The sequence below is a fragment of the Talpa occidentalis genome, unplaced genomic scaffold, assembly GCF_014898055.3.
Source record: "Talpa occidentalis isolate TD23 unplaced genomic scaffold, MPIMG_talOcc4v2.1 talOcc4.3, whole genome shotgun sequence".
Taxonomy (NCBI): Eukaryota; Metazoa; Chordata; class Mammalia; order Eulipotyphla; family Talpidae; genus Talpa; species Talpa occidentalis.
The window spans coordinates 141,352,787-141,590,467 of NW_023603184.1; the positions used below are offsets into that span (position 1 = coordinate 141,352,787).

The 237,681-nt window shown below is 46.8% G+C and overlaps 4 protein-coding genes across 6 annotated transcripts; 1 reads left to right on the forward strand and 3 right to left on the reverse strand.

Moving 5' to 3' along the window:
• Positions 1–16,934: 16,934 nt before the first annotated feature.
• Positions 16,935–81,015, reverse strand: AP1S3 (adaptor related protein complex 1 subunit sigma 3). 3 transcript variants are annotated; one of them, XM_054700106.1, is made up of 5 exons: positions 80,972–81,015; positions 33,285–33,463; positions 31,443–31,551; positions 22,613–22,750; positions 16,935–18,908 (listed from the first exon to the last, which is right to left on the reverse strand). In XM_054700106.1, exons 1-5 carry the CDS (start codon positions 80,972–80,974, stop codon positions 18,873–18,875), a joined length of 465 nt encoding a protein of 154 aa, XP_054556081.1. In that variant the 5' UTR covers positions 80,975–81,015; the 3' UTR covers positions 16,935–18,872. The 3 variants fall into 3 exon arrangements, with proteins under 3 accessions (XP_054556081.1, XP_037380035.1, XP_054556082.1); XM_037524138.2 differs by lacking the exon at positions 80,972–81,015 and adding an exon at positions 40,667–40,767; XM_054700107.1 differs by lacking the exons at positions 22,613–22,750; positions 80,972–81,015 and adding an exon at positions 40,667–40,775.
• A 29,965-nt stretch (positions 81,016–110,980) lies between these two features.
• On the reverse strand, positions 110,981–159,318 carry WDFY1 (WD repeat and FYVE domain containing 1). Its single transcript, XM_037524140.2, has 12 exons — positions 159,106–159,318; positions 143,292–143,359; positions 138,027–138,100; positions 133,236–133,290; positions 129,465–129,615; positions 127,810–127,922; positions 125,749–125,875; positions 124,310–124,415; positions 120,580–120,681; positions 119,005–119,135; positions 118,052–118,160; positions 110,981–117,371 (listed from the first exon to the last, which is right to left on the reverse strand). Exons 1-12 carry the CDS (start codon positions 159,282–159,284, stop codon positions 117,312–117,314), a joined length of 1,275 nt encoding a protein of 424 aa, XP_037380037.1. The 5' UTR covers positions 159,285–159,318; the 3' UTR covers positions 110,981–117,311.
• A 3,696-nt stretch (positions 159,319–163,014) lies between these two features.
• MRPL44 (mitochondrial ribosomal protein L44) lies at positions 163,015–170,256 on the forward strand. Its single transcript, XM_037524141.2, has 4 exons — positions 163,015–163,197; positions 164,737–165,205; positions 168,709–168,887; positions 169,736–170,256. Exons 1-4 carry the CDS (start codon positions 163,019–163,021, stop codon positions 169,917–169,919), a joined length of 1,011 nt encoding a protein of 336 aa, XP_037380038.1. The 5' UTR covers positions 163,015–163,018; the 3' UTR covers positions 169,920–170,256.
• A 2,913-nt stretch (positions 170,257–173,169) lies between these two features.
• On the reverse strand, positions 173,170–229,533 carry SERPINE2 (serpin family E member 2). Its single transcript, XM_037524142.2, has 9 exons — positions 229,478–229,533; positions 196,853–197,133; positions 194,086–194,313; positions 189,127–189,324; positions 182,517–182,715; positions 179,532–179,632; positions 177,918–178,004; positions 175,175–175,258; positions 173,170–173,938 (listed from the first exon to the last, which is right to left on the reverse strand). The coding sequence occupies exons 2-9, from the start codon at positions 197,109–197,111 to the stop codon at positions 173,901–173,903; spliced, it is 1,194 nt and encodes a 397-aa protein (XP_037380039.1). The 5' UTR covers positions 197,112–197,133; positions 229,478–229,533; the 3' UTR covers positions 173,170–173,900.
• Between the last annotated feature and the right edge of the window lie 8,148 nt (positions 229,534–237,681).

A 237,681-nucleotide genomic window follows, 5' to 3' on the forward strand; every position in this document is an offset into this window, starting at 1 on the left:
TGAGGAGGGTCCCACATGGCGCGCAGACCTCTCCTGCCGCCCGCTGCTCCCCTCAGCAGTGTACTTCGGTCCTTCTGCCTGCTCTGCTCCCCACTCTGGCTCTGGTGAATTCTCTCACCCTCCCGTGCTTCTGACTGTACCCAGTGCATGTATAAACAAAAACAAACAAATAAATAAATAAATAAATAAGCATGCCTCTATTAAAAAAAATAATAATAAAAAAAGTAATCTTAAAAATAAATGATAAAGTGGTAATAATAATAATATCAACTTCATAGGGTTGTTGCAGGAAAGAACTGCACCTAGAAGGATGAGGTGCCATGGTGCCAAGGCAGGTGCCATGGTGCCCACACTCCTCATTGGCACATCAGCTTCAGGTGAAGATGAGGCTCCACTCTCTAGGAACATTAGTTCTCTGGAAACACATCTCTATTGCTCAAATACAATCATGAGGACCAAGTTAAAAGGTCTCTAACAAAGTAGGAACTTCCGGATTATTCATGACTCTTCATTTAGGAGGCGCAAGCGTGCAAAGTTTCTGAATGTTTCTAAACATGTGTCTTTTAGTTGGGACTTTTCTCAAATATGTCCTGTGATGATCTGGATAAGTCATATGCTGGGGTGAAAGCAGTGTACCCCAAGGACCCATCGCAAACACTCAGCAGAAACAACCATTATTTCTCTGGAGGAAAGTGTGGCCCAATCTTAGTCTTCTGAGCTGCTGGAGGGCTGGCTCAGAAGAGTGGACACTGAGGCCAAGTCCAGGAGGGGAAACACCAGGGAAGGTGCTGGAACAACATGGGAGTGGGAGGAAAATGCCTGCAGGGAATGACAGGTGCAAAGCCAGAGCCCCAAGACTAGGAATAATAAAAGAGGAGCAGGAAATGGAGGGAGGGTTGAACAAGGGCTGACATTGAGGGAGGGAAGTTCAGTCTTGGCTCACGGCCAATCTTGGGACAGTGGCATTGTGAGCCCGCATCCCTACCCCTGACCTTGGCCTGGCATGTTGTCTGAGGCGCCAGAGGTCGGACCATCAGAGGCACTGGCAGATTAGATGACTGGGATGTTTGCATGGATTTGCCAACAGGACAGAAAGGGGTTATACTGCACCAAGGCAGGGGCACCTATTCAAGAGCAGCCCCTTGGGGAGGGCTTCCAAGTGGGAATGTGCAGAAGGGCCAGTGATGGGCCCCATGGGAGTGTCTTGTTTCTCAGCATTGCCGGGACCCAGCTCAGCCTGCCACAATTTCAGTTTGAGTCACAAGCCCACAGAGGCGCTCTGGACAGGAACCTGGGTATCTCCCAGTGCACCCAGACATTGAAGCAGCTTCAAGACAGAGCCAGGGTCCTCTCTCACCCTCCTCCTTGTGTTCACACTTCCTTCTTCCTTTTTCAGCATCTTCTAGGGCAATGTGGGAAAATGCAAAAGCCCATTTTTCCCCCAAAACTATGTTTATTGAAGTAAAATAGGTTGACCCCTTTGTATCTGTAACAGGATGGTCCCCAGGAAAAGGGGGAGGTTCCAGGTTCCCTGCCCCACCCAAGGGAGGGTGGAGCTGAGCAGGAAGAGGAGAAGCTGCAGAAGAGACTGAGGAAGGAAGCAGGATGGAGCCAGGAGATCTGGAGGAGGCGCGTGGAGCCTAGAGACACGTGAAGAAACTGCGCTTGTCTTTTGGTCGTGGACTGGGTGACACAGATGTGGGTGAGACCCGTGGGGAGGGGACCATGGCAGCTTTTATCTTGATGTTGATTTTGCTCTTTTCCTTCCGGGCTTGTCTGGTTGTTTCTGACCCTTTTCTGTGGGTCCCCACTGGAAGGTGCTTTAGACTTGTGGCAGGCTTTGGGACCTTGCTCTGGGCCATTCCCATTTGGATGGACTTTTACCCACGAGGGGACGGGTAACTTTGGGTACTTCATTTAGAAACTAGACTCTTTGCCTTACCTGTATTGTTTCCTAGTTTTATTAAAGTTCCTTCCCATTAAAGTCTCCTATGTTTTGTGTTGATGCGGCGGATGGCAGAACCCATTTAGAATAGGCAGGTTTGCGGGGTTTGGGCTGCCCCTCTCCCTGCCCTGTAACATATCTACTCTGGGGGTCATAGATGCAAACCTCTATAAATGTCTACATTCACAGCCTGCCCACCACAGCACCCCAACAATCCTCCACCATGTTACACTGGGTTCCCTCCCTCCCCTACTCCCACTCCAGCTCCCTCCCCCTTTGTTACAGTCAGATGTTAAGAATTTATTATTATTGGTTTAGCTTTCACTGCCCCTCAGAGGAGAACGCGAAGCAAAAAATGTCAGAAGGAGAAAGACAAATACCGGATGGTCTCGCTCACATGTGGGATATACAGAAACCCAGTTTTTAAGAACATCCCTAGCCAGGAATGTGGCCTTTTACTCAGCTGTTTCTTGGGCAAGCTTTCTTCACACATTTATCATCTACCCACTCACCAGTATCCCAAATCAATTTATTTTCTGACTGGGGTATGGATGTCTCAGAAGAATGTCTGTCACGCCAGCAGCTCAGTTCCACGCCTGCAAGTCCCCGAGCGGGGTGTAGCTGGCATTTATTGCCAGGCATTGAACCACGTTTTCACCAGCTTTACTTCATTGACTTCCCACAATGACCTGGAGAAAAAGGGAGGGGGACCCTCACCACAACCACCTGGTCTCACTGATGAAAAAATTGAGAAGTTGGGCAACATCCAGGGTCCCACAGAGAAAAAGTAAGATTGACACCCAGGTCCAAACCCACAGCTGGGACGATGACATTGAATAATTTGAGTCTCTTCCAGCAATGAACTGGGAATGCGGAGCTGCGCGTTCCAGGTCCAACTCCACAACTCGCCTTCCAGCGGGAGAGTGACTCCATGGGGTTTAATCTCATTTAAAATAAAGGCCTGGCATGGTGAGGTGCCCTCACCTAAAGCCCTTTCAGATGAGGCATCTATAGTCCTTCCGCTTATTTGCTGTAAACTGAACACACACACACAAAAGTACCCACATTGCATTGTTTCCTTCTGAAAAGAGTTGCAATGAAAGTTTTGGCATTTTTCTTCTTTTCAGTCCTCTGATCAGTCTGGGACATTTCTTTGGAATCTTTTTGTCCTTTGTTTGGCATGCCCAACCCCACCCCTCCTCCAAAACCCAGTTTCCTTGCAGGCAGTCGGTCCTCTGCCCCAGAGGGCATCTTCAGGGCACAGAATCGTCTCCTCTCACAGTCGCCAAATGGTGCCGTGTCCACCTAGTTGCTGGTAGAGCCAGGGGCTGGTCCTGTGATGGCATCAAAGCCATTCGGATTTGAGCTCATAGGCCTTCAGGACACATGACAGTGGGGATGGCAGCTGATCTAGTCTAGCTGTGCTGTGGGCAGTGGCAGGAGCAACAGCTCTGGGTAGCAGTGAGGCACCCGTGGGGGCAACAGCTTCTGTCCAAGGGGCTTCCAGAGTCAGCTCAGCTGTGACCCTGCTGATGGCTCCCTGCAGCTGCCAGGCCCTGCTCTCCTCCCAGCCTCATTATCTTGGCTCCCAATCAATAGGGTGTCCTCTGGGAGGGCCTTCAACTGTCCACCCCACTCCTGCCCCTTCCTTTCTGTTCATGCCTTTCCTTCCTCTTTCTGAAACCATTCTTCTGAAACTGCCTTCAAATTCAGTTCCTATATCACATGAGAAACCTGGTCTCATGGAATCAACCTGCCTTAAGTTTCACCCAAAAATGTTCTCACCTGTCAATCCCCCACCCTATTTGCCTGATCTGACATTCAAAGATTTTCACCTATCAAGTTGCCGACCAGAGATTTGGGATCAGAAGACTTGGGAAGAATTCCTATTTCTGTCCTTTGACACCTTGTGACTGGGTCCACATCAATTGCATTCTCTATACCTTCTCTTCAATTTGCTGGGTGTTATATGGGAACCACACCCACAGACAGGCCAGCAGGGGAGGGCTCCTCAGACAGTTATTACCACCTAGCATGGGTTCAATATTAATTCTGCTGCAAAAGGTTCAAAGTGTGGCATCCCTAGATGAGCTGCAAAGGCGAATTCCAACACAGGCATGCGTAATAGCTCAGACCTTTTCAACGTGAAGCCGATGGTAATTTGGACCAGATGCTCTAGCATTTCAGCTTGCAAACAGTCATGGGCCAGAGGTGCCAGATGGAGCCCGGCTCTGCACAGCCCCTCTCCCAGCTGGCTTCCCTCCCCCTCCTGGTTTGCCACACCAGCGCACAGGCAGGTAGCATCTCTCTCGTTGCTGCTTCTTTGAATCTAGCCCTGACCTGAAACTGATCCTCTGTCAACCTCCACACCACACGAGTTGCTCTACCAGAAACTCATTGATTATTATCCATTAGCATCATCACCCCAAATTCTTTTTGTATTCAAATGAGATTTTACTAAATAATGAGCATATGGGTGGATGAATGGATGAAGCAAGAAATGAGTGAATATTTTCTCACTGGCTCTCACACCCCAAATTCTGAACACTCTCTGCCCCTGCGTCCTGACCTTACGCCTCCACTCTGCAGCTCAGGTCATGAACCCGTTCATGTGTGAGGTACTAGCCTGAATACAATCACATCCAAAGGAATCGTGACATGAACTCCTCGATGCCATTCCCAGAATTCCGTTTCCCACAGCGCTGCAAATACCCATATTATGGAGGGGTGGAGGCAGGGGCTCCAGGGAAGCAGTGTCCTTGGTGCTGAGATGAGGGGTCTCTGCTCAGAAAGCATCCATCCTCACGAGAGAGAAGAGCAAGGGTGACACCATAAGTGCATAAATATTTACACCGACAGGTAAATAAATAGGCAAAACCACCGAACAAACCAATAGAAAAATCTCATATAATAGAAGTATGATAAAGAAAACAAAGCAGCTTATGGGAATAAAAGTGGCTGGAGTGGGAGAGACAGGTTGATATATAAGTGGGGAGATCAAGGAGATGGAGACCCCTTGGCAAGATCTGCTTCCACACCAGCAGCTTGGGCATTAACTTATGGGCACTGGGAGAGCACGTTGGGGCGGAGAGTCCCTGTCCCAGAGGGAGTAGATCTGATCTGTGCTTTGCTGTGCTTTGCTGGATCCCTAAAAACCGCCTGGCACCTTGTCTGGGCTAGGGAACCCTTTTCCCATTTTTCTCTCATTAGAAAGACAAACATAGTCTTTTTCTTTTTCCCCAGAAAAAGCAAACAACGAAAACCATAGCAGATGTTTTTCAATAAAACAAAATTAAGCATGGTATTCTCAGCCAAGGCTCTGAGGCCAGAGTGTCATAGAAATCACCACGGAAGTGTCAGATCATGAGATGCATGGAATATTCCTTACAGCATGTGGTTCTGTTAGGGGGAAAAGGATGTCCTAAAGCTAATTCCATACAGGCTTTGTGGACTCCACCCCCACCCCAGGCCAAAGCCAAAGACACTGGGAACTCCAAATCCCATCACCACCCAAGGGAAGGTGGCTGGGACCTGAGGGTGGGGTGAAGCAGCCAGGTGGGTATAAAGCCAGACACGTGGGCTTTGGGGGCCCCCCATTTTGGCTCTCTGCCAGCTCGCAGCGTCCGGCCAGCTCTGAGAGTGACTTTGGGTTTCCAGGTCGGCGGATCGGGTAGGACGCATGAAAGACTTTATTTCCCTATTTTCTCCCTGAGTTGTACATTTTCCTTATTTCCTTTTCCCTTGTAAATAAACCTTTTATTAACCCTTTGTGTGTGTCTGTAGTGGAGTATTCATAAGTCCCTTGTAAGCGCGCGGGTAAGGACCCACAGCCAGGCAACCCGTTCATTATCGGGGCTGCCCTATGACAGCTTCAGAAAGACCATACATGAATTACAGAGCCGAGAACCCACCCACCACGCTGGACTCTGCAGGGCATGGGGAAGAGGACCTGGGGCTGCCAGGAAAAGGAGACACTTCCTGAAGAGAGGAGACAACCAGAACGTGTCCTCCAGGAGACCAGGCAGCCCCGGTGTCACATCCCCGCAGTGGCGCAGGTCCTCACACAGAGCTGATACTGGGGGCTGTCAGTTCTTCCTAAGATCATCCCCTTCAAGGCAGAACATCACCAAACACTGCGGGTGCTTCACCCACCATCATCCCTGAGCTCTCAGGGGTGAGGAAACATCTATGGAGGGGGCAGCCTGGAGAGGCTTCCTAAGACGGCAAAGCACCTGCTCGCAGACCCGGGAGCTGTTTGCCTCCCGCACCAGCCACTCCCGCACCAGCCACTTCCCACAGGCAGTCCTCACATAACATCCCCCACCGGTGCTTGGAGACTCCCGTTTTAAGTGAATCGACACAAAACGAGCTCAATGATGCGGTAGGATTGTTATAGAGCAACCCCGATATTGAACGGGTTCCTGGCTGTGGGTCCTCACCCGCGCGCTTTAAAGGGACTTATGAATACTCTACTACAGACACACGCCAAAGGGTTAATAAAAGGTTTATTTACAAGAGAAAAGGAAATAAGGAAAATGTACAACTCAGGGAGAAAATAGGGAAATAAAGTCTTTAATGCGTCCTACCCGATCCACCGACCTGGAAACCCAAAGGCACTCTCCGAGCTGGCCGGACGCTGCGAGCTGGCGGAGAGTCAAAAATGGAGAGCCCCCCAAAGCCCACGTGTCTGCCTTTATATCCACCTGGCTGCTTAACCCCACCCTCAGGTCCCAGCCACCTTCCCTTGGGTGGTGATGGGATTTGGAGTTCCCAGTGTCTTTGGCTTTGACCTGGGGTGGGGGTGGAGTCCACAAAGCCTGTATGGAATTTGCTTTGGGACCGCCTTTTCCCCCTAACAGGATCACTGGTACCAACAAGCATGACGAGCCTCTGGCCTGTTTTCTGGTCACAAAAACACCAAACTTCTAAACATAAAGTCCCCAGACACCTTGAATATTCAACAAGCATCTTTCACTCTCTCTCTCTCTCTCTCTCTCTCTCTCTCTCTCTAGGCTCTTCTTCCAGTTCAGAGACTGAGCCAGCTGGAGACCACCCTGGCAGCACCCAGCATGATCAGGAGGCCTCTCCGCTGCAGGGTCCACCCCCATCCTGTCTCCAATTGGGACAATTTAGATACAACGGCGAACCTCTTGTGCACACCTTTGGGGTGCGGGGGGAGACCAGAGCCCCCACCAGACACTAAGGGAGCCTCCACACTCTGCAGGTGTGGCGCTGACCAGGACCCTTTTTATGTTTCCTCATCAACGTGGTAAAGAAAAGATGTTGCGTAGAAGGCGCCATGCCAGGCCTGCCGTGGCTACGTAGCTGTCCTCCGCTCCTGGGCACTAAGATGGTCCAAACTTCCAAGCTATTATCAGACTAGTAAAATTAACTTCCTTGTTGTGGAGATTTTCCATATTTCGGGTTTTTCTTTAGGAAAGAACAAGAGGAGGCAAAACTGCTATGGGAAGGGCCCAAGTAAACACTTTAGACTTTGGGGACCAAGCAATTAGCCTCCTTTTCCTCCCGCCTCCCATCCTCCTCCCGCTCAGCTGCTTCCCCCTGCCCCTTCTCTTCATTCTCCCTTTCTCTTCCTCCCTCTTAACCACCCTGTCAACCCACACAGACCAGCCCTGCCTTGCTGACTGTGCAACACAGAGCACAGGTCGGATTCGGCCCAGAGAACACCTTGCCAGCCCTGCATTTCCTTTCTTTTTTTTTTTTTTGAGATTTATTTATTTATTTATACAAGCACTGGGTACAGTCAGAAGCGCGGGAGGGTGAGAGAATTCACCAGAGCCAGAGCGGGGAGCAGAGCAGGCAGAAGGACCGAAATATACTGCTGAGGGGAGCAGCGGACGGCAGGAGAGGTCTGCGCGCCATGTGGGACCCTCGCCGGCGGCCGGGGATTGAACCAGCGCTGCAGAGGCTGCAGGCAGCTTTGCAACCCAGCGCTCAACCGCTGCACCACCAGGGAGGCTCCCCCTGCATTTCCTTTCTCAGGATTTCTGGCCCAAAAGATGGGATGGCTACATAGCATTTTCCACACCCTTCAACAGCGTGCGCTGCCGGCCAGTGCCATCCAACACTGCATTCTTTTTCACTTTCTGCTATATACAATCTGTATTTTTGTAAAAGACAAAAAATTTGCTGAGACGTACTGATTTTAAACACACTCATCTTACCAAAGCTTCCAAGAGATTGAAAACGGAGCCCGTGGCCGCAGAGACACGAAACACCTGAGCACACCATTTATCCCTGTGTGTGCAGAGGCAGCCCGGCCACCTTGTCAGGCAGAGGCGCAGCACTGAGGATACTGGGTGCAGGGAACAGGCCTGGTGCAGCCTTTCAAATTGGTGTAAAAATAAGCTGGATCATTTGGGGATTATGCTGAATGTGTCAAAGGAAGTGTCAAAGGAAGAGACTATTTTAAACCAGAGTTTGTTTGTGATTAAAGTTACTGCTTTATCAGACTTGCTCTCTTGGCCTCAGGGCTGATATTAGCCTGATGATTGCTTTGTCTGGTGAAGCAAGAAATTCACCCTGAACAGCTAGTGCCTGCAGCCAGGAGCCAAGAAAGGGGCCCACTTGGGGAAGAGAGAGGAAAGACACCCACCAGGGGAACATACCCTGACCATTTGCCATAAAAAAATCCTCTCACTTGAGCAGAATATGTAAGAAATGACATACAAGTGCAACTTCTGCAATCAACAAAAAACGGTGACCCAGTTCCAGTCCCTTTTCTTTGGTTTTGTTCCAATAAAGCTATTTTAGGCAACACAGAACCTCTTCCCAACAATGCCATCTGGAAGGTTCTCAGAGAGCTCCAGAAGGAAGACCAGTAAGAGCAGCTGGCCTTTAGGACACTCTAGACTGTGTCCTGACTGCAGATGGGAAACTGAGGCAGGCCTCAGCACACAGCTGGCAAGTAGCCGCCTCAGACATGCTCCTGATATTCCAGGTCCAAATCCCATATTATCAATTAACTTGCAGCTTTCATACTAGTTTCAAGATTTTATTAAGTGGCACATTTTATACATGTAGCGAGGTCCTTCTGTCTGAGGGGCTGGGGCAGCTGCAAGGGTGATGAGACCCTCCTCTCCATGCAAATCTGCCTAGCACAGGGCAGGGTTAGTGCTTCAAGATCTGCAAGCTTGGCGGTCACATAATCTCACTTTATCGCTGTCCCTGGGAATATGGAGATACCTTTGAGTGGGAAGAATAAGGTCTGTAGTGTCCTGATTTCAAACACTGGCTGAGTCTTTACCCCAGACACCTCAGTTCTGGCTCAATCCAGGCAATCCCAGTAAAGTGGAGAGTTCCCAGCTTCTCACAAAATGCCTTGCATTCTGTGCCCAAAACTCCCTGCCAGCCTCTCTCCTCAATTGTCCCCTTCCTGGTTTCCACTGCCAGTCGGTGTCATACGCATATCACTGAAAAATAGCATCTGAATTTGTTATAGAGCAACCCCGATATTAAACGGGTTCCTGGCTGTGGGTCCTCACCCGCGCGCTTTAAAGGGACTTATGAATACTCCACTACAGACACACACAAAAGGGTTAATAAAAGGTTTATTTACAAGAGAAAAGGAAATAAGGAAAATGTACAACTCAGGGAGAAAATAGGGAAATAAAGTCTTTAATGCGTCCTACCCGATCCGACGACCTGGAAACCCAAAGTCACTCTCAGAGCTGGCCGGCCGCTGCGAGCTGGCCGAGCGCCCAAAAATGGAGAGAGAGCCCCCAAAGCTCACGTGTCTGCCTTTTGTATCCACCTGGCTGCTTAACCCCACCCTCAGGTCCCAGCCACCTTCCCTTGGGTGGTGATGGGATTTGGAGTTCCCAGTGTCTTTGGCTTTGGCCTGGGGTGGGGGTGGAGTCCACAAAGCCTGTATGGAATTTGCTTTGGGACATCCTTTTCCCCCTAACAAATTGGGTCTGGAGTCCCCAAGACCACCATCAGGCTCCATGATTCTCTGTAAGGACTGGCAGGGCACAGAGGCCCTATCGTCAGTTTCAGTGCGTTTGCATGAAAGGATAAGACTAGAATCAGCAAAGGGAAAGGCACATTAAGCAGAGTCTGGATGAAACGAGGTACAAGCTTCCAGGTGTCTCCCTCAGTGTCACACGGGATGCGCCTCATGCTCCCAGCACTGACACAGGACAATGACTACAAAATGCTGCCAACAAGCAAAGCTCATTGAGTCTTGGGCTCCACGGGTGTTTTGGGGTTCAGTGGCTTAGGCAGATAGGGCCCATGTGTGGGATTCCCAACCCCCCTTGTTCTCAGGGATACTGTCTTGGTGCCCAGAGTTCGGTGTAGGGCCAGGCAGGGAACCTCTCACCAAGGGCAGAAGTCCTGGTGTGAGGAACAAACTGGGAACAAGTATCTGCTGATAACAGCAGGTGGGCGTTAGAAGAGATAATATGCTTTGACCAGAGGGAACAATGGAGCCCCCGAGGCAATAGGCCCTGGTCACCCCACCCTCACTTACATCCCCAATAACTGCCTCCCCCAGGCAGGTGCACTCCCTGTTTACTTGCCCCACCTTTGTATTCAATGCTAATAGACACAAGATGCTTTTGGATGGGGCTCCTCTCTAGGACTGCGAGTGATCTTCCCCTGATCCCACTCTGCCCCCAACACTGCCGCCCTGTGAGGGGACACCTTGTCACTGACCACAGCAGCTCAAACTACAGCAAAGGAAACAGGTTCATCACAAATCACTTTGCTCACGGGCAGAGAGTGGCTGAAGGCCTCTGACATGTGGAAACACCCTTCCTTATCAGGCAGGCCATTCCAGGCTCAGAGGTTATCGCCCAGGAGCCACCCAGTTCCACTGGCTGATTTTTATCTGGAATGTGCAGTTTGGGCAAGCCAGACCTGCTGAGTTAACCCTTTCCTGTACACGTCGAGATGAAAGGAAAAGATGCATCTCCTCACTCTCCTCAGGTGGCTTTCTCAACAGTATTAAAGAAGAGAGAGACACAGCGGGAGCTCCCATCCATAGTCACCTGCATGGGGGGGGGGGGCGTGCTGGGTGGAATCCTCCTCATCAAGCTGTTAACCCTCTTCCTTGCCCCTGAGGTGTACTGGTGTGACACTTACTTACATAAAAGGAATGAATAGCAATCTGGATGGCAACGCAATGTGAGTCTTGCAGTATCTGCCTGCAGCAGTGCTTAAGGGCGCCCCACTGTGTCTATGAGGCACAATGGACATTGCTCCAGGAGCCCCAATGTTCTCTGTCCCTGAAGCACCCGATGCAGAAGGGAGAATGGAGCAGCTCTTTAGAAACTGACACCTGAATTAAGACCTGGTGGTACCCAAGAATTGGCAGGTGGCTGGTGAGCAGGGCGCTCCCAAGTCAGGAAAGAGAGAAGGTATTTCAGGCTGAGGACTCAGCACCTGCCACAGAGGCAGGCGTGCCCAGGACACTTGGGATTTCTGGGCGTCACAGATGGCTACTCCTCTTTCCTAGGTCAAATTTGCAAAGCTAGTTTACTAGGGAGTTTATGGCACTACTTCCCAAACATTTTATCTCATTGCACTTGAAAATATCACTCCAATGTGGCTCTGAGACCTCCTTTCTGAGTGTAGGATGGAGATTGTAGGATGAATTGTAGCATGAATGGAATTAGTCTTTACAATTTCCAACATAACCTGCCATTTTTCTCTTTTACTGCCATTTGCCCTTCCTTACCTGCTCCTCTGCTCTAAAAATTGTTTGTTTGTTTTTTTAAATAGAAACTGCCCTTCTGGTCCCTGAGTAGTCTCTTAGGTAGATCTGTGGTCAACCCCTCCACAGGAAATACTACCTGCAACAGCCTTAAAAGGTATTTTTTCCATTTCTGCTTACAAATGTGCCTTCCTTGCTTTTAGTGCACTTTAATTTGTACAGATCTCACCTGGTATCTAAAGTCCAAGTGGACACAGTTTTGTAGTACAGGGCACAAGGAAGACTTGAGGGTGGGGGGGCAAGGAGGGGAATGCCCACATCAGAGCCTTCTACTGCATGAGTTGGAAAGAAAAGTCAAGACAGAGCTCCGACACTACCAGAAGCTCTGCCCTGAAACCATCGCATCGTAGAGTTGTGGGCCACAGGACATAAATGAAAACACGCATCTTTGGGTAAAACCAAACCCTGTTTTTAAGAGGTATTCTTCTTTGTACAACCACATTAACAAACCTTGGGTTCTCCTTCATCAGATTGGATGCTAGATTTGCCCCAGATAAATGCCTCAACGAAACACTGGTGTCACTCACACAAATGACGCTGAATGGAGACTGACCTGGAAAAGTGGTCACTTTCCTTCTGGTGTAAACCCTCTTGTCTTCTTGTTTCTTCTTTCACATGAACAAATCCAATCCTACCATACCACCAATGGTCACTCAGTAGTTCTTCTCCACTCCTATAAAATATGTTTTGCAACCATCCCAGGCCAGGTAGGTTCACCATCAGTTCTAACAGTTTAAAAGAGAAACATGGAGCCCTTGAGGTCATCTTCACAGGTTTTAAATTTAGCAGGGAAACCAGCCAAGGGGAGACTGCACTTGAGGCCCTCCCCCAGCAGGATGCTGCCTTTTTATGCCCTCCCAGCTAAGCACAGGTGTGCACACTTGCACATGCGCACACACTCATACTCCAGGTGTCTACAATCAGGCAGGCGTGCCCCCCACACACACACATGCGCCTTCTGCGTCAACACAATCAAGGCCACAGGTGATAGCTATAGAGGCTAGTGGCATTAAAAAGCCTGATTCACTTACCAGACAACACCCTTCATTTAAAATGCACTCAATATACTTCCCTGTGTCATTTGAAAGATGGAAAAAGATTTGAATGTTATCAGGCTTGTATTTCACACCAGGAAAATAGGCTCATGAAATACCTGCATGAGGTGATGCCTTTGATCAAGACAAGGTTTAATTAAGCAAATGCTTAGCCCTGGGAACGGGTTCAGACTAGCTCACCTCCATGGTCTCTTCTAACTCCAACACCCCACCCATTCCAAAGAGCAAGGTCACATGCCTTCTCGGGGCACTCCAGGGGCACACTTCATTCCTAGTCCACTGGGGTGCCCTGAACACAAAGAAAATACTGGGTCTGGGGATCAGGACACCCCTGACAGTGAGCTGTGGTTTACTTGTTTATCTGAGATAGCACTGGTTGGAGAATCACATCAATTTCTAAAAAAAATAAACCATTATTTCTCATTGATTCAAAAGTCCACGAATCAAAATTCTACTTGAATAGCATTTGGAGGGCTGCTTCAGAAAATACCGAAATTCAGTAATTGTGTATTTTATTCCTAAGATTTGAATATGGAATGTGCAGAGAACAGAGAGGGAGTGTCTACACAGGTAACCTTCCTAAAATGAGTTAGTCTGATTTTCACTTTATGATTTATCATTCTTTAAAGGTATTTTATATGTATGTAAAAGACTTAATTTTTCTGATTTAATTTGCTCTATGCGCTTGTACTTTTTTTTTTAAACATTTTTTTTTTTATTTTAATTTTCTAGAGGCATGTCTTATTTATTTATTTATTATTTGTTTGTTTGTTTGGTTTATAGATGCACTGGGTACAGTCAGAAGCGTGGGAGGGTGAGAGAATTCACCAGAGCCAGAGCGGGGAGCAGAGCAGGCAGAAGGACCGAAGTACACTGCTGAGGGGAGCAGCGGGCGGCAGGAGGGGTCTGCGCGCCATGTGGGACCCTCCTCCGGTGGCCGGGGAGCAGCCGGGGATCGAACCGGCTGCAGAGGCTGCAGGCAGCTTCGCAACCCAGCGCTCAACTGCTGCGCCACCGGGGAGGCCCTATGCCCTTGTACTTTTAATGAAGATTGCCACTAAAAGAGAAAGTATGTACAAACTTTTATAACCCTTAACTGTTAGGGGGAAAAGGCGGTCCCAAAGCAAATTCCATACAGGCTTTGTGGACTCCACCCCCACCCCAGGCCAAAGCCAAAGACACTGGGAACTCCAAATCCCATCACCACCAAAGGGAAGGTGGCTGGGACCTGAGGGTGGGGTTAAGCAGCCAGGTGGATACAAAAGGCAGACACGTGGGCTTTGGGGGGCTCTCCATTTTGGGGCCCTCGGCCAGCTCGCGGCGTCCGTCTAGCTCTGAGAGTGACTTTGGGTTTCCAGGTCGTCGGATCGGGTAGGACGCATTAAAGACTTTATTTCCCTATTTTCTCCCTGAGTTGTACATTTTCCTTATTTCTTTTTCTCTTGTAAATAAACCTTTTATTAACCCTTTTGTGTGTGTCTGTAGTAGAGTATTCATAAGTCCCTTTAAAGCGCGCGGGTGAGGACCCACAGCCAGGAACCCGTTTAATATCAGGGTTGCTCTATAACATAACTACTATCATATGAAATTAGGTGTTCTAAGGAGAACATGATTGATTTCATTCATTTCTCTCATCACGCACCTTGGTTTATTCATTCATCTATTCTTCATTTCAGCTTTGGTTTTTATTATTATAATTAACCAAAGTCTGACTTCATATTAAAAATTTCAGAAAAATAATTCTAAAAAAATTCAGAAATAAAAATAGCTTATTCCTAAAAATTGGAAAATAAAATCAATTTATTAAATACAGATTCATCAAAATTATTTAATCTGTCATGCTATGTTTCAAGATTTGTAGAAATTTATTCATTAAATAAAATTAATATTTCAACACTTTCAGTTTTGTTTTTAATATTTTTTTATTTATTTGTTTATATTTATACAAGCACTGGGTACAGTCAGAAATGCGGGAGGTGAGAGAATTCACCAGAGCCAGAGCGGAGAGCAGAGCAGGCAGAAGGACCGAAGTACACTGCTGAGGGGAGCAGCGGGCGGCAGGAGAGGTCTGCGCGCCATGTGGGACCCTCCTCTGGTGATCGGGGAGCAGCCGGGGATCGAACCAGCGCTGCAGAGGCTGTGGGCAGCTTCGCAACCCAGCGCTCAACCACTGCGCCACCAGGGAGGCCCAACACTTTCAGTTGTGTCTGCATTAACTTTCTTTTTTTTAAAAAAAAAATTCTTTATTTATTTATTTATACAAGCACTGGGTACAGTCAGAAGCGCGGGAGGGTGAGAGAATTCACCAGAGCCAGAGCAGGGAACAGAACAGGCAGACTGAAGAAATACAATGCTGAGGGGAGAAGCAGTGCAGCAGAAAAGGTCTGTGTACCATGTGGGACTCTCACCTGTGGACAGGGATCAAACCCATGCTGCAGAGGCTCAACCGCTGCGCCATCAGGGGAGGCCCTTGTCTGCATTAACTTTCAAAATTATATTATGTTACTTTAGTTTTTCAATTTATTTTTGCTACATGTAAAAGACCTAAATTATTTTTTGTAACTTAATTTTCTGGCCACAAAACCCTTCAATTCCATTGGTTCTTTATTCTTCACATTTATGTAGCCTTAAATTTTACAGATATTTTTCCAACATAATGGGAAAATTTCATTAAAATTGGAGCCTTCAAAAATGCAACTGATTCCTTCCTTCCAAAAAATATTGTAAATTTAGGTCATTATTGAAGCATCATGAGGATTATCTGACATTTAGAAATCAAATATCCTTATAATTCTTCCTTTTCTTCAGTTGAAATGCCTTATTTTCTTTAAAATATTACCAAGCAAAAAATATTCATTATACACAATTAACACTTTAAACATGTGACAGTTTAGGTCCTCAGCCAAGCTAGACTAATGGCAGGTATAGCTTACAGAGCTTGTGCTCAGGTGATGCTAAACCACAGCAAAAGCCCATAGAGCTCACACAATTGCTGAATTGTCCATTTTGCCTCCATGGAAACTCTGGACATTTCTAAAGAGGAAAAAGGAAATATCCCAGATAGAGGACATGTCAAAGTCATGGAAATCATCTAATCTGGAAGGTGGTTAATTCATATATCTGTGATATCACATTGATCTACCCATTAGTAACTATGCTGTTAGGCCCTGAAGATAAACTCTGAAACACATTATACTGTAAAGCAGCAAAGCAATTCATTAAAATCGTGAGTCAACACTTTGAAACAACTAAGTTACGAAGGAGCACTGCCATCCTCAGGTACTGAGGGAGTAAACACCAGGTGAAAATGAATATGTGGCTTTTATACCTTATCAAGTATAAAAGTTCACCTCTTGGCTGGCGTTCCAAATGCTCAATAAATAGCACTCCCAGGGAATGAACCTGAAAAGCCTTAACTCTAACTGTCCTTATTGGTTTTAGCTTTATGCAACAGATTATCATTAATACCCAGGTACATTGTGGACAGTTTTTTTCAAGACTTGAAATAAAAATCAGGGGTAAATTTCATGACATTTGCTTTAAAAATTATTGAAAAAATAGCCATTGGCTTGTTTGACTCACATTGCAGAGCCTTTGACTAAACTGCATCAAAAATGGTAGGTTCCATGTGAAAAATACCAAACATTTTCTAATAGAGTTCACAGATCAAAGCTGAGAAAAGTATGTCAAATCAAACACAGTTCAGCCGTGATGTTTCCTGGGTATCAGAATGTGAATCTTAAGGAAAAACTGAGGTTCAAGAGAACAATACTAGAGTATGTTAGATGAAAACATTATCATTAGTTTAAGAGACCAGCTATGGAATTTAAATAAATGAACATTCATTTGCTTTATCACAACAGAAATCCACTTCCCATGTTAATGAAAGAAAAGGAGTTAGTAGATTTAAAGAAAGGTCACAACGTTAACCGTATATAAAGAGATGATCAAAATGCTGGCAAGCAGGGAGGTGGAGGTGAAGGTCAGGAGAAGAGGAAATACTCTTCCCCACTTGCTGTCACCTCTCATGAGTTTCTCCATGATGGTAAGTACCAGGAAAACGAAGAGGTCCTAGGAAAGCAGCAAGTGTGAACTGCAACTCCAAGCATCAGTTCTCACACTAAAAACCTCACATTCATGAAAGCACACTCAAGTTCCTCATGAAAATTATAAAACACTGTACTTGGAAGTTTTATGTAAATTTAATATTTATTTTCTTTCATGTGGTAATTTTATTGTGATTATATAAGGAAAACAATTATTATTATTATTTTCAGCCAGGTCCACATACAATGTCCCCAAGTCCCTTGAACTTTCCCCAGTGCCATGTCGTCAAGTCCATTTTCTGCGTGCTGAGGACACCAAGTCACCCAGAGTCCGACACAGAAACCCCAAAATGTAGGCAGCACATCTGAATGAGGCACAACCAACACCCTCATCCAAAAATGGGGAGGAAACGTCAAAAGAACCAGAAAAACTGTGATGGATTTACATAACATCCATCTTTACAAAATTATTTTTAAAAATAATATTAGCATAGTACAAAACCATAAGGCAGAAGACCTAAAGTAGACAACGTGATCAAAACTGATAGTGAGACTTCATTCTGATGCTGTCGTTATGATTACATGATTAATTTGAGGAAATATTAAGTAGTGAAAGTCCAGTAAGAACTTCATATGCTAATCTGAGTGAGTTCATTCTAATAATAGTCACCCGGAGGAATCGATCCACTTTTCCTTCCGTTTTTCTGCTCCTTGCATGCCATTTTTTCCTGAGATGCTTCTGGCAAGATGGATCAAAGCAGCCATTTTCCCCCAACATACCCTGGAGGCCCACAACATGGCATCTCCTACAGACTCCAACAGTGAGCCCCATGAAAGTGCCTTGATACTCTGCCAGGAAAAACATCACTTTCCTAAGACCAAATTCATATTCTTAAAACCTCAAACTAACATTGACATGCGAGGGAAGACATGGAACGTGGGCCACCATCAGGGAACAAGGCCAACTGTTTCCTTACCATACCGGACCGTGTTTCCTAACTAGTTACACAGAATGTTCATTCCAGGAAGCAGGGATGGTACCTTTCACAAGAATGATCAGCAGCAAATATTTCCTTTGGGAGATAAGGAAAAAGGAGGAAAGGCATCTGCCATAGGGCACAATAATATTCAATGCTCCAAGTGAGCCTAATAATAAGTCTTCAAATATATTAGATTACATTAAAATATATTTGAAACAAAATCTCTCAAGCAACTAAGAGTGCTTGAAACATGAAAGATTATTAAAAGTACTAGTAGTAATAATAATAATTGCTATAGTTATTCATCTTTTGTATACCATTTTTATAATAAAAGATGCTATCTCCAGATATCTCAACATCTTAATAAATATGTAGAGTTTGTAGAAAACACAACCCTATTAGAATGTCCCTTATATTCAGTTAAAAGGCAAAATGAAAACCTGGGCTGAGATAGCAGCTTTTAAGGCATCAACAACACTTATTAAATCCTATACTATCTTTGGTTATTTTTGCTATATTCCAACCCTGAAAAAATAAATGAATTCAGGACATCATCCTCCAATACACTGTATCTGCAGAGAAACTACAATATTATTAAGTGTGTTAAAAAAACATCTAGTAGGACGTATGAGATGAGTTATTAACATAATTTGAATTATTATACAATTTAAAAAGTTAAACGTTTAGAAAAAGTATTATCAATATAAGATATCCCTTATATTCAAAACCAGGGCTGATTACAGCACAATTTTCAGCTGTCAGTATAGGGTCAAATGCAAGAATGTATTGCCACAAGTTTTTCTAAATTCACTTAAAAAATATCACATGGAATCAAAACATTGCAAACAATTATTCAGTCTATTGGCTTAGGAAGCAGTTATTTTAACATCTGGAGCCATGATAAGTAGTCAGATTTAGTGTAATACAGACATGTAATAATTATAAATATTTTATATTCAACAACCTTAATTTTTGCTAGATAACAAAGAATCCCTTTTAAGTTATTTTTGGCATGGTGCTGGAGGCTCTGTCAAATAATGGGTGCAAGGCATTGCTCATTTACAGGTTCCTCCCCCTTGCACTCAGGGTCTTCAAGTAGACATGCAGTTAAAAAGTAGGTTTGCTCATATATTCTTCCATTGTCTGAAAGAGAACAGAGCATTAGAACAATTTCCCCTTAAACCCTCTCCTTTAGTAGCCTGAACTCTTTTCTTATTCTTTCATTGATTTTTTGCCATTATTGAAAAGCAGTTTTGACAGACGCATATGGACATCAATATTTACAATCTACAAAGAACAGTGATTCAAAACTCAAGTGGACTTCGCGTGTATATCCTTATAGCTGCCACCGAGTAACTCAACTGGCAAGAAACTAAGCTTGACCCTGAAACAAGGGTCTAAGAGTCATGCTAAAAACACAGTGGCCGAGTGGTTCACACCCCATAAATGGTGGCTGCTGACACCACCACCAGAACCAGCGTTAAATGAGTTTGAATCTAAGCTGTGTTCGTGTAACGCATGTCGGGTGACAGCCGCATCTCCTCCACAGAGGTTGCAGGCCTTTCAACCCAGCCGGGGTATCACCATGGCCTGGGGCTCACCCCTGTTTTGCAGTACCTAGAGTTTATACCATTTAAAAAAAGGAACACAGAATTACAAATACAAAATTGGGAATAAAGTTTAGACTGAGAAAAGAGATGACAGTAGGCAACCAATTTTGAAAGATGACAAATATTACTAAATCCAGTGCTGCTGCAGCATGTGGGTTTCATCCAGTAAGGCCTGACACGTCTCTGTAATACTTTCTATTCAATGCATAGCTGCATATTCTTTGCAGTGAAGATTCCATACTTCTGCAAATCTGATCATATGAGGACACTGCTGGCGCCTTCCTGTGGCCATGGAATGGGATGGACCAGTCAAAGGCCTTGTGGTTGTCACATCACTGGCTTCGGGGTTCACTGCTTCACACCATCCAATGGCTAATGTACTTGGGGTGCACTGACTCCCCCTACTGAGCCATGCAAGCCACGCAAGTCACATGGGTTGGTATTCTCTTGCGATTGTCACTTTGCAGGCTGGGACAGACTTTTAAGGCTGGCAGTGCCCTGACCTTTCCCTAAAGGACTAGAGCCTTCATCTCAGGACACCTCTGTTGCCCACCTCGCCCTGTGGAGTTTGTTCTACAAGTTGAGACCTTTTACTGCATTATGATTTGACTCAGCTGTTAACATGGTCTGTGCTTTCAAGAGTGACAGCATTAGGGTGTTCCTAGCCACTACTCATGAACCCACACATTACATATGAGGTATCCTCATATTGGTTGAGCCAACGAGGTACCATTTAACCTCTCTTCTTAAACTGCTTTATTCTTTCCCCCCACTGGTGACCGCAGGAATTGCAAACTCTGCAGTTGATACCCACTAGCATCTCCTTTAAGAATTTTCTTTATCCTTTTATCCTTCTAATCACTTTGCACCACTGTCTACAGGTCTTAGGTGTTACCCTCAAAATACAGAACCTCAGAAAGTCACCTCCACCAATTAAAATGTCCCTTTCTTATATTACTAACATCTAGTTTCAGGACAGACAGAGTAAGCTTTGAGCTTTTAAGATTTGATACTATGTCTCTTCTTACTAAATAAACAGGGGCAGTCTTTTTATGCAAAGAAACTTTTATTAAGTAAGGTCAGAAGAAAGTCCCAAGAGCTATTTGGAGCTTTCCCTACTGACAGCAATGTCACAAAGGCCTCCCTTCACCTTCAGCAACTGCAAATACATGCTAAGGTCAAAGGCGGGGTTGGGAGGGGTAGAGAAAGACAAATTATTTTCTTTATGCAATTATTTGACTTGCTCCCATTCTTTCTATGAGAAGACATAAAGAGAACACCAGACAGTGTTTCAACTGGCACCCAGAGGTCACTGACTTAGCTCAAGTGCCAGAATGCAAGAGGATACTGGTGATGTCTCCACCTGGCAGGTGCTGTTAGTCCACCCTTGGAGGACAGTCACAACACTGCCTACTCACTCCGGAGACACAGGCTACCTGAGGGGTCGCCCCCCCACTCCATGACCTACCCATCCAGCCCTTCCCCTCAATCACCAGGATCATGAACTGCTAATTAGTGTTTAATTAGGAAAGGGCTCTCCTTGAAAATACCTGTTTTCCAGAGTTAAAAGCACCAGGGACCCTGCAAGTTCTTTAACACGCTATTTCCTACAGAGTGGGATTCAAAATAACCCAAGTATGTCTTGGCCACAATTCAAGGATCTTTAATTAATGAAGTACCAAAGACCCTGTTAAAAACTCTGTATCTCCTATAAGAAGATTCCACAGTAAGTGCTCGAGAATAGATTATAAACAATCCCTGGCATATTTTAAGAAAGGCTGTTCTGTGCAATTTCCAAACCACTGACTTCTCCAATACCTTGTAAAACTCCCTCCCTGTGGCATTTGGCTCAAGCCAAGTAAGCATCTGGAAGTTAAAAGGCATCTTTTGAGGTGAGAACCTCTCCAGTAATAAACACATCAGCCTCCTAAACAGGTGCAGCCAAACGCTATCAGGGTTCATTCAAACAGAGGTGTCTGCTCCCTGCAGGACTGATTCCCTAGATGGGCAGGAGAAAGTAATCCGCTCAGAGACACAGCCAAACAGCTGCTGGGAAGTGTGCCTGGTGCTAGCTCATGAACTTACTCGAATTTACGAACAGTGGGAAGATGACTTTAAGGCCGATTTTTGAAAGATATTTTAAAATGCTCTGGAATCTCTCAACCTGCTGTTATGAAAATAGAAAGCAAGGAAGACCCAACGCTGTATGGGAAGAAATCCCCAGAGCTGGCAGAGTTGGGCAAGAACCCAGGTCCTCAGACTGCAGGCTGGGGTGGGCTGAGGCTGGGTGCAACATCTCATTTAGGATGGCAAAGGGCTCTTTCTCACAGCGCCCTTGGAAGGATGGAAGGGTTAAGGAAGGTAAGTTCCCTCATTAGGTACAATGCAAAATCTGTGCTGCTTGTCAAAACCAAAAGCCCTTCTATATTTTATATAAGTATCACAGAGTCAGAAGCTTGACTAAATGGATGCTTCAGGGCCCATTTATACAGAGGCAAGCCAGCCACTGTGTTCCCAATTTATTTATGCAAATAGAAGCAAACATACAGCCTCCCCAGGAGGTGTAAGAAATTTTAATTAAAATGATAAATGCCATCTTCCGTAATAAAGCTCTAATATCCCTGGCAAATGAAATAACGACATACTGCTATTATCCTTTCCCAGGGCAGCACAGATATTTTAATGAAAGTCTTTTTATACCTTGCATAAAATTATTCTTGAAAACACCAGCACCATGCATGTCATGTCTTTTTGACACTTAGGTATCCTCACTAAGAAACTCAACCAAATATGAAGAGCAAAGACTAGAGTTCAGTTGCCTGGGTTCAAATCTATTGTCCACACTTAGAAGCTGTGTGAGCAGGTCATTTAACCCTGTGTCTCAAGTTACTCATTTTTTAAGAGAAAATAACAATACTACCTACCTCTCAGGGTTGCGGTCATAATCGTAGTAGTAATTAAATGTTAATACACATAAGTTTATTAGATACTGTACCCAATACAGAGAAAGCACTAAGTGTCCACTAATATATATTTACCGTCCACCAACACACCACCATTATCATCACTATCTTTAACACCCTAACATCACCATCACCACCACCACCATCACCACCACCACCATCACCAGCCCAACACCACCACCATCATGACCACCACCACTACTGCCCCAACACCAAAACCGTCAGCAGCATCACCACCATCATCTTTTCCCACAGCATGAGAAACTGTACTGACCTCCTGTAACATGTCAGAATCTTCAATGGCTTTGACAGCAGATTTCTTGGATGTTTCCTGAATTTCTCCACCCATTATAAACTCATCCAGGATAAAATAAGCCTTTTCGAAATTAAAGATAATATCTAACTCGCAGACCTGGTAGGACCAAAAACAAACGTGTTGATAAACTTGCAGTAGCAGCAGGGAAGACATGTGCCAGAGTTTCGAGTCTTTTTAACAGTTATACCCACGTGGCATAGCAAAGATAAAAATACCAGATGGCACCTGAGGGCAGGAAAATAGAACCAGGGAATTCCAGGCCTTTAATCAAAGCCAGCCCCATTCTGTTATAGCAGAGCATGACCTTAAACAATGTTTCATGTCTTAAGAAATGTGAGAGTCGGTGCAGGAAGGAGCTCAAGTCTCTGCCTGCAGGATGCACCCTGAGCCCTACCCTGCCCTTCCTGTCCTCCACAGTCCCTCCTGCATTTCAGGCACCAGGTTGGGGCTTGGTTTCTTTCTCTCTGTTCTGTGAATCTTGGCTCCTATCTCTTAAGATTGAGTTTGCTGGTCCAAGACAAATTTGCTCAGCTGAAGTTAATGTGACCAAACTATGTCACTAACCCGTGGTTCTCAAACGCCAGCTTACATCCAACTCGCCAGAACACTCATTAAAATACACACTGCTGGTGGGACTCCCTGGTGACGCAGGCCGTTGAGCGCTGCACTGTGAAGCTGTCCGCAGCCTCTGCAGCGCGTGTTCAATCCCGCCAGCCCCAGATGGCACGGCAGACCTCTCTTGTCTCGCCCACAGCTCCCCACAGCAGTGTATTTCGTCAGTCTGCCTGTTCTGTTCCCCGCTCTGTCTCTGGTGAATCCTCTCACCCTCCCGCGCATCTGGCCTGTACCCGGTTCTTGTATAAGTAAATAAATCTTTATTAAAAAAAAATACACACTGCTGGCCCGGCCTGGGTCTCTGATCCAGCACCTTAGGTGAGGCAGAGAAGGCTGAGCCGGTTCGTGGGCCACGCCCACCATGCTGGTCCAGGACCACAGCTGGAGACACTGACATGGGTCATGGACCACAGGGCGTCTGACAGGTTGGGTTGTTTCGCTGTAACCAGTGGCAAGACCCTGCCCCATAATCCAAATACGGCTCCTTCCTAATCCTGTGACCAGATCGCAGCTACTCGGGCTCTGCCCACGCGGTTTTCCTGCCCAGCCCTTCCTCAGCTCACATCCACGTAACCGCCCCTGTCCACACCTCCTGACTGCCTGCTCTTGGGTTTCCCTCCTCCCTACCTCCACCCAGGCAGCGTGCAGAGTCCTGCCGGCCTCCGGCTGAGCCTCCCTGCTCCCGTGCTGCAGGCTGTGACCGCACCAGGCAGGGCCTGCTCTCTCCTGCCTCCCTGCAACTGCTCCTCAGGCTCCCTGCATGATCCCTGGACCCCCAGCTTGCGTGCGGTCACGAAGCACTTGCAGATGCTGGCGGCAGATCAGCCCACATGACAAATGTCGCTGCTGCATGTGGCTCAGCTCGGAGCTGGTCTTCTTCCACATGGGTGTTTCTCAAGGGCGCCTCCTCTCTTTGCAAACAGATATTCTCCTCAACAATCTCACCACTCTCTACGGCTGAGTCTAGCTCGCAAGTGGCTTGACAAACCCAGATGTCCCACGCTGATCTCCCTCTGGAGCGCCAGCTACTAACCAGACAGCCCTGGCTGCCTGCTCCTCACCCCAAGACACGTGTCCCAGACTCTTCTTGCCTTTAGTCCCTACTGTGCTGTAGCTGCAGCCTCATTTGCTCAATGGAATTCATTCTCCAAATCAACATATTTCCCGCCTCGCTCATTCCTATCTGCCCCCTTGGCCCTGCCCCTCCCTCAGTTTAGTTACCAGTTCCCACTGGTTCCACCATGGAAGTAAATCCCTCTTCTTCATTTCCTCTGCTCAGGTCTGCGACATCTGGGGCTTAGTCACTGGGACCACCTTCTGGGTGGCGCGTGCCCCCTCAAAGCCAGCCACACTCACACTACGAAACACTAACCTTGCTCCTCTCCTTTGTAAGGTCTAATGTTCAGGACAAAGTTGTAATTTCTCAGCATGCACAGGAGTCTTTACCACCCGCCCCGGTCCTGCTCTCCGGCTTCCTCAGCCCGGACTCAACCCAAGCCTTGGTGGCATGAACCCACCAGAGTCTTCATGACTTTGGCCTTTCCTGAAATTCCTAGAATGTTCCCTCAAGTGCTTGTCCTTTATTGTGTCAGCAAAACCAAGCTCACTTTTCAAAGCCAAATTCAAAAGTCAGAGGTACAAGGATTCCCCCAAACGCACTTTCTTCCCATTCAGACTTGGCATCCCTTGCTCTGCAAGCTCTCCTACACCTGTGTGCACTGGCACACACTCACCAGTCATCCCCCTGACTGTGAGCTCAGGCACTGGCCCAGCACACAGTAGGGTGCATTCAATGTCTGCAGGACAAATGAATGAGCCAGTCATCAGACAGGCTTGTTAAGAGGCTGGGACGAATGACTTCCAGATCAACAATTCTCTGATTCTACTGAATTCTATGACTTTACATAAAGTGGGTGTCAATATTTTAGCAAGTTGCTTCATATATTTAGGATTTAGGTCAATACACTAGCAGACTCCACAAGGAAAATGGTTTATGTTGACAGATCCAATTGAATCTAGAAGCATAAAAACAAATGAATACAATACCACTATAATAAAGTCAGCTAAAAAAAAAAAATACACTCCTCTAACTCATCTGCATAGGCTATAGTCTCTTCATTCACTAGAAAAGAGCATCAAAATAAGTGTGTGTATATATGTCTCTTCCCTCTTCCTGGGGGAGAAAGAGAGAGACTCAAGAGAAGAGACTGGTTATATATCTAATGTAAAATAAGACTGGGATGTGACATTACAACCTGGCGCTTTCCAGATCTTTAGGGTTCGCTCCTGAGAATAACCCCCAGAGCGTAGCTGGCATCACAAAAGGGCATGTGCTCAGCTTGTGGGCCCTTTGTTTTACTCCTATAGCACTCTCCTTCCAGGAATTTGAATGATGGTGGAGCAGGGCTCCCCAGGAGAAAATGTGGAGAGACCAGAGTACAGTGTGAGCCAAGCAGTAAAAAGCACAGCAACAGAGTGGGGACAATATTCACAACATATATAACAGAGACAGGAGATAGGATCCGGCTACATAAAGAATTCTTGTAAATCCGAAAACTGAACATTGTGCACAGACACACAAAAAAAGGAAAATCAGAGGTGGCCAAGAAACAATTCAGGGCCTCCCTGGTAGCAAAGGGGTTAAAGTCACAGTGCTATCAAGCTATTGCCAGCCACTGCAGCATGAGTTCGATCCCTGACCAGGGAGCTGACCCACATGGCACAGCAGACCTCTCCTGTCTGTCTGTTGCTCCCTTCAGCAGTGTATTTCAGTAAATCTGTCTGTTCTGCTCCCCACTCTGTCTCTGGTGAATCCTCTCACCGCCCTGCCCCCCACACCTCTGGCCTGTACCCCAGTTCTTGTATGCATAAATAAATAAAAATAAATCTTTAAAATAGAAGAAACAATTCATGAAGAAGGCCAGTAAACATCTAATAAGATGTACAGTCGCACTAGTAATCAGGAAAATATAAATTAAAGTAATAATGAGAGTATGGATACATAGATATTCACACACACTGTTGGGAGAATCTGCAATTTTTTTTTTTTTAAGATTTATTTATTTATTTATACAAGCACTGGGTACAGTCAGAAGTGCAGGAGGGTGAGAAAATTCACCAGAGCCAGAGCAGAGAACAGAACAGGCAGAGTGACAAAATATACTGCTGAGGGGAGCAGTGGGCGGCAGGAGAGGTCTGAGCGCCATGTGGGACCCTCAGCTGGTGGCCGGGGATCGAACCGCTGCTGCAGAGGCTACGGGCAGCTTCGCAACCCAGCGCTCAACCACTGCGCCACTGGGGAGGCCCAGAATCTGCAAATTTTATAGGCCATTTTGAAGGGTCAAAACATAGTATCTGACAATTTTAAATGTATGAATCCTTGGACCCAATGTCTCCACAAGGGATTTATTTCTATGCTATATTCAAATTAGTGTGCAATACTATCTACAGGAACAAGAAAGATTATAGCAGCATCATTTATAACAAAAATTGCAAACAACCCCAAGTCCATCCATAAGGAAACTGCTTAAACGAAACATGGCAGGCCATGGGGATTCTATGCAGAGGCTGGAAAGAAAGAGGCAGTTCTCCACAGATAGGCCTGGAAACATCTCCAAGATAACTTGTAAGGGCATAAAAAAGAAAACTGCAGAATAATATGCATAATGCAATCTCACATTTTTAATGGAAAAACATGTGTGCTGAAATATGCAAAAAGATAAATGTTGTTTTGCAATTTGAACAATATAAACAAAAGGAAAGCACAGGAAGTCAAACATTCATGCACACAAAAGAGGGTACCAGAAGGAAGCGGTTACCAGAGGTCAGAAGAGGCGGGAAGTCAGGAGTTAGAATAGCAGGAGCTGAGGAACCTCAGAGTTCAAGGCAGGTGCAGACCAGGAATCCAAGACATACAGGAGCCGCATTAGGAGAAGCCAGCACTCAGAATCCTGCAAAGTGAACCTGACAGACACTAATGCAAGGTCTCTGGGAACTTCTCAGACCCCACTCTCCAAGCAGCAACCCACCCTCAAGTGTGCAGGGCTCACCAGCAGCCATGGGGCAATCAGTGACTGCACCTAGTGTCATGGGATAGGGATAAGGAAAGAGGGTATGCAAAGCCAGACACGCCATTCATTTTCTCTCTCTCTGTCTCTCTCTTTCTCTCTCTCTACAATTAGATATAAAGTTACTAGTTACTATCTCCAGATCCTAAGAGAAACAATATCACTGTCAATGGACACACAGCGAATATAACCAAGAAGCAACTACTTCACAGACAGCAACTCCCAAATGCTACTCTATGGTTATTTGAGTCTGGCCCCAAGGGATTATAGTATCTACAGGTAAGAAGAGAAAACATCTCAGGAGAACCTTAGACCACATGCCAGTTTTTTTAGCTCCAGCCTAATTGCTCAGCTACTTCTAATTCCACCTTTGGGGGGCAGTCCCAGTACATCAGAAATGTGCCCCTGAGGCTCAAATGGCTGCATTTCATTTCATTAGGTAAGAACATGGGAGCCCCTTTACTTTGGTTTTCTCCTTTTGCTCTTGTGTCTGTATCCTGGAAGCAAGCTGTTCACAGGCAGGCGCTGTGATGGCTTCACTTAGTCTTTGATCTCCTAGCCTGTGCTTTACCAGAATTTGGCTTATGGGTGTTCGTTTGTAGCAGAATACCTGATGCAGTGAGATGAATTCCAGCACTTCGATAACTAAATTTTTTTGTATGAGTCCCTCATTGAATTCTATTCTAAAGTAAATAGCAAAAGTTCAAGTTCTATATTATAAATGTATAGAACTATATATAAATTAATCATAATGCAGGTTACAATTCCATAGCAATTGACAGTCTATAAAGTACTGTTCATTGCACTATCTCTTCGATCCTCACTATAACCCTGGGAGGTTAGCAAAGGAAATCCTTCTATTAACCTTTCTGCATGTCATTTTTCTTATCCGCAAACAGAGATATATGATAAGCCAACTCATGGGTCTAGCTGACACCAGGGTCCAGCAGGGTTCAGAGGGCTCCTCTTTTCACAACTGGGAAACCCCAACATCAAGATCAAAACCCCTCCAGGACAGCAATATCTACCCCCTGAGTGCAGCAGCACAAACAACACATCAAAGCACAGCAGTGGGGATGGGGAAATATGGCGGCATCTAAATCCTCCAATGGACCCTTATCTACTTTGGGATACTTTGAGACATTTCCTCCTAGCCTTTATAAATTGGGGTTAATGTTACTTACTAAAGATCGAAAGATTAACTAGTTAATCCTTACAAATCTCCCTGCAATTGAAAAGTGTTAAAAAAAATACATAAATTAGTACCCAGAGATTTTGATTTATCTGTCATAGGAAAGTAATATTTTCCAGTATTAAAAGAGCAGCTTAGTACAAAGTTTTCCTTTGGATAATAGAAGGGCAAGATTCAAGGAAACCTTCAGTATTAACACAAGAGGAAAAGGAAACCAAAGAGAAATATATTATTCCTGAGATGATGTCAATGAGAATCCGCACTGGAAGGCTTTGCTCGCTACTTTTAATTAATAAGAACCTAACACCTACTGGGCAAATAGCCTTGAATTGCTCTTAGCTGCTCTTAGCTTAATGAAAGATTCATTGAATTTTTTAGTGAATTAAATTTTGGCTCATGACAAAGACAGAGCTTCTAAAGGTATGCCAACATAGGATGAAAAATTAATGTCAGAGATACAAGAATTCATTCTGACTGGGCTTAGCACAGGTGAAAAGGATTCAAATTCTCAAGGAAGCAACGAGTTCTGAAATATCTAAAATAAGACCAGATAAGAAGGAGATAAAAATTCAATCCCAATTCATATTATCACAGCTGGATTAATCTAGGAAACCCCAGCAGGTCTAACCAGAGGACAGAGATGAGGGAGAGAGGGCAGGTCAAAGTGAAACCTTACAAGAACTCCTTCAGGCCTTCAGGCCAAATTCATTTCAAAAGAAAGCATCAACATGTCAGAATTCACTGGAGAAAGAGAAAGTATAAAATTAATCCCAAGCTCAATGAGAATATGGTGTTAGGTATTTGCAAGTCTCTCTTAAAAAAAAAAAAAAAAAACTTAATGAACAAGAAAAAAAGAGAAAGAAAAATGTCTCATTCTGTCTACTGGCCAACAACCTGAAATCCCTGAAGCAACATTTTAGGTCTTTTAACATCATTTATAAAGAAAAAATAATGGGAATAAAAGGAAAGGATAGAGAGGAGGAAGGAGAAAGAGAGAGGGAAGGTCTTCCAGAGAGCTTTGAAGCCCTCAGCCTTGAGAGGAATGTTGCAACAAATGGATAAAACCCCAAGCAATAATGTCAACACTGCTTGTTCCATTACACAGAGTGCAGAAAACTCTTCTGGAAGCAAATTCTCCTGACAACACTTGATAAAAATCTTCAGTGAGTAGGGAATTAGGAATAAAGTACAAATGAGAGGAAACACTACAAGGACTTATTTCTTGAGCATGTGAATTAGATGGAATGTTCCTGGAACATTTGCTACAATCAGACCCAGAGCAGGTTACATGTGTTTAAAAAACAAGCAAATAAGTCCAGGTAATGATCTCGAGATACTTGCCACTTGGTGGTCCAGCAAATCCTGTGCAAGTTAAAGATAACATAGGCTGTTCCATGTTTCTGGAACACTGGATAGGTCAGGGATATAAAGGAAAGGTTGAAGAAGTGGTCTGGGGGCCAATGTTGGAACACTTATGTGCCCTGCTAAGGAGTTGGATTTTATTCATTACAGGTGATGAAAGGGACAGTCCTCCTAGATCTGAGCTTTGTAAGGAAAGTGGGAACTAACAGACCAGGGAAGGAAAAGCAGAGATGAAAGGCAGAAAGGGCCAGATAGGAGGCTTCCAGGAAAAGTAAGTCTCCCAGGGTGTAGAGAAGAGGTGAAGTTTGGTCCAGTTTGATAAAGAGGCAGATCCTGCTAAAGGTGGGGAAAGCAACAGTGTCCTTGTGCCCTAAGGACCCCGGGACAATAAGTTCAATCACAAGATGGAACAGGATTTCAGAAGATGAGGCATTTGATGCTTAGAAGATGAGGCATTTGATGCTTCACGCCTGAAGACTGAGATGGTGTGAGAAGCGCAGTGGAGACCACTGTCGAAGAAGCAGTTAAAAGTCGTAAAGAATTTCCAAGAGAGAAGGTCAAGTCGACATACTGGACAGGAGGAGCCGGACGGCATCAAGAGGGCAGGGGGAGGAGAATGGAGATCAGGAGCTTTTCAAAAGACAAATCAGCAGAACTTAGTGTCCAAGCAACAGCAAGAGGTAGAACTGTGTGATGAAGGTCCGGCGCTGCAGGAAGGCGACAGCAGGTGAAGGCTTCAGAAGAGCCGCTGGCGCTAACAGGTAGGGAGAGATCAGGGGTGACTAAGACTTCCCTGGAGCAGGAAAGGTGGAACCCAGCCTGGAAGCTGCTCGGGGGTGGATGAGTTCTGAGGATGGGGAAGGCACTTCACGGGGTGTTTTACTTGGCAATAAACACATGGAGATGATGTGAAGATAACAGATATTGGTTCTGTTTGTGTGCTTGGTGGTTTTTAACTAAGTATAAAAAGAAAGAAAACAAATGAACAGATAAAACAAATTCTTAGATTATGAAAACAAAATGGCGGTCAACAGGGAAAAACAGAGAAGGGTGGGCAAGTTGGGTAAAGGGCGCCCATTGTGTGGGGGTGCGTGGAAACTAGACTTCTGTGGGAATCCGAATGTAGCAATTATAGATGCCAGTTACAGCACCACACCACTGAAGGTTAGACTTGTTATATATGCCACAGCAGTGCAAGTTTCAGAAAAGAAACACTTGTAGCTTAGTGAAAAAACCAGAGGAAATAAGAAGTCAAAACAGAAGAGAGATGACAAAGTTCATGAAGAATAAGAGATACCCTATTAAGAAATCTTTCACGATTCAGTTCTAACTCATCGGCAGAAGGTGTGTAGCGTGGCTGCAGTCTGGGGACAGAGACAGTAGTTGCCTCGAGGAAGCCTGGGATCTTTCATCTGCCGAAGGATTACAGGAAGGAGGAGAAATGTATATTCTGATGCTTGGTACAAACGCAATTCATATTTTAGGCTGGAGGGGGAAAAGAATGCAGCAGGAGATAGAAAGGAAGATGAAGCTCATTCTGAACACCACTTACATTTCCAAAGTATTTGTCCAGCAACTCCACATACCGATGTACAATCTCTAGTGTCAAGAGCTCATTGTCCTGATTTTCTACTGCACAGCAAAAATATAAACTAGCATACCTTGAAAAGAAAGAAAATAAAGGAGATGATGACACATTAAATGACCAGAACATGGTTTTCCCCCAATGAATGAGCAGTCCCCACCCCTCACCAGAGACTCTCTCCACCCAAGTTCAAGAATGAAACAAGAATTGGATTCTTTCCGTAAATCATGTGAAAAGACCTCAATAAAATTTGACCTTGAAGAGTTGCCAGGAAGCAGAGTTCTCTGACAGAGCCATGGCTTCCCAAAGGCAGGCACTGAGTCTGCCTTGGTCACCCCTGTACACCCCATAGCTAGAAATACCTGCTGAGAGAACCCCTGAAATCCTATCCTTGATACAGTCACTTAAATTACAAATGAACCCAATGTTTCAGAAGCCAGCAGGTAAATAGGGAGGAGCTTCTCATGGGCAAGCACTGCCTGGAAACTTGCCTTTCAGTTCCAGGTTTGCTAATTATAAAGGGTCATTGTGACATCGCTCCGGAAGGGCCACTAAAAGCTTTGACCCTGGACACAGCAGGAGGAGCTCTGCACAGGTCTTCTGGTAATTTACTCCAGTAGAAGTAGGGTCTGTGGAGGTCACCTCAGTCTTCCCCCTGCAGGCTTCACCAGCACCATGGCCACCGCCTTTCCTATGTGGTGTTCCTGCCAGAAGCTGCCTATGATGCGGGTGGAGGGTCAGATGGGCTGTGCTCGGTCCCAGCTCAGGCATCAATTATCTGGGTCATTATAGCAAAAGCACTTACTCTGAGGAGTTCCCATTTCCTGCTCTCTAAACAGAAGTTCCATTCTAGAAGTATGGACTGCCCATGACACGCGGGTGCAGTGGGAGAAAGCATAGAGGTTGTAAAGCCAGGAAGGTCTGTATTTGAATCTTGGCTTTGCCAATTACCATTCTGCAGTAATGGATGACGGGGGGCAACTATGATGGGGACTAAGGACTTCAAGTCTGTGGTTTCCCTCCCCTCATCTACAAATACATGTACTAATAACAGTGTAAGAGCTGTTCAGCTCTCTGTTCACGCAACTTGCCTATTTTGCATAGAATGTGTTATTAACTGAAAATGTTCTGTCTGCTTAGCAAATGAGCTTCAAGAAAGCAGGAATGGGCCTCCCCGGTGGCGCAGCGGTTGAGCGCTGGGTTGCGAAGCTGCCCGCGGCCTCTGCGGTGCCGGTTCGATCCCCGGCTGCTCCCGGCCACTGGAGGAGGGTCCCACATGGCGCGCAGACCTCTCCTGCCGCCCGCTGCTCCCCTCAGCAGTGTACTTCGGTCCTTCTGCCTGCTCTGCTCCCCGCTCTGGCTCTGGTGAATTCTCTCACCCTCCCGCGCTTCTGACTGTACCCAGTGCATGTATAAATAAATAAATAAATAAAATCTTTAAAAAAAAAAATATTAAAATAAAAAAAAAAAAAAAAAAAAAAGAAAGCAGGAATGTTCTTGTGTCTTGTCTGCTATTGCGTCCACAGCCATTGAAACAGCGCTGGAATGACAGCAGCTCACTAGATCATTCCCGAATGCCAGCATGGATCACCCACGTGCACAGGGAGCACAGCCAGAATCCATCCTGGCCCATGGAAAGCCTTTCAATACGTGAGAGTTCTTGTCTAGTTTGTCTGTTGGCACAAACATTTGAGCTCCAGCCTGCAACGATTTCAGTAAATGATGGAATTGGTGTTGCAACTAACATGTTCAGAATTAAACAAACCAAAGTAGCAATGAGAAATCCAAGTCTCATAAAGTTACTCACACCTTTTATAAACAAGTTTTAGCTCCTTCCAGTCAATAAAACTGCTTGTCCGCTGACCACGAGAGAGAATAATTTGAACAATTTCCCGGGTGATCTTTTTCCTTTCTCTGTCAGGGAGAGTGGTGTACCATTTCTGCAGCCGCAATTTCCCTTGTCGACTGAAGAGCAGTATGAAATGTATCTAGAATAAAGGACAGGGGAAGCCAGAAGCTGATCAGCCAAATCATTCTGCACTGAAACTCAGTGGCAGAGCTTACGAAGGATCATAATTCCCAGCAGGAACAGAATACTTACCAGCTGGTCTGATAAACTTCATGTAACCATCAAAGAAGAGAGAATTAGGTAGATCACAATCAAAATGTATTCATAGTATAGGATTAAGATAAGGATTTTTTAATTATCACTTTTAAGACATAAACTCATTATAGGGAGAAAAATCTACCAAGGATATACATAACTTTCAAAAAAATGGTAAATTCTTCTTTTGCAAATAAACAAAATGTTAAAAAACAGGGAAAGGGTTTACTTTTAAAATGACATCTTGGGGCCTCCCTGGTGGCGCAAGGGGTTAAGACACAACCTATAAAGCTGTCTGCAGCTACTGCAGCATGAGTTCGATCCCCGGCCAGCCGGGGAGCAACCCACATGGCGCAGCAGACCTCTCCTGTCTCGCCCGCTGCTCCCCTCAGCAGTGTTCTTGGGTTGATCTGCCTGTTCTGCTCCCCACTCTGTCTCTGGTGAATCCTCTCACCTCCCACACCTCTGGCCTGTACCCCAGCTCTTGTATACATAAATAAATAAATCTTAAAAAATAAATAAATAAAATGACTCTTAATCCTATGTCACACTGTAGAAACAATGATTATACAGAAATAAAGGAGAAAAGGAAAGAAATGGAAATGAAGCAAGGAGTGAGCGAGAAAGTGAGAAGGGAAAGTATTCTCACTCTTTTCATAAATAAAAATTCTATGTATTGGGCCTCCCCGGTGGCACAGCGGTTGAGCGCAGGGTTGCAAGGCTGCCCGCAGCCTCTGCAGCGCCGGTTCAATCCCCGGCTGCTCCCCGGCCACCAGAGGAGGGTCCCACATGGCGCACGGACCTCTCCTGCCGCCTGCTGCTCCCCTCAGCAGTGTACTTCGGTCCTTCTGCCTGTTCTGCTCCCCGCTCTGGCTCTGGTGAATTCTCTCACCCTCCCGTGCTTCTGACTGTGCCCAGTGCTTGTATAAACAAATAAAATAAAATAAATCTTAAAAAAAAAATTCTAAGTATTTAAGATGTACAACATGATGGTTTGATATATACATAGTAAAGCGTTACTACAGTCAAGCTAATTAACTCGACTGCTCATATCACTAACATTTTTATAAGTAATGAGAGCACCTAAAATAAGCAAATTTCCAGCATTTAACATAGTATTAGTAACGCTTGCCTTTATTCGGTGGTTTTAACTCTAATCTTTATACAGTGCAGTAGAGCTCTAGGCTTACTCATCATACATGACTACAATTTTGCACCTTTTGATCAACCTCTCCTTGTTTCCCCCACTGCCCTGCTCCTGAAAATCACCAATCTATTCCTGTTTCTATGAGTTTGACCATTTTAAAGATTCCACTTATAAGTGAGATCATGTAGGATTTGACGTTCTGTCCTAGCTTACTCCAGTTAGCATGATGCCATTTGTCACAAATGTTAAAATGTCCTCCTTTTTAAGGCTGAATAATATTCCATTGTGTATGCACACGTGTGTGTGTGTGTGTGTGTCTCACATTTCTTTAGCCATTCGTCTGCAGATAGCTGCTTAGGTTGATTCATATCTTGACTACTGTGAATAATTCTGCAATGAACAGGAAAATGGAGATACCTCCTGGAAATACTGATTTCATTTCTTCGGATAAAAATCCAGAAATAGGATTACTGGATAGAAAGTAGTTTCACTTTAAATATTTTGAGGCATCTCCATGGTGTTTTCCATAATGAGTACCCCAGTTTACAGTTACATCAAAGGTGCACAGGGGATTATTCCCTTTCTCCAGAACTTTGTCAATACTTGTTATCTGTTGTCTTTTGATAATAGTCATTAAACACATGTTATATCTCATTGTGGTTTTATTTGCATTTCTCTGATAATTACTGATGTTGAAGAATTTTTCATACACCTGTTGGCCATCTGTATGTATTCTTAGGAGAAATGTCTATTCAGGTCTTTTGCATAATTTTGGATTTAGTTACTTGCTTTCTTACTATCGACTTTTTTGAGTTCCTTATATATTTCAGATATTAATCCCTTATCATATGTATGGTTTATAAACATTTTCTTTCATTCCATAGGCTGTCACTTCAATTTTTTTACTATTTCCTTTCATGTGTAAAAAAGCTTCATAATTTGGCATATTACCATTTGTCTGTTTTTGCTATTGTCATCTCTGGAGTCATATCTACAATATCATTCTCCAAACCACTGTCAAGAAATTTCCCTCCAATGTTTTCTACTAGCAGTTTTACAATTTCAGATTTTACATTTACATCTTTAATTTTGAGTAGCTTATTGAATATTGAAAAAGGGTCCAATATCATTCTTCTGCATGAGGATAACCAGTTTTTCCAATTTATTGGAAAATAAAGTGTTCCATTTATTTAAAAGATATTCTATCCCTATTGTGTGTTCTTAGCGTCTTTGCAAACACCAAAATAAGTACCAACTGTTAGCTTTTTATGCTACTTTATGGGTTAATTCACTGAGAGCTTTAGAAGCAACCATTTCAAGTTACAGTTGCTTTGGTATTACAATAAATTTTGAATAATTTAGATTAGGTGTTGGCTACATTAGGAAGAAAGCTGATTTAATTTTTAATCAAGGTTCAAAATGTGTATTTTAAATAAATGTTCATATTTCAAAGAATTTTAAAAGCTTTAACTGAGTATAAGATACTGCAAAATGTAGAAATTTACTTTGGTACATTGGCGACACGTTAGATTTGATTTTCAGAAATTATCAGATGGTATGATCTTTACTTATGGGAGATTAAATTTTCTCAGTTCACAGTATGAGATCAAGTTTAAAATCACAGCTTATTTTTTTGGATTTTTGGTTGGTTGTTTTAAAAATAAAATTCATTGTAGAGGTCAATTCTGTCATTGAAGGAATAATATGTAGCAGGGACCAAAATAATTAAATATTGAAAATTTTTTACAAATAAAATAATCAACTAGTATTGAAGTAGTTTGGCTCTGATTGTCATGTGTATATAATGAACTCCCACTAGATGGTGCTGTCTGGGGGTCAAAATAACCAGGCTCTCCTCAAAGATTCCCCTAGCATGTGAAAAAATAATTTTAAAAATGCTTTCTATGTGAAAGAAAATGTGCATCACTTCAATTAAGGGAAATACAAATCAAAATCAGAGTGAGATAGCATCTCATACCTGTGAGAACGGCACACATCAAAAAGGCACACATCAAAAAGACTCCTAACTAGTGATGGAGAGATGTGGAATGAGAGGAATCCTCCTACACTGTTGGAGATATGAAAATTGGTGCCACCATCTTGGAAAACTGGTCTGGATTTTTCTGAAAAGCTAAATATGGGAATAACGCACAATCCAGGAACCACACTTACGGCTATCTATCCGAAGGACACAAAACCATCAACTTAAAAAATTATAGGCTCCACAATATTTACTGCGGTATTATTTACATTTGCTATAATATGGCAGCAACCTAAGTGGCTATTCACAGGTAACTGGATAAAGAAGACATGGTCTATAGGCACAGTGGAATACTCTTCAGCTATAAGGAAAAATGTTACCATTCACAGCAGAGTGGAAGGACTTTGAGGAAATTGTGCAAAGTGAAATGAGTCAGAAAGATAAAGAAAAATATTAGATGACTTCACATATATGGGAACTGTAAAGAAACAAAGTGGATAAACTGACAAAGCAAAATAAAAATAAACCAGTGGATACTGATAACTGGACTGAGGTCAGCAGAGGTGAAGAGGGTGGACAGTGGGAGAAAGGGTGAAGGAACATTTCAGTTTTGCTTTTCATTTTGTTTCTCTTCTCAAAAAAAAAAAAAAAAAAAAAAAAAATCCTGGGCCTCCCCAGTGGCGCAGCAGTTGAGCGCTGGGTTGCAAAGCTGCCCGAAGCCTCTGCAGCACCGGTTCGATCCCCGGGCACCAGCGAGGGTCCCACATGGCGCACAGACCACTCCTGCCGCCCGCTGCTCCCCTCAGCAGTGTACTTCGGTCCTTCTGCCTGCTCTGCTCCCCGCTCTGGCTCTGGTGAATTCTCTCACCCTCCGGTGCCTCTGACTGTACACAATGCTTGTGTAAATAAATAAATAAATCTTTAAAAAAAAAATCCTAACACAGTGCCCCATGACAACATAAAACACAGTCAGAATACTTACATACAAAAATAATGAGCCAATAAAGAAAAGGAGAAAGATCCCCAGATAGTCCCACTAATCAGCACAAACAAGAACAAAAAGTTTTCCCTAGCCCTGACGTATAGAATTTAAGTTCACCTTAATAAGCTCACAGTCTGTCTGAGAAATGTGTCATAACAAGGACATCACTCGTGTAGAGAAAGCGAGTCTAAAAGCTTTGTTCATCTAGCAGCTTTAAGGAAAAGTTGTCCTCACTCTGAAATTTTAATCCTTGCTTAGAACACAGCATTGTCTTTAAAATCCATTTCACTATCAGTGCAGCTATAAATAATTCATTCATAAAACACAGTTACTCTTTTCTAAGAATCATACCAGGAAATGTGTCTTCGCTTCCCAGAGGAGATCAACATAAAAGTGACTCCTGAAAATACAGAATCCAATGGTGCTAGAACCATGACACTTCAGGACCTTGTGAACCAGGTTCAGCCTCAGATCACCACTGAGGGTTAAGTCTACTCTGCCCACTGTCCTCCAAGTGATATCTCATCATGCAGAACCCACCTATCTTCTCAGTGCTCATTCTGCATTTCAGAAAATTTTCTTCTTCCCATTTTGCCTAAATCTCCTCTTACAATTTACATCAATTTTCCCTGATGAAATCCACAGAGTATATAAAAAGACAAGGTAGCATTCATTGTCCTTGGAATGACAATGATGGGGGGCTGGGCAGAGGGGGAAGGCACCAGACCTGGCACAGGAATCTGCACTCACAGAGCACAGGCTGCATGGACACACTATATGCCTAATGATCTGTTTTCTTCAAACTAAAACTCTTGCATTGAACTAAGATTCCTGCCCTGATAATGCCCAAATGAGTGCCGACCATTGATGCCATCAGAAATTAACTAAGCAGGCCAGCATGTGCCAAGGTCAAGATAATCAGGAAGCTGATAACAAACTCTGGGGGCTGAATGTGATGAACACCAAGAACATCAATTATGATAAACTGATTCAACTATGACGGTTGTTCTGATGGGTTGGTTGCTTAGGACTGTTTTTGTTTAACTGATTATAAAAAGGCAGCTAGAGATGAGATGGCAGAAGAGCCTTTTGTTCTTTCAGGCCAGGGGCCATGGAGGAACAGTCTCTTCAGGATGCTGTGCCCTCTGTTCTCTCAGATCACTGACCAGTGATCTGAAAAACAACAGCACTTATAGATTCAATTCCCATCTCTGATCACTGGCTTTTTAGCAGTGACAGGCAGCAGAACCCAGGCCTATTCTGCTAACAATAACTCTTTCAGTATTTGAAAACAGTGTTTAAATCTACCCTTAGTCTTTTTCTTCCAGAGGAAATAACCCTGGTTTTATGTCTTCTGTTTATTGGTTCTATTTTCAGATCTCAAAACCATCATTGTTGTGAATCTCCACAGACTAAATGTTACTTTTAATTTGGGGCGCTCAGGTCAATACCCAACATTCCAGTGAGAGGTTGAATTATTGCAGAGTTTAATTACGGATTACTTGCTAGTCTTCGGAGCTGAGATCTTCTGTCAAGACCAGGTGCCTGCTTCCCTAAATATGGATCAACAATAAACAAAGAGCAATTTTTCATTCTCACAACAAATCCTAAGAGAAATGATAATCCAGAAACACATCTATAAACACATCTACAAAGCCCACATGAAATATGAAAATGTGTTCCAAATTCCAATGAAGCAACAAATAGGTTGAAGTTTATCTAATAACTGCAGTGCTGAAAGATTACTCCTCTCGGTTCAGCTCCGAGCAAGAACAGCAGTTGGTGTTGTGCTGTGTGGTGTCTGTTATATCCCCAGATGAATGGTGTCACTTGTAAGAGTCCAGGCAGAATGAATTACAGTGATTCACAAGAGTTCATCACCTCCAGCAATTAATTTTACCCAATTTATCAGTTTAGTCATTCAAGGCATATTTGAATTATGTTCCAAGAGGTTAATCAAATACCATTTTTGATTAGCATTAGCTTGATTAGCATGAGCTTGAGACTAAGTTAAATGACAATTGAAAGGTTTTGTTTTTCAATATTTTCAAAGAGCCAATTTAAATTCAAGTTAATGTCATTAACAAATTTAATGGGACCACCAAAACCAATACCCAGACACTGCCTTTCTATACTATGCTGAGGTCAAAGACGTGATGGTATTACCAGGATGTAGCACCCCTGTAGCCCTGTTTCAGTGAAGAGACTGACTAGTAAATACTTTCCCAGAAAACACCAACTCTAGAAATGACCAAATAGTCTGATGAAATGGGTTGACCAAGGATTTTGTTGGTCATCTGACTTCACCGAGATCTTTCATGTTCATCCCAGAAGCAGCCACTTCTGGGGTTCAAAAGCGATATCAGCAACCCTTTTTGAGGGTCTAGTTCTATCCTAGGTGGCCCCTGAAATCCAAACACATCAGGTCAGTCTCAATATTCCTATGTTCCGTGTCCATTTGAACAATCTTTGACCTAAGTGAACACAGCCCAAAATTCTCACTTTGACCTAAAATGCAAAGTACTCTGGGTGTTTTCTTCATCATGTATTTCTGAAACATGTCCAGGGAGGCACCACTGGGTCCCTTCAAGAAAGCACAAAGCAGACCAACATGAAGCCTCCAACAGCAGGGCTGGTCTTCATGTTTGCAAATCTCCCTGCTCTGGACCCCCAGCCAGCCCCCAGAAGAGAGGTGCCAGGAACCTTCTATCACTGAGACTGTCACACTGTGAGCACCATCTTTTCTGGACCAGATTGCATTTCAGCATCTGAGCTACAAATATAAATACACAGAATATGTTCCTTTCCTCTAATCCCACTGTGCTGATAGGCCCGTCCTCCAGCGGCCTAGACTTTATGATATATCACTATTGCCATGGTCCAGTCTACTTAGCCCCTTCCCCACCTCTGCAACCACTCCACAAATTCCCTGCCAGATCAGCCCATCAATCCCATTTTTGCTGTTATATGGACATACCAGGTATTCTTGAGAAAAATCACAGAGGACTTCCCAGATTGGTGTTACCATCAAGGGACGTCAGTCCAGCTCAGCCCAATCTCCTATGTGACTTGAAAACATTCCACATAACTCTTCACATAAGTAGTTGCTAAGCAACTCGCTCCTCAATTCCCCACGTGGGTGATTCCAAGTCACCACCAAGCCCATCATAGTCATGTCTCCATTCTCACTCCCCAGCTCCGAGAAGAAGATAAAAGGAAGAGGATAAAAGTCATTCTGTGGGATTTCCTCAGTCCCTCCCACACCTGTACAGCCATAAGCACACATTTGGTCACACCCGCCCCCGGCCAACTTATTTTCATCCAGTTAGGAAAAGAACGTCTTCTGCCCTCCCGTACCTTCATCTTTCTGACACTGCCAATCTCTGCCCTTCTCTTCTGCGACTGCTCACATCTAGACACTCAAACTCTTAAGTCTCTCTCATCTTTTAAGAACAATGGCTCTGTTTCTTTCTGGCTTATTTCACTGAGCATGATCCCTTCCAGCTCCATCCATGTTGCTGCAAATGACATGAGTTCTGGATGGTCTCGCTCATAGCAGGCATTTAGAAAACCCAAATAAGGGATCAGGAGAAAGACTAATTATAATCAAGTAAAAAGCAAAATCAACAGGCAACTATAAACCAGAGACACACTACAGCGGGGGTGAAGGGCGTAGGATTAAAACAAGGATGGTGGGTGGGGCCTCCCCGGTGGCACAGTGGTTGAGCGCTGGGTTGCGAGGCTGCCCGCAGCCTCTGCAGCACTGGTTCGATTCCCGGCTGCTCCCCGGCCACCGAAGGAGGGTCCCACATGGTGTGCAGACCTCCCCTGCCGCCCGCTGCTCCCCTCAGCAGTGTACTTCGGTCCTTCTGCCTGCTCTGCTCCCCGCTCTGGCTCTGGTGAATTCTCTCACCAACCTGGGCTTCTGACTGTACCCAGTGCTTGTATAAATAAATAAATAAATAAAAAAAACAAGGATGGTGGGGATTTTACGGGGACTCTAACCAAGATGAAAATGCATATATTGTACAAAAATTAAAAATGATGTACAAAATATATAAAATAAAAACAAAACAATGGCTCTGGCCAGTGTACCAGCCTTCCTGAAAAGTGTCTGAGGAACCATGTCCAGAGTCCAAAAAGTGCCCTTACCTCATAACCCCCTAGGTTTACTTTTAAACCTACCTCAAGGATGTGCCGTAAAATATAAATAATTAGGCATTAAATGTTTATTGCAGTTTTTAGATAAGCACATGCACACAAAAATAAAAATGGAAACTACCTTAACTGCCCAAAATAGAGAAATCATTAAGTGGTATTTTAAAAAATAATGTCAAAGCTGTGAGAATATCTGACATATGTTAAGTTTTGTTTTTTTGTTTTTTTGTTTTTTTTAAAGTGGAGGCCTCCCTCATAGCCTAGGTGTTAAGTCTTAGCACTATCACCACTCTGGCCTGAGTTCAATCCTGGGCTAGGGAGCTGACCCACATGGCACAGCAGACCTCTCCTGTCTTGCCCACTGCACCCCTCAGCAGTGTATTTCAGTAAATCCATGTGTTGTGCTCCCCACTCTGTCCCTGGCAAATCCTCTCACCCCCTTTACCTCTGGCCTACACCCCAGTTCTTCTACCCACCCCAAAAAAGTAACAGATGTGGAGGGGCCTATGGATGATGGTGGAGGATTATGGGTGTTTTGGTGGGGGCTACCTGGGGAGGTGAAGAGGTGTGAACAGCTGAAGCAGTGTGAACCTGGACTTCTGAATCATATGCAGTGTTATAAACCAATCAACCACCCAAGGTAACCTTAATTAAAAAAAAAAAAAACTTAAAAGAGCCTGTGGAGTACTGGAGCACAATTTAAAGCTAGATGCACAGAGACTATAAGGAGGAGATACACTTCACTGTTACTGCAACAGGGTGGTCCCCAGGAAAGGGGGAGGTTCCCTGCCCCACCCAAGGGAGTGCCCCTCTCCCTGTCCTATAACATTACCGTGTTTGTCTTGGAATAGTGGAATTACGCATTCTATTTCCTTCTTTGTGCTTACCTAGATTTTCCAAAGTTCCTATCAAGATACTACAGTAAGAAAAAAATGCTTCATGAAAACAATTCAGTGAGTTCAATAAATATCAATCACCATTCTATCTAAAGTCCGAATACTAAGTAAATAGCAAAGTTCTTCCAACTGTGGAACCAGACAAACTGGATTCCCTGCATGTCTCCTGGTCAGAGGACTTTGATGGCGGCTACTATGCAAAAGGACAGGTATGGGTAAGGAGCATAGAAAATCATCACTGTCACTAGGTTAAGATGAAGGCGCCCTAGTAATTTCTCTAATTTTAAAATGACGTCACTTAATTCTAGCAATGAAATTACCAAGTAGGGGAGTGAGGATCGAGGACCAGAGCTTGGGTTTTTTTCACACTAACTGCAGCATTATTTTTGCAATGGTGCGCAGCAGTCCAGGGAGCTGCATGCTGCATCTCTTGGATCACAACCAGCACATGTCCAGTGGGACAGAGCGGATCAGAACAACCACAAATGTTAAGGTTGCGGGTTTCAGGGACGTTTGTTCTAACTATGCACGCTTATTGTGCACAGTGGTGTGAAATACATTCCTTGGTACTGGTTGTGGCCAGAATGGAAGGGGGAGGAGGAGCACAGAGGAGACAAGACAAAGACACTGAGCCCAGCGAAGAGGTCCTTAAGAAGGTTAAAAAAAAAAGCCAGAAAAATACGCTACAACATGAGGTTAGTCCATAAGGAAATGTAAGCAGAAAGCCGCGTTGTATTCAGTGTTACTATCTAAACTCAGACAATTCTGGGCACCACGAAGGAAAATATATACACATACATAAATATTAAAAATAACATTTTTTAAATTAACATTTTTTTCCAAGTGTGGAATGTAACTCTTTGGAGCGGGTCCCTAGGTGCAGCAAATATGGCATTAGAAATAGCCAGAAAGCCGACCTTCAAATCAGACAGTCTTCAAAGAAGACTCATTAGTTAATTTGCTTGTGAGAAATAGAAAGAGGTCTCCTTTGTAGCAGGATGAATGCCAACTTATTTTTCTTCAACAAAGAAAGTAAGAAAATCATTAGACAAATTTCTTGCTTAGACAAAAGAAATAAGCAGTTAAATGGAGCAAAATGCCTCACTTGGTTACAGGGCATCAGTCTGGACACCCTCCCCAGAGACAGCACCCATTGCTCAGGTCAATATTATCCTGAGATCATCTCAGAAGAAATGAACGTGTTAACAGCTAAAACCACTGTTTCAGAGAGATCCCAAAGCAGAGACTGCTCTGTGTCCAACTCACATTTATTAAGTGTCTACTATGTGCATGAAATCACTGTTTCTGGGCCTCCCTAGTGGTGCAAGATGTTAAGCACCACACTACGAAGCAATCTGAAGCCTCTGCAGCATGAGTTCTCCCCGGCGGGCCAGGGAGCAACCCACATGGCGCAGCAGACCTCTCCTGTCTCGCCTGCTGCTCCACTCAGCAGTGTATTTCGGTCAGTCTGCCTGTTCTGACAGTTCCCCATTCTGTCTCTGGTGAATCCTCTCACTCCCCACATCTCTGGCCTGTACCCCATCTCTTGTATGCATAAATAAATAAATCTTTAAAAAAATTAAAATAAAATAAAATCACTGTTTCTGACTTAACCCACATGTATTAAGTGCCTATTATATGCACTTATAAACATATAAATATAACACCTGGATGTTCACCTTGAGGACCTTAGAACTGTGATAAAAATCAAAAGAAATACCAAGGCAAACTATCAACCTCCCCCAAAACCATAAAATGTCACAGCACAAGTTTTCAAAAATGTATTAACCTCCAGAGACTGAAAAAATGGCAGGAGGATGACAGCGGAAGAAGAGATTTCAACAAGTCTTTGGAAGATGGAGGCAGACAGAAGAGCGATAACTGACATAGTTAAATTGGCAAAGTTGTCACTTCAGAGGTGGATTCCAAAGAGTCACCAGCTGATTCTCCCCCAGAGAATGCCTGAGGGCAATATTTGGGATGCCAGGCCCTGGAGTCAGGGAAGATCTGAAGACTGTGCATCGTGCAGAAGGTCTAGCATCCAACAGAGTAGGTGGCATGTGCCACTCACACCATGTCCAGTGGGCTAGCGCAAATTGAGGCACACATACATGTGCACGCCACATGCACACACCCCAGTAAGACCCCAGTTGTTGTGTGAATTCCCAGCCTCCCTTGTTCTCAGGATGTAGTCTAGGTGCCCAAAGTTGCTTGCTGGTCAAGCTAAAATGCAGTCCGGCAGGGGCCTCTCACCAGAACAAAAGTCTTGGTGTGAGGATATCTGCAGAAAACAGCAGGCAGACATGATGGCCAGATTAGCAGAACCAGCTGGACCACCTTGACAGGAAGTCAAGCATAAACAGGGACTAGAGAGAGGATGTCTGGGTCAGCAGCAACAATGGTGCCCCCCAGGAGATAACCCCTCATCACTTCCCGCCCCCCAGCTTGTGCCAGACAATTATGCATCCCCAATCCACATCCCTTCCACACACATTCCTCCACTGCTTGCCCCCCTTCTCTGAATCTGATACCCAAATAAATGTGAGACTTGCTGTGGGGGAAGGCGCTGCATCTCCAGAGATGTGAGCCCCTCTTGGTCTCTCTCTCTCTCTCTCTCTCTCTCTCTCTCTCTCTCTCTCTCTCTCTCTCACTACTTGGACTTTGAGTTGTTTTTCCTCTATCCAGTACTGCTCCCAACACTGCTGCCCCACGAGGCAACAGCTGTATTCAAGGATGCAGACATGCAGTGGAGGCCTCATTGTTGGGGCATCTTCTAGCAAGGCTTCCTCAGCCCTGAGTCAGTAATGGGCACCTGACCCAGCTCACACAAGGCCAGGCTTTAACAAACCTGAGAAGCTCAGCTTTGTGTGATGCCATATTCTTACATATTTAAGACTTACCTTGCCTCTCAGAGCATTTCCACCTACAATCTCTGCCCTTACAAAAGGAACAGTTATAGAATCTGCCACCCTCCTGAAGCTCAGACCTACTTCACTGCCTGCAAATCCTTCTATCTTCATCTAAGAGAGAAAAGTGTTCAAGTCTCCACCACCACCTTTGATGTAGGAAAAAAACCCACCTCTTGACTGGAAATCTAATGAACATAACACAACTTTTAAGAGAAAAGGATGGATAGAGGATTTGGTGATTCTATGCCTATCCTTCATGTTTTAACAAGTTTTTCTAGATATCCCCCTTAGCCTTCATCTTTGGAGAAGTCTCACTTCTTAAGAGTCTTTTCCTAACAAGGGTTTCTTAATTCCCTTATCACTTTGTATGTTTCCTCCGGAAAAAGAAACCATGTCCAACTCCACTTCCTGCTCATCACATGGACTCAATAAATAAATAGTGGCCTCCAAGGTTGAATTTTAAGGAATGGCAATTAGCTCTGCATTGCTAGCCAGAGTGGGGAGTTACACTGGGTTTTCTATAAGAGTTAGAGGACATTATGGTTTCTTGAGATGACCTGCTTTCAGAAGCCCAGGTTTTTATTGGGCATTGTAAGTTTGCTACCGGAATTACTTTTCTCCAGATGCAGTAAATTCAAGTAGCACTTGTTATATCTGCCAGATCTTCTGGCAGCTTATCCTGAGTGATTTAACAATTCCCTGGCCAGAGAGTTTAATAGCATCTACAAACCCGAGAGCTAACTGCTCATCCTCTGGCTAGATCCACATCACACGTGACTGTGTGCACATTCCTTCAAGGTCTCATGGTTTATAGTTGCATGTAGGGTAGCAAATAGCCCGATTACCTCAGCCTGCTCCAAAAGCCACAGGGCCATCTCTCCAGGGCTGCTGCCTCTCGGACACCTCAATTTGGCCTGAGCCCCAATCTGAGGGTTGTTTGGAAAGTGGAAAGGAGGGGTACCCACGGCTTCTGCACCAGCCCTACGCATCTGCCTTCTCAAAGGGCTGCAGCTGAGGGCCTCCCTGGTGGCACAAGGGGTTGAGCACAGCACTATGAAGCTGTCCACAGCTACTGCAGCATGAGTTCGATCCCTGGCCGGCTAGGGAGCTACCCACATGGTGCAACAGACCTCTCCTGACTCCCCGCTGCTCCCCTCAGCAGTGTGTTTCAGTCAGTCTGCCTGTTCTGCTCCCCACTCTGATTCTGGTGAATCCTCTCACCCTCCCCCCCCCCGCCCCCGCCACATACCTCTGGCCTGTACCCAGTTCTTATATGCATAAATAAATCTTTAAAAAAGGGGGAGGGGGGCTGCAGCCAAATACAGTTCCCTCACCCACAAGCCAAAGTGCTTTCTCTCTAAAAAGGTCATTCACTTATGTCTTTATCTACCCTTAGAGTCTTTACCCACATGCCCAGAGTGGAAATAGATTCACCAGACCAGCTTCCCGAAATCATGTGCACATGCTCTTAAATGAAGGTTCACTGACCAGCCGCCAGGTCTCTAGCCTACTGGTCCTCTGAGACACACTTGTTACATGCCAGAAATTAAAATTTTAGTTCTTTCCAACTGGTTACATGCTGTTCAGTCAAAATGATGAATCACATCCACTGTCTCAGATTTGGTCCAGGTTATACAGCGCATTTACCATGAAGACAACCCATATTTGGTTCAGGGGATATTAGGGGGAAAAGGCTGTCCTAAAACTAATTCCATACAGGCTTTGTGGACTCCACCCCCACCCCAGGCCAAAGCCAAAGACACTGGGAACTCCAAATCCCATCACCACTCAAGGGAAGGTGGCTGGGACCTGAGGGTGGGGTTAAGCAGCCAGGTTGGGATAAAGCCAGACACGTGGGTTTTGGAGGGGGTCCCCCATTTTGGCTCTCTGCCAGCTCGCAGCTCTGGCCAGCTCTGAGAGTGCCTTTGGGTTTCCAGGTCGGCGGATCAGGCAGGACGCATTAAAGACTTTATTTCCCTGAGTTGTACATTGTAAATAAACCTTTTATGAACCTTTCGTGTGTGCCTGTAGTGGAGTATTCATAAGTCCCGTGTAAGCGCACAGGTGAGGACCCACAGCCAGGCAACCCATTCAATATCGGGGCTATCCTAAACAGGGATACTGGGGGTGCTCATAGACCCAGCCACATCCTTGTCCAGGGGTAGGAGGTGCCCCTGCAGCTGAGAGCTTGCATTTAAATGCTGTCACTCATGAGCTTGGTGGACTTGGAAAAGTTACCTGATCTTTCTGGTCCTCAGTCTCCTTATCAACAAAACAGGGCTGACAACAGTAGTAGCCCCAGTAATGCTGGGGGGATGCAATGATATCCCACGTCCACCTCTTAGTGCAGAGCTAGCATGGAGTAAGTGCTCAACAAGTGCTTCTTATCACTAAGAGAATCAGCCAGGAGTGGGCCCCACCCATTTGTATCCCATTTATTTTCCCTAAGGCAAGCAGAACGCAGCCTCCTTCTTGGGGATCATTCCATTCCTAGGCCACTTTTTCACTAATTGGCTCCCCAGTTCTGATGGGAAGCGTCTCTGACAGCCACTTCCTAGGTACCCAGAAAGGCATTCTGCTGGGTTTTGGATGATAATAAGCCATTTGATTTCTAGCAGACTTGCTACCTTGTCTCCTTAATTAACGGGTGCCATCAATCACCTTTCCAAGGTTTACATAAATACCCCAGAAATAGCCCAAACTTCCTGGCCAGTCACTGAGGCCCTTCCTCTCTTGGCTGCTGACCCATGGTTTGCTCATCACTGGTTGAGTCTCTCCAAGTTCCTTGCGAGGTGCTTGCTTCGGCTCCCCACTTTTCACCTATGCATATGACTCCTTCCAGTGGCTTTTTTCTGTAACTGAACAATGGCAGTTAACGCTTTCATCCTCAGTTGTCACCTCCCTCCTGACTCTGGGGGTCGCCCCTCATCACAGGTCACCCCCAGTCCTTTTCCCGCCAGCTTCTGTTCTCGGAGGTCTCCTGGCTCAGAGGGAATTATAGACAGGTGTGGCCCAGATGTGCTCCAGGCTCCTGCCCTGGGCGGTCTTCATCCAGGGAACAGCCAGCAGGGGCCACATATTCAAATACCTTTCCCAGCTTGGCTCTGCAGGGACAGACAACATTTAAAAGGAGGCTAAGCCCAAGCGTTCAGCGCAGAAACACAGAGAGTGGAAGAGTCAAGCTGTGAATCACAAGGCACAGCTGCAGGGCCCCAGGATGCAGCCACACACGCTATGATGTCACTGAGAAAAAATGTCACCGGGTGTCACTGGGTTTTCACATTTGCTTTTTCCAAGAGAAGTCTGAAATGTGGGCAACTTTTTTTTTTTACACCCAGGATGGGGAGGGGTGAGGTGATGGTGGGAGGCACAATGGACTATGGTGAAGGATTACAGGTGCCATGGGGGGGAGAAGAGGGTAAACTCAGGTAACCACACCTGAAGGGAGAAATCCTATACTGCCAGGATATTAACAAGGATATGAAACAATGGTATTCCGTTAAAAAAAAAGAAATTAAAGATAAAAAGAAATTAAAATGTACAGTTCAATAGTTAAAAAAAGAAATGTGGATGATTATTTGAAAGAAGCAGATGTCTTACTGTTGGCAATCAACGATAACAGTAATTGCCGCGGACCAGCACAGCAGTAGACGATGAGGCCACCTCAGGGTTGAGAGAAGCGTGCAGGGTGGTCAGGGCGTCGGCGAAAGAAATGACAAACAGACACACTTCAAGAGTGAAAATCTGAGTGTAATTTTCTCTAAATTTGTGACCAGTATATATATGTTTTCCAAAAGCACAGGAATGAATATCAAGGAAATTAGCTTGCTCATGGGCTCAGTCTACCACTATCAGGGAGGTGATCTACATAACAAGCAATGACCATTATAGAAGAAAGAAGGAAGTTTAGAAAGACAAATAAGGGATTAAAGTTTGTAGTTCTAGGAAGAGGGATAAGATTTTTAGCATTCTTGTAGTGGTTCTTGGTGGTCATTATCTATTGATAAGCTTCTGCCTTTTCAGGGAACTTCCGTTGCACTTCCTCTGCTTCAGGCTGTTCTCCCCCTGCGCGCTGGTTGCCCAGCCGGACCTAGGGACCGTGGCGAAAGCCATTCCTAAAGATCACTGCGGGGGGAGGTGCAGCAGGTAGGGTTTTCCTGTTCTTCCCCTGCGCGCTGGTTGCCCAGCCGGACCTAGGGGCGGTTAGCCCTAAAGGTCACTGCAGGGGAAGGTGCAGCAGTAATGATAATAAATCGTTGTTCAAGCTGAACAGAGCACAGTGTGAGTGGCTGTGGTCCCCGAGCCACCTCTGGGCTGCAGGCTTCTAGCTGCTGAATTACATGGCAGGTGAAGAAGCCCCCGGAGGCCCTAACATCTACAGCATCGCCGCATCCATTAATTTCCCTTTCCTGTGGCTCCTGAACAGGCCTGCTGGAGGAGGCCAACCCCGAGCTGAGCACCCCACTCCCATTTCTGCCTACTAGGACTGTCAGCCCTGTTCTCATAGCTGAGTGTCCTGGTAACCCTTGGCAAATTTTAGAGGTTTTTTTCCCCATCAAGATTTGCAGTTCAGGTTCTGTTTCCACAGTGAAGGAAGAGTATTTATAAGGATAAGTAAAATCTACACAACCTCAGAGTCTCAGTTTTGCCTTGTTATGCTAACCTCCTTCCTGAAATAAAATGTGGAAAACAGCCACATGAGCCATTGTATTTCCTTGCTTTTCCCAATCCTTGGACACCATCTGGTGGCAGAAAGAGCTCCTTATAAGCAGTGAAATGTTCAGTGAAGGAGGCAAATTAGGTGAAGTGGGCGAAGAGAGTCAGGGAGAGCAGGATAAAAGGGACAGTCAGAGCAAAGAGGAACCGAAATGGAAAAAAGGCGTGAGGAACTGCTGAGAATTAGGAAGTAAAACTTGAAAAATCCTTCTGTAAAGAAAACTCATAAAATTATGTTATCCATTCACCTGTATTGCACAATAATGTTCACTGGAAGGGAGGGGCAGTTATGCTGAAAAGAATGGCTAAGCAGCCTGTCATGGGGTGAATTCCATCACCCAAAATGCCTTCGTCGAGGTCCAAAACCCCAGTGCCTCATAGTGCGACTCTGGCTGCTGCAGATGTAATTAGTTAGGATGAAGTCACACAGAATAGGGTGCACCTCCAGTCCCCTATGGCAGGTATCACGATAAAAAGGGACATTTGGGCACAGTCATGCACAGAGAGAGAGAGAGAGGAGCATGTGAAGATGAAGGCAGAGACCAGGGAGAAGCAGCAGGTGTTAAGGAACCCCAAAGATGGCCAGCAAAGCACCAGAAGCTAGGAGAAAACATGGAACAGCTTCTTCCCCATATCCCAGGAGGAACCAGTTCTGCAGAAACTTAGATTGGACTTGTTGCCTGCAGAACTAGGAGACAGTACATTTCTGTTAAGTCACACAGACTGTGCTACTTTGTTAGCACAGTCCTAATAGGCAGCTGTCTCCGGCTTGGCATTTTGTCTTTTTTTACGACCTCAGACATCATTGCTGTTTTCTATGCCATTATAATTTAATGTCATAAGTCAAATCATCTGCATTCCAGAGATGAAGTCAGCAGATTCCACGCAACTTAGCAAATATTTATTCAGTGTCTATCACAGCGAGCTATCTAAAGTGAAATACTCATTCCTGGAGTCATAAAATGCTCACATTAGAAAGGACAATAGAGTTGATTTGGGGCAAACCTCCTCATCTCATGACTGAGGAAACGCAGAGGCAGACAGCAGGCAGGAGACCCTCGCTGTGTATGAGGACACACCAGCTCCTAGGGGCCAGCCCTCGGCCCTTTACACTTGGCCCCTTAAATCAACGTCTGTTTTCCAGCAAAGCTAAAATTACTGCCATTCTCTATCTTTTGCACTTATGCAAATAATTACAACCAGCAGGTTTTATGCCCACACCAGAGACCCACCACGGTTGACGTGGATCATGCTGTGCTGAGCATACCCAGTGTGGTCGCACCTTCTTCACCCAGCAGGAGGTAAGGAGAGCTTTGATTACCCCCACTTAATTGATAAAGGGACTAAACTAAAACTTTAATAAACTTAACTTAAAAACTTAACTTCATATAGCTTTACGCTTCACACAGCTTTACGTTGCCTCCTTGAGGAAACACCAGAAGCAAACCCTGGCCGATGAGGCTGGGTTCGCCCACTTTCGAAATCAATGTAATATCGAATCATTTTTATAACTAGGTCACCCTTGAGGTTCTCTCTCCATCCCTTCCAAAACCAAGAGTTTCTGTGCCAATCATAAAAAAAAAAAAAAAAATAGAGAAAGAAAAGCCAAAAATCCTAAGCTTACAGAGATTAAGATAGAAGAAAAAATATTCAATGAAATAGACATGATCACTGAAATCACTGTGGCTCACCACTGCTAAATACATCACAGCAGTGACAATAAGACAAAAAGAAAACGCTTTAAGCAAAGTTTATTGGATCGGCAAATTTTTGCCAGCAGTGAAAGATAGTCTGAAGCCAGCTATTCATGTAGGTAGATCAAACCTGGGTCCTTATCTCTTCTCATATACTGGTGACCAATGAAGAACCTGAACTTGGAAAAACATCACTTGGATGTCTCTACCATGGGTCTGTAACATTTTTGAGAAGAGGAGCCATTACTTCCTTTCATTTGTAAGATAACTGAAACAGGCCCTGTACTGGGGGACATTCCTGTTTCTCACACATGTGGGGTGGGAGGTGGCGGGGGAGAGGGACAAGGAGGGAGAAGAAATCACAGCTGCCACCCACTGGCCTTTCTTATTGACAAAGCCGTCACTTCTTCCTTTCTTTGGTGATTTCGCTCATGGATTCATTCAGCTGGTATTTAGTGAATGTCTAGTAGGTGCCAGGCATGGTGCCAGGAGATGGGGACACCATCTCCTGATGGTGTCAGACAAGCCCCACTCTCACCGGCCACACGTCCTCATCGCAGGACAGGAACAACGACGCAGGATGATTCTGTCCAAGCAGAAGGAGCACAGGCAGCGTGGAGAATAAAATAACCTTGTCGAAGGGCCACAGGGCACTTGGAGAAGTGACTTAGCGAAAGATGAAGAGGATCAGCCAAATGGAAACAGGTAGCCGAGAAGGGAGCAGAGAAGATAGCAGGCAGCGGAAACTATGGCTTGGAAAGCCGCAGGAGGGAAAGATCATGGCTTCTTGGAATAACGGAGAAGGGCACGCCTGGCTGGTTGACTGAGAGGGGGCTTGGGGAGAAGGCATGGGAGGGAAGGCAGAAGCAACACAAGGACGGTGTTGAAAGCCACAGTAAGGAGTTTGGACTTTAAAGGTAAGTGAAAGAGGAAGCACAAAAGTGGAGTAAACTTGCAGGAGATGACATCTGTGGCTCCTGCTGGCACACAACAGGAAGGCTGGAGGGAAGAGGAAGCATTCTAAGCTGCAGGTGTGAGAGGAGAGAAGAGTGGAGAGTCATCCCCGAGTGTGCAAGTCTGCAGGGCCAAGGAACCCAGGAGGAGGAGCTAAGTCCAGGGAGGGCATCATGGCAGAGGGGACCGGCTTGCACACACTCTGGCAGGACCCTGTTGGGACCCTCCAGAGGCCAGACTCGCCGACATCAGAGGCTCAGCTTATAGTCAAACTGGAAGAATCCTCCTAAACCATTTGTTCCAATTGCAAATTTTTATATGAGGAAAATGAGGCACAGAAAGGGAAATGACTCACCAAGATCACAAGTGGAGTCACAAGCAAGAGTTAAACTTTGTACCCTCCCTGTCACCTTCCTAGAGCAAATCTGTCCAACCTGGTGAGGAACACAACATTAGTTACATCCTGTTTTGCTTGTCTATTCCTTTTAAAATTTGAATTCACTAAGGGAGAGCATTTCTGAGTATTTCAGAAAACTAAAAATAAAAATAGCATTTCAGACATCTCAGAAAAAAATGAAGATTGGGGCTATCTCCACATTTTCTGATAATGAACTATTTTCTAATTATGAATCATAATCAGCAGTGCTTATGTGGAAGGTCCTAATTATTGTTATTTTACTGGTGTAGGAAAATGAATAGTGGTTATTTGCTAGATTGTTCCAGACATTTTGCAGTTTTTCAATATAAGGATATATAAAGATATTTTGTTCTAAAACATAGTATAAAAATTATTAATGAATTGTTGCCTTTTTGTTTTCTAGTAATGAATTCCACCTTTTAAGCAGAATTCCCATAATTATAAATTATATTCTTAGGTAATCTATAGACTAGTAAAAATAAGGCAATTTGAACAAAGAAACACACAAATCTCAAAATGTGCAGAGACAGCCATTTTAATAAAGTATTTTCCTTCATTTTCTCTGAGATGTGTTCAACCTCAGAATGAACTAAACTGGTAAGTTTCATCAATGGTTGCGGTAAGGAACTTTTTCCCTGAAGTTTTGATTTCACTTTATCATCTACAGTTCTCTAGAGAGATCTGATTCTGGAAACGCATAGCCTAAGCACTTGTTTAAGCTATTGGGTTTTATTTATTTTTTGTTGTCGGTTAAATGAAATTGCAATCAGTATGCACCTGCATCTTTAGTTATGTAAATCAGCTTAAGCTAGAACCAAGGTAAGATGGTTTTCCCATTACTACAATCTCAATTTCCATCCATCAAAATTTCTGTATTGACTGATAATATAAACCTACCTTCACCTTATTTAATGCAATTTTAAACTACAATATAAACAAATTTGAATAAACACATCTACAACCGTCAAGTGAGACATTTAATTCTTCCTCTGTAAATAACCGGTTCCCAACAAAGACAATTCACACCCACTCCATGGCCTTCTATTTGTAAGGAAGTCATGAATTCACTTCTAGGTCTTCCTCTTTTAGAAAACTAAAGCTTTAGTCAAAGTCAATGCAGCAAGTTAATTCCAAGATGAGTCAAGAGGAGTCAGAAAGGCATGCAAAATTTAAGTGCTGTTAATTGTGTTCCCCAGTTCGTGATTCCTCTCTTGGTTTTAGTTACCTCAAAGTCCCATGTTGTCTCCTAAACTCAGGCATAAGATAAGAGATGACCTACCAACCAGAGACTTTCTAGAACAGGTTGATTTCATGCTGCAATTTTAGCATTACTGCATGTTACTGCTCAGAATTCCATACATGCATGCATTTTGCTACACACAATCATTATTTGGGAATAAAGGTGGTGTAAGTCAGGCCATAATGTGTCTTCAAAGAAAACTGTTCTGGAAAGTCCCTGGTTGGCAGGGACTTTTATCTTATGCTGGAGTTTAGGAAACATCATGGGAATTAAAGGTAACTAAAACCAAGAGAGGAACCATGAATTGAGGAACATTGACCCCCAAAAGCATAATAATGCATGCAATTGTCCTGCCCTTGGAAAGGCACAGGGACAGCACGAAGACAGCACTAACGTGGAGACAAACGTGTCTTTATTCCAGCTTAAGTAGAATGTTCAATAGTGACCCACCTATATCTCCCTTTCCCATGGGTGAACCAACAGCCCTTAAAGGGAAAAAATTTAGAAGACCATTGTGAATAAAACCAGATAAAGTAAGATATGAAGAACCTCCCAACAGTTGCCAAGGTTCATGCTCCTGAATTCAGGTCCTACCCGGCCTCCGGCAGGCAGAACAGCCATCAGGCAGCGGCTGCACCACACGTCCAGATCCTCCAAATTAGCAGCTGCAGATCCATGCTGCAGACACAGCCTTGTAATTGTTAGGGGGAAAAGGCTGTCCTAAAGCTAATTCCATACAGGCTTTGTGGACTCCACCCCCACCCCAGGCCAAAGCCAAAGACACTGGGAACTCCAAATCCCATCCCCACCAAAGGGAAGGTGGCTGGGACCTGAGGGTGGGGTGAAGCAGCCAGGTTGGTATAAAGCCAGACACGTGGGCTTTGGAGGGGTTCCCCCATTTTGGCTCTCCGCCAGCTCGCAGCGTCTGGCCAGCTCGGAGAGTGCTTTTTGGGTTTCCAGGTCGGCAGATCGGGTAGGACGCATTAAAGACTTTATTTCCCTATTTTCTCCCTGAGTTGTACATTTTCCTTATTTCCTTTTCCCTTGTAAATAAACCTTTTATGAACCTTTTGTGTGTGCCTGTAGTGGAGTATTCATAAGTCCCTTGTAAGCGCGCAGGTGAGGACCCACAGCCAGGAACCCGTTCAATATCGGGGCTGCCCTATAACATAACCACTCATTAGCTTCACAAAGGCGCTCAGTGAGCATGTCCGCTTTGCCAGCGCCATCATTTCTTCCAGTTTCCCAGGTCACTGATTTCAAACCAGGAAAGAATAGAACCTTCTAGATCACATGACAGGAAGGGGAGTTTTAAAGTAAGGGTATTGGGCCTCCCTGGTGGCGCAAGGGGTTAAGCACCGCACTATGAAGCCATCCACAGCCTCTGCAGCACGAGTTCGATTCCAGGCCGGCCAGGGAGACACCCACATGGCGCAGCAGACCTCCCCTCAGCAGTGTACTTTGGTCCATCTGCCTGTTCTGTTCCCCACCCTGTCTCTGGTGAATCCTCTCACCCCCTGCATCTCTGGCCTGTACCCCAGCTCTTGTATGCATAAATAAATAAATCTTTAAAAAATAAATAAAGTAAGGGTATTGATGGTAAAATCTGTAAATTGTGCTTGAGACTTAGGAAAGGCTTTTCTTTTTGCAGTGGTCTTGCAGGCAACGAGCAGCTCCAGTTCTACGTAAGTGAAAGCCACCTTAGACTAACACTGAAATTGCACAGGCTTGAACGTCCTGTGTGCACCACCACCACCCAGGTGAAAAGAACCCTGAGCAACACGGATGGAGACACAATGACAGGAAGAACTGCCCCCTCCATGACCCAGCCAGGGAAAGGTCAAGGTCGATCAGAAGCCTTAAGGTCTCCCCAGATGTCAAGAAGGAAAGTATTTGGGAAGTTCCCTTCCTATGTCCAGTAGTTAAAATAGATGTAAATTATTGAATATGGATGTTAAGGCTGTAAGCTTTCTTTTCTGGAGCCCCACCAATTTGTGATATTGTTCATATTTCTTTCTTTAATTTTGGGGGAAAAAGTTATAGTAACGGCAACACTGCAATGGTTCACTCGGACACCCACATGGCACTTATATTCCTTTTCATATTTCCGTTGTTTTCCAGATTTTTCTATAGTTTTATATTACTGTCATAATTGCTAAACTTGAGGTAGAGCTGGCTAGGGAAACAGAATTCCGTAGCTCCTCCAACACAGGGGCAGAGAATTGGTTTTCTGGAATGCTGGACAGCTGGAGGCACAGACATTACTCAGGGTTGCCAGACAAAGGACTCTGCTCCCCCACCCCCACCTGTGCCCAGCACACCTGCCCAAGAAAACATGGCTTTGCTGATGCTGGGTCAAGGTGCAGAAACAGCCAGTGTTTATAAGCACTCCCCTTACTGGCAGTGAAAGAATAAATTCTCGCTTATGACACCCTGACAGCTTCAAGCCAACACTGTCCCCAAAGGCCCAGGGAGGCCAGACTGGGAAGTGCCACCTCTGTTCCGCCCTGTGGCCCCTCCCTTCTAGTGAGTTTCAAATCCTAGGCTGACTAATGAGAATTCAACCTAATGCTGCTTGCAAAGGAAGAATTTTTTATTTTCAGTTTTATGTCATCCCTTAAGGGGCCAGAAACACTGAGAAGGTGAAAGGTCATTGCAGGAGGCCAGAATGCAAAAACCCACCAGGCAGCCCACCTGAGAACAGGAATGCGGAAGCCTGCCTAGAGAATTCACACAATGAATCTTCCCTACAAATCTTTTCTCAGACAAAGAAACTCCCCGCCCCCCTACAAACCTTTTCACACCCTACAAACTTTTTCCCGCTGTAGGAATCCAGTTTCCCACCTGACCTCTCCTTACCCTATAAAAGCCTGCCTCCCCCTGACAACGTGTGTGGCTTCACTGACCCCCATCTTGGGTCCATGAGGTCTGCCTGGGGCACAATGAATTTTCCCTTCCTTTGAGAAATTTAGTCTGGCTTTCCTTTTCTTTACCACACCGAACCTTTCAGAAGGAAGGACTCTTTTCAATCACTTTACATTAGAAAGTAGTCCGATGTATAATCTTTAATTTTAAATGACACATCATTTCATTAAGGCAGAGGTAAGCAGACCTCTAAATGCTGGTGCTTAGTTGGCAAATGAACTTGAATGTACTAGAGCAATGCACTAGACAACAGTGCAACTACAAGTGCTTAGAAATAAATACTCGAAACACTTTTCAATGCACTTGACTGGCTGGTGAAGTCCTAAGAGACTTCATTTGAAAGACTGTAACCACGGGGCCTCCCTGGTGGCGCAAGGGGCTAAGCACAGCACTGTGAAGCTACCTGCAGCCAATGCAGCATGAGTTCGATCCCCAGCTAGCCAGTGACTGACCCACATGGCACAGCAGACTTCTCCTGTCTTGCCTGCTGCTCCCCTCAGCAGTTTATTTCGTCAGTCTGCCTGTTCTGTTCCCCATTCTGTCTCTGGTGAATCCTATCACCCCCCTCCCCATACCTCTGGCTTTTACCCCAGTTCTTGTATGCATAAATAAATAAATCCTTAAAAAAAAAAAAAGATCATAACTATGACTTCATCCTTTGCACACTTACCATCTGCGTTTGAAAAAGCAGTCAGATTTATTATAGGTTAGCACAGTTCACACCCACGCTCACAATATTCTCTCCAAAGAAGAGCCAAATTCTTACCATGACCTACAAGGTCCTACTCATTTTCCCCCTGGTGACCTCTAGTATCATGGTCTACTCTACTCTTCCCCTCACTCAACCTACCCCCACACTACCACACCCTACCTCAGGGCCTTTGCACCAGCTGCATCCTCTGCTCAGAATACTCAGCTGCATAGGTCACTCCCTCACTTCCATCAAATCTATCCAAAGCTCCATTTCTCAGTAAGTCCCACTGAGCCACCCTCTACGGTATCACTGGCATCTCTACTCTGGCAACACTCCCAACCCTCTAACCCACTCCATTATTTTTCACAGTATTTATGACTTACTATTTTACATATTATGTTAAATTCCACAGGGCAATGATTTCTTTTGTTCATTGATATACCCCAAGTTTCCAGAACTGAGACAGGCACATAGTTACTCCTCAATATATAATTTATAAATAAATAAAGGAATTACTATGATAGCTAAGCTTTTGTATTAAAAGGATGAAACAATGATTTACATAAGAATAGTCCTATACTACAAAAAAGAAAATGTAATGTGCAAAATGTGATTAAATTACAATGGAACTATGCAAATTTACAAGATCAATGTTTAGAAGAATATTGGTAAGTTTTGATTGTGTCTAAATCCATCACTGCCTCACATTTTAATGGCAGAATTTTGCCTATGGAACAGGAGATAAATTAATGTCTTCTTGGAACTCTTGATATACTATCAGCATACTAGTATACTTCATGTCAGCCTTTGGTGATAAGTCTAGAACAACACGCCACTAGCAACATGAGAACACTCTAAATATTTTCCTATGTTATAGGAAATAAATGCAATAGCCCATTATAACCCGATCAAATATTTATTGGTAAGACTAACATTATGGGGGCCGCCCCGGTGGCGCAGCGGTTGAGCGCTGGGTTGCGAAGCTGCCCGCAGCCTCTGCAGCGCCGGTTCGATCCCCGGCTGCTCCCCGGCCACCGGAGGAGGGTCCCACATGGCGCTCAGACCTCTCCTGCCGCCCGCTGCTCCCCTCAGCAGTGTACTTTGGTCCCTCTGCCTGCTCTGCTCCCCGCTCTGGCTCTGGTGAATTCTCTCACCCTCCCACGCTTCTGACTGTACCCAGTGCTTGTATAAATAAATAAATAATAATAAAATAAAATAAATCTTAGAAAAAAAAAGACTAACATTATGAAGTAATTGCCAAGAGGACTTAACATTTTGAGTTAAAACTGAAAATGTAGAAAGTAACTTCTCAACTGGCTACTAAAAATCTGTTCTTCCAACACACACATTACTCCTTGCCAGAAAATAAGACAGAGGTAATAAATATGTGAAAGCAAAGAAAGCCCAATGGAACTATTCCAACCATACAAACAATTGGGCTGCCTGGCCAGCATGCACCTGTTACAAGAATCACCCTGGGGTGACACACCTACAAGAGCATCTCGGTGCACGTGACACCTTAGCTGAGTATGAAATGTTGCAGCTCTTATAACCATGCATTAACGGTAGCTATTTTACTTTTTCTCTTTTGGCAAAACTTAATTCCCAAGCCAACAAGTTCAGAATCGGGATCCAAGCCTCTGTTGTTTACTCTTCGATGGTCTCCTTATGACTTTTCCAGGTGTGGTTCCAGCGGCACAGCAGCAGCAGAGCCCCCAGTCCAGGACTCCAGGGGGAGTGAGGGGCTGATTCCATCAGCACCAGTGTCATGGGCTCAGTAACGGTTTCCCCAATAATCCTCCCATCAGTGACAATGACCACGAGCCAGCAGAGACCTACCTTCGAGATGCCTTTACACCTCTCACTGTGGTTCTTCTCAAATTGGGACTATAAACTAAGTCCACCAGAGCTGCCTTATTTCATTCAATACCAATCTTTTGCAGAGTTTTGATTTAGAAATTACAGAAGAGCTCATGGATTGAGAGCAAAGAGTAATATGTTCTGAAACTACAATGCACTACAAATTCCCATACCATAGACCCATGAGTCTGCAAAATGCAAAAGCCGAATAGAATTTGTCATATAAGCCAAAGGAAACTCCCTTCTAGGGAGGAAGTCTCACAGCTAGGAAGTTTCTGAGTCAGGACAGAACCTGGGAAGCTTGACCTACAATGCAGTTGTTTTTTTTTTTTTTTTTTAAGTATATATATATATAATTTTTTTAAATATTTATTTATTTATACAAGCACTGGGTACAGTCAGAAGTGCAGGAGGGTGAGAGAATTCACCAGAGTCAGAGCGGGGAACAGAACAGGCAGACTGACAAAATACACTGCTGAGGGGAGCAGCGGGCCACAGGAGAGGTCTGTACGACATGTGGGACCCTCGCTGGCGGCTGGGGATCAAACTGGCGCTGCAGAGGCTGTGGACAGCTTCACAGCGCTGGGCTCAACCGCTGCTCAACCAGAGGAGGCCCTGAAGTTGTCTTTTTTTTTTTAAAGATTGATTGATTGATTGATTTATACATACATACATACAAGCACTGGGTACAGTCAGAAGCGCGGGAGGGTGAGAGAATTCACCAGAGCCAGAGCGGGGAGCAGAGCAGGCAGAAGGACCCAAGTACACTGCTGAGGGGAGCAGCGGGCGGCAGGAGAGGTCTGCGCGCCATGAGGGACCCTCCTCTGGTGGCCCGGGAGCAGGCGGGGATCGAACCGGCGCTGCAGAGGCTGCGGGCAGCTTTGCAACCCAGCGCTCAACCGCTGCGCCACCGGGGAGGCCCTGCAGTTGTCTTTTGATCAAAGCAAAATGCAGCCAGGCTGGTGAAAATTTAGACTAAGTAGTTTAATCCATGACAGAAGAAAATAAAATGACACCTGAGCCCATGTCAAACCCTCTCCTTTTCTAAATACACTACTCTTAGTTTGCACCTGGACCAAAAGAATGGTATTATTTTCTTGCTTGAAACAGCAAAGTAATGTCTGCACACTTAAATGAAAAGATGCACTGTTCCATCTTTAAAAAATAATCCCAGGCAGGAAATGCTCAGCAAATACTTTGTGATAGAGAGAAAAACCCCCCAAATTTGCCACAATTTGCATTATAATAGACCATTTAGGCTTCTTCCTTCCAGACAGACCCATTCACTGCAATTCTCTTTTAAGAAGTATGCTATTTATATCGTGGTTTAAATTTTGGTTCCATTTTATAGTTTTTACTTTTATTATAGCAATGTGTACATTATCTGAAATTTGCCACTCTAAGTGTACAGCTCAGTGATCATAAATATATCCATAATATTTGCAACCATTCCTGTCCATCCCCATCCATCTCTAGAATTTTTTCATCTTCCAAAACTGAAACCCTGATCTTGTTAAACAATAACTCCCCATTTATCTCGCTGTCTCTCCCCAACCCCTGGCAACAGCCATTCTACTTTTTGTCTCTATTATCTGGCCACTGTAGTAGGTGCCTCATGGAAGTGGAATCCCATGGTATCCATCCTTTGGAGACTGGCTTATTTCACTTAGCATGGTGTCCTTGAGGCCCATCCATGTTGTAGCACATGTCAATGGAATATCTTCTCTTTCTTTAAAAAAAAGATTTATTTATTTATGCATACAAGAACTGGGGTACAGGCCAGAGTTGTGGGGGCTGAGAGGATTCACCAGAGACAGAGTGGGGAGCAGAACAGGCAGACTGACTGAAATACACTGCTGAGGGGAGCAGCGGGTGACACAGGAGAGGTCTGCCTCATCATGTGGGTAGCTCCCGGGCCGAGGATCAAACTCTTGCTGCAGAAGCTGCAGGTAGCTTCACAGTGCTGTGCTTAATCCCTTGCGCCACCAGGGAGACCCAAATATCTTGCCTTTGAAGCTGAAGTCTCTCCTGTGTGTAGGCCACATTTTGTGTATCCACTCACTCACTGATGAACGCTTGGGTTGCCTCCACTTTTTGGCTACTTGTGAATAAAACTGTTACAAACATGGGTGTACAGATATCTCTCCAAGTCCCTGCTTTTTATTCCTTTGGGTTCATACCTAGCAGGGGAATCTCTGGATTGGATGGTAATTATATACGAAATATTTTGAGAAACTGCTATACTTTTTGCTAGAATAGCTGCACTGTCTACTTTCCTACCACACTCTAATTTCTCCACACCCGGCTGACACTTTATTATTTTAATAGTAGCCATTTTAATGGGCATGAATTGCTATCTCTTTGTGGTTTTGATATGCATTTTCCTAATGAATTGTCAGGCTGAGTATTTTTTCAAGCGCTTATTTATCATTTGGGTGTCTTCTAGGAGAAACGTCTATTTGAGCCCTTAGTCCATTTTATCCTTGAGCTGCTGTTTTGCTCCATTTTTAATACTTCCATCTATATCCAACTGCAGATGCCGAGGGCATTCTGGTTCAATGGTTACTTGGAACTCGGGGGTGTGTTTATATCTTGGGGGTCTCTTGGATAGAAGCTGTAGAAATTGCAGGGGGTGTCATAGTGGTTTGATTTTTACTTTACTCTCTGCCTGTTTACTACTGAGTCAGTAAAATCAGAACCTCTGGAAAAACAACATGACAAGCCCAGATTTTGTCAAGCACCAGCTATATGTGCCCCTCAAGCTGACCAGCATCTCTGAGGTGCTGGACATGAAAAGATTTCCACGTTCCATTCTACCCTAACCAGCCAACACCAGACATCTATCAGACAAGACGATGGCAATCATTAAATCTTTGAATGATGGGACACAGAGTTATTGTCAGGTGAAAGGTCATAAGCAGGGAGAGGACACATCTCAACCCAAATTTTGTTCTATAGGCATCTCAGAAGCCAATGTTACAGAATCATACAATATCACATTTACTGAATAAAGTCTTCCCCCTGCTTATGTGTGGGGGGGTGTGAGCCTTTGTTCACCTGTGTAAGGGAGTTGTGCTGCATTTGAGCTTCCTTCCCACCCCTTGCCCTTAGAGAAGTGGTTTTCGATTTTGAGGGATTTATTTTAAAACATGCCAACTCTAGATCTAAATAAAAGTTAACCTCAAAGAAACAAAAGTAAAATCTGAATAGTTGTGGTCAGGCAGGTTGAGGGTCTTGGGGGGGGCATGGAGTCTGCCCAGAACCACCCTAGGGAGAGGGGAGGGGTGAAGGCAGGAAAGAGCCACAAGAACGAGACAAGGAAACTGGATGTACAATAATCCGTAAAAACAATGAAAATGTTCACTTCCATGACTGCTTCACGATGGCCATTTTGATCACAGAATGCGTATTACAAAATCTCAGAGAGCAATTTTTCTATAGTTTCCAAAGCCTGTCTTTAGGACTTTGTGCCTGGAGATGGAAGACAATCTCTCCATGCAGTAAACTCCGGGGCTTTCTTTTCTTTTCTTTTTTAAAGATTTTGTTTTATTTATTTATACAAGCACTGGGTACAGTCAGAAGCGCGGGAGGGTGAGAGAATTCACCAGAGCCAGAGTGGGGAACAGAACAGGCAGAAGGACCGAAGTACACTGCTGAGGGGGGCAGCGGGTGGCAGGAGAGGTCTGCGCGCCATGTGGGACCCTCGCCCAGCGGCCGGGGATCGAACCGGCGCTGCAGAGGTTGTGGGCAGCTTCGCAACCCAGCGCTCAACCGCTGCGCCACCGGGGAGGCCCAACTCTGGGGCTTTCATGCAAAGAACTAGAGAGTGAGGAGATGGAGGTCTTGGCAGCGAGAATGAATCCTACGCAACCGGAAATTTACTACCATTGTACATGATTTGGAATATCATATACTACATGTCAGGCCCTGTGCTAAGTTCTTTACAGCTTTTAATCCCCACAACAAACACGTGAGGTGGATACCGATTATTTCTCCATTTTTTAACTTTGAAGTACATGAAAGACAGAGACCTTACGTAACCTGAGCAAGGTCATGCAGCTATTTGGGGTAGAACTGGACTAGAAGTCAGCCAGCTGGTAGCATGTCCTCTGCTCTCAATAATTTTACCAAGTGTAGCCCTGTTTGGAGATACAACCTGGCTCAACCCACTCCAACAGTCCCTGCACCCCCTCTGTAAGCCACTTCCCAAGAGACTGGACACCATAATGACACTGTATGGCACCATACGGACAAACAAACCATCTTCAGCATCAGGGGCAGCCCAGTGATGGAATGGGTGTGAAGGAAGGGGCAGGCCTCATATCCACAAGGTTTCAAATTGAGAGCTGCCCATTATTCAGGCAGTCAAGGAGAATCCCAAAAAGGCAACAGAGACATTCATCATACCCCTGTAATCTTGTGTCCTGTTCCCTGCCCAAGCTCCTGGTATGCAGTGTGAATCCTTCCATTTTTGTAAATCCTTAAAACAGTTTGCAAACAGTGAAATGAAAGTGCACTGTATTTTATGCAGGCTATAAGCAAACATTTATTAAGCACAGGGCTTGAAAGTGTGCCACAATATTTATGGCCTTGTTTGGGTCCTTCATCTTTGACATGCCAGTAGCTTCAGAATAGGAAAGTGGTTTGGGCTTCCTGCCTTGCCCCCCAGGGTCCCTGTGATACTTGCTGGAAGGAAGATTATCCTGAGCGAGTTTGAGAACAATCACAGGGACAAGGCCACAGAGGAGAGGCCTGGCACCGCTGGGTGCCCTGCACTCAGCAATAAGTAGCTGTTCTCTGCCTTTCATTTTCTGTTCTGTTTTATCTAGTTCACAGGTTTGAACCAGAGACCACACCCATCAGTATTGAATTTAATAAAGAGGCAAACATGACAAAGGGTTGGCATTTCTGCTCTTTGGATGGCACCTAATTCTGAAGTCAAACAGGTGAAGGGCAGTATCTCTACCCTCTCTGGCCATCCTCAAGCTAAAGTGATGAAGGGCCTATACCTGAGACTGGTTTTCCAATGACCCTCGCAAACTTGACAAACAAAACCCTCAATGAGCAAGGGAACTTCTGCCATTTTGCAAAACATTCTTATGCTTCATTCAGAGAAAATCTTAACTGAACTTCAATCAAAACATGGCTTGCACATTAAGTTAAAATATGCGGTAAGGGGCCTCCCCTGGTGGCACAGCGGTTGAGTGCTGGGCTGCAAAGCTGCCTGCAGCCTCTGCAGCGCCGGTTTGATCCCCGGTCGCCTCAAGGGTCCCACATGGCACGCAGACCTCTCCTGCAGCCCACTGCTCCCCTCAGCAGTGTACTTTGTCGGTCTGCCTGTTCTGTTCCCCGCTCTGGCTCTGGTGAATTCTCTCACCCTCCCGCTCTTCTGACTGTACCCAGTGCTTGTATAAATAAATAAATAAATCTTTAAAATATGCAGTAAGAGGGACTTCCTGGTGGCGCAAGGGGTTAAGCACCACACTATGAAGCAATCCGCAGCCTCTGCAGCACAAGTTCAATCCCCAGCCAGCCAAGGAGAAATCCACATGGTGCAGCAGACCTCTATTGTCTTGCCCGCTGCTCCCCTAGGCAGTGTATTTCAGTCTGTCTGCCTGTTCTGCTCCCCACTCTGTCTCCGGTGAATACTCTCACCTCCTGCATCTCTGGCCTGTACCCCAGCTCTTGTATGCATAAATAAATAAATCTTTAAAATAAATAAATATTTTTTTTTAAAGCATTAAGAGTTCTGAGACGTATAGAAGATTTGAGGCTGATAATAACAAAGACCCTGGCTTTATTTTCAATGAATATAATTGGGTTCTTGACTTAGACCTTTAATTATTTACCAGTAGACTTGATAGAATTAGTAAAACAATACCATCAATTCTGGAAGTAAATATCAACCAATGTCCGGAGCCGTCCAGAGTATGTGCCATGTTGCATATGCGTGCCATGAGTTCGCTTTACCGTTTCGCCTTTGGAGAACCACAGGTTTTTCCTGTAAAGCACATGAGACTGGGAGGTACGGGGGGAGGAGCTACGAGGGTATAAGAGGAGAGAGAGAGAGAGAGAGAGAGAGAGAGAGAGAGAGAGAGAGAGAAGAAAAAGAGATTTAAGAGGAGAACCACGAGAGAGGAGAGTTACTGCGAGAGGAGCAGAGAGAAGGCCAGGGAAGTAAGAAAGTCAGGGAAAAGAAAGACATGTAAAAGTAGGAAAAGGAAAAAGGAAAAATAAAGCAGCAAACGCTAGCGTCAAATTGTCAAGCCCCTCATTTCAATCCTCAGCCCTTCTCTTTCCGTGCCTCCGAATCCCGCGGGCCGGGACAAACCAATGTCCCATAAACCACATTGGAAAATCCTCAAGTGTCTTTCGCTATAAAATGAAGGACAGTCATTAGTTTTCCTTGCTTGGTAAATTTTAGTCCTGGGTCCCAGCATATGACATGTTTTCTTTGGGTACAAGAGTTTAGAGAAGCTGAACCACCCAGGGGTGATTTTGGATACAGCCCAAGCAAAGCAGAGAGACCAGGTTAATTAATTCCAGACAGACCCAAATAATGATGTTGAGAGTCTACTCAACTCTGGAATCTCTCTCCTATGTTATAAACCTCAGATTCCTAAGGACCATGGTACTAATTAAAGTATATGATGTATAGATTTGTAAAACTAACCTACATGTAAGAGAAACTAAGGCAATGGGCCCAAACTTCCTAAGAAATCTGAATTTTTTATTCCATAGCAAGTAATCCAAGCATATAAACCATTCTTCTATATACATTACTCCGCATTCATTCCACAGAACACAATACTTCCAGAATGAACTTTATCACCAACTAGGCTAATTGCTTAAATTAGGAAAGTAACCCAATAAGTCCAATGATAAATCTCTATGACAGAAAGTGGATGACTATTCCTTCCACCCCCATGTATTTGAAAAAACTTCAAATGGCAACTTGTCAAAAACGAATCAAGAGATCAGATGGTGCTTTTTGAGCAAAGCCAGGGGACCAGGGTATGAACACAACAGTGCTGCTAGCAGAAGCAGGAAATATGAGTAGCCACAAGCATCTCAATCATGATAACACCCAGCAGGAAAAGATAGCAAGTGTTTGTAGGAGGCCTTCCGAGGGGACTTTGGCCCTTAACAGCTATGTGAATGGCTGAGCTCAAAAGCTAGTAAATGCAGAGGGTTTCAACACAGACCTATCTGACTTGAAAGCCTGGGGTCTTTCCACCATCCACACAGCAATCCTTCACACCAGTCACCAGCCATCTTCACATGCACACGTGTAGATGGGGCAGCAGGTGACCATCTACACACCTTTTGCACCTGTGTCAAGTGGGCGCATACACTAGACTCAACAACACTGCAGACAGTTCACAGAAGGCTGCAGGTGATCCTCCTAACTCAGTGACTAAAGTCCACAGGCAGCGAGGTGAGTCTTCTGTAGGGGACACGGCTCAATCCACATGACCATGGTGTGGCCATAGGACACGTGGCTGTCATGGCGGCCAGCGTGGTTCCAGGATCAACTCTCCAGCAGCCTGTTTGAAGAAAGCTACATCAACAGCAGCTGTCTGCTCAGCAGCCTGAGAAGGAAGACAACTGGTGAGAATCTATTAACACAGATCTGGGGGAGAGGTCTGTTCTGTGTCTTGCCTCTGAGTCCCAGCTGTTGCCGTGCTCACCTGGAGTGGAAGTGGATGCAATAGCTACGAGTAAGCACCAGAGACAGAAGCACAGATACCCACCCTTGCCACTCTGACCCCACACTCTCCCAGAAATCTGATCACCCTCTTACTTCTTAGGGAGCATTTCTTGCAGGAAGGCTTGAATCAGCTGCCCAAGGGATGTGAACAGGGATTCCACACGCCAATCAACAAAAACGACCCCCGCACGGCAGCACTGTGCTGGGCGTGTTTACATGTGTTAGTCGTTTGTTCCCATCACGTACCCAGGCGCTGTACCAACAATGAACGCAAAGAAATCCAAGTTGTTGACACTTCACAGACTTTCCCTGAGTCACCAGGACGGAGGTGGTGGGACTAGAACGTGAAATGAGGTAAGGAATGCCCTTAGGTCTAAACATAACCTAGAAGGGAAGGGGCGTCGGTACACTTCATAATTCGTTCTTTTAAATTTTTCAAATTAGGGCCTCCCCGGTGGCGCAGCGGTTGAGCGCTGGGTTGCGAAGCTGCGCGCGGCCTCTGCGGCGCCGGTTTGATCCCCGGCTGCTCCCCGGCCACCGGAGGAGGGTCCCACATGGCGCGCAGACCTCTCCTGCCGCCCGCTGCTCCCCTCAGCAGTGTACTTCGGTCCTTCTGCCTGCTCTGCCCCAGCTCTGGCTCTGGTGAATTCTCTCACCCTCCCGCGCTTCTGACTGTACCCAGTGCTTGTATAAACAAAACAAACAAACAAACCAGCAAAAACAAATAAATAAAGCATGCCTCTATAAAAAAAAAAATAAATAAAATAAATTTTTCAAATTAAAAAATGGCACCTAATTTTAGTAATGAGTAGTTTCAAAATAAACTAAAAAGGCTTTCACACCCATAAATAATTATGGCAGTTGGCAGTAAAACCAATACTTAATTATAAATCTTGCAAGGATGTTATTTTGAAAAATAATACCTCAATGCTTTGGTCAATTATATCTCAATAAAATTGGGCGTGGTGGTTACGGCTTGTAAAGAAAAGACCTATACTGTTTGGGATTATTTTATTTCACAGTTCATGAAAAAGAATTTTGTGTCTCTGTTTTGGTCACTTTTGCTCAAAGTGCAAAATGTTTTTTTTTTTGTTTTTTTTTTTTTTTTTTAAATATTAAATTTTATTTTTATATTCCCCCATACAATTGCAAACGCCCCATTCTGACCCCAATCCTTCCCCTCCCGCCCCCCACCCCCCAAAAAGTGTCTCTGGTTCATAGTTTTTTTGTTGATTTTGATTTTCACTTTCTTATATTCATTTTCCTGGTCCCTTATTTAAGTTTTCTAGATTCCTGCTATGAGTGAGACCATCCGGTATTTTTCTTTTTCTTTTTGGCTTATTTCGCTGAGCATGATCCCTTCCAGTGCCATCCATGTTGCTGCAAATTGCATGTGTTTATCTTTTTTGAATGCTGAGTAATATTCCATGGTATATATGTACCACATCTTCTTGATCCAGTCATCTATTTTTGGGCATTTGGGTTGTTTCCAAAGCTTAGCTATTGTAAACAGTGCTGCTATAAACATAGGAGTGCAGGTGCTCTTTGGAATTGATGTTTCTGTGTCCTTTGGGTAAATACCTAGGAGTGGAATTGCTGGATCATATGGAAGCTCTATGTTTAGTAGGTCCAGAAATCTCCACACAGCTCTCCATAGTGGTTGGACCAGTTTGCACTCCCACCAACAGTGCAGAAGAGTTCCTTTTTCTCCACATCCTCGCCAACATTTGTTGTTGCTAGTTTTTTTAATATGTGCCATTCTCACTGGTGTGAGATGGTATCTCATGGTAGTTTTGATTTGCATTTCCCTGATTACAAGTGATGTTGAACATTTTTTCATATGTCTGTTGGCCATTTGCATTTCCTCTTCAGAGAAGTTTCTTTTTAGCTCTTCTGCCCATTTTTTGACTGGATTATTTTCTTTGTTGTTGCTGAGTCTCATCAGCTCTTTGCAGATTTTTGTGATCAGTCCTTTATCATTAGTGTTGGGTGCAAAAATGTTCTCCCAGTTGGTGGGGTTTCTCTTTGTTTTTGTTATTGTCTCTTTTGCTGTGCAGAAGCTCTTTAATTTGATGTAGTCCCAGCTGTTTATCTTTCTCTTCACTATCACTGCTTTGGGTGATGTGTCTTTAAAGATGTCTTTGATGTGCAAATCCCGTAGTGTTTCGCCTATATTTCCTTCTATGTATTTTATGGTTTCAGGTCTTATGTCTAGTTCTTTAATCCATTTTGAGTTGATTTTTGTGTATGGTGTGAGGTAGTGGTCAAGCTTCATTCTTTTGCATGTAGCGACCCAGTTTTCCCAGCACCATTTATTGAACAAACTTTCTTTGCTCCAATGCATAGTCTTTGCTCCTTTGTCAAAGATTAGTTGACCATAAATCTGTGGGTTTATTTCTGGATTTTCTATTCGATTCCATTGGTCTGTGTGTCTGTTCTTGTTCCAATACCATGCAGTTTTGATGATTATGGCTTTGTAGTATAGTTTGAAGTCTGGGAGTGTGATGCCTCCATTTCCTTCTTTTTTTTTCAGTAGAGCTTTGGCTATTCGGGGTTTTTGGTGATTCCATATGAATTCAAATGTTTTTAACTTTCATAGCCAAGACTCTAGCGCAGAGTATAATTTTAAATTGAAAGTATATTATATGGGGCCTCCCCGGTGGCGCAGCGGTTGAGCGCTGGGTTACGAAGCTGCCCGCGGCCTCTGCGGCGCTGGTTCGATCCCCGGCTACTCCCCGGCCACCAGAGGAGGGTCCCACATGGCTTGCAGACCTCTCCTGCCGCCCGCTGCTCCCCTCAGCAGTGTACTTCGGTCCTTCTGCCTGCTCTGCTCCCCGCTCTGGCTCTGGTGAATTCTCTCACCCTCCCGCGCTTCTGACTGTACCCAGTGCTTGTATAAACAAAACAAACAAACAAATAAAATAAATAAATAAATAAAACATGCCTCTATTTAAAAAAAAAAGAAAGAAAGTATATTATAGAAGGGCATTCCTGGTGGCACAAGGGGTTAAGCACAGCACTGTGAAGCTGTCTGCAACCTCTGCAGCAAAAGTTCAATCCCCAGGCCGGTCAGAGAGCTACGCATATGGCCCAGCAGACCTCTCCTGTCTCCTTCCCCGCTGCTCCCCTCAGCAGTGGATTTCAGTCAGTCTGCCTGCTCTGCGCCCCACTCTGTCTCTGGTGAATCCTCTCACCCTCTGCACCTCTGGCTTACACCCCAGTTCTTGTATGCATAAATAAATTTAAAAAAAATAAATAAATAAAAGTTTTGATGTAACTCCTGTTAGAACACCCAGTGTGATCTTTAAATATCAGTATTTTGACCTTGGAACTGATTTAAGTGGAACAGAAGTGGCACTGATGCCATTTCACTGACTTACTGTTTACTAAGCTCATTGCTCCAAAAATGACTTAAAATCATGATTTAAAAGGCACAATCTCATTCGGATTTTACTAATAAATACGGATACAAGTCAGTTAATCAGACAAGTCCATTATTTCAAAGGTCACTTCTAAAAGGTTTTTTCTCAGACCCAAAGTTATTTCTCTTGCAGTTGACATAGGAAAAAAGCCTTTTTCCAAATGTCTTTGACAGGGAGCCACAGATAAGGTTGTACTTTCAGCTCATTATTTAAAAAAATTTTTTATTCCTGTATAAGTTTAATGGTTTGGATCTTAATAGGCACTGGTATATAGGAGTTCGGTAAATATTTATTGCCTGAATTTTCTTAAAAAAAAAAAAAAACAACAAACAGGGAAAAGCAGCCCCAAGTTTTCCTGAGATGTGGGTAAGGAGGTTGAATTTATCGACATAGAAAGAAATGAGGGCCTCCCTGGTGGCTCAAGGGGTTAAGCACAGCACTGTGAAGCTATGGTCAGCCACTGCAGCACAAATTCAATCCCCAGCCAGGGAGCTGACCCACATGGCCCAGCAGACCTCTCCTGTCTTACCTGCTGCTCCCTCAGCAGCTATTTCAGTAGATCTCCCTATTCTGCTCCCCACTCTGTCGCTGGTGAATCCTCTCACTCCTGCAGCTCTGGCCTGTGCCTCAGTTCTTGTATGCATAGACAAATCTTTTTTAAAAAATGAAGGAAATGAATATGAAACTTCACATTTCACTTTAAAGCTTCATGTCAGCACATCTATATGGGTCTTCTACCACCCCCACCACCACCACCACCCCGGGCAAAACCAGAGGGGTGGAGATTTTTTGTGGGTGCTTGTCCTAGGCAGTTCGTGTTGCTTTGCTCATACTCCATTTCTGAGCAGAAAATAGAAACCCAAACAGTCTAGAACACTTCTTCTCAGGAATGAAATTTTTAGGGACTTGGGTGTGTGCATGTGTGTGTCTGCGCGCATTTTCCAAACTCCTACCCATATGCGGCCAAGCTGTTCGCTGGCCCCTAAACAAGCCTTCCGGGGGTCCAGCCCCCCGCTTTCCTCCCCCATGTCTGAAAAGCACTCTTCACCAAACCAAGCAGACAACATCCTTTCAGGTCCGCTTTCAGAATTCCCACTTCCCTGGCAACCTCATCCCTCTGGACCATATGTTCTGTTTCAGCATCCGCGTGGCTGGGCGGGGGGCCTATGGGCTGTCCACACACTCACACCCCCACCGTGGATCAGATCCTTGTGGGATCTGACACACCATCACCCCGTTGTTTCCCCTCTCTCCATAACATCCAGTTACAGATACAGACACGGTAAGTACTCAGGAAACGTGTGCCTCTAGCAAAATAACGTCGTGCTTCTCTTAAACATGACATGATAAGGACTCAAAATTGCCCCTACTCCAGCCGTGAGACACAATGTACCTATGGACAAGGAACACCAGCGCACTCTCCACGGATGTGCGGGCATGAGGCCCACCTGTGCAGTGTGGGGCCTCACACCCACAGCCGGAAGGTGCCGCTGACCAACAGCTCGGCATCCCGCCGGCCCCACCTCTGATACCTTCAAAAAATAATGCATATTGATTTATGCACATGATGCACATGATTTTCCTGCAGCTGATAACAGACGGGGAGGGGCCTCTCTGGTGAGGCAAGGGGTTAAAGTCTCAGCACTATGAAGTTATCTGCAGCCTCTGCAGCACAAGTTCTATCCCCCCCCCCCCAGGGAGCTACCCACATGGTGCAGCAGACCTCTGCTGAATCGCCAGCTGCTCCCCTCAGCAGTGTATTTCGGTCCGTCTGCCTGTTCTGTTCCCCACTCTGTCTCTGGTGAATCCTCTCACCCCCCACACCTCTGGCCTGTACCCCAGCTCTTGTGTGCACAAATAAATAAATCTTTAAAAAAAAGAAAAAGAAAAAGCTGAAGGCCTGGTAGCCAGCCCTCAGGTGCTCAGCCCACTGCCAGTCTCTCCCAAGTCCCTCCTGCATCCTCCTGCTCGGAATTCCCACAGCAATTACATCACTTGAACAAAAGGCTTGCGAGCTTAATTACCCAGATCCGTCCTCATCCTTGTCTACACTCATCACGCATGTGAGAAAACGTCAAAATCACAGGAAAAGCTGCTTGTGACCCATGTCCGGCAGGTTTTTCTTTTCTAATATCCTACACAGTTGAGATCACAACGACGAACAAGAAAAAAACCTGAAAAGTGATTCATCTACTGTTTCCCCATTTACCATGGCCTGGACAGAGCAAATCGAATTGAATATATCAAGTGGCATAGCGGGTTGAGCGCAGTGCTGTGAAGGTGTCCGCAGCCTCTGCAGCACAGGGTCAACCCCCACCGGCCAAGGAGCTAACCACATGGCACAGCAGACCTCTCCTGTCTCGCCCGCTGCTCCCCTCAGCAGTGTATTTCAGTCAGTCTGCCTGTTCTGCTCCCCACTCTGTCTCTGGTGAATCCTCTCACCGCCCTTCATACACCTCTGGCCTGTACCCCAGTTTCTGTGTGCATAAATAGATCTTTAAAAAAAAAAAAAGACTCCGGTTTGCCATGTCATCTTGCCCTATAGTAAGTAACCTGTCATTACAGTCTCCCCCGGACTGTTTGCAGAGGTACACTGGCCTTCGTTCTGTTTCATTTTTTTTTTTAAGATTCATTTATGCATACAAGAACTGGGGTACAGGCCAGAGTTGGGCGGTGCGAGGATTCACCAGTGACAGAGAGGGGAGCAGAACAGACAGGTCCAGGCAATTTCCAGGATGACTTTGAAGTTGAATGAGATGCTAATAACCAGGACGCTATTCATATTTCATAGTGCTGCTTATTTTATCTTTCTTAATGTGATTTTTTGAGTGTGATCAGGAAGGACTTTGTTCAAGAGGTGCTAAACCTGGCACCAGTAGGGTAATGACCACGTAATCTTTATTAAAACTTTCGTTTTCCTAGCTGTGTGGAGATTTCTGGACCTACTAAACATAGAGCTTCCATATGATCCAGCAATTCCACTCCTAGGTATTTACCCAAAGGACACAGAAACATCAACTCCAAAGAGCACCTGCACCCCTATGTTTATAGCAGCACTGTTTACAATAGCTAAGCTTTGGAAACAGCCCAAATGCCCAAAAAGAGATGACTGGATCAAGAAGATGTGGTACATATACACCATGGAATATTACTCAGCATTCAAAAAAGATAAACACATGCAATTTGCAGCAACATGGATGGCGCTGGAAGGGATCATGCTCAGCAAAATAAGCCAGAAAGAAAAAGAAAAATACCGGATGGTCTCACTCATAGCAGGAATCTAGAAAACTTAAATAAGGGACCAGGAAAATGAATAACTATAAGAAAGTGAAAATCAAAATCAACAAAAAACTACGAACCAGAGACACTTTTAGGGGGGCGGGGCGGGAGGGGAGGGATTGGGGTCAGAATGGGGGGGCTGCAATTGTATGGGGAATATAACAATAAAATTTATTATAAAAAAAAAAAAAAAACTTTCGTTTTCCTCCTACTGAAGCCTGCTCGGCACTCATTAAAAATCTGTCCCCAAGGGCTTCTACACCTTGACAACCGTGCCTACAGCTGTGGACCCGCCTAGTTAAGAGGTGGGAGGGGCCCATCCACCGAACCCTGCGGAAATTCACATGCAGTCTGAGACACAGTGGAGACTCCTCCCTACTTGGGGGCAAACATAGATTGAGAGATCTGAATTCTTAAGGGATGACAATCTTAGGACTGGGTAGGTGGCCTCCGAAAGGCAGGTCTCATAAATGCAGCGCACTTAAAACTGAGCACTTGACTTCTTGAAGATACTAGAGGCAGGTGCTTGTTTAAAAAATAAAAGAAAAATGTTCTATACAGACGCTTAGTTTGAATCACTTTAGGCCCCCCAAAAAATGTGATACGAAGACAGCCCTTACCTTCTCCCAATATTTGCAGTCAGTATTTTGTTTCTTTATTTCATTTGAGCAAATAAATTTCTCAGAAGAACTCGGATGAACCATTTTTTTAAAAAGGTTTCCATCCGCTTATTCCTATTTCTCTCAAAAAGAGTGGAGCTAACACTGATGGAATGAGTTCAGGGTGTCAGATCCAGGGCTAAGGGCATGAACTGAATTATCTCATTCAATCCCCAGGCAACCTTAGGGAGGGGTCCCCTAGGAAAGGGACAGGCAACTATCAAGAACACAGAGTTCACACAGGGTCTGGGATGTCCACCTGGGCGCATCCCCCTTGCTGCTTGACACCTGCCTTAAGAGGCATGACCGAGAAGGAACCATGAAAAGCTGTGCAAGACACTCCCTGTGTCTGTCTCACGGGGAGCACACAGACACACACTTACACAATCACCAGTGTCTTCTGATAGCACACTCAGCTGCCTGGTTCTTTCCTGGTTTGCTTTTATTTCTTAATATCACTTCTCTTAAAAGTGATATTAATTTTTCTCAAATCTCTGAAATCTTTAGCTGCATAAACATGCTGCTGTGATTTTTTTTTTTTTGGGGGGGGGCATGTGGCAAAGGAGGGTAGGGGAAGCTGGGATGTACAGCAGGCACTGAAACTGGGAGAACAATTCAGGGATGACCTGAGTCTGATACCAGATATGACAGGTCCTTCTTGGTTTTTTTCAGGGATGTGACTCTGTAATCTTTCTGGAATATTCAACTGTCTACTGAACACAGTGTAGCTGACCCCAAAGGATCTGACAAAGATCTCTGTACTCTAACAGTTCTTGTGAAGCAACTAGAAATATTATTTTGCCTCATTATCCAAAGTTCCAGAATCACTGAAGTGGGAAAGATGGATCACCTCTTTTCTCTGCAGCTATTCTCATTTCATATACAGAAAGCACAGTGTAATCAGGAGTCCTGGGAATCTGCCCAAGAGCCTACATGAAGGGGCAGGGGGAGGGTGCAGAGAAGAAAATATTAACAGATGCCTAGCACCTGTCTCAAAAAAAAAAAAAATCACTATTTCTTGCATATCCTTCTAAAAGTTTTCATTTTATATGTACCCTATCTATCTCATTTTACAAAATGAAGAAATACTGTACTGGATCTAAGCTGACAAATTAGACTCCCCCCTCCCCCATGAACAGGGCAGACCCAGAGGAGCTGGGAAGCCACCACGCTGTGCACTCAGGGACCATGGGTCCATGACAAGGTCACTGCCGGCAGCAGAAAGCTAATCTGAAACCATATCCTGGGAGAGGGATATGGCTTCTCAATCCCAGTCCAGCCAGAGCTGGTTCAGGAAGTGACCACAAGCAGCCTAAGCAGCAGGAGGCAAGGCCCCGCCTCCTCAGCAGGAGGAGTGGCAGGGCCTGAGCTCATCCCCAAGGCACCCTGCTCCCCACTCCACCCCATCAGAAACACGGGCAGCTTCCATGAAGTGAAATGACACAGTACAGTCCTCCTCCGTGTGATTGATACAGAAGATTTAGACACTTTCTAGATCTCCTCTACAAGCAAGTGGGCTCCAGGAAAGCAGGGAGTTTCTGGTGTCTTCAGTGCAATCTCTGGGCCTAGAGCCATGGACATAGGGCACCTGCACAGGACCCTGGAGCCCAGAATTCAGAAGCACTTGGTTTAAAGCTCTGCTGTCATTAGCTTGAAATTCTCAGTAATTTAGAAAGAGATGACCTACATTTTCATTTTGCCTTGGGCACCACAAATTATGTAGTCAGTTCTGGCTGGAACTCGGCCTGTCATGGGGTATCCAATTGATCTGTCCAATATACATGAGAGTGAATTAAAGGACGTTTCCTTAGAACATGAGACAACAAACTATAGCCTAACAGCCAATTCTGGCCCTCCACCTGTTTTTATAAATAAAGTTTTATTAAGACACAGCCAAACAGGCCCGTGGTCTGCCCACTAACCAAGATGAAAATGCATACATTGTGCAAAAATGAAAAATGATGTAGAAAATATATGACAAAAAAGATAAAAAACAAATTTTCAGTGAATTCTGTGGCAGTTTTAAAAGAGCTGACTAGCCCTCCTCTGGACTGCTTGTCTCTAAGACTAAACTTGTTATGTCACCAAAAAAAAAAAAAAAAAGGCAGCCACACCAGTCTGCAGGAGGGGTACTGCTGTGCTGTTTCCACTCTAGTATTATATAGTGGAGTAACAGTGATGGGGCTCACTAAACCCACAAACCTAAGGTATTTATGATCTGGTACATTACAGAAACATTCTTCTGACCTCTACCTTAGAAACCCACCTCAAGTTTTTGTACCCAAATAATTATAAAGAGCAGCAATGGCAGAAGTCTTGAGAGACCTAGGGGCTTCACCTTAAGCAACTAGCCATAAACAGACCATTTCTTAGGGTTTTTATTTTTATAGCTTGTGTGAATTTTCCAGCTTGGACCCATATATAGTATATTTTCAAGCAAAAAATTTTTTTCTAAATCTACAATGCTCTGGAAGAGAATGTTTATCAATGGATGACCCAACTCCCCTTCAAGGATGAATATACCCCAGGCACAAGCACCCCAGCTTGCCAACCACGGCCTTGGTGCCTCTTCCTTAACACACCCAGCGTGGAAGGATGCCCCTGCATTCCAGTGCCCACTGAACCTCACCGCAGACCCATCTTGTCTCATCAGCCCAAAGTCCTGCTGGAGAAGATCTAACAAGGCCACTCAAATGTGGAATCTGGAACATCTACATCTTGACAGGATGTACTTTTAGGTCTAAGCCTCATCCTACTGAAAGGCTAATGAGCGAATTGTTTTTCCCCCAGGTGATTTGCAGAAACAATTTAGAGAGCGCTATTTCAGAACCCAGCTCTACCTAACGGAAAGTATCCTGACTTGAGACTTTTCTCCTTTTAAGAGAGAAAAGCAAGTGAGCTTGCCCTCTGAGGTCACAAGAGGAAATGCCAGTTTGGAGCAGCGGCCAGGCTCTTCTCTCTGACTTCTTAAATACAGCAGGACGTGTGTCTGAGCAAGCAAGATTTAAATTCAAAGCCAAAGATTATTAAATATGCACCAAGTGTCAGGGCCCATTCCTACCATGCTCTGGTAGGTATGGCAAGGGACATGTCACAAATAAAGAAAGGTGTCCCCAGAGCCTTTCAAACGCGACCCAATAAATCCTCACTGTCACCTTCCTACAGGTGAACATTAAGAAAGGAACAAATAAAGATAAACCCTCCTTCCATCCACATAGTCGGTCATTCAATACCATTCTTCCCAGTAAGGGGGCTTAGGAGTCACCCCGCCCTCTCCCCCCTCCGCCCCTGAGCGACTCCGTGGGGGTCCCTGAAACACAGTACCCCAGGCTGGTTTTCCAAGGCAGAGATTTCTATGACAAAGGCAGGGGGCAGAGGTTCACGGATGGTTCAAACTAAACGATCCAGATACACACAAGGGCCCAGCCTGTTCGAGAGAGGGGAAATCTCTGCGCTGGACACCTGGAACCCTGGTACGGTGAATGGAGAATATTTCCTGGGGGCGCCATCCAGGTGGGTTACTGCAAGCTTCTTCCAGTTTCCTAGTGTAAGGTTTGGCAAGAGGCAACGATGGAGCAGGAGAAAGACAGGGAGTCACCAACGGGCCCTTGTCAAAGAGCCTGGGCTGGTGGACAGCAGAGAGGCCCACTTTCTCTACTGTGTGACAGTCACAGTGGCTGAGCATGCACTGTGCAAAGCTGCCCTGCAGGCTGCCACCTGCACTGACTCACAGGCCCCACCTATGACTCCCTGACTCTTAAAAACAGACATTTGGGTTATAAGCTTGACGCCTATTGTGTGATAAATTTAAAGGGAGAACATTTTAGATACTTATTAATTCTTTCATAATAAACCGACTACACATTCACAGAAATAACTTTTTTGCTAACAGTAATAAAATACCCCAAAGCAGAAAAAGGAAAATGAGTAAGAAAGGGGGCAGGTAGGCTTCCCTTTTAACAAGCCCCTTTAATGAATGCCTCAGTGGAACCCAGCTGGGCTCCCCTAGCTGCTTCCTCCCTCCCCCACCCCCACCCCCTCTATCCCAGGTCAGATGAACCTCAAGAAAGCTCCACTGCAGACATGTGGAAGTGAATGTGAGCTGGACAAATAATATCCTAGCGCTCTGGTGAAAACAGTTTTGATCTTGAGGACTTCTGAAAAGGTCTTGGCAACTCCTAAGGTACCCAGTGCACACTTTGAAAACTCTTATCTCCATTTTCCCAATGAGCACACTGGCATGGAGAGGTCAAGGCATTTCACCAAGGACACACAGCAAGAACTAGGCAGCACGGGGAAAACACAAAGAGCTCATCCCTCACTCTCTGGTTGTTGCCAGGATTCCTTGAGCTCGAGAAGGTAAGAGATACCACCAGTGCTCAATAACAATAATATTCCCGTTGGGCAAGGCCTGGGAAAGTTCCAGGTTTGGGGAAAACTGGGGTAAACGTCAACATTTCTGATCAACTGATCATATAACACCAACAGGACTACACAAAATGCACAGGCTTTGCACAGAGCCTGGACCCCGCCCAGCCTCTGGGATGGGAGTAACCTTTTTGCTACTGAGAAACTCCAGGGCCTTGAGACAAATGATGCTGGCTGCCCGCTCCTCTTCACCCTGCACCTTGGGAAACCCGAGCAAGCCCAGAGAGCTGCTCCATTATTTACAGCCTCCCTTCTGCATCAGGCTGTATTTACAAGGAGCCTCCCAAACAGCTGTGCCTCTGCAGCCAAACCTCTCCTAGGAATGGCATCTGCCTCTTCCTGCCAGGGGCTCAGCGCTCCATTGTTCTCCTGTTCCATCAACTTTCTTAACCCACATGGTCCTGCTGTTGCCTGAGCTGAGCCACCAGGGCCCACCCAGCACAAGGCACCTGTGCTCCTCTGGCATCTGGGGAGGTGGGGGGGGGTGGAGGGTACTGGCACTGCTCCTCTGCACTCTCACAAGCCACCCACAGGCAGAAGGCAGGAGGAAGGGCCACCCAGGTGCAGGCCACCGGACCCCTCTCCTGGAGCAGCAGGACTGGTCTCTGCTTCCCCTTTGTCACCCCTACACGCCGGTACCCCAGTCTGCTCTCCACCAACAGCCAAGGAACACTTTCTAAAGCACAGAACCAGCCGATAAGGTCAGTCCCCTTACTCAGGGCTTGAACACTCCACCATTCAGTTGGCATGAAAACCAAACTCTTTAACTTGGCTTATCATGACCTGCCTCCATGAGCCCCTGCCTCCCTCTCATGCAAGCAACAAGGGCTGCGCTCTGTTCCCTCTACCTGCAGCCCCCTCCAGGCCCCCCAAAGGCTCAGATGTCACCTCCTCCACGACGCCTTCCTGCAAGCTCACTCTGCGCGTGGCCTCCCCTGCACCCCCACTAGACGGCACCTGAGACTTCAGGGTCCCTTCATCTGCCGGTGTGTGCTGCCGCGTCTCCCTCCCTCCACCCCTTGGAGAGTGAGCCTGGACTCCGGGGTCCCCGCTCACCCGGGCAGCCCCGCGCCGGGCACCCCGCCGGCCGGGCCGGGCGCTCAGCACGCCGCGGAGCAATGAATGAAGCGGCGCCGGCCGCCGCGGGGACCGGGCGGGATCCGGGGGCCCGCGCGCCGCGCTCCGCTCCGGGGGGCCGCCGGGCGGCCGAGCGCGCGGGTCGGGGGCCCGCGCCCGCGGAGGGGGAGCCGCTCCCCGCCCGGCCCCGGCCCGCAGGTGCCTCCCGGGCGCGCACCCTCCCCGCCCGCGCGCGCACTCACCATGGTGCCGGCGCCCCGCGCCCCGCGGCCGCCCCAGGACGCGAGCGCAGAGCCGAGCGCAGGAGCCGGCGCGGCTGACAGGTGAGGCGCGCGCCTCAGACCATGGCTGCTTCCCACAATGCCCTGGAAATGAAAGTTTGCAGACTCCTCCCCGCGGCGCCCGCCCGCCCCCGCGCCTCCCTCCGGCCGCCCGCCCCGGCCCCTCCCCGCCGCTCCCCTCCCTCCTGCCGGCTGCTCCTCCCCTCCCCCTCCCCTACCCCGCTATCCCCTCTCCCCCCGCCCCCCTGCCTCCCTCGATTCCCTCTCTCCGCACATCCCCTGCTCCGTCCCCCGCAGCCCCGAGGCAGCTCTCCGGCCCCGGCAGCCCGCAGGTGCTCATGCACCTGCCGCACAACTACCTGTGCGCCCCGCGGGCGAGCTAGCGCTGGGACGCCGGCCGGGGGTCCCCCACTCCTCGCGCCGCCGCCCGGAGGTTTCTGCCTTCAGCCACCTGGAGCATTGGCCGAGACGGCTGTGGCGGCCTGAGGCCGGTGTCCCAGGGGTCTTGTCTCCAGTGGAAAGGGAGGGCGCGCTCGGCAGGGCTGGAAGTAGGAATATGCCTGTCCCCTGCACGCCAGGGACTCGGGGGATAGTAACCGGCGCAGTTCTCAAGTTTTAACTTTTCTCCTAATGTTATAGGGCAGCCCCGATATTGAACAGGTTCCTGGCTGTGGGTCCTCACCCGCGCGCTTACAAGGGACTTATGAATACTCCACCACAGACACACACAAAGGGTTAATAAAAGGTTTATTTACAAGGGAAAAGGAAATAAGGAAAATGGACAACTCAGGGAGAAAATAGGGAAGTAAAGTCTTTAATGCGTCCTACCCGATCCACTGGCCGGTCTGGGGACCCCCCCCCCTCAAAGCCCACGTGTCTGGCTTTATCCCAACCTGGCTGCTGAACCCCACCCTCAGGTCCCAGCCACCTTCCCTTGGGTGGTGATGGGATGTGGAGTTCCCTGTGTCTTTGGCTTTGGCCTGGGGTGGGGGTGGAGTCCACGAAGCCTGTATGGAATTAGCTTCAGGACAGCCTTTTCCCCCTAACACTAAGACTTCGGCGGTGTGAAGACTTCCTTCTCCAGTCTCTCTCATCCCCTTGGTTTTTCTTACATGGAGTTTTTAGCCTGGACGTTAAAGGTCTCCAACACTTCCCCCCCCCACACACACACACACACATGCACGCATGTTATAAGGAATTAAGAGTGCACACTTAAGTTCTTGGAGGAGAGTCAATTGGTTTTGTCATGTACCTAAAGAGACCGGCGATCCTAAAAAGGTTAAGGGCCTTTGGGTGCTCCCCAGAAGCTAAAATGGGTGGTGAAAGTCCTTCTGGGAATCCACTGGGGACCTTCGTGGGATGTGGGCTTCGGAGGAGAAATAAGGGACACTTATCCAACCAAGCATTCCTGCCACACTCAGTGCCAAGCCCTACAGGAGGGGCAGGGGTCCCGCAGGGAGCACACCAGCCTCCCTTCTCCTGAAGCTCATGGTCTCTCGTGGGGCCTAACAACAGGGCATCACAAGCTGCGCAAGTGCAGTGGCGGGGTGGACACAAGAACGTCTCGCTGACTTAATGCAGAAGGAGAAGAGAAGGGTGTCCTGAGGCTTTGTGGCTGCCTTAGGAGTTCCAGATCAGAGGGCTGGGGCCAAAAGACAAGGGGTCTTTGGGACATTAAGACATTACGTGCCCCCCAAAATTCAACAGCCGCCAACCTCAAAGTTTTCAAAAAGCTCAACTTCTTCCTTGGATTTTCATTTGCTGGACACCTTCTCTAAGCTTTGGCGCCCAGTGCAGCGTCTGTCAGAGGGCTCAGGAAGAGGGTTCTCGGATTAAACCCCAGGCAGTGGGTGTGACACCCTGGGTGCTGATCCACATTAACTGTGAATTTCCTCCTTCTGCTCTCACTTCTAGGCTGCATTTCCCGCCTGCCTCACCCTCCTGGCCTTCCCTTACACAAGTCCAACCTTCTTGCCTCTCCTCCTTTCCGTCTAGCTTCAGGACTGGGTTAGGCCCCGTCCCACCCACCTTCCTGCTCCAACAGAAAGGCCTGGAAGCTTCAGTCATAAGGGATTTAGTGGCAAGAGATAGGGACTTTAAAGGAGAGATTTTAAAGCTGCAGAAATCTCTGCGCCCTTGTCATGACAATTAAGTCTCAGATTAGGACAGAGCAAAGTTCTCTCACTTCGTGGTCTATGTTAGGGAAAGTTTACTTAGAGGATGAGGGGGTTGAAAACTATCTGCATCTTTGCCTTCCCCCCAACCTTGCCCAGAGGGACAGTGGACTCTGCCCTGGGTTTTTTCACTTGAGGCTTCCTCCCTCCAGAGTCTTGCCACACCCAAAGTCACCCAGCTAGACTCTGTAGAGATTATCTTATCTGGTTTCCAAGACAATGTATCTGAGGGGGGCACTGCCACAAGTGCAGAGGGGAGCCTAGAACAGAGCAGACAGGGACAGTGGGTAAGAGGCGTGATAATGCACTTCCACAGAGGTGTGGACCCATAGCCCAAAGGCATGCTGGTGTTGGAAATCAATGTTACTGCAATAAGCATTTTTTAAATATTTATTCATAAAAGAGCTGGGGTGTAGGCTAAAGGCGCAGTAGGGTGAGAGGATTCACCAGAGACAGAATGAGGAGCAGATCAGGTGGATCTACTGAAACACAATGCTGAGGGGTGCAGCGGGCAAGACAGGAGAGGTCTGCTGAGCCATGTGGGTCAACTTCCTGGCAGGGAATCGAACTCAGGCCTCAGCGGCTGTGCATGGCTTCATAGTACAGTGGCTGCAGATAGCTTCATAGTGCTGAGACTTAACCCTTTGCACCACCAGGGAGGCCCACCACAATAAGCATTTTTTTAAAATACCTCAGCAAAGGAAAGGATCTATAACTCACATGCAACAAAATCTTGATAATTTGGGTGATAAAGTGGTTCATTGTACTTACCTCATTGTCTATATTTTTTAAGTTTTACATTCTTTTTAATTGTGATGCTATCGCTGACAGAAAGAAAATAAAAAGCTAGTTTGAGAGATAGGTCATAGGTATTGATGAAAACATGAATTAGAAAGAGAGACTGAGGGCCTCCCTGGTGGCGCAGGCGGTTGAGCGCCACATTGTGAAGGTGTCTGCAGCCTCTGCAGCGTGGGTTCAATCCCGGCCAGTCAGCGAGAATCCCACATGGCGCAGCAGACCTCTCCTGTCTTGCCCGCTGCTCCCCTCAGAAGAGTATTTCAGTCAGTCTGCCTGTTCTGTTCCCCACTCTTTCTCCAGTGAATCTTCTCACCCTCCCGTGCATCTGGACTGTACCCTGGTTCTTGTATAAAAATAAAAATCTTTTTTTTATATACCTATTTTTTTAATACCTGTTTTTTTTTTTTTAAGATTTATTTATTTATTTTTACGAGCACTGGGTACAGTCAGAAGCGCGGGAGGGTGAGAGAATTCACCAGAGCCAGAGCGGGGAGCAGAGCAGGCAGAAGGACCGAAGTACACTGCTGAGGGGAGCAGCGGGCGGCAGGAGAGGTCTACGCGCCATGTGGGACCCTCCTCCGGTGGCCGGGGAGCAGCCGGGGATCGAACCGGCGCTGCAGAGGCTGCAGGCAACTTCGCAACCCAGCGCTCAACCGCTGCGCCACCGGGGAGGCCCCAAAAATAAAAATCTTTAAAAAAAAAAAAACAAAAACAAAAAAAGAGAGACTGAGCTAAACCTGGAATCAAGACACAGAGACTGGAGCTGCTCCCCCTTGAAGCTTCATGCCCAGCACATGCACGCGGGGCTTGTTAGATGGGGGGCTCATTCAGAACTCCCGCCTCCCTAACCCACCCTGACTCAGTCCAGCAATGAGAGCACCACCTCCTAGCCGGACCAGGCCTTTGGGTTTAAACCCTGCTGTCCTAGGCAGAGGTCAGGGTGTGCGGTGTCAAGGGGTTCAGACTGGATGGGCTCTGGATCAGAGCCTGCTCTGCTATACCACCACGCCCGGTGTCAGCTCAGCCGGATCTCTGAGTCCCCCTCCCTGGATGACTCAGTGACTGTATAGTGCCAGTGTTAGGGGGGAAAGGCTGTCCTAAAGCTAATTCCATACAGGCTTTGTGGACGCCACCCCCACCCCAGGCCAAAGCCAAAGACACTGGGAACTCCAAATCCCATCACCACCCAAGGGAAGGTGGCTGGGACCTGAGGGTGGGGTTCAGCAGCCAGGTGGGTATAAAGCCAGACACGTGGGCTTTGGAGGGGGTCCCCCATTTTGCTCCCCACCAGCTCACAGCGTCCGGCCAGCTCTGAGAATGCTTTTTGGGTTTCCAGGTCGGCGGATCGGGTAGGACGCGTTAAAGACTTTATTTCCCTATTTTCTCCCTGAGTTGTACATTTTCCTTATTTCCTTTTCCCTTGTAAATAAACCTTTTATTAACCTTCTGTGTGTGCCTGTAGTGGAGCATTCATAAGTCCCTTGTAAGCGCGCGGGTGAGGACCCACAGCCAGGCAACCTGTTCAATATCGGGGCTGCCCTATAACACCAGGGGCACAAGAATGCAGTAAAGGCCACCATCAAGCCCATGGGGGGTGAGGGAGGGAGAGAAGAGGGAAGAGGAACAAATCAGGGACTTGATAATCAAGTAAAATGGTGAGAGCCCATAAGTTAAGCCAAAATATAAACATTCTAGAAACTGAAAGCGATCAAGTAAGAGGTTGAAAAAAATAACAGAGGGCCACCCACCCCTCCATGCCCCAGCACGACTGGAAGCTGGGGACGAGCCCCAAGGCCCCCTCTGTCTAGCCCCTGAGGCATCCCCCCCCCCATACACAAATCAGTCATGAGAAGAGGGAGAAAAGGAGGGGGAAGGAAAGAGAGAGACAGACAGGGTGAGAAGAAGCAATGGTGGAGGAGCGAGGGGGAGGTGGGGAGGGCAGGAGGGGCAGGGGAGAGGACAGCCGGGCTGGCAGAGGAGCGGAGAGAGGACGGAAAGGAGGTGGGAGTGTTACAGGGCAGCCCCGATATTGAACGGGTTCCTGGCTGTGGGTCCTCACCCGCGCGCTTACAAGGGACTTATGAATACTCCACTACAGACACACACAAAAGGTTCATAAAAGGTTTATTTACAAGGGAAAAGGAAATAAGGAAAATGTACAACTCAGGGAGAAAATAGGGAAATAAAGTCTTTCATGCGTCCTACCCGATCCGACGACCTGGAAACCCAAAGGCACTCTCAGAGCTGGCGGGGAGCAAAATGGGGGACCCCCTCCAAAGCCCACGTGTCTGGCTTTATACCCACCTGGCTGCTGAACCCCACCCTCAGGTCCCAGCCACCTTCCCTTGGGTGGTGATGGGATGTGGAGTTCCCAGTGTCTTTGGCTTTGGCCTGGGGTGGGGGTGGAGTCCACAAAGCCTGCATGGAATTAGCTTTAGGACAGCCTCTCCCCCTAACAGGAGAAGCCAGCTAGAGACAGTGGAGCTCGGTGGCTTGGGAAAGGCTGATGAAAGAGCCAAAGAGGGAGTTGTGGCTGGAAAGCAGAGCAGGGGGTGAGGAGCCGGGAAGGAGGGGCAGAGGATCAACAGGGGGTACGTGGAAGACAGGCCAGAGGAGAGGCACCCAGAGCGGGGAGAGGGCAGAGGAGGAGGATCTCAGTCCCACCTGCCTGGGTGTTTGGGGGCCCAGCACCCCCTGTGGGGAGGAGAGGTAAGCTGGACATCCTGGAGGGACAGGGTTCCCCAGAGTGAGGGCCTGGGAAGCTGGGCACACAGGGTGACTCAGAGCTCCCCAGGGAGGAGTGTAGCTCCTCTGAGCACCGGGGAGCCCTGGGAGCAGCAGCACCAGAACCAGGACTGGGGGAGCTTCAAGGAGAATCTCCAAGGAAACCATGCCAGGACCTCCCTTGAGGACCTGGTGAGCACTCTCTGGACTCTGTGCACCCCAGGGGAGCCACTGAGTCCCTTGGATGTGGAGCTGGAGAGGGTCCTTTGGGACCCTTTTCTGTTGCCCTGGGGCTCAAGGTTACATCCGGGTCCGGTCCATGTGTCTTGGGTCCACTCCTTCATAGCCGCGGGCGTACTCAGCAGATCCGCCATTGGGCTTCTCTGCTGGGGTGCAGCTCAGCCCCTGAGACCAAGAGCCCCAGGGGAGCCTCTGCACAACCTCTGGGACCCCAGTGGCCTCTTTGTCCATATGCCCCAGCTCAAGCCCATTCCTCCAGCCTCCAGAGGATCCAGAATCTCCTGAAAAGAACAGCCCCTGCAGCCCTGGGCTCACAGAACCTGGAGGGGCAACGGGGGGCCTGCACCCCAGGGGCCTGTGAGGTCCCAGCTACTGCCTGCAGGCAGGTGGATGGTGCTCCCCAGGGTAGCTGAGACTCCCCATCAAGCCTGCTCTTCCAGAGCCTACTCACAAGGGGAAGGGAGTCACCCCCCAAACAAAGCTATGAAAGGGACAGAGCACTTCCTGTTAAAAAGTACACACAAATTGAAAAATGAAAGAAGCAAAGGAGAGGCTGGACTTCAAAGCGAGTTCAGGCAGGGCCCCAGCAGGCAGCTTGTGTGGTCGAAACCTGGGCCAGACATTCTGATTGTCCTGCCTCCTCCTCACCCGTTTTAAGTGGGACTAGGGACCCCTTCAGCGGTGTTTAGAAATTCATGTCATGGTGGCAAAATTTCTAGTTTGAGGTGATATGTTCTTTAGAAAACTGCTTTTCATGTCAAAACAGGGCATTACTTTATTCCAAGTGGCAGAACCATATATAATATATTCCCAAAGGATAATTTCAGAAAATGTTTCAGTTTAAGAATAATCCAGTAGGTTTGTTATTGATGGGAAAAAGCATTGATTTAAAGCCACGCTCTGAATTCTTCCATCAAAAAATACCCACGGTTACATATTTCCTTTCAGATTTGCATGCTATAGAGAGGGGGGGCGGAGAGGGGAGATTTAGTTTTTTTGTTTTTAATTTTTTTTTTAAAGATTTATTTATTTATTTATACAAGCACTGGGTACAGTCAGAAGCACGGGAGGGTGAGAGAATTCACCAGAGCCAGAGCAGGGAGCAGAGCAGGCAGAGGGACCGAAGTACACTGCTGAGGGGAGCAGCGGGCGGCAGGAGAGGTCTGCGCGCCATGCGGGACCCTCCTCCGGTGACCGGGGAGCAGTCGGGGATTGAACTGGCGCTGCAGAGGCTGCGGGCAGCTTCGCAACCCAGCGCTCAACTGCTGCGCCACCGGGGAGGCCCGAGATTTAGTTTTTAAAACAAAAATTAGAATCCTAGCATAGGTACTTATAAATGTATTTAGAAATACAGTTATTGAATTCAGTTGTTAGCACAGATATTGAACAAGCGTTAGCTGAGCATCCGTTCTGGACAAGGACGTGCTGCTGCTGAGCACAGAGCAGGGAACACAGGAGACCATCTCCCTCCTGGACAGAACATCAGCATGCAATTATCTGAAATGCTGTGAACGAGAGTGACAGGGCCTCCCTGGTGGCATAGGGGTTAGTCTCAGCTCTATCACCCACTTCCATGGCCTGAGATCCATTCCCAGACAGGGAGCTACCCACATGACGCAGCAGACCTCTCCTGTCTCGCCTGCTGCTCCCCTCAGCAGTGGATTTCAGTCAATCCCCCTTTTCTGCTCCCTACTCTGTCTCTGGCAAATCCTCTCACCCCCGCATCCTCTGGCCTACACCCCAGTTTTTCTATGCAAAAATAAATAAAATCTTTTTTGAAAAATTAAGAAAAAGAAAGAGAAGGATAAGGTGCTAAGCAAATAATTAAAAAAATAATAATAATAATAATCCTTGCCATATAACTGCTGTTTGCCTCTGCAGTGCCCATTCCCACTGCTTCCTACAGCCCCAATTTGGGTTTGGGGACCCAGCTCATGGTGAACTCCAGCCTTAGGGGTGGAACAGGCCCTGGCCAGCCAGAACGGTGCTTCCCCACAGCCAGGACGCTTGGCTCTCAAACAGGCGATGCCTGGAGTCCAGGGAGCCAAACCGATGAGACCAAACTTCTAGGTTGTTTTTAGTTAGGAATCCCCCCGGTGAGGATCCCACTTCTTCTTCTAGGTTTGAAGGTAAAGTTGGAAGCTGGAGCCACTGCAGCCATATTAGCACCATGAAGGATGAGGCTTTCTTCAAGGCCAACATCAAAGAAATGAGACCAAGAGGTGAGAGATAGTCACGTCCGAGAGTGACTTCTGGAGCCCTGGATCAAGCCTGAGACTGACTTTGGATTTTATAGTTGCCTGAACTAGTTTGGGCTGTCACAGTTTGGGTGGATAAGGCTGGGGACATAAATGAATCAGGCAAGGAAGGGAGGTGTAAGGTGAGAATAGTGGAATGAAGGGGAGGAGCTAAGTTGCCCCAAAATAGGAGGGAGGTGAGGACAACAAGAGAAAAATGGCACCACCGGGCACAAGGTATCTGGCACAGGGAGGCAGCGAATATTGTAGCAAAGAGCTGAGTGCATGGAGGGGCGGATGACACACGGCCTTGGAGATCAGGCTTTGCAATCAGGCAAGAAATGAGAAAATAGTTCAGGCCTGCAGCTGAGAAGTGTCACAGTCCTGTTTTAAATCTCCTTATTAAAAACCCTGTTTTCTAAGGGATAGAGAGCAGACATGGGGAGGCCATTGAAGAGCCCTTTGCAATGCATATTTCAAGTGAAAGATGATTGGGTGACGTCAACCAGTATAGGTGTAATGGATTTTTCTTTACATTATGTGATTTTGTGAGATTTTCTCAGTAACCATTTCTAGTTAAAAAAAAAGGAACACAAAACTTAAAGGACATACAAAAGGTGGTTTCTCTATGTGGAATATAGAGAAATCAAACAAAAGTTCAAGACAAGACAAAGCCAGCAAGCTGCCCATCCATCTGAGGAGGGGGAGGGGAGAACACAAGGGACTGTGGGGATGGGTCCCGGGGGCTGTAGGGGCGGGGGAACTGTGGGGACTACACCTGGAGAAGCCGATTACTGTACAAAAACGAACAATGACCTAAGAAAATAAAATAACAAAAATACATCAAAAAGGGCATACAAAAAGTGCATTCTTGGGTTATCCATATTCCTTTTCCTTATAACTGTTACATCATGAAAATCCTGACATCTAAATCCTGATGACTAAACACTGAAATTGTTTCCAGCTGTGATTTTGTGACCACTGGTGGAAATCCCGCGCATAATCTGTTTGTCCAAGCTGCTGGTTACATCAGAATAAATACTGGTTAAAGAGTAAATCTTTGGGGCCTCCCCGGTGGCGCAGCGGTTGAGCGCTGGGTTGCGAGGCTGCCCGCGGCCTCTATGGCGCCGGTTCGATCCCCGGCTGCTCCCCGGCCACCAGAGGAGGGTCCCACATGGCGCGCAGACCTCTCCTGCCGCCCGCTGCTCCCCTCAGCAGTGTCCTTCGGTCCTTCTGCCTGCTCTGCTCCCCGCCCCGCTCTGGCTCTGGTGAATTCTCTCACCCTCCCGTGCTTCTGACTGTACCCAGTGCTTGTATGAATGAATGAATGAATAAATAAATAAATAAATAAATAAATCTCACTTTATCCCCCAAAATATTTAAAAAAAAAAAAAAGAGTAAATCTTTGCAGGCCTGTCTTTGTATCCATGTGTCAAGCAACATGGCCCCGCCGTCTACACAGACACACATTCCAACGAGTAATAAACAGCCAGTGTGACTCTTGAATAATAGTCCATGTAAACGCAGCTCCAGCTGAACTTAGCTGGAGAAGTTCACAACTGTACTGGTCTCACTCTAAGTTCTTGCTACGGATTTAACAATAACCCTCAGGGCCAACTGGCAACCCCCCATTTCCCTGGTCGGCTCTCTTCCCTCTTCTGAAGGACAATTCTCCTCCTCTCTTCTTTCCTCGTTCTTCAGCACCACCTCCCCTGTCCTCCCCTGAGCCCCTTATTTCACCCAAGAGCACAGAAGCAATCATAAGAGAACTTCCTCATCCCTGAAGCTCCAGCCCCAGCCCCTGCTCTTCTCCCCACAACCCGACAACTGCATTCCTGTCTCCTCTGCAGTCACCACTCTTCACCTGCATCTGCCCCCTCTCTGCTGAATGTCCCGGGACCAGGCAAACATGCAGGACTACCCTCTACCTTTTAAAAACAAAACCTGTGGGGCCTCCCTGGTGGTGCAAGGGGTTAAGATGCAGCCTTTGATGCTGTCCACAGCCACTGCAGCTTGAGCTCCATCCCCGGGCCAGCCAGGGAGCTACCCACATGGGGCAGCAGACCTCTCTTGACTCGCCCGCTGCTCCCCTCAGCAGTGTATTTCGGTCGATCTTCCTGTTCTGCTCCCCAGTCTGTCTCTGGTGAATCTTCTCACCCTCCCGCACACCTGGCCTGTACCCCTGCTCTTGTATGCATAAATAAATAAATCTTTAAAAAGAAAACAAAAACAAAAAAAAACCCTGTGGTTCACGGGGTGATGTGGTGGTGGGAAATTTATGGGGATTACACCCAAGGGGAGAAATCAAAAATTTTACAAAAATGAACAACGATGTAAGAAAGCATTGATAAAAAATAAATACTTTTAAAAACAAAAGAAAAAACCTCCTTTGGTCTTACATTCCCTTCCAGCCACCATCTTGTTTCCCTGCTCCCCACTGGAGTAATATCTCCACAGTCCCCTTGTACTCCCTGTTGTTGTAGCCTGTCACCCCTCCTTCCTTTGAACTCACTCCCTTTGGGCTTTTGCCCATGACCAAGCTGCTGTCTCCAGAGCATCAGCGAGTACCCCCTGCCCAGCGCCAGGGACAGCCCCCCTTCTTCCTCTCACTGCAGCGCCAGACACAGTTGGCCAAAGGCTCATCTCCTCCAGGAAAGATGGACGCCGCCTCAGGACACCTCCCTCCCGTCTGCTGCACCGATACCTCAGGCTCAGTGCTCAAACCATCGCCCCCCACACCACCCCCACCCCCCACCACCCCCACCCCCGCCCCGGGTCTTCACATGCCCTAGTTCTGAGCTGTGGCATGAGCCAGGAGCCTGGGTCTCTCAGAACTGCTCAGCTAGTTTGCAACCTTTTCCTGAAGGGCCTTCATGCTAATCCAATATTTTTGGCTTTGCTTTTAGACCATGAGGATCTGCGGGAGGATGGTGGGGTGAAGATATGAGGCGGGGCTGCCATGGAATCAGTTTTTGTGCAGCTAGAACGCAATTGTGCTTAAAAGAGTTGAGGCCCAGCAGGTACTTGTCCGCAGGGCATCGGGGACATGATGTGAGGAGGAATTGTTCCAACAACCAGAGGCTCAGTCAGGGCGACTTTAAAAGCACTTCTAGAGATTTAAGACGATGCCAGCAATCTGGACGAAAAATTCAGAGTGTGTATGTGACTTCATTCACAGACGTGTGTGCTCGTGTGTCCATGTGTGCACACATACATGCGCATGCACACAGATACGCACACACACCCCAGTAGAGGCAAAAGTTCCCCAAGGAATCAGTTCCCTTAGGTTATGGCTTTTATTGCTCCTTGAACGCAGTCATCAGGGAGGGTAGGACTCAAACTTCTAAGTCGTTTGTATTTCTCCTTGAGACATTTCCAGCCCAAATCCCAAAAGAGTAAATATTCAGGCAGTTGGGATAGAGGGAAGGGGGAAGTAAACTCAAGTCAGAGCTGAGCTGGGATGGGACAGGGCCTGGAGGAAGGGGCCATAGTCAGTCATGTCTGACTGCTATTGCCCCTTCAGGCCTCGGCCCCTCCCCCTTCAGGGAAGGTTCTCCACTGCTAAGCCCCCTTGGTCCATCCGTAAGTTAATTATGTCCATTATTTCTGGAGATCACAAGCTACATACATATGACCAGACACAGCCCATTCTCTCAACTTGCCAGAGGATGCGCGCAGACAGCGAGTCCTGAAAATGTGATAAAGTCCCTGCAGTTACCTGCATCTGCCTCAGAGCCTTCATGGGATCCATTCTGATGACTTAGACACTGATCCTATAACCGTAAATCTAAGGCTGACTTTCGGAAAGGAAGTGCGTGCGAAGTCTGCATTCTTTGCTCTGTGACTGTACACAACGCTTCCTATGGCTATTGACTTCTTAACTGTAATCTTTGGGATCTGCAAATAATTGATACCATCAAACAACATTTGTCAGGAAGGGAACAAGCCTTTCTCACCAATCACAACAGTAATCTGGTCGAAGGCTAACCAGCGAGAGCTGGGAAGGAGCAGCTGGTTTCCCTCTCGCTCTTAATTTTTCTTTGCCTTTCCACTACAAGATACCCCAAGAGAGCAAGCTGACAGTTGTCACGGCTACACTGAAAAGGAAAGGAGAGAATGGAATACAGACGAGCCTTGCTATGGACAGTCACACTTACCACTGGAAGGGCCAAGTGACACTGAGGGTCTCTGAAGCCACCAGCACAGGTGCCAGAGCACCGGCCCATGTGGATTTGGTCCCCCAGCCAGAACCCAGTAGACTGGCCTTCCCCACTCCGGGGTTTGGTTTAAAGGGATCAGCAGCATTCCCGACTGCTGCACCCCACTCTGGCCACCATTTCCTCACTGCTCATATCTCCACTGCTTTGGAATCCTCAGTGCTCAGAGAACACTCCAGAAAGTTCTGGGGTCTGCCCAGTGCATCCAGTGGCGAGGCAGCTGAATCATCAAGACAGAGAGAGGATGTTTTGGGCCAGGTTTATAGCAGGAGACACTGGCCTACTTAAGAAGCCTTCGGTTGGGTCAGAAGCTTTGTGCCACATTGACATGCAATGATATAGTCTCTGTGGAATATTCTGAATTCCTTCACTGATGTTTAAATTCCAGCATCCACCAGACTCCTAAGTCCTGGTGCTTTTTATTTTTTTAATTTTTAAAAAAGATTTATTTATTTATGTATTTATACAAGAACCGTGGTTCAGGCCAGCTTCGCGGGAGGGTGAGAGGAATCACCGGAGACAGAGTGGGGAGCAGAACAGGCACACTGAAGAAATACACTGCTTAGGGGAACAGCAGGTGAGACAGGAGAGGTCTGCTGCGCCATGTGGGACCCTCGCTGGCGGCGGGGATCGAACCGGCGCTGCAGAGGCTGCGGACAGCTTCACAGCATGGGGCTCAACCGCCTGCGCCACCAGGGGAGGCCCAGTCCTGGTGCTTTTGATGAACAACAGTCTTTGTTTTGGCAGCTTTTAGTGAACTCACCATATAATGCTGTGAAGGCTGAATACAGTTAAGTCACTAGATGCAGGTATCTGTCAGGCAAGGCCAGGGACTAGAGCTCTATGCAGGGAGGTAGGGGAGTATGGAGAACAGTCAGAACCACCCCACCCTTAAGTGAGCTGGGGCAGGGAAAGGGGTGAGAGCCAGCCCTGCCCAGGGTAAGGTGGCTCCACAGACCTGGGCTGGATGCCCGGTTGTCTTGTGGAAAGAGAAGGGTTTCTGCAGCCAGGCCCTGAGTGCCCATCCTGCCTCTCCTCCCACCAGCCCTCTTATTTGTGATGCTTAACCACAGTGCCCCTCAATTTTCACATCTATAAAATGGAGACGGTAATTTCTAGGCCTGGTAAAGAGGCTGACAGGATTATAAGGTCAACACTCAAATTATGTCTGTGATTACTACTGGTAGATTTTAATTAGCATTAACTTTATTAGAAAGCTACATAGCTTCCCATGCACCAAAGCATATGAAGCTTGGGCTTGTAGAGCCTGTTAAGGTGTGCATGCTGGAGATCCAGGGAGAGAGCTGAGCAGATGGCGTGAGGGCTCCAAGCCCCTTCCAGCCTGTCCCAGCAGCGCAAGCCACGCTTGAAACTCATTTCAAACTCAAGAAATCAGCAGAAGAGCAATGAGCACAGAAGCAGGATCGGGACCACCACATCGGGTCGAGGCTCCTTAGGGTGAGCAATGTCAGCCAGCAGAAAAGTGTGTGAGAAAATATGGTCCCTTCTTCTCCTGAAAGAAGTCAAGTGTTTTGTCTTCTAATTTCTGTTGTCATAATTTATGCTGTCACAAATATCCCATTGTATGTAGCTTTTTCTCATACAGATCAGTATTCTTGAAAATGGTGGTGATCGGAACTAGATACTGGTTGTTACTCTTATCTTTAAAACAAATATTCTGCCCTTTTGATCAAGCATTTGAAGACTCAGGTGAAGCAAACAATTGCCAGAATTCATTTGGGGGAGGGTTTCTAACAAGTTTTGACATATGCAAATACCCATAAACCCATCACTATAACCATTAAAATGTGTCTCATTTTCCTTTCATTCATTTAATGCTTTTTGTTCTTCCTATAGGATCTCTTATTTTTTTTTTAAATAATAAATTTTATTTTTATATTCCCCCATACAATTGCAAACGCCCCATTCTGACCCCAATCCCTCCCCTCCCGGCCCCCACCCCCCAAAAAGTGTCTCTGGTTCATAGTTTTTTGTTGATTTTGATTTTCACTTTCTTATAGTTATTCATTTTCCTGGTCCCTTATTTAAGTATTCTAGATTCCTAGAAAACTAATTTTTTAGATTTTCCTAATTTTCTAGATTTCTAGAGACCATCCGGTATTTTTCTTTTTCTTTTTGGCTTCCCCTGCCCCACTTTTGGGGTGTTTTGAGACCAATGGAGGAGCAGAGGGGCTCTCCCACCCCACCAAACAACTCTGGGACACCTGCAGAACCCAATTCAGCCCTCACAGCATCCCCTCAGAGAGGCTATTAGGCTCCACAGGTTAAGGCTCACCCCTATCCTTAGGGGCTTCCCGAAAGCCACCTCATTAATGGCACAAAAGGCATTTTCCAAGGAATTAGGTGCACTGGGCCAGAGAAGAGCAAATCATGTCTATTTCGTATTGTAAATCACACTATCAACTTTCTATTTTTTTTTTTTTTTAAAGAGGCATGTATTATTTATTTATTTGTTTGTTTGTTTATACATGCACTGGGTACAGTCAGAAGCGCAGGAGGGTGAGAGAATTCACCAGAGCCAGAGTGGGGAACAGAGCAGGCAGAAGGACCGAAGTACACTGCTGAGGGGCGCAGCGGGCGGCAGGAGAGGTCTGCGTGCCATGTGGGACCCTCCTCCAGTGGCCGGGGAGCAGCCAGGGATCGAACCGGCACTGCAGAGGCCGCGGGCAGCTTCGCAACCCAGCGCTCAACCGCTGCGCCACCGGGGAGGCCCACTATCAACTTTCTAAATCTATTTTCTTAAGCTGCATTCTTTTCCTTTCAAGTCACTCATTTCATTGTTGATCTGTCAGATCACGCTTGTTTCCTCTGAAGCTCTACATTTTAGCAAGTACTGAGACTGCTTCAGACATTCTGAATAAGTTACTATCCCTTTTTTAGATGAGAAATGGGGGCTGGGGACAATGAAGGAATGTGTTGGGGCCGCCTCGCTGGTCAAGGGTGCAGGTGGAGTTGAGACGTGGAAACCTCGAATCCCACATCCATCATCTTCCACTCCTGTCACCCCAGTCCTAGAAGCCTCCCTCTAGACTTTGAACTTTCCTTTATTCTTGTCCCCTTCATTCCCAACTCGTTGGCTGGATTTATTCTGGCCAAACCTCGGCATTCGTAGGATTCTGGAGCGGGTTCCCTGGGATGCACACAGTGCTCACAATTCCTTACTCCTGTCACCGCCCTGGACAAGGGCCAGAGTTCCACCAATCAGAAGTGGGACCCACAGAAAAGTCAGACACCCATGGAAAATCCTGCTGAGGCCGTGGGGAGCTGTGAGAAGTCTGACCCCTCTCACGAGAGCTTGTGGAGCTCAAACTCTGGTGTACAGAGTGGCTACAGGGGAAGCCAGAGTCGTGAGTGCCCCTCCATGCCCAGGAAAGGCAGACACAGAGCTGTCCAGGGGCTACTGGGAAGATCGCTGTGAATGCACGTTCTTCTGAGTCTTTGATTTGAGTCCTGGCTACAGCATTTGTTAGACTTGGACAGATGGCCAGACTTCTCTGTGCCTCAGTTTCCTCATCTGTAAATGAAGATGATATTAGCATGCAACTCAGTTTTGTTGGAGCTGTAACCACAGTAATAACGGTGTTCAGCACCTGAACGGTGTTCAGCATGCTGCTCGGTACATCCTAAGTGCTTAGTAAAAAGTTAACTGTTTTGTTGATTCTGTGAAAGCTGACATTTGTGCACCCATTTTTTTTTTTTTTAAAGATTTATTTATTTATACAAGCACTGGGTACAGTCAGAAGCGCGGGAGGGTGAGAGAATTCACCAGAGCCAGAGCTGGGAACAGAACAGGCAGAGTGACGAAGTACACTGCTGAGGGGAGCAGCGGGCGGCAGGAGAGGTCTGCGCGCCATGTGGGACCCTCCTCTGGTGGCCGGGGAGCAGCTGGGGATCGAACTAGCGCTGCAGAGGCTGCGGGCAGCCTTGCAACCCAGTGCTCAACCGCTGCACCACCAGGGAGGCCCTGTGCACCCATTTTTAAATGGAGCCAGGAGGTGCTACAGAGAAATTTTATTACCTGTCTCCTTTGAAGTAGGTAAAAGGCCATTGTTTTAAGAAATCTTGCAACAGACAACTGTTTGAGAAGTTATCCGAATATCGATAAGTGATGACTATGAAGTCCTTGCCAGAGAATAGAATCAGAAATAATCATGTTTAGCCAAGATATGTTGAGTTTATTAACACTAATTGACACTTTTCTTTAAATACTTAACTCATCTTCCTCTTTTTCTCCCATAAAAACCCCAGCCTCTCCCTCCCCTGAGCACATTTTAGGTTTACGACTTTGATCTGTGCATCCAGAACTGCAACTCTTTGATCCCAAATAAACACCTCTTGCCTTTTTAATTGCCTCCTGAATTCTTAGGTTGGCAATGCCAAGGTTTGTGAACCTCTGTCCTAGGTGTAAAGGAAGACCTTGCTGGACTGCATCTCCCTCAAGACAACAGAGGAGGCTGAGGCTCTTCCTCTGATCCGGCAACACAGTTTCACGGGCCCAGAAGTTAATTATCTTTCAACTCAGCTCAGTCCAGAAAACTCCCTCAAAGAGGGAAGGCCAGGCCATCCTGGTGGCATAAGGGGTTAAGCACAACACTATGAAGCTATCTGAAGCTATAGCACAAGTTCGATCCCCGGGCAGCCAGGGAGCTACCCACATGGCGCAGCAGACCTCTCCTGTCTCACCCGCTGCTCCCCTCAGCAGTGTATTTCAGTCAGTCTGCCTGTTCTGCTCCCCACTCTGTCTCTGGTGAATCCTCTCACTCCCCTGCCCCGCGCCTCTGGCCTGTACCCCAGTTCTTGTATGCACAAATAAATCAATCTTAAAAAAAAAAAAAAAAGAGGGAAAGCCCTGCCAGCTGCCTAGGTAGAGAACCCCAATCCAATGGCAAAGCAAAAGACGGTCCCTCACTTTTTTTTTTCTTTTTTTTTTTTTAAAGATTTTATTTTTTATACAACAATTGGGGCAGGCCGGAGATACGGGGGAGGGGCAGTAAGATGATTCACCAGAGACAGAGCGGGGAACAGAGCAGGCAGACAGACTGAAGTACACTGCTGAGGGGAGCAGTGGGCGCGGCAGGAGAGGTCTGTCCCACCATGTGGGTTTCTCCCTGGCCAGCCGGGAATCGAACTCGTGCTGCAGTGGCTGAGGATTGCTTCATAGGTTACTTCTTAACCCCTGTGCCACCAGGGAGGCCAGTCCCTCACTTTTTAACATAAGCAATTCGAGAACCCACAGCTTACAAAGACTGCAGAGCGGCCTTCCTTATTCAGGAGCACCCGATCCATTCACCAGGATTTACTTCTTCACCAAGCCCGATGCACAATTACCTGTTAAGCCCCTTCTCTGAGCTGGACACCTGCTGGTACACGGGCAGCGGCCATGAAGCAGGCAGTGACACCCCTGGCCTGGGCGAGTTTATAGTCTCGTGGAGGGACCAACATAACCAATCTACCCTCCACAGTGTAACTGGGAAAGGAGACCAGCTGGTGAAGGCCACGGGAGAGGGCAGGTGATCGCTTGAATCTGCTGAATGAAGGCAGGTGAGCTGCTGCCAGGTAGGAAGCAGAGCAGCCAGCGCAGACCTCGGTCCCAGGCAAGCAAATCTGTGGGCTCCAGCAAAGACCTCAGATTGTATTTCTTTCAAAAAAACCTTTCAGGGGCCTCCCTGGTGGCGCAAGGGGTTAAGACACAACCTATGAAGCGTCCGCAGCCACTGTAGCACCAGTTCAATCCCTGGCCAGGGAGCTACCCACATGGCGCAGCAGACCTCTCTTGTCTTCCCTCTGCTCCCCTCAGCAGTGTATTTCAGTAGATCCGCCTGTTCTGCTCCCCACTCTGTCTCTGGTGAATCCTCTCACCCCCACACCTCTGGCCTGTACCCCAGTTCTTGTATGCATAAATAAATAAATCTTAAAAAAAAACCTCTTTCTTCCTATAAGTGAAACCAAATAAGGGATCAGGGGAAAAAATAATAACAGTAAAAACCAAAACAAACCAAAATTAACAGGCAGCAACTGTTAATTGCTATAAATTAGAGACATCCTGTAGGGGAGGGAGAAGGAGAGGGATGAGAGGGAGTGTGGGAGGAGCTCAAGGGACTGTGACCCTGGTGCATGGGTGAATTGGTGGTGGGAATTCAACAGAGAGGGCACCTGAGAAAAGAAAGCAAACATTGTACAAAAATGAACAATGATGCAAAACATTTAAAAATAAATAAATTATTTAAATAAAAAACAAAACCTCTTTATTTTAGGTTTCTGAGCAAATTGATGCCCAGATCTGATTAGTTCCTGCAGTGAATGAGTTTGTGGACAGACTCTTTCTTCCATAGCCCCTTCTCCCCAATTTGCATTCTTTCTCAGGCTTTGGCCTTGGGGTATTTGCTTACCTGAGCCCCTGGGCAACACAGGAAATCATTCTTCTTTTCTGTGGTTTTGGAGAGTCCCAAACTTTTCATTGCTCATTTAGTAATCCCAGAACATTTGCCTACATAGTCCCTTGGCATCAAAACTACACTTCTAGCAAAACGAGAGTCTGAGTTTCAGCTCAGAGTGTGATTGCTGGTAAAATGAAGCTCCCAGGGAAGTAACTAACTTTTTCTCTCCCTGCTGGGCTTAAAGACTAGATTCTAACAGTCTGCTGTGAGTTAAAAGTAATTGAGCTATTTTCAAAGAACACAAGACCGAGCTGATTGTAGGTCAAGACATGGCAGTGGAGACCCCCTGTGTTCGTTTTGAGTCATAGCTACCACTTTGACTCTCATCTAAAGAAAATTAAAGATATTAGATGGGAAAATGTCCTTTATGCACTGGGGCGTCCTTAAGAATTTCATTTTTTTCTATGATAGGTGGCCAAATGCAACTAATCAGCAAGAAGATCAGCTCAAATTCAGTGGAGCTAAGCAGTGAGGCCAGCAAGGAACTGCCTGTCCAGCACACTGGGCCTTATTGTTATCTGCAAAACAGGAAGGGTGGACTGAGGTCTGTCCCGGCGCCTTTCAAGTCTAACATCACAGGAGCCTGTGATGAGAACTGGAGATCCATGTTCCAGTGTTGCCTTTGCTTTGCCTTTCCCTTGGGTGGTCAAGGCTGACCCTCCCCAAATCTCAGTTTCATGGGGGTGGGGTGGGGTAGGGGGGGTGGGGAGGCATGGGTTGGAGCCAGTGCTCTCTCGGGCACTTTTCAACTACTGTAACTGTTCACTTTCCAAATTTCTACCCATCGTCATAGGTTGACAGAGTCGCCATTGCCTTTCTCCAATCTCATGACATTCTCCAAGCTTGGCTTGCAAGCCGAGGTGGCTCCCTTTACGCTGTGTTCTCTGTCCCCAAAATGAAGGACATGATTGACAAAGATCCATCAGGAACTAGAGAACATTCAGACATAAAACTACTTGGGCTCTTCAGCCACCACCTCATGGAACAGGGCTAGAAACCCATCTGGGGTCTGCCCAACACTCTGCGTTAACAAGCAAACTCAGATTCCACCTGCCAGAGCTGAGGAGCTGCTGAGTGCTTTTCAGTCCTCTGAAACATCTAGTCTTTGAACATCTGATTTTCTGGCCCAACAAAATAGCTCAAATATACTGGGCATTTGAGTACGTGCCAGGCAGCGTTCAAAACACTTTAATGCATGAACTCATTTAATCTTTACTAGAATGCTCTCTGGAGGTAATAACTCTCCCCACCTGACTGATAAAGCAATCTGCAGCCAAGGTTAAGGTCACGCAGCTCTTCATGGGGTTCCAGTCTCAGGGTCAACCCCACGCTCTGTACTCTTGGCCACCCCTGACAAGCACCTCTAAGACCCAGAAATGCTGCGGAGTGAGCACCCAATCAACCCACATCTGGTGGATTAATGAATGATCAAATAGATCAAGACAGGACTCTCTTTAAGATTCCACCGAGGAATGCTGGGCTCCAGATTTGCCTGGAATCCTCCCTTCCTACCTGGCCCTGAGGGATTCTTGACCAGCAGCTCCCCCGCCCATGGAGAGCCCCCCCTTCTCACAGCAGGGAGTCTTGGCCACTCTTAGGGTGTGGATCTCCCCTGCCCCCAATGTGTACTTTAGAGGTTTCTTCTTTAACTGGTTACAAGCATCCGGAGGCTGAGTCAGAGGACAATTGCACGGCACTGCCCAGGATCTACCTATGGTAAAAGCACCCTATCTTTCTTGCAGGCCATGAACCAGGAACTCAGGATGGGATCAGGCCACACACCTCTAGTCTGCACCCCAGTGTGGCTTTGCTCGGGGAGCACCCAGGCTCTGTTCCCCGCCGCCCTCCCAAAGCAGATCCACACTCCACTTCATCTCCATCATCGCTCATTAAAGAGAGGGAGAAGAAAGAGCTCATATTTCTTATCTGCTTTGATACTAGGTAAGCTTTTTCGCATGCCTGACATAACTGCACTCAAGTCGCTGGGCGCCGAGGCTGGGCCTGCCCGAATGCTCGCAGATCTTCCAAGTGTTGACAGGGCGGAGGAGCAGCTGCCTTGGAATTTAAACCCAGATAAGCCTGGGGCCAAGCCTGTCATCTCCTCACCCAGGGCTGTCTCAGGGGTATCCTTGCGCTTCCTGTTGGCTGCCTCTGGGATCTCAGGATCTCTGTTGGGACAGGTGTTTTGCAAGCAGAAAAACCAGAATTTGAGAGTTATTTCTTCATCTGTAAAACAGGAATAAAAATAGTTCTTGCCACAGAGGGTTCTTGAAAGGATTAAATCAAATAATCCAGAAAAAGAATCGGGCACGGTGATTAGAAAAGAACAACCACTAGATGCATGTACAGTCCTGCCTCTCCTCTCTCCCCCTCCCACCCCCTCCCACCCCCTCCCCCTCCCCCCTTCTTCCCCTTCTCCCTTCCCTCCCCTCCTCCCTCCCCTCCCCCACCCCTTCCGTCTCTTCTCATGCATTCCGTCTCTTCTCATGCATTCCGCAGCTTCCTGTCATTCTGATTCCCACTTTTTTAATAGATTAATTTATTTTGTTTTCCAGCTGCAGAGACGTCTTCAGAAGACCTCAAACCAAGGTCACTCCCAAATTCCTTTCCCAAAGAAATTATAACATAATAGTTTCTTTTTGATTGAAGCAGCGTTGTGTTATAACGTGTAAGTTTACTACATTTACATGTTTTTGGTTTTCATATTTGGGGATAATGCTAATCCATGAGGATGAGGAAAAAATGCCCAAAACTTGAACACTTTTCATGATCTGTGGTGGGCTGGCCAAGCAGACTATAATTCTAAGGTCTTGAGAGACAAAGGCACCATAGTTTACTCAGTGTTGACTGAGGCAAATAATTATTTTGGTGCTATGGAAGGAGGCGTATGCATGCATGCATAGGTGAGTGTGTGTGTGTCCTTGCACATGCACGTGTGAGCCTGTGTGTGTCTGCACCCACCTGATAACTCCTCCTCAGGGGTCTTTACTGAGTGACCAGGGGAATATGCTGAGGCTGGAGGTCAGAGCAGGAGACTAAGAGATATCAATCTGGAATGTTCTGCACTTTCAGCGGCCAAAGAGTAGAAAAGCTCAGAGCCCTACAGGAATGGCAGGAGGAGAGGGAGACCCCCAGGAGCAGAGCCCCCAAGATCCAACTGGAGGACAAAATGAAATGACCAAGAAGTTCTCAGCCAGGCTCTAAGGAAAGAGAGGTTTCCAGTGTGGGAAAGAAGCAGCATGGCCCTCGGTGATTGCTCATGAGTAACAAATATATGCGTCCAATCCAACCAAGTCCATCTTAAAAGTTCAAACAGTGAACATTAATATGTATAAAGAGGGCCTCCCTGGTGGCGCAAGAGGTTAAGCACTGCACCATGGGGCAATCCGCAGCCTCTGCAGCACGAGTTCGATCCCCGGCCAGCCAGGAAGCAACCCACATGGCACAGCAGACCTCTCCTGTCTCGCCCGCTGCTCCCCTCAGCAGCGTATTTCAGTCTGCCTGTTCTGTTCCTACTCTGTCTCAGGTGAGTCCTCTTACCTCCCGCATCTCCAGCCTGTACCCCAGCTCTTGTAAGCATAAATAAATATTTTTTTTAAAAAAATATATAAAGACTTCAAAACTCAGAACAAAATGAACAGGTGAAATCAAGGAAGATTTTGCTGCCAGTCAGGTCTGATGTAATAAGCAGTGGAAAGAGGAATTTTTTTTGTTTCACACTCTCACCAGAGGAAAACAAGGATGTCCTTCTGTGTCTGATTGAGACGCTAAAATGGTGATAAGCTTAAAAGGCAGTAAAAATATAGAAGCTCTCCTCTGCCTTCCAGAACTTTCCAGAATGGTAACAGGGATCATGGTCCATCTCTCACACAAGTCACCTAAGACAGGAAACCGAAGCATGCCCCCTTTTACTCCTCTACAAAATCCTCTATGATTGAGACTTACTGTTGAAATTTCATGAGAGAAGAGACGAGAAGGACAGATGATCAGAGGTCAGAAAACCAGAATTAAATGGCCGAGTTGCATGCTTGGATCCAATGTGAGACTGGGCCTCGTCGTCCAATGTATTAGATCTCTGCCTGCCAAGCCACGCTCAGCTCTGTCACTGTCCTCCCCACTGAGTGCAGCGGCTGTTCCTCTTCATCGCACTGTCTCCTACGCCTGAAGGCATATAGGGAGTAACCCAGAAAGCCCCCTCCTCCTACCTCCTACCCCCCTCCTCCTACCTCCTACCATACGGCCTCTACCACAACAGTAGACGCCTTCCACCATTTTGCCAGTTCTCTCGATAACTCTTAGAATCACTGACACCACCTCTGGGGATACTTTACCAGCCAATCTAACTAACTCTCTCAAAAGCCATCTTGACATTCTATGCAGCGCTCCCCCACTCAGCCCAACCAAGGGGTCACCTCTAATAATGGAAACTTTCCAAGAAGATGGACTTTTCTTCCCTATTAAATCCTGTATATTGCCCAAAGGTCCCTGGAGTTTATATTAAGGTGCAGCGAGATTACTCATAGTTCCTGGACACCAAAGTTTCAGCTAAACATTTCTTGGCTTCAATTTATTATAGTGTAATACAAAGAAAGGCAGGGCTTCACCTGCCCTATTCATTAGTACATCCCCAGTGTTTGCTTAAACCAGTGCCAGCTCTAAAAAATGTGAAGAGGTTATTCAAATGAACATAAAATGAACAAATGAATCCATATTTATCCTCTTCGATTCTCTGGCTCTTCAAAACTCTACCTTTCAAGTGGAAATTTTTTAAACCACTAATTGGATCTCCCTCATTTCACCAGAGATACCTAGAGAATATATTGAGATAATATTTCTTCATTGAGTTAACTTTAATGAGGTTTCTGACACTAGAAAAAAAGGTCGACTGGACTCCAAGATGTTCTCGAAGAACATATTTCCTTTTACGTCCCTTTCAATATTTGATTTCTAGACACTAAGTGCAAATACCAAGAAAAATTCTGTGATGGAATTTTATTTTCTGAGATGTAACCATCACTATGGATGTAACCATCACTATGGATCCTGCTATGGCTTGGGGGTGAGCTTTGGGCATGGGTGTAAATAAAGCCAGTACTATGCGCTTAATTAGAAACTTCCACTATATTCATTGGGATGCAGATAAATAGTTTAAATAGCGAGAATAATGAGCAATTAAAATGATTATAGGAGCATGGAAACAAGTTTACAACTTGGGAGAATTTTCCTAAATGTGCAACTGCATTTTCAACACAATTAGGTGCTTAATTGTGTTCCACCCTTGGTGAATACATTCTAACACATAAAACAGAGTAAAAACAAAACTACCTTTGTCTACTGTCTTTTGGAAATTTGAAAAATATATGAAAGCTTCTCCCTAGTGACATATTACTGTAGTTTAAAGTGGCTCAAGTTCATACAAATGTAATTTGCTTAGCATTCCTAAACAATAGCTTAAGTTCTGAAAATCTGTAAGGAGCCATGTGAGAAATGTATAGTTTATATAGCAGATACAAATTTAAATTCGTTTCCTAACTAGGACTTTGATTATTTTACCATAATTAAATATAAATATCTGAGATAACACTATGTTAAAATGTGCATTTATTTTTGTTTATCTATATTCATGAGTTGTGTTTGAAATATGGCAGAAAAAAGCCTTCAACTTATTTACTAAAACAAATGTCCAGGTCTCATGAAAACTAACAAGTTGGGAGGGGATACAAAATTGTTTAAAAAGCATTGAAACAATAAAGAATTCAGTTAACAAAGCAGCATACAATTTCAAAAGACAAGAAAGTCAAGAACCTTCATATACACAACTACTGGTTAGAGATTATATTGGTAGAGAAACCCCCCATTTACAAAGTCAACAAAAATGAACAGAGAGGGGCCTCCCTGGTGGTGCAGGGGTTAAGGACAGCTTTATGAAGCTACTGCCAGCCACTCCCTTGCCAGCCCGGGAGACACACATGGTGCAGCAGACCTCTTCTCTCTTGCCTGCTGCTCCCCTCAGCAGTGTGTTTCAGTAGATCCACCTGTTCTGCTCCCCACTCTGTCTCTGGTGAATCCTCTCACCTCCCCACTCCTCTGTCCTGTACCCTAGTTTCTGTGTGCATAAATAAATAAATCTTTAAAGAAAAAAACGAACAGAGAAACCAAAATCTGGGGGATAAATTTATTTATTTATTTAAAGATTTATTTTTATTCATACAAGAGCTGGGGTACAGGCCAGAGTCGCGGGAGGGTGACAGGATTCACCAGAGACAGAGTGAGGAGCAGAACAGGCAGATGGACTGAAAAGCACTGCTGAGGGGAGCAGCACGTGCGACAGGAGAAGTCTGCCACGCCATATGGGCATCTCCCTGGCCAGCCGGGAATCGAACCCTCATTGCAGAGGCTGCGGACAGCTTCACAGCGCTGTGCTCAACCCGCTGCACCACCAGGGAGGCCCATTTCTCACCTTTTTGACTAACTAAAAGTGAACAGCACAAGAGCATGCTGGGCTGGCAGCTGTGACGACAGGCTCTCCCACATGCACACTGTTTCTCCCTCAGAAGGGCAATTAGACAATGTTTCACCTTTCAACACAGCAATCCCTCTTCTCAGAACTCACAAGAAGATACACCTCCAACATACAATACACATGCAAAAATTAATCACTGCAGCATCACCAGTAACTGTGACATACTGGACACGCGTGTGCCCGTATTGGAGGCAGCAAGGAAACCGCAGAGCACAGGCCTCAAGAAGGAAGCAGCATGTGAATGTGAAGCAGGAAGTTTCTTAAGTCTGCTGCTTGGGGGTGTCTGCTCCTTAGATTCTGCTGCTTGCTGGAGCGGGGAAGTTGCTGGGTGTTCTGCACTGCTTGTTCACAGTGGTAGCCATGGCTACCTGACCCCTTCCTGAACAATAAAGAATGCTTATGCTGTAATGGATGGGATGCAAGTTTCCTCATACAAACTGTATAAAACCCTGCCATTTTCACTCTTGGGTGCTCAGCCTTTTGGGAGCTATGCCACTGAGCCTGCCGGAGTGACAAGTAAATCTTTCTTTCACCTCTCTGAGGTGAAAGTAAATCTCTCTTTCACCTGATTTCTCTGGGAAATTGACTTAATAAATGAATGACAGGGGCCTCTGCGTACCAGCAGATGGTCTCCAGGATGGACTCCAGTGAAGAAGATGAAGTGTGTGCTGCCTCTGTGCAAGATAAATGAGGAATAAGAAAATGCACGTGTGTTTGCTTATTGTGCAAAAGAAACATAAACCAGCACAATCAGATTATTTACCTCTGGAGGGGGAGTCGGATGGAGAAGAAAGGTCAGCAGAAGCAGGGCTGAGAGAATGCCACTTCTCTAAGGGTAGCCTTGGAGCAGTTCCAGCACGGGAGTTCAGGCTAGTTTCTCAGTTCTGTATCAGCGAGGCTGTTCCAGAGAATCAGAACTTCAGGACGTGTGTGTATGTGTGTGTGTGTGTGTGTGTGTGTGTATAGAGACAGAGACATAAAAAGCCGATTAATTCACTTACCTTACAACCCATCACCACCTCCCAATGCTGGAGGCAACACCATCACCTTCTCTTTGAAGATAAGGAAACAAAGGTTCAGAGCAGTTAATTACGTCCCCAACGTGGCACGGCCAGCAGGTGGCAGAGCTGGGATGCAAGCCTGGCCTGGCAGTGTCAGGCCCGCACTTCTCTTTTTCTTTTTTCTTTTTTTAAATTTTCTTTTTTTTTTAGATTTTTTTTATTTTAACATTTATCAGTTTTTACATTTTTAAGACAATATTTGCTTCCCCCACCCCCTCAGATTGAGTCCCCACAGAATTTCCTTCCCCAAGGCACCCGTGCACCATCACCACAGTCCCCTGTGCTCCTTACTCCGTCCCTCTGATCCCTCTCCCTCCTCCTCCCCTGATCCCCCCCCCTTTTTTTTTTAAAGATTTATTTATTTATACAAGAACTGGGATACAGGCCAGAGGCACAGGAGTGTGAGAGAATTCACCAGAGACAGAGCAAGGAGCAAAACAGGCAGAAGGACCGAAAACACTGCTGAGGGGAGCAGCGGGTGAGACAGGAGAGGTCTGCTGTGCCATGTGGGTATCTCCCTGGCTGGCCAGGAAACCAACCCGCACAGCAGAGGCTGCAGACAGCTTCACAGCGCTGGGCTCAATCCCCTGGGCCACTGGGGAGGCCCCAGGCCTACACTTCTAATCACTATTACCACACTGCCTCCACTTGCCCCAGGTTAGAGGCTTAGTTTTCAAAGTAAGGGTGGTCATCGGGTACAACAAAAACTAAATTTTGTAAATTTATCAACTGAACTGTCATCCGTCCTCAGGGCTTATTCTGTATATCCTTTGAAACTGTGAATTTTCTACTATTTAAACTTACAGTCATCATTTTCTTTTGATTTCAGAAAATTAAAATTGAGATGTAATATTATAGTGCACTGTTACTTCAGCAATAAATTATATATAAAAAATAAAGACGTTCTGTGAGCCCCAACAGTGACATGGACCCTCGGCACTGTGCCTTTTCAACCATGGATCAGCAGGGCCTGCTGGGACAAAGAATTTATCTTTTCATGGAGCTTATAGTATGATGGGAGATACTGACACTCCCATTCCTAAGCGAAGAGGATGGTTTCAGATTATGATAAATACTAAGATCAGGATAATGTGGCTGGGGGTGGGGGTGTTGGCTCCGATTAGTGAGGCTCCTAGTGTCAAGCATTTAAGGAGTCAGCAAATTCCAATTCTGCACTGCAGAAGCCCTGAGGCAGTCTGAAGCAGTGTAGTTTGCATGCCCCCCACCAAATAGTGAACTGGTGCTTAATATCAATATAGTTATCGGTGGACTCGGTACCCTTCTAAACTGGCATCTTTGGAATGGTTATTCCATGCTGCGATGATAAAATGTCTGCAATCCACAACCAAAATGTCTCAAATCCACAACCAAAGAATCTAACAAAGTGTCTAGAGTAGTTTCCAGCCCCTCTCCTTCCTTAGGGCTGAACATTCCAGCAGGCAAAAGCATTTACGCAGCAGTAACTAGTAACTATGCAGCCAGCACTTCCACATTGCATCAATTTCCTCCTAATATTGAATATCTCCATGCAATAGAAGTCTACCAAGATGTAAAAAGATCATTCATCAGCCTTTCTTAATTAACAGATTATCTGGCACTATTATGGACCCAGAGGTCAAAAGCAAAATGAATCCAAAGTCAGCACAAACTAAGATACAAAGAAATTATTGGTAATGCCTATTTACACTTGGAAGCCATAGAATCGAAATACTTGTAATTAGAAATGATTCACCTATAACCAGAAAATTATAGGTAGGATCAAAGGCAACCTGAATCCAAGACTGTTGTGCCAGAAAATAAGCAACATGCACTCAGGACAGGGGAGATTTAGAAAGCAGTGATACTTTCAATCAATAATTAATCTTGCCATAGCTAAGCAGCACATTATGAAAAACAGTAAAAATTAGATAAAGCCTGCTAAGGTACTTTCTGGAGTTCTGCCACAGAGAGTCAATGGATAAGAGTTGACAATGTATGGAGCTGAATCCCTCTCGCTGGGCTGGCATTTCTGAAGTTTAGCTTCACCCCTATGGGGACCCATCTACCCCCAAGCCCCATTCATGGATGTTGTGTGACATGAAGAAAAAAATGCGTATGGAGTGTGAATTTGGCATCTGATCTGTTCTGAATATGTTGGATTCTTGTCTAACAAATTTAAGCCCAGGGTTGTGAGTCTATTTTGCCGTTCAACAAGTGGTGGTAACCAGGTATAAGGCAGCTCCACCCTCCAGGTGCTCAGGCCAAACCTTGGGGCTTTGACTAGACTTCCACTGGACCTCAGCTCCAGCGCAGCAGGAGGGGACGCCTCCCTCAGTGTGTCCAAAACACACGATCACTTCTCCCTACCTCCCTCGCCACCACTCCTGGCTGAGCCACCATCATGTCTCGACTGAGTGACTGCACAGCCCTTTCAGCTTCCTCTCCGTCTCTCCTCTTGCCCCTACAGATGGGCAGCAGAGCCTTAGAGTGCCCGCCGATGGGCACGGGACACCCCCAGTACTCAAAGGCATTCTGAAGGCTCCCACCTCATGCTCAGGAAAAGCAGTTGCCCTAGCAGAGACCGAGCAGACCTCCCAGGATCCAGCCCCCACCGAGGTCTCTTGCCTTCTCTGCTAAAGCTCCCCCCACACACCCCTTATGTCAGAGCTGCAGCACCTCTTGTCCCTGCTCTTCCCCAAACACTGTCGGGAGCCTTTGATCTTTTCTGGGCCTGGGTCCTCTTTCCCGGGTTTCCCCTTAGCCACCTTCCTGGGCTCCTTGAAATTCTTCGTCCATCCGTGTATCATTCTCATCACTATTCGGCAATTTCCCTCCACCCACATGCATTCTGCATTTCCAGCAATCTGCTTTTTTTTTTCCTTTTCTCCAAAGCATTTATGAACTTCTAGAAGACTGGATAATTTACCCATTTACTAGGTTATTCTCTGTCTTCCTCTGCAAGAATATAAACTCCACCAAGATCCAGATCTTTGTTTTGCTCAGATGTTCTCCCAACCGTACCTATACATGGTGGGGACTCTATTTTGTCGGTGAAGGCATTGAACTAACAAAAGCACTATGTGACACATACTGCGTAAAATATAGTTAGATTTCCGTGCTTGGAAAACTAAAAACCCCTTAATCCAGCATCCTCCCTGCCCTAATAACCATGGTGCAAAAATTGCATTTACAACACAGGCAAAAACATTGAAAAAATGAGGCATCCTAATATGGTCAGTGTAAGTATCTGCATATGCTTAGTCCAGACCAGGTTAGTTCAAAACCAAATTCAACTGTGGCCAAACGCAAACTCCCCCAAAAAAGAATTTTAAGTGGAGGTAGAGGGATAGCTTTGGTGGTAGGAACATGGAGGAAAAAACAAAGACCTCGACCCATTTGCTCTGGGCTGCTAGAAAGGAGCTCATTCCAAAGACGCGCCTCACCTGAACTGGGCCACTTTCTGTCCACAGCGCTGTCCTCACAGGGGGGGCCCGCTGCCCTCTGACTCCGGGTGAGGATTAAAAGCCCACCATTGGGGTTATTCTACTGTGTAACAGATCACTCCACAACGCGGCATTTTCAAAGGAACACTTTATTTTGTTCCGTTTAGTGGGGCGCAGCAAGGGTTCACTGAGGGCTCACCGGGCAGCCCTCACTTGGGGCCTCTCCGGCTTCTGCGGTCAGTGGCAGGCTGGGTCTGCGTGCGCCCTCCCTCCAGGAGCTGTCCACGAGCTCCGCTGGGGTCGCATCTGGCGTCCAGAGACCAGGAGGAAGCAGCATTTCAGACACTGCAGTGTCGCTTTCACATTCTATTAGTGAGTCGTTATGGCTGCCCACATTCAAATTCCAACCCCCCACAGGAGGGCCTAAAACCTGCAGTAGTATTGCAAAGCCACCATCACATCTGTCAGTTAGGAAGCTGTAAAGTGGGGCTGTCTTGCAGTACGTTTTATGATGATCAGACACACAAAACTAGTGTTTGATGTTTTAGGAAAATGGGAAACATCTCGCCGTGTCTCTTGGTACGCTTTCCTCCAGCCGCCCCTTTCAGCCTGGAAACCGGACCTTTGGTTATAGGTGTGAAATGGCTGAATGATACACTTTGAAGGTAGTGCCGACAGACCTGTGCTGGGATTGCGTCTGCAAGCTTTGCCTACATTTTCTTTTTAAGATTTTTTTTTTATTCAAGAAGTGGGGTGCAGGTCAGAGGTTGGGGGGCAAGAGGACTCACCAGAGACAGAGTAGGGAGCAGAACAGTTGAATTTACTGAAATACACTGCTGAAGGTAGCAGCGGGTGAGTCAGGAGAGCTCTGCTGCGCCATGTGGGTAGCTCCCCAGCCAGGGCCTGAACTCAGGCCTCAGTGGTGATAGCGCTGAGACTTAACACCTAGGCCACCAGGAGGCCCTGTCTACATTTTCAGCACATGTATACCAACCACATGGGGGGTTCATCTGATCAAAAGCAGATATGATCAAAAGCTGATCAAAAGCTCCTGCAGTAAAACAGATCAGATGTCGTATCTGACGATAAACTACTAGAAACATCACAGCACATGATCTTAGAAACAAAATCCCCTACTCCCTTGAGCAAAGATTGGTTACCAAGTAAACCCAGAAATGAACAAACTTCGGTTTGACCGTATGCTTTTCTCTCTCCCTTTCTTCCTCTTTTTTAATAACACACTGGGGTAACTCAACCAGATGTTCGTATTTATTTATAGAAGTCTCTCTCCAATTAGCTCCTCTAACCCCAGGTTACAGTTCAAGTGAGTGCACATAGCAGAAGTTTCTACATAGTCAGCCTAGTGTGGTGTTTTCAGACGCTGGGAAGAAACACACCTCCGTTTGCTCTCCTATCTGTTGAATAAATGAATGAAGGTTGGAGAATCAAAGAGCTAAAGGCTTGCAGGATCGGGTTTCGCGTGGTGGACACCGGTCCCGCCTTCCTGTGCTCTCAGGGAGAACACAAACAGCAGGCAGGTGGCACCATGCATTTCTCAGACTCATCACATGAGCTAAAGTACATGATAGGCCCAGTAAAATGGCTTAAACAGAATTGCAATTATTAAAAAAGTAATTTTCCTGTTTAGGTATTTAAATTCAACAAGTTATGCAATCGTGCACATTTTGATACCGTAGAATAAACTGAAACAATCTACAGCTATGGAAATGTGTGGTGGTTACCATTAGCTTGTCGAGATTTAAGTCAGATTTATTTAACAACAGAAAACTATTTGGAATGCTTAGATATGAAAACCGTGTGACTGCCTTGGGACTTTATTAGTTGGATTTGAATTTTGGGGTAGTATCTAAGATCCTGAGATGTTACAGGGACTGATGCCTGATTTAAGGACAGATATAAGTAAAAGCCCCTTAGGTGTGTCACAGGCTTAACCACCATACCTCAGAAAAGTGATTCTTAAGTCCCTTTAAATTCATTAGCTTGATTTGGGGATACCCCTACGTTATTTGCTATGCACTGATGGTAATCTACTTTGGATCAAAATAAAATTTACTGTCTAGGACTTAAAATAGAAAATCACATGACTTGATGGCTTAAAAATAGGAAGGTTCCGCAACACACGGCAAGCATACAGCTTGCCACCCTTCACAGCAGATCGGAAATGACTGGTTTATAGTAAGTTGGCACCGAAGCCCGAAGCAGCGCCATGGCTAACAGCTTCACGATTGTGGAAAACAGCGTGGGACAGGGTCCCAGTGTCCCTCGCCACAAAGAGCTTGGGGCTGCACAGCCAGGGCACGCCGGTCAGCAGAGCACTGAACTCTGGCTTCTCCACAGCAACTAGAAATGCTCATGAGCATCTCTATTTTCTAAGATGGGCAAATGCCCATAGGGCAGCAAGTGGGGAGAGGTCTGGCCCCACTAAACAGACATCTGTCTGTGTCTGAGTGCACACTCATTAAGACCCTGGAAAGACACACAGCATAGGCTTAGCTGTGTTTTCTCTGAGTGGTAGGACTAAAGGTTTTAAAAAACCTTTTTATATACCTTTTGGTATTCTCTTTGGATTCTGCTTTTTTCTGTAGTATAATAAACATGCTGTGATGCTTGTTACTGATACATCAATTTGATGAAATCAAGTGATTTTTTTTTTTTTAAAAAGTCTCTTATCAGTGAAACTAAGAATCTGTTCTCTGGACCCAAACTACCTGTGTTCACTCATAAATTGAGCTGTTGAGGTGGAGAAGCACATGGCTAGGTGTACTCAGAGACCCTGGACGTCCCGAGCAGAGCTGGCCTTGGGGCTTCATATACTGCAAAACACACCAATACCCCCAGCCCTTCCGTAGCACACTTGTTCCCTGCGAGCCCTTGAAGGCGGGCAGCAGGATGAGGACATGTGTCTTCAAGTCAAATGGATGGCCGCTGCTTGATTTTTTATCTGGAAAACGGGGCAAATAATGCCTTGCAGAGGACTGAATTAATGTTCATAAAGCACTAAGCCCCCAGAGGGGGATAAATAAATGGTACCTGCTACTATTGTCCTATGTCGAGATCAAACATAACAAAAGCTAAATAAAGCAGCATAGTAACAAGCAAGGAACATTTTATTGTATGCATATTCTCAAAATAAAAAAAAAAACCCACAAAAACAGAACCCACAAATAAGAGCAAAGAACAAAGGTTTCTAGCTCTCTGGGGTAGGCCGGGCACCAAATCTTATAGAAACGTAGCTAGTACAAAACAAAATGTACTAATCAACATTGCCCTTTACTTCCCCTTCAAAAAAGACTATAGAGAAAAACACTGGAGTCTAATATAAATTTGCTGCACAATTAAACTTCAATGCGCTCAAAGAGTTATTGTATAGTAAACTGCAGAAAAGAGAGTAGGCATTTAATAATCTGCTCACAATCAAGAATTAAGCAACAGCCACTTGGAAAAAGACCGCGCATATTACTTAGTTGTTAAATCTCGCTTGCAGGGAGCAGATGGTTATCATGAATAGTTTTCTTACATTTTGGGGAGACACCAGGTCCAGTCATGGAAATAGAAAGGAATTTAATAAAGACTGATTTTAGAAAATCTCTCCTTTGCCTAAGCCACAATTTATTATCTACCTATTAGGCTGGTCTCAACCATTTTAAAAAATGTAGATACCAACAGACCAAATTCTTTAGGGAGAGACAGACTGACATGTTCCACAACAGGATCGTGTGTTTACATCCTCCAGGCAGCAGGGCAGAACTTGGACACATCAAACATCAGAGACTTACAAGACCGGCAACACTGTGCCTCCAGGCAATCAACTGGGCCTGTTTTGTGACTGTCTAAGGTAAATTTAAAATGAAAACCTGAAATCCCCTTGTCGCCTGCAGACGAGATCTAATCATCAGGACCCTCTAACATTCTGAACTTCTCACTCCCTATTTGCATAAATTAGTGCAAGAATTCAGGAATGGAAAACCCAATAAAGTGTACTTGAAGACCTGTGTAGTGGCGGGATGGGCACTGAGCAGGTGGCAGAGGGCAGAAAATCCTGAAGATCATTTACCCTGCAGCCTGTTATTTTCAAAGACCCGTGGAAGAGACATGCAGTCTCTAATAAGGCCTCACCAAAAGCCTTGCTACGCTTTCCTCAGGTGTCTGTCATGAATTTTCAGTCAAAACAAATATAATTTTGCATACCTCTGTCAAAACTATTACCCCATTTGCTACCCACCATGTGCCAGAGACGAGGCTGCCATGTATGTTTTTAAAAAGAAACCGGCGATAGCTTGACAGCGCTGAGGCTTTAAATATCTTGAGTTAAAAATAAAGGGCAGAGTATTAGATGAAAAGACAAAAGAATTGGGTACACATGCATTGGCTGAACTCAGGGCCGACACACTGTGCGTGTCCAGGGGAATATATTCACAATAAAGTCTGTGGCAGGAAAGAGAGAGTAGAAAATCATAAAAAACAAACAAACCGGTGACTGGCTTGGGGGTGGAGCAGATGACAGAGAATCAACTCCTTGCCTTTCCTGATATCCAGGCCCAGTTCTCCAAATACCCATTTCCTCCCTGACTCATGGTGCTTCACCTGAAGGCAGCCTCCTATTTGCTACAAAACATGGGGGGGGGGGGTTGGGGGATGGGGACAGGAGGGGTAAGTATATTCATTTCTTTTAATTTAAAAAGTGTGAAAGTTATGGCATCCTCTCAGCAGCTGTTGTGTTCTGCACAGTCCAGGGACATTAAAAAAAAAACAAACTCGCATTTTTACACAAGTTACAGGAAAACAAAACCACAGTCCAGCTCTCCCCCATACAGCAAGGACCCGCTCACATTCTAGTCTCCTTTCAGGACTTTCATAAAAGCCCAGGGTAGCACATTTGTGTGGGGTGAGCCCTGACTCAACTCAGCTGACACTCAGCATTGCTGCCCGCAGTTGCCGCCACGCGGCTTTCCTTCCAGACTCTGTCACCTGCCAGGAGCAGGTATTTGGCAAGGGGCCTAGGAAACATTTTTAAAGGAAACATCTTTTTCAGGAGATAAAACACCTCTCAAGGCAAATCAATCTTTAATGCAGCTCATTCTAGAAGAGACGGGCCGCCCTCCTCCCTGGAGCTGTGTCACCTGGCCTTTGAGGGGGACAGGCTGTCTGACATCGCTGCCCTCTCCGCTGCTGTTACAGGGCAGACTCCGTCCCTTCCTTGAGTCACGCAGGACCGCTGTGTTGTTGTTGCCATCCCAACACTCAGAGCCGTGAGTACTGGCGAGCCTTTATCCCTCTAAGACGCACAAAGACGTGGCTGCCATCTAACTCTGAATTTGTCCTTAAGCCAAGCAGGCCTCTCCCCACTCACTTCCAGGGCCCTGAGCGGCGGCGCCTTCCCACTGTTAACAGATCTGTGAGGATGGAAGGAGGCTCCCCACCCCTCCACAGCCTGGTAGCGAGGGTCAAAAGCTTATAAAACGCCATTTGGTACAAGAGATTCTGCTAATTGCGACCAGGGCGATGGCCAAGCTGGGGGTCCCGCGGAGGACCTGGTCACAGACGGCTGCTCCGGTCACGATTTCCCTGCAGGAGACGTTAAGGAGGATCAGTTACAAAGAAAAGTCGCATCGTTTAGGAAGCTTTGGAGTCTTTTCTGAGGTGTGTGTGCAATCGCCACCTCATGGGGCTTGTGTGGGCCGGACACTTGGCTGCTCAGGCCCCGCAATCCAGGCTGCGAGGAGGAAGCGCGCAGCCGCTGCAACTCCGTGGTGACAGCACCATGAAAACGGTTTGTCCTTGGGCGCTTCTGGGGGACGGGGAAGGACGGGTTTGCTGGGTGACCCGGGCCGTTCACGACCCACTGTGTAATGAGGGTCTGGCGCGCCGCGGGCACAGACGGGGCCACCTGGAGAGAACAGCGTCTTTAGCAGCCAGTCCCGGGGTGCAGGGCATCTCCACTTTCTGCCAGCACGAGGGGAATCTCTGGGGTCTTCGGCTGCTACTGCCCCCCCTTGAGAGAGAGAGAACGAGTCCTCTTACTCCCTAATTCCTGCTGCGGCCAGAGAGCCACGGGCCCTGGGGGGCCGCAAGTCTGGGGGCGGGGGCTTGGGCTGGGAACTGCTTTAAGGAGGTTCCGAGCAGGAGCCGCTTTGTCCCCGCTTCCCTCTCATACACTCATCCACCAGGTCACTCCCAGCACCTTCGCTCGCTCACCCTTCCTGAAGGTTTGCTGCAGTCATCCTGCTCCTTGGGGACCCTCTACAGGTGAACCGTTTCCATAAGTCCCCACAGGTAGTTCCACAAATGCCCAAAAACACACCTTCACATTTTTTTCTTTTTTAAAAATGTCAATTTGTTTTTAGTGGCTACTGTCCGTTCACGAGACAGTGAGTGGAGCGACAGGGCGGGGCTGTGTGGCGAAGGGGGCGGCCGGCCGGCTCCGGGTCAGCGTGGAGAAAACCCCACCGCCAGGCTGCAGCCCACCACGGGCGTCATGTCCCAGACCTGCAGGAGAGAGGAGGCCAGAGGCCGAGTCACGCCGAGAACAGCAGAACCTGCCCAGGGGTCGAACGACCGCCCTCCCCCTGCACCGCACGGCCGCCTCCGGTTATGCCGTGAGAAGGCGACAGCTCTCTAAAACCCAACAGAGCTTTTCGGTACAATCTCAACACCTGAAAATCATATAATAGCTTATGATTAAATTCAATTAATAAAATCCCACAGGGAGAAGCCCATTTTTCCGCTATAAAATAAAATGTCAGTTTCACGCCTCAGGAGTGGCTCTGCGCAGGAACCAGCCTAGTGGCTCTGGCATCGCCAACGTGGTCATTTCCTACAACTCGGAAGCCCCCTTCCCAGTAGGAAGGCACATCAGCGAGGGCGTGAAAGACCAGAGAGAGGGCCAGCCATGGCCCAGGCCAGCCGGGGAGGAGCACCCTGGGCCAGTGGTCGAGGGGTCCAGGCCCAGCGCAGCTGGCTCGGAAAGTCAGTGTGGCAGAGGGAAGCCACCGGGAGGGGCCCCTGCCAAGGGCACGAAACTTAAGAGGATGCACCTTGTCACGCAGGGTTTCCTGGGCCAGGCTGCCGATCAGACGGTGAGACTGGCCTGGAGCCACAGAAGCCGCCCCAGCCCAGTGATGGAGCGCTCTACTGGGAGATGCCAATGGGGCAATGCGGCAGGTTACCTTGACCACGCGGTCGGTCCCACAGGTCACCATCAGTCCCCTGGCGACATCCATGGCCATGTGGGAAATATTATGCTTTCCTTCATGAAACGTTGCTAAGGACGTCCGGCTAGCAGAGAGAGAAGAGACCACTGCAACTCACCCGCTGTCCCCCAACCGGGCAACAGAGAGGAAACACAGTGACAGCATCAGCGGCCTCTAAGGCGGTGGCTGCCTCTTAAAGACCTACTAATTGAGGGGAGATGGAAATCTTGGGGAGTTGCAAGACTATTGAGAGGATTTTATAAAACTTCCCCCCAAAATGGGTTTGTACATTCTTGGAAAGGAGAACGTATTCCCAGACATAAAAACAGGAACGTCTCATGCAGCAGAGGAAGTGCAGGGCGGCCTGCAGCCTCCAGGCCTGAGTGCTGGCAGCGCGTGCCCAGCACCAGACCCCTCAAACCCCACACTTGCCCACCCTTGCAGGGCGGCCGAGACCGCTTGGCAACATGGCCCCCTGCCAAAATGTGCTGTCAGCCCGTTTCAAAGACGAATCGGAAGGGGAGGTCAGGAGGAGCCTGGTTCCGCCCGGATTCACCTGCTGGGTCAGGCTGGGAAGGAAACAGATAGTCTCCACACAGTTACAACAGACTGCTGTGACTGACTTTTGTGGCAGAGAGAATACTGGTTGCTGGAGTCTTCACAGATCTGCAGGAGGTGTGAGCCCACACAGACGCCCCATGCTGGGCGAGCCGGCCTCACTGCTGCGTCCAGGGACACGGGATGGGGCTCAGGAATGTCCTCGGGAAGCGGGGCAGGGCTCCGCTCGTGTGTGGGAGAAACGTGTCTTAAGTCAGAGCCAGGATAGAAACCTCACCTTAGAAACCACTCATGGGTGGGGAAGGGACAAACGGGTGGGTGGAGGGCATCCACGTCATTTCACAGTAAGACAACGACAGGCAGACACTCACTCCTCGTCCTTGATGGAGTCGTAACAGGAGTCACACATCCGGACCTGGAACTCGAATCCCATGATGGGGTAGCTGGAGCGCTTGCTGCTGCACTTGCCGCACACGGCCTGGCCACACTTCCTGCAGTGGTGCTGAGGGCCAGAGGGGGAGGGAGTTACTTTCTGCTTTAATGCACACGGTTTCCCTGCAGAGGGGAGGGAGCAGGAGCGGAAGACGTGCCTTGAATTATAATCACCAATTGAATGCATCAAAACACGAAAGGTAGGCACTTTCAAAGCTGGCTGAAATATGGATTTCCAAACAACCCTGCTTCACTGGCTAAATACTGCTTTTCACTCATTTGAATGATGTCTAGATGTCAACAACATTACCAAAAAAATGTTCAAGTTCATATGGGAGTCCAATGACTGGAGATATCAGGAAGGACAATTCCTATCAGAGCAAAGTTCTCAAATCAAATTTCAAGTGTCGCATGCCCTCATTAAGAAACAAATACCCATCATCATTTGTTCTACTGTTTCTTTTAGTCTTTCACACTGTCATTCTGGAAATAAGCTTCAAAAACATTCCAAAGAGCCCAGTTGTTATTATAGATTTTGGCATATTCTATCTTTCCTGTCTCTTCCATTAGTTAATTCAGAAGAGAAAATGCATTTCGTCATGTTTCTTCAGACGCCTCCACCAGTCACAATGCGGCTGTCCCCCCCGGCATGCACTGTGAGAACGAGGCCGATGCTAAGACTCAGGTGAGCATTAGAAAGTTATGGGTGCTGAACTACTCCTACATCCCTGAGCCTCGGTTAGACCTTGCTGTAGGGCAGCTTTGTGAGTAGGATGAAAGAAAGTTTATTAACACACGCGAACTTAAAGCAAGTCCCTCACAGAAGTGTAACCCATAATAAAAGGCATAAAGTCAGCATTTTTCACTTACCTGCAAGGTCACATTCACCCTGAGTGAGTGGCTACCTTCAAGGCTGCTGTAGAAATATATTTTTTTGCAGAACTTTAGTATGACATGATTACCTAGCGATAAGAATATCTTTGAAATCTAGAGGCTATTTGGGATATGTTTCTATGATTTAAAAAAAAAAATAGTACTTAAGACATGCTTAATAAAAAGGCTCTGGGTAGATGTTTATGGAGCAATTCATGAATGATTTAAAATTCTCAGTATCAGTGCATCCCAGGGAGGCTGCCCTGTTGCTTTATACTCTGATGGTGAAAGCATAAGGCCTATAGCCATCTGCCCTCGTTCATTCTAACTTTGCGCTTGGCCAGTGTGAAGACTTTAACATGGCACAGTCCTAAACTAAAAGATCTTCATCTGTTTACAAGCAGGCTCTTGGGGTCCTCTGCATCCTCTTTTCCAGTGCAGGAAAAGGGAGGGAACCGTGAGGGAGGCGGGGTCTCGCTGCCCCAAGAATGGTCTTGTCACCGTTAGCCCCACAGGAACCGTGACACGCAAGTGCCGGAGTTAACAGGGAAGAGCGCGGCTCCAAACAAAAGAACAGGTCAGTCACACAAACACGCAAGGTACATGATGGACCCAGCTCGGGTCCGGCGCTGGCTGCTCACCTGTCTGAGGCCCAGAGTCTTTGTGTCCCACATCTGCTTTATGTTCCAGAAAAAGGGCTGCTCGCATTTCTGACATGAGTCACTTTCCAGCCATTGCGGAGCCTGGGGGAGAAAGCCACACCACCGTCAGCTTCTCTGCACGCCTGCCTTGCTTTTCAGAAATCTGTGACAGTCTCAGGCCTTGCTGAGGTCAGCATTTTTAAAAAGCCCTCCATGCTTTAGAGCTGTTGCTGTTCAATACCGTGCGTGCTGAGTAGTAACTTTAATGATGTTCACGGGGATTGTCCAAATATTAATCTACAGATGGCAGGCAGTGATTGAATTTTCACAGTGAATGCTTAAGAGGCATCTTTATGTGTGTGTTTTTATGCCAAAGATGTTTGACATCTCTATCCAGCTGAGTTAAAAACCCTTTTCTTGCAGAATATGGTGAACTCCCACCTGGGAAGGCTTGTGCGGTCATGAGGTGACTGAAATGAGAGTTCTTGGGGGACATACTGCCAGACAGACCTGCCACCATCTTCTTTGGCAGCCCCTGAGCAGGCCCCCCTCCCTGTGGGCTACCTGCATGCCTCCCCACCCCAGCCGTGGCCTCTGTGCTGTCATTCTTCATACCCATCTTCCACCCAACTAGCCACTGAGTTGCCCGCTCCTCTATCCATTCATCTTCACGCATGCACAGCCCTCACAGAGAATGGGCTCGATGGATTTTTCTTGAAACGGGACAATTCAAGTCTCAAACTTCCCCTCTTGAGAATGCAGAGAATATAGCCCTTAAAAGAGAGGCTGACCTTGATTACAAGATCAGCCTATTAAAAGGTTTGAATTAACCTCAACTGCTTGCCAACACACATGTGTACTAAAAAAGGTGGCAAATCTTGGTTTTTATAAAGCTAAACCAAAGATCATGAAAGAAGAAATAATCTCTTGATGTCGTAAGTAAAATCAAGAAGCACATATCTGGTCAGAGGGGACGATGAAGGGAGGGTCACAGGAACCGAAACACAGTGAGTCTCGTAAGATGTGTAGTCAAGACAGCACTTCAGAGATTCTACTGAACTGCTGGTTGAAGGGTGAGTGCCCCTAGTTCTTTATTTGGCTTCCTATTGCATCAAAACTTTTGGACTTCCTAGTTCTTATTTTAGATCTGCCACTAGAAATATTTCTATGTATGACAGCTACTGTTGGAAAGGTCGTTCTTCCTGGGGGCCTTGGGGGTAGGCACCCACAAACAGAATGAAGGGGGCTGAGATAGGAGAGGCTTCTTTAAATAATGAGGGAGATGTTGGAAATGAGAAGGGAGGACAGGACAGAGAGAGAGAGGAGGGGTCACAAATTATTTGTTTCTGCGGTTGGTGGAGGAGAGAAGCTGGTTTGGGGGACGCTGCTGTGAACAAGGTCCCTGAGAAAGATGGTTCCGTGGGGGATCTGTCCCCGTGACACCAGTTGCAAGCGCAACAGTCATGTGGCAGCAAAACCAGGTACCCACCTGCTCACAAAGGCCACGTTCCAGCGTGAGCCGATACACACATCCACGTGCGTGCTGATGTACAAGGTGAGTTCAAGTACATGCCTCATGAGGTTGTGAGGGTTAAATGAGTTAAGATTTGTGAGAGGTTAAGATTCGTGAGGGGTTAAGCAGACAGCCTAGCATTCCAACTGTTCTAGTGCCTTAGTTCATTTCATCTTTATCACAACCCCAGGAGACACAGAGAAATAGTATTCCAGGTTTACAGACAAAGAAACCGTGGCCCAGGATGGACGTGACTGTCTGTGATCAGTTACAAGCTTGAGGTCCTGGCAGGTGTGGGAGTCCAGCCCTGGATGTCTAGGCTCGATCCAGCCTCTGTGAACGGGTCCTATTTATTTCAACACGCCAGGGTCTCTCCACGGATCTGGGGTCTGAACTGAGTCTAAGCCTCACAGAGCACAATTCTCAGAGTTCAGGAAAGAATAGTACTTTGCTGAGCAGGAGATCAGAGGGACACATGGGAGGCAAAAATGCTTAAAATAATGTCAGATAAACTAAAATCAAAATACGAAGTAAACAGGCTTTTTGGAATCTAAGTATAAGAAATATCCACAACTTTATTCCTTTAAATACTCAGGGCTGTGGTAAGCTAGCCAGGGCCATTTGTTATATGCTTATTCTCCGAGGAGGAAAGTAAATTTACTTTGGACAAAAAGAGCAAAAGAGAACATTAACCAACTCTTCTGACTGTTTCACTGTCTTTTCTATATCCTGTTCCCTCTCGCTGAGCCAGACAGACGATGGCACCAACACTGCTGACCACTGCAGTGACCCAAGTGTATTCTGTGTGCTATGCCACACACGCCATGATCGACTAGATTCAAATGAAGTTCTCATTTCCAGGGGATCTGTTCTAGTTATTGTGACTTGCTCACTTATGTTTCATCTCTCGTTACAAAAAGGAACGCTCTAATTACAAGCCAGCAGCTGAGCAGGCTTGCCTCTAGCTGCCAGTGTGGAGGCCGAAAGCCAAGAAGGTAGGAAACACTGCTGTCAGCATCTCCAGGTGACCTGGGAAGACAGTCCCTGCAAGCACCGTGGGGCTGGAGACTGTAGGGTGATTCTCTGTTCTGGCCAACAGAAGCCCCACAACTGTGCAGATCTCTAACACAGGGCAGAATCTTACAGTACAGGGACTGCTGACCTCTGTATTCCATTTACTGGTAAACCACAAAAAAAAGCTACTAAAAGTAATGCATTTTTTTACACAATCTGCTTTTCCATCAACACTGCAACCATCAAGACAGATAAGCATGGTGTGAAATGTGTCAGCAGCCAGAGAGCCTGTGATGTGGGGGTACCCTGCCATACACAACTAAAAGGACAAGAACAGCTGGCACAGGATAGACCTTGAACAACAGGACTGTCTTTTCTTCCCCTCGATGTACTAATGTACTCCATGTACAAGTGACCTTGACGGTAGGAACCTGCTTCTATTTTCCATTTTTTAAAAAAATGGAATGAGATGAGAATGGATGGGAAAAGGGATTGAAACCCAACTTGATATAAACACTGAGAAGAACCACAAGGGCCCCGGGGCCCCTGGAGGCTCCTCCCTCAAGCTCAGGATACAGATCTTTGGAGCTTTCTGCTCTCTCAGAGCAAGACGGCCTGTCCCTGAAACACGACAGGCCTAGAGAGCAGGAAACTGAAGAGCCTACTAGCTGTTCTTGATGCTAGTAACTAATAACTTGATGAATATAAAAACTGGTGTGTCCAAATAAACCCTTGAAAAGAAATTATTCCGCATTCTCTCATATCGTGCAAAATTATACGTTTACTAACAAATTACCCTAAGCCACACCACAAGATGTTTGGAACATTCAAAAAGAGAAACGAGGCAACAGAATTGTAATCAGGATTTTTCTCTAATTGGTTAATCTTACAAGGTCACCAACACAACTAGCAATTGGTGCCTTTCTGCAGTATGGACAACCTTTAACTATGCATAGACTGGTCAATCTCCTTTGCAAGATACAAGCTCCCTGCAGGTAAGAATCTGTGTGCGGGAACACTACAGCCTGCAGCATGGAGATGAGTGATGTTGCCATTCTTTGTGTACTAGGCCCCGAGGGTACGCCTGCTGGGGTGTGCTAGAGAGGCTGGACTGTGGCCCTGGTCAGCCAGCAGGGCAGAACCCCAGAGGCCAGAGAGGGTGAGGCTGTCTCCCTGGGCTGCCTGGCTTGCTCAGCGACTTACCTCCTCTCTGCTCACATCCATGTTCCACACTGCGATGCCACCGTCCGAGGAACAGGAGACGAGCTGCCTCGTGAGCTGGAGGTAGCACAACGACTGCACCCGGTCACTGCGAACAACACAGCGATTCACGCTGGCTCGAGTGGGGAAACACAGGAGCCTCTTCACTTAGGCCCCAGCCCTCTCCACCCGTAGGGTCAGCCCACTGACTATCTGGGAAGGACTGTGGACTCGAGGAATACTTGACTTGGCATCCTGTAATCTCTCACACAGACAATCATGTCTATGAAATAAACACCACTTCCAAATCGGGGGTTAAGAACTGCAGGTCCGAGACAAGACACGGGCTACAGTTGTCTGAACCGTCCGGGGATTTCTTTCTTGGGTGCATAGGATTTACCTACTTGTTTCAGAAACCACGATCAAAGGAGGCGTAACTCCTTCAGAAGCCACCAAACAAGGAACTAAACAGCATGGCAGCTATCAGGGTGTACATGTGTACACACATGTGTGCACGCGTGCACACACACACACTCCAACGGGTGAAGACATCTGTCCCCTTCCTGCATTGTCAGATGCTCCTCTGGGTGCCCCAGGACACACTCTCCTCCCCAGCCTGTGGAGCTGTGAGGGAATCTTCCCTGACGCTCTCTGCAGGAAGCAGTCACCGCCTAGCCAGCAAGGAGGGAAGGGGAAGGAACGTTTTCATGACCAGAAAGCAGGGGCCTGAGTATGCCAGTGTCACAGCTGAGGTGCACAGGACTGTAACGTCACCACATGCTACTCAACGTAACAGGTTTTAGAATTTAAAATAAGGCAGGCATCCAGTTCAAGCAGGCTTAGATGTGTACACAAGCCTCCGTGATCCAAGCCCTCCCTGCAGCCGCTGACCCATGTGTGCCTCAAGCAGGTACTTCAACCCATGATCCCTTGGAACAGAAAGGTGGGGAGCACTCTGGATTGAGAAGGAAAAAAATCCTGTGCTCCTATTTGCTACAGAACCCCAGACATTCGGGACCACAGAAAGGCACCTACACATGGACTGAAAGGCCCATGCCACTGTCCTCTTAAAACATGGAACACGGGCTGAGAGGGCTTCCCCTAGTGGCGCAGCGGTTGAGCGATGGGCTGCGAAGCTGCCCGCAGCCTCTGCAGTGCCGGTTTGATCCCCAGTCACCAGAGAGGGTCCCACATGGAGCGCAGACCTCTCCTGTATAGCCCGCTGCTCCCCTCAGCAGTGTACTTCATCACTCTGCCTGTTCTGTTCCCCGCTCTGGCTCTGGTGAATTCTCTCACCCTCCCACGTTTCTGACTGTACCCAGTGCTTGTATAAATAAATAAATAAATCTTTAAAAAAAAAAAAAAAAAATCACGGGCTGAGAGAACGCAGCGTCGGAACACCCCGTGCCCCCCCTCCCCCGTGCCCACCGCCCCATACACACTGGTGGCCCTGGAGCAGCAGCATGCGGCCCTTCCGCCCGCCAATGTCCCACATGATGATGCTGTTGTCTGAGGCGCCGGAGAAGAGCAGCCGCTGCATCGGGTCCCACCAGAGGCAGGCGACGCTACCTGTGTGGGGAGAGGGCGACATGTTATGTCTTGAGGGCCTCACAGCAGCTCTGTGGCGCCAGGCGTCCCCCAACACTCGGCCGCGAGGCACAGCAAAGACACAGCACCCCCATTCCCATTCCAGACTCGGGGGTGAGCTTGCCAGCTGTGCAAACCACTCTGACAAGGACTTCCAAAGGTTATTTTCCTCGCGCTGCACTTAAAGAAAAAATTATAAAACAGCTGCATATGAAAGTCTAGTTTAGAAAAAGTTTTTGGCAGAAAAAATGATAGCTGTTACTATTTAACGAGGAAAGGTAGTGAGGTTTCCTGTGGAAACACCGAGACAAACACCGAGATTACTCCAGGTCTCCAGCAGCCTGCGGGCCCTCCACCTGAAGGCCTATGTCTCACAAAATTAAATGCCTCAAGAAAAAAGTTGTGAGTGCACAGAGACTTTAAGGTGAAAAACTCCAAACCTTCCACTTCACACTACTGGCTAAACATATCAAATTTGATACCCTTGGGAAAATCTTGCTTTCTACAGATTTCTCTTTCAACAGAGCTCTTCGTTGTTCCACTGAGTGTTGCTTGCCTAGAAAAAAATCGTTAATAAAAACTTAATTAAATAGCCAGCCACACCAGCTAATAATATTTTTGGTGAGTATATAGAAAAGCAATGAAGCCACATTCAAAAACAAAAATAAAAACTAGCTTCTCCCAGAAACTTAACAAAATTGAAAAAAGTATCCTGTAAAAGTGGCTTTGGGGATCAAATCTATGTGAATCCTGACCAAGCCTGCTGAAGCCAGGTCCCAGACACCTCAGCTGGTGGCCAGTGGGAGGTAACATGGTCTTCCATAGACACACTAGTAGCTTCCAGAACCTGTTCTGTCCCGAGCAACCCACAGAAGAATGACCCTCCCTCATCACCAGATAGTGGGGTCTTCCGGGACCATGCTTTCCTGCCCAAATCTATTCTGACTTAGTGTTCTTTCTCCTCTACAAGCTCCCTCATCTTTTGAGAGACTCAGTCTCAGCTAAAAAGACTAACTGGCAAGCACAGAGTACATTTTGTCATATTTAAAGCCCTATTTTCATAAATAACTCCATCAATTTCTTTCAACAAATCTCTCAACTCTTCCATCTACACCAGATGGCCTCTAAGATTCTAACTCGTTACCCCATAATAGCCAGTAGCGATCTGAACGCCTTCCGCTGAGCCTTGCTAATTCTCTGCAGCCTAGAAGCAATGCCAGCCGACCCAGGAGACCCCTTTCCTCACTGCCTGGCCGGGAGGCTTCCTGAGCAGAGGCTGAACCAGAGCACACACTCCTTCTAACTATTGTCCTAACAGGTCTTGCTCTATGTCCCAGAAACTGCAGATTAAATTAATAATAGTAATAACCAAGATAAAAAATTCTTCCAAAGTTCTGTTTACAAGAAAATTTGGAAAGAGCACCTGAAAATCATTTAAACTGGTCAACAAAACAGAAAGCATTTTCCACACAAGTATGTAGAAGATTTTGACAATATGAGACCCTAGCTGACACCCTTACCTTCACAGACTGTTCACTCTTTGAGATCTAAATCCCACAGCTGGGCCTCCTATCACCACCACAGCCTGAGTTCGATCCCTGGCCAGGGAGCTGTCCCACATATGGCACAGCAGATCTCTCCTGTCTTTCCGCTGCTCCCCTCAGCAGTGTATTTCAGTAGATCCACCTGTTCTGTTCCCCATTCTGTCTCTGCTGAACGCTCTCACCCCCAGCACCTCAGGCCTCCACCCCAGTTCTTCTATGCAAAATAAAATAAAATAAAATAAACCCCCCACTGACAGAGCAGACTGAAATCTAACAGACCATAAGGAATTGCTCATTCATGAAATCACGAGCTGAGAATGAAACTTGGCCACCCTGACTAGGAGGACACACTGCAGGGGAAGCACAGCCTACCTTCGTGTCCTTTGAGTGTTGTGATAACCGAACAGGTGTTCTGCTCAAGCTTCAGCAGGGTGATCTGTCCAGAGTAATCGCCAACAAAAGCATACTGAGTGTCAAAATCGTATCTGTGGAGTAGCGGTCAAGGAGACATAACGCAACCCATCTCAAAGGCAGACAACAGAAAATGTGCATTTTAAAGAGAAGGAGCACAGACCAAAACCTGTAATGAGAAAAGAAATACCCAAGGTAAAATCACACAGAGTGTAAACGTTGGAGGAAAAAGAACGGCTGGAATTACTAGGAAGATGCATATTCATCGTTCAGCAGGAATTTGTTCACTGCTGTAGAAGCTGGAACTAAAAGAAGATAAACGCTGATGAAGACAGGCCCGAAAACAAGTATTTAGAATCAGCTTATAGCAAAGTATGAGACTGTAAAAAAGCTCAATAACAAGAAAGCAAGAAAGAACTGAACAAAAAGGCTACCACGAAGTAGCTGTAGAAATAATGTAAAACTGACAGCAAATGCAGGACACGAACCCCTTTATTTTGGTCTACATGACTTAGCTTTAAGTGCAGGGGGTGGTTTACTTTCAAGTCTTGTGGACAGTTTAATCATCCAAAGGGCAGTTCTTTGGGGTAGCAGAAAATTTTAAAATATATTATCTAAGGGTAACCACTCATTACTTTCTCAATCACTTTTTAGCCATAAAACTCATGACAAATCAGTGGTTTATACACAATAGGATAAAATACCTTTTAAATTCCAAACACTGGTCAACAAGAGCACTGCTGACTGGGTATAATATGTCATTACATATTATCATGTGTAATATGTGACTGTGCTCATTTCTATAACGCATATGAAAAGCCAAACACAAAACATTTGCTTAGCTAATTAGGTCATGACAGATCTGAATATTTCCCTTGTTTCACTCTGAAGTGTATGGCACTATTTTAAATATCTCATGCTGCACAGTCAATTGTAGCAAACATTTTTTCATAAAGACTTTCTATGGGGAAAAAAGGCCTTTATGGAGAAGGGCATGACTTGCCGTAGCTGGCAGCCCTGACCGTGCCATCTCTAACCCACAAATTTGCAGGTGGCCAAAGGAGGGCGGTTATGTGTGAGACAAATGCCACATCATAGTAGGAAATTTTTAAAGTGGCAATTTCTTAACAGTTTGGGAGCTTCCTGAGGCAACTTTGAGAGCACTGTTAGGATGACGAATCCTTTCCAACAACAACAAAAAGTTCAATGAAAGATTTTTAAGTTTTATATTACGCTCTGCAGGGACACCAATTTGCTCTCTTGCAGGGTCTGCAAATAACCAATTATTATAAGATTAATTCCTTTTTTTCCTTTACCCAATAAAAAGTCTTTTCTTTCACTTCAAAATTCAAAGGAATGAGGAGAGGGGATTTACATTAGTCAGGTTTAGATTTTCCATTTTATATTAAAAACAGATAGCATTTCCCCACAAAGAACAGCAATTCACTCCATTATTTTTAATTTTATACCAAAGAGAAGTAGATACAGAAATGCCTGGATATTATGGGGGTTTGCGGGGTCCATTCAGACTTTGGATCTCAATGCACAGCTGAGGGTCAGACTCAGAACGACACGCCGAGACAGTGGTGCAGCAGGCGCGACCCCTGGAAGGATACTGCAGACAGGACGCCCAGGCGGAGAAGATGTGCCTGCCCAGCAGGCTCCCACTGCGCGTGCACATCCAGCTGAGACACTTGTCATGGCCGGTGCTGACCACCCACTCCGTGGCCAAGCTGAAGATGATCGCAGACACCCGGTTCTGATGAGCTGGGGGACAGAAAGGGACAGTCTGTGCCCTTCAGAATCACATCTCCTGGGATGAGGACTGAGGGCCCCTCTGAATCTGGAGCCTCCCAGTCCAAATTCCTAAGTGAATTCCTCCTGGCAATGCCTGCATTCTGTGCTCACGTTTCAGCTAGCCTGCTCTGCTGCGACCACAACCCAGGCCTCCCACCCCGGTCCTCTGGCTCCTGCGTGAAGACAGCAGAAGCTACAAATCACTGCAGGATAATATTCAAGAGGCTTCTAAAAAGAATGGTATGTTGTTTAGGACAACATGCATGGACCTGGAGGGCATTACGCTAAGGGAGGCGAGTTAGACGGAGGAAGACAAACACCTATGACCTCACGCCTGTGGAAGGTAAGGAAACAGAACAGACAAACAAAACAGCCAGCTCTTAAACTACAAGAGAGGTGGCTCTGAAAGGGAAGGGGCAAGGAGGGTGAGTTGGAGAAAATGGTCAAGTAAGTGGGGGAGGTGGAAACACATCTTCAGGGCGAACACAGAGTAGTCCGTGCAGGTGCAGAGTCCTAAAGTTGCACGCCTGAAGCCTTCATGTCACCCACCAATCACTACTTCAGTAGATTTTTAAAAAGATTAATGCTCAAGAAGGACTTGAATCAAATATAGATTTAAAACAACTACCAATGAGTTCCATAAGGAAAGCAGCGGTCTTAAAAGAACAATGTTTTCATTATATTTAACTTTGATGCTTTGACCGTTTAGAATACCCTGACATTGTACAGAGAGCAACTGTGATTTTCTGAAATTAAATAGGTACAGGCATTTTGTTTCCAGCATAATTTCTGTCTGTACACACAAACTTACTGTTATAAAGACAAAATAATTGCTAAGTTCCCTATTCCAAAAGAAGGGCTGAGCGTGAGGAAGGCGTTCCACTTATTACCTAGCTTCTAGAATGTTTCTATTTTCTGGTTGACCATAAACCATGGTGGGGCAGCGACCCATCTTCTACTTCATCACGCAGGAGTCCATGCAAAGAGCAGATGTTTCACAAGTGCCCAGTCTGATGACTGAGGTTAGAAGCCAGACAGGGAAACTGTAGAACTTACTCTCAGCAGTAGAAGCACTGAGGGACTGCTTCTCCCCAAGCCTCTGTGACCCTGGGGCTCACCCAGTGCTAGGCAGTTATGCTGGACTTTAAACACTCAGGTAGGAACCTGAAATTTAAAGGTTCTGGTGGCTGTTCGTCCTCAACACTCAACACCAATAAGCCAAGTCCCAGGTAGTGAGAACCGCCATCAGCTGACTCGGTGGCAAAGTGGGCCTTCTGCTTCTTTAGTTTCAGTGCTTTTTCTGATTTACACAAACACGGGGTGTGTGTATGTCCACGTTCAGAGAGCAAACTGAGAGGCAAACAGATTAAATGCCCAAACCAGCCACAGAGTAACCTCGCTGACTTCAAACACTGCTGGAACTAAGCCTGTGGGGGGCCGCCTCAGGCCAGAGGCCAAGCTCGTTCCCTCTGTCTGTGTGAAGATGTGGGAGCAAACGGCCATCTGTCCTCTCTGGGGAAGAATGCTCCTATTTCTAATCCTTTGTTTTGAAGTGTCCTGTCTTTTATGACAGTGTGGTGAAATATGGTCATGTGTGTTTTGCATCATTTTTATTTTATAAACTGTTCATTGAGGCAAAAAAAAAAAAGCTGACAATCCTATCTTATGTTTTTTAAAAAATGTTACTAGTCAATGAAATGTAAAGGTTTTGAAGCCACTGCAAAAAATTATGTGGCCTTACAGCCCATAATAAACCTAAAAAACCAAAATAGGGATCAAAACACCACTAAACATGTAACTATGAAATCATCTGACAAAGTATTCAATGATGAAATAACTTATTAAAAAATTTGCCTTTTGCTAGAAATACTGACTGGATAGATATAAACTTCATAAGGAACTTAAGAATTCTTGATTATTTCAAGATAAACCTATGAGTGAGAGTTGGTAAGTCAGAGTCGTTTCTATTGTTTTAATTTTTAAAAGATAGTTCAAAAACTAGGGGTAACACTGTAACACTTGGACATTATTCGACAACACAAGATGGGAGCATCTATTATTCATTTTCACAAAACAGTTTCGCCAACAACATAATCCATGTCTAGCAGTAATTACATCACTTTAAAATTTGGAGCAGGCCTCCCCAGTGGCACAGCGGGTTGAGCGCAGCGCTATGAAGCTGTCCACAGCCTCTGCAGCGCCAGTTCGATTCCCGAGCTGTCAGCAGCCTCTGCAGCACCAGTTTGATTCCCGGCCAGCCAGGGAGATTCCCAGATGGTGCGGCACACCTCTCCTGTCTCTTCCGCTGCTCCCCTCAGCAGTGTACTTTGGTCCTTTTGCCTGTTCTGCTTCCTGCTCTGTCTCTGGTGAATTCTCTCACCCTCCCGTGCCTCTGGCCTGTACCCCAGTGCTTGTATAAATAAATAAATCTTTAAAAAATAAATAAATAAAATTTGGAGCAGATGACACAGTATTTATGGAGCAGTAACTTGTGCTTCCTATTAAAATTCAAAGGTCTTTTCCATATCCTATTATCAGGCCAGACTTCACAAAAATGAACAATGTATACCAAAAAATATCAGGACTTGAAGTTTCACTTTATCCACAAACACAAAATAACAAATTTATAAATGTATGGTGAAGATGATGAGAATAATTGTTATGTGTGAAATTTCTAGGAGCCAGATAATTGATCTGATGGGAGCCCCCAAATTAACCAACCTGCTTTGGTTTTGCAAGTTCAAGCTCAAGTTAACATCAGACACTTGCTTTCATGAAGTGAAAAGATGCATGGATTTACAAGGCAAAGTAAAACTGGGAACAATATACATGCCACTGAATCCCAAGACGCTAAGCGCGTTATATAAAAGGGCCCTTCATAGGTTTACTAGCAAACATGACTCCCTGGGATCATGGCCAAAATTATGAACGTTCATAAAAAATGACATATGGTCGATATTTATTAAATAAAACTTAAAGTTGAGTATTCGTTTGACTACCAAACTGGAAAATAAAGAACGGGATAAGGCGGCAGCACTGTGAAGACTTCAGGGGCAGACAATGTCCACCAGGACTCCTGGGATGCAGAGTTAGAATATTGCTGGGAAGCAGTTTGCAAAATATCCAGGCATCATAGAACCTAACACTTGCCCTGTTTTTAGGAATTTGCCTCAAATAGGAGTAATCAGAGAGGCAGGATTGGAGTCAGAGTGACATCAACACAAGCGTCTACAGACACAGGACAGCAGTACCCACAGACATACACACACTCTCACACACACGGCAGGGGCACTGCCCAACGAGGCGATGCGTGGGTTCAGCAGCAGAAGGTTAAATTAAAGCTGATACCAGAACCCAATGGGACAGCACATACAATGTTTAACGTTAATGGTCAGGAAAAGGACGATTAATAGCAGGAAAGCTAATAGGCTCTCACATAACTGGGGGGACAAGAGTAAAGAGTTAACATGAAACCTGATTTACATCCTAAGAGACAGTGTTCCAGGGGTGTGTGTGTGCATACTCGTGTGCATGTGTGTCTGTGCATCTCCATGTAGAAGCGTGCAAGTGAGTGAGCACATTATAATTACCTGGGTAGGTCTTGATAAAGTTCATTTTATTAAAATCTTCAGAAACATGAAATTCCTAAAAGTAAACACATGCAATAAGATGACAGTTATGTTTTTTTTTAAACAACAGGAACTTAACTTTCAAGACAAAGTAAAATCCTAAAATGCCTATCAACACACGGAGACACCAGATGGCAGGAGTTGCTCCTTTCAGCAGGCCTGGCCCCAGGCCAGCATTTCTTGCTTTTTTTTGTTTTTCCAAAAGGAGCGTGTTTATTGCTTTTTTTTCCTTATTAGAAATTCCTCAACAGCAAGGCCATTTCTTGGGGAGACCAGACCACAAACAGAAAATCCCACTGCCCAGAGCAACACTTCTGTGTCTCCCCGCGTGAGCACCTCCTACCCCTCTCACTGTCAAGGCGTGTGCTGGCAGTTGGGCTCTCCCTGCTACGGCTGAAAATGCCTCCAGGCCATAGGCACAGAAAGTGACAGTCTCAGCTACAGTGAGAAGAAGGTAGTGAGTATCTGGGCAGTGTAAGGGGGAAAATAAACATTTCACATACAAAACACGGGGCGCGGGGGGCGGGGGAACGGAATTTAGAGATTGTGGGTGATTTTCCTATTTTGATGCTCCTGTGTTCTCAGAAATTTTATAGACTAAGTCATACTCTATAACTAAGGAAAAAAATGAAAAGCAAATACTTCTTAAAATCAGAAAATGAACCTCAACATAAAATGGGAAGTAAAAAATCCTAATTAAAAATTCTACAGATCAAGGCTAAATCGGTAAGATCTTAAGGCATTAAGTAACAGAGACATTGTAAACTGCTGACTTCTCAGACTGGAAAATAAACAAAACCCCACAAAGCAATACCAATTCCTGTTCTCTGTCTTGATTTTGCAAAGTACAAAGCTGTCTCCTCATTGCATAATCGCTACTAATCTGGTCTGCTTAATAGATCAATTGCTAACTAATGATAAAGTGGGTTTACGCTGCCCCTTTCCACTGAGGAGTTCTAGGAGGCCTCACACACTATGAAAAATGGCAGCACCCACCCACGGTCCCTGAGAAATCATCGCTTTCTGCCACCATGACAATGAGAGCTGAGGCCGCCACCATGACTTCTTATATGTGTGTGAGCCCGTGGCCGTGATGAGCCCAAGGCATTTCCAAGAGCATCAAGCCCCAGCCGCCCGGCCAGCCCTGCCACTTGCCCAGCACTGAGGAACTGCAGGGGCAGGCGGCTATGCTTTCCACTGGCTCTTTCCTTCTTGGCCCCTAGCACAACTCAAGGTTTCTTCTCCTGTCATTTTGAAAAGGAAACGAACAAAACCTGAAACTCTTTCAACAATACAACATTCTTCGTCCCCTTTTCAGCCAAAAAACCTTCTTGAGAGATGAGCCCAAACCCGCTCCCACTGGCAACTAGCTTCGAAGAACCCACGCCCAGCCCAGACCAAACACTATCCCCTTGGCCCTCTTCGCCAGGGCCATTTCTGTCTCGAGGACAGCCAACCGCTCCCCAGCTGCCCGGCTAGAGACCTGGAAGCCAGCTGAAGTCCGCTCTCTATTAAACAGCCACATCTTGCCAGCAAAGCCAAGCCCTGCTGCCAGATAGTTCTGGAAACCCTCACTTCTTCTCCAGCCCCGCCCAGTGTTTCAAGTTCTCATGCCGGAGCCCCTCTCAGGCCTGCCCTCCAAGCCCCTCTTCCACACAGTGCACATGAGCTAGGAAAGCCAGGCCCCCCACAGCTCAGTGCCCCCCCCCCGTTATATAGGGCCTCTTCTCACACACAATCCCAAGCAGCCCACTCACACACACTCCCAGTCTCTCCCGGCCAGGCAAGGGCCGGGAAATAAGTACTCCAACCAGCACCCCAACAACTCGTGTGATCACCAGTTTGCGAATCTCGGCTCACGTCTCCCCTCCCACAACCTGCCTTCCCCCTCAGCCCCCGTCCTAAATCTCAGAGAGAGGCAGGAGTCAGGCCCCGCCCAGTCTCCACTCCTCCTCCCCAGGTGATCACCGCCATTCCCATGGTTTCAAAACCTCCTGGGGCTGATGACATCCCGCCTGGCCTCTCCTGGGCTCCACGCTGTAAGTCCAATGCCAAGTTCCATGGCCACCAGATGCCTCGGCGGCATCTTCAGCATACAGCGGACTCCTTGCTGTCCCCTTCCCAACCCTAAGCCTTTCTCTCCTTGATAAACAATACCTCTGTCTACCCACTTCCTCAGGCCAGAAACCTGATGTCCTCCTCCCGACAAGGAGACTGTCTCAGACCCACCCTCACTGTGCCGTCCCCTCACCCACATGCTACAACATGCTCACTGCCCTCGATCTGTTCTCCACCAAGGGGCTGTAAACAATGTAAGTTATGTCCTGGCTCTGGTCTGAAAACCCCCAGAGCCCCCCTTGGCACTGACAACGAAGCCTAAAGCTTGACCCAGACCTACAAGGCCCTGAGTGATGGGCCTCAGCCCACACTCCCCACTGGCTCTGGCACGACCCGGTCATGAGAGCCTCCTCCAAGTACTCAGCTACCGGAGGCCTCCCGCCTCGCTCGAGTCCTAATGCCTACCTTCCTTTCTGGAGAACTCTCTGGCTCTGCCCGCGGGCTCCCTCCCACACAGCAAGTCCTTGTAGCAATCTTCCTGTCCACAGGGGGCCACTGCCTCTGGGCTCCATCTTTCACTGCACCTGTGTGTGTCCACAGCACTGACTACAACATGTGACCTGACGTTTATTCAGTGCCTGTGCACTGTTTGTCCCTCCCACTAGACTGTCTGTCCCTCCCACTAGACTGAGAGACCCCTGAGAGCAGGGACTGAGTGACTTAGCACCCTGCATGACACTGGTGCTGGATAAACATTCACGAGCAGAGAAGCAGAGGAATAGGGAGTGAGCGCTCAGAAACCTTTACAGCCATTCAAAATGGTTGTGACATCCAAGAATGAAGTCAGTGGATTTTCTCACTGATTTCCGGAATGTAGTATCAGGAATATCAACCCAGCCTACTAAACTGAAACAAACAGAGGGAAGGAAATAAGAAGGACCGGAATTGAAAAAAGTAGAGAAAAGGAAAACCAACAGAGAAAATCAATGAAACCAAATCTGGGTCTTTGAGAATCAACAAAATGGATAAACATTTGGCTGGGAGAGAGAGACAAGAGAGGACGCACATTACTAGATTCAGAGAGGGAATGGGGGGGCACTACCATCAACCTTACAGAAAAGGGGAGCGCCCCAGGGCGGCTATGAACAAACTCATCCAACACATCAGAGACGCCAGAGGAAACGGACAAACTCCTAAGACCAAAACAACAAATACCGAAAAGGAAATTAAAAATGTGTGAGAAAATAAAGAGCTTCAGCTCGTACTCAAAAATTCCCACACAATGAAAAGTCCAGGACCAGATGATTTCATTGGTCAACTCTTTCGGACTGGAAGTCCAAGTGTCTTAAAATGCCAAACAATCAAACAAATAAATGCATGTTTTAAAAAAATGGGCCAAGGACTTGAATCGGTAATTTCTCCAAAGGTGATGCACAAATGGCAAAAAAAAAAAAAAAAAAAAAAAAAAAAAAAAAAAAAAAAAAAAACCCATGAGAAGATGCTCATCACTCTATGACATCACTGGCCATTGGAGGAAAGCAAATTAAACCATAATGGGGTAGCCCTTCACATGGATAGGACGGCCATAAGAAAACCAAACAAAAATATCAAAAATAACAAGCGGGGGCAATGATGTCGAAAACCTGGTATCCTTGTAACATTGCTGGCGGGAATGAAAAATGGTGTAGTGACTTTGGGAAACAGTTTGACAGTTCCTCAAAAAGTTAAAGACAGAGTTACCCTATGATGTAGCAATTCCATTCCTAAGGGCTGTGTGTGTGTGTGTGTGTGTGTGTACACGAATGATCATACCACCACTCTTCACAGTGGTCAAAAAGTGGAAACAATCCAAATGCCCATAGGCTAACGGATGACAGTGGGCATATCAGTGTCGTGGAATATGATTGCACCACAAAAGGAAAGGCGTACTAATTCAAGCTACAACATAGATGGACCTCGGAAACATAATGCTATGTGAAAGTCAGACATAATAGGTCACACGTTTTGTGATTCTATTTATATAAAATGTGTAGAATAGAAAGCTCACTAGACTCAGAAAGTAGATCAGTGGCTTCCAGGAGCTGGGGTAGGAGGTACAGGGGTGACTGCTAATAGGTATTGAGATTTTTTTGAGGGGTGGGAGAATAATGGAAATGCTGGAATTAGAAAGTTAATGGTTAAACAGTCTTGTGAATATAGTACAAAAGCACTGACCTGCACACCATAAAATGATGAATTTTATGGTATAAAAATTATCTCAATTAAGAAAAAAACAAACACACAATTAGATGCATTAAAAAAAAAAAACAATCACAAGTAGAAAACTTTAAATATCTGGTCTTTCACCAAAGATAGTTGGAGAAGCACTGCCATAAAGAGTTCTGTGAGTTGCTGGCTGAATGAATGGTCCCTAATTTTGTTCTTCTTCCTGCTCCTCTGTTACACACACACACACTCTCTCTCTCTCTCTCTCCACCATGCTCCCCTTGTCTCAGGCACTAAGGCTGTGTGAACCATCAATCACGATGGCATTCTGAGCTCTGTGGGACTAGTTTAAAATTAAGCACTAACTAAAATCAATGCATTTTGGGGCCAAAGTCCTACACTGGATTAAACAAGTGTTTATGCCGAACAATCAGGTATTTATCGCTAATATTATTTCAGCTAACAGGAGTGAGCACAGAAGCTACCTACCATCACAGCTCCATTATCCTGGCCCACAAATATCCGTCTGCTGTCGTGATGGTAAGTCATAGCAGAGCAGGGAGCTGCCAGAAAGACAAAGACCACATTACAAAGCAAGGCTAAGCATTTAAGTCAGTACTCAAAGCACACTGTCAGAAAAAGCTGTACCATTCAGGCTTAAAAAGAGTATAAATGTTTTGTAGAAAAGGATGATGAAAACTGAAAATGTTACTCAAGTTCTTTCTGTTGTTTTAGTTAAATTTTCTAATTTTAGTGCCTCCCCGGTGGCGCAGCAGTTGAGCGCTGGGTTGCGAAGCTGCCCGCAGCCTCTGCAGCGCCAGTTCGGCCACCGGGTGAGGGTCCCACTTGGCGCGCAGACCTCTCCTGCCGCCCGCTGCTCCCCTCAGCAGTGTACTTCGGTCCTTCTGCCTGCTCTGCTCCCCGCTCTGGCTCTGGTGAATTCTCTCACCCTCCTGCGCTTCTGACTGCCCCCAGTGCTTGTATAAATAATGAATCTTTTTTAAAAAAAAAAAAAAAAAGATGATTAAGAACTTAAAAACAAAAAAATTTCTAATTTTAAAAAGCTTCTAAATGATTTCTGTAACTTTCGGTGAAGCTTCATCTGATTGAAACCCCTACCAACAGGCTGGAGAGGTCTAGGGACCTGAGGTAGGCCCTGGTCTGCCACCTAAACACAGCAGTTACCCCGCCCTGCCTCCGGTCCCATCACAGGGAAAAAGGAGCTGCCATGTGTAGAAAGGCGGGGCGGGAGTTCCCAGCACCAGAATTCCCTGGCATATGTGAGCAGCTGGGAAAGTCACTTTGGAATCACTTTTTTCAATAGTCAAAAAATGTTCTCTTTTGCAATGAATCACACACATGTCAGTCTACAGTAACCAGAGTCATGTGGTGTAGACTTGGCTCTGTGTCCATCACAGTGGCACGTGACTCAAGCAGCACCTGCTTTTTCTCAGGCACAACCCCTGCCAGGCTTCACTACCCTTTCTGAAAGTATGAGCCAGACAAGAAGGCTTAGAAAGGAGAAAATCTAAGTAGTTTCCTTTTGCTAAAAACCAGAATTAAAGGGAGTTAGAAAATGGGACGGGTGGAAAAAGAAATGTTTGGGCTCTTTTCAGCCTAGAGAATCTTACTCATGGGGGAGCCACCATAAGAAGATGCATGCCTGGAAAAAGAAATAAGCAAGCAAACTAGAGTTTACATTAAAATAAAACTTCTTACAACAAAAATAGAAAAACAAAGTCTTATAAACGAAGTCACCCATTTAGAAGTAGTTGGACATTCTCTCTATAATGGGCTCATATTCCCCCCTTAAAGGAAGAAAAAACTGTAATACTGGTTTGCACCCAAAGGCAAAAACCCAGTTACCTCTATGATCAACATACAGGAAATGATGCTTCCCTTCAGCTGCCACTGTCTGTATAAGACAATGGAACTGAGTACAAGCTTGCATCCCCTTAGCCACCACACTGATATTGAGACAACAAAAAAATGGATAGTTCAAGATTATAACCTCAAAGAGATATGTATCTTCACACAAAGTGCTCTTGAGTAAGTGCTCATAAAATTATCTTGGCTAAATCAAATCAGGCTTTGGTGATTTCATAGATTCAATGGCATTATTGCTAACTTTTCAGTTGGCACTGAATCTTAAAGCTTTGGTTTCAAAATTCTCTTTTTGCCCAACTCTTTAACTGTATATAAATATGTAAAAATCCCTCTTTTGTGCAAAAATTACAACACGCTGAATGATTTTAGGAAGCTAGAGAAGTCCTCCATTTAAAAATGAAAAAAGCTTCCCTCCCAAGTTTGTTTGTTTTGTATATAAAGATGTTCTGGCTTTCTTCCTAGAAGGGAAGGTTCTAGTAAAATAAGCCATTGAAGAAAAAAAGAGAGGGAGGTCTGGGCAGTCACATAATTTTATTTAAAAAAAGCAAAATTCCAAATCGTTTTTCAAAGTAGTGGCCTTTAGCACGGCATAGCTGCAGCCCGAGGGCCTGTGCTGGAAACTCTGGCTTGGTGAAGAACCTTCCTTGCTTGTCTGGAGCACAATCAGGATCTGGGGTGTGTGTGCCGTTTGGTTGCTCTTTCGTTTTCATGGCAGACCTGAGCGACTGTCACAGACACTGTCTGGTCCACAGTCTAAATATTTACCGTCTGACCTTCTGCAGGGAAAGCTGCTGGGCCCAACCAGTACCGTGGTGGGCAGCTGAGTTTTGGACTCATACAGGCGTGGGTTGGTATTCCAACTGCCAGTAATCGATTTTCCTCAGTTTCCTCATCTACTAAATGGTGAAAGAGCATCCACCTTGCACAGCTGTTGCGATTGCTTAAGATGGTATTACCAGAAGGAAAAAAAAGGCAGGAGGCACAGAGTAGGAGCAGCAACTAAGCTAAATTTCAGTCTGGCTACAGCAGACTGCTAAAATTGCTTTTGTTATGTGAGGCAATGTTATAAAGCATAACTGGGCTCCACAGAGCAATATACTAAGTTCTGGCATACGGATCATTCTGTCAGTCCACAGGGAAATGTTTTACATTGGAGATGACCACTAATGAGTGCATCCTGCGTCAGGAAATATGCAGGTAGTTCTTAAAGCCAGGACGGCACTTTCTTCTTGTATTTTGAATTTAACTTTAAACATCATTCTAAAACAGGAGAGTAGTTATTTCGCATAATTGATTCATTCTGTTTTATCCTAGCAGAGTTCTTACAGATTTATCTGCAGACGCAGTTCCAGATGGAGATATTAAAGAAGCCTCTGGAGCTGCAGGCTGTGGGTAAAGGCACACACACACAGTGCTGGACACCGGCAGGGGTGACTGTGTGCCTGTTCTTTCTGGCTTTCACTGTCTTTCTAACCACAATTTCCGGGGCTGCTCCAGGGGGTACAGCTCAGCCAAGTTAGCAAGGACAGCACCAAAGCCATGTGCCCAAGATGGAAAAGCCAACACAAAGCGTGCATTTCTGCTGGGTTTGGATACCCTGGAAGAGAAAGTAATTAGGAGCGCTACTCAATATTTGGGGAAAACAAACAAAGGAGTCATCGAACTAAATACAGAACAATGTCCATCTCTGCTGCTCTCTGTCCTAATGAGCATGAACCCCAAGGTTGTAGCCTCAAGGAGACTGAGCTGTGGCCAAAATATGAAGTATAGGAGAAGGGAGGGTGGGAGGAAAAACAGCAGGTTAACAGGACTGCACACAAAGAAACCAGCACCACACGAGGTCCTGAGGCTGCTGCCATCCTGTCCCCACGTCTTTGGAAGGAAGGTGTTCTCAGTCTAAGACAAGCCTTATTTTGGCTGGGCAAAGGGTGGGCTTGTAACAGGGTGGTCCCCAGGAAAGGGGGAGGTTCCCTGCCCCACCCAAGGGAGGGTGGAGCTGAGCAGGGAGAGAAGCTGCAGAGGAGACTGAGGAAGGAAGGAAGCAGGATGGAGCCAGAAGGAGACCTGGAGGAGGCGCATGGAGCCTAGAGACATGTGAAGAAACTGCGCTTGCCTTTTGGTCGTGGACTGGGTGACACAGATGTGGGTGAGACCCGTGGGGAGGGGACCATGGCAGCTTTTATCTTGATGTTGATTTTGCTCTTTTCCTTCCGGGCTTGTCTGGTTGTTTCTGACCCTTTTCTGTGGGTCCCCACTGGAAGGTGCTTTAGACTTGTGGCAGGCTTTGGGGCCTTGCTCTGGGCCAATCCCATTTGGATGGAGTTTTACCCACGAGGGGTCGGGTCACTTTGGGTACTTGATTTAGAAACTAGATTCTTTGCCTTTCCTGGATTGTTTCCTAGCTGTATTAAAGTTCCTTCCCATTAAAGTCTCCTATGTTTTGTGTTGATGCGGCGGATGGCAGAACCCATTTAGAACAGGCAGGTTTGCAGGGTCTGGGCTGCCCCTCTCCCTGCTCTATAACAGGCTCAGAGCCCCAAGGTGTCCCACCTGCCTCTGCCCTGGTCCAAAGAATTCTGCAAGCAAATTTCTCAAAAGGGCTCCACAAGATATCAGAGAGAGAATCCAAAGGTGCGCGTCACAGTACACAGGCCAGGGAGTGACTCCAGCAAGGCACATAAGTGGGGCTAGGTCTTAAGGCCGTTATCCAGAGGGCTCCCTATAGAAAATCTTATGGTTCCCTGTACAAGAGTAGTTGTCTTCATACCAGCGTGTTCCCAAAAAGCCCACTTTGCTTGTACTGAACGATTGTGAAGACAGAGCAGGTGGCCAGCCCAGGCTGTCAGCTGGAAGCAGGACAAATGGAAGCGCTGAGCCCTGAAGGCAGCCAAGGCTCACTGGGCACTCATGCAGGCCACCGCTCAGCTGGGGGTTATACGGAGTCGCTGAGGAGTGGGGGTCGGTAACAAGCGCCACAGCCTGTGGACTGACTCTTACACAGGCTGACAGCAGTGTCTGGAACAAGTGTGAGGAACTCTATTTTGGACAACTTTATAAAGCTCTTTAGTAACAAACCCTCAAGCACGCCCCAAGACCTACTTTCTTATCACAGGGGCCTCTAGCTATTGAAACTCTCAACTAAGGAAAATCCCTCCTCAAGAATCTAAACCACAAAGGAGCTCCAGGCTACAGCAGGCTGCCTTCCCTGCCTCCAGAGGCCAGGCCATGCCCCGGGGCCAGGGTGGTATCCAGCATCCTCCCTGGGTGTTCCTTCCAAGGAAAGATGAAGAAATGCTGCTGAGATTTGCCTGAAGGACTAGAATTTAAAGGTGACTTTATGTCACTACATCTCAGGGCTGTATTAAAATCTCACTATAAAAGTGAGATTTATCTTTAGCTTCCAGATCTATTTTCAGACCCTACTTGACTACTTAGAAAATTCTCTATTTAAAACGTGTCACTCCTTGGTTAGACTCTCCCAAGAGTGCCCAAAGGTTTGTGAAAATGGGGGCAAAAGGCCAGCTATGGCGGCACCGGGGGTCGCAATCAGCTACGGCTAAGGGAGAAGTCACACCCACAGACGTGGACACAGAGGACAGGGAACACGGGGGAGGGAGGCCCAAACTCTTTTCCTCTTTCTTTCGTCCCCCAGTTTTGCTCAAGTCGGCTTCAGTTAAGCCAGTAACCCAACTTCCTTTGCAAAAGTGAAGTTTTCCTGTAGTTTATCACAATCTGTCAGAGATATTAGGCAATGAAGAAACTCGTGCTGAACTCTCCTGGCACTTTTTAATCAGGTATTTTGAGATTTAAATAATCATAGACATTAAAGGCACTTTCCCAAGAGGAACAGACAGTCCAGCTACTTACAGGCCATTGTGTGGTAGATGCTGGGCCAGTACTGGCCACTGTCTCTTTTCAGCCATACTCGGATGGTTCTGTGGCGAAAAGAAAAGAGTGGTCTTCAGTAATTTTGTCTCTTTTTTGCTCGAAGAAAACTTATTTTATCATCAATATTATTTCCCAAATAACTGTGAAATTAATCAACTGGACAAATTCATAAAACAATGCATATGGTACACATTGCACACAGGCACAATTATATATAGTTACATGTAGTGTGACCACAAATGGTAACTTACACAATACCCAGGAGTTGTGAGTTCAAAGAATTTTAAAAATATAGGAAATGCTCACTGTATAATGATATGCATAGGAAACTTGACAAAAGGGACTATGGAAACTTGGATGCTTGACTGTCTGAGCCAAATGAGGAGAGTAGTAGATCTAAATGGAGAGAAAGTGGGAGAGAGGTGACTTCGCCAAGCCCAGTCCGCTGCCGTAACCAGGCCCGTCTTCACGCCCCAACAGGCAAGCATCCTACTCCACGCATCTGGGCAGCTCCACTCATCAGAACACACGCAGGAGAGGAAGAACCTCCATCACAGGCAGGTAGGTGACAAATGACCAACACAGCTGAAGTGTAACATTGTGGTTTATCACCTCAGAAGAACAAGAAGGAATTCTGTGACCCTCGCTCGTCCACTCACAGAAGAACCTTCTAGAAACTCCCACTCTCTCCCAGGTCCCAAGACAAGCACTGCCCCTTCCAGGGCTGCCACGTGCTGCCTTTACAATGGTTCCTGAGTATCTTCTCCCCCGTAATCAGTCACATCCTTGTGTTTCTAACAGCAACACGGACTCTGGCTGTCAGCCAGTGCTGAATTGGTTGGTGTTTATAACCTTAAACTAAAACACGTAAGTCTAAATGTTGACATAACTTGTTTCCATTTTGTTTGAAGGTCAAGACAACTGAGACTGGCCTATGTGGGTAAAAATCTCACAAGGGGCTGCTTCTGGGGAAGGGAGATAGGAAGCCAAGGGACATGAGAGAACTTTCTAGGGGAATGGCAGGGCTTCTGGCTGCCTGGGTATCTGCAATTGTCAGTCTGTACAGGATACAGTACACTGCCCCTTTACTACAAGAAAACAAAAACTAGATGCTGAGCTTCATTCATTCAAATAAAAGCCAGCAGTGCAGCAGCTCTGTGGACACATGCTATCCCATGTGTGAACTGGGGCAGAGGCAGCCAATCTGCCACGAGCCCGTCTCCAGCCACGCTGACTGGTGACCGTGGACTCTCTGCCAAGCTGAGTCACTGGGCATCTTCCTCTCCCTTACAGCTGGGGAGGCCAGAAGGGGGCACCTGACTCCGGCCAGATCCACCCCCTCCCTGGAAAGCAAACCCAGCAGAGATGCATCCGTGTGTCTCCAGTAGCTGAAATGGATGTTTCTGGCCATATGGCTGGTGTCAGGACTGGAGAAATCTGTCTATCTGTGGGGAAAAGGGAAAGAGCGAAACTGATGATAAGCCCAGGAGGGTCCAGGTGGAGGGTCCTAGGGCTGGCCGCTGGCACGGCCGTGCTATTTTCCCAGAGACCCCTCGAATCCTGACGCAGACAGCCTCGCGTCCTTACCACAAAGGCCGGCAGTGGCTTACGCCAGCCAGAGCTACCTGTTCACAATCAAGCAGGGTTAGGGCCAAGAAGAATCTAGAACAGTTTCTCCATTCAAGCCCCATTAAACAAGCTCCTCCTTGACAAGGCTCACGGGGCGAGAATGGGGCAGCCTTGCAGTGCGATACCGGGACAGAAGCTCTATGAAGCCAAGGTCACGATCAAAGTTAAGGAGAGAAGTAAGACTAAAGCAAGCATGGGCAGACCTGTCATTTTCATACTCTGTGATTAGACATCTTCAAGCAGCAGCCAGCACTCTGCAAGGCACGCTGGCCGCCCTGGCTGCGTGTGGCTCGGAACCAGTCACGGCCCATGGGTTTTTTCTTTCATGAACCTCAGAGGCTAAAAGGGTCATGATGCAGATCTTTCTAATCTGGAACCACTTAAATGAAATTATGGAAAATACTTAACTGGCGTGGAAGATGTTCACAAGGTTAAGTTAAAGCCCTATACAAAGCTGATGAGTGCAGTACAAAACCAATCTTATTTCAAATATAACAGCATGATATCGTCAAATGCCTGCATTCAACTGTCACCTTACTGAAAACGCAGAGGGCAGAAGGAACAGGAAAAAGAGCTCTGCCAGGGTGCACTCGACAAAGTCAGAGTTGTGGGACAGTCCAGAGACAAAATGACCCAGTTTCTCTGCTAATAATCTGTGAAGGGAAAACCCGGAGAGGGAGGAGGAGTCTGACTGAAGGGGCTTAGGAGACCATCAAGCACACGCGCAGTCTTCCTGCTAGATGTATGCACGTGACTCTAACACAGCTGGAAATACGAACACAGACTAGGTTTTTGGTGACTCCTTTTTCAGCGCTGTTTTTGTTCCTTTGGGGGTGATTACAGTGTTGCAGGTTTTGCTAGTTTGCCTTTAAAAAGCAAGCAGTACTTCCTAACGCTGAGCTAGTCCTGGTCTGCTCTCTGCTCACCCGCCGTGGTCTGGCGCACCCCACCCACACGGCCTCCTCTTGGGTGACCTGGCAGGCTCGCTCTCTGGTCCATTTGTAAATGCTGACCACCAGCCACATCTCCCAAGGAGCCCTACATCCCACTGGCCCCGTGCTCAAATTGGGGGTTTCACCCCACACCCTGCATCCTGGCAAGCTGTCTGCCACCCTCAAGTGCCCCAAACACGCCCAGCTCAGGCCACGCCCCACACCCGCCTCCGTCCCCACCCTAAGGATGTCGCTCTCCAGGCAGCAGCTTCTGAGGCATATGGCAGATGGGCACCATTTCACACAACTCCGTCCTCTAAGATAACCAACAGAAACTTACATGAGGATCCGTAGGTCTGAACTACCAACAGGACACTACGTGCTTATGGATACACTTTATTGCTTATGCCCGACCTAGGGAAGGAGCCAGGGGAGCTGTTAATGAGTGAAGGCTGCTCCTCACTAGGTGATTGGTCTGCTCAAGGATCTGCTTCATTTCCAAAGTCACAGCCACGCAGGCCTCGGCGCTGGGTGGCATGACCCCCTCATCAAGCCCATCGAGCTGTCGGGCCTTCGTGAACAAAGGAGGTCAAATCTGGGGCCACCTAGCTATCAGGCTGAGGTCATCACACTCCAGAACCCTCCAAATAGACCCCAAAAGTTGTGGGTCACGATGCATGAGCAGCGCACACCTTTGACCTCCCAAAAGGAGAGCAATATTCAGACAGCTGGCAAGCCTGCCAGGCGGGAAATGTAAAGGCCGACCCTTCCACCCAATCATCTAACTCGGGAAAGTCAAACTTGAGTTTCACATGGCTTCAGAATGCTATTTAAACTCGCTCCAGGTTGAAACACAACCCACCTAGACCTCCATGTCTGAAATGCAATAGTCTGGCATTACCAACACCAGTGTCACCATCTGACCCGCCGCTCCGAACTGACAGCCGGGCCAGGCAGACGGACCTTCAAGACTTTGGTTTTGAAATAAAAACCATCTTGCTTGGGAGTCAGTTTCCAAATTAAGCACTTGGCCTTGAGGGCCCTGCCTCTGCTGTCACATCTTCCATATGGAATTTCCGTTCTCTTCCCCAGGCATGCTTTCCTTTCCTTTGACAATGCTAAAATCCCACTTCTAAGACTAAACCAAGCCAATGACAGATTTAACTCGTAACTCTCCAGCACTCCCAAGAACGTAGGTATTAGATACAGTTGCATAATTTCTACTAAGTAATATAGAAATTTGTCTTGTATTGTATTCAGAATACATCTCATTGGTTCAACAAACGGTTGTAAAAACAGCCATGTCGGGCTACTTATTTAAAAAATCAACAAATTCCACAGATGAAAATAAAATGTACTCATCAGTAAACTGGAGGTCAAATTTACTATTTACTAGGTTGAAAGCAACACAGTAAGACAGCTTAGTCACATTTTACAGGCGCAAACTATTTTAAAATTTAGACAATGATATTACTAAAGCATATCATCACTAAAGTGTCAAGATCAGATGGTATTATTTTTACAAAAAATCACAATATTTCCTGCCTAGATGAATGTCTATGCTACTCTCTCCACTGACATCAAATGAAACAGCTTAACTTTTCCTTTACTATTTTGACAATTTTACACCCACTCACTTAAACTCATCTTGTGTTTTTTCTCGCTGCTTTTTCCTACCCATTTTTTTAACGGATGGATTTTCTTTAACATGGATTCCAAGACCATGTCAATCTGAAAAAAGCTCTCTCCTGAGAAGGGAACCTTTAGAAACATGTTCATTCTTTGCCAACCTCTATTTTTAAGTTATTTTAAAAACAATAGTCTGATATTTTTCCAAAAGGTACTTAGTGAGGAAATGTGTCATTTCTTTCAAAGCCTACATTGTTTTTCAAGCTCCCCCATGTCTCTGTTACTTGTGGGGAGCTCCACACCAATCACCTTTGCCTGCCTGGTTAGGGGCCCAGAGACTCATAAAAGGTTGCAGAGCCTTCCATGGGTGAGGAAAGGCATCTCCCCGAAAGCCCGTGAGGATGAAGAAACGTAACCACACTACTCTCAGCACAGACACCCCCTAATTTGTCCATTATTGTTCTGCATAGGGGATGGCCCACTTTCTAGACAAATGAAAGGCCAAAGTTGTATTATATTCTTTTTTTAAACAAAATTTTTTTTTTTTTTAACAAGAACTGGGCTACAGGCTAGAGATGCAGGAGGGTGAGAGGATTCACCAAAGACAGAGCGGGGAACAGATCAGGCAGATGGACAGAAAACACTGCTGAGGGGAGCAGCGGGCAAGACAGGAGAAGTCTGCCGCGCCATGTGGGGATCTCCCTGGCTGGCCGGGAATCAAACCCGCGCTGCAGAGACTGCGGACAGCTTCACAGCGTTGCGCTCAACCCCCTGTGCCATCAGGGAGGCCCTGTATTATATTCTTTACTTTAAATATTTCAAATTTTGATGTTTTTAAAACACATTGTTGTGCAGAGATAAGCAAAGGAAAACCCAGGGCAGGAACAGAACGTCACTTGGAGGATCCTCGTAATTTTTGGTCAACGCTGTGAATCAAAACTAACTCTTGGGTAGGAATTTTATTCCATATAGTCAGAAGCACATTTCCCACCTAATAATAAGAATAATGGATATAATAATGACAACAACAATAAGTTGATTTAGTAATTCCAGGCTTGGCAACTGATTCTGAAGAGATGAACAGAAAGAAAAGCACTACACGGTAAAGCTTGTAAGATCACTGAAAGCTCCTAAGACTGGGGTGGGGGGGAACCTATATAATGAAGTAGGTCAGTGACAAATTAATTAAACAGCTTATATGTAGTCATTACATATAGTTAAGAAGACCACGGAACCATGAGAAAATGCTTATGAAATGCTAATTTGTTTAAAAAGCATAATGTAAGATGGTCTAATTAAATCCTTCAAGTACCCACGGTCAGGCCGGGGAGGTGAGAGGAGGGGTTAGGAGCAGGTTAGGGAGAAGGGCACAATCCTGGAGCAGGCGATGGCTGGCATGGGGACGGGCAGAGCCAGGACAGGAGCACCGGACGACAGCAGGGGTGCTAGTCAAGCCAAACACTGCAAGCCAAACATTGACACCTCCTTTTGAGCATGCAAGCACTGAGGGCTAATTTTGTCTGGCAAGTACAGCTAGGCCAAATTCTAAATGTAAAAACTGTCCACTCTCTAAGAGTGTGTCCACCAAATCATCACCACTGAGAGTGGCAGGGGTGGAGGAGCTGGATCTGAGCTCTCCAGCAGACGCAGCCCTAGAACCAGAGGTAACCCTGAACAGGGCGAGCCTCTAGGTTCAGTAGAATGGGCCCGCCCCAGATTCCCACATTCTCCCTAGGAGCTCCAGGTGACTCAGGCATTGGTCTTGCCCTCCGGAGTCTAAGATGGGATCCTGCATCCAGGGGGTGAGTGCGAAGCAGTGAGCAAGCCCAGCACCCAAAAGGCCTGGACACAGACAGGACAGGAGGGGTGGACGGGGCTGGGGGCAGGGGACGAGGGCAGAACTGGGCCTCAAAACTGAAGGCAGAGTCACAGGGAAGCTGTGACACAGGCAAGGGCTTGCGGGCCTGCCAAGTCCCGCCACACAGCACCCTCCAACCCTGCATGTCTCCCTGCTTCGCTCCGAGAACATTCTCGGCTGGGACTGTGGCTTTGACTTGCATTCAGCTCATACACAAAAAGTTAGTGGTCTGTTGAGAATGTGATACCACGGGCTCATGGCAAAGACAAAAGCCAAGCCCTCCCTCCACTTCACCCTTTGGGTGGTAGAAGCAAGGAGAGGGAGAGAGTGCCCCCAAATCAAACCAACCAGCGTCATCACTGGAGCTGATTTTCTGGTCCTAATTAGTGGTTTTGTCCAATTCTACCTCTCTCGTCAGAAAATGATGAAAAGTCACATTTCCAAATATTACGAAAGTAAGCAATTCAAAGCAAAGCAGCTTCATAGGGTAAGTCACGAGTAAAAGTATTTCTTTAAAAAAGTTTTTTTTGGAAACTCAAGTGGTAACCCCTAAAGAACAGGGAACATGACGCCCTGATTCATTTTTATTGTTTCCAAGTAAACCCAGAGTGTGGAAAAGCTTAACTTCAAAGATCCCACTTTCTACTCAGAGATTCTGACCTTTGTGCTGAATGAGAAGAGGGATTCTAGAGAAACATCCCACTACCTGGAGGTCCAGATGCAACTGAGTCCAGCTACCAGATGCAAGATAGTCCCGAAATGCTTGGGGTAAATAACTGCAAAAATGGCCCAGCTTTTTAGCCTCCCAGCATCCAGGCCCTGGGCAATGTGCCTTTGCTGCTCTGCCCTCAGAAAGGAGTCTACTTCTCTGAGCCCTAACTACGGACGGCTTATGACTGGCTTTGGCTAATGGGATGTGGCCACAGCCATGGGGTGCCAGCTGTGAAAAAGTCTTCCTCCAGGAGCCCTCCTCCAGGAGCCGGCCACAGCAGGGCCAACAAGAGGCCAGCCCAAAGGATGAGATAAGCGGAAGCAACCCAACTGTGCCCCCAGCCCTCCTTCTCCAGCCCCCAAACATGTGAAAGAGACAAGCTGAGTGGGATCAGCCAGCCTGACACACACTCTGAGTTGACCACAGAGCCAAGGTGGGGCCGACTGTGACCAGAACAACTGTCCAGGTAACTGTGGCTCATAAGCAATGACGACGCCTGCTGCTTGGAGCCCCTGAATCCAGAGAGGTTTGTTACACAGCATATGTTACCCAACACAATGTTCTCTGCTCCACAAACAGTACACCTTACAGAATACTTAGGGATCAGGCTTTAAAACTAAAAACAAAAACAGCACTTGAGTGCTGAGGATTTCCAAGTGCTCAGTAAACACTAACTCCACTTTTAACTTTTTGGTGACATACACGCTCCATCCTTTGCACAGATGCTAAGTTTGAATCCCAGGAGACTCAAGAAGTGCCAGAAGTTATTACTCTTAAATATTGTTCAATAATTTTCATCCTGTCTACCAACAATAATAACTCTGTATGTGCTTTTACCTTAGTGCCTGCCATACATAGATGAAAAGCAGACCAAAATCCAGAGTTCAAATTTAAAATGGGGTATTTACTCCAGTGTTTACTCCAGGGGGACTAGTGTTTGATCTCCTCAAAGACCTGCCTGATGATGAAACAGGTAGAGAGGCTGCTTTTATCTCTCCCAACCCCTGTGTCAGACTCCCTCAAAGAGCTGATTAAAAGCCAATTAAATACAAGCTTCAGGGAATCACCCAGTCTGTAAAGTCTCATCTACTTAAGTTAAAATACAGTAGGAACAAAGGTAGGTTTGATACTACATTTTTCTTCTGCAAAGCACTGCCTCTCCAACCAAGGGCCAGTGTGGAAACAGTGATTACCAGCAGTTTTAAAGACATAGCTCCAGGAGAACACACATTTGGGTTCAGTACATATTATTTTCCAGTTTGATGACCTTGAAAATCATACCCACACTTTGATAAGCACATCCAAATAGCAGGCACGAGTTTCTATAAAATCACAAGGCCATGTTCCTCTTGCCTGACACATCACCATTTCTAAAACAAGATCTTTTTAATATTTTCTCTAAAAATACCCTAATAAGCCCCTAACACCTAAATTAAAACAATTTAATAATCTTTAAATTATAAATTGATAGACAGGCATTACTCACCCAGAGAAGTCAGCCCAAGGTCTGACTCCTGCAAACTCTGAGCAAAGAGTACGTTTGAGGACATGCGATTTGCCAGCCACTCTGAGAGCTGCTACTTCTTATCTTGGTAAATCTCCAAACACTTTTGTTACCTACGCAGATTATATTTCTGCCAGCATGACAGCACTTCCCGGGGCTCTAGACAAAATTGTGATTCTGGTGGCCTGAATGGTTCTGGTAAGAGTCAGACCTGAGCCTAGAAGGGGAGGAAAAGCCCTGGCCATCAGCACCATCTGCTTTTATCAAATAAACAGCAGTTCCTGCACTCTGCCTCTCCATTCCTGCTGCAGAAAGAAGTGCTTTGATCACAAAGCGGAAAACACGAGATTTGTATTGAATTGATAACCTAAACCGAAAGGCAGAGAAATCGGCCTCTCTTTATAGAGAATAGGTTAGTTGAGGAAAGTGAAAATTTCCATCTCCTTCTGCTAGGGAGGGACTCCTGCATGGAGAGGGTCCATGGGGAGGATGGCCTGGCATGGGCGATGCATGGGGAGGAAGGCCTGGCATGGGCGCTCTCCTGAGCCCTGGGGCTGCTTTCTACCTGCAGACGTTCCTTTTTTTTTTTTTCTCACAAGGAACCATTTCTGCTGTTGCCTTTTTGCTAAGCACATCAGGTGGTGTCTTGTGATCTCTGTGCCACCAAGAAGGCATAACCACCTCCACCACTGGAGAGCGGTCATACTGCTTTGCACCTTGCAAAAAAAGGTTCATGCTCTACCCACAGCCACGTCTTCAAAGACAAGGCTAAACCAACCCCAAAGACGCAGTCTGAGGCGGCAGGAATGACCTGCTTTTCAGTTCTGTCCCTTCCTTCCTCAGTCCTCACAGATATGTTGGTCGATTGAGTCACATCAGCAGAAGTGCCAACGTGACCAGCCCCCCAGAAAGGCTTTGGGTACAGTCTCTAAGGACCCTTTGGGCTGCCCAACTTAGTGCCAGGGAGTGAAGCCTCCCTGGGAAGGGCTCCTGGAAACTGGTACCCAGCTCCCCCTGGACTGACCCATACCCGTCCCTTCCAAGGCTTTGTGTCCTTTCACTGTAATAAGTCATGGCCATGAGGATGACCATGATGTCAGTCTCCCAAGAGAATCAGCTGGGAGCCCCAACACAGCAGGGGGGGAGGGTGGATTTTATAAAGCAAAACTTGCGCCTAGCAGGAAAGGAAGAAAAATCCTGACTTGAAGACAGACAACTTTAGCTCGTGAGAGAGCGTGGAACAGTGTCCTTTGGAGGGGAAAACTGTGTTCACGCACACACAGAGTAAGCAGAGACGTCGTTAGTTTTGATGAGATTAAACTAAACAATAAATGGGAACAAAAATAATAACGGCCAAGGCCTATGTGGGACCTTCTCTGATTCAAGCTCCATTCCACGAGCTGTCCACCTAATTCTCACAAGGCCCTGTGAGGCACTGCTCTCCGCTTTGCAGATGAAGAGCGCCGACACAGAAAGAACAAGTAACCTGCCCGCGGTGACAAGGCCGGGATGCCAGCTCAGGCGTTCCCGACCCAGAACCTGCCGTTCCCCATGCTCTCTCGTGAAAAGGAAGATGCCAGAATGAGGACCTGGGTGAGGCCACAGGCACTCCCACCCAGGCCTCCAGCCTTCTCACTGCCCTTTAACACACTGAAGAGGCTACTTTTAGGCCCTTCATGACAACAAAAATGGCACAGTTAAAAGCCTGGGTTTTCTATTTGCCGGATTCCCCTCCTCGTGTCCTCCTCTTGCTCCTCCCCCTCGGCACACCACTTGAAAAATCAACTTTTAGGCTGTTTCCAGGGTACAACTGGTAAATATACAATGCCCCCAACCATCTCAGTATGCTTACAAATGTCCTAAACAAACATATCAAAGTAAGTAGCTGATCTAACCAAAAAAATACCAAAAATATGTATTTTTAAAGATTTATTTATGCATACAAGAGCTGGGGTGTAGGCCAGAGGGGTGGGGTGGGGGGTGGTGGTGGTGAGAGGATTCACCAGACAAAGTAGAGAGCAGAACAGGCGGATCCACTGAAGTACACTGCTGAGGGGAGCAGCGGGGAGACAAGAGAGGTCTGCTGTGCCATGTGGGTAGCTCCCTGGCCAGGGATCGAACTCATGCTGCAGTGGCTGCAGATAGCTTCATAGTGCTGACACTTAACCCCTGTGCCACCAGGGAGGCTCCTACCAAAAATATTTTAAAAGCTGCTTTTCTGTTATCTGTATTGTTTACCAGGCTAACTGCCTAAGGCCTAAAATATTTTTAAAACAGGTGAGATCTGTCTTTTTTAACTTATGCCAGAACAAACTGAGTTTCTTATAAAAATCAACCTCGGTTTCCAGGTCCCTGAAGTAAATAGGATAACATGTTCACCTCCAAACTCCATTTTTCAAAAATGAAGAAGTAGACCCACAGCCTTAACTTATTTACAAGGCTTTATAATAAAGTTTTTGCCTTTTAAAAATTCTATCCTTCAACCAACTGTCTAAATTTTTGGTGTAGTCACAGCAAAGAAATCCAAAAAGCAAACTTGTCTCAGGAATCTGTTCCTGCTCCCTCCCCAAGGCTCAGCTCCAAGCTAAAATATTTGTTTTCCCTAAGAGGAAAACACCTGTGGAGTTCAAATACTTAAACTTCCCACTGAGGCTATTACTTTATTTTTACAGTTTCTTGACTGAAAATCCTACTTTATTACTTTAAGAATATATATATTTTTAAACACAACAAAAATAACTCCTAGACTCTGAAAATTATAGAAGTTAATGGGGGGGGGGGGAGGCCCACGGCAGAGGGCCCAACCATATCTTGGAGGGTGCTGGAACTTTGGCTTGGGTGCAGGAAGGCAGATCCACACCTTGAGGTATGAAGCCGTATTCTGGAATTTATACAGAACTGCAAACTGTGGTAAATCAATACAACTGTTCGTTCTTTTTTTTTTTTTATTTAAATACAACTGTTCTTAAGAATTTTTTTTTCAACTTTGCAAGCTTATCATTCTTTCTTCTTTACATGCTCAAATATTCTAGTTCCAAAGTCCACGCAACTGAAAACTATACAGTTCAAAGTACTCATTTAGGCTTAGCAGGAGAATGAAGATGACATGAAAGAACTGAGGGGATTTGTTGCTGAAAGGAAATCAGCAGGTTCTGGAATAATACTGCTTCCTTCACATCGTCCAGTTATAATGTTGAGGAGGAAAAACAATCCCGGCCAAGGAAACCACATCATTCATTCCTCACTTGAGGACCCGTTTTCCATATAAGTAGCTTGGCTTAAAGTCCCAGTTTCCAAGAACCTCTCACAGCTAGTGAGGATTTAGAAAATAACTGTACTCAGCTGTGTAGTTACATGTAAATATGTATTCATATACAACCATGTATATTACATACAGACACGTGTGTGCATACATCTGACTATGTGTACCTATACCACTGTATATATAACTGCGTATACAGAACTGTATAAATGAATGCCTTCTGTTAACCCTTCGCAGCACAGTAACCCCCACGATTCCAGGTACGAAGAAATTAGGCTAACAGTCCACACTGGCTGAATACTCCTTGGGGGAATTATTTGTATGTATAGCTCTGCCATATATACAGTTTGGCTTTATTGGGAGTAGGTGGGGACCTGTGAATGACGCCTGGCAAACATCCCAGAAACGGACAGAAAACAAGAACGAAGTGAAAACCGCAGCCAAGCACAGTGAGTGGTGGTTCTCAAAGTGTTCCTGGACCAGCAGCAGCAGCACCAACATTACCGGGAACTTGGCAGAAATGCAAACTCTCAGGCCCCACCCAGACCTACTAAATCAGAATCTCTGGGGTGGGGCCCAGTCATCTGTGTATTAATATAACCTCCATGTGATTCTGATGCTTGCTCAAGTTTGAAAAGTACTATCTAGAAAGACCAGATAAACAAGTACATTAAGTCTAAACCAGTGGTTTCTCAACCTCGGCATGTAGACATTTGCGGCCGGAGAGTCCTTTCTCTGAGGGACTGTCCTGAATATTATGAAATGTCAGCAGTGTCCCTGGCCTCTACCCACCAGGTGCCTGCCAGCAGCACCTTCCCCCGGCTCCCATGTCTTGACAACCAAAATGTCTCTATATTTTGCCATATGTCCCCTAAGGAGGGGGAGCGCAAGGGACAAAATCACCCCTGATTGAGAACCACTCAGAAAAATGAACACAAAATTCAGTAGTACCCTCATGTCTTGCACTTTCCCTCTCAAAATGTTCTCGGCTAGTTCCCACTGCTTTTAGCTTTTAGAAAATGAATTCAGCTGGAGCCTGCTTACAATGTTAAAGTCACCATTCTGAGCACTAAAGCACAAGCCTTTCTTTTTAACTAGTGGAAAGAAGGAAGGATAACGGAATCATAGTAAAAAGAGGACTTCCAGCATCTTCCATTTGCAGCCAGAGAGCTGGCCTGGACTCACTTTCTCCAAACAGGTAGAAAAACCGGGCCTCTGAGTCAGACCAGGGTTTCAAAACTCACTCCTATCATGCACTGGCTCTGAGCAATGTCTTCCGTGCCTCAGTTTTCTAAACTGTCCAGTGGCCACTGTAATCAGATGTTGCACAGCCCTTCCCACCCAAAGCACTCCCAGGGGGCCTGGACACCCCTGCATTGAAGGCCTGCTATTTCTGCAGTAAGCAAATACACGCTGCACGGTATTAAAAAAAGACCACAACTAGCCCTCTTCTGTTCAGTTCTCACACCAAATGCATTGTCAAGCCCAACTGGGCAAAGAAAACACTTCTGATTATAAAAATGCACACAATTTTGGAAGTACTGATAAAGGCAGGTGACTATGCCTGCCTTGGAGATGTGAGGTCTGGATGCAGGCGTGTCTGTAGGTCCAGTACTGTGCTGACAGACAGGAGGGGCTTGTGAATGGGAACGAGTGTCATTTCTAAATGCAAATTCTGATCTTGTTAGTTGCTCTGAACTCTGATGACTTCTCAGTGCCTATGAAATAAGTCCCAATTTCTGCAAGAGGCACACAAGCTGGACACCCGCCTTGCAGCTCTCAGTCCTCTTTCCTGCCATGATTACCCGCACACTTTGGGATCTGGTCACCAAAAAATAACAGTGAGTCTTTATTCCCTCTGCCTGGAACAGGGAAGCACAGCCCTCCTTCCTTCACAGACCTCTCCTCTAGCCAATGCCATCTCCTCGAGGGGGTCGTCCATGGACCCTGGCCCTCACCCCAAGACACTACTTCCTTTGTGCCTGCCAGCACCCTGGAAGCTGAGCACTCCGATTCTTGCTTCAACTGTCCACCCTTCTAGGAACCCCATCTTAGCTGCCTTTCTAACCCCCTGGCCTTCCAGGGTCTGGCACACAGGAAGTGTCCAATAAACGCTTGTTTGATGAATATGGGCAGATAGTGCTCTATTTCTTCAATATCTCAAGGGCCATAAAAACCAATGAATCAGAAGTTACATGATGGCAGGTGTGACTTTGATCTCTGTTAAATCCCAGGGCCTGGCACTTGATATAGTATTCGAAGTATATGAATGAATGAATGGAGATGACAGAAGAGTATGACACATAATTATGACAATGTAAAAACAAACCAATGGCACCACTAGCCAGAAAAACCCCAGAACTACATGTTTTCACTAAATCTCATAAGGGTGACTGACACCTGCAAAGACTGTGCCACCTTCAAGCAAGTATCATAAGCTCAATGCACAAGTAAGAAACCCAAGGCACCAACAACCCTCCCCAGTGCAGTGGTCAGCCAGGCCCTGCAGAAACAGCTGTGCCCAGGTGAAAAAATGAGCTGAGGTCGGGCTCCCCCAGAACATTAACATCCCAGTGCAGCTACGTAATCACTTTCCAAAAAGCACTGATCAGCGCAGCTCCCAGCGGCACTCTCAAATATTCAGCAATTTACCCGACATGCAAGAGTCGTAAATAAACTATTTTATAGACCAAAGATAAGTGACTTTTATGAAATGTCTGCAACCATGTTCAGAGCCCATAAATGACATTATTCTGTCCTTTGCCTTTTTTTGGATCCCCATTTTCTCCTTGTGGTCCGCGTTCCCTTCGCTCCCCCACCCTCTCCTGCTCACACCCACCCAGGCCCTACAGATTATGCCCCTCTTTGCTTGGAGGTCAGTGATATATAAACTAGCCAGAAGAGGCCACTGCTTGCTCACACAAACTCACTCAACAGCAAGATCCAAAAGTCAAATAGGAACTGGGGGCTGCAGGTCTCCCCCCTCCTTTCGTCGCTGGGAGTTACTGACTTCAAAAGCCATGAGTACAAAACACCAGGCTATGCTTCAGCTTTAAGGAAACAGAAGAACCTCCGATTTTCCAGAAAGTCTTTTGACTTTAATATCGCCGTTTAAGACTAGTCATTGTATCCAGGAAACACAGTTTCATTCAATAAACATCAGTCACTTCCTGCAAATTCCCACAGTCAAGTCGCTAACCTTTTAAACTCTAAGGATTTTAAAGATGCCAAAGTTTTAAACAAATACTATCTCTCTAGTCCAGTCACACAGCCCAGGAAAGATGGGGGTGGAGGGGGGAGTAGGGAGTCCTGGCTTGCACTTCTGGGGCTCATCCGCATTTCTGTGATTCTCTATGGGTCTCAGTTTCCTTTCCTCTTGGGAAAAATGACTACATGGGATCACATTAGTGTTTCCGAAGGAGTGGACGCTTCAAGAGGACAGCGCGATCAGGAGGGCTCTGGGGCACTGGCTAAGTGTTTCAGCTATTAGTTTAATTCTTCATGCCAAGTGACACTGGATGTCCATTTCCTTTACAATAAGGCATCCAGGTTGTTTCGTTTTTTGACGAGTTGCTTTGGAGGGAAAAAAACTGTTTAGTAAATAAAGTTCAGGTGGTACCCGCAGCTGTGGGGAAACAAGTGCTGCAGGGAGCTGGTGTAGTGCCAGGGAGGTAGGTGTAAACCCGGGGTGCGGCAGAGGGAGAGGGAAAACCCCAGACCTGCGTGAGGAAGGGAATCCCTGCCCCGGGGCCGCGGGGACCAGCCGCCCGGCCTCCCGGCTCCCGTAAGAGGCGGCTGGAAACTGACCTGGGAGGCCAAGAAACTCCCCTGAGGTCGGGACGCCTCCGAAGCAAGCCCCCAAGGAGAGGCGGGTGGGGTCGCCCGCAGGCGTCGAGGGGAGCGGAGGGGCAGGACCGGGGTCCCGGGAAGGAGGGGAGCAGTGGGGCGAGGATTGGGGCCGGAGGGGCGCGGTGGGGGTTCCCAGAACAGGAGCGGCGCGGCAGGAGCCAGAACCCCGACGCCGTGGACAGGGTTCGGGACCCAAGTGTGCGGGGAGGCACCCACCCGGGGGGGGGGCCCGGGCCGGCGGGCGCGGCGGGGCGGACGGGAAAGCCCGCGGGTGGGAACTGCGGCCCCGGGGGCGGAGGGCGCGGCGGGCGGGAGCCGGGGCCACCGGGGCCCCCCCCCCCGCACCCCCCCCCCGGCAGACAAGGCGGATCGCGCCCCCCGCCGCCGCCCGCCCCCCGCGGCGGGCCCGGCCGCCCACCTGTCCTCGCTGGCCGTGATCACGCCGTCCTCCTGCGGGATGAGCAGCGCGGCCGCGACGGTGTCCTGGTGGCCCTCGATCTTGCTCAGCAGCACCGGCCGGCTGCTCTGCGGCCTGGAGTGGATCTCGGCCGCCATGTTCGCGCGGCGGCGGCGGCGACCTCCCGGCCGGCGGCCCATCAGCTGACGGCGCGGGCGGGGACGCGCCGCTGCTCCGGCCGGCGCCGCGTGGGCGTCGCGCCGCCGTAATCCCCCGAGCGCCGCCGCCCGCGCCGTATTGACTGGAAAGGCGCGCAGGAAAGTGACGCGGCGCGCCAGGGCCCCGGAAGGGAGGGGGTGGCAGGGAAGGGGCGATGCGAGATGTGGGGAAATTGCAAAGGTTGGAAAATAAAACCATCCGTCCAGAAAGGATCGAGCCCCTGGAGGGGATGAGGAATTGTCTCCCCAAACCAAAGCCTTGGAAGAGAATAATGCTATTTTTTTAATTTATTTATTTTATTTTATTTTCTGCTTAATGTAGTTTATTTTATATAATGCTTACATCATGTTTCATTTTTGCACAATGTATGCATTTTCATGCAAGTGGCCAACAGGCATATGAAAAAATGTTCAACATCACTTGTAATCAGGGAAATGCAAATCAAAACTACCATGAGATACCATCTTACACCAGTGAGAATGGCACGTATTAAAAAAACTAGCAACAACAAATGTTGGCGAGGGTGTGGAGAAAAAGGAACTCTCCTGCACTGTTGGTGGGAGTGCAAACTGGTCCAACCACTGTGGAGAGCTGTGTGGAGATTTCTGGACCTACTAAACATAGAGCTTCCATATGATCCAGCAATTCCACTCCTAGGTATTTACCCGAAGGACACAGAAACATTAATTCCAAAGGGCACCTGCACCCCTATGTTTATAGCAGCACTGTTTACAATTGGAAGAGAATGATTCTAATTGAATTCATTCTAAGAAGCCATTGCTTGGAAGATCCCCCCAAAATCAGAGAGGTCAAAGGTGTGAAAAAATGGAGTACAGTTTAGGATCTTTGAGATACAGCAGGTGACACTCGTTGAGTAGTGTCTAATACCAGGAACTATCCTAATTTCTTTACATAGATGATCTCATTTCATACCCATGACAATCTTAAGAGATGGAGAAATAAGTACGCTTGTGTTCTCATTTGAGATACAGGGAAAATGAACGGAGGAGAAGTTAAATCACTTGCGTAAGATCATATACCTATGAGAAACAGAAAAACAACCCTTGCCTTAAAGTTGCACGCCTGACAACATCCACTGGGATTCCACGTTGCTGAGCCCTGGCTGGGAGCTCACAGCTCCTTCCTGTGGCAGGTAAATATCAGCATCATCACATCTGACTATAGCCAAAACATGAACGCTGTCCAAACCACAAAAATAACCAAACTTCCCTATTCTGCCTAATGACAGTGACTCCTGTTTATTCAGCATTACAACTTGTAGCCTTTGTCTGGTCTTTCTGTATCTAGACAAGATTGATTAAGACATCCAAAGGCAGTCCAGAGGGAACACCCTCCTTAAATCCTGCTCACAATCACCTAACACAAGCCCCAATTTTTTTTTTCCCTGGCCTAGCAATATGTGGTGTGATTCTCCTCATTCTGGGCAGTGTCATTGAGCCACTGTTTTTCACAAGGGTATGAATAACCAATGCTCTATAGACTATTTTTCACTTTCAGTATAGTAGTCAGTAAATAACATAGGTTAGTTAACACTGTGTTATAAGAGAAGCTTTCTGATAGGTGATTTCGCCCAAACATAGGCTAACATATGTGTTCTGAGCACACCTGAGGTAGATTAAGCTAAACTATGATATTTGGTAGGTTAGATGTAGTAATACATTTTTGGCTGATGATATTTTCAATTCATGATGGGTTTATCGGGAGTCAAGGAAGATCTGTACTTCTCATCCAGCGAATTTACATACAAAAGCCAATCCCTATCCTCTCTCACCTTTCTTACCAAATTTGCTTCAACCAGACATCTATTTTGTGCAGGTGTCAACCCCCCTATTTCCTCTCTCGGTTCCCAAAGGGAGTCTTTTTATAGAATGGGATGAATCATTCAGAGTCTCCCCCTTGAAAGGTTAATCTCAGAGACTTAAACTGAGTTGTACAATCTGTCAGAGAAAAACCAAAACTGGGAGTAGTTAAAAACAGATTATATTCAGGAACTGTTGCAAGAGAAGAAAAGAGACCTCAGTGCAGAACTGGCTCAATTCCTAATACAGCAAAGAGAGTAGGGATTTACAGCCAAGGAGCAGGGCAGGGATCTGTGGGTGGAAAATTACTAAGGGGAAACATCAGGAGGAAGGGGACTCTGGCTAAACCTCTTGTCAGAGTTTTTGCTGAAGGAAGGCCAGGGTGATGGATACCACCTGGTGGGTAGTGGAGAGAGACAGCTTTGCTCAGATATTGGGGGTGAAGGAGTCTAACCTGTCCTAACAGGATTCTTGCTGAAACTGGGTCAAGCAGGTCTGACAAGGACAGAAATGAAAGCCTACTGGTTAAGCCTAATTGAGAAAAGTACTTAGAGCAAACTAAAGTTTGGTCAAGGGAAGAAACTTTGTTAGATCCTGACATTGGAGGTTCTTGAGCTAAGTAGTAACATGCTTGGGTCTGTGTTCCAGGGAGATGAATGGAGCCATGACTAGGGAAGGCAGGATAGTGCAAGGCCAGTTTCCAGGCTGTTTATCATTGCCTGAGAGGAGGTAAGGAAAGCCATTGGGTAGCTGCTGTGGAAACAAAGTGAAAAATTGGCAACTGGACAAAAGGGAATGTTTGGAAATAGGAACAACTGAAGACATGGGGATCCAATGTGAGTGACTTCAGGGGATGCTGACGTCCTTTGCAAATACACAGATCATAGGGAGAGGTGCCCCTCTGGGCATCTGTGTGTTCAGCAGATAATTCAAAATTGGGAAATTGGACAAACCTTTGTGTATTAATAAAGAAATTTTTATTAACAACTTGGTAGGCAAGCAATACAATATGACGATATTGCTAAAAAGAGGAAGATTTTTAAAAGGACTTAATTCCACTGTTTCCGTTTTGGTGTATTTTTTCCAGATCCTATAAAAAAATCGGTTGGCTTCTAAAAAAAAAAATTCTTTAAGACAATTCTTAGTCTAGCGCTCCCAAAAGGAAGGCTTTGGGTTATGTGCTGGGTAAATATTTGCTCATAAAAAGTGGCCAAGATTGATGATCTGGAATTTAAAACTAAATAGATATTGATAGAAGGGTTTCCTTTTTTTGAGAATTTGTTTTCTTTAAACTGAATGTGAAACGGTTTTTTAAAAAAGATTTATTTATTTATGCATACAGGAACTGGGATACAGGCCAGAGGTACAGGAGGGTGAGAGGATTCACCAGAGACAGAGTGGGGAACAGAACAGGCAGACTAACTGAAATACACTGCTGAGGGGAGCAGTGGGCGAGACAGGAGAGGTCTGCTGCGCCATGTGGGTAGCTCCCTGGCCAGGGATCGAACTGGTGCTGCAGTCGCTACAGCTAGCTCCATAGCTGGCGTCTTAACCCCTTGCGCCACCAGGGAGGCCCTGAAACAGGTTTTTTTGCTTGGCTCCGAAAATAAAGTAAGGGACAGGGAAGCGATGGAGAGGGTAAAGAAACTCCTTGCAGGAACTTCTGGGTCCAAAAGTCCTCTCAAACCCTGCTCACCCAAAAATAATTGGGCAAGGATAGATTGCGCATGCCCGGCGAAACTCAGGGGCAGCCGCCCCGCCCCCCGCGTGTTGACTCCGCCCCTTCCTTATGGCCCGCCCCCCTGCGCCCGTCCGCCTCCTAATGCGGCCTCCCGGTGTAACCGCGAATCCCTGCCGACCACCTTCCTTCCGCTCTCCGCCCGGGGCCCGCTGCCATGGCGTCCGGGCTGCTGCGGCTGCTGTCGCGTGGGCCTCGCTGCCTCCTGGCTCCGGCCGCCCCCCGAGCCGCCCCGCCGGCGCGGGGAGTGAAGAAGGGGCTGCGCGCCGCCCTCCGCTTTCAGAAGGAGCTGGAGCGGTGGCGCCTGCTCCGGAACCCGCCGCCGCCGGTGCGCCGGTAGGAGCGGCCGGGAGGGTCGGGGGCGGGAGGGCGGCGGGAGCGGCTGTGGCCGTGGGGCCTGCCCGCGGGGCGCGGGGTCCGGGGGGCGCGCTGCCGCCTGCTCGGGACGCCCTTGAGGCCTCTCCGCTGACAGGTGTTGAGATGGGGCGGCTGGGGGTGACCTGGTGGGGGCGCGGGGTGACCGGGTGGGGGCGCGGGGTGACCGGGTGGGGGCGCGGGGTGACCGGGTGGGGGCGCGGGGTGACTGGGTGGGGGCTCGGGGTGACCGAATGGGGGCGCGGGGTGACCGGGTGGGGGCGCGGGGTGACCGAATGGGGCGCGGGGTGACCGGGTGGGGGCGCGGGGTGACCGAATGGGGGTGGGGGTGACCGACCGAATGGGGGCGGGGGTGACTGGGTAGCGCCCGTTTGGTGATGCCTGAGAATCCTTTGCGGTTTAGTGCAGGGAAAACCGTGTCGGTCTCCACCAGCACACGGCTGCTCCCCCGAGTCACACGGGACGACGGTTAAGTGTTCGCCCTGGTTAATCTTGGCACGGCTGGAGAAGATGTGGTAGCAGGAGACGTGGATTTTTTATAGTTCCCAACTGCAAGGTGCTGTCCTTGGCAAAGGTCTTTTTATATGTCTTGGACAGGCAGCCGTGACAGTACAGACAGAAGCTTCGCGCGCTCTTTGGATTCCGCTCAGGGGCATCTGAGGTCCATTCGTGTTACTGTTCAGCCGGTGGCACAGTGAACAATAAAGTTACTACACTTTTGGGAATTCGCTATGCATTTTGATAGCTGTTCTGATAGTCCCCTCCAAATAAAAGCCGTTCCTGGTTTACACCTACCAGTAGGAATGTGTTCATATTCCTTTACTCTTGCAACACAAAATATTATGTTCTCCCAGTAAGGGAAAAAAATAACATTAATTCACATTTCTTTGATGATTATGAGATTAGTCATCTTAGGCTTTATAGTTGAAACAAACTTTATGGATTATATCTAGGTCCTGTGGCTTTCAACCCAGATCTTTATACCTTGCTGCCCTTTTTAATGTAAAAGATTTTTAATTTTTTTTTTTTTTAAAAAACCTTTTAGTCTATTCTTGGGAAGGTTTATAAACTTTTAACCTACTTAGAATATTGGTACCAGATTATTTAGTTGCTGACTTAAGTGGCTATTTATAGAACTTAATAAAATAGAAAAGAAACATAGTAGTGTACTTATTATTTATGCCTGGATCTCCGAGAGTGTAATTTGTATTTCATTCGTAAATAGAAAGCATACGTAAAAAATAAGGTACCTGAAAGTGAGGAATAATAACAGTCCTCTGAGGTTGAAGAACAACTCCAATGTGGCCATTAATTCAAAGCAAAAATAAAGTGAGCTACGTATGTGGCAAAATATCACTAGCAAATTAAAACCTGGCATTAAAATAAAATTCATTTCCTTTACGTTACTAATAAAGTTGTGGGGCAATGAACAGATCTTACAACATGGTAACATCTTTTTCTCTTTACCTCCTCTTACTGTCTTCTGTTTGACCTTTTCAGTTCAGAGAAGCCCAACTGGGATTACCACGCCGAAATACAAGCATTTGGACATCGGTTGCAGGAAACATTTTCCTTAGATCTTCTCAAAAGGGCATTTGTTAATAGCTGCTATATTAAAAGTGAGGAGGCCAAGCGGCAAAAGCTTGGACTAGAGAAAGAAACTGTTCTTCTGAATCTGAAAGATAATCGTGAACTATCTGAACAAGGGACAGCTTTTTCACAAACTTGCCTCACACAGTTTTTCAAGGACGCATTCCCAGACTTACCCACCGAAGGCGTTCAAAGCCTAGTTGACTTTCTCATGGGTGAGGAAGTCGTGTGTCATGTGGCTAGAAATCTGGCCGTGGAGCAGTTAACGCTGAGTGCGGAATTTCCAGTCCCGCCACCGGTGTTGCAGCAGACCTTCTTGGCGGTGGTGGGGGCCCTGCTGCAGAGCAGTGGAGCTGAGAGGGCTGCGCTTTTCCTCCGGGTAGGTAACAGTGAAGCGCACCTGCCGGGCCAGGCGTGCAGTGGGTGGAAGGAAAATTTTGTTTATAATTCATTCCTTTATTAGATGACTGTTTTGCAGCCATCCTAGGCCTGGTAGGTTCACCATCAGTTCTAGCAATTTGAAGAATTTTGGAGCCCTTGGCATCATTTCACAGTTTTTAATGATAATCGGGGGAAAGAAGCCAGCAGAGCCCCTTGCGAATCTCTAGACGCTCTTTCTTCTGGGCTGCCTCTGTTGTGGTCTGGCCTTCTAGTAGCTGCTCCTCGCTGAGTAATGCTACCCTTATATGCCTGACCTCTAGGCTCAGGTGTGCTCACTTGCACGTGCGCACACACCTATACTCAGGTGTCCGTAGTCAGTTATTCGTGCCCAGCCCCCACATGCCCTCTACATTAGCAAGATCAAGGCCGCAGGTGATAGCCACAGAGGCCAATGGCGTAAAAGCCTGATGATCTTCATTTACAGTGACCTTGGAAGGTTATATGAATTTTTCTTATACCAAAACTGAGTAAATCCTAAAACTTTTTTATGGCAGTGTTTTAATTATTTCAGTTGTGTCTTACTGAGGACAACATCAGAAGTGAATATTGGATTGTAGGTTGTGGCTCAGAAGCACTGCAAGCCATGGTTTGGCTTAACCTCCCCAGGGCCTAAACAGTACCTGCATGGGAGGTACTCACTCCATGTTTAAAGGAAGCATGAGGCCAGAGGACACTATTTGACAGGCCAGTGTAGGAGGGAGCTTCATGCCTAAGTGCCCCTGTTTTTCTCTCCACATGACAAAATCTTGGATTTCTGAGTCCCCGTGATGTACACCTAATTCCTTGTTAGTTGGAAGCTTAGCCAATTAAAATACTTACATGATTGGTGTGACTTCCACCGTCCTTTCAGAACTTATTAACTGGGAGAATTTTCATACCTGCAATTAGAAAACAAGAACCTTTGATAAGTCTTAGATAATGGAGACTCCACACAATTATCTTTAAGTCAAAAAACCAGACTTGATTCAGACATTTGAATCTCCAGCCCTTTAAACCAGAATCCCTTGCTGTTGGAATCTGTTCATTTAGTTTTGATACGACTGATAATTTTGATGGAGATGTTGTTAGCCAACACTCAGGCTCATTCACATACTCCAGTTTTCTTCCTTCCCCAGCTAGAGCCTGTAATTAGTGGGCTCCTGTCTGCCTCTGGAAAGCAGCTGTGTTAACTGAAGTGAGGCCTCAGGGAAAGAGGAGAGAACAGAGCGTTTTTTACTTGATTTTATGTCTTTAAGCTGCTTTGGTTCTTTGAGCTTGGTCAGCATTTAGAACAGACTCGAGTGGGCATTCTGTGGCTTGCTGAACGTTCAGACTGTGCTTTTGGCCTGAATATAAGCTGCTTCCTCTCTTTTCAGCTTCTGAGTTCCTGGATAGGGTTTCTTTAAAAAATGAGGTCCTGTCTGTTCATTCCACATCAGGTCTCCTGGATTTTTGTCTCTTGAATGGCAGTTGCGGATGTCCCTACTACAGGTAGCTTCTGCCAGCCTCTGCTTTTAAGCCAGGCATGTGTGCTGGCTGCCACTGACTGCTTCTCTTGCCCAGACGGAGTCTTAGAACTACTTAAACAATTTTTGTCTGTCATCTGAGTCAAGAGCTTTGATGTCTCCCATTACTACCTCTCCAGTTGTCCTCTTCATTCTTTTTTTTTTTTTTAAGGAATTTTTTTTTTTTTTTTAAAGATTTATTTTTATTTATTTATACAAGCACTGGGTACAGTCAGAAGCGCGGGAGGGTGAGAGAATTCACCAGAGCCAGAGCGGGGGGCAGAGCAGGCAGAAGGACCGAAGTACACTGCTGAGGGGAGCAGCGGGCGGCAGGAGAGGTCTGCGCGCCATGTGGGACCCTCCTCCGGTGGCCGGGGAGCAGCCGGGGATCGAACCGGCACTGCAGAGGCAGTGGGCAGCTTCGCAACCCAGCGCTCAACCACTGCGCCACCGGGGAGGCCCTGTCCTCTTCATTCTTTGCCTAAATTTTATTGTCCACCGAGCTTTGGCACAAGAGCTGAAGAGGGAAGGGTCCTTACCTGCAGGGGATTGCCTCACAGCTCACGAGGCAGATGGAGTGGAATGGGGGAGTCCTCTCCCGGAGACGATAAAGGTGCAGAGTAAACTCAGGCAACAGCCAGCTCCAGAAGGTTTAGGGTGAGTTTTAAGTGAGGCTTTATTCTGGAAAAGACATTCCAGGAAGAAGCCTTGAGGGCGAGCCTGAGCTTAGGGAATTATAACTCATTTGTGTGGCCAGACCCTTGTATAGATGGGGAAGCCCCAGGAGGTGAGTCTGGCCCCTTAAAAGCCAGGGTGCTCACGACCCTCAGAACCTGTGCTCTGAAGGTTTCCGCAGGAGCTTGTTGGGCTGCAGAGTCTCAGCATTGCCTCAGATACTAAATTGGAACCTCTGGGAGTGGGAATCTGCTTTAACTCACTCTCCAGCTGATACCTCTGCATCTATTTGAGGGATTTAAGCAGCACTATTCTTAGCCTTCTTTACCAATATGTGTTTATTGGTTTTTAAAGGCTTATGTGGAGACAGCCAGTTTTAGTGGGAGGGTCTCACAATCAGATGTGAAACATCAGTTCCTCACACTGCTTTCCAGTTCTGGGGAGATGAGATTGGAATAATAAGCCCACCCCCTATCGAAAGTTCTAGTAATAAACTAATAAGGCCAGGAGCCAATAGGAAAAACAAGGAAGCATAGGTAATTGCCTCAGAAAGATTTTTCTGTTTTCCTGCTAATAATGTCTTATGCATTACCATTGTTTTTCCTCATCCTACAATGAGTTACTATGAGCTGAAATAGACTCTGTTGCTGGTGGAAGTGTCATGAACTCAACTGTTGAACTGAGGGATCTTTTAGTTTCTCTCCTCCTGCCCCATTTTCCCAACCTGTTACATCCTCCAGGGGTTTGTTAACTAGACTTAATTGCAGTATATTGTAAAAATTAATGTTCCTGTGTTTTCTATATAACATACATACTTTTTTACTGACAAAATACATTTCTACTTTGAAAGTTCGTAATTTGTGTCTGTTTTCTTAGTCTTAAAAATTGAAAGTATCAAGTCAAATAATTTTAAAGGGTAGTTAGTGTGAAATTATTTTTAAACAGCTTTTTAAAATCATGAACTTATACAATGAAGTACTATTATGTAGAGACTTCAAGTGCTTTTTTATAGGGGTTTCCACCCACCAAAAGTTAATACTGTTTATTCATTAATTTTTAAAACATTGGTCTTCTTACTGCTAGGAATGTCCTAAATTTTCAAATAGAATTTCACATTCAACTATGATTTTTGTAATAAAATTTATATAAAAAAACTATAGGGAATGAAAATACTACATTTTTCTTTTCCCATTTTTTAATTTGTATTAAAAGTATACTTTGAATTATGGTCCTTATTTTCTTTATATCACTTTAAATGCCTGAATTGTGATTTCATATGCAGGACTTCTTAATTACTCAAATGACTGGAAAAGAGCTCTTTGAAATGTGGCAGATAATAAATCCCATGGGACTTCTGGTGGAAGAATTGAAGAAAAGGAAGATTTCAGCTCCTGAATCTAGACTTACTCGGCAGTCTGGAAGCACCACAGCTTTGCCTTTGTATTTTGTTGGCCTATACTGGTTAGTAACGTTTTTATTTTACCTTCCTACCATTTGTTAGAAGCCTTAAAAACTGACTTTTCACAATTCCTTAATAGACAGCTAATTGCATTAAAAAATTAAAAAAAAATCTTATCCCCACTGATTATCTGTGTACTGCTTCCTTTCCTGGTGCTCATTGTTAGGGGAAGGTGAGTGAGTTCTGGTTTGCTAATAGTAATGTTGGCCATCTGCTCACTGTAGAATGTTATGAACTGCGTGTGAATAAGATTTTCTGTATAAAAATAAAAGTTCCAACTATGTGTTACAGGTTAACCCTGATTCACACTTGTAATGGCTTCTATTGAGCCTAGACTAGAGTGCTTAGTACCCATCAAAATGTATTCATCAACCCACATTGGAAGCTTTTTAGTTTTGTTAATTAAAAACTTGACCTGCTCCAAATTGATTTCAGGTGTATTAAAATGTTAACTATAAACTAAGATTACTAGATTAAAAATTAGGTAAATATTTTTCTAATTTTCTTATGATGTAGGACTTAATAGGTATACAAGCAATGGAAGGCATCATAAAGGAGAAAATGGATTGTGTTGTAAAACATTTCCATTATAGTTTTAATTAAGGCGCAGGGCACTCTGCCTACCACATTAACAAACCATAAACACATTCTTTACCAGCAGTTCACACACTGCTGGTAGAAGACAAAAATGGCACAGTATTTCTGGGAGTAATTTTGACAGCTTGCCAAGAATCTTTAAGATATTCATGTCCGTGGACTCAGTAGTTGTTTTGGGGTCTGCTTGAGTTGGGCGCTGTGTTCTGTGATGAATCACTGCACACTCTCAGACCACTCTTGATTTCCTTCCTAGTGATAAAAAGTTGATTGCAGAAGCACCTGGGGAAACTGTCCTGGTCGCAGAAGAAGAAGCTGCTCGAGTGGCACTTCGGAAACTGTATGGCTTTGCTGAGAACAGGCGGCCCTGGGACTATTCCAAACCCAAAGAGAATCTGAGAGCAAAGGAGACCATCACAGCTCAAGCTGCAGCCACCTGAGATGTGTGAGCAGAACAGGGAATGAAATGCCCCTGACGTTCACAGCTGGCGTTTCTGAAATTGTACTGGGTTCCTAAAATTAAACACTTACCCATCAGGCCACAGTTTGTTTGCCTTTTTCTTTTTAATTCCTGTTTGGTCAAAGTTTTTCGACATTTCTGAAGAAAATTTTTGCAAAATCCTTGATGTTATATTGTATATAACTTGTACAGTTAGGTGTACTTAATCCCCTCTAGCTTTGAGGGGTCGTTATTTGAATATATGCTGCGTGTGAACTTTGCTATAATACTAATAAAAAACTTACTCTTGTAACGGTTACACTGATCTTTAATTGGACTTATCCAAGTTGGTGAACTTAGCTCTAATATTTTAGAAGAATAGTGACATTAAAACCTTTATTGTTTAGAAGTGAAAGGTTAGATTAAGAAGAGACCGGTATTTACATGATCTCTAGCTTCTATCTAGATTTAAAATTCTGTGTACTAATAATTGAATGCTGGGATAGCGGACCTAACCGCATGGTGAACGCTGCTTACACGTATCATCCACAACAAATAGACATGACTTAGCTATCATCTCACTGACTCCGTAGCAGAAAAAAGATCAGAGGTTTCTGGGTAGCAAAAGATGGAAAAATGCTCTCTAGCCACTCTCATCCAAGATAAGCAAATGGTCAGATCCTATGAGAATATTATTTTAGGCAAATATTTTCTTCAAAAGGTCTTTAGAAACTTCAGTTGCTGGCTCCTATTTGACCCATAAATAATACTGTAATGTGACCCCAAGTTTCTCCTCCTGAGGCAGCTTGCAGACCCTAAGTGACAATGTTGAAGGGCAGCTGTCTTTGCCCTTAGAGCCTAAACTGTTAAGTTGTAGATTTTAAAAGTACCCACTAAAATACAATGAGTGGAAGTGTAGAGACCAAATGATTAACATTTCCAGTTACATAAGAAGTAGCTGGGACTTGGAACTAACTACTGGGAGCTATTTTTCCTTCTGAGAATGAAAACTGCATAAGTTTAATGTGTGAGCAAGACGAAGCCCTGAGTATAAGGGTGTTAAAGGGGCACTGTGACCAAGAGCATTCAGTGACTGGAGGGGCACTGTGACCAAGAGCGTTCAGTGACTGGAGGGGCACTGTGACCAAGAGCGTTCAGTGACTGGAGGACTGGAGTTTTGACTAATATCTAATCCATGTTGAGAAGACAGTCCTCATGACCATAAAAAAGTGGTGGGATAGAGAAGCATTGATTCTTGAACTTGGCTCCGGAGGAAGACATTAAAGTCATTTATCTTGAAATGTTAACATCTTTCCCCACCTCTTCAGTTCCTTATCCCAAAGTATAATTACATCAAAACTGGTTCCCTAGCCAAAAATGTAAGTTGATATTTACAAACCCAATGACATAATTCTTATTTTTTTAAAATACATCGTATGTTCTTACTGTATGTGTAAGTAAAACTACTATCTCAAGGTGTTTTATGTGGTCATGAATAGAAACAAGGGTTGCTTTTGTGGTCAGCAGTGTATAGACTTTGGCCACAAGGTGGTGCTGTAATCATATGCAAAGGGCACGACAGAAAATTCTGTTATCCAGGCGAGATCCTGATTAGGGCATGTGATTACAAAGGAACACGGCTTCTAGGTCCTGACAGCTCCAGTATTCTGTGCATGTATCTGCAGAAACTAGCTCACTCTCTCCTCAGGACAGAATTAATTCATTATGAACAATTCACCTCCGATGCCAAGATAAGGGATGTTTGAGCTCTTTTATATTTACCAGAAAAAGAGCTGCAGGGCTGCTGTAGAAAAAACTTTTGAAGACTTTTTATTGCCCCCTTATTACTATTACTTTCTCCTATTTATTGGATGGAGAAAATATACTGCTGAGGCAAGGAAATCTTAGTGTCCTCTAAAATTAGGGAGTGTAGTATTTATAGCTAAACATGCAAATGTGGATATACAACTAATATTTATCTCTGTAGCCCCTACTACTTGGTACCTAATAGGTAACTGAATGAGTAACTGGAGTGCATAATTTTCCAATTACTACTAGTTGTATTCCTATTTTAAACTATTCAAAACAATGTAGCTGAATAGGATCAGAAATCTGGAAAGCCACTAACACTGGCTCTAGACTACCACATTTGTCAGAGAGCACAAAGGGCCTGAGGTTTCCTTTCAGAATAGTTTTTTGACACTCTTAAATGAGGAAAACAATCTTCCCTACCCTGCTTCTCCTGTGGTTAACCAAAGCAGCCATATTTACTAGTTGCAAACAGCAGAACTCAGCCCCTGACAAAAATTATGAGTGGTGAGGGGGTGGGATGTTGAGTGTGATTTGAATGTGGAGTTAAATAGTGTGAAGCAAAGCTCATGGGTTAAAGAAAGCATGCTATTGGGCCTCCCCTGTGGCGCAGCGGTTGAGCGCTGGGTTGCAAATCTGCCCGCCGCCTCTGCGGCGCTGGTTCGATCCCCGGCTGCTCCCCGGCCACTGGAGGAGGGTCCCACATGGCGCGCAGACCTCTCCTGCCGCCCGCTGCTCCCCTCAGCAGTGTACTTCGGTCCTTCTGCCTGCTCTGCTCCCCGCTCTGGCTCTGGTGAGTTCTCTCACCCTCCCGCGCTTCTGACTGTACCCAGTGCATGTGTAAACTAAGTTCTGATAAGCAATGCTTTAAACCCTTCTTGGTTTCGATTAAGACTACCCAAATATTTAGGAAATGTGTGTATGTGTGGGGGGGAACAGGCAAACCAAAAAGGGTAACATTAGAATTGGAGTAAGTTCTCCAAGAAACAAAATTAAAAAAAAACCTTGTCATCTCAAAAAACAAGCCCTCCAGCCTGTCACCAAAAACGAAACACACCCACTGCCCACTCATTCCCAAAGTGTACCATTGGGTTATAGGGACAGTCAAGATGCATTTTTGCTTGAAAAACACAGAAAAATACCTTATGGCTTTTCCGACAACCCAGCAGTACTCTTCAGCTTCTTTCCGTGCTTGCTATAGAATCTCTACCTTTGCTGCAATAGCACTCACCTGAGGAGCCACCGCTGAGGTTAGAGGTAGACTGGGATCCCGGAAGAGTTCCTCCTTTGAATGAGCTACCAGCTGAGAAGTGTTAGGAGGAGCTCAGTCTGATTGCCAGGTTTAAAGGAAAATGGCAGGAGAGGCCAGAGGTTTTGAGGTTTCTATTTAACTAAGGGCTAGAAGAGGCAGAAGTCTTTGAAAAGGTTCCTATATTTCAAGTAGCAGAAACTGGCACGGTTTTCTTGGTTTTTTTTTTTTTTTTACTACTCATAACGCTTTATTTTTACTTTGTACAAAATACAAAAAATGCAAATCCAAGAGTACAGACCAGTAGTGACAGGCACACCGCACGACAGCAAACTTTGTCTAGCAAGACATTAGTTTTTTAAACTTTATTTTAGTGGATACATGCATTATATAAAACAGCAACAACCATAAAAACACCAAGAGGCTAGAGATTCAACTATTTCTACCCCCCAAATAATGCTTACTATTATCAAGACTTTGGATGGAACAAAAAAAAGAATTTAAATGGCCAATAACTTTTCATAAAAAAGTAAAAGCTAGCATAAAATGTCTTTTTTTCTCGTTACACTGATTAAATTTCTTCTGAAAAGCTACACATATAAACAAAACAAAACTCCTGAACTGGACAGTAAATACTCAAGAGGGTTGTTAACCTAGGTAACAGCTCAGTAGTTTAAAGAATCTCTGAGACATTTTGAAGCCTTTCTCGTCATCCCTCAGTACAGTGTTCCAGCCAGCCTGCCCCTTTTCAACTCGGACACATCCCATCGCAGAAATGCCTGCATCGTGGAGTCTCTGTTCCTAAGAACTAGTTTCAAAGAAGAAAGCAATGTACAAAAATATTTAACAGAACTATGAAAGATGTAGGAAAGGAGTCTTCATGGCAAAGTCTTCTTTGCTCTGCAAGGTTTTTCTGTATACTCTTCAGGGTTTGTTTATCTGCCCCATGAATAAGACAGCACCTACAGAAGTAAAGTGAAACAATGCATAATTCTATGAAAAACGGTCCTCAAAATAAGATGGGGGATACACTTAAGGAGAGGTTCCTTGGCTTTGTTTGACCTATGACCCAAGCAGAGGAGCCAACAGAGCTTCCTGCAGTGATGCAAAGGGGCTTCCCCTTCACTATTCAATATGGCGGCCACCAGTCACATGCGGCCATTGAGCTTTTGAGAGGTGGCTGGTGTGACTCAGAAACTGAATTTTTAATTATATTTCATTTTAATTAGTTACGTGCTCAAGTGAAACAGTAACATGTGGAACAGTGCTAGGCTGGTCAGCCATGCAGCACACAAATCACATTAGCAAAGCAATGAAACAAAAGGTAGAGAAAGAGTCTATGCTGTTGATGGAAAAGGAGTAAAAGATAATAAAATGTATTACTTTCTACTCTGTACCAACGTGTAAAGCTAACATCTCCATCAAGACAATCCTCTTTTTTTTTTTTTTAAAAAAAAAGATTTATCCATGTGTACAAGAACTGGGGTACAGGCCAGAGGTGTGTGTGGGGGGGGGGCGGGGGTGGTGAGAGGATTGATCAGAGACAGAGTGGGAAACAGAACAGGCAGATTAACCGAAGTATACTGCTGAGGGGAGCAGCAGACGAGTCGGGAGAGGTCTGCTGCTCCATGTGGGTAGCTCCCTGGCTGGGGATTGAACTGGTGCTGCAGTGGCTGCACACAGCTTTGTAGGTTGCATCTTAACCCCTTGCGCCACCAGTGAGGCCCGACAATCTTATCTTTCGTGACTGTAGCAAGGGGTGACAACTATCATTTTTCCTTCCTTGATGTCCCTCAGAGTCCCCATCTACCAAATTCGCACATTTCATGTCCTGACAGTGAATTGGGCTTACAAAGTTGAAGACGTGTAGCTTCTTACAAAATTTAATGCACTTATCAATTTACGGAAAAAAAATCAATAGATGTGAAAAGTGTTCCAAAGGGCGGCTGCGCTCTCGCTCTATGTTAAATAAATAATTAACCCCTACAGTCTTGTCGGTGTTTATGAGACTCCCTCACAGTCTGTAAGCACAACCCTGATGTCCTCATCTCTGCCAGGTGGATGATCATGTTATTCACAATGTGTGCAGTGGCTGACACAGGGCCGAGGGACTGAGTGGACTATAGGAGAGAATGGCGGGGGACCTTCCAGAATTCCGGCAATGGGTGAACAATAGAAGAAAGAGGAGAATCACTCACCTGTGGGGTTATGTCGGATGAAAAATAGAAAAGGTCTGTCTACTATAAACCAGGGAGGCGATGACCTTGCAATTAGAATTGCAGCTGGGGAAGAAAAGTAAAGCGTGTTACACACACAGTGTGAGGCCTGCGGGCGGCTGGCTCCTCCCCAGTGTGTTTGAGGACACACTTGATTCCTGCACGGGGGTCTGGCCAAGTTAACAGAGGATGATGCTCACCACTTATCAAACACCTAGCACGGGCAAGGCCTTGACACTGACGGTATCATCCTCTTTAATAAACCTACTTACTCCTTATAGGGTTTTTGTGAAAACTAAGTGATATCGACCCTGTTACAGCTCTTAGAACAGAGTTTGTGATTTAACAAGCACCGCCTTTCAGTCCCTGTTATTACAAGCTGTTTCTAATTGATACAACCGTCCTTGCCGATGAAGGTCCCTGTTCCTTTCAGCCAGTCCAAGTCCTCTCTTCAGTCAAGGCTGCATGCCCCTCAGCCGATTGTCTGTGCCTTCCTCCCTTGGCATATTGTCCAGTTTTCTGTCACCCTGGCAGTGTGGACCACTCATTTGGGATCTGCCACCTTGTGCTGCTGTTCGACCCATCTGGTGTCAACACTGGACTTAGAAAGTAAGTTTCCTCAGGCCCGTGGGTCTTAGACAGGCTTACTTGGCCGTGATTGTCAATGGTGGCTTGGTTTGACAAGCTTAGACTAGGCACAGGTGCCAGGCACAACTGCCCCATGCTGCCGAATGGCCCAGACCCTTCCTCAAGCCCTGGAAAGCATTCATGGCTGAAGGGGCCACCCGCAGCTAGGCGGGGTGCGCCACTCGACTGCGCTTACTAAAAACAAATGAAAAGGTAGCATTTCTTATGGTCTGAGTTGTATCCCCCAAAGTCATCAGTGGAAGCCTGAAGCCCCAATGTGACTGTGCTTAGAAGCAGGGTCTTTAAGGAGCTTTAACTTTAGATGGTCTTTAACTTTAGATGAGGCCAAGAAGATGGGGCCCCTGTTGAACAGGACTGGAGCCCCTATAAGCAGGGAGGTGCCAGGGATGCACACACAAAGGGAAGGCCTGTGAGGCCAGGAGGATGTGGCAGCTACATGGAAGCCAAGGAGAGGGGCTGCAGGAAATGCCAGTCCTCCCAACACCGTGACCTTGGGCTTTCCCACCTCAGAAGCAAGAGAGGGAAGTTTCTGTCGCTCAAGTCTCTGGAGTCTGTCTGGCTTGTTAGGGCAATCCCAGCAGAGCAAGACAGCGGGGTGGCCTCATGGGTGTGTGACCCGGGCGGCCGCATGAGGCAGCCACAGCGATTCCCACTTGCCGTGCTCCGCTGCTGCTGTCCTGAGATTCCTAGCACGTTTTGAACAAGGAGTTGCATATTTTCCTTTTGCACAGGGCCCTGCAAATTATGTTGTCTGTGCAAATTAGGCAGCCTGTCCTGATAGGGACGCTGGTTGGCAAAATTGGTCAATAACTTTTATTTTTTTTTTTTTTATTTTTTTTTTTTATAGAGGCATGTTTTATTTATTTATTTGTTTGTTTGTTTTGTTTATACAAGCACTGGGTACAGTCAGAAGAGCTGGAGGGTGAGAGAATTCACCAGAGCCAGAGCGGGGAGCAGAGCAGGCAGAAGGACCGAAGTACACTGCTGAGGGGAGCAGCGGGCGGCAGGAGAGGTCTGCGCGCCATGTGGGACCCTCCTCTGGTGGCCGGGGAGCAGGCGGGGATCGAACCGGCACCGCAGAGGCCGCGGGCAGCTTCGCAACCCAGCGCTCAACCACTGCGCCACCAGGGAGGCCCGGTCAATAACTTTTAGACGTCACTATTGTCATCTAGAAAATACAGAAAGCCTAAAAAAGCTTAAAAATTCTAAGCTCTCATTCCACGCCTCTGCTTTAAATGCTATTTTAAAGGAATGAAAATTAAATGAAGGTAATCAAGTGCCTGTTGTGAGTATAAATGGTACCTCTTAATGAGCAGGCATATTTGACCCAGTTACCAGCGAGCTGAGATGTTCACTTTATGAGTTCTCGGAGTTTGGCTAGATCTACTCATCCCATCTCGTATGGATAATTAGGGGGTAAAGAAACCAACCTAAGAGTATTCCATTTTCTCCTTCATTACATAAGCCATGGAGGAGAAAGCAGATGTGGATGTTCTAATTATCAAGGACGGCTCACAGCAATCCTGCTCTAATTCAATAGTAGCTTGTGAGTTCTCCACTTTGTCCTGGATTCACCTGATCGGTGACTTTCTGATTAGTCCCTGCTAATATTATATGTTTCAGTGTGAAGATGGGGCTTTTCTGGCAATCAGGGGTCAGTCAACTGCCACCCTCAGGCTAGGGCTCGGGGCAGAACCTGAGGTGACAGTTTGTCCGGGCGCAGTGTTCTCTATGCCCAGATCGCCTGTGACTGTTTTCACACCTCAGGCCACAGCCCAGCCCCAGCTCAGCCCCAGCCCAGTCCCAGCACCGGCCCCAGGCCGGCCCAGCCCCAGCAAGACCCCAACCCCAGCCCCAGCCCTACCCAGGCCCCAGCCCAGCCCCAGCCAAGTCCCTGACCCAGACCCAGACCCAGCCTAACCCAGCCCCATGTAGGCCCTAGCCCAGCCCCAGCCCAGTCCCTGACCCAGCCTCAGCCCCAGCCCCAGGCCCAGCCCAGGCCCCAGCCCAGCCCCAGCCCCAGCCCAGGTCCCAGCCCAGGCCCTTGCCCAGCCCCATCTCTTGACCCAAGCCTTACTTGTGGCTGCTGAAGCTTTGGTTCCGTCTTCACTGACTTCAATCTTTGCTTTTTGCAAGATGTGAGAAACGTGAAGGTTTTCTGACCCTGTTTCCAGAAAACAAAACAGAAACAGCCGTGTGTCTGAGAGGCAAGCTGTCGGCTTGGATGGGAAGTAACTTCCTTCACACCACAGTGCCGGCAGATGGCCGGTGACGGAAGCCAAGTGGACTTCGGGGTCACCTCGCAGGAGGCACTCCTGGCCCCGGTCACCCCAACTCCGACCATTAAAAATTTGATCAAGTGAAATAAAAAGAGGCCAAAAGCTTTGAAAAGGCTGCCCAGAGATCTGGAAGCAAGTCAACGCTGTTAACTTTCAATTACAAAAGGTCAGTTCCAGTCAGGGTGTCAGAGGACTTTTACAGACGGGGAAACTGAGGCCAGAGTGTTAGGAAATCTGCCCCCACATCACAAGGCTAGTTAGCGGCAGAACTTTTCACAAAAGAAGCCGCTCCTCTCACGGGTTATCAGTGAGAGAAGTGGAGGCCTGTGGAGGGCCAGACCAGCAAAGGCAGTTGGGTGAACTCCCTCTCCCGCTCAGCTAATCCTGGCTATCCCAGCAATGCCCCCGGGGGCTGAGGTCAAGGGGACCCAAATGGAAGTTAATGTCAGCCTCGATGGGACACAGGTCTGAATGAAAACGCAACAGTGACTACTGTGTCGCCTGGTTTTACACTGGGCACCAAGGTGACCCATCGTGACTGAGAGGCACGTTGGCAGGACCAAGTCACCTGCAGGGTTAAGAGAACTTCTCAGGAGAATCCAGGCCTCTGGTCTTCCCTCTGAGCTTGTGAGACCTCCGATTAGCATTTGGGCTACAGAGAATAACCCTGAAGGGCAAGTGCAGGTGGAAGCTGCCGGGCAAACTTTATGGGGCTGAGGAATCTGGTGAAGATGAAGATTCGGACTCTGCAGACTTGGTCAGGCTCCGGAGCGTGCATTTCAAACAGGTGCTCAGGCCCCGCTCCTGCCACTGCTGTGCTTGATGAGGCCAGAGGGCATCAGCAAGTTCATGGAGCTGCAGTCCCACCCAGGAGACACGTCCATGCAGGACAAGACTAGGAGTTCATCAGCAAGCAACCGAAGTCAGTAATGAGCTAATTTCTTATCACTCAAAGGGAAAAATAAATGGAGCACAAATAGAGTTGAAGCCACATTTCCTTGGAAGGAAGTTTCTGTGCTCTAAACTAAAAACAAAGAGGACTGGTCACTCAACATAACTCTAGGAAAAGGTCCTGAGATTGGCAGGCAAAAAGGGTATAATGCCAGCTTGTCCTAGACACCGTGGCAAAGAAAAATCTTACTCAGACTTCTGGGGATTGATATTATTTGAGATTACTAGGCATGAGCTCTCTCTGCCACACTGAGAAAGTCCTTCCTGAAAAAGAGCAGACAGACTGTCCCTAACCCAGAAGAGGAGGCTGCACAGAGGAAAAAAAGGGTCCCAGAAGATACCGAAAAAAATAAAAACGTATGGCCAGGGATTAAGTTCAGCAAAAAGTAAATGGAAATAAAAGTTAAAGCAATGACCAAAAAAAAAAAAAAAAAAAAGAATATGTTTTAAATTGAACATACTTGTTATTTTTGCAAAATTAGCCTTTGATGGATCAAACATCTCAGTGATGCCAAGAACTCTGAGCGGCTCCTTCAAGTCTGTCTGCGCTACAGCTGTGAACCTACCATAAAAGCAGAAAATAGGGGAAAATCATGATACTATAAATGATATAAAGGGACATAATCTGTTTCAGTGAACAGGTTTTACAACTAGGTTCTTCTGTAAGTATACTCTGAACACCAGTCTAAGACATACACAGTGCTGTCAACCAATGTTATCTCAGTAAAAATTTAAAAAACTGAAAAAAATACATAAATTGTATCTTACAATTTAATCCCAAGATATAAGTCCAAGTGAACAGAGAACAGCCCTTTTGCAAACCTTGGCTGATAAGCAAGCAGTGCACAGCAACAGAGGGTGGGTCTCCAGGACTTACAGAAGGAAGCACTTTCTTTTCTGTTAGTGGGGACAGGCAGGGGGTTGGCAAGGTTCTGGAACCACCATGCTTACTGGCTTGGGGATGGTCGAAAGAGAGAAGATACATTCCTGCTTGTTAGTTCCTGTTGGGAGTCTGAAAGCACTTCAATCTTAAAACAGGGACAAATATTAGGAGTGGGTGATATGGTATTATTTTTGGATATAATAAGGGTTTTGACTAGCTGCAGGCTACCTGACCTTGTGGCCCCACATATGTAAAATGTCTGTTATTAAAACTATCATCAAAGGATATTTTATAAGGTTTCATCTCATCCTGAGAGACCAGCAAGGGTTGGGGAGCAGATTGCCATCATGGAACGGCTAAAATGGTAATCTGCCATTTTATTTTATTTTTTTTTTTTTTTTTTTTTTTATAGAGGCATGCTTTATTTATTTATTTATTTATTTTGTTTGTTTTGTTTATACATGCACTGGGTACAGTCAGAAGCGCGGGAGGGTGAGAGAATTCACCAGAGCCAGAGTGGGGAGCAGATCAGGCAGAAGGACCGAAGTACACTGCTGAGGGGAGCAGCGGGCGGCAGGAGAGGTCTGCGCGCCATGTGGGACCCTCCTCCGGTGGCCGGGGAGCAGCCGGGGATCGAACTGGTACCGCAGAGGTTGCGGGCAGCTTCGCAACCGAGCGCTCAACCGCTGCGCCACCGGGGAGGCCCAATCTGCCATTTTAATCGCAATTCACTTACAACGTCACTGTATTATTCATTTATATCAAGCACTGACTGCATAAAAGATTATTTTACAATAAAAATTAATCTTGGAAGGATTATTAGTACTTATTAATTCACTGCTCTGATCGTTTAACTCAGTGACTAGAGAATGAAAAGCTATTAGAACTAGTAGGTATCTCCACCACCATTGAGCCTGAGTGGTGAAAATCCCTGGATACTCCCAGAACAATGGTGAAAAACTCACAGAAAGGGGACATTCATGCTGCCCTCACAGATCTGGACAAATCATTTTCTGGCCTGTTAGAAATGTAGCATTCAGACAGAATTTCTGATGACTTTTTCCTTGGTCTGAAGTCATAACAGCTCAAATTTCACGTCTATTATATTTTTAGGTTATAAATAGAAAAACTACCAGATACTAATGCAAGAATTCTGCCTGGGGGAAAATGGTATGTTGCATTCTCAAAAAATGAGTAGAAACAGCATAGGATTTAGCCATTCCACTTCTGGGTATATTTCAGAAGGAAATGGTATCTGTATTTTGAGGAGATATCTGTAGCCCCATATTGACTGCACAATTATTTACAACAGCCAAGAAATGGAAAATCTAAGTGTCTACTATGGATGAACAGACAAAGTAATGCAGCCTACAGGTGCAGTGGAATATTATTCAGCCATAAAAAGATGGAAATCCTGTCATGTGTAACAACATGGATGAACCCTGAGGGCATTACGCAGAGACAGACAAATACTAGATGATCTGACTTATATGTGACAACTAAGGAAACCAAACTTAAAAAGAGAGATTGGTGGTTACCAGAGGTAGGGGTGAGAGTGGAGCACATGGGTGAAGGTGGTCAAAGAGTATAAATTTGCAGTTATAAAATGAGTAAGGTCTAGGGATGTAACACACAACATGAAGCCCACAGCTGACAGTACTGTATCATGTATTTGAAAGTTGGAAGAACACAAAAAATGGGTGAGGTGATGGATGTGTTAACTAACTTTACTATGGTAATCTATTTCCAGTCTATACATACATCGAATCATTAAGTCACACACCTTAAGCTTATACAATGTTCTATGTCAACCAAATCTCAAAGAGAGGGAAAGGATTCTGGGTCTCCCTGAATGGCCTCGGGTGGCCTAGGGGGTAAGTCTCATTGTTATCTCCTCCATGGCCTGAATTCAATCCCCAGGCAGGGAGCTAACCTACATGGCGCGGCAGACCTCTCCTGTCTCGCCTGCTGCTCCCCTCAGCAGTGTATTTCAGTAGATCCTCCTGTTCTGCTCCCCACTCTGTCTCTGGTGAATCCTCTCACCAACCCCCATACCTCTGGCCTACACCCCAGTCCTTCTTTGCAAAAAAAAAAAGAAAAAGAAAAGAATCCTGCCTGGTTGACTTCAAAATATATCTTGACCACCTAGGATCCGGACCCTGGTCTGCAGTCATTTCCAGCTACAGCTGAAGGAGTACCTGAACTGAACTCCTTATCAGAACACAGGGAGCACGGTTAGACTTTTTGGGTTTTCATCAGCTGTAGGAAGGTCTGTGGGCACCTTTCAGTCTTTTGAATACAGTGAGATAAGTAAAGAGCCCTTCCTGTGGCCTAAGGAGCTAGAGCCCTCCTGGTGGCTCAGGGACCAAGCTGCCTCGTCTCTCCTTCCCCGTTAATTATTCTCCTACCATATAAGAGGCACGACCTTATGTTCCCACCATGCAATTTCTGCAAAATGAAACAGGTGCCATGATGTGCCCTGTGTCAGCCTCTTGCTGTCGCTCCCTAGAACAAGGGCTGTTATTGGGGGGCTCCCATTGCTCTCTGAGAGAAAGGCACTTACTTGGGCAGGACAACCTGCACCCGCTTGGGCACCATGGTGCTCATCCAGCTGTCGATGGTCTTGGAGCTGATGTGCGGGATGATGGCCGACAGCGGGGTGGAGCTCTCGGTCGGCAGCGCAATCAGCATGCTGACGCTCTCCCCGTGGTAGGGCAGCTCGATGAAGTTGTACCACAAGTCCCCAGGGGTGCTCGTTGACCCTAAGGGAATCAGAGGGAGGTTCAGAGTTTCCCCAGTGACTTTCAGAAATGGTAGCTTCAAAGGAAGACACCAGGGTGGCTTCAGTGGGAAGAGAGCAATTCAGTTTGAGAACATTCCTTTCCCAAACACAGCTTCTTCAGGACGACAAAGGGCACTTATTTCTTCCTTCTCTGGTAAAGGACTCTTTCTCCTGTTAAGTCATGTCTTGACGGAATGCTGCTGGGCATCGCTAAAATCACAGTAATTCTGCCGAGTGGAGTTTAACCAGCTCATCAGGCACTCGGGACGTGGTGCTTTGTAAGAAGTTCACCCTTATCATAGAAGCAGGAATCTGAGCTTCCTTTCTGTGGGTCCTTGGCTGAGCTCACGTGTGCACGGCAAGAGGCCGGAGGGAATAAGCAGCGTCCACGGTGTAAACTAAAGTCAACAGTTAAAAGGGTACCCCTCTCCTGGTCTAAGGGGCCCGGGGCACAAGACAAAGAGGTAAGAATGGAAAGGCCTTGTGAGCAAGCTGTGTCAGCAACAACAAAACTGTCTCTAGTAACTCAGCAAATTCAAGCACAGACAGACGTCAAAGTCTACAGCACTGCTGCACCTTCCAGGTCCCAGCTCATATGGCTCTAAATAGATGGGGTACATTTTAACCCCCCCCACCCCGTTTTCCTCAGTGCATAAGAAACATTAAATAGATACATTAAGCAGACACCTGCCTGAACTTTGCAAAATCCTTGAAAATGGCAGGTCATTTCCTTGCAGAACGTATAATGTTCTCATGTTGAGCTCAGAATTCCCACAGCTTTCCCAGAGCTCTCTGCAGTCTATCCCTGGCTTGAGCCCTCAGCTTGGATTCTTTAATAGACCCACTAACTCTGCTTGGCACAACTTATTTAAACAGGGGTTTAGGGTCCACCCTGGCCAGGAATGTAACGACCACTTCCTCTCACTTGGAATCTGCTGTGCCCCACCAGGGAGGACCCCAGATGGACTGCGCAGGTGGAAAGGCTACCATTAGGGAAACAAGGCCCAGCAGAGGGGACACTGGCTGTACTGCGGGGAGGGCCCCCTCCCCCGGGGATGCTGGGCTGGGGAGGGGTGCTGGCCGAGGAGCAGGCAGCCAAGGGGCACAAGGCAGGACTCAGACTCAGTATCCTTCACGACCCCACCTTCCACTCCTATCTCACCCAAGCCAGTGACTGTCATTAGAGCTTTCAGAGACTTTTCAGCACTTGTGCGACCAAGAAAAACACAAGAATGGGTGCAACACACATTTCTCCAAAGTTATCCAGAAGGGACACCAGCTTTAAAACACCCTTGACGGTGGACCCCTATCCTGGGATGCTTTGGAGCCCTGGCCACCATCTATGCAGGCACCATGGCCACATGGGGCACTCTGAAGTCAGGAAAACAGGTTGGCTGGGGCTGTCCCAGATGTCCCCAAAGAATCTGAGCTTAAACCCTTTGATCCGATGGCAAATACTCAAGACATCTCACAGCTAAGGAACAAGGCTGAGCTCTGATGAATCAGAGGGGGGAGGGGTGGCTGACGGGGTGGGCAGTGTGGCCTGCTCCCCATCCTACTGCAGGTTCTGTGACCTGGTGTCCAGGCCTCACCTCAGCACCCTCACCCCGATTCTGTCCTGTCAACGACAGGAACCTCATCTTTCCTTGCACCCTGAGTAATAAAATAGCCTCCTTTTCAGCAGGAACGGACACATCAGTGGGAAGCTGGGGGAGACAGTCTCTTCCCGACGTGTCCTTTAATGGTTAGAGGAAACACGATGACGTCCTCACCTGGGCTGAGCTGGCTTTCAGGAACTGCAATGGGGGAAGGAGTCCATAAAGACGTGCTGTCGTGCCATACACCGGAAGAGATGGAGCCCACCCCCCTAATTACACACACGTGGTAGACCAGTTACCACAATAAAAATGATGCAGTGTAAGAATGAATAATTAAGTTAATAATTGACTGTTGCTGGACATGAAACAGAAACCTGTTTCACTGTTCTGATGAGAAGGATGAGTGGGGGGACTTGGGGGGATAATGAAAGATTATCAGGTGGGAGAGAAGGGAGGTCACTTCTGCTCCACCAGGCAGGCCAGCTTGGACTGGCCTAGTCCTTGATGGGTGAGCCACACTGACAACCGCCGGCCAGCCTGCAGCCAGCCTCTGACCCCCACCGGACAGTTCACCTCTCCCGGGTGCCACTTGTGCTTCCAATGGCTGGAGCCCAGCCCTCACCTCCTCCATGATAACCCTGATGTGGGGACCACGGAGCCTCCTCTGCCTCCCACCCTTCAGGAGGACGTGGGGAACCTTTTGTGGATCCCTGAGGTGATGAACAAAACCCTTAATGGGAAATAACAGGCCCAGATCAATGTGGAGATTTAGGACTTTCTGTGGAGATTTAGGACTTTCTGTGAATGGTCTGGGGATGATCCAGTTTCCTGGAGAGCCCCCTAGGGTTCTCTTGCTTCCTATCCTAATCTGCAGAATTTATCCTACAAGGGAGGAAGTGGCTACACTTGTTGTAACATTTTTTTTTTTTCTTGGAAACGTATATATACACAATGGAATATTACTCAGCAATGAAAAAAGATAAACTCATGCAATTTGCAGCAACATGGATGGAGCTGGAAGGGATCATGCTCAATGAAATAAGCCAGAAAGAAAAAGAAAAATACCAGATGGTCTCACTCATTGCAGGAATCTAGAAAACCTAAGTAAAGGACCAGGAAAAAGAATAACTATAATAGGGCCTCCCCGGTGGCGCAGCGGTTGAGCGCTGGGTTGCGAAGCTGCCCACGGCCTCTGCAGCGCCGGTTCGATCCCCGGCTGCTCCCCGGCCACCGGAGGAGGGTCCCACATGGCGCGCAGAACTCTCCTGCCACCCGCTGCTCCCCTCAGCAGTGTACTTCGGTCCTTCTGCCTGCTCTGCTCCCCACTCTGGCTCTGGTGAATTCTCTCACCTTCCCACGCTTCTGACTGTACCCAGTGCTTGTATAAATAAATAAATAAATAATAAATAAAATAAATAAATAAATAAATAATAAATAAAAAAAAATCTTAAAAAAAAAAAAAGAATAACTACAATAAAGAAAAAACCAAAATCAACAAGCAACTATAAACCAGAGGTACACTATGGTGGGGGGCGGGGAGAGGAGGGATTGGGGTCAAAATAAGGAGGGTGCAATTGTATGGGGAATATAACCAAGATGAAAATGCATACATTGTGCAAAAATGAAAAATGATGTCAGAAATATATTTTAAAAAAAAAAACTCTTCTTGGCCTGTAAATTCAGAGAATACTTTCAATATTTAACATGATTAAGTATTCGATGCAGCCATTATCAGGGGTCATTATGCTGAGATGTGTTTAGAGGACATTTCCTTTCTGCCTTCACTGTATTTGAGGATTTTTTGTGAGCATGAAATGCCCTTCTATTAAAAAAAATATATATTTCAGGCTTTTTCTAAATGAATGTTTCTGTCCTCAAAGCGCTTATGTTTTATGGGACATTTGTCAGACGGCCATCCCCCATCTCTTCTATTTCTTGCCCTCTCCCAACACTACCACATGAGTCTTCTCGGAGGTCTTGCCAACATCTTGGGGCACAGGTCAGGAAGACATGTAACTGGAAAAGGAATGTTCTGGAAAAGGAATGTTCTGGCAAAGTCACCAAGAGTAGTCAGGCCCGGCTGAGGTCCAGGAGGCACCAGGCAAGGAGGCCTGACCAGCGGGGCTGCAGGCCCTGAGCCCTGGCTGTGGGGCAGCCCAGCCCGGGAGGAGACAGCGGGAGACAGTGAGCTGCCCAGGGGCCCGCGGTCACGAAGGCTGCTTGGGGCCGCCCATGAAGCGGGGTTTTCCACAGGGTGGCCACAGGACAGGCTGCCCTCTCAGCGCGAAGGGACATCCTCGGACTCCACAGCCATGAGAGGAGCTGGGTGCCAAGTCCAGGCCACTCGGTAGAGACCTAATGGCCGGCACAGCAAGGAGAGTCGAGGGATGGCACCAAACACTCAGTGTTTACTTGAGAGGGGATGAGAACCCTAGAGGCCAAGGAGGGGCCTGCTGCGGGCTGTTCTGAATTCACTGCAGGTCAGTCAGGGTCCACAGGAAACAACAGGACACCAAAGTGGCTCCGTTAAATAGTGCTTAGTGACGGGGCTCCTTATAAAGTACATTACAGAAGGCACCATTAAGGATCATCCCCACCCCATGTCCATTGCCAGCCTGAAGCTGGCAGGGTGGGGGAAGGGTGGTAACCCAGAGAAGGGGCTCTGGGGCACCCCCTGCTGGTGGAGGGAGGCAGCGGCCCTGGTGACTGCAGGTGACTGCAGGACCCCAAGCTCTTACCCTATCACCTGCTGGTTTCCCCAAACTAACCCAACAGAAAGCCAGGGAGAGGGAGCCCACAATGAAGCCTCCACAGGCTGGAAGGAAGGATGGAAGAGGGTAGAGAAAGGAAAATCTGAATCAGGGGAGACCAAGGGAACAGACCGGATCACTGTAGCTTTAGTGTGGGAATCTTTGACAAGACTAATTTTGTGCATTACTTTCTGTAAAACACACACATATATAGTCAGAAAAATCTGTTCTTCATGGAGGAGCTGCCAAAGTCAGGGAATATACTATACACTCAAGAAATGCCTGTCTCATTCCTGTGCAGACATTTTAATGTAGCATGGGATGTCTCTGCAATCCGTGCATCTTAGTCTTTACTAACTCGTTTACTATTTTTCATCCACAGACTCGACATACAGTGATAAAGGCACCCTTCCATATGTATATACATTTTATTATTAGCATGCAGAACGAGCACAAGGATTGGGCTGAAATAAAACAGCCTTGCTCTGGAGGTGAGCTGGTGGGCATGCCAGCGTCTGATGAATCTTCCTGGCGTGGCAGGGCTGGGGTGTGATGGGGAGTGGGCATGGGCTTTGGGCGCAAAAAACCTTCTGTTATTCTGTCACTGAGCATGATAATGTTCCCCAGGGCTTTTAAATACCTATTATCCTTTTCAAAAATGCACTGGGTGAATGACAAAATTTTATCCAGAAGCTCAGTGAATGATAAGTGAGACGGAAAGGGACTATTTGTTGTGTCCCTCACCTGAGTCATCCCTTAGTTCAAAGAATGAGGCTGGGAAAATGTTCATGCTAACAAATGTATGCTGGATGTGGGACCCATTTGTTCAGGATAAAGTGGAGACAGGAGGGCTAACTTTCAGAGGGAAAACAAGATTAATTTAAATTGTATTGTAAGTGCATTAATGAAACCAGATTTAAAAAACAATCACCTGACTTAGTTATCTATGCTGTGGTAGTGACAGCAGAAATGGATCCACCCCCACCCCGCCCCCCACTATAAAATTGATACATGATGATTACAATTTTTTCAAATTCCAATAGAGAGAAGTAATCACTTGAAATATTATCACTGTTAACATTTTATGGGACATCATCCTCCAGCACTCTCTGCAGATATCTCAACACAGAGAAAGTATTTTACACACATGAGGTGAACTGGCATCTTTCTAAATCTAATGATGATGAATGCTCTGCTATATGTTAAGTGCTTGGCTTCTGTTTTTGTGCTTGTGTGGAATGATCCTCAGAGTATAAATTCCCTGGTGTGGGGCTGCTGGGTCAAGGGCTGGAGGAAGTTCTGCAGACCCAAACCTCAGTGCTCCCAGGCACCTACCCGCCCTGCACCAGAGCCAAACAGTCTTGTCAATCTCCATAATGTTTGCTAATCTAATCAATGGAGAAGAAATCTCATTTTACTTTTATTTCTAATTTGATAACACCAGATGGCTAGTGAAGAACTGATAATCCTCTCATAGGCTTAATGCCTGTTTATATTTATTTTGTGAATTGCCCTTTCATTTTAAAATTTTCAACCTAAGAGTCTATATGTGTCATGGATTAATACACAACTTTGTATGGGCCTCCCTGGTGGGCTGGGGGTTGAGTCTCAGCACTACCTCTGCGACAGCCTGAGTTCTATCCCTGGCCAGGGAGCTAACCCACATGTGGCTATGGTGCAGACCTCTCCTGTCTTGCCTACTGCTCCCCTCAGCAGTGTTGTTCAGTAGCTCCACCTGTTCTGTTCCCCACTCTGTCTCTGGTGAACCTTCTCACCCGCCCCACACCTCTGGCCTACATCCCAGTTCTTCTGTGCCAAATAAGTAAAATAAATAAAAATCTTACAATAAAGGAATAATTCTTAAAAAAAAAAAAAAAAAGAATACAAAGACTTACCCTGAGCTATTCAAAAATCCTGCCTGCTCCTCCCCTTCCCTTTGTCAGAAACAGAAAGTCAGATTTGCTCTGGAGCATAGAGAAGCCATGGAGGGCCCTCCTGTGGCTGGCTCCTTCTAGAGAAGGGCCTCTCCGAGTGCCAACTTACCACAGCGGAACACGGAGAGCTGGGCCAGCATGGGCACCTGATAGGCCTTCCCGTCGCCTGCCACAAACGTCCGCTTCTTCGTGTTCTCAGGCTGGAATCGTGATTTCCACAGGCCCTTAAAGTACACAGCATTGACCAGGACCAGCCTGGTGAGCCCGCCGTCGATCAGGTCTGGGGAGACCAGGTTGTCGATCATGCCTGTGATGTCAAAGAACGGAAGAGGGGAGACTCAGGACAGGCAAAGTCACTGCTGAGCATGTCAAGTGAAAAAGCAAAGACATTTTAAAAAGACTTTCAAGGGAAATTTTTGGACAACATGGGTTGTTTCTTCTTGGTTTCTTCCTCACAAAACGTGAAAGCTGGCAAGTTATAATCAGAGAACCGGACAAGACTTTAGAGGGCCTCTGGAGACTGCCAAACTTTTCATCAAGAAGTTCTTTTATGACTATTTCCTTCTAGCCTCATGTTTCAGAAAATGTTCATCATCCTAGTAAGTAATTCTGGATTAAACATTTATTTCCCCACTTTTGCTACTAAAGGACACTCAGGACTCCGGGAAGGGCTGTGGGTGCCCACAGAGAAGCAGTTACTGTGTTGTTGTGTTGGGAGACACTGGGATGATTTAATCCCAGTCAAAAGTTAAGGACTACTGCAGCCCGTGTGATGTTATCAAGGGACAGGCTCAATTTCTCTCAAGACTTTAGAAATGGTGGGTGCTGGTTTGGGATTCATGGTTATCTCCAGGTCTCTGAGCCAAAGAAGAATTTTAATGAAAACTGGGACTGAGCTAGGTGCCAATATTACAGAATAAAAAGAAATGGTCTCTAATTTTGAAGGAAAATACTCTTCATGGGACAGTGGAGCCAACACAACTGTTTCAGCTTCTGGATGCTTTTTGAGGCCAGAAAGAAGAGTCTTCTGCGGTGCTATGGGTGTTTGAAGCTTTGGTTTTTCTTTTAGGTTCCGTTTGTTTAGTCTTGAAGACTCCGTGTGTGCGTGCACATGCATGTGCTTTAAGACAGATCACTAGTTACCCAAAACTCTTAAAAATTACTTCAATGTACAGGGCCTCCCTGGTGACGCAGGGGGTTAAGACGCAACCTAAAAGCAATTCGCAGCCTCTGCAGCACGAGTTCGATCCCCAGCCCACCAGGGAGCAACCCACAGCCGACCTCTCTTGACTCCCCCACTGCTCCCCTCAGCAGTGTATTTCACTTCACCTGCCTGTTTTGCTCCCCACTCTGTCTCTGGTGAATCCTCTCACCCCCCTGCATATCTGGCCTGTACCCCAGCTCTTGTATGCATAGATAAATAAATCTTTAAAAAAAAATTACTTCACTGTAGCTTTTAGCCTAAGCATATTTAAAAAAAGAAATTGTAATGAGTAATATAAATACAAGTTATAATAGGTTTAAAGGTGTGAGTAAAACCAATGTTTTCTGAAGGCCTACGAATGTCTAATTCAGCAGAGAGACCTTGGAGTCCTTTTAATGAAGCGCAAGATTCGATGTACAATAAACAAGCCTTTAAACGAGTCCTGGTGGAGGCGGCTTCCCCACCACTTGGTAAGTTTCATCACTGCTCGTTACTTACACAAGGGGACGCCCACGCCACCTTTCCTAAGGTTGGGAAGGAAAACACACCATAAATAAATGGCCATCCCTTCACTACAAGGCTGCCTCTGGGAACAGACTCCGTCCCGAGGGAAAGAAGATAGAACTCTGTGCTCCAGCAACAGCAAGCTCCGTAGACCCAAGTCCTGATGCAGAATGTCGTTTCTCTCCTGTGCTGCGAACATTACCCAGCTCAAGCCCAGCTGGTCTTTAAGGCACAGCTCAATGCATTCCTCTTCTTACACACCTTCTCCGACCTCCCTCCCACCCCCAAGAGCCTCCTGAACCCAGAGCAGAACACCATCACCCCCACCCCCGACTTTATTCTAGCCAAATGTCATGCGTTCATCTCCCCCAGGTAAGCCATGAACTAACTGCACAAGAGCCAGGACCGGTTCATTGTTTCATTTTTTTTTTTAAATCAAGTCCAGCTCTGTGTTCAGCATACAGTCAGCGCCCAATAAATGTCTGAAGGAATCTCTTCAGCCCTTTCTTGCTGAGATAAATAAAGCTAATCGTTGCCACTGGTAGGAACGAAACTGTAATAAGCGAACATGAAACTACACAAGGCTAAAGAGAGAACGGTAAGATGGGCAGAGTTTACCATCAATAACTGCCATCAACACGTGCCTCTACCTGCCTGCTCGGCCCCTCCTGGATGCCCACTTCCATGTGTCAGGGACTCTACTGGGTAAAATAATAAACCAAAAAATGAACCCTGCCCTCCAAGAGCGGTGGACTAGACACGGGTGCAGGCAGACACAAATGTCTTGGAAAAGAGGAAAGCCCCAACTGTCGTAGCGACCTTGAAGGGCAAGAACTCAGGATGTGCAAACAAATAACAAGGGGCGTCTGATCCAGCCAGCGGGGTCAGGGAGGGACGGGTCCCTTGAGGAAGGTTACTGATAGCTATAAAAATAACTCACACTTGTGGAACATTTGCTCAGAGCAAAGCACTTTGCTACATGCTTTGTGTGTTTATTGCTATTATCGTATTTATGTTCCCACGACAACCTCCATGTTGTTATAACTTAGTAGGGATAGATGTGGACTCTGAGGTCCAGAGAGGCTAAGTAAGTGGCCCAAGGTTACACAGCCAGTAAGCGGCAGAACTGACATTCAACTCGGAACCTTTGCTTTTTCACGTGCTGGCGATGAGTGAACAGGCTTCAATAAGGGGAAGAGGAGGAAAGAATGGGGGAGCAGGATGCATGTTGGGGGCCTGCGACCAGACAGAGGCCATGTGGCTGGAGCACAGAGTGTGTGCAGGACAGGCTGAGGCCGGGGGGAGGGGGCAGGGCAGGCTGGCTGGACAGGGCCTGCTGCTGGCTCTCCCAGCTTCTGTGGGACAGGAAGTGCCCTCTCCCCGGGAGGGAAGAGGCAGTTTTCTGCACGGCAGTTCTCTGAGCCTGGTCACGTGCACAAGTATCTCTCAGGGGGCACTTCACCCCAAGGGGGTCGTTTGGCAATCAATCGCTGGGAGCCTTTCTGGTTGAGTGGGCAGTGGCCAGAGATGCGACTTGCCAAGCGATGTTCAAAACACACAGAGAACCCTGTCTCCCAACACCCACAGGATATTCAGGGCATCCAGACTCGGGTGTCTGAATCCTCACTCTTTTTTGCATTTAAACACAAAGTGTCTTTTTTTGCATTAATTTTTTTTGAGTATAAATATTTACGCTGAATTTGCCAGGAATGTGAACCCCATGCAAATGGAAGGGCACCTGTATTTAACTTGGTTTGGAAATTTACCAAGAGGTTTGCACCGTTTCAGAAACGACTGCAACACAGGGAATGCAGCTGGTGGCTTCATGTCTCCGGTGCACAAACACCTCTTCTGCTCTTGCTTTTGGAGCTGTCAGATCACAATTATTCCAAGAACACCACTGCTTTGTTATGCACTCAGGTGCAGGGGCCCCGAGGGCTGAACTGTGGAACTACCTACATAAATGACTTTTGTTTTTTCTCTTATTACAGTTTGACAGTCTATTTATTTTTTTAAATTTTGTGTATGTGTTCAAAGGTTGCATAAGTGATTAATCCATTCCAAGAGCGTATTCCACATCTTTGCTTACAAACAGGGGCCAGGGTGTGCAGGCTGGAGAAGCTCTCAGCTGGCCCTTCCCTGGAGAGGCAGGGAGCCGCTGATTCTGAGGACGCATGCTCAAGTGCTCTGAGAGCTGCTCGATGGTGCAGGCCACTCATGTGACTTAAGATGACTGTTATGGAGGTGAAGAAGGGGGGTGCAGTGGCAGCCCACAGTCAGAGCCACACGGCAACTGAGTGCCTCCACTTTCCATCACTGGCTCCGGAAACCACCAGCCCCCCTCCCCCACACGGGCTGGTTTCCTGAACATTTCGTGGTTTCAGGAAGGCAGTCTGGATGGCACCATCCCAGGCGAGAAGGGATGCTGTGGGCTCACCAAAGGGCCTGCCCCCACCCCCCCCCACCCTCCAGGGCCTTCTGTGTCCATCTCCCCACTAGTTACTCCAGCGGCTGGCAACCATGCCTGCACACAGTCTGGTGGTGGCAGCAGAGGCCAAGGGAGGGAGAACCTGCTTTCATGCAGAACAGGACTTGCATTCTGAGCACAGGGCCCAGGATAGCCTGATGCTGATGATTCAGGAACACAACCTCACACGCCAGAGTCTCCCCGAGTTTGGTCTTTGGGTCACTGGGTCGTGGGTATGCCGAGGCCTCACTGCTGGCCTCCCTATTACGTCTGTGAAAAGGGTCCCCAGCCCACTGCGCTTCCACCTGCCACTTCCTCTGGGCTCTGGTCTTCCTGCTCCTCCTGAGTGTCTCTACCAGGACCTCTAGCTGACAAGTTTACAGGGTTAAAACAGGGAGGGCAAACTCTCCCCAGTGGGGGGAGCAAGGGCGCACAGGAGGACACACCATCAGGTCCTGTGGAGAGGCTGTAAGGAAGGGGCAGAGAAAAAGCCAGCTGGCCTCCAAGAGGGGCAGCAACTTCCACCAAGGACAGAAGCCAGAGGCAGGATGGAGAGCAGAGAGAGCAATCCCGAAGCCTACAGGCCGAGGACCTGCCAGGTGAAGGGGATGGCAGACATGAAAGCAGGAAGCAAGAATAACAGGGTCGCGCAGAGGCAAGGCCGCGGGCAGCGAGGCAGGAGGACCCTGGGGGCTGTGCTCTGCTCTGCAGCTCGCGGCCCAGGAGAAAACCCCACGTGTGGGAGGCCTAGGGCCGGGGGCTGCAGGAGGAGCACAGTCAGGGTCCCGGGCCTCGCACCCCTTCGCCCCGGCCCGGCCCTCAGGGTGCCCGCCTTGCAGACACGCATTAGGATCCCCGCGGTGCAGCACCCAGCCCAGGAAGCCCCCACTCACCCCGGGTCTCGTTCTTCACCCACATGTTGATGGAGTCGCAGGCGGAGGCTGGATCCGCGAAGTTCACGTTGCGGACCTCGCACTGAAACACGTCTTTGTTCCGGGTCACAAAGGGCGCCTCCATCTTGAAGCCGTTCTTCACGAACACGGCGTTGGCCACGGTGACCACGTCCTTGTTCTTCTTGGAGACGATGGCCTTGTTGATCTTCTTCAACACTTTCCCAACGCCTGAGGGGGGGACGAGAGGAGGCAGCAGCGTTTCCACAAGGATTTGGAAAAGTTATTCATTATGATTTTTAATTTGAGGGGAGGGTGGTTTTCACCAGGGCGTGTGATTTGGGCGGATGAGTGTGCACCCCTTCAGGCGTCACCCCACACCCACGACCAGAGCGCCCACCACCCTCCGCCCTATGTCCATAGACGAAAAGGTCCAAAAGATGAAAAAAAAAAAAGTCTTTTATTTGGTTTGTCAAATAAGAACATACAAATGAGATAAGGAGGGATAACAAGAGCAAATCATCTGCTTTCTCAGTGGCCTGTGATAAGAAGGGGGTTGGGGGCAAATGAAGTACAACATGGCGAGCCCCTAAACATCTGCTGAAGCAGGCACATTCCAGGCACTGCCAGAGCTTCCCAGAGACCCCTGGGTGCGAGGAGCAGGGCCTGGCAGCTGCCCCAGGACTCAGCCAGGGAGGAGTAAACCAGAGGGCGACTCCACACCTTTTCCTTAGCAATCTAAGTGCTAATCTCACCAATGATTTAGCAATGCAATTTCTTTTTTCCATTGTCGGGGGAAAATGGATAAAACAAGCATTGGAAAGACCATAAACATCACCATGTGCCACCATCCAAGCACGATGTGATTTTTACTTGGAATCAAGCTCAAAAAGTTAATTTTATGGCAACGTAAGCTTTCCTTTACACGGCCATTCATACATGCTCCATTTAGTTTTAGAGCAGGGAAAAGGAAGTAAGTCACCAGGATGAAATGTGTTTCTATAGAGAGCTCAAACTGCAGGTCCATCTACTGGCTTGGGGTCTTTTCAAAATGACGCCTGGACTGTCACCTTGCTGGTCTCCCAGAAAGCCCACCTGTGCCCGGCCAGTGTCTCTTTAAGTAAGTGCAGGTTGAGTCGCCCCTGGGCCACAGAGGCGGCTCAGCCCTGGGCAAAGCCTCTCCTGACCCCCGTCCCTGTCCAGCCCTTCTTGTCATACGGCCTTCTGGCCCCTTCTGGTCACAAGGCCTCTACCAAATCCCCAGACAGACCCTCCCCCTCAGCCCAAAATCATCCTGCTTCCATCCGCAACAAGAACATCACCATCGTGGGTCCTCAGAGGCTGAGCCCAAACCAGGGTGGTGAGAAACGAGTGTGTCCTGGGAACTGAAGGCACAAGGCACAGCACAATCCACCGCTGGCAATTTGGACAAAGAAAGGGGTTGCGGGGAGGCGTTGCCAGCAGGCCAGCATCATCAGAACTGTGCAAACACTGCATAAAATGAACCACAAAGACCCTGTTGCTCTTTTGGAATCGATTTGGCTGAGGGCCTGGGGGGCATGAGGAAAGGCTGCCAATTCTGGTGGTGATTCACCAGGAAGCTGTAAACCACCAGGAGTTTTCTGAACTTCCAAGCAAGGGGCAGGACAGGGTGTCTAAGTCCTTATCCCTTAATGCCTCCATCACATGAACACACTGCAGGCTCACATGGACGTCCAGTGCCATGTCTCAGTGGAGGGCAGAGGCACAAGGCACTCCTGGGCATCCCGACTTCAGTGAACAGGGGTGGACAGAGCCAGACAGGGAGCCCACAAATCTCCTGTCTTCCCCTCCCAGCTGGAGGCTGCACAGAGGTCAAGCTCCCTGGAACCTGGCAGCCAGCAAGGATGGAGGAACCTGGTAGGAAAACTCCCTGGTTTCCAATAAAGTCGCTAAACCAAGATGTGACTAGAGCTATGCTCAGAGCCACCAATGGGGTGGGCACACAGCAGGGCGCCAGGCGACCCTGAGTGGGAAAACCCAAGAAGAAGCAAAGCAGTGGGGCCAGGAGTCTGACCTCTAGGTTACTAGAGGTCATTAGAAACGGGGCTTGCTTTCGAGCCAACAAAATCTTTTCCATTGGGCTTTACTTAAGAAAATTTGGGGTGTGTCAGCTTATTTTGAGACAACAGAGATTCACAGGAAGCCATATGAACAATGCACAGGGTAGTCCTGGGTGCTGTCCCCCATTTTTGCCAGTGGCAATGTCTCTCGTGACCACAGAACTGTCTCCACCTGGACGTTGCTTCTGGATGGGCCATGACATGTGGCTGCACAGCCCAGGCTCACTCAGCTTGGGCTCTGTGTGTGCATATCTGTGCACTTTCGCCCGAGGCGCTTCCACGCGCCCACTGCCATCCACAACTCTCCCTGTGCACCCCCCAGCCACACTGCCCACCTCCCCAGCTTACAGGTTTCCAAAGCCCGTTCACAGCTATAACATATGCTTTGTCCCCTGCAGCTGCAGTGAGAAAGCTGTGGATTTGGGGATCGAGTGACAAACCCAGAACCCCACAGCTACAAAGCAGAGGCCAGAGTCCACTTGCCATAACTTCCAGCACCACACATCTGCCCTTTAAGAGGAGGTGGTGCTGAACTCTAGAGGGCCGCAGCAAAGCCCCTGCTGGCTGCAAAGATGGCTGCTTGGGGCTGGGGAAGACCCAGCATGGAAGCTCAAGATGCAGACCCCCAGCAGCCCTGCCCGCCGGAGCACTGAGCACGGGGTACTCACCATTCACCCCGTATCTCATGGCCGTAGTGAGCTGCTTCTTGGTCCTGCCGTCGGCCCCCAGCTGGAGCATCCCCAGGACGGACGCAATGCCGTGGGGGGACACCACGATGTTGTCATGAGGCCGGGACTTGACGATCTGGTTGAAGACCTGGATGCCGGTGTCGGAGCCTAGTTCCTCCAGAGCCAGAGAGTTGAACTGCGAGCAGACGTAGGGCAGGGTCACGGTGGCCACGAGGAAGAAGGGGAAATGCCACTTCATGGTTCCTCCCGGCCAGGACAACCTGCAAAATTAGAAAAAATAACTTTAATTCTACCTAAAATGAACACTTCGGGAGGGACGACTTAGTATGCAAGTAGATCTGATCTACTATAGTCGAGTGCTCGCTTGTATTTAAGACAGGCAGTGTAGACGACATCATCGCAGCGGGTGAGGGGAGGGGGCCTTCCACCTGGGAGAGCTCCACCCCGTGCCAGACACCACTGTAATCCGTGCGCAATGCTCATCACTGCCCTTCATTCAATTAAACTAGTCTCGCCCGAGTGCCCACTGTGTGCCAGGCACTTGTCCAAGCGGTGGGTATACAGACAAAGTAAATAAGCCAGACAAGACCCCCACCTCCTGGAGCTGGCATTCGAAGGGGAGACAGAAAATAAACCAAGTCAGCAATATAGCCGTTTCAGAGAAGGATCTGAAAAGAAATGACCCAGGAGGTGAGGGTGTGACGCGCCAGGCAGGGGCATGGTCACACGAGGGGTCAGGAGCCCCCTCCGCAGAGGGAGCACACACAGTGAAACCTGTGTGATGAGACAAGCCCGTCCTGCACCACTCGGGGTGGCTGTGCCACAGAGGGACGGCAGTGCAAAGGCCCTGAGGTGGGAATAAGGAGGTGCGTGAGAGGTTCACGTGACTTGGAAGTAAGGGGGGCGGTAAAGAGGAGGGCCAGATGCTGAGGGCCTGCAGAGCCTGGACAGCCATTTCATCCTCAGGGCCACAGGACCTGCCGGAGGGCTTGAAACAATGGAGCGACTCCTTTGGGTGGCTCGAGTGATCTTATAACCATACGAAATTAATTATCTTAGCATGGCACATCACCTAATTAATGGAGGGGACGGGGGAGTGGCAAAGGTAGGAGGAGCCCAGTGAAGCAGGGTAGAGGACTATGGGTGGTGGGCATGATGCGGTAACATACATCAGGTGTGAGCCTGTACCCCGAAATCCTATATAGTGTCGTAAGCCAAAATTACTCAAAACAAAGTTATAAGAAACTGATAATTACAATATATTTAAGTGATGCCCTTAAACCTGTGGTTGGGTATTGGGTACATTTATCAGGTGTGGTGGCCTTGTTTACACAGATATTCTCAATTACCCCGCTGTGTGTGCAAGGTGCTTTTGTCCTTGATGACCACTCACCGAACTTTCTCCGGCTACGACAAGTAAGAGTTAGAGAATGTACAAGTTTATGGAAAAGCAATATGTTCGGGCCTCCCTGGTGGTGCAAGGGGTTAAGATGCAACCCATGAAGCAATCCGCAGCTACTGCAGCATGAGTTCGATCCCTGGCCAAGGAGCTACCACATGCGCAGCAGATCTCTCCTGTCTCGCCTGCTGCTCCCCTCAGCAGTGTATTTCAGTGGATCCACCTGTTCTGCTCCCCACTCTGTCTCTGGTGAATCCTCTCACCTCCCACACCTCTGGCCTATACCCCTGTTCTTGTATGCATAAATAAATAAATCTTTAAAAATAAAAAGAAAAGCAAGGCAAATACTTTCCAGTCAGAACTTACAAGTGGCAGCTGCTAAAAGAAACACAGACTTTGCAACATGGCTGATGTGGTACCCTCCTTTAGACCTGAGCTCCGGAGGGGCACACGTTTCCCCAGGAGCTCATGTGTCCTCCTGTCCTAGCTTCCATGCGTGGGAGGCTGGGAGTGTCTGCAGAGAATAAGAAAGTGGCACTTCCTAGGATGCAAGTGGCTGCGGGGGGGGGGGGGATAATGTCAGGGGGAGAAAAGGCACCGACAGCAACAGGCGACGCTCCTTTGGGGTGTTACTAGGTCCTTGTCCTGCTTGGCCACAGTAAGTGTTCAATAAAGAGCACTGGAGGGATATGAGTACTTGCTATTTTTATAACGTTTTGTTGCATCATAACAGTGTTCATTGGGGTGACCAAGACAAGGCTGGTGTTTTGTCCTGAGTTTCACCATTAGCTCCACTTTCCCAGTGAGAACACACTGGAGCAGGGCCCCACCTGCCGGCCCCACAACACACACACAGGTCGCCAGGTGAGCCCGAAGACACTCATCCAAGGTGATGTCGCAAAGTTCCTAGGTGTTGTGAAACGAACACACTGAAAGCAATTCAGAACATCCAGAGTTTCTCCAGAGCTTGATAGTGATGTGTAAATGCAGCCCGTCTGAATGCGGATCACGTAAGCGACCTACATACGCTGGGACTTGGGGCGGTCCCGGGGCCGGAGTGGACTGTCTTGGCTCTGGCACCTGAGCTGGGCTCTGATTCCATGACAATTTCCTGGGTTTCCCTGAGCCTGCGGGACACCGGAGAGCTTTCAAGTACTGATGATCGAAGCTTCATTCATTCCATCTAAAAATCAGCAATGGTGTCCACTCTACTTTCTTTCAGAAATAAATTCGCTTCTTAAAATGTACCACGAAGCGATCATAACTATGCAACAGTCTGTGCAGTGTTTGTTACACGTGGTCCAACTCAGCGACGGCCACCAATTCCTCCTGAAGGCCTGAGTCTCATGTTGTTGTCTATCCTGGCACCTTCCACCCCCAACTCTCCAGAAGGAATCCTCCTGGGCTGGCAAATGTTTGGATAAATATTTGACTCGAAACCCTCATGAGGCATAAAGGACATCAAATTGGTTTTGCCTCTGAGACCTCAAAGTTGTTTCACCCAAATGCTACATAGATTTAAGTAGAAAATTGTGAAACAGAAGGGGACCAGTGACAGAGAGACATTTAACAGCCCCATGGTCCTGGAGTCAGCTGGGACTGGCTCCCAAATAAACAGCCCTACCCTATTGAGCACAATTTGGCTTGTTTATGAGTTTTGGCTAAAAGAACAGTTTCATTATGCAGCAAGGAAAGGCTGCCATGGATGTTTTTCGGATTTAGGTAGTTTTTGAGGGATGTCTGCAATTTTCTAAAGCAGAGCAAGTGAGATGGGGTCCGAGTTGCACAGAACTTGAAATCAGCTACTTGTGATTGATGTTCTGGGCATAACTTCTTCTTGGCCTCAGCTTCTTAGGCTAAACGCTTACTCGTTCCAACTCACCTGGCTTAAGTTCACGTCTAAGACTCAGTGTTTGTTTCCTTCCAAAGTTCAGAAGCCAGGAAAGTGGGTGCCCATCCATCAATTACTGCATAAATGCCTAATATTGATACTCACTTGTTTCCAAATGGACAATCTTTCACATGAGATGAATGTTGGAGCTTCAGGTTTTGAAATACTTCATTTCTAGAACAAGCAGATCCCCATTACCAGAAGAACACGGTGACCTTCTGGTTATTTTTACGCTTAAGAGATATTACACTTGAAATTTTCAAAAAAGAGGGAAGTTGGATGGGGTCCAAGTGCCCACTGGTACTAGCTGCATCAACACAGAAGATCATAATTGTGTTTCAACGTTTCTGTTGCCCGATACTATCTCAGTAACAGTAAAAAATAAAAAATCTCTTGTTTGGACAGTGATTGGAGGGAGATCATGAATCCATAAATAAGACCATCCCCACAGGCATGGCATGTCCTCCCAAGTATGGGTTTCTCTTTCCCCATGTGTCCTGCCTGGCTCCTGACCACAGCCCTTGTGCCACAGGGTGGAGGACACTGCAGAATGGGTGCTGCCGGGAGCTCTCAGCGAGAGCGGGCATGGTAAATAGCAGGCAGGAGCTTGACAGATGCCAGCCTCGAAGGCATCCTACATTTGTAAGCACATCACTTGCCAATAGCAGGTCATAGAGAAATACTCTTCAGTCCCCATGCTTTCAACCATAATGCCAGCACCCACAAGCCTCGACCCTGCAGCCCCAATCCTCAAGACCTCTCTGAATTTCAGTGCCAAACTCCCCACTGTTCACTGCCTATGCTCACTGGATTGTTCAGAACCTGAAAAACCCTCCATCGACGGGTTATATCCCCAACCCCCCACAGTGGTAGCCAGGGCCTCCCCGACTCCTTTCCTGACTTGGGGGAGCTTTCTCATTGTCCCCCAGGGATCTGCACCCCTATCTCTGAATTCCCACAACATTTTCTATGTACCTCTCTTATTTTAGTTTTCAAGCATGTTTTTGTGCCTCCCAACGCGGCTGGAAGTTCCAGAAGGCAGGGAGGGGGGACAGCTGCAGCCTAGTGCCCAGAGCTTTCTTATTCCCACCTGGTCATTGGAACCAGAGGCTGACACCTGGGACATGTCCAGCTGCTCAAACATTTGGTTTGCAAGACAAGGTGTTCTAAAAATACCTTGAGCGATGACAGGTAGAAGATGTCACATACACGCTGGATTTAGACTAATTCTCAGGAAAAAAGGACAAAGCACAGGAGTTCTGGTGACCCGGAACCTCATTCTATCCGGGGGCAGGGGCTTGCTTTCCAGCCAAGGTCCCTGGCTCCTGCTGCCATCACCTGCAGTGCCTCTCTAGGCTCCCTGCACACCTGCCGACAGGTGAAGCAACAGGGAACTAGTGTCAGTCACAGACGACGAAACTGGTTTCAACCTAATACATTTTTTTTTCAACATAAAATCCAACATACTTTATGTATGCCATCTACATGAGTAGATGAAAAATATGTCTGCTCCATTGATAAATGGTATCTGTCAACTCTACTTAGTATTTAGTAGGACAAACAAGTGGTATGTGAACAGTCTGGGGAGGAAGACACTGGAAAGGCTTTTGCCTCCAACTCTGCCGAATGATTCACATCTGACTCAGAAGGTTTATCAGCAGCATCCGACAAAGGGAAAAATACTCTATTCCTTCTCATCCTCTAAAAAATGTTGAAAGTGTATTTGGTAAATGCCTATGCTTTAAAAAACTTTATGGCCTGAGAAATTTCAAATAAAAGCCAAAATAAAATGAACCCCCCAGTACCCAAAATTTGGATGTCTTTTTTTCTAAAAGCAAAGATTTTGATTGAAACATTCTAGACATCATGAAATATAATTCCACATATTTTCAAAACATAACTCTCAACCCAAGAAATACACACACCCTACTCCAAAACTAGTAACTTCTCAATGTTAAACATCTAGATGGTGCTCAAACTTTCCTGATTATCTTCCTATTTTTTTATTTATTTAAAGGAGGACCCACACATTGCAACTGGCTAACACATCTCTTGCCTTTTTTAATCTTCCCCTAATTGCTTTGCTTTTGTCTTTTTTTCCTTGTACCATTTTTATTGAAGCATTCAGGTTACTTGCCCTGTGCTGTTTCCCAGTCTAGATATTGCCACACTGCATCCATATGCTATTTAACAAGATCCTCTGTCCCCTCCTATTGTAAGCTGGAAGTTTCACCTGGAGCAGCAGTCTGCACACTCCAGCCCGTGGGCCAGCTCTGGCCTCGCTCTTGCTGCTCCACGGACTTGGGCAGTCAGGGGTGCTGTGGAGACTGTGAGGCCGGTGAGGACAGAAACACCCTTTACAGGAAGTTTGCTGCCTCTGCTCAGAGGTTGCTCAGACTCAAATTCGTGACTTTTTGCAAGCACGTGTCATGAAAGTTTTGCACCAGTGCTGGGATCAGGTGTCAGCGGCCATCTGTCTCTTTTGTGAGGTCAGCAGCCGTTCCTGGCCATTGACTAAGAGCATTGTTTTATTAGAGGTTACCCAATGGTGCCCCTGTAATTCTAACTTCCCTTCTTCATTGATTAGTTGGAATACCTCTTCTAAGAAAACTTTCCAGGGTACTCTGACGTTCAGTTTGTTTCACAATGACAAGAAAAAAAATGCTGGATCCACTCCCCATATTCTCAAAATAATGAGCAGTTTACCCCAATTTCTTAGTTTGTTTGCTTGGGATAATCATGAACTCATGTTTTTCCACACAGTTTAAGAGTCGTGTCCCATTAATGTTTTATTATTCTTACTGATGGTTCAAAAACAAGTCCCTCCAGGCTGGCTCCCAAGTCCTTCTTGGGACTTGGTAGTGTCAACAGCTTTCTTGTTTTCTGGTTTGACAAGATGTTCAAGCTCATTTCCTGTCCCAGGAGGAAGGAGCCATGTTCCTGGGAGCTCCTCTGGTTCCTTTCAGTGGAAGACAGTGCGTAGAGACCACAATCTGAGCACGTTCATTTAATAAACTCTAAGGTAACGATGAGGATACTGGGTGACAATAATGGGAAAAGTCAAATCGATTCAGATCACTCTCTCAACTATACTCAAATACTGAAATGCACATTACAAAGGACCCTGCTTATGCATGAATGGGTTTGCCTCCCATGCCCACCTCACCCAGAGGAAGTATAGTGGATGCGGAAAAGAGGGTGGAGTGAGGTGAGCACTAGGAGCTGGGCCAGGATGGTCAAAATGGGTCACTCTCATGTGAAGGCAGTAAAGCTCCTGAGAAGCAGGGCTCCCTAAGAAGCCCCTAAGAAGCAGCCCCGAATAATGTTTATTTTTTTTAAGATTTATTTTATTTATTTATACATACAAGAACTGGGGTGGACCTCCCTGGTGGAGCAAGGGGTTAAGTCTCAGCATTATCGACAGCCTCTGCAGCACCAGTTCCATCCCCGGCCAGGGAGATACCCACGTGGCGCAGCAGACCTCTCCTGTCTTCCCGCTGCTCCCCTCAGCAGTGTATTTCAGCAGATCTGCCTTTCTGCCCCCCACTATCTCCCTGGTGAATCCTCTCACCCCCCATACCTCTGTCTTACACCCCAGTTCTTGTATGCATAAATAAAATAAATCTTAAAAAAAACAGACAGTGGAGATTCTTTTAAAAAAAGAACTAGGGTATAAGTCAGAGGTGCAGGGGATGAGGATTCACCAGAGACAGAGTGGGGAGCAGAACAGGCAGACTGACTGAAATACACTGCTGAGGGAGCAGCGGGTGAGACAGGAGAGGTCTGCTGCGCCATGTGGGTCACCTCCCTGGCCAGGGATTGAACTCGTGCCACAGTGGCTGGTGGTAGCTTGATAGGTCTGAGACTTTAACCCCTGAGCCACCAGGGAGGCTCAGCTCCTAATAATGTAAGTACCTGCAATGAACAAGTAGCACACAGCACAGAAGGAAGAGGCTCAGGAGGTAGGAGAGACAGCTGGCCCCCACTCCTAGATGAAAGCCAACATTTTCTCACGCACAAAGAAAATGTGGAGATTTTTCTTCTTGGCTTCATGTTTCCAGGTTCCTGGTTCCTGGAATGTAAGGCCCCTTATTAATCTGCCTCGGGACGAACCGTTTCTTCTAGAAGGGCGACTATATCAGAATCAGGACATTTCCCAACAGTTTTCAAGACAGGGCTTCCCAAAGAAATAAATGTTCAGGAAAGGGGGTGAGACTTCAAAGTGGTCTAAGTGGAGCTGCATTGCCCAGAGGTCAGGCCAAATGTTTCTCACCAATACTGCCCCAAGAGGCAGAGGCCTAACTGCCCAGGGCACTTGGTGAGAGGCATTCTAGAGACCTTCTGAGTGGACCCACAGAGATAAAGGCTGCATCTACGAATGACTGTTGTTAATGCATAAATAATTGGGATTCTGCCTCCAAAATGGTCCTGTCACAGTGAGAGGAGGCCTCGGTCCTCTCAGACCTCCACAGACGTGACTGAGATATGTCCACCAAATCCTGTCTCCATTCTCCTTACACCTACTACATCCCTTTAGGGTGGAAAGTTGGGGGTGCAAGTAAAACCAACATGCATTGGCACACCTTGGGACTGCAGAGGGTAATCAGAATGTCTACATCTTTAAAACATGCACAAGAAGCAGCAGGAAAATGCCAGCTAATCAGCGTGACAGCAGTGGGCTTTCTCAGGTGAATGAAGAGAGGCTTAGAAACCTCTTCAAAACTTTTTTGTTAATTTTTATTGGGCTTCAAAGTGTACATTTGATCGATGACACTAATTAATTTAAATTAAAAATTTCTAAAAATACTCAGTCATTTCCAGCCACTGAAATGTATGGCAACAAGGTCTAAAAGATTCTGTCAATGAAGAGACACAGGTATGAAGTTAAACCCTAATACCCCAATGCCTTCCACCCACACATTGTTCTCTCTGAAATCTCTAGAGGTGTTTGGGGAGGGACAGGAAGTGTGCAACCACGGCTTTATTAGTTGTGTATCTCTTAAAATACAAGATTATGGGGCGTTTATTCTATTTTCCTCTTACTGTCAGAGGAAATTAAGCTAAGGCTCAAATCCCAGTTTTACCAATGACTAGCCAAGTCAAGGTTTCTCCTCTACCATGTTAGAAATTATATTTCAAGGGTACTTATGGGAATGCCATAAGGACAAACAGAAATACAGAATGGAACTAGCACAGTACCTGGCTCAGAGCAGGTGCTCAGGAAATGCTGCTCAGGAAATGTTTTAAAGATGCAGACATTCTGATAACCCTCTGCAGTCCCAAGGAGTGCCAATGCACATTCGTTCTGTTTGCACCCCCAACTTTCTACCTTAAAGGGATGTGGTAGGTGTCAGGAGCAGGTGCTCAGGAGCAGTAGGCTGAGAGCAGGTGCTCAGCAAATGTTGGCTCCCTTCTCGTCTCCCTCAATGGTCAAGAACTGAAACTGCCTCTGATTTTTCTTTCAATAGCTATTGAGGAAGCCTCATGGGTCAAGCTGGGAAAATGGGTCAAAGAACACTTCCACGGTGATAAAGCCCTGTCTGAGTCTTTATAGCTTCTAGGACTATCTGGGACACAGAGTAAGACAATGCTGGTGTGTCTCAATGTCTCTGAGAGAGAACAGTGGGGTTGCATTATGGTGGAAATGGAGGTGGGTATGTCCCCCCAAACCTTCAATGCTTCTGAGGTGAGTTTTTCAGCCTGCTGACTGAAAAACATTAAATCTGTTTAAGATATTATATCCTCTCTCCTTTCTTATTTATTTTTTTAAAGATTTATTTTTATACAAGAGCTGGTGTAGGCCAGAGGCACAGGAGGGTGAGAGGATTCACCAGAGACAGAGTGGGGAACAGAAGAGGCCGACTGATGAAATACACTGCTAGGGGAGCAGCGGGCACGACAGCAGAGGTCTGCAGCTCCTTGTGGGAATTTCCCTGGCGGGCCGGGAATCAAACCCGCGCTGCAGAGGCTGTGAACAGCTTTACAGCACTGCGCTCAACCTGCTATGCAACCGGGGAGGCCCCCTCTCTCCTTTCTTATTGATATTTTATCCTCTGGACTTTCTTACTGACAAATCTTTGAGATGCAGCAGATGAAGTGGATAAGAAGAAACAGCCAGGAGACACCTCAGACCTTACAGTGACAGGACCAGTGGTTCTCAATCTTTGAAATATGGTAGCGTCTTTTTTAGACAGAACCTTTCATGGCTAGCTGAATTTTCAGTTCTTGAGAAAACGCACTATAATGCTGCCATGAATTCAAGTACACTTTAATGGAACACGGGTTCTTTTTTTTTAATCTATAATAGCATCTACATGCATTTCAAAAATCATATTTTGAGGTATTATTTACTGTCTATTCTCCAAGGTGAACCATGAATGTGACTTTGCTAGCCCCTGGGAGTTACTCTATAGGTCCTTAATCTGTAGGAGAGAGCAACAATCTCTGAACTGTTGTAAAAGTGAGCACTTTTAGAAATGTAAATTGGTAAAAATCTTTCTGAAAGGCAATTTTGGTATGCATTTTAAAATGGGTATACCTGGGCCTCCTTGGTGGCACAAGGGGTTAAGTCGCAGCACTATGAAGCTATCCGCAGCCACTGCAGCATGGTGCAAGTTTGACCCCCAGCTGGCTGGGGCGCTAACCCACATGGCACAGCAGACCTCTCCTGTCTCGCCTGCCCGCTGGCCCCCTCAGCAGAGTACTTCAGTCAATCTGCCTGCTCTGCTCCCCGCTCTATGTCTGGTGAATCCTCTCACCTCCCACACCTCTGGCCTGTACCCCAGCTCTTGTATGCATACATAAATAAATCCTTAAAAAAAACGGGTGGAAAAGTTTACAGTGGAGTTATTTCTAGAAGTAAAATCACTGCAATATTCTTTGCACTAAATAATTGCAATGTCATCTCAGATTAAATTCCAATGGAGGGGACACCAGGTGACCTTTTGCTAGCCTGGGTACTTATTTTCCAGTTTTTCTGTGTTTGTAGTAAACAGTTTACACCTGTTACCTTTAGAGGATTGTTAACAGGAGTTGGAGTCCATTAGGCCTTCAGTGGCTGGGAGTTTATATACACTATTCCTTCATCCTGGGGACCAACAGTTACCCACTTCAGGCATAGGATACAAAAGCCCAGCTCTACTAAATCGAGGTGGCACAGATCAGCTGGAACTGTAGTTGCCTCCCTAGAGCTCCCTGCGGGTTTAGGCTGAGCGAGGGACTTCACCTGATAGCATCTCCTTGATTGGTTGCTTCCAATTCCCGCCTTTCCACTCCTTTAATATCTAACCTGGGAACAATTCCTAAAGAATCACTTGCACCTCATCCTTGGCTCAGAGACTGTGTCTGGGAGCACATGACCCACGGGTGACATCCAACAATGAGGGACAATGCATGACATCATCCGTGCAGTATCACTGAGGCTAAGAAACTATATCCGCAGAAAACATGACAATATGTTAATATCCTCTGAACAGATCGCAAGTGAGAAAAGAAAACCATGTGTGATTAAGTATGTAAAGATTATTCACAGGCGCAGCAAAAAGACTAGGCAGACATATCAAAATGTTATCATAGAATTATTTCCGATGGTGGGAACATAAGTGTAACTTATTATTCTTCATCCTATTCTGTATTTTTCAAAATTTGTGTAGTGGGTATAATTACTTAAAACAAGCATCCCCTTTCTGTTTATTAAAACATAGCAGTGGGGGGCTTAGATCTGCTGAAATGTGTACTAAGGGGGAGCAGAGAAGGTGATAGCCCATGAAAACAGCTGTTAAATGACAGAATCATAGAAACTGCAACAAAAAATGGTAGTTACTGGAAATGAGAAAGAGTTGAGAAGTAATATAGTCGGATCCCTTGTGGAAACACTAAGATGAATGCTGTACCCCATTGCAACCCATAGATCACTTTATGCTGAGTTTTTCCAGTAAATGACAGCTCCATTTTGATGAACATGATTCAACCTACTTATGTGGCTCAATCTCTACATCAGATAATGAAAGGCAGGGATTACTGTTTCTTAACTTCTGTTTTATTTAGCGTGATACCTAGTGCACAGAGGAAGGCAATAATGAACTAAATAGTAACTCAATGGAAATTAACAGTCCCCATCACTATTTTATTTTAGCAGCATCTGCGTTACTGCTAACTTTTTAAAAAGTTCCAATTTGCTTACACCTTGTGAACTACCTTCTTGCATACTCAAGGACAACAGTGATCATTGACAGAAACTCTACCTGGAGCTTACTATTCAACATCTAGCTGAATCCTCAACTTAGGAAGCAGGCATTAGTATTGCATTTTATAAACGATGAAAGCTGAGTTCCAGAAAAACTAACTCATCTGTCCAGACTGCACAGCTCATACAAGGTGAAGAGATGTTTGAAAATTGACACTCTTAGTCAACGTGTCTTGCTGCCATCTTGTGATGGAGTTTAAAGGTCTTTCAAAGGAACAGGGAGGAAACACAGTCTCCTTTCTGTCCCCAGTCCTGTGCTTAAATCATCAAGCCCTCGGAGTAAACAAGTGACCACAACTTTATGAGGACAAGAATGGAACAGAACGTTCCTTACTCCAGAGCATGGTTCTTAACCGGGAGGCAGGTGACACTGCTCTCAGGGGACATTTGGACATGTCTGGGGACACTTTGGTTGTCATACCTGGGAGGGGGTGCCACAGCGCCCCAGACACCTCTCCACCCTAAGGAGTCACCCAGTCTACACGTCAGCCATGCCAAGGACGAGGAAGCCTGCTACAGAGAAACAGGTGATGCTCGCTTTTGTTGCCCGCACCCCCCCACCCTCACCCCCAGGGTGACACACGGCAATTCCAGACTCTCCTTAAACAGGAATCCAGGCTTTGGTCTTAAGTCAGAGGCTGTCTTGTCAAAGCCACAAGGGCACTGCCACTGTCATGGAAGCTCTCCATGGAAGGTTCCACCCAAGGTGCTTCCCGGTGTGGGAGAGGAAGGAATCCAGCCCATTTCTGCCCAGAATCCCAGAAGGAAAGGTGCCCATGACCAGTGATGGCAGCTCTGGCCTGTTGGCCCACCTTACCCAACCAGCTCCTTACAGCTCCTTACAGAGGCCCTGCTGCTGTGGGCGTGGGGATGCATAGGTGTTACAGAGCCTCCAGGAAGGCCTGCCCCAAGCCCAAATTGGCCACCAGGCAGCCACTCCCCAACAGGGGGAACAAGCCCAGCACCTCAGGGCTGCAGGTCCTCTGTGGACCCTGACATCCCTCCCCTACAACAGCAGCAGAGGGAAACCATGCCAGATTTACCTTTCTCCTTCTGGCTTACTTTGCTTAGCTAACCCTCCAGTCCATCCACATTGTCACAAACATGGGATGATTTCTCTCAGATGTGGAACAGAAAGAAACAAAGCAGAGCCTAGAAGTCTGACTGGATTTGAGACCCCCAGAGACATGGCACAGTGAGGGGAGGACCACCGGTGCTTTGGCGGTGGCCGCGGTGTGGTCACATGCACCTCAAGATGTGTGAACCTGTGCTCCTAGAACACATAACATGTTGCAAACAAACATTACCACAATAAAAACAATTTAATTTAAAAAAAAAAAAAAAGCAGCAGAGAAGCATGGCTGACATAACCAGGCATTACCTCCCAGCCACCCCTAAAGTCAGCTCTACCACTCAGGCTTCGGGAACTACCAGGTTCCTAAAACTGAAATGCTCACGCATACCCTAAATTATCCTTGCAACCACTGAGGTTACTCCCTGGGAACTTTCTGAACTAATTACACCCAGTTATATGCTAAGTCAAGCACAACTGTGCCCACTCCCCACTTACTTCCTTCCCCTCAAGAAAGCAGGAGGCAGCTAGAAAGGGCAGGGACTCCGCAGGTGAAGGCTGAATTCTGTCTCCAAGATTGCCTGGCACCAAATTACCCTAAAATGCCACCTGCAGGGGGTCCTGTGCCTGCTGGGATGCCCTCTTTTTCTCAGGAGGAGAGGTCAGAGTCAGTGGGAGGCCCGTGAATGGTGGAGGTGCTTTTTGAGGCTGTGAGGGGCCCTGCCTTGGTGCTAACAAGGAGGTGGGCTTTAACTGGCCAGAAGTGGAAACTCACTCTCCTGGACACTGTCACTGGGGATAAGGGCAAGGAGACCACCCTCAGCTGAGAAGACTCTGGATTTCCGGGCTCAAATTCACCAACCCAGGACTCTTTTGAAATCAGGGTGGTTTTTCCAAGGTCTCCATAAGCAACCGTGGGATCTGGGTACTGGCTGTCCACCTCTATTCCCAAATATCAATGGAGCACCCATGTGCCAGCCTGGGCGGGGCAAGAACTCCAGCCAAACAGACGGTCCCTCATCCAGGGAGCTGACAGCCCAGAGCCATGGTGCTCAGCCTAGTCCTTCTGCCTCTCAGGGAACACCTGGCAGCCGCTGGAGGCATCCTGGGTACCACACTGAGCATGGGGGCATCTAGTGGGCATGGCCAGGGACGCTGATAAACACCCTGCAAGCCCAGGCCAAGCCTCACCAAGGGGAATCATCTGCTTGAAAGTGTTCATAGGGCCGAGGTCCAACTGGTCCGGAAAGGAAAACAGGCTTTAAGCAAGTCATCATCGCACTGACTTGGTCTGCACGTTCATTGTATTTCTTTAACATGTTCTCCTATCAGTAGAATGTGTATCAAAGGAGGCCGTGGCACACCTGGACGGGGGCGGGCAGGGGTCCGAGGAGGCCGTGAGGGAGGGCTGTGTAGCTGGACATCGGAAAATGAGCTGGAGATGACCAGGCAGAGGGGGAGGCGTAGAGGGATGGGGGCAGGGAAGAGGGTTCTAGACAGAGAATCCCCAGTGCCAGGCAGCTTTGTGTTAGGAGGCCCCACAGTGGCTCTGGGAATATTTTCCATTTTACACCATCAGCATCTCACCGACTGTGTAAGGGAAGGTGGAGCCCGGGGCCAGACACCTGATAGTGGCTGATCACGACAGAGACCCAGTATTGTAGGATGGGAAGAAGAACTCACCCCAAACGGAGCTGCTCCTCCTCTGGGCTCAGCATCTCAGTAAGCAAGAGCAGTGCCCATCCGCCCCAGAATCTAGACGGAAGTGCAGGAGTCACCCTTCATCTGCCCTCTTACCCCACAAGACAGCAAGCTGGAGTGTGCTTCCCCAGAGACGGGGCCCCCACGCTCTCCGCTCTCCACCTCCATTGCCCCCACCGAGCTGCCACTTTCGGGAACAGGACCTTAGTCTCTCCTATACCCAACTCATCGTCTGCACTGCCCCAGTGACCTTCCTGACAGGACAGCTGACCTTGGCCCTCAGCATCAAGACTTGCAGAAACCCAATAGTTTCCCCAACCCCTCAGGACCTGCAACCCCTTGCTGCAGCTATGAGCTGGTCTGCCTTCTAGCCGGGGCTTCTCTAAGCCATTGGAAGATTCTGCCAAGTGCTCACCAGCCGCAGGCCTCCATGCTCAAGTTCCATCCAGTCCAGAGGACACCTGTCATCTCTTCTCTCTGTGCCTGTGGTTGGGGCGGGGACCTTGTCTGTCCTGTCTCCGCTCTTTCCCAGTGTGGCTCATGGGACACCGAGGTGCTCAATATACAATCAAGGATTTGATGAAGAGGAAGCTTTCAGTGATCAGCTTAATCACTTCATGTACTAATGTCAATTACAGAAACCATCAGCTCATAAGCAGGCTGTGATCGAAAGTATTTTGGGAAGCCTTTTTTTTTTTTTAAAGAAAGTCTACAGCAAAGTGTCATGACCTTGGCGCTGTTGATATTTTGGGCCAAATGAACCTGCACTGCAGAGGCTATGCTGTGACTTGTAGGATTTAATATCCTTGGAAATGATCCTCTACCCACAGTACAGCAACTCCCTACCCCTGCCACCCCCACCCCATATGACAATAACATACCTGGAGGCACTGACAAATGTTCCTGAGGGAGAGGAAAGGCTGCCCCTAGTTGAGAACCATGAATCCAGAGAAAAATTAAAAATGGATGGTTAGGACTTGAATTCTGCTCACACAATGTCTCGTTAAGCAGGCTTTGCCTGAATTGCAGGTGCAACAGTGCATTTTGATACAGGATTCCGTAACTAACACATGAAGCACCATTTCTGTGGGAGTATCTTTCCCAGTCTTCACTAACACTGGTGAACTGCAGGGGCTGGGGGGTCCATCCTGACGGTGGGCTTAGCCTTCTGCACCAGCACACCTGACGACATCTGATGTGAGATGTACGCAAAGGATGGTGGGGGACAGGAAAAGAAGCTGGTGACGTACTGGGGGAAGGATGGAGCTCTTAGCATCTGATCTGCTCTTTCATCTATGTCTGACACACAACACCGTTCTGGGTCCTTCCTCAGAGCATCCTCAGGCAGAGAAACCTTTTCTTTCCATGGTATGGCACGAGCCACAGATGGAATGGGAAGGAATGAATCTCAATACTGCTCTGAGCCCTGTCCACCACCTGCCCCGTTGAGTAATGTGATGCTCTTGAGTGTGGAGGACCTCTTCAGGAAAGCAAATGACTTCCCCTCTTTACTTGCCACACTGCAACAATATTTCCAATTATTGGTTAAACTGTAAATGCCCCATGAGTCATTGGACTAAATCTCACATGTATGAAATAGTCAATTATGTTCTCAGAGCAATTCCCAGCTGTAAAAATAGAGCCACATGGAGCGTATTTTTTTCCTGCAGCTAATTGAAAATACTGCACATATAATGCATGATTTAAAGCACCCAGGAGGAATTTCAATTTGCATTCCCTATTTTAAAATGTACAATCCAGCGCTGTCTTAAAGTGCTCTGTGCATTTAATTCAATATGGCTCGCCGGAAGCCCCAACCACTCCTAAATTTTCGCACTACGAATTGATGACCTGAGGATTTCAATGCTCCACGAGATTTTTAAAACGACTTTATAGGAAGAGAAAGACAAATACTGAAAAGCTCACATATGGAATATTATAAGGAAACAAAGCAGATGAACTGATAAAGCAAAAGAATTACGAACTAGTAGACATTGCTAACTGAACTGAGGTCTCTGAGGCTTCAAGGGAGGGGGAAAAAAGAGTAAAGGGATAGAAGGGGTGGTGCTGGGGGAAAGGAAAGGGGAGAAAGGAGGCAGAGAGGAAGGAAGGAAGGAAAAAAGGAAAGAAAGAAGCAAGCTACATTATGACAATATATCCACGAACCACCCTTGCTTCATACTTTTGATTTGAGGGCTCCTTGTTGCAAACATTTTGGTGTCTGCATAATAAAATTTTATTATTTACTAAAAAATTAAAATATCAGCCAACACAGAGCTTTCTCTTCTTAACTTAGGTTGCATATGGTAACAAAACTATCACTGGAAAAATGAATAAATAAAATCAAACTTTCATAGGACTTCATTTTCTGAGAAAGTAAACATTCCTGCATGAGAATCATTCAGACCTCTGGAGGTAAGAGAAACCTCCAAAACAGCAATAAGATGCCTGCCAGGAGGAAGAGAACAAACATCCTTCACTCTGAGGTCCAAAGTGCCCCCAGCACCACCCTGGAAAGGATGTCTTGGTGGTTGATGACAATGGTTGATCAGATGGCACCAGCAGAGTCTAGAGTGATGAAGAAAGGATCTGTCAAAGTAACAGGAAGTCAAAAAAGGAGCCCGAACGCTTGGAGGCTGAGGGTAAAGGGGATTATAAGATTTACATCAGCTTCCCTTTCTAGCAGTTTCAGAGGTTGCACACTCAGGAGCCATCCTAGTTCCCAAGGCCCTACACCATAAGTAAAGCATCATGGCAGAACTTAAAAAATGAACAGAAAGACAGCCTAGACTTAAGAGTCATAGACTAACAACAGACGGAAAGGCAGACACGCCTCATTTTATTGTGCTTCTCAGGTCATGTGTTTTTTACAAGTGGGGTCAAGCTTGGGTTGAGCAAGTCTACTACTGCCATTTTCCCAACCGCTCACTTCACGGCTCTGTGTCACATTCTAGATGCCATGAAGAACATTTTTCACTCATAGGAGGAAGCTGGAATATCAAGGGCCACAGGAGTTTGGGGGAAATTGATTCCAACCCTCCTGGAGGACTTAGAGGGGTTCAAGACTCCAGTGGTGGAAGTAATACAGACGTGGTAGAAACAGCAAGAGAATTAGAACTGGAGGTGGAGCCTGAAGCTGACAGGACGGTTGCCACCTCATAGTACAACTCGCATGGATGAGGAGTTGGCTGAGCCAAGAAAGTGGTTTCCTGAGATGGAATCTCCTGGTGAAGATGCTGAGAACAATGTTCAAATAACCGCAAAGGTCTCAGACTATTACACAGATTTAGTTGATAAGGCAGCAGCAGAGTTGAGAAGATTGACTCCAATTTTGGAAGAACTTCTATTGCAGGCAAAATACTATCAAACAGCATCACAGGCTACAGAGAAGTCTTGGGAAAAGAAGAGCCAATGGATATGGCAAACTTTCTGGTTGTCTAATTTTAAGAAACTGCTGACTACAGAACTGAGGCACCCAGAGGGGAAGAGGGAGCAGAGAGCTAAGAACAAAGTGGGCAGGGAGTAAAATAGAAGATGGGGGTGGGGGCAATGCGGTAACGACACCTGAAGGGGGATCCAACTTCGGAATCGCTAACAATGACCTCAACCAACAGCACTTCAATAAAAATATAAATAGGGCCTCCCCGGTGGTGCAGCGGGTTAAGTGTCCTGCTGTGAAGCTGTCCACAGCCTCTGCAGTGCAGGTTCAATTTCCCACTGGCCAGGGAGAAACCCATGTGTCATGGCAGACCTCTCCTGTCTCGCCCACTGCTCCCCTCAGCAGTGTCTTCGATCTGTCTGCCTGTTCTGCTCCCCACTCTGTCTCTGGTGAATTCTCTCACCCTCCTGCACATCCGACTGTACCCCAGTTCTTGTATAAATAAATCTTTAAAAAAATATAAATAAAAGAACAAAAGGAAATTGCCACAGCCACCCTGACATTCCATACCCCCAACCTGGTCAGTCAACACCATCACTACTGAGACAAGATGCTCCCCCAACACCCACTGACAGCTCAGATGATGATCAACCCGTCCCTCAGGTCCGACGCCACAAGCAAAGCACAGTAGTAGAAATTACAAAGCTGACCTTAGGAACTAGGCTAACGGCAGACAAGCACAGAGAGAAGACTAACAAAACAGGGCACTCAGAGCTTCTTTTGGCAGTAAAATGGTTTTTTAATTAAGGTACATAATTGCTTTTTTCGACATACTATTATGCATACTTAACAGACAACAGCATGGTTTTTATATATGCATGGGGAAACCAAAAACTTTGTGTGACTCACTTTATTGCCATTCTTGCTTGATTCCAGGAGTCCAGAATGAACCCACAAATCACTGAGGTGCTCGTGCATAGAAAGGACTAAGAAACACAGTAGAGTGTTGATAGGTGGTATCAAAGGCAAATAAGGTGTCAATCTGCCTTGACTTTACCTGCCATAACAGAGTTTGATCACAAGTGCTTCCCTCCACACAGCAAATTATCAAGTAGAGGTGGAAACCGGAAGAGCCTCCATTAACTTCCCCTCAACATGAGAGAAAGGCAGTCTCAGCAATTGGGGCCCCCCTGGCAAGTGACAACCAAGCTAGCAAAGAACTGAGTGCATCAGAACCGAAAGCCAAGTCACAGTGGACGCTCCACACATATTTATAGAATGAAAATGCCACTCACAGCTGAGTGTTATTCCTCAGGTAGGTAAACCTTTAACCTTAGCTCTCGCGCCACACATGAAGGAGCAGAATTAGCAATGATGAAAGGACTCAGAAGTGACCTATTTCAATAACCTCTCACCAAGGGCTAATGCTATTATCTTATATTGTCTGTACCTAAGACATAGACATCCCTAACACTTGAGAATGTGAAATGTTGACTGTAACCCTGGGGGTTGACCAGAAACTGCTTTGGCCATGAGAAATAATTCAGGTTGGAGCCTATGACTTGAGACGTTAATGATCTCACTTGTTACACACTGTACTTATTAATCAGCTTTCCCATCACAATGGGCTTCTGTGAGGACTATTCATGTGGACAATACCATAACTTAGGGATATGGCAGCTGTTAGTATCTCTGTCCTGCAACAACCCTGGGGGTCCTGATGAAATCTGAGTTTTCCACAAAGGCCTCCTGCTGTGATTCCCCTAAGTGATGCCACCTCAGGCGAGCCTCCTGAGCACCCGCTCCTCAGCATCCTGACATTAAATCAGCAGCCTTTGACAGCCATCCTAAGTTCCTCTTCGCCCTTTGGCACCACTCAGTATTTATTTACAGTGTTTTTTTCCCCCAGAGCAAACAGAGGGAAGGCAGGAGTATGGAGCCTGAGTGACAGAACCCAGGAGGGAGGGAGGGATGGAGGGAGAAAGGAAGAGCCTGGTGTAGTTCAATCAGCTTCCAATACACCTGCACCCCCAGGTTCATTTCTGAGACTCAGATAAGGAAGGTTTCAGGGAAATGAACAGACGAGCAACATCCTCCGTACATTCCCTCCAAATACACTAAAGATTTTGCATTAAATCCTGGCTTCTGGCACAGAGCTGTAATGATGCTCCATCTTTCGCTAGATGAAGCCAGAGCAGCTATGGGATAACTCTTGGCACCTGTGGAAGGGATCCCACAATGCCTGGTGCACTTTATCTCCCTTCCCTGCTCCCCACGTTGGTTCTGGTCATGAACTCCCCTCTTAACTAGCCTGCACAAGAGACCCACACAGGCTTGGCCCACCCACATGCTCCATGGTAAGTTCTTGACAACAAGTGAAAAAGTTATGCAGAGGAAGCTGGGAACGGATCCTGAGTTCCATGTTTCCTCATTTTAACTTCTGGGGGGAATTAAATGGGAGACACCATCCAAAATATATTAAACAAGTAAAACATATGTTTATATACCTCTAGGTGCAGGATCAAGAAATACTGCTAATTGGAAGCGGAAATGAGGGACGAGGAAGATAAGAGTTAATAATTCCCACTTTTAGAAGGGCCCTCTGCTTTTATATCTGATCCTCTGCTCTCCTCTTTCAGTACAAAGAGTGTGTCAACAAATAAAATGCCAATGGGATATTTAAAATGATAAACACGCTACATTTATAGCTTTTATAGGGCCAGCAGCCGCTTTGCCAGCAAAAGTCTGCAAACATGAGAAGCCAGTTGAAGCAGAGCAAGGTCTGATTCCAAACTTGGTTTTAGCCACCCAAATTTGCTGAGGTCCTGGCGAATGTCTTCTGGGTTTGGTGGGGGGTGGAAGGTGTTTCCCAGAAGAAACCTGTGTCCATTTCATCACACCTGTGGGCCCAGCTATTGTCTAGCTTGACACCTGTTCATTAGCAATGAAACTGGTGAGTAGCTGCCCAAGAGGTAGAAGTGGAGAGTGACTTTGAGAAAGCTCCTACTGTGTGCACCTACTGTGTGTACCTGCACCTGTCACAGGCTGCCTCACTGAAGCTCACAGGAGTCTTTCAGGATACAGCTGATGGGACAAAGCCTGCACCTGCCTGTGATCAGGCTCCTCCTCGATCAGTCAGCGATAAGCTCCTCCCCCATCTTGAACCCTGGAATCCCCTGAGGATTGTGTGAAACACTGTTCCATAAAACTATGTGACAACTCGGCACCACAGAACTTTTCCTCATAGGACCAGTCTTTGTACCTCCCCACATCCAAAGCCGGGGCAGAGGGACGTGGATTTCTGGAATTAGAAGTCAGTGACAGCAGAGAGGCACACCTGAGATTTAACGTTATAATGCAAGGTTACCTCAAGGAAAAATAAAAATCAGCCCATCAATGACTTCATGGGAGCTTTCCCTCTCTCCTGTTCAACCTCTGCCACAAGACGAATCTACGCTGAAGAATCTTGAAGGGTGGACAAGGTTGTGCTTCTTTTTGTCATCAAGTCATGCTTTAGAGGGGGAGAATGTCTCCCCAGTTTCTCATCGCCAGTTAAAGAAACCATGTTTACTAGCAATGGAGCTGGTGAGTAGCTGCCAAGGAGGTAGGGGTGGAGGGTAACTTTGATAAAGCTCCTACTGTCTGCACAGTCCTGTCACAGGCTGCCTCACTGAAGCTCACAGGAGCATTTCAGGATACAACTGAGGTAACAGATGCAGGAAGAGTCTCCCATTTGCTTGCCCACCTTCTTGTACAACCTAGGTACCTTGTACCTAGCGCCTCTAGGTTTTTTCATCTACAGAATGACCTTGTGCTGCCAGCCTCCCAGAGCCACCACCCGGCTGCAGTGCATATAAAGCGCTTTCATGGTCTTCACTCCAGCACCCATGACTGCTCGGGCCATTGGGGTTCCACCCCACTCTCCTGGAGCCCGTCCACCAAGAGGGAGGAGAGAGGCATCTCATGCAGCTTCCCAACCATTTGGTCCTCACCAGCCACTCCAGTTTGACCCCCAAACAGCTCCTTTGGGGACGGATTGCTAAGCCAGGTCAAGGGGACAGGTCTGCTGCCCTGGGGAGGAAGAGTTGGTCACTATGGCACAGGGTGCATGGTGGCCATGAAAGGCCAGCCCACTCTGAGGGCTTTTCCCTATTGCACTTAAGTCATCTGCAGACCATGTACCCCTGACTGCTGCCCCCCACTATGGCAATGCTGCTGTTCTAGACTATCTCAAATTGTCAAAGTGTCTCAGATACGTTTCTTGCACATAAATATATATGATCCTCCAAGCCCTGTTTGGTGGATATTCTGTGTTCAGTAAGTGCTCAAACCCAGCTCGCAAATGACCTCCCAAATACAATAGTATGACTGCCTCCTACTCCTTTGAAGTCTCGTGGGGGCAGGTGCATCAAGTGTAAGTCTTGGGGACTCCCTCTACCCTCTGGGAACAATCCTCTAAGAGAACAGGGAATGGATATGAACATGCCCTCAACATGGAGAAAAGCAGCAGGAGTCAGCCCCGTGGCTTAAAGGAATGATGGTCACAGTCCCCAAGCTAGTGGCGTTCTCTGGGCCTAATCCAGGGTGGGTGACAGGTGATGGGACTTGTGTCACCACGCTGTACCCAGACCTGGCATCTGGAGAGGGGATAAGGGACAGGAGCCAAGAGAGGAGAGACGTGAGTTCTCAGCCTGCTTCAATCCTGGCCATGCCAATGACTTAAGGCACCAAATATCCTACTGTGACACAGCACAGTAGGCCCCTTCTTTGCAGAGGTGCTGTCCTGGCCACCTCCACTCTCCAGCTATGGAAGAGGAACATGTGGAGGCAACTTTCCTGCCTACCTGTGATTAAGCAAGTACCTGTCTCTTTTTCTCCTTTTCCTAATAAACCTGTCCTTTTAAAATGTAAAAAGAAAAAAAAAATTAAAAAGGAATACCCATGGACAAGTGTTATGCCTAAAGTGTTATTCCTAAAATACCAAACTTGGAGCATGGGTTTAACCAAGTTCCCTTGACCCCCAAATTCATCTTCCATCTAACAATGCCCCAGTCTTTCATGGTGGGAGGGGTGGGTCGGGCATGGTGGCTCTGCTCCAGCCTCCAGCCTCTGTCATTCACTGCAAATGATGTTTCAGTTGAAAATCTCCACCCCACACGAAGACCTGGGTGAATATTCCACCTTTGGAGCTCTTAGCAGAGTTCACCACACACCTGAACCTCAGTTTCCTCACCTGTAAATGAGGAATAATGTCTACCTTACATCAGCTGGCACGATTCAATAAGATCACAAGGGAAATGTGCCTCCCAGGACTTGACACGCGGAAGATCCAAGATCTTTCATTTCCTTCTCTCAAGGCTCTTTGGGCGCCTCTGTGTCAGGCACCGGGAAGAAGCCAAGAAGCAGAAGACAGACCAGAAAAGCCTGGAGGGTTCCTGGGGGGGGTGGGGGTGGACAAGGCATGCATGTGACTAGGACACAGTCTAAGTTCTAGTTTGGAAACTAGCTCTCACTGAGGCAGGCAGCAAGGCCCAGAACTTAACTTTTGTCATTGTGCATGTAAAAATACACTCAAAGAAATTTGAAGCTGGTAAGTACGTGGGAACAATTGAGTTTTCAGCTCTTGCCCTGTCAACTCACAAGCGGATGATCAGCCTTTTGACTTCAGGAATTACCATCTCGCTGCACCCTGACATGTTTACTCTGGACACTTAGGCATCTCTGGCCCAGCCTCCAAATGTTCTTTTAATTAACATGTCACACAAAGAAATGAACAGGTTGTATGTAAGATGGTATGAGTCTAGGGCCTCCCCAGTGGCACAGCAGGTTGAGCCCAGCACTGTGAAACTGTCTGCAACCTCTGCAGCACTGGTTCGATTCCCGGCCGGCCAGGGAGATACCCACATGGCGCGGCAGATCTCTCCCGTCTCACCCGCTGCTCCCCTCAGCAGTGTTTTCGGTCCATCTGCCTGTTCTTCTCCCCACTCTGTCTCTGGTGAATTCTCTCAACCTCCCGTACTCTGGGCTGTACCCCAGTTCTTGTATAAATAAAATAAATCTTTCAAAAAAAAAAAAGATGATATGAGTCTTTTGGTAAAAAAAAAAAAAAAGATGGTATGAGGTAATTAATTTCAAAGAGAAAGGCCATACCTTCAGAAAGAAACTTCACAATGAATTCATCGCTCAGAATGCCCCTGGCATCCCCTGCCCCACTCTCAGAAGGAAATTCAGGTTTGGTTGTATAGGGAAAGTGGTATAAAACCTCAGTGGCTATTTTCCAGTAAAATCCTTAAAAGTCACTTTACTGGCAGCAGAAAATACATTTCCTATCTGGGAATGTTTACTGAGGTTCATCTCACATTCATAGAAGTCTTTATATTGCAGGAATCAAATCACAATTAAATGACTGTTTAAATATGTTCAGTGTGTGTTGAAAATGATTCTTTTTGGGTATTTGGACATCATTGGATTCAGTAGAATGATTTTTTCACAGTCTAAAAAACAAGAACAAAAAGAGAGAAGACTCTGGATGCGACACTTGCAAAGACCAGAAAATTAAACCAAATAGATGATATGTCCTACTGCATAGACATTGAGTCATTCTTTATAAGAAAAATAAAAAGCGCCCAGCCCATGACAGGTTCAGCCTGCGACATATCATGGAAGCGCCTCCTGGCCACGCAGCTGTCTGCACGTACGTCCTCACGCAGGTGGAGTAAGAGGGAGCTTGTGTGTTCACCACCCTTTGTTCTAAGGCCAGTACTGAGGCGCCTGATGCCTGTGGGAAGGACAGAATACCAGCTGATCCCCAGGAGTACTTCCCCAGAGAATGTTCCAGCAAAGGGGTCTGGAAACAGCACATGAGCACAAAAAGCAAGCCCCTTGTTAAACAGCTCAAAGACACAATGAAAAAGTGAGTCCTGGAGGAGGTAAGCGCTGCCCCATGGGACAAAGAGAACCCTGAGTCAGCTCCCGCCCGGCTCCTGTACAAAGCACCTGAAGCAGGCTCGCCACGCCATCCTCACAACACTAAGACAGCTACGCGCACGCCCAACTCACAGACATAGATAAAGAAACCAAGGGTTGGAAAAGGTTAGTAATGTGGTTACGACCTCCAGCCTCCAGCTAGTGAGTGACAGCATCTAGATACAAACCAACACCAAAGTGGAATCCAAATATTCCCCATTCTTAAATACTGCACTATACTAAGGAAGAGAGGACAGGAGGAGGGGCGGAGGGGATGGTCTATACTATTTAGATGTGTCAATTGTGAAATAATGTGTGCACCTATAAACTTTAGAGAAAAAGAAATTAGATCTGGAGGAGTGGTCTCGGCTAAGCTGTCTGCACACACTGCTGGCACTCAACTAGGCATCTTTTAAAAGTCACATCACACCTGCTCTTTGCTTATTCTGAGTTTTATTCAGCTCAACCTAAGTTATTCCCTTGGCCTCTGGATAAATGCACTCTACCTTTCAATCCAAAGGTCAGTACTAATTTTAGATTTGAGTCCCAGAAAAACACAAGTATCCAAGGAATGGGGGGGGGGGTAGCAAAGGCATAAAGACATTGCTTCAAACATAACGTGAACATAGGAGCCTCTGCCCGCCTTGAGGGTCTGGGTGGTGTTGCTGAAGGACTCCCTGCAGCCAAGTGAGAAGCTTGTCTTTAGAAAGGAGGCATGTCATTTGACAGGAATTTCTTTTTGAGAAGCTATAAATATTGATTAGACAAAAATCTTTGGAAATTCATGGTGTCAGCTCACAATTCACACACGTTTACACACCTGGGTTCAGGCTGATTCATTCAGGTCGTGTGCAGGACCACAGATGTTCCAGCAGCTCCACGCTCCTCTTTCCCAAAGGTGGGACAAGAATAACATTAGTTTCTGTCCCACAAGAGGCGTGAGGTTCAAGGAGGCAACACAGAGCCTCTGTCAACTGAAAACAAACACTAATACCAGTTGGGGTGACTTGTCTGCCCAGCAAGCACACCACTCTTAATACTTCCCTCTTCACCACAGGCTGAGCATGTGACAGACTCTGGCCAATCACAGGATCCCATTCCTCTGCTCACAGTCATGTGGGCTGAGCATGTGACAGACTCTGGCCAATCACAGGATCCCATTCCTCTGCTCATAGCCATTGGTCTAGAGAAAAGCACATGACCCAAAATGAGCCAATCAGATGATTCTCTAGGATTTTTCCAACTGGAACAGCAGGAAGTCCCTCTTTGGATCATGAGGCTCCAGGGAAGAAGCCCAGAGCCACCTGCTCAGAGGCTGAGCAAGATACAGAGGGCAAGGAAAGGAAGTCAAAGCCCCGAGTCCCTGCTTCTAGTCCCTCCCAGACTAGCAGTGCCTCCGGGTTGGCAATTTGAGCCAGCAACTTCCTTCCTGCCCTCCCCCCACTCCCTTGTTTTTATGTCAGTTATTTTGATGCCAGCCAGTTTCTGCACTAGTAACCAAAAGATAATGCAGTGACTAATCACTCACATAACTTCAGCAGTGACCAAATCCTCAATAAAATACTTGCTTCCTAAGTGGATTCCTTATTCTAAAAATGATAAAACAAAATTAGCAGAGGAAGTAAACACTGCCATTATTTATACAGCATTTTCTCACACACAAAAAAAAGAAAATAAAAAGAAAAACCTATATTAATTTTCAGTCAATGTGTTCATTTTCTAGTGGGCTTCCTATTTGGTGTTAAACTCCTGTATACCCACCCCCTCCCACTTTCAAAATTTGGTCCATTAAATTTAGGATTAAAGTTATTTTTTTCTAAATCTATACTAACTGGCACTAAATGGAGGGGGGATGGGGGAGTGAGGGCCAATGCTATTTTGGGGATGCTCTTAAGAGAAATTCCCCAGGTTACCAGAGCTCTCACTATGGGGGGGGGGGTAAGGGGGATGTTACAGAAACTAAGTACCTTTACCAAGACCTGCAGCCGCTACAAGAAATCTTTCCTGCCTTTTCATGGGATTGTTTTTTCTTTTACATTAAAATCTTCTCCATATTATCTTTCTCCCAAGGATTAACTGATAAAAATAGAAAGGCACAGTGGGTTCCAATTCTCGAATTATCATCTGAAGCGAAGGGCAAAGACTGAGGTCAAACTGAAGCAAGAGTGTGGGGTGCTCCAAATCTGATCTTGAACTGGGGCATCCACCCCAAACTTTGAAGGAATTCAAGGATGAAAGGGGACGTGTTTGTCAATACACATGAATGGAATTACAAACAGAGGATTGCTCAGGCTCAGTGGCCATCCCCAAGCACAAAAAGAGGCTGAGAAGGAACGCCAACTTCTCTGGCCTGGGCTGACATCCAGACCTCGAAATCTAACAGCAGAATAAGGGGAGAATCACTGACTGTGTCAATGGACTCAGTCTGTCGGGTGAAAGGCAGCATTTCTCAAAAGAGAAATGAAATTACACTCATCTTTCAGTGTTCTTAGTCAAATTGTGAACTGGGAAATAACTTAAAGGTGTAGTCTGTTGCATTTGGCTCCATTACATACTTAAGGAGAGTTTCTTAAAAATTCAACATAAGATTTGCAGCCCCAGCAAGCAACCTGCTCATGAGAAAAGATGGTTTTGCAAAGAGAACGTGGACTCATTCAGGGGTGCTCCACAGAGCTTTACAAAGAAGACCCAAATAGGGCCTCTCTGGTGGCACAGCAGTTAAGCACTGGGCTGAGAAGCTGCCCACAGCCTCTGCAGCGCTGGTTCGATCCCCAGCCGCTGGTAAGGGTCCCACATGGCGCACAGACCTCTCCTGCCACGCCCGCTGCTCCCGTCAGCAGTGTACTTAGTCAGTCTGCCTGTTCTGCTCCCTGCTCTGGCTCTGGTGAATTCTCTCACTCTCCTGCGCTTCTGACTGTACCCAGTGCTTGTATGAATAAATAAATCTTAAAAAAAAAAAAAAGAAGACCCAAATATTTGGGCCCCAATTTATTTAACATTTTAATACAACTGGAGAATTTTATATCCTCCAAGTGAGAACACAAACTAAATCTTCTTATTGATGCTCAATGCCATTTCTGAGTACTAAGTAGTCAAGCTAAATGATTTCATAAGTTTAAGAGAGAAAGAGGAAGGTGGAGGGAAGGAGGGAGAGAAGGAACTTCATGGAAACCTAAAACAAGGCATTTAAGAAAAAATTTCATCTAGACCTGATTATTTATAAGAAAGCTAGATCTCAGAAAGCAAATAAGTTATAATTTTTTCCTAATAAAATCCTAATAAGTTATAATTTTTTTTCCTAATGATATCATTATTTCATCACATCCCCTGGACAGACAAGGAGATGAAGTCTTAGATGGTCAAGCATACAAATGCTAGGAGGCCCAGCCCAGGGCCTCTCGCAAGCCCTGGCTGAGGACATTAGCCAAAAAAGGTCCAAAATAGGCCAGGCATCACCATCTCCAGAAAGGGTGAATGAAATAAAGGGGGATGCATTCTCCCACCTGGCACAAATCATGAATGGAGTACAGACAGACAATGGGCCCCAAGGAAGCAGAAGCCGAGCACGGGAAACTGAAGTGAGCGCAGGCGCAGAAACACTTCTGCTCAACTCCTGCTTCCCCTAAGCCATGTTCTAGCTCCAAAGGCTTGGCTGATCAGACATTTTTTCCAATGTGAAGATACATATGAAAGGCAGATGTAGCGGAAGCACAGGACGTCTAGGGGGAAAGCTCCCCTTTAAGCCTGCAAGACGAGTATCCTTTCATAAAGCACACAGTAAATGTAATGAAAACTAGGAAGGTGGTTTAGTGCCCCCACACACTAAAAGCCTTCGGGTCACGCAGCACTCCTGGTGCAAAGGAAATGAAAACACGAGCACATCTTCCAGCACCCAGAGCCTGGTGGGAAAGCTTGCTGCTCTGACAGTAGTGGCCATCAGAGGCACCTGCGGGGTGGGGGGACATGGGGTGCAGGGGGTTCACGACCACACACATTCGAGAGGGACTGTCTTGAAGGACTTTAGGAACAGGTGATAGTGGACCTGAGTCTTGTAAAAAGTGAAAATGAGCAGACAAGGCACACAGAAGATGGAGAAAGCAGCTTCCAGGCAGAGCCCCAGCTGGAGAGCAGGAGGGAGGCGTGGGCAGCGGGCAGGAGTCTGCAGGAGGTCGACTATGCAAGAGAATAAAAGTTGGTGGGGGCACAAGGCAGGGAGGTGGAAAGGGGCTGAGGGAAGCTTACACTTTGTCAAGTCATTACAGCGCCCTGGGGAGTCCCTGGAGAAGAGAATGGAGCACTGTGGGGAGCTCCCTCGCTGAGGCTGCGGAGCTCTGGACCAGGGCAGCTCACAGGGAGCATGGGAGCACCCTGCAGGTTGGTTCAAGAGGGCCACCATGTGCAAGGGCTGAGTGCTCCCAGGACAGCCTGGGCCGCTATACAGTCTCCCCACTGCAGCCTGGGGTGTGACATGGACAGAGTCCTGTCTCCTCCCAGGCAGTTGTGAGGAAGAGGGAGTGTGGGCAGGTCTGTGGAAATGGTTGGTAATCGGCAGAGTCTGCATCTCAGCCCAGGTAAGAGAACACGAGGATTCCAGATTGTCCAGCCTCCTAACTGTGACATCTCAATGTCACTTCTTCACAGTCGGGGTTTGTCCCCAAGGCAAGAGGGAAGCACTGAGCCTTTAACAAGAGGGACACAAGATATGGATTTTTAGGATGGGAGGAATGTCACCCCAGGAAGGCGGTGGAAAGGGGCACAAAACTTGGTGCAAGAAAGCGAACCAGGTGACAGCGCAGGAAGCCAGTTGGGAAGCAACGGCTGATGCTGGCAGCTGCTCAGAAGCCTCTGGGACTGGAAGCTACTGCCTATGAGGGAGCTGGAGAGCAAGCAACCTGCATGCAGCAGGCACTGGAAACTCCCTTGCAAGTGCTGCCACTTGCAGGTTTGCCTCATGTTCCAGGCCTTCTGATTTTTAAGAGAACTTTAAATCCAAGTCATCTCTTAATATTTCTAATATTCACTCATTTTTTTGTATCTTTGTTTGGGCCAACAACACACCTGCCAGCTGGAAATGGCTGCTTGGCCACTACCTCTTGTGGACTAGGAAGCAGGCAGGGCCAGTGTGACCAAGTGCAGGCCATGGGATTTCACAGCACGAGGAAGCCACGGGCCTTGGCAGCTATCTGGATGTGGGGCAGCAGCTGCAGGCATCCAGCATCGCCCTGGGGTGCCCCAAACCACATCAGGGAACAGTGCAGACTCCACCAAAAGACAGAGGGGCACATTTTGGCTAAGGATGAAATGGTTATGGGGTAAATGTGGGAACTAAAATCTGTTTGGGATTTAAAATCACGGCTAAGTTGCTGGATTGTAGTAGGTAACTAGCGGGAGACACCAGTCTGGGGCTTACTGGGCAATGGGGAGAGCTGGAGCTGTGGGAATATGGTTCGTCCAGACGTCCTAGAACATAGGCGAGGTCAGCACACCACCCTGGGTGAGCCCTCGCTCTGGCAGTGGAGGTGCCAGGGAGGCAGAGAGGAAGGCAGGAGAAGACAGCAGCCAGCGACGACAAGAAAAGCAGCAGAAAAGAGGAAGCATCCCATCCAGTGACACAGTGATGAGCAGGGAGTAGCCATAGGATCTCTTGTTCAGGAATCCTGGAGTCCTCTCCTACTTTGGGGGAACCTCTGGCCCATAGGCAGAAAGGAAAGGAAGACTGGGAAAGTATTTACTTGCTTAAGGAGCCTGGGGAGTACCAGGGATGCTGGAGATGATGTGGGTGCGCAGGAACAAGGTGAAGTCATATTCAAAATACAGCTGACAAGGAGGGGTTCACAGAAACAGGAGCTAAAAGTGAGAGAGGAGAGTATGATCCCCCAAGACCAGGAGGTGTCTGGATTCTGGATGCTTCCAGAGACATCAGGCACTTTGACCTCTGTCCCTCCCCTACTGGCTTTTTCTTCTATTTTTCTACACTCTTTAGTTTGATTAGGTTTGCTTTTTTTTTTTGTCTGTTTCCTCCCTCCAGAACCACTGCTTCAAGAGCATAGGGACCTACTCTCTCTACCAGAAGTCAGAGTCTAGCAAAGTGCTTGGATGCAGTAGTTGCTGAAGATTTCTGGGGAGACAGGGTACAGAAGGAAAAGCTTGTAGGAGGGAAATGAAAGACATGGAAAGACTTCATGTGGTGGTCACAGTCTCCAAAGACTGGGCCATGAAGCCACCAGCCCAACCAGAAGGAAGGGAGAACCATCTCTCACATGGGAGCAGAGCTGCAGTAGCACACCGGTTGGCAACCTGGAAGGGAGTAGTTTGTGATTTAGAGACACTGAGATGCTGAAGTTTCTGGTTTCAGAACCGGAGCAACAGTCAGAGGGGCGTGGATGGAGGTAGAGGACTCAGCAGCTGGCGTGGGTGGAGATCACTGGATCTGAGTTAAAGAAATGCAATGCAGACCATGCCCCAAGTGAACTGTGGGGCTGGGGGCTGGAGAGAAAGCCCATGGACCACGAGCTAAAGTCTCCCATACTGTGGCAGAATGACCGGCAGGCGGGAGAGTCCTGCAGAGGTACAGTGGGACCTGGCTAAGTCACCATGTCATTGTCAGCTCTACCACCTCCAACAATCTCTGACTAGTATTTAATCACCATGTGCAGAACTGAAAATTAACATATTTTGGGGACTGAATCATTTTTGCCCTTTGTAAACTACACCGATAGGGGAAGTTCCCAGGAGACAGAAAATTTTGGCATATACTCATTCCTTTTAATGCAAAACATGGATGACATCCTTATGACCTTCAGTAATTGTCCTGCACTGTACGGTATTTTCAAACCTGGTTTAAATAAAAAAATCAAAACTTGAGAGCTGAAAGAAATCTTAAGATTATTAAGACCAACACCTTAACTTGAAAAGCTGAAGAAAATTGTTACCAAAATATTATGCACAGGTCCTAATTGCTGATGTAGACAGGCAGACAGTATTGCAATCCCTTCAATTTTTGAAGCGTGTTTTAGCAAAGCTTACATTTCCTCCAGTTTATCTGTGTTCAACTTCTGATGTAAAATCTTCAAACCGGAAAATTATCATGTAAATTGTTCCTCAACAGTTCAGAGAAATAAACTGCTTCCTGGCTAGAAAGAGGAAGTCAAACCTTCAAACACCTTTTCATGTTGATGCTAAATATAAGAACATTCTCTACAAAGTAGTCAAAGCAACACCCAGCAGCCTCTGAGATTTCTCAAGAGAGACATACCTGAAGACGATTTTTTTTTTTGTTCATTAAAACACGAAAACCTTCAACAGCATCTCCCACAATACCCGAAGGTGGAGCGCTGCTGCCTTATGTAAGAGCCGCCTTGCTTCCCTCCAGGGTAAATCAAATCCCGAATTCCGCCCAGAATTTCTGGATACTTTCGTCTACCTGTAGTCACGGATCAGCCTCTCAATGGTCCTGTCCACCGACGATGAAGCGGCGGAGACCTGCCAGCGGCCCACTGGAGGGCTCTCCCCCAAACCCCTGTCCCCCCAGCCCGCCCAGGCAGCGCTAACAAGTAGGAGTCCCTGGTCTTGCCCTACCGGGCGGCGCGCAAGCCGAGCACCTGGGCACCCCGGGCGCGGGTGCGCGGCGCCGGCGAGGCTGGACCGCAGGAGCCACGCGGGCCCCGGGCTCCCCGCCGCGGGCACACCTGGGCGCCCCGGCCGGCGCGGTCCCTCCCCGCCCGGCCGGGGTGTCCTCGCGGCGCCCCGCGCCTCGCGCAGCGGAGCCCGGCGCGCACCCAGCCCCGGCCGCGGCGGCCCCGGGGCGGCTGAGAAAGTTGCTCCGCCTCGACTGGGGCGCGCGGGGGCCCCGCAGCCTCCCTCCCCGGGACCGTCCGCGGCGCCGCGGGCAGCGCCGGCCGCGCCCTCCCGTCCCGCCGCCGGGATGGCCGGGGGCGCGCGCCCTACTCACCGCCCCTGCTCGGGCCCCGGTGCGGCGCGGAGGGCAGCGCAGCCCGAGAGGGGCCGGGGCCGGCGTCCGCGGCGGGGAGTCGGCGGCGGCCGCGGCCGGAGGGTCGGGGAGCACAGGCGGCGGCGCCCGCAACGCCGGCAGCCGGAGCCCCACAGCGCCAGCCGAGCGGCCGCGGCGCGGGGGCTTTATGGGCGCGCGCCCCCGCCCCTTCCTGCGCCCCCGCCCCCGGCCCGCCCCGCCCCGCCTTCCCGCCGCCGCCTTTGTGTGCCGGCCGGCCGCGGCGTCCCCGCGCCGGCTCTCGGGGCGCCCCCGCGCGCGGCCTCTCGGCTGCCGTCCCCCCGGGGGTCCCCGTCGCGAGGCTGCGCCCCGAAAGCACCGGCGGACGCACCGACCCAGCGCGGCGGCGCCGGCCCGGAGCCGACCTGCACGTGGGGCGCGCGTCTCGGGGTGTATGTGCGGGGGGGTCCCCGGGACTCGGGGCTCGTCGATGGGTGGCCCCCTTGGGAAGACCAGGGGGCGCCCCCGGGCCGGGTGACGCATAACAATGCCAGGTCGCGACCGCGGAGGGGGCCGATCACCCCTTATGGCGCGTCGCGGGGTGCCCCAGGGTCGACTTCTCCGGCCCCGGGGACGTGGGGGCGGCAGCCGGTCGCCTTAGGCTGCGGGCAGGCGGGGGCGCCCGAGGACTGGGGTCCTGGCTGCGCTGACAGCGCGAGGCACCCGCAGAGTCCTGGGATCCGGCTCTGCCCGCCTGGGAACTACAGCTGGTGGGACTTTGCGCGCAACTGAGAGGCGCTGACCCCCGAGGCGGGCGAAAGATGACCCCGGCGCCCAGCTGTGCTGCCCTTTGCGTCAACTTGGGTTTGTGGGTCCCCAACTTTGGTGACATAATTTATGTTGCCCTTAGTTCAAACCCCTCCCTGCAGGCCCAGGCCCCAGCTGTGAGGAAGAAACGTGGTAAATCCTCTACAGCACAGCCTTGCTTTAGGTTGCATCTAGTGATTAGAGAAACTGAATCCACACTTGGTGTGTAGGCAGCGGGCACTAGATGGGGTGTGTGTGTGTGTGTGTGTGTGTTGGGATAGGGGAGTAGTTTTCAGAAGTAGACCAGCTATGGAGATTTGGCCCTAAAATTTAAAAAAAAAAAATGCACAAAAAGAAAATCTGTTTCATTACTTTACAGTCTAATCATATTCGATAGAGGATAGGATAGGAATTCTTTTGCCTTGTTGTCCCTTCTGCCTGACATGGTCCCGTCCTCACGATCCCCCCTATGATGTTCCAGTGACTGCCTGCTTAGACTTTGGGTCACACTAATTGCCCCCTTCTCTAGGAAACCTTCCCTGACCATTTAAACTACAGTGACTTCCTTCACCAACCTATTACTTTCTTCACAGCCCTCATCTTGGTTTGAAGTCCTTTTTTTTTTTTTTTGGCTAGTTTCCTCCTACTCTTCCTTATTGGAGTAGATGCTTCCAGAAAGCACAGAAAAGAGACCCATTCAACATAATTTACAGACTCACCCCATGTCCAGAACCAATGTAACACCTATAGCAGTTGTGCAATAAATATCTGTTGACATTTGAAGGTGTGCCCAAGACCGTTGGGATGGCAGGTACTGTTCCAGGCACAGTGTTATGGCTTGGTCTGGTGGAGGGAGGGGGTGAACTGGAGCTGGGAAGAATTAGGTGGGGGGGGCATCTGGGGGACACCAGAAGTGGCAATGAACTTGGTGAGTTTGGGAAGGTGGGAGTAGCCTCTTCCAGATGGACGGGAGACTAGAACTGCCAGTTTCTGTAAGCCTGCCTGGCTGCCTGCATCCATTTCTGTCTCCATCCCTATTTTTATGGAGATAACTGTAGGCTCATGTGCAATTGTAAGAAATAACTCAGAGGTCCCTTGTATACTTTACCCAGTTTTTCCTAATGGCAATGTTTTCCAAAATCATTGTATAAATCACAATCAGGATATTAACACTGATGCATTGATTCATATCTCAGACACCTGGGTTAATTATTTGCAATTTTAAATTTTTGGTAAAAAGGCTCTGAAAGATAAGCACGAATAGGATTTGAAAGGGCTTCAGACTTGTTTTAATGGAACCAATGTTTTCTAGGGACAGTGATTTTTATTTTCCCAATTAAAATATCCTTAGGGTGTAGATTCTTTATCTATAAAATACCTTCAGCAGTCTTTGAGACTTCCCTCTTTTGTTTACGTTTTAATGACTGCCGTTTGCCTCCCTTCTCTACCCAGTACCATCCAAGGAGCATTTTGAGCAATACTATACTCGTCAGCTCTGAAATCAGACAGGATGCAGTGTTCACTGAGTTGCTAAACTCAGCCCAGCCACTCAAGTTGCTTTCTCTCTCCTTGGACATTGGATGGGACTGCCGATGAGTGTCCCCCAGAAGGAAGTGACTCAGGACAAAGACCCATTCTGCTCACGGGCTATGCCAGGAATACCAACTATGCCCGTTACAGAGTGTGCATGGCATTGGCAAGAGGGTCCAGAAGTGACCTTCCGCGCTGTACTTCCTGTGACACTCCAGTGACCGGGCACTTGGACTCCGGTCATGAGGGCCAGCCCCAAAGAAAGTGGGTGCCACGTGCAGCAGTTTCTCTGGTGTCTGACTCTGAAATGTGTTTCTTCTGGACTCGCCCTGGTCAGACGGACGTGTCCCTCCTGCTTCCACCTCCATCTTGTGAGAAATCCAAATGCTGGAAAGCTCCTACCTGCCTTTTTTCTGATTTCACATTCACAGCGGAATTTTGTTTTGTTCTTCAGTTGTGCGGCTTGCCTTAATCCTCAGATAGAGCTTCAAACTGTTTGTTCCTTAAAAAAATAAAATAAAATAAAGTGACCTGGGGTGTGGGCATCCCCAGCCAGCCTCTGAGCTTGGCCTTGTGTCCATAAGCTGTAGTTGGGAGAAACGCAAGAAATGCCCAAACAGAATAAAACAAATGATCTATTTAGTCTCGTTTCCTCTCTTGGAAGAGGTCCAGCATGGAGTGCTTTGGAAGAAGATGAAAATGCCCCCTACCCCACCCCCACGGCTCCCCTACACCCAAACAGTTCGACCTTGTATTTAAGTAAAAACTATCCTTAGCTCCCAGTCGGTGATGATGTTTTGTCTGGAAGAGCGATGTGTGTGACAACAATGAAGACGATAATAGTTGCCCCTCTCCTATCTAACCCCTATTTAAGCACGTCACACCACAAGGCTGCTTGTTACACAACCTCGTAAATGCAAATGTTGTTATGTAAGATTGTTTCAACTGGGGAGCTAGACTGGTTAAAACAGTTCACTTAATGCAATTAGTTTCTGGGACTGTTGCATTGGTATGAATTTTTCCCTCTTTTTTTTTTTCAGTTTATAAAAGGCATTTGTCTTTTTATTTCCCTTCCAAACTGGCTTTCAAATAAATCCAATTTCCTCGTTCTGTAACTTCTGAAACAGATTAAACCAGAGCACCAATTCTCATTTTCCCATTGTCGTCACTACTTTTCAGCAAGGGCTTCAGAGACAGGAATTACTAAGTGCTGGGCTGAGTGTTATTTTCTACTTGCATTTGGCGAAATCGGGTGGGAAAATCCACGTGCTGAGACTCCTTGTGACATTGGCCCCTTCACAGAACAGCCTAGTTCTTCTTCCTTTTACCCCCCAAACAATAGCTGCTGCCTCTCTACTTCCCTCAGTGCCCCTGATCTACCTTCTCAGCAGCCCTGGCTGTGCTCTCCTCCTGCCCTCCCTCCTGCAGCTCCTCCCTGTTCTCTCTCAAAGGTCATCAGTCTCTTCCAGCGCAATTCCAGTTGTTTCTCATCATTCTTTATCGCCCTGATCTCTTGACAACACTGAACTCTGGTTGAATTTTTGGAACTCCTTTGCCTAGTCTTTCTCCTCCAGGGCCACAGCTGACCTTTCTCTTTCCTCATCAGATCTTCCTCCCACAGGTGGGTGCTCCTCCATCCTCTCCGTGGTGCCGGCTCTCCCAGGGGAGCCAACATCGCTTTCCCTGTCTTGATGGTGGAACCGGGTTTCCTTTGGAGAACCAGGTCTCCTGTTTTAAGTGCCACCTTGTTGGAAATGATGTCAAGCTGTCCTTCCTTCCTCTGCCAGAGGGGTGGGCAGATGAGCAAGCTAACTAGGTCCTGTCCCAGACTTTGAATCCTGAAGGGGGTGGGACACATCGTTGGTGCTGACCCTGCTCCCACTAGGGTCACCTTGGTCCCTGTCCCTTCTGAGTACAGGTACACAGGACCCTGTATTCCTGTGAGATTTTTGATATTCTAACTTTAGTTTCTGTTGCTTGCAACCCAGCACCCCTAAAGGGAACCCCCTCCATGCTTAGTTCACGATGACTTCCAAGTCTGTATCTACAGAGGGACCTACTTCGCATCCCAAGTCCCCCCTTCAAGGCACACAAACACTTCCACAGTGTATCCCACCGTCACCTGCCCTGACTCAGCAAGTTCAACACTAGTTCATTCTCTTCCTCCCAAAGCAGTTCTTTCTCCTGCACCCCCTAAGTGCCTCTCAGAAAGGACAGCCATCTTGATCACTGGAGACAGAAGGAGGGAAGTGAGTTCTGACCCTCCCTCTTCCCTTGATCCATTCCATACCTCACCATTCCCCTCATGCTATTAACCGTGTCTTGCCCAAATTCCTGTCTACCCCACTACCATTTTTTTTTTTTTCATACAAGTTCAGACCCTTCTCACTACATGCCTGGACCACTTCACTAGAACACTAACTATTTTTCAGTTTCCAGATCCTGTCCACCACGGACACCTTCATCTTTCCAAAGTCCTGCCTCAGCCATTGCACTCCTTTGCTTAATATAATTCCATGTTTACCACTAAAGTCCAAGTTCCTTGGCTGAGGCAGTCTCCTGTACAGGTTATGGTCCCAGACTCTGGAGTTAGACAACCTTGTACAAAACCCAGCTTTATCGTGATGGAAATGTTTTCAAGTAATTCCACCTCTGGGCCTCAGTTTCCTTATCTTAAAAATTGAGGACAATAACAGTGTAGTCTACCCTTCCAGTTATGGGAGAATGAAGAAGTCAGTCCATGAAGGGGGTTTAGCTGAGTGTCCATGAGAAGGGTTTAGTTCAATAAAAATGTTTACAGTGGAAGCTCTGGACAGCCCCAATCCAGCCTGCTTCCCTAGCCTGCCATCTTCTTTGACATGCTCCCAAGGGTCTGGCCCGTCAGGCTACTTACTCATCTAAGATCCTTGTTGTGTTTTTCTACCTCTGTGCCACCATTCACACCATCCTTTGTGGGCCAATGCTGGTCTCTCACTCCACCGGTGGCAGCGAAGAATCACAAACGCCCTCAGCCTTACATAACACTTCACCCTTGCATAGCCCTAAGGCTGGCTGGTAAGTGCCCTGCTGGTGGGGCTCATCACCACCCATGGAGCTGCCTGACCCCACAGGGGCAGCCACAGGCCTCCATGGCCCCTCTCTCGGGTGGGTCCTCAGCGGGATGGCTGGGACTCGTGTCCTTTGTTCCCTTGCCAGAGTTTGCACTTCTCTCTCATAGGTTGTTCAGCAGTACTTGTACTTCTTCATAGGATGGCGCAAGATGCCCAGAGGGTAGAAAAAGCTGCAAGACCTCCCCAGGACTAGCCTGGGGGTTGGTACAATGTCACTTCTGCTGCATTCAAAGCAAGTCACCGGATTCTTTCAGATTTGGGGAGGAAAAGCAGATGCTGCCCCTTGAGGAGAGATAGAGTCATCACTTCTGGTGGCCATAACAAGAGATTCCAGACTGGGGGAATGCCGCGGACCAGCTTTAGGGAGTTTGCTGTTCTCCCCCTGCGCGCCGGACCTCAGGGACCATGGCAACAGCCATTAGCCCTGAAGGTCACTGCAGGGGGAGGTGCAGCAGGGGAATTAAGAGCAGACATTATTGTCTCAGAGTTATTGTCTCAGAGTTTTGGAGCCTAGAAATTCAAGACCAAGGCACCAGCAGTGGTGGTTTCTGGGGAGGCTTCTCTTCCAGGCTGGTCTGCAGCTGCCTTCTCACTTTGTGCTCACGTGAGCCTCTCCAGGGGGAGCGGGGCCTAGTGTCTCTCCCTGCTCTTACAAGGACACCAGGCCTGTCAGATCGGAGACCCACCTTTATGTCTTCATTTAGCTTGCGTTACCCCCATAAAGCCTCTGTCTCAACTACAATCACATTGGGCGCTGAGGTTTCAGCATATGGGTTTTTTTTTTCAGAATTCAGTCTGCATCAGGAGTGGAAGGGTCGTATTGGAAAAGCGCATGCAGGGTGGAGAGGATTAGCATAGTCATTTTTGGACATAATCTACTCCCCTTCTTTGTCAACAAAGTCATTTTCATTCTGCACAACTTGCCCCCTCCGTCAAGCCTGAGTTGATGACTCCCCTTTCAGCACCCCTGTCACTCTAAATGTGGGTGCTTACTTCACAGGACCACATCCCAGCCGGGTGCAAGTCTTTGGTTTAGGCTATGACCTCAAGGTAATGGCTTTTGAATTTATGTATTTATTTTACATCTTTAGGTTTTCACACAGGACCATGCACAGAGAAAGCCTTCATCAATTTTTGCTGAATGAAGAATGCCATTAATTTTACTGTTTTGAAAAGTGACAGTCTCTCAAAGACCAAAGAAGAACTGACACCAGGGAAGTTTGCAAGTTTCTCCGCTTCTTCCATGTCCGCTGTTCTTATCCTTCCTGCACTGTTGAGCATCGCCTGTGGGAAGAATTCAGAAACTGGACATGGGGAGCCAGGAGACGGGGTTCCTGTCACATTCTTGCCACCTCATTAATAGTCATGTGATTTTTCCTCATGTCTCAATGAAGAGTAACAATACCATTTATTGGGTTGTGTAAGAAAGAATACAATTATTTGGGCAAAAGCACTTTATAAAGTCCAAAGAACTCCATAGATATTATTACTTGTGTTAGTCTGGTTGGGTTGCCATAATAAAATACCACATGCTGGGTGGCTTCAACAATAGGAACAAATTTTCTCGTTGTTCTGAGACTGGAAGACCAAGATCAGAGTGCCAGCATGGCCAGTTTCTGAAGAGATCTCCCTCAGGGCTGCAGATGGCTGTCTTCTCACTGTGTGCTCATGTGACCCCTTTTCGTGTACATGCAAGGACGGAGGAGAAGAGGGAGAAGAGAGAAGTAGAAAGCGAGCAGGCTGACGGCACTTCTTCTAAGAACGCTAATGCCATGGGATTTAGACCCTCCAGACCTCATTTAACTTTAACTCTTTCCACAAAGTCTCTGTTGCCAAATCCCTTCACTGTGGGGCTTAGGACAACAATAGATGAATTTGGGGGGGGGCACAAACATTCTGCTAAAGCATTACTATTGTTGAGCCACACAGTAGATCTTTGTTGGTCTAACTTGCTGATCCTGCTCTAGCCCCACTCTTTGGCGCGCCTTCTATAATGCCTGACACATTACAGAAATCAATAAGTAGTAGCATTTATTAATGTTACTCCAAGTCCCTATTGACAGGTGTTGGCGAGCAGAAAATGAAGACAAGTGTTCTGAGAGTTCTAGTTCGAAATAGAAGGAAAGGATTTGTTCTCTTAGGCTCCTAGCTTCATACCAGGCTAGACGGTTTCTGAGAACTGTGTTGGTTTGTCTCCAGAGTGGAAGAACCTGAGTCATCAAAGCTCGGTCAGATTGTTGAGTGAGAATAACCAGCCTTTTAAACTCTCAAGAATGGCCACCGACTGTAAAAGAAAAATAATTTCAAAAATTGCAGACTGCTTCACCATCTCTGTTTGTCACTGGAAAGAGCTGAGACGTGCTATCTCTTCACATCGCTGTGAAGTGGCTCTTGTAGTTCCAAGTCTCCAGCCTCTCCCCGGTAGGGAATATCCCATGTTCCTCCTCCCTCATTTGCTTCTACTTATATCCTCTCCTGGCGGACCATTTTAGATTTAATGAGGATAATGATGCCCCCATTTTTAAGAACATTGAGAAAAGACTGGTTTTTATTAAAGAATAGAAACCAGCTATCAACTTGTATCACACATAGGGATCCATTGTCACATTTTAAGCAAGAATTTCAGAAAGAACCACTGGAAGACCCTCTTCAGTCTCTCTAACTGACAATTTGTAGACTCCGCTCCTCAAGCACCTAGAAATGAGCCACCCAAGAGCAGGGAAATCTGCAGGGATGAGTTTTGACGAACATTATTTGCAC

Coding starts and splice junctions, on each gene's coding strand:
- AP1S3 (XM_037524138.2), bottom strand. CDS start 40,717: ATGGTAACACCAATCTGGGAAGTCCTCTGTGATTTTTCTCAAGAATAC. Junction 33,464..40,666: donor ATTTTTCTCAAGAATACCTG/GTATGTCCATAT, acceptor CCTTTATTCTAG/ATACATTTCATACTGCTCTT. Junction 31,552..33,284: donor CTAAAACTTGTTTATAAAAG/GTGTGAGTAACT, acceptor TTTCTTTTCAAG/GTATGCTAGTTTATATTTTT.
- WDFY1 (XM_037524140.2), bottom strand. CDS start 159,284: ATGGGCCGCCGGCCGGGAGGTCGCCGCCGCCGCCGCGCGAACATGGCG. Junction 129,616..133,235: donor CTTTATCAAGACCTACCCAG/GTAATTATAATG, acceptor TCTGTCCCCCAG/CTCATCAGAACCGGGTGTCT. Junction 118,161..119,004: donor GACTCCATCAAGGACGAGGA/GTGAGTGTCTGC, acceptor TCTCTCTGCTAG/CCGGACGTCCTTAGCAACGT.
- MRPL44 (XM_037524141.2), top strand. CDS start 163,019: ATGGCGTCCGGGCTGCTGCGGCTGCTGTCGCGTGGGCCTCGCTGCCTC. Junction 165,206..168,708: donor GGGCTGCGCTTTTCCTCCGG/GTAGGTAACAGT, acceptor TTTCATATGCAG/GACTTCTTAATTACTCAAAT. Junction 168,888..169,735: donor TATTTTGTTGGCCTATACTG/GTTAGTAACGTT, acceptor TTTCCTTCCTAG/TGATAAAAAGTTGATTGCAG.
- SERPINE2 (XM_037524142.2), bottom strand. CDS start 197,111: ATGAAGTGGCATTTCCCCTTCTTCCTCGTGGCCACCGTGACCCTGCCC. Junction 194,314..196,852: donor CATGAGATACGGGGTGAATG/GTGAGTACCCCG, acceptor TCCCCCCCTCAG/GCGTTGGGAAAGTGTTGAAG. Junction 182,716..189,126: donor GCTCTCCGTGTTCCGCTGTG/GTAAGTTGGCAC, acceptor TGATTCCCTTAG/GGTCAACGAGCACCCCTGGG.